General features: G+C 42.0%; 6 protein-coding genes and 1 long non-coding RNA gene across 12 annotated transcripts; 4 read left to right on the forward strand and 3 right to left on the reverse strand.

Moving 5' to 3' along the window:
- The first annotated feature begins 21,477 nt into the window (after positions 1–21,477).
- myrf (myelin regulatory factor) lies at positions 21,478–113,749 on the forward strand. Of its 2 annotated transcripts, none has more exons than XM_036961463.2 (24): positions 21,478–22,222; positions 37,489–37,579; positions 38,189–38,479; positions 43,333–43,394; positions 61,387–61,618; positions 71,368–71,468; positions 72,748–72,883; positions 78,183–78,378; positions 78,651–78,727; positions 79,483–79,593; positions 79,970–80,072; positions 81,040–81,240; positions 82,929–83,037; positions 84,576–84,685; positions 85,156–85,316; positions 85,485–85,557; positions 85,666–85,817; positions 88,075–88,136; positions 88,409–88,525; positions 90,848–91,229; positions 92,052–92,114; positions 111,549–111,654; positions 111,841–111,915; positions 112,010–113,749. In XM_036961463.2, exons 1-24 carry the CDS (start codon positions 22,177–22,179, stop codon positions 112,100–112,102), a joined length of 3,150 nt encoding a protein of 1,049 aa, XP_036817358.2. In that variant the 5' UTR covers positions 21,478–22,176; the 3' UTR covers positions 112,103–113,749. The 2 variants fall into 2 exon arrangements, with proteins under 2 accessions (XP_036817358.2, XP_090073589.1); XM_090217463.1 differs by having other exon boundaries at positions 21,511–22,222; positions 71,368–71,447.
- A 4,986-nt stretch (positions 113,750–118,735) lies between these two features.
- On the forward strand, positions 118,736–121,882 carry tmem258 (transmembrane protein 258). Its single transcript, XM_021578814.3, has 4 exons — positions 118,736–118,882; positions 120,913–121,022; positions 121,371–121,500; positions 121,740–121,882. Exons 1-3 carry the CDS (start codon positions 118,880–118,882, stop codon positions 121,495–121,497), a joined length of 240 nt encoding a protein of 79 aa, XP_021434489.1. The 5' UTR covers positions 118,736–118,879; the 3' UTR covers positions 121,498–121,500; positions 121,740–121,882.
- A 3,598-nt stretch (positions 121,883–125,480) lies between these two features.
- Positions 125,481–126,627, reverse strand: LOC110533945 (uncharacterized). Its single transcript, XR_002475065.3, has 3 exons — positions 126,456–126,627; positions 126,232–126,325; positions 125,481–126,014 (listed from the first exon to the last, which is right to left on the reverse strand). It is a non-coding gene; the product is annotated as an uncharacterized LOC110533945 (long non-coding RNA).
- Positions 126,628–129,844: 3,217 nt separating this feature from the next.
- Positions 129,845–135,933, forward strand: gatd1 (glutamine amidotransferase class 1 domain containing 1). 2 transcript variants are annotated; one of them, XM_036961430.2, is made up of 7 exons: positions 129,845–130,002; positions 130,349–130,425; positions 130,503–130,608; positions 132,652–132,759; positions 133,142–133,236; positions 133,354–133,447; positions 134,486–135,933. In XM_036961430.2, exons 1-7 carry the CDS (start codon positions 129,954–129,956, stop codon positions 134,599–134,601), a joined length of 645 nt encoding a protein of 214 aa, XP_036817325.1. In that variant the 5' UTR covers positions 129,845–129,953; the 3' UTR covers positions 134,602–135,933. The 2 variants fall into 2 exon arrangements, with proteins under 2 accessions (XP_036817325.1, XP_036817329.1); XM_036961434.2 differs by having other exon boundaries at positions 134,490–135,933.
- Positions 135,927–147,244, reverse strand: chid1 (chitinase domain containing 1). Of its 3 annotated transcripts, XM_090214614.1 has the most exons (13): positions 146,198–146,785; positions 145,165–145,314; positions 144,823–144,886; positions 144,444–144,576; positions 144,216–144,260; positions 143,641–143,747; positions 143,184–143,245; positions 142,969–143,058; positions 142,041–142,139; positions 141,726–141,875; positions 140,067–140,147; positions 138,130–138,172; positions 135,927–136,472 (listed from the first exon to the last, which is right to left on the reverse strand). In XM_090214614.1, exons 3-13 carry the CDS (start codon positions 144,832–144,834, stop codon positions 136,374–136,376), a joined length of 921 nt encoding a protein of 306 aa, XP_090070740.1. In that variant the 5' UTR covers positions 144,835–144,886; positions 145,165–145,314; positions 146,198–146,785; the 3' UTR covers positions 135,927–136,373. The 3 variants fall into 3 exon arrangements, with proteins under 3 accessions (XP_090070740.1, XP_036817318.2, XP_090070742.1); XM_036961423.2 differs by lacking the exon at positions 144,823–144,886 and having other exon boundaries at positions 146,198–147,244; XM_090214616.1 differs by lacking the exons at positions 145,165–145,314; positions 146,198–146,785 and having other exon boundaries at positions 144,771–144,886.
- A 14-nt stretch (positions 147,245–147,258) lies between these two features.
- Positions 147,259–177,476, forward strand: ighmbp2 (immunoglobulin mu DNA binding protein 2). The gene is made up of 19 exons (XM_021578827.3): positions 147,259–147,530; positions 149,367–149,449; positions 154,681–154,850; positions 154,970–155,165; positions 155,269–155,366; positions 155,568–155,731; positions 159,197–159,397; positions 159,897–160,044; positions 160,275–160,449; positions 162,856–163,038; positions 163,391–163,509; positions 163,747–163,841; positions 163,990–164,113; positions 164,197–164,372; positions 168,998–169,187; positions 169,407–169,585; positions 169,842–170,214; positions 174,642–174,844; positions 177,173–177,476. Exons 2-19 carry the CDS (start codon positions 149,373–149,375, stop codon positions 177,371–177,373), a joined length of 3,072 nt encoding a protein of 1,023 aa, XP_021434502.3. The 5' UTR covers positions 147,259–147,530; positions 149,367–149,372; the 3' UTR covers positions 177,374–177,476.
- A 12,195-nt stretch (positions 177,477–189,671) lies between these two features.
- Positions 189,672–208,534, reverse strand: rapsn (receptor-associated protein of the synapse, 43kD). 2 transcript variants are annotated; one of them, XM_036961408.2, is made up of 8 exons: positions 207,292–208,534; positions 199,717–199,896; positions 198,871–199,029; positions 196,344–196,502; positions 192,485–192,583; positions 192,034–192,210; positions 191,598–191,797; positions 189,672–190,721 (listed from the first exon to the last, which is right to left on the reverse strand). In XM_036961408.2, exons 1-8 carry the CDS (start codon positions 207,517–207,519, stop codon positions 190,649–190,651), a joined length of 1,275 nt encoding a protein of 424 aa, XP_036817303.1. In that variant the 5' UTR covers positions 207,520–208,534; the 3' UTR covers positions 189,672–190,648. The 2 variants fall into 2 exon arrangements, with proteins under 2 accessions (XP_036817303.1, XP_090070766.1); XM_090214640.1 differs by having other exon boundaries at positions 198,871–199,569; positions 207,292–208,455.
- Positions 208,535–240,950: the final 32,416 nt, after the last annotated feature.

The raw sequence follows: 240,950 nt of genomic DNA on the forward strand, positions 1-240,950 counted from the left end.
GTGGGGGTGGAAGGTCCTATATATAGGGGCAGTACTCAGTGACATCACTTCCTGAAACAGGAGGTAACAAAACGTATAACATAGGGTCACAATATTAACATTCAATGTTTCAAAATATATGATCACACACAAGGAATGTGATCCATATTTACAGTAATATACAGTTGAAGTCGGAAGTTTACATAAACTTAGGTTGGAGTCATTAAAACTCGTTTTTCAACCACTCCACAAATTTCTGGTGAACAAACTATAGTTTTGGCAAGTCGGTTAGGATATCTACCTTGTGCATGACAAGTAATTTTTCCAACAATTGTTTACAGACAGATTATTTCACTTACAATTCACTGTATCACGACCAGTGGGTCAGAAGTTTACATACACTAAGTTGACTGTGCCTATAAACAGCTTGGAAAATTCCAGAAAATTATGTTGTGGCTTTAGAAGCTTCTGATAGGCTAATTGACATAATTTGAGTCAATTGGAGGTGTACCTGTGGATGTATAAAAATTGTGGACCTACACAAGTCTGGTTCATCCTTGGGAGCAATTTCCAAACGCCTGGAGGTACCACGTTCATCTGTACAAACAATAGTACGCAAGTATAAACACCATGGGATCATGCAGCCGTCATACCGCTCAGGAAGGAGACACGTTCTCTCTCCAAGAGATGAACGTACTTTGGTGCCAAAAGTGCATAACAATCCCAAAACAACAGCAAAGGACCTTGTGAAGATGCTGGAAAAGTATCTATATCCACAGTAAAACGAGTCCTATATCGACATAACCGGAATGGCCACTCAGCAAGGAAGAAGCCACTGCTCCAAAACCACCATAAAAAAAGCCAGACTACGGTTTGCAACTACACATGGGGACAAAGATCGTACTTTTTGGGGAAATGTCCTCTGGTTTGATGAAACAAAAATAGAACTGTTTGGCCATAATGGCCATCGTTATGTTTGGAGGAAAAAGGGGGAGACTTGCAAGCCGAAGAACACCATCCCAACCATGAAGCACGGGGGTGGCAGCATCATGTTGTGGGGGTGATTTTCTGTAGGAGGGACTGGTGCACATCACATAATAGATGGCATCATGAGGATGGAAAATTACGTGAATATATTGAAGCAACATCTCAAGACATAAGTCAGGAAATTAAAGCTTGATCGCAATTGGGTCTTCCAAATGATCAGTGTCCCCAAGCATACTTCCACAGTTGTGGCAAAATGGCTTAAGGACAACAAAGTCAAGGTATTGGAGTGGCCATCACAAAGCCCTGACCTCAATCATATAGAACATTTGTGAGCAGAACTGAAAAAGTGTGTGCGAGCAAGGAGGCCTACAAACCTGACTCAGTTACACCAGTTCTGTCAGGAGGAATGGGCCAAAATTCACACAACTTATTGTGGGAAGCTTGCGGAAGGCGCACCGAAACGTTTGACCCAAGTTAAACAATTTAAAGGCAACGTTACCAAATACTAATTGAGTGTATGTGAACTTCTGACCCACTGGGAATGTGATGAAACAAATACAAGCTGAAGTAAATCATTCTCTCTACAATTATTCTGACATTTTAAATTCTTAAAATAAAGTGGTGATCCTAACTGACCTAAAACAGGGAATATTTACTAGGATTAAATGTCAGGAATTGTGAAAAACTGAGTTTAAATGCATTTGGCTAAGGTGTATGTAAACTTCTGACTTTAACTGTACATAGAATTAGGATTTTTTTTTTAAACAATAATTTGGACATTTTGAAACTATAAAAACAGTTTTAAGTCAAGCTCCACGTTAAAGCCAAGAAGGGACTGTTCATTCTGTGTGACATCTAGTCCAATGTATCTCAGAGAACAAACAGGACGTCCAGCTGGTACAAAATGAGCAGTAACCAGATGTTGTTGTCTCACCTGTCTGTATGTTGCTGCGGTGCTCACTGATCTCTGCCTTAAGGCTTCTACGGGTTTTCCCTATGTGAGACAGACCACAAGGACATTTCAACATGTAAATAACATTTGGGACATGCAGGTAATCAGGCCCTTGATCTTAAATCTTTGTCCTGTGGGGGTGTTGTGGGTAAATTAGTTGCATTTGTACGTGAAGCTGCATTGAGGACTGTGGCCACATTTGTAATTACCCTCCGGAACCTTTTACAAGAACGTTTCACTTTTCTCTGGTGGGTAATCAGATTTAACCACACTGTCTCTCATGTTTGGGGGGGTCAATTACTTTTTAATTTTATTTCACCTTTTTTTAACCAGATAAGCTAGTTGAGAACAAGTTCTCATTTACACCTGTGACCTGGCCAAGATAAAGCAAAGCAGTGTGACACAAACAACAACACAGAGTTACACATGGAATAAACAAACATACAGTCAATAATACAATAGAAAAAAAGAAAGTCTATATTCAGTGTTTGCAAATGGCGTGTACAAGTGTTTCCTGATATTGTCCTTATATGCCTTCCCCAATGGTGAGTATTGTCCTTATATGCCTTCCCCAATGGTGAGTATTGTCCTTATATGCCTTCCCCAATGGTGAGTATTGTCCTTAAATGCCTTCCCCAATGGTGAGTAATGTCCTTAAATGCCTTCCCCAATGGTGAGTAATGTCCTTAAATGCCTTCCCCAATGGTGAGTAATGTCCTTATATGCCTTCCCCAATGGTGAGTATTGGGTGAATCATGATGAGACATGTTCTGATTTTTCTTTCACTTTTTTGTTAGTCTGTTAGTCCTTCAAAATGATCTTTTTACCCACCTGTCTTTGTACCCCCTTTCCTAAAACCTTTGTGTTGAGGCCCGTGGTCTGTTCCTGATAAGAAGCATCAGAACTGCATGTTGTTCTGTTGCGAATGTATTGACTTATAGGGAGACTTTTAATACGTGGACGTGGATGTAAGCTGTTTCAGGAGGGTATTCCTGTCCGTAGGTTTCCTGTAGAGATCTGCAGAGAGGGAGGTTTTGTCCTAAATAACCATCACATCAAGAAAACTGATTAGTGATAAGTCATAGTTAATGGTGAAACAAAGTTGTTCACTCATAGAGTTTAGATAAGCATGGAATTCCAAAAGTTCTTCCTGGGTCCCTGCATAGATCACAAAAATGTTGTCCAAGTATCTCCAAATTAGAGAGTTAAGGTGTTTATTCAACACCACCTGTTTTTCATTCATTCCTAGATATAGCATAGTTAGGAGCCATCGTGCTCCCCATCGCTGTCCCTTTGGTCTGGAGGAAAAAGTCTCTGAAGAGAAAATAGTTGGAGGGTAGTACCAGTTTAGCCAAGTCCACAATACATATTGGTACTGGGTAGAGCATTAGGGGGACGCTCATTGAGGTAGAACATGAGGGCCTGTAGGCCGTCATGATGGTGTCACACCCTAATCTGTTTCTTTGTGCTGGTCTCCACCCCCAACTTTTCAATCCAAGATGGCGTAGCAGTAAGTCGTCCTGTCGTGTCGTGTCCCTTGTATATATCGTTTCTTTTTCGTTTTTTTACATATTTTTCTAAGCATATCTCTTTAAAAACATTTAGCTAAACCTAAGCTTCCAATACTCTCCTGCAACCCGCCTCACCCAACGTAGCTATTTTTCTTAAAGTATTTATATTTACTTCGGAACCCCTCAACTGAAGCTAGCCAGCTAACCACCAGCTGTGCTAGCGGTCTTCAGCTAACCGGTCATCAGCTAACCTTTAGCTCGGAAAGCTCTCGCCAGTTCGAACAACGCGACTCTAACCAGAGCACAACGGACCTATTTATTTTTTTCATCCCCGGATTCATCCCCGGATTCCCACCGCAAACGGAACATTTCTCAGCTGGATCTTCACAACTAGCTATCTAGCTAAACCGCAACCCCGGATGATTGCTCCTGGCTAGCGTTTCCACCCACTTAGCTTGAAGCTAGCCCGGCCAGCGCACCTGTGCTACCACCGTAGCATACTCCTGGGCTACAATACCGGGCCCATGACCGGTCTATCGATGTCACCGCATGAAGAGGAATAAACAGACTCACCCCATCGCGAAGTCCCCCAAAGGCTAACTCTCTAGCCCTCGCTATCTCCCTGCTTGCTAATTAGGCCTGCTAACTGCTAGCTTGTCCAGCTCCGGTCCGCTAACTGCTACCTTGTTTACCCCGGGCCTACAAACTGTTAGCTTGTTAGCACAGGCCTGCTAACCGTCTGAATCGCCGCGTCCCAAACACTCACTGGATCCATATTTACTTTCTATCTCTTTTTGATTTTTAACTTGTTTATACCTTCCGGAAACCTGCCTCACCCAATGTGATACGGAATCGCTATCATTTTTAATTTTTAGTACACACTCAAGAACCCCCAGAAGCTAACCAGCTAACTAGCTACAAGCTATTTAGTCATTGTTAGTTTTTTTAACCTGGATAACACTCGCCAGTCCAGCTTCCCTGCCCCATCCACCGCTGCCCCCTGGACACTGATCTCTTGGCTACATAGCTGATGCACGCTGGACTGTCCATTAATCACGGTACTCCATTCTGCTTGTTTGTTTTATCTGTTGGCCCCGTTGCCTAGTCAACGCCATTTTACCTGCTGTTGTTGTGCTAGCTGATTAGCTGTTGTCTCACCTACTGTCTAGCTAGCTTTCCCAACTCAACACCTGTGATTACTGTATGCCTCGCTGTATGTCTCTCTCAAGTGTCAATATGCCTTGTATACTGTTGTTCAGGTTAGTTATCATTGTTTTAGTTCACAATGGAGCCCCTAGTTCCACTCTTCATACCCCTGATAACTCCTTTGTCCCACCTCCCACACATGCGGTGACCTCACCCATTACAACCAGCATGTCCAGAGATACAACCTCTCTCATCATCACCCAGTGCCTGGGCTTACCTCCGCTGTACCCGCACCCCACCATACCCCTGTCTGCGCATTATGCCCTGAATATATTCTACCATGCCCAGAAACCTGCTCCTCTTATTCTCTGTCCCCACCGCTCTAGGCGACCAGTTTTGATAGCCTTTAGCTGCACTCTCATACTACTCCTTCTCTGTTCCGCGGGTGATGTGGAGGTAAACCCAGGCCCTGCATGTCCCCAGGCACCCTCATTTGTTGACTTCTGTGATCGAAAAAGCCTTGGTTTCATGCATGTCAACATCAGAAGCCTCCTCCCTAAGTTTGTTTTACTCACTGCTCTAGCACACTCTGCTAACCCTGATGTCCTTGCTGTGTCTGAATCCTGGCTCAGGAAGGCCACCAAAAATTCAGAGATTTCCATACCCAACTATAACATCTTCCGTCAAGATAGAACTGCCAAAGGGGGAGGAGTTGCAGTCTACTGCAGAGATAGCCTGCAAAGTAATGTCATACTTTCCAGGTCCATACCCAAACAGTTCGAACTACTAATTTTGAAAATTACTCTCTCCAGAAATAAGTCTCTCACTGTTGCCGCCTGCTACCGACCTCCCTCAGCTCCCAGCTGTGCCCTGGACACCATTTGTGAATTGATCGCCCCCCATCTAGCTTCAGAGTTTGTTCTGTTAGGTGACCTAAACTGGGATATGCTTAACACCCCGGCAGTCCTACAATCTAAGCTAGATGCCCTCAATCTCACACAAATCATCAAGGAACCCACCAGGTACAACCCTAACTCTGTAAACAAGGGCACCCTCATAGACGTCATCCTGACCAACTGGCCCTCCAAATACACCTCCGCTGTCTTCAACCAGGATCTCAGCGATCACTGCCTCATTGCCTGTGTCCGCTACGGAGCCGCAGTCAAACGACCACCCCTCATCACTGTCAAACGCTCCCTAAAACACTTCTGTGAGCAGGCCTTCCTAATCGACCTGGCCCGGGTATCCTGGAAGGACATTGACCTCATCCCGTCAGTTGAGGATGCCTGGTCATTCTTTAAAAGTAACTTCCTCACCATTTTAGATAAGCATGCTCCGTTCAAAAAATGCAGAACTAAGAACAGATACAGCCCTTGGTTCACCCCAGACCTGACTGCCCTCGACCAGCACAAAAACATCCTGTGGCGGACTGCAATAGCATCGAATAGTCCCCGTGATATGCAACTGTTCAGGGAAGTCCGGAACCAATACACGCAGTCAGTCAGGAAAGCTAAGGCCAGCTTCTTCAGGCAGAAGTTTGCATCCTGTAGCTCCAACTCCAAAAAGTTCTGGGACACTGTGAAGTCAATGGAGAACAAGAGCACCTCCTCCCAGCTGCCCACTGCACTGAGGCTAGGTAACACGGTCACCACCGATAAATCCATGATTATTGAAAACTTCAATGAGCATTCCTCAACGGCTGGCCATGCCTTCCGCCTGGCTACTTCAACCTCGGCCAACAGCCCCGCCCCCCCCGCTGCTCCTCGCCCAAGCCTCTCCAGGTTCTCCTTTACCCAAATCCAGATAGCAGATGTTCTGAAAGAGCTGCAAAACCTGGACCCGTACAAATCAGCTGGGCTTGACAATCTGGACCCTCTATTTCTGAAACTATCCGCCACCATTGTCGCAACCCCTATTACCAGCCTGTTCAACCTCTCTTTCATATCGTCTGAGATCCCCAAGGATTGGAAAGCTGCCGCAGTTATCCCCCTCTTCAAAGGGGGAGACACCCTGGACCCAAACTGTTACAGACCTATATCCATCCTGCCCTGCCTATCTAAGGTCTTCGAAAGCCAAGTCAACAAACAGGTCACTGACCATCTCGAATCCCACTGTACCTTCTCCGCTGTGCAATCTGGTTTCCGAGCCGGTCACGGGTGCACCTCAGCCACACTCAAGGTACTAAACGATATCATAACCGCCATTGATAAAAGACAGTACTGTGCAGCCGTCTTCATCGACCTTGCCAAGGCTTTCGACTCTGTCAATCACCATATTCTTATCGGCAGACTCAGTAGCCTCGGTTTTTCGGATGACTGCCTTGCCTGGTTCACCAATTACTTTGCAGACAGAGTTCAGTGTGTCAAATCGGAGGGCATGCTGTCCGGTCCTCTGGCAGTCTCTATGGGGGTGCCACAGGGTTCAATTCTCGGGCCGACTCTTTTCTCTGTATACATCAATGATGTTGCTCTTGCTGCGGGCGATTCCCTGATCCACCTCTACGCAGACGACACCATTCTATATACTTTCGGCCCGTCATTGGACACTGTGCTATCTAACCTCCAAACAAGCTTCAATGCCATACAACACTCCTTCCGTGGCCTCCGACTGCTCTTAAACGCTAGTAAAACCAAATGCATGCTTTTCAACCGATCGCTGCCTGCACCCGCATCCCCGCCTAGCATCACCACCCTGGATGGTTCTGACCTAGAATATGTGGACATCTATAAGTACCTAGGTGTCTGGCTAGACTGCAAACTCTCCTTCCAGACTCATATCAAACATCTCCAATCGAAAATCAAATCAAGAGTCGGCTTTCTATTCCGCAACAAAGCCTCCTTCACTCACGCCGCCAAGCTTACCCTAGTAAAACTGACTATCCTACCGATCCTCGACTTCGGCGATGTCATCTACAAAATGGCTTCCAACACTCTACTCAGCAAACTGGATGCAGTCTATCACAGTGCCATCCGTTTTGTCACTAAAGCACCTTATACCACCCACCACTGCGACTTGTATGCTCTAGTCGGCTGGCCCTCGCTACATATTCGTCGCCAGACCCACTGGCTCCAGGTCATCTACAAGTCCATGCTAGGTAAAGCTCCGCCTTATCTCAGCTCACTGGTCACGATGGCAACACCCATCCGTAGCACGCGCTCCAGCAGGTGTATCTCACTGATCATCCCTAAAGCCAACACCTCATTTGGCCGCCTTTCGTTCCAGTACTCTGCTGCCTGTGACTGGAACGAATTGCAAAAATCGCTGAAGTTGGAGACTTTTATCTCCCACACCAACTTCAAACATCAGCTATCTGAGCAGCTAACCGATCGCTGCAGCTGTACATAGTCTATTGGTAAATAGCCCACCCATTTTCACCTACCTCATCCCCATACTGTTTTTATTTATTTATTTTTCTGCTCTTTTGCACACCAATATCTCTACCTGTACATGACCATCTGATCATTTATCACTCCAGTGTTAATCTGCAAAATTGTAATTATTTGCCTACCTCATGCCTTTTGCACACATTGTATATAGACTCCCCCCTTTGTTTTTCTACTGTGTTATTGACTTGTTAATTGTTTACTCCATGTGTAACTCTGTGTTGTCTGCTCATACTGCTATGCTTTATCTTGGCCAGGTCGCAGTTGCAAATGAGAACTTGTTCTCAACTAGCCTACCTGGTTAAATAAAGGTGAAATAAAAAAATAAAAAATAAAAAATAAAAAACCAGGTGTCTCCCATCTCCCCCTCATTATCCCCTGTGTATACCTGCGTTTTTGGTTTGTCTTTTACCAGTTCGTCTTGTCCCGTCAAATCCTACCAGAGTGTTCCCGTGTTTCCCATGTTCCCTGTTTCCCGTCCTGTACCTGCCTGACTCTGCATGGGATCATTATGCCCCTTGTAATATAATAAACGCTGAGACTCGTACCTTCCGCCTCCTGTGTTTGCACCTGGGTATTAGCCTGAGCCGTGATAGTACGAACTGGCCCTAACTGACCCAGCAGACGCAGACCAGCTCCACAACACTGTCTCCCAGACCAACGCTGTCTCTCAGACCGCTAGAAGATAGTGTACCTCATAATGCTAATGTCCGGGAGGGCACTCAACTGGGCTACGGCGGTGTGGGAGCAACGTTCAGCCATTTGCCTCAGTCTGGAGGAGATTGTGGTGAAGGTACGTAAGATGTTCGATTCTCCGTTGTCCGGGCGAGAGGCTGATCGTAAGCTGCTCCAGCTATGTCGACTCCCGTAGTGTGGCAGACTACGCAGTGGATTTTCTCATGGTGGCGGCTGAGAGTGCCTGGAAGCCTTGTATAACATGTTCCTTCACGGATTATCGGAGGTGATTTAAAGATGAGCTAGCAGCTCAGGAGCTGCCCATGGACCTCGACTCCCTCATAGCCTTGACCATCCGGATCCATGGCCGGCTAGGGGAACGTAGGAGGGAGAAGGAATCTGTCCCCTGTCGCCCTCGCTCGTCTTTGATTCCCACATCGCCTCTGAGGAATCCCGGAAATACCCGAAGTCATTTACGAGTCAATCTGATGTCACCCGAGTTCTCTTGGTATCACAGAGGACTGCCGACTCGCCTCCAGAGCCATTGCAACTGGGCAAGGCTAGATTGTCTCCTGCTGTGATGGCCACTCCAATACCTTGACTTTGTTGTCCTTAACCTCTCTGGGATATGTGGGACGGTGGCCAACAGCCAGTGAAATTGAAGGGGGCCAAATTCAAAACAACAGAAATCCTAGAATTAAAATTCCTCAAACATATAAGTATTTTACACCATTTTAAAGATAAACTTGTTGTAAATCCAGCCACAGTGTCCGATTTCAAAAAGGCTTTACGACGAAAGCACACCAAACGATTATGTTAGGTCAGTACCTAGTCATCTTCATCAGATGACACTCATAGGACTTCATGTTACACAATACATCTATGTTTTGTTCGATAAAGTTCATATTTATATCCAAAAATCTCAGTTTACATTGGCACGTTACGTTCATTAATGTTTTGCTTCTAAAAACATCCGGTGATTTTGCAGAGCGCCTCATCAATTTACAGAAATACTCATCATATCAGTGTTGTCAGAAGGATGAGACCAAGGCGTTCTTTGAGTTCCGCATAATTTATTAACGCTAGCGTCCCACTTGGCCAAAAGCCAGAGAAAAAAAAAAAAAAGAAAAAAAAAAGTCAGTGAAAGCAAACGATGCTATTATCTGAGGATAGCACCTTAGTAAACACAAGAGAGAAAACATTTCAACCCTGCAGGCGCGACACAAAACGTAGAAATAACGATATAATTCATGCCTTACCTTTGACGAGCTTCTTCTGTTGGCACTCCAATATGTCCCATAAACATCACAAATGGTCCTTTTGTTCGATTAATTCTGTCCATAAAATGTCCATTTATTTGAAAAGAAAAGAGGGCGAGCTCTGAATGGTTTGTCCTCGGGGTTTGCCTGCTACATAAGTTCTGTTATACTCACAGACATGATTCAAACAGTTTTAGAAACGTCAGTGTTTTTTATCCAAATCTACTAATAATATGCTATGCTATGATAAGATATCTTATCTTCTGGGGATGAGTAGCAGGCAGTTGAAATTGGGCATGCTTTTCATCCAAAATTCCAAATGCTGCCCCCTATCCTAGAGAAGTTTAATGAAATGAAACTTTAGAAGAAAAAAAAACAATAAAGAATACAACGACCGAAAAGCTTCGTTGTGCAAACTACCTGCACACAAACAAAGAACAAGATCCCACACTGAAAGAGGGAAAAAAAGGCTACCTAAGTATGGTTCTCAATCAGAGACAACGATAGACAGCTGTCCCTGATTGAGAACCAGACCCGGCCAAACACAAAGAAATAGAAAACATAGAAAACACAGAACATAAAATGCCCAGCCCACATCACACCCTGACCTAACCAAATGGAGAAATTAAACGGCTCTCTAAGGTCAAGGCGTAACACCCCACATCACACCCTGACCTAACCAAATGGAGAAATTAAACGGCTCTCTAAGGTCAAGGCGTAACAGTACTCCCCCCCTTAGGTGCTGACTCCCGGCCGCAAACCTGAACCTATAGGCTGCGGGCCCCGGACTGGGCACCCTCGTTGCGGGCCCCGGACTGGGCACCCTCGTTGCGGGCCCCGGACTGGGCACCCTCGCTGGAGGCTCCGGACTGTGGACCCTCGTTGATGGGAGGAGACATATAGGCAGCCTGGTGCATGGGGCTGCCACAGGGCCCACCAGGCTGGGGAGACATACAGGAGGCCTGGTCTTTGGAGGAGGCACAGGATGAACCGGGCTGTGGGGAAGCACTGGAGATCTGGTGCGTATCCTTGGCACCACTCCTCCATGCTGAATGCCCACTTTAGCCCGGCACCTCCCGAGCACAGGCACAGGTCGAACCGGGCTGTGGGGGAGCACTGGAGATCTGGTGCGTATCCTTGGCACCACTCCTCTAGGCTGAATGCCCACTTTAGCCCGGCACCTCCCCGAGCGAAGGCACAGGTCGAACCGGGCTGTGGGGGAGCACTGTAGCTCTGGTGCTTAACACGTGCACCTCTCCTTTTGGCCGAATGCCCACTTTGGCCCGGCACGTGCGGGGAGCTGGAACAGGCCGCACTGTGTTCTCCTGGCGAACTGGGGATACTGTGCGTAGAGCTGGCGTAGGATAACCTGGGACAAAGAGACGCACTGGAGACCAGGAGCGCTGAGCCGGCACAATCCCTCCTGGCTGAATGCCAACTTTAGCACGGCAACTGCGGGGAGCTTGCAGAGAGCGCACCGGGCTATGAGAACGCACTGGAGACACACGGCGCAGAGCCGCATAACCTGGTGCCTGACTAGTCACTCTCTCCCCACGGTAAGCCCAGGGAGTTGGCTCAGGTCTATAACCCGCCCCCTCCAATCTCCCTGTGTGCCTCTCGTGCTCCGTTGACTTGCCTCCTCATATCGCCGCCACTCCTCCTTCGCTGCCTTTAATTCCTCCTTTGGACTGCGATACTCCACAGCCTGCCTCCAGGGTCCCTTACCGTCTAAGATCTCTTCCCATGTCCACCAGGAAACGATACTTGGTCTCTTTGTGGTGGGATCTTCTGTAATGGGTGTCGTCGGAAGGATGAGACCAAGGCGCATCGTGGTGAGCGTACATTTTCTTTTATTGATATAAAATGTCACCAACAAAACAAAGGAACGACCGTGACGCATAACAGGGCTATAGTGCCACTAACAAAGATAACTTCCCACAAACTAAACTGGGGAAAAGGCTGCCTAAGTATGATTCCCAATCAGAGACAACGATAGACAGCTGTCCCCGATTGAGAACCATACCCGGACAAAACATAGAAATACCAAATCATAGAAAACAGAACATAGAATGCCCATCCCACATCACACCCTGACCTAACCAAATAGAGAAATAAAAAGTCTAAGGTCAGAGCGTAACATCATAAATGTTGATGAAAATACAAGTGTTATGCATAGAACTTCAGATAAACTTCTCCTTAATGCAACCTCTGTGTGTGATTTAAAAAAAGCTTTACTGAAAAATTACACCATGCAATAATCTGAGTACAGCGCTCAGACAACAAAACAAGCCATACAGATACAGTGCCTTGCGAAAGTATTCGGCCCCCTTGAACTTTGCAACCTTTTGCTACATTTCAGGCTTCAAACATAAAGATATAAAACTGTATTTTTTTGTGAAGAATCAACAACAAGTGGGACACAATCATGAAGTTGGACGACATTTATTGGATATTTCAAACTTTTTTAACAAATCAAAAACTGAAAAATTGGGCGTGCAAAATTATTCAGCCCCTTTACTTTCAGTGCAGCAAACTCTCTCCAGAAGTTCAGTGAGGATCTCTGAATGATCCAATGTTGACCTAAATGACTAATGATGATAAATACAATCCACCTGTGTGTAATCAAGTCTCCGTATAAATGCACCTGCACTGTGATAGTCTCAGAGGTCCGTTAAAAGCGCAGAGAGCATCATGAAGAACAAGGAACACACCAGGCAGGTCCGAGATACTGTTGTGAAGAAGTTTAAAGCCGGATTTGGATACAAAAAGATTTCCCAAGCTTTAAACATCCCAAGGAGCACTGTGCAAGCGATAATATTGAAATGGAAGGAGTATCAGACCACTGCAAATCTACCAAGACCTGGCCGTCCCTCTAAACTTTCAGCTCATACAAGGAGAAGACTGATCAGAGATGCAGCCAAGAGGCCCATGATCACTCTGGATGAACTGCAGAGATCTACAGCTGAGGTGGGAGACTCTGTCCATAGGACAACAATATATTGTTGTATATTGCACAAATCTGGCCTTTATGGAAGAGTGGCAAGAAGAAAGCCATTTCTTAAAGATATCCATAAAAAGTGTTGTTTAAAGTTTGCCACAAGCCACCTGGGAGACACACCAAACATGTGGAAGAAGGTGCTCTGGTCAGATGAAACCAAAATGGAACTTTTTGGCAACAATGCAAAACGTTATGTTCGGCGTAAAAGCAACACAGCTCATCACACTGAACACACCATCCCCACTGTCAAACATGGTGGTGGCAGCATCATAGTTTGGGCCTGCTTTTCTTCAGCAGGGACAGGGAAGATGGTTAAAATTGATGGGAAGACGGATGGAGCCAAATACAGGACCATTCTGGAAGAAAACCTGATGGAGTCTGCAAAAGACCTGAGACTGGGACGGAAATGTGTCTTCCAACAAGACAATGATCCAAAACATAAAGCAAAATCTACAATGGAATGGTTCAAAAATAACCATATTCAGGTGTTAGAATGGCCAAGTCAAAGTCCAGACCTGAATCCAATCGAGAATCTGTGGAAAGAACTGAAAACTGCTGTTCACAAATGCTCTCCATCCAACCTCACTGAGCTCGAGCTGTTTTGCAAGGAGGAATGGGAATAAATGTCAGTCTCTCAATGTGCAAAACTGATAGAGACATACCCCAAGCGACTTACAGCTGTAATCGCAGCAAAAGGTGGCGCTACAAAGTATTAACTTAAGGGGGCTGAATAATTTTGCACGCCCAATTTTTCAGTTTTTGATTTGTTAAAAAAGTTTGAAATATCCAATAAATGTCGTTCCACTTCATGATTGTGTCCCACTTGTTGTTGATTCTTCACAAAAAAATACAGTTTTATATCTTTATGTTTGAAGCCTGATATGTGGCAAAAGGTCGCAAAGTTCAAGGGGGCCGAATACTTTCGCAAGGCACTGTATCCGCCATGTTGTGGAGTCAACAGAAGTCAGAAATAGCATTATAAATATTCACTTACCTTTGATGATCTTCATCAGAATGCACTCCCAGGAATCCCAGTTCCACAATAAATTTTTGATTTGTTCGATAAAGTCCATCATTTATGTTCAAATACCTCCTTTTTGTTTGCTCGTTTAGTACACAATCCAAACTCACGAGGTGCGGGCAAGTCCAGGCGAAATTACAGACGAAAAGTCATATTACAGTTCGTGGAAACATGTCAAACGATGTATAGAATCAGTCTTTAGGATGTTTTTAACATAAATCTTCAATAATGTTCCAACCGGAGAATTCCTTTGTCTGTAGAAATGCGATGGAACGCAGGTCGCTCTCACGTGAGCACGCGTGATCAGCTCATGGCACTCTGGCAGAGCCCTGACTCAATCAGCTCTTATTCCCCCCTAATTCACAGTAGCAGCATCAAACAAGGTTCTAAAGACTGTTGACATCTAGTGGAAGCATTAGGTAGTGCAATATGACCCCATAGACACTGTATATTCAATAGGCAATGACTTGAAAAACTACAAACCTCAGATTTCCCACTTCCTGGTTGGATTTTTTTCTCAGGTTTTTGCCTGCCATATGAGTTCTGTTACACTCACAGACATCATTCAAACAGTTTTAGAAACTTCAGAGTGTGTTCTATCCACATCTACTAATAATATGCATTTAGTAGCAACTTGGCCTGAATAGCAGGTAGTTTACTCTTGTTAAGTTTTTCTTCCGGTGAAGGAGAGGAGGACCAAAATGCAGCGTGGTTATTTCGATACATGTTTAATAAAAGATAAACACGAACAATACAAAACAATAAACGTACCGTGAAAACCTAAACAGCCTTATCTGGTGCAAACAAACACTGAGACAGGAACAATCACCCACGAAACACTCAAAGAATATGGCTGCCTAAATATGGTTTCCCAATCAGAGACAACGAAAAACACCTGCCTCTGATTGAGAACCACTCTAGGCAACCATAGACTTACCTAGACAACTATACTACACCACAATCCCATAACCTACAAAAACCCCAAGACAAAACACACCACAATAAATAACCAATGTCACACCCTAGCCTGACCAAAATAATAAAGAAAACACAAAATACTTAGACCAGGGCGTGACAACTCTGGGCACCTTATTCATCCAAGCTACTCAATACTGCCCCCAAGTCCCAAAGAAGTTAAGCCATTTTGCCACAACTTCGGAAGTATGCTTGGGGTCATTGTCCATTTGGAAGACCCATTTGCGACTAGGCTTTATCTTCCTGACTGATGTCTTGAGATGTTGCTTCAATATATCCACATAATTTTCCTTTCTCATGATTGCGTCTATTTTGTTAAGTACACCAGTCCCTCCTTCAGCAAAGCACCCCCACAACATGATGCTGCCACCCCCATGCTTAACGGTTGGGATGGTGTTCTTCGGCTTGCAAGCCTCCCCCTTTTTCCTCCTTTTTCCTCCAAACATAAAGATTGTGTGTGTATGTGCGTGTGTGTGTGTGTGTGTGTGCATGCATGGGCATTGGTTGTGTGAGAAAGACAATGATAAAAGAGCTTTTAATAAAACACGTTTGTTCAGAAGTCTCACACAGGTCTCCTTTCTCAACCATAGAAAAATAATTAGCTAAGTCCATAAAAGGTTTGGTAATTCTATGGCGTAAATTGTTATCATTTCACATTCTTACCCTTTTTTCTCCGGAGCAGTTGTTGTTCCCCCCCCCCCCTTATGCCACTGCCACATTTCACAAGAGACAAGACAACACTACGTCTGTGTGTCTGTGTGTATGTCAAATCATATCAGATTTCTTGGTCACATAAATGTATTTAGCAGATGTAATCGCGGGTGGAGCGAAATGATCCAACAGTGCAGTAATACCTGACAATTCACAACAACACAATACACACAAATCTAAAGCAAAATAATGGAATTAAGAAATATATGAATACTAGGATGAGCAATGTTGGAGAGGCATTGACTAAAATACAGTAGAATAGAAGACAGTATATACACACCAGTAGAATAGAATACAGTATATACACACACACCAGTAGAATAGAATACAGTATATACACACACACATTACACTCCCTCAACATTACACATACAAAAATATAGAAATGACAAAATAGCTAAATGAACTGCGTTAAACAAGGCCACCTGTTTCATTGTCCTCTGTCTCTTTCTGTCCTGTGTTGCGCAACAAGCTACATCGTGTGGCAGATATAACGGACGCCTTGTTTAGGACGAACAGAGACAAGGGGGGTGGGGGGGAGGCGGATAGAGAGACCGAGAGAAAGAGATGCTCCAGCTGTGAGGGACAACACAACAAAACAACATCTCTTTGACATGCAGGGGGGAGAGAAGAGGCAGGGGCTGAACACACTGGCATTGTTTTAGAGGGGGAGTGGATGGAGGGTTAGCCGATAAGGTTCGAAAGAAAAGGAGAGATTGATAATTCCCTGTTGGCTGAGGAGTCTGGACATAAACCTCCCTCATTACTGGCGCAAAGCATGGGGGGGGAAGGGGCTCCACTTCTATCCTGACAATAGAGAATATATTATTTATCTTGAGCAGAGGAGTTCAAAGATTTCAAACTTGGTTAGGGGCCCGATCAGTGTCCGCTGAGGATGAACAGAGGTACATAACGTCTATGACACAGTGTTCAGAGCTGGAGGGCACAATTACACAGTACAGGGGCCAGACACTGAACCTGATAACGTGACACTGGGAGGGCTGTAGATACTGTAGGGGGCTGTAGATGCTATAAGGGGCTGTAGATACTGTAGGGGGCTGTAGATACTATAAGGGGCTGTAGATGCTATAAGGGGCTGTAGATACTGTAGGGGGCTGTAGATACTATAAGGGGCTGTAGATACTATAAGGGGCTGTAGATGCTATACGGGGCTGTAGATACTGTAGGGGGCTGTAGATGCTGTTGTGGGCTGTAGATACTGTAGGGGGCTGTAGATACTGTAGGGGCTGTAGATGCTGTAGGGGGCTGTAGATACTGTAGGGGGCTGTAGATACTGTAGGGGGCTGTAGATACTACCCTCTGTAGTGCCTTGCGGTTAGAAGCCGAGCAGTTGCCATACCAGGCAGTGATGCAACCAGATGCTCTCAATGGTGCAGCTGTAGAACCTTTTGAGGATCTGAGGACACATGCCAAATCTTTTCAGTCTCCTGAGGAGGAATAGGTTTTGTCGTACGTTCTTCATGACTGTCATGGTGTGCTTGGACCATGTTAGTTTGTTGGTGATGTGGACACCAAGGAACTTGAAGCTCTCAACCTGCTCCACTGCAGCCCTGTCGATGAGAATGGGGGCATGCTCAGTCCTCCTTTTCCTGTAGTCCACAAGCATCTCTCTAGTCTTGATCACGTTGTGGGAGTTGTTGTCCTGGCACCACATGGCCAGGTCTCTGACCTCCTCCCTATAGGCTATCTCATCATTGTTGGTGATCAGGCCTACCACTGTTGTGTCATCTGCAAACTTAATGATGGTGTCGGAGTCGTGCCTGACCATGCAGTCATGAGTGAACAGGGAGTACAGGAGGGGGCTGAGTACACTCTCCTGAGGGGCCTCTGTGTTGAGGATCAGCGTGACAGATGTGTTGTTACCTACCCTTACCAAGTCCAGGATTCAGTTGCAGAGGGAGGTGTTTAGTCCCAGGGTCCTTAGCTTATTGTTGATCTTTGAGGGCACTATGGTGTTGAAAGCTGAGCTGTAGTCAATGAACAGCATTCTCACATAGGTGTTCCTTTTGTCAAGGTGGGAAAGGGCAGTGTGGAGTGCAATAGGGACTGCATCATCTGTGGATCTGCTGGGACGGTATGCGAATTGGAGTGGGCCTAGGATTTCTGGGATGATGGTGTTGATGTGAGCAATGACCAGCCTTTCAAAGCACTTCATGGCTACAGACGTGAATGCTACGGGTCGGGAGTCATTTAGGCAGGTTACCTTAGTGTTCTTGGGCACACTATGGTGGTCTGCTTAAAACATGTTTGTATTACAGACTCAGACAGGTCAGCGCTTGGTCAGCGCATGCTCACAGTACATGTCCTGATAATCCGTCTGGCCCTTCGGCCTTGTGAATGTTGACCTGTTTAAAGATCTTACATCGGCTGCGGAAAGAGTGATCACACAGTCTTCCGGTACAGCTGGTTCTCTCATGGATGTTTCAGTGTTATTTGCCTCGAAGCGAGCATAGAAGTAGTTTAGCTCGACTGTAGGCTCGTGTCACTGGGCAGTTCTCGGCTGTGCTTCCCTTTGTGGTCTGTCATGGTTTACAAGCGCTGCCACATCCGACGAGCGTCAGAGCCGGTGTAGTACGACTCGATCTTAGTCCTGTATTGAAGCTTTACCTGTTTGTTGGTTCGTCGGAGGGCATAGGGGATTTCTTATAAGCTTCCGGTTTAGAGTCCCGCTCCTTGAAAGCGGTAGCTCTAGCCTTCAGCTCAGTACAGATGCTGCCTGTAATCCATGGTTTCTGGTTGGGGTATGTACGTACGGTCACTGTGGGGACAAACGTTATCGATGCACTTATTGATGAAGCCAATGACAGATGTGGTGTACTCCTCAATGCCATTGGAGGATTCCTGGAACATATTCCAGTCTGTGCTAGCAAAACAGTCCTGTAGCTTAGCATCTGCTTCATCTGACCACTTTTTTATTGATCTAGTCACTGGTGCTTCCTGCTTTTAATTTTAGCTTGTAATCAGGAATCAGGAGGATAGAATTATGGTCAAATTTGCCAAATGGAGGGCGAGGGAGAGCTTTGTATGCGTCTCTGTGTGTGGAGTATGGGTGGTCCAGAGTTATTTTCCCTCTGGTTGCACATGTAACATGTTGATAGAAATTAGGTAAAACTGATTTAAGTTTCCCTGCATTAAAGTCCTCGGCTACTAGGAGCGCCGCCTCTGGGTGAGTGTTCTCTTGTTTGCTTATGGTGGAATACAGCCCATTCAATGCTATCTTAGTGCCAGCCTCTGACTGTGGTGGTATGTAAACAGCTACACAGAATACAGATGAAAACTCTCTCGGTAGGTAATGTGGTCTGCAGCTTATCATGAGAAACTCTACCTCAGGCGAGCAATGGCTTGAGACTTCCTTAGATATCGTGCATCAGCTTTTGTTTACAAAAATACATAGACCGCCACTGTTCTGTCCTGCCGGTACATCGTGTAACCAAGCCAGCTGTATGTTGATATTGTTGTCGTACAGCCACGACTCCGTGAAGCACAAGATGTTACAGTTTTTAATGTCCCGTCGGTAGTTTAATCTTCCCAATAACTCGTTCATTTTATTGTCCAAAGATTGCATGTTTGCGAGCAGAATTGAGGGGAGTGGCGGTTTATTCGATTGCCTCCTACTCCTCAGAAGGCAGCCGCCTTCCGGCCTCTATTTCTCTGCCTCCTCTTCAAGCAGATCACTGGGTTCGGAGCCTGTTCCCGTGAGAGACGTATATTCTCGGGCTCGTCAGAGTCGTGAAAGAAGAAAAAGGATTCTGCTAGTCCGTGGTGAGTAATCGCAGTCCTGATGTCTAGAAGTTATTTTTGGTCATAAGTGACGGTAGCGGCATCATTATGTACAAAAATATTTTAAAAAATAAGTTACAAACAAAGCAGATAAACTAACAAAAAATCATAATCGGTTGGGGTCGTAAAACGTCTGCCTTCTGCTCCGGCGCCAGACTCTAGTAGATACTGATCTGTACTGTACATGTAGTTTAGAGTCTTCATTGACTCTAGTAGATGCTGAGCTGTATTGTACATGTAGTTTAGTGTCTTCATTGACTCTAGTAGATACTGATCTGTACTGTACACTTAGTTTAGAGTCTTCATTGACTCTGATATATACTGATCTGTAAAGTACATGTGGCTTAGAGTCTTCATTGACTCTAGTATATACTGATCTGCACTGTACACGTAGTTTAGAGTCTTGACTCTAGTAGATACTGATCTGTACTGTTCACGTAGTTTAGAGTCTTCATTGACTCTAGTAGATACTGATCTGTACTGTACACGTAGTTTAGAGTCTTGACTCTAGTAGATACTGATCTGTACTGTTCACGTAGTTTAGAGTCTTCATTGACTCTAGTAGATACTGATCTGTACTGTACACGTAGTTTAGAGTCTTCATTGACTCTAGTATATACTGATCTGTACTGTACACATAGTTTAGAGTCTTCATTGACTCTAGTAGATACTGATCTGTACTGTACACGTAGTTTCGTCTTCATTGACTCTAGTAGATACTGATCTGTACTGTACACATAGTTTAGAGTCTTCATTGACTCTAGTAGATACTGATCTGTACTGTACACGTAGTTTAGAGTATTGACTCTAGTAGATACTGATCTGTACTGTACACGTAGTTTCGTCTTCATTGACTCTAGTAGATACTGATCTGTACTGTACACGTAGTTTAGAGTCTTCATTGACTCTAGTAGATACTGATCTGTTGGACACTGTCAGTGAAGAAAAAATAAACATCCATGCCTGTTACTATCAAGTCTAATTGTACATTATTTAGAGTTTGTATTTTCAAAGACAAATATTCAGATTTTTTTTACTTCACTTTATTACATTTTGTTTTTACAGTAATCAACGATACATGTGCCAGGTTTAGCCAGCTGGCACATCTGGGAAGATTACTTCGTATGCAAATATTATTAGATTAAACTAATTTGCCAAAATATGAACATAATTGCAAGAGAGAGGCCAGTTTATAGTATATATTCTATAATGAAAGGGATAACTACAATCAGGGTTGAGGTCAATTCTATTTCAATTCCAGTCAGTTCAGAAAGTTAGCCACATTCCCATTCCACAATTTCATAATTGAAAAGCATTGGAATTTATTGGAATTGACCCCAAACCTGACTACAGTGATAAGGCATTCGTCCTATTGGGGTCAACCTGAGACCACGGCCAAGTCACCTTGGACTGTATGAGCATACGTTGGCCTATGGACAGATTTCTTATTATGACTACCATTACAAATATCCTATGTTATATTTATTTTATATTGCAACAAATTAAAATCACATTTGTTGTAACTTATATAATAGCTAGCATTTCATGTGCCCTACTTGTAAGCACAAAATGACGTGTCAAATAGGAACGTGGTTAGTCGACAGTAGGCTACTATAGCTGAGCTACTGATGACATCACAATGTAGGAATCACATCCATCACCCATGGAGGATTTAATACACCTCCTTTCATTCCAGTCCAACACACACACACACACACACGCACACACACACACACACGCACACACACACACACACACACACACACACACACACACACACACACACACACACACACACTCATTGCAGTCCAACAAAAATCTATGTGATGACGTTGAATCAACGTGGAAAACGAAATGGATTTGCAAAACTCATCAACATAATGGCATGTGTTCTGTTCCTAGGCCGTCATCGAAAAAAAAAAAACATCTTAACTGACTTGCCTAGTTAAATAAAGGTCAAATAAAAAAAATAAAAAAATTAATTTCGTATTTTTGTCACGTGAATCTCCCCAAAAAATTCTACAAAATATTTCACAATGTCATTGGATTTATGTTAAAAGTTTCGTTACTTGACAACTCAATCAACTGTAAATCCAAACTGAACTAACGTCCGTGCCCAGTGGGCTGGCTCTGTGGTAGGTCATCCAGAGAGGGCAGGAGACGACGTAGGGGAGGGCATCTACAAGGAGCGGAGGAAATCCAGTGCTAGACATTACCTATCGTAAAAGTTTCCCCGAGGAATCCAACTTCGGTATATATCGCTAATATCAATGAGACAACGAAATATATAAAAGAAAAATCGAACAAAATCGAAGAATTACTCTGGGACAATTGATAATGATGGATGGATAGTTTTCCAACGCGGAATTTCCCGTTGTGCGACTTTCCTAGGGCTATTTCTCATTAGGGCCACCACTGAATGAAGAAATAATGCTTCCTGTTGTCTCTTATGTGGATAGTTGTTGTGTTTAACAACGCTATTTTTGGAAGCGTTGACGCGTTTATCGAATATGAGCCTATTTATAAGGGACTGGAATAAGTTTGTCAGGTATTAGCTGTTGCAACCGGGAATCTCTCTTCTCCCCGAAGAGTGGATGTATGTGAGATGATAATTCCACATTAGGACTATAGTTGCCAAAAAGCAGAGACATTTAGACACACCGCTGGTCCGGACTACGGGATGTATCTGTGAGTTGACCCGATATATAACGGCGACTGTTTCGGCCGTACTCATACGGAGGGGGTCGTTAATGGAGCTTCATAGTGGGACCCGCTAGGATGGACGTGGTTGATGAAACCGAAGCGTTACAGAGATTTTTTGAAGGTAAGAACAATAAACATTTATGTATAATATAGGCTATGTCTATGGGCTTGTGTTTACATTTAAATGTGCGTTGGAAACGAAATAAGGGCCCGGGTTGCACCTTAATGAATCGCACCTTTGGTTTGGAATATTCTTATCAAAAGATAACATGTGTGGAATACATTTGAGAGATGGTTGTTCTTCCCATTCTCTCTTAAAAATGTTCTCCCAATATTATATATCTTAGAGCCAAGGGTAATTATAATGCTTTATACTGTATATACTCGTAGCTATGGTTAGTACAGTGTGTTGTAGCTAGGGTTCTCCCAATATCATATATCATATAGCCAAGGGTAATGATAATGCTGTATATATACTCGTAGCTATGGTTACTACAGTGTGTATGTACTATAATGTAGTTACTTTATGTTCAGCAGTGATCATGGATGACTTTCTCGACTTGATTTTTATTGAGTTGAGTTTTTACAGGGACAATGCACATTAATCAACATTACATTGTCCCAGTTTTAGCCAGCTGGCTTATTTACAACTGCGGTCCCTGGACAGGTTATTATCAGAGCTGATAGTTTAAACATGAAGAAGAAAGAGTATTGATTGTAGCCTAGATAAGAATGTTCTTGGGACCTTTGACCCTTGATTTGGCCCCTAAGGCTATAGGGGAGAAAAAAGGCTATTGAAGAAGAATTATTGGCATCCCACAAATAACTTTGAAATAGAAGGATAAAACCAAAACAAGAAGTGAGGATGATAAGTTGTAGGAGTTGGAAGATGGAGATAATTATGAGTCCTGAGGAAACAAGGGGGGGGGAGTTGTATGCAACATTAAGATAAATTACCTGAATGTAGCATTTTTAGTTGGCCCAAACTTAGCTCCAACATGAGAAAATGTGTTTGCTCAATTTGTCTCATATGTTAATTTAACTAAAAATGATTATTATTTTGGCGTCTTACCTTTAATTTTTTTTTTTTAAACCTGTGAAGCTAGTTTACACACACAATGTTTTCAGCTGATGTATTTGACACACATTGTGCATGCTAGTTTACTGTATACAGTCATTGTTATTCAACATGTCCTCACCTGGGATTTGAACTCACAACCTCTTGGTTCACGGCATTCCTAAATTCCTGCTACGCCGCCATGACTGCGTCAATGACTGATTACACCTGTATTGCTACACTTTGCACTTCACAGTAAATCTCAGCTCTTTTAAAAGTACACTCAAGAAAAACAATTTTATTTATCATAGTGATTTAAGGAGTAACACTAAAGTAGAGTAAATATGCCCCACAAACATTAGACAAGTATACATGAAAGACCCCTCATATTTCTTAAATAAGTCAATAAAATCAATGATGAGAACAGTCAAAATGAACTAATAATTGACACACAGACATGGCGTTATGAGGTTGTGAGTTCAAATCCCAGGTGAGGACATGAATTGAATAATTAATGTATAAATGAACAATGTCATCGTGTGTCAAATAGGTAAGTTGGAAGCATATGTTAAAAGAACTGTGTGTGTGACTAGTTCCACAGCCTTTTAAAGGTAAATAATAATCATTTCTAGTTGAATAAACATATGGAACCAATTGAGCAAAACATTTTAAGTTAAGTTAACTTAAGACCCCAGCTGGGCCCCGAAGTGAGAGGGCCAGGAGGTATGCGGTCAACAATGCTTGACTCAGGGAGGAGGACGCCCCTGCCATGCATAGTCCCATGGGATGTTGGCTATCAGCAACAAGGCAACTCCTATGACTAATTGGGAATGGGACGCAAGCGTAGGATTGATCACCCTGTCGCTGGCCACCTTTGGGGAGGGTGTATAGTGTGAAAGGCCGAAACACCCTAGGAACCAAAGGTACACTACTGACAACGCGCTCCCCAAATTTCACCAGGCTCACTGTTCATGAACTCTTGGAAGTGCTTGCACAAAGGATAGTAACATCTCATCCTGTGTTCTTGGAATCTGGCCTACATGTTTTCATGTTGGAACTAAGTTTTGGACAATTACAAATTGTAAGTTCAGGTAACACTTTGACCGAAAAGTTGAGTAAAATCAAATTATTCAAAAAGGCTGTGCAACTAGCAACTCAATAATAATTAGTTGAAACAACTTTTGACAGTGTACTAATACACTGTAGCTGGTCCCTAATAGGTTAGTACGCTGTAGCTGGTCCCTAATAGGTTAATACACTGTAGCTGGTCCCTAATAGGTTAATACACTGTAGCTGGTCCCTGATAGGTTAATACACTGTAGCTGGTCCCTAATAGGTTAAGGCAGCCTCTCTGATTCAGAGGGGTTGGGTTAAATGTGGAAGACACATTTCGGTTGAATGCATTTAGTTGTGCAACTGACTAGGTATCCATCCCCTGTCCCATTCTCTAGTCCTCCCACTCAAACCCTTCTCGTTTTCTGCTCTTTTGTTGCACCTGCCCCACGTTTTCCAGGAATACTCTGATCATGTTACTGAAAGTGTCTAGAGGATTTATTATCAACAAATGTGTCGAAAAATACAGTATAATTCACATAAAATGAAGAAAGAAAACAGTTGTGAGGTTTGGATTCAGGCTTGTGTCAGGTGAACTGTATTCACCTTTGGTCTAATACATCTAATCTCCAAACTGTTCCCTTTCAATTGCTACCATGGTTATGGATGTGCTTTCCATATTTCATCTGTAAGACAGATTTCAATTTAGCCCCCTATATGCCATATAGTCCAATCCCCAGGAGTGTAAAGGGTTCAGTTGTAACCACCACAACCTCTGTGAAATGAACGATGGTTAAGATTAGTGAGACAGATGTGTATACACTAATGCACAGTGAACATTCCTGCCATAACATTACCCTGGTGATGGCTGTTAAAACACTAAGATGTGAGACTAAGACTACGGTGGGTTTTCTCCTCCCAGGCCTTTAAACTTCCCTTGTTCCCTGTGCTGTCTGTCTGTCCGTCCGTCCGGCCGTTCGTCCGTCTGCCTGCCTGTCCGTCTGTTTCTAACTCCAATACTGTGACAATGAGCAGACAGGGTGAGGGCTGAGGAGGGATGAGGGTTGTGGAGGAGAGGGGGTAAAGAGGGGTGAAGGCAGACAGGAGAGGGGGTGAGGAAAGGTGAGGTGAGGGGTTGAGATAGCCCAGACACAGAGTGAAAAATCTAAAAACAAGAACACCACCTCTGTCTCTCTCCTCTAACTGTCTCTCTCCTCTATCTCTCTCTCTCTCTCTCTCTTTTTCTGACACACACACACACACACACACACACACACACACACACACACACACACACACACACACACACACACACACACACACACACACACACACACACAGTGTTCTCACAGAACACCACTGGAGAGTATCAGCAGATTAGTCTGGAGAAACTCAGTCTTTAACATCAGTCTGGAGAACCTCACTGTCTCAAACATCAGTCTGGAGAACCTCAGTCTCCAACAGTCTGGAGAACCTCACAGTCTCCATCAGTCTGGAGAATAACACAGTCTCCAACATCAGTCTGGAGAACCTCACAGTCTCCAACAGTCTGGAGAACCTCACAGTCTTCAATAGTCTGGAGAACCACAGTCGCTAACATTAGTCTGGAGAACCTCATAGTCTGTAACATCAGTCTGGAAACCCTCGGAGTCTCCAACATCAGTCTGGAGAACCTCATAGTCTCCAACATCAGTCTGGAGAACCTCATAGTGTCCAACATCAGTCTGGAGAACATCATAGTGTCCAACATCAGTCTGGAGAACATCATAGTCTCCAACATCAGTTTGGAGAACCTCGTAGTCTCCAACATCAGTCTAGACAACCTCACAGTCTCCAACATTGTTCTGGAGAACATCATAGTCTCCAACATCAGTTTGGAGAACCTCGTAGTCTCCAACATCAGTCTAGACAACCTCACAGTCTCCAACATTGTTCTGGAGAACCTCAAGTATCTAACACCAGTCTGGAGAACCACAATCTCCAACATCAGATAGGAGAATCTCAAAGTCTCTAACATCGGTCTGGAGAACCTCACAGTTTCCAACATCGTTATGGAGAACCTCACAGTCTCCAATAGTCTGGAGAACCTCACAGTCTCCAACAGTCTGGAGAACCTCACAGTCTCCAACATCAGTTTGGAGAACCACACAGTCTCCAACATCAGTCTGGAGAACCACACAGTTTCTAACATCAGTCTGTAGAACCACAGTCTCCAACATCAGTCTGGAGAACCTCACAGTCTCCAACATCAGTCTGGAGAACCTCACAGTTTCCAACATCAGTCTGGAGAACCTCACAGTCTCCAACGGTCTGGAGAACCTCATAGTCTCCAACATCAGTTTGGAGAACCTCAGTCTCCAACAGTCTGGAGAACCTCAGTTTCTGACATCAGTCTGGAGAACCTGATAGACTCCAACATCAATCTGGAGAACCTCAGTCTCTAACATAATTCTGGAGAAACTCAGTCTCCAACAGTTTGGAATAGAATATAATGTGTGTGTGTGTGTGAGAGAGGTTGTGGTTTAGTGAACTATGTGCTCAGTGACCTTTCCTGTGACCTTTCCTGTGACCTGAAGATGTATGTAAGCTCCCTGAGCCAGGACCCTGGCTTTAGGGCAGTGGGATAACAGCCCCATGTATGGTATGTGCTATGATACATCCAGATGACAGATATTACATAGTAATAGTAGTAGTGGTAGTAGGAGTGGTAGTAGTGGTAGTGGTGGTAGTAGTAGTGGTAATGGTGGTTGTAGTGGTAGTAGTGGTAGTAGTAGTAGTGGTAGTAGTAGTGGTAATGGTGGTTGTAGTGGTAGTAGTGGTAGTAGTAGTGGTAGTAGTGGTAGTAGTAGTGGTAGTAGTGGTAGTGGTGGTAGTAGAAGTAGTAGTGGTAATGGTGGTAGTAGTAGTAGTAGTAGTAGAAGTAGTAGTGGTAGTAGTAGTGGTAGTAGTAGTGGTAATGGTGGTTGTAGTGGTAGTAGTGGTAGTAGTAGTGGTAATGGTGGTTGTAGTGGTAGTAGTGGTAGTAGTAGTGGTAGTAGTGGTAGTAGTAGTGGTAGTAGTAGTGGTAATGGTGGTTGTAGTGGTAGTAGTGGTAGTAGTAGTGGTAATGGTGGTTGTAGTGGTAGTAGTAGAAGTAGTAGTGGTAATGGTGGTAGTAGTGGTAGTAGTAGAAGTAGTAGTGGTAGTAGTAGTGGTAATGGTGGTTGTAGTGGTAGTAGTGGTAGTAGTAGTGGTAATGGTGATTGTAGTGGTAGTAGTGGTAGTAGTAGTGGTAGTAGTAGTGGTAATGGTGGTTGTAGTGGTAGTAGTGGTAGTAGTGGTAGTAGTAGTGGTAGTAGTAGTGGTAATGGTGGTAGTAGTAGTGGTAGTAGTGGTAGTAGTAGTGGTAGTAGTAGTGGTAGTAGTAGTGGTAGTAGTGGTAGTAGTAGTGGTAGTAGTAGTGGTAGTAGTAGTGGTAGTAGTGGTAGTGGTGGTAGTAGTAGTGGTAATGGTGGTTGTAGTGGTAGTAGTGGTAGTAGTAGTGGTAATGGTGGTTGTAGTGGTAGTAGTGGTAGTAGTAGTGGTAGTAGTGGTAGTAGTAGTGGTAGTAGTGGTAGTGGTGGTAGTAGTAGTAGTAGTAGAAGTAGTAGTGGTAGTAGTAGTGGTAGTAGTAGTGGTAATGGTGGTTGCAGTGGTAGTAGTGGTAGTAGTAGTGGTAATGGTGGTTGTAGTGGTAGTAGTGGTAATGGTGGTTGTAGTGGTAGTAGTGGTAGTAGTAGTGGTAGTAGTAGTGGTAATGGTGGTTGTAGTGGTAGTAGTGGTAGTAGTGGTAGTAGTAGTGGTAGTAGTAGTGGTAATGGTGGTAGTAGTGGTAGTAGTAGTGGTAGTAGTGGTAGTAGTAGTGGTAGTAGTGGTAGTGGTGGTAGTAGAAGTAGTAGTGGTAATGGTGGTAGTAGTAGTAGTAGTGGTAGTAGTGGTAGTAGTGGTAGTAGTAGTAGTGGTAGTGGTGGTAGTAGTAGTAGTAGTGGTAATGGTGGTAGTAGTAGTGGTAGTAGTAGTGGTAGTAGTGGTAATAGTGGTAGTAGTAGTGGTAGTAGTGGTAATAGTGGTAGTAGTGGTAGTAGTAGTGGTAGTAGTGGTGGTAGTAGTGGTAATAGTGGTAGTAGTGGTAGTAGTGGTTGCAGTGGTAGTAGTGGTAGTAGTGGTAGTAGTAGTGGTAGTAGTAGTGGTAGTAGTAGTGGTAGTAGTGGTAGTAGTGGTAGTAGTAGTAGTAGTAGTGGTAGTAGTAGTGGTAGTAGTAGTAGTAGTAGTGGTAGTAGTGGTAGTAGTAGTAGTAGTGGTAGTAGTGGTAGTAGTAGTGGTAGTAGTAGTGGTAGTAGTAGTAGTAGTAGTGGTAGTAGTGGTAGTAGTAGTAGTAGTGGTAGTAGTGGTAATAGTAGTGGTAGTAGTGGTAGTAGTGGTAATAGTGGTAGTACACTACCACTACTACTCTATCTTCTCTATCTTCTCTACCTTTCTCTATCTTCTCTACCTTTCTCTATCTTCTCTACCTTTCTGTACCTTTCTCTATCTTCTCTATCTTCTCTACCGTTCTCCATCTTCTCTACCTTTCTCTATCTTCTCTACCTTTCTCTGCCTTTATCTTCTTAATGAATCTCACCGACTGGACTCAGGTACGTAGTGACAGATATATTATAATGAGTCTCACTGACTGGACTCAGGTACGTAGTGACAGATATATTATAATGAGTCTCACTGACTGGACTCAGGTACGTAGTGACAGATATATTATAATGAGTCTCACTGACTGGACTCAGGTACGCAGTGACAGATATATTATAATGAGTCTCACTGACTGGACTCAGGTACGTAGTGACAGATATATTATAATGAGAAAATACTTTTGAATGGTGAGACCTGTTGGACCAATTTATGACGATGACAATACTGGTAACGCAAAATAGACCTCTCGTTAAATACATCTCTTGTTAAATACACCTCCCATTAAATACACCTCTCTTTCCATACACATCTCGTTAAATACACCTCTTGTCGTGATTCAGGGCGGCTCATTCTCCAGGCCCTGAGAGCTATAGGGTGGAAGGTTAGTGTAGTGTAATGTAGTGCGGGCAGTAGTTTGGCTCAGAGTCTCATGGTTCGTGGTTTACTGCTGGTCTGTGTACGGCCGCTAGAGGAATGCATTGTTTAGGACCAGCCAGGCTTACCAAGCTCACAGAGGTTGTTTTATTTTCCACCTTTACAGCTTTCCGATCACGTAACATGTCAGTACTACTGGGCACAGTAATCTCTCTGGTTTACAAATGTTTGTTGCGTCAATATGGTACTTTGTAGGGATGATGTGTGAAGGAATTAGGATACTGTTGGACATATTGCTCTTTATGCATAGAGCTCGTAGGTCTTGTCCAGTATTGGAATACTAGAGTACTACCGTAGAGTACTATCGTAGAGTACTATCATAGAGTACTATCATAGAGTACTATCATAGAGTACTATCATAGAGTACTATCGTAGAGTACTATCAGAGTGTTATAGTAGAGTACTATCATAGACAACTGTCAGAGTACTATCGTAGAGTACTATCGTAGAGTACTATCGTAGAGTACTATCAGAGTGTTATAGTAGAGTACTATCATAGACAACTGTCAGAGTACTATCGTAGAGTACTATCGTAGAGTACTATCGTAGAGTACTATCAGAGTGTTATAGTAGAGTACTATCATAGACAACTGTCAGAGTACTATCGTAGAGTACTATCGTAGAGTACTATCGTAGAGTACTATCGTAGAGTACTATCATAGAGTACTATCGTAGAGTACTATCGTAGAGTACTATCATAGAGTACTATCATAGAGTACTATCATAGAGTACTATCATAGAGTACTATCATAGAGTACTATCAGAGTGTTATAGTAGAGTACTATCGTAGAGTACTATCATAGAGTACTATCATAGAGTACTATCATAGAGTACTATCATAGAGTACTATCATAGAGTACTATCATAGAGTACTATCGTAGAGTACTATCAGAGTACTATCAGAATACTATCAGAGTACTATCGTAGAGTACTATCGTAGAGTACTATCAGAGTACTATCAGAGTACTATCAGAATACTATCGTAGAGTACTATCGTAGAGTACTATCGTAGAGTACTATCAGAGTACTATCGTAGAGTACTATCGTAGAGTACTATCGTAGAGTACTATCGTAGAGTACTATCGTAGAGTACTATCAGAGTACTATCAGAGTACTATCGTAGAGTACTATCGTAGAGTACTATCGTAGAGTACTATCAGAGTACTATCAGAGTACTATCGTAGAGTACTATCAGAGTACTATCGTAGAGTACTATCAGAGTACTATCGTAGAGTACTATCAGAGTACTATCAGAGTACTATCAGAGTACTATCGTAGAGTACTATCGTACTCTTCACCCCTCCCCTCCTCTGAACCCCCCCATGTCAATGGCATGCTGTCTCTACCTTTCTTTCATTCCCTACTCTCTCTTCACTCTCTTTCTCTCTGTCTCTCTCGTTCCCTCTCTCCCTCTCCTAATCCTTGGAGCCAGGTCGGCCAGCCCGGTGTGCCAGGTGCTGTGTGTGGCGAACTGGTACAGCCCTGTCTCATGACTGGACTGGGGAGTAATCCCCATTACAACACACACACACACACACACACACACACACACACACACACACACACACACACACACACACACACACACACACACACACACACACACACACACACACACACACACACACACACACACACACACAGTCCCACTCACATTTGTAAACCCAAATTGCGACTCTCAGGGAGGTCTCAGGAGAAAAACGGAAAGCGTTACCACGACAGCTGTAGGGAAAGAATCATATGAAAAATAGAGAGGGATTTTATCTTCTCATATTTTGGTTCAGGTGCTCCCTCTTATCTTCAACATGCTTTGGCTGCGCGCAGGTACAGTACACTGCCCTCTGACTATCTCTGTCTTTCTGACTGTCTCTGTCTCTCTGACTGTCTCTGTCTCTCTGACTGTCTCTCTCTGTCCATCTCTGTGTGTCTGTCTCTCTGACTATGTCTGTCTCTTTGACCGTCTCTCTCTGTCTCTCTCTGTCTCTCTGACTGTCTCTGTCTCTCTGACTGTCTCTCTCTGTCTCTATCTGTGTGTCTGTCTTTTGTCTCTCTGACTGTCTATCTCTGTGTGTCTGTCTCTCTGACAGTCTCTCTCTGTCTATCTCTGTCTCTCTGACTGTCTCTCTCTGTCTATCTCTGTGTGTCTGTCTCTCTGACTGTCTCTCTCTGTCTATCTCTGTGTGTCTGTCTCTGACTGTCTCTCTCTGTTTATCTCTGTCTCTCTGACTATCTCTGTCTCTCTGACTATCTCTCTCTGTCTATCTCTGTGTGTCTGTCTCTCTGTCTGTTAGAGGGGTTTCCTCATGTGTGTCTGTCTCTCTGTCTGTTAGAGGGGTTTCCTCATGTGTGTCTGTCTCTCTGTCTGTTAGAGGGGTTTCCTCATGTGTGTCTGTCTCTCTGTCTGTTAGAGGCGTTTCCTCATGTGTGTCTGTCTCTCTGTCTGTTAGAGGGGTTTCCTCATGTGTGTCTGTCTCTCTGTCTGTTAGAGGCGTTTCCTCATGTGTGTCTATCTCTCTGTCTGTTAGAGGGGTTTCCTCATGTGTGTCTGTCTCTCTGTCTGTTACAGGGGTTTCCTCATGTGTGTCTGTCTCTCTGTCTGTTACAGGGGTTTCCTCATGTGTGTCTGTCTCTCTGTCTGTTAGAGGGGTTTCCTCATGTGTGTCTGTCTCTCTGTCTGTTACAGGGGTTTCCTCATGTCAATCATGTTTGTTTACATGTGTCAGTCATTTTGTTGTTATTTGTTGTTTTTTTATTTTGTTTTTCTATTGTGACTCGGGTTGTGGGACAAGTTGAGTGGAGAACGAGGAAGCTGAGATTCAGGGAACAGTTTCCGTTGAGATACTCAGACATTACATCTGATGAAGGACTATAGTTTAGTCATGCTCCAACCATTCAGAGCTACTTCCGTGACCAGTTTCTCAATATAATTCATGTAACTTGTTTAAAAATATATATATACAAAACACAAAATGTATTTTAAAAGCTCAGCTCACTACAGACACCCTGGTTCGAATCCAGGCTGTATCACAACCGGCTGTGATTGGGAGTCCCATAGGGCTGTGTACAATTGGCCCAGCGCCGTCCTGGTTTGGACGATGTAGGCCGTCATTGTAAATGAGAATTTGTTCTTAACTGATTTGCCTAGTTAAATAAAGGTTAATTTAAAAAATGTAAATGTTAAAATAACTTTGGAGCAAAGCTCAGGCCAGTGTGATACAGATTAATAACTAAGTCAGGCTAGTCTTGGTTGTTGTATGGTGATGGCAGTATGGTGATGACAGTAGGATGATGACAGTATGGTGATGACAGTATGGTGATGACAGTAGGATGATGACAGTATGGTGTTGACAGTATAGTGATGACAGTGGGGTGATGACAGTATAGTGATAACAGTATGGTGATGACAGTGGGGTGACAACAGTATGTTGACGACAGTATGGTGATGACAGTATGGTGATGACAGTATGGTGATGACAGTATGGTGATGGCAGTGTGGTGATGACAGTATGGTGATGGCAGTATGGTGATGGCAGTATGGTGATGACAGTATGGTGATAACAATATGGTGATAACCGTATAGTGATGGCAGTGTGGTGATGACAGTATGGTGATGACAGTATGGTGATGGCAGTATGGTGATGGCAGTATGTTGATAACAGTATGGTGATAACCGTATAGTGATGGCAGTGTGGTGATGACAGTATGGTGATGACAGTATGGTGATGACAGTATGGTGATGACAGTATGGTGATGATCATAGTATGAAATGTGTGCTGCTGGGAATGTGATGAATTATTAACATTTATTAAGGTACGCACACACACACACACACACACACACACATGCGCAAATGAAATAATGTGCTTCTACAGAGCAGGCAGTGTTAATACATTATACTGTGCAGTACTGTAGTCTGCTGCACTGATGCACTGATGATGTGTTCTGAACTGTCATTCAGTTAGAATTGTATTCTCTCATACAATGGGATTGGAACTAATTCAGTGGTCATGTGGTTCGAGTCCATCCTGAGATCGGAAGGTTGGGGGTTCCATCCCTGAGACCGGAAGGTTGGGGGTTCCATCCCTGAGACCGGAAGGTTGGGGGTTCCATCCCTGAGACCGGAAGGTTGGGGGTTCCATCCCTGAGACCGGAAGTTTGGGGGTTCCATCCTGAGATCGGAAGGTTGGGGGTTCCATCCCTGAGACCGGAAGGTTGGGGGTTCCATTCTGAGACCGGAAGGTTGGGGGTTCCATCCCTGAGACCGGAAGGTTGGGGGTTCCATCCTGAGATCGGAAGGTTGGGGGTTCCATCCTGAGATCGGAAGGTTGGGGGTTCCATCCCTGAGACCGGAAGGTTGGGGGTTCCATCCCTGAGACCGGAAGGTTGGGGGTTCCATCCTGAGACCGGAAGGTTGGGGGTTCCATCCTGAGATCGGAAGGTTGGGGGTTCCATCCTGAGATCGGAAGGTTGGGGGTTCCATCCTGAGACCGGAAGGTTTGGGGTTCCATCCCCAGTCAAGTCATACCAAAGACTCTTAAAATGGTTGTCATTGGTTACTGTCCTGCTGCAGGAGAAAGATCAGCAGAGAACAGACATTAGATCAACAGACAATACATTAGATCAACAGACAGACATTAGATCAATAGAGAACAGACATTAGATCAACAGACAGACATTAGATCAACAGAGAACAGACATTCGATCAACAGACAGACATTAGATCAACAGAGAACAGACATTAGATAGATTGATGAACACACCCAGTGAAACTGTCATCTCCAGAAGGGGTTATTACATGGTGGACAACTGATGCATTGAAACACTGGCATAGCACACTGGCCCCTGACCAACCACACTGCTGCTGCCCCCCCCCCCCCCCCCCCCCCTGTATTCTGAAAAGGGCAGTCTGTCTGTATAGCGGTTGTCCTGACAATCATAGCGTTGTTCCCTGTCGGGACACATCTGGACATAGAGGGGAGCCAGGGATATGCATCTCACAGCCCTATCTAGTAACCCTACTGTTTCAACATGTCCTAGTGATTTACTGCCCCTATACTGTAAATTACATTATCACACAGACAACAAAAATTGACCACATTTTGTGTGACTACGGCGCAAGCAAAAGAAAATGGAAGCATGTCCTAATTTAGCGGAGCGTCAAAGCGGATGTAACAGTATAACATTAGACCGTCCCCTCGCCCATACCCGGGCGCGAACCAGGGACCCTCTGCACACATCAACAACAGTCACCCATCGCTCCACAAAAGCCGCGGCCCTTGCAGAGCAAGGGGAACTTCTACTTCAAGGTCTCAGAGCGAGTGACGTCACCGATTGAAACACTATTTAGCGTGCACCACCGCTAACTAGCTAGCCGTTTCACATCCGTTACACAGACACCACTCTAGTATCCACACTTTCAAACGCTGATAATAACTAGTGATTTACTGCTAATTCGGACACAATATCAACCCATGAGTAGCGTCTGGATTTATGTAGTGCTCTCTTTGGATTCGGTTCTCTTCTTTTAATCCCCTGTGTTCACATCTCTCATTTTATCTATCATCTGCAATGTACAGTTACTCATTTTAGTTTCAAAGCTTTTTTTTGTTTATCACTTCCTTTCCCAATGGCTCCCATTCCTACATCTCTCTCTCTCTCTCTATATATATATATATATATATATACTCTCTCTCTATATATATACAGGTCTCTCTCTCTCTCTCTCTCTCTCTCTCATATATCCTTCTGTATCCCCTGTCTGTCTCCAACCACCCCACTCCCTCTTCGTTATCAGTCCTGCCAGTCTGAATTTACTGCCAGTTTGGGCAGGGTGCACATCTGGTCTTTATTTAAGTGAAAACGATCCTCTTCCTCCTTTCCTCTTCCTCTCCCCCTCTTCTCCTGCTCCTCCTCCTCTCATTCGGTTCTTCTCATCCTCCCCCCCTTGGCTCTGGCATGTATTCATGAACCTTGTCCTACCAAGAATTGCCAAAGATCTTTTCATCTGAAGATACTCCATCTATAATCTCTAATTGTTTTTACACTCCCATCTTGCTGTCATCAAACACATGCTGATGTGATCCAGCTGTATGAGAGAGTAACAACAGCACTCTGTACATTTCTATGAAACTATACCACCACGCACAGAGGACGATACGGACGAGACATGGCTGCTTCTAAAGATGGGGGAAAGACCACTGAATGAGTGGCAGAGAGCGACGAGAGGAATTCAGAGGTGGCTGAGTGCTGATCAAGTGAGATGTTAAAATAGCAAGGGGTTTGAAGACAGAGGGCGAAGAGAGAGAGAAAGCGACACTAACACAGACATTTTTGACATTCCGAACTGAGTAGCAGCTTCATCTTCCGAGAGAGAAGTTGTCTAACCATGGCCCACCCACTGTATACCTCTTTCTGACCCCTCTCTACCTAACCTCATTCACCCATTCTTCACCTTTGTCACACTCACTCGCTTTGTTGTTGAAATTCCCTGTAGAAATAGTTTAGGTAAAATAGTGTCTGTGTACTCTACATGCTGGTGTTTCTGAGGATTATGGGGTAGAGTCACGTGGATTCAGGGAGCTTTGCCTGAGATGGGGTGAGTACGGTCCCACGTCCCTGGATGGAGTGAGGTTGAGCAGGGTGAGAGAATAGAGGGATTAATTATTTCACACGCCAACACTTAAACCAAGCTAAAAACCATTGCTGGTGCACCCAATAGACTAGCACAATGTATAGGCTACTGACTGGTTGTTGATGAGGAGGAGGACGACGACGAGGAGGAGGAATCTTCGTAGTATACTTACTATTGGTTGAAATGGACATGTCAGAATTAGTACTTTAGATGTATTTATCATTAGAGAAAGCAGTTGTTGTTTTTTTGCAGAAAAGAAAGGGAACATGAAGAACAATGTAGTGAGGTAAACTAAAGAACTGACTCATCTGAACCCAGCTGTCAGATGACCTGTCAACACCAGCCCACCCTGTCTGAACCCAGCTGTCAGATGACCTGTCAACACCAGCCCACCCTGTCTGAACCCAGCTGTCAGATGACCTGTCAACACCAGCCCACCCTGTCTGGACCCAGCTGTCAGATGACCTGTCAACACCAGCCCACCCTGTCTGATCCCAGCTGTCAGATGACCTGTCAACACCAACCCATCCTGTCTGAACCCAACACCAACCCACCCTGTCTGAACCCAACACCAACCCATCCTGTCTGAACCCAACACCAGCCCATCCTGTCTGAACCCAACACCAGCCCACCCTGTCTGAACCCAGCTGTCAGATGACCTGTCAACACCAGCCCACCCTGTCTGAACCCAGCTGTCAGATGATCTGTCAACACCAGCCCACCCTGTCTGAACCCAGCTGTCAGATGATCTGTCAACACCAGCCCACCCTGTCTGGACTCAACACCAACCCATCCTGTCTGAACCCAACACCAGCCCACCCTGTCTGAACCCAACACCAGCCCACCCTGTCTGAACCCAGCTGTCAGATGACCTGTCAACACCAGCCCACCCTGTCTGGACTCAACACCAACCCATCCTGTCTGAACCCAACACCAACCCACCCTGTCTGAACCCAACACCAACCCATCCTGTCTGGACCCAACACCAGCCCACCCTGTCTGTACCCAACACCAACCCATCCTGTCTGAACCCATCCTGTCTGAACCCATCCTGTCTGAACCCAACACCAACCCATCCTGTCTGGACCCAACACCAACCCATCCTGTCTGTTCCCATCCTGTCTGAACCCATCCTGTCTGAACCCAACACCAACCCACCCTGTCTGAACCCAACACCAACCCATCCTGTCTGGACCCAACACCAGCCCAACCTGTCTGTACCTAACACCAACCCATCCTGTCTGGACCCAACACCAACCCATCCTGTCTGTTCCCATCCTGTCTGAACCCATCCTGTCTGAACCCAACACCAACCCATCCTGTCTGGACTCAGACATAAGATCCAGATTAGTCTTGGTCTTAGCATTCCCAAACAGTGAAACAGAATCCAACATCACTCTCTATGGTCTAGTTCACTCAGGTGGTACAACTGATGTACAACACATTCTCTCTCTTTTCTACTCCCCTCCCTCTCTCTGTAGGTCATGATATTACCTCTCTCTCTCTGTAGGTCATGATATTACCAGCTCCTTGGAGCCAGCGAACATTGACACCAGTATCCTGGAGGACTACATCAGTAAGGAGGACGACAGCACTGACATGTGAGTGGCTCCTGGGAAACGCTACAAAGTGTTTTGTAATTGAAAACGTAAATTGGGTTTTTCTTATTGGACAGGTCCAGGTATTCCCTCGCTGTTTCAGTCAGTTTTCATCCTTTTGGTGCCTAATGAACCACACCTGTCTGTGTTGTCTGTCATTGTCATGCCAAACAACCACAGGAGTTAGCTACAACACAAACACATCTGTGACCAGCTTATCAATGCGACCAAACAACAAGTATGTCTAACCAGGGTAGCGTTTATTAGGTACCAAATGGGGGGGGGGGGGAAATGTGCTGAAAAAGGGACTGGATTTGTCCAACAAGAAACATAGGTTTTTGTTTTCCGTTGCAAAACTCTTTAATACGTTTTCAATTGAGTGCCCTGATAAACACGACCCACCTCAACACACATTAACCAATTCATAACATGCTATTCTAGGGACATTTCCAATTTCCAACTAATATTAATGAACACAATCACATGGTTGTCTGACCTAGCTACTTTAAGATGAATGACTGTAAGTCTGGATAAGAACGGCAGCTAAATGATCAAAATGTAAAATATGTAAATATATAATATATATATATATTCTCCTCTGTGTTTCCCCAGCTGTTTTTCTGAGGTCCATAGCGGTGCCCCAGGGCCTAACTCTTACTCATCACCCCAAGCCGGAGTTTCCTCTTCTGGGGGTGATTTGCAGTGTGGCGTGAATCCCCCTATCCCCCTCCGTCAGGGAAACCCCCACTCCCACCCCCAGCCCTGCCAAACCTCCTACCCCCCACCCCTGGGCCTGCTGAGACACAACAACTACCCCTGCCTGAGGCAACACAACCACCAGCAGAACCACCAGCAGCAGCAGGACCACATCAAGCCTGAACACAGAGGACACTACGCACCAGGGTGAGCTGGCGGGATAAGGGTGGGGGGGGGGGGGGGGGTGAGTGAGGGACATGGTGAGGGTGAGAGAAGGGGGTTAGGGATGTGGTTAGGGTGGGGGGAGAGGGTGAGGGAGGAGGTCAGGGAGAAGGAGGGAGTCAAGGAGTGATGCTTAGGGTGAGGGAAAGGGAGTGGGTGATGGTGGGGGTTAGGGTGAGGGAAAGGGAGTGGGTGATGGTGGGGGTTAGGGTGAGGGAAAGGGAATGGGTGATGGTTAGGGTTAGGGTGATGGAAAGGGAGTGGGTGATGGTTAGGGTTAGGGTGAGGGAAAGGGAGTGGGTGATGGCGGGGGTTAGGGTGAGGGAAAGGGAGTGGGTGATGGTGAGGGTTAGGGTGAGGGAAAGGGAGTGGGTGATGGTGGGGGTTAGGGTGAGGGAAAGGGAGTGGGTGATGGTGAGGGTTAGGGTGAGGGAAAGGGAGTGGGTGATGGTGGGGGTTAGGGTGAGGGAAAGGGAGTGGGTGATGGTTAGGGTTAGGGTGAGGGAAAGGGAGTGGGTGATGGTGGGGGTTAGGGTGAGGGAAAGGGAGTGGGTGATGGTGATGGTTAGGGTGAGGGAAAGGGAGTGGGTGATGGTGAGGGTTAGGGTGAGGGAAAGGGAGTGGGTGATGGTGGGGGTTAGGGTGAGGGAAAGGGAGTGGGTGATGGTGATGGTTAGGGTGAGGGAAAGGGAGTGGGTGAAAGTGGGGGTTAGGGTGGGGGAAAGGGAGTGGGTAATGGTGAGGGTTAGGGTGAGGGAAAGGGAGTGGGTGATGGTTAGGGTGAGGGAAGGGGAGTGGGTGATGGTGAGGGTTAGGGTGAGGGAAAGGGAGTGGGTGATGGTGAGAGAAAGGGAGTGGGTGATGGTTAGGGTGAGGGAAAGGGAGTGGGTGATGGTGATGGTTAGGGTGAGGGAAAGGGAGTGGGTGATGGTGGGGGTTAGGGTGAGGGAAAGGGAGTGGGTGATGGTGAGGGCTAGGGTGATGGAAAGGGAGTGGGTGATAGTGGGGGTTAGGGTGAGGGAAAGGGAGTGGGTGATAGTGGGGGTTAGGGTGAGGGAAAGGGAGTGGGTGATGGTGATGGTTAGGGTGAGGGAAAGGGAGTGGGTGATGGTGAGGGCTAGGGTGATGGAAACGGAGTGGGTGATGGTTAGGGTGAGGGTGAGGGAAAGGGAGTGGGTGATGGTAAGGGTTAGGGTGAGGGAAAGTTGAGTGGGTGATGGTGAGAGAAAGGGAGTGGGTGATGGTGATGGTTAGGGTGAGGGAAAGGGAGTGGGTGATGGTAAGGGCTAGGGTGAGGGAAAGTTGAGTGGGTGATGGTGAGAGAAAGGGAGTGGGTGATGGTTAGGGTGAGGGAAAGGGAGTGGGTGATGGTTAGGGTGAGGGAAAGGGAGTGGGTGATATTGGGGGTTAGGGTGGGGGAAAGGGAGTGGGTGATGGTGAGGGTTAGGGTGAGGGAAAGTTGAGTGGGTGATGGTGAGAGAAAGGGAGTGGGTGATGGTTAGGGTGAGGGAAAGGGAGTGGGTGATGGTGAGGGCTAGGGTGAGGGAAAGGGAGTGGGTGAGGGTGAGGCTGAGCTGTCTGGGACTATACATGGATAGATGGATGATGGGGAATGGTAGGCAACAGAAACTGACATGTTGGAATTATAGAGCAAGATGACAGATTATGCTACTACAGTATGTGGACACCTGCTAGTTGAACATCTCATGGGCATTAATATAGAGTTGGTCTCCTCTTTGCTGCTATAACAGCCTCCACTCTTCTGGGAAGGCTTTCCACTAGATGTTGGAACATTGCTGCTATAACAGCCTCCACTCTTCTGGGAAGGCTTTCCACTAGATGTTGGAACATTGCTGCTATAACAACCTCCACTCTTCTGGGAAGGCTTTCCACTAGATGTTGGAACATTGCTGCTTTAACAGCCTCCACTCTTCTGGGAAGGCTTTCCACTAGATGTTGGAACATTGCTGCTATAACAGCCTCCACTCTTCTGGGAAGGCTTTCCACTAGATGTTGGAACATTGCTGCTTTAACAGCCTCCACTCTTCTGGGAAGGCTTTCCACTAGATGTTGGAACATTGCTGCTATAACAGCCTCCACTCTTCTGGGAAGGCTTTCCACTAGATGTTGGAACATTGCTGCTATAACAGCCTCCACTCATTGCAGCGGGGACTTGCTTCCATTCAGCCACAAGAACATTAGTGAGGTCGGGCACTGATGTTGAGCGATTAGGCCTGGCTCGCAGTTGACGTTCCAATTCATCCCGAAGGTGTCCAATGGAGTTGAGGTCAGGGCTCTGTGAAACCAATTTCAAGAATCTCCCAATGAACAGTTCTTGTAACCGAGGACAGACGATTTCTACCCGCTATGAGCTTCAGCACTCAGAGGTCCCATTCTGTGAGCTTGTGCCCTACCACTTTCGGCTGAGCCATTGTTGCTCCTAGAAGTTTCCACTTCACAATAACAGTACGTACAGTTGACCGGGGCAGCTCTAGCAGGCCAGAAATTTGGCAAACTAACTTGTTGTAAAGGTTGAAAGTAACTGAGCTCTTTACTAAGGCCCTTCTACTGCCAATGTTTGTTTATGGAGATTGCATGGCTGTGTGCTCTGTTTTATACACCTATCAGCAACAGGTGTGGCTGAAATAGCCGAATCCACTAATTTGGAGGGGTGTCCACATACTTTTGTGTGTACATTGCACTTGTAAATGATTCAGACCCCTTTTATCCAGATGTTTTACTTTACAGCCTTATTCTAGAATGTATTCAATAAACTAAATCCTTCATCTACACACAATACCCCGTAATGACATCACAATACCCCGTAATGACATCACAATACCCCATAATGACATCACAATACCCCATAATGACATCACAATACCCCATAATGACATCACAATACCCCGTAATGACAAAGGTAAAACAGGTTTTTAGAAATGCTTGCAAAAACAGAAATTCCAAATTTACGTAAAAATTCATACCCTTTGCTATGAGACTCGAAATTGAGCTCAGGTGCATCCTGTTTCTATTGATCAACCTTGAGATGCTTCTACAACTTGATTGGAGTCCACCTTTTGGTAAATTAAATTGATTGAACATGATTTGGAAAGGCACACACCTGTCTATATAAGGTCCCACAGTTGACAGTGCATGTCAGAGCAAAAACCAAGCCATGAGGTTGAAGAAATTGTCCATAGAGCGTCGAGACAGGATTGTGTCAAGGCACAGATCTGGGGAAGGGTACCAAAACATTTCTGCAGCATTGAAGGTTCCCAAGAACACATCGGCCTCCATCATTCTTAAATGGAAGAAGTATGGAACCACCAAGACTCTTCCGAGAGCTGGTCGCCCGGCCAAACTGAATAATCGTGGGAAAAGGGCCTTGGTCAGGGAGGTGACCAAGAACCCGATGGTCACTCTGACAGAGCTCCAGTGTTCCTCTGTGGAGATGGGAGAACCTTCCAGAAGGACAACTATCTCTGCAGCACTCCACCAATCAGGCCTTTATGGTAGAGTGGCCAGATGGAAACCACTCCTCAGTAGAAGGCACATGACAGGCCGCTTGGAGTTTGCCAAAAGGCACCTAAAGGAGATTCTCTGGTCTGATGAAGATTGAACTCAATGGCTTGAATACCAAAGTGTCACTTCTGGAGGAAACCAGGCACCATCCCTACAGTGAAGCATGGTGGTGGCAGCAGCATGCTGTGGGGATGTTTTTCAGTGGCAGGGACTGGGAGACTAGTCAGGATCCAGGGAAAGATGAACGGAGCAAAGTACAGAGAGATTCTTGATGAAAACCTGCTCCAGAACTCAGGTCCTCAGACTTAGGGCGAAGGTTCACCTTTCAACAGGACAACGACCCTAAGCACACAGCCAAGACAACGCAGGAGTGGGTTTGGAACAAGTCCTTAAGTGGTCCAGCCAGAGCTCGGACTTGAACCTGATCAAACATCTCTGGAGACCTGAAAATAGCTGTGCAGCGGCACTCCCCATCCAACCTGACAGAGCTTGAGAGGATCTGCAGAGAAGAATGGGAGAAACTCCCCAAATACAGGTGTGCCAAGCTTGTAGCATCATACCCAAGAAGACTCGAGGCTGTAATCCCTGCCAAAGGTGCTTCAACAAAGCACTGAGTAAAGGGTCTGAATACTTATGTAAATGTCATATTTGTCTTTATTGGCTATTGTGAGTAGATTTGATGAGGGAGGGGAAAAAACAATTATCAATTTTAGAATAAGGCTGTAACGTAACAAAATGTGGAAAAAGTCAAAGGGTCTGAATACTTTCCCAAGGCACTGTAGTGTATATTGTGCAACCGCATCAACCCAGCAGGCAAAATTGGTTGTAATGACATAATCTCAACCAGTTTAGCCTGCTACTTTTTAATAAGTTGTAAAATCAACGTGAAATACAACTTGAAAAGATAAGTCATAGTAGCTCACATTTAACCGATGAGCCAGACTCATGTCTACAATGACATGATGGTTTAGGTCTAGATTAACTAGATTCACACCATAGACACCCTTATACTAAATCCAGCTCCGTTATGTAATCAGTGCTTGAGAGCGAAGATGTGAGGAAGGCAGATATCAGAAACTAGAGTCATATTACAGAAAACAGACAGATGGCCTGGAAAGAACTCATGCAACACAACACAATGTAGATGATTTTGCTGCAGCTAAGTAAGTTATCGCCTTTCAAAAATATATAAGAGATATTCTAAAATCAAATAACTTTCGGATTGAAATGCCACGTTGTACGGCACAAGTTTCTGCATGATAAAATCTGTATTGATCTTTATACCAACCAATCAATATTTCTCTACTACGTTCCAGGACGCTCCCAGAGTCCCCCCCAGACTCCAGCTCTGAGCCGTACTCCCCTCAACAGGTCAATGGTAAGTCCAGCTCTGAGCCATACTCCCCTCAGCAGGTCAATGGTAAGTCCAGCTCTGAGCCATACTCCCCTCAGCAGGTCAATGGTAAGTCCAGCTCTGAGCCGTACTCCCCTCAGCAGATCAATGGTAAGTCCAGCTCTGAGCCGTACTCCCCTCAGCAGGTCAATGGTAAGTCCAGCTCTGAGCTGTACTCCCCTCAGCAGATCAATGGTAAGTCCAGCTTTGAGCCGTACTCCCCTCAGCAGATCAATGGTAAGTCCAGCTCTGAGCCGTACTCCCCTCAGCAGGTCAATGGTAAGTCCAGCTCTGAGCTGTACTCCCCTCAGCAGATCAATGGTAAGTCCAGCTTTGAGCCGTACTCCCCTCAGCAGATCAATGGTAAGTCCAGCTCTGAGCCATACTCCTCTCAGCAGGTCAATGGTAAGTCCAGCTCTGAGCTGTACTCCCCTCAGCAGATCAATGGTAAGTCCAGCTTTGAGCCGTACTCCCCTCAGCAGATCAATGGTAAGTCCAGCTCTGAGCCATACTCCTCTCAGCAGGTCAATGGTAAGTCCAGCTCTGAGCCGTACTCCCCTCAGCAGGTCAATGGTAAGTCCAGCTCTGAGCCATACTCCCCTCAGCAGGTCAATGGTAAGTCCAGCTCTGAGCTGTACTCCCCTCAGCAGATCAATGGTAAATCTGAGCTCTCTTTTCCCTTGACTCTCTCCTGCTTCTTCCTGCCTCTCTCAATTAAGAACAGTTTATGTTGTGGTTGTGAAGGAGAGTGAATTGAGGACTTGAAGGTATAGAATAACAAAGGAAAGGCTGGGGTTGATGGACTAGAGGATATGGTGTTGGGATTGATTGATTAAAGGATATGGTGTTGATGGACTAGAGGATATGGTGTTGATGGACTAGAGGATATGGTGTTGATGGACTAAAGGATATGGTGTTGATGGACTAGAGGATATGGTGTTGGGGTTGATAGACTAAAGGATACGGTGTTGATGGACTAGAGGATATGGTGTTGATGGACTAGAGGATATGGTGTTGATGGACTAAAGGATATGGTGTTGATGGACTAGAGGATATGGTGTTGGGGTTGATGGATTAAAGGATATGGTGTTGGGGCTGATGGACTAGAGGATATGGTGTTGGGGTTGATAGACTAAAGGATATGGTGTTGGGGTTGATGGACTAAAGGATATGGTGTTGGGGTTGATGGACTAGATGATATGGTGTTGGGGTTGAAGGATATGGTGTTGGGGTTGATGGACTAGAGGATATGGTGTTGGGGTTGATAGACTAAAGGATACGGTGTTGATGGACTAGAGGATATGGTGTTGATGGACTAAAGGATATGGTGTTGATGGACTAGAGGATATGGTGTTGGGGTTGATGGACTAGAGGATATGGTGTTGGGGTTGATAGACTAAAGGATACGGTGTTGATGGACTAGAGGATATGGTGTTGATGGACTAGAGGATATGGTGTTGATGGACTAAAGGATATGGTGTTGATGGACTAGAGGATATGGTGTTGGGGTTGATGGATTAAAGGATATGGTGTTGGGGCTGATGGACTAAAGGATATGGTGTTGGGGTTGATGGACTAGACGATATGGTGTTGGGGTTGATGGAGTAAAGGATATGGTGTTGGTGTTGATGGACTAAAGGATATGGTGTTGGGTTGATGGACTAGACGATATGGTGTTGGGGTTGATGGAGTAAAGGATATGGTGTTGGGGTTGATGGAGTAAAGGATATGGTGTTGGGGTTGATGGACTAAAGGATATGGTGTTGATGGACTAAAGGATATGGTGTTGGGGTTGAAGGAGTAAAGGATATGGTGTTGGGGTTGATGGACTAAAGGATATGGTGTTGATGGACTAAAGGATATGGTGTTGGGGTTGAAGGAGTAAAGGATATGGTGTTGGGGTTGATGGACTAAAGGATATGGTGTTGATGGACTAGAGGATATGGTGTTGGGGTTGATGGACTAAAGGATATGGTGTTGATGGACTAGATTATATGGTGTTGGGGTTGATGGAATAAAGGATATGGTGTTGATGGACTAAAGGATATGGTGTTGGGGTTGATGGAGTAAAGGATATGGTGTTGGGGTTGATGGACTAAAGGATATGGTGTTGATGGACTAAAGGATATGGTGTTGGGGTTGATGGAGTAAAGGATATGGTGTTGGGGTTGATGGACTAAAGGATATGGTGTTGATGGACTAGAGGATATGGTGTTGATGGACTAGAGGATATGGTGTTGGGGTTGATGGACTAAAGGATACGGTGTTGGGGTTGATGGACTAGAGGATATGGTGTTGCGGTTGTTGGACTAAAGGATATGGTGTTGGGGTTGATGGAGTAAAGGATATGGTGTTGGGGTTGATGGACTAAAGGATATGGTGTTGATGGACTAGAGGATATGGTGTTGATGGACTAGAGGATATGGTGTTGGGGTTGATGGACTAAAGGATACGGTGTTGGGGTTGATGGACTAGAGGATATGGTGTTGCGGTTGTTGGACTAAAGGATATGGTGTTGGGGTTGATGGACTAAAGGATATGGTGTTGGGGTTGAAGGAGTAAAGGATATGGTGTTGGGGTTGATGGACTAAAGGATATGGTGTTGATGGACTAAAGGATATGGTGTTGGGGTTGATGGAGTAAAGGATATGGTGTTGGGGTTGATGGACTAAAGGATATGGTGTTGATGGACTAGAGGATATGGTGTTGATGGACTAGAGGATATGGTGTTGGGGTTGATGGACTAAAGGATACGGTGTTGGGGTTGATGGACTAGAGGATATGGTGTTGCGGTTGTTGGACTAAAGGATATGGTGTTGGGGTTGATGGAGTAAAGGATATGGTGTTGGGGTTGATGGACTAAAGGATATGGTGTTGATGGACTAGAGGATATGGTGTTGATGGACTAAAGGATATGGTGTTGGGGTTGATGGACTAAAGGATACGGTGTTGGGGTTGATGGACTAGAGGATATGGTGTTGCGGTTGTTGGACTAAAGGATATGGTGTTGGGGCTGATGGACTAAAGGATATGGTGTTGGGGTTGAAGGAGTAAAGGATATGGTGTTGGGGTTGATGGACTAAAGGATATGGTGTTGATGGACTAGAGGATATGGTGTTGGGGTTGATGGACTAAAGGATATGGTGTTGATGGACTAGATTATATGGTGTTGGGGTTGATGGAATAAAGGATATGGTGTTGATGGACTAAAGGATATGGTGTTGGGGTTGATGGAGTAAAGGATATGGTGTTGGGGTTGATGGACTAAAGGATATGGTGTTGATGGACTAAAGGATATGGTGTTGGGGTTGATGGAGTAAAGGATATGGTGTTGGGGTTGATGGACTAAAGGATATGGTGTTGATGGACTAGAGGATATGGTGTTGATGGACTAGAGGATATGGTGTTGGGGTTGATGGACTAAAGGATACGGTGTTGGGGTTGATGGACTAGAGGATATGGTGTTGCGGTTGTTGGACTAAAGGATATGGTGTTGGGGTTGATGGACTAAAGGATATGGTGTTGGGGTTGATGGAATTAAAGGATACGGTGTTGGGGTTGATGGACTAAAGGATATGGTGTTGGGGTTGATGGACAAACGGATATGGTGTTGGGGTTGATGGACAAACGGATATGGTGTTGGGGTTGATGGACTAAAGGATATGGTGTTGGGGTTGAAGGAGTAAAGGATATGGTGTTGGGGTTGATGGACTAAAGGATATGGTGTTGATGGACTAAAGGATATGGTGTTGGGGTTGATGGAGTAAAGGATATGGTGTTGGGGTTGATGGACTAAAGGATATGGTGTTGATGGACTAGAGGATATGGTGTTGATGGACTAGAGGATATGGTGTTGGGGTTGATGGACTAAAGGATATGGTGTTGGGGTTGATGGACTAGAGGATATGGTGTTGGGGTTGATGGAGTAAAGGATATGGTGTTGGGGTTGATGGACTAAAGGATATGGTGTTGATGGACTAGAGGATATGGTGTTGATGGACTAGAGGATATGGTGTTGGGGTTGATGGACTAAAGGATATGGTGTTGGGGTTGATGGACTAGAGGATATGGTGTTGCGGTTGTTGGACTAAAGGATATGGTGTTGGGGTTGATGGACTAAAGGATATGGTGTTGGGGTTGATGGACTAGAGGATATGGTGTTGCGGTTGTTGGACTAAAGGATATGGTGTTGGGGTTGATGGACTAAAGGATATGGTGTTGGGGTTGAAGGAGTAAAGGATATTGTGTTGGGGTTGATGGACTAAAGGATATGGTGTTGATGGACTAGAGGATATGGTGTTGGGGTTGATGGACTAAAGGATATGGTGTTGATGGACTAGATTATATGGTGTTGGGGTTGATGGAATAAAGGATATGGTGTTGATGGACTAAAGGATATGGTGTTGGGGTTGATGGAGTAAAGGATATGGTGTTGGGGTTGATGGACTAAAGGATATGGTGTTGATGGACTAGAGGATATGGTGTTGATGGACTAGAGGATATGGTGTTGAGGTTGATGGACTAAAGGATATGGTGTTGCGGTTGTTGGACTAAAGGATATGGTGTTGGGGTTGATGGACTAAAGGATATGGTGTTGGGGTTGATGGAATTAAAGGATACGGTGTTGGGGTTGATGGACTAAAGGATATGGTGTTGGGGTTGATGGACAAACGGATATGGTGTTGGGGTTGATGGACAAACGGATATGGTGTTGGGGTTGATGTACTAAAGGATATGGTGTTGGGGTTGATGGACTAAAGGATATGGTGTTGATGGACTAGATGATATGGTGTTGGGGTTGATGGAATAAAGGATATGGTGTTTATGGACTAGATGATATGGTGTTGGGGTTGATGGAATAAAGGATATGGTGTTGATGGAATAAAGGATATGGTGTTGGGGTTGATGGACTAAAGGATATGGTGTTGATGGACTAGAGGATATGGTGTTGGGGTTGATGGACTAAAGGATACGGTGTTGGGGTTGATGGACTAGAGGATATGGTGTTGCGGTTGTTGGACTAAAGGATATGGTGTTGGGGTTGATGGACTAAAGGATATGGTGTTGGGGTTGATGGAATTAAAGGATACGGTGTTGGGGTTGATGGACTAAAGGATATGGTGTTGGGGTTGATGGACAAACGGATATGGTGTTGGGGTTGATGGACAAACGGATATGGTGTTGGGGTTGATGGACTAAAGGATATGGTGTTGGGGTTGAAGGAGTAAAGGATATGGTGTTGGGGTTGATGGACTAAAGGATATGGTGTTGATGGACTAAAGGATATGGTGTTGGGGTTGATGGAGTAAAGGATATGGTGTTGGGGTTGATGGACTAAAGGATATGGTGTTGATGGACTAGAGGATATGGTGTTGATGGACTAGAGGATATGGTGTTAGGGTTGATGGACTAAAGGATACGGTGTTGGGGTTGATGGACTAGAGGATATGGTGTTGCGGTTGTTGGACTAAAGGATATGGTGTTGGGGTTGATGGAGTAAAGGATATGGTGTTGGGGTTGATGGACTAAAGGATATGGTGTTGATGGACTAGAGGATATGGTGTTGATGGACTAGAGGATATGGTGTTGGGGTTGATGGACTAAAGGATACGGTGTTGGGGTTGATGGACTAGAGGATATGGTGTTGCGGTTGTTGGACTAAAGGATATGGTGTTGGGGTTGATGGACTAAAGGATATGGTGTTGGGGTTGATGGACTAGAGGATATGGTGTTGCGGTTGTTGGACTAAAGGATATGGTGTTGGGGTTGATGGACTGAAGGATATGGTGTTGGGGTTGAAGGAGTAAAGGATATTGTGTTGGGGTTGATGGACTAAAGGATATGGTGTTGATGGACTAGAGGATATGGTGTTGGGGTTGATGGACTAAAGGATATGGTGTTGATGGACTAGATTATATGGTGGTGGGGTTGATGGAATAAAGGATATGGTGTTGATGGACTAAAGGATATGGTGTTGGGGTTGATGGAGTAAAGGATATGGTGTTGGGGTTGATGGACTAAAGGATATTGTGTTGATGGACTAAAGGATATGGTGTTGGGGTTGATGGAGTAAAGGATATGGTGTTGGGGTTGATGGACTAAAGGATATGGTGTTGATGGACTAGAGGATATGGTGTTGATGGACTAGAGGATATGGTGTTGGGGTTGATGGACTAAAGGATATGGTGTTGCGGTTGTTGGACTAAAGGATATGGTGTTGGGGTTGATGGACTAAAGGATATGGTGTTGGGGTTGATGGAATTAAAGGATACGGTGTTGGGGTTGATGGACTAAAGGATATGGTGTTGGGGTTGATGGACAAACGGATATGGTGTTGGGGTTGATGGACAAACGGATATGGTGTTGGGGTTGATGTACTAAAGGATATGGTGTTGGGGTTGATGGACTAAAGGATATGGTGTTGATGGACTAGATGATATGGTGTTGGGGTTGATGGAATAAAGGATATGGTGTTTATGGACTAGATGATATGGTGTTGGGGTTGATGGAATAAAGGATATTGTGTTGATGGACTAAAACATATGGTGTTGGGGTTGATGGACTAAAGGATATGTTGTTGATGGACTTGAGGATATGTTGTTGATGGACTAGAGGATATGGTGTTGGGGTTGATGGAATAAAGGATATGGTGTTGATGGACTAAAGGATATGGTGTTAGGGTTGCTGGACTAAAGGATATGGTTTTGGGGTTGATGGACTAATGAATATGGTGTTGGTGTTGATGGACTAAAGGATATGGTGTTGATGGACTAGAGGATATGGTGTTGATGGACTAGAGGATACGGTTTTGATGGACTAAAGGATATTATGTTTGGGTTGATGGACTAAAGGTTATGGTGTTGGGGTTGATGGACTAAAGGATATTGTGTTGATGGACTAAAGGATATGGTGTTGGGGTTCATGGACTAATGGATGTGGTGTTGGGGTTGATGTACTAAAGGATATGGTGTTGATGGACTAGAGGATATGGTGTTGATGGACTAGAGGATATGGTGTTGATGGACTAAAGGATATGGTGTTGGGGTTGATGGAGTAAAGGATATGGTGTTGGGGTTGATGGACTAAAGGATATGGTGTTGATGGACTAGAGGATAGGGTGTTGGGGTTGATGGACTAAAGGATATGGTGTTGATGGACTAGAGGATATGGTGTTGGGGTTGATGGAGAAAAGGATATGGTGTTGGGGTTGATGGACTAAAGGATATGGTGTTGATGGACTAGAGGATATGGTGTTGATGGACTAGAGGATACGGTGTTGATGGACTAAAGGATATGGTGTTGGGGTTGATGGACTAAAGGTTTTAGTATTGGGGTTGATGGACTAAAGGATATTGTGTTGATTGACTAAAGCATATGGTGTTGGGGTTGATGGACTAAAGGATATGTTGTTGATGGACTTGAGGATATGGTGTTGATGGACTAGAGGATATGGTGTTGGGGTTGATGGAATAAAGGATATGGTGTTGATGGACTAAAGGATATGGTGTTTGGGTTGATGGAGTAAAGGATACGGTGTTGGGGTTGATGCACTAAAGGATATGGTTTTGGGGTTGATGGACTAATGGATATGGTGTTGGTGTTGATGGACTAAAGGATATGGTGTTGATGGACTAGAGGATATGGTGTTGATGGACTAGAGGATATGGTGTTGATGGACTAGAGGATACGGTGTTGATGGACTAAAGGATATGATGTTTGGGTTGATGGACTAAAGGATATGGTGTTGGGGTTGATGGACAAAAAGGTTTTAGTGTTGGGGTTGATGGACTAAAGGATATTGTGTTGATGGACTAAAGGATATGGTGTTGGGGTTGATGGACTAAAGGATATGTTGTTGATGGACTTGAGGATATGTTGTTGATGGACTAGAGGATATGGTGTTGGGGTTGATGGAATAAAGGATATGGTGTTGATGGACTAAAGGATATGGTGTTTGGGTTGATGGACAAAGGATATGGTGTTGATGGACTAAAGGATATGGTTTTGGGGTTGATGGACTAATGGATATGGTGTTGATGTTGATGGACTAAAGGATATGGTGTTGATGGACTAGAGGATATGGTGTTGATGGACTAGAGGATACGGTGTTGATGGACTAAAGGATATGATGTTTGGTTTGATGGACTAAAGGTTATGGTGTTGGGGTTGATGGACTAAAGGATATTGTGTTGATGGACTAAAGGATATGGTGTTGGGGTTCATGGACTAATGGATATGGTGTTGGGGTTAATGGACTAAAGGATATGGTGTTGATGGACTAGAGGATATGGTGTTGATGGACTAAAGGATATGGTGTTGGGGTTGATGGAATAAAGGATATGGTGTTGGAGTTGATGGACTAAAGGATATGGTGTTGATGGACTAGAGGATATGGTGTTGGCGTTGATGGAGAAAAGGATATGGTGTTGATGGACTAAAGGATACGGTGTTGATGGACTAAAGGATATGGTGTTGGGGTTGATGGACTAAAGGTTTTAGTGTTGGGGTTGATGGACTAAAGGATATTGTGTTGATGGACTAAAGCATATGGTGTTGGGGTTGATGGACTAAAGGATATGTTGTTGATGGACTTGAGGATATGTTGTTGATGGACTAGAGGATATGGTGTTGGGGTTGATGGAATAAAGGATATGGTGTTGATGGACTAAAGGATATGGTGTTAGGGTTGCTGGACTAAAGGATATGGTTTTGGGGTTGATGGACTAATGAATATGGTGTTGATGGACTAGAGGATATGGTGTTGATGGACTAGAGGATACGGTGTTGATGGACTAAAGGATATTATGTTTGGGTTGATGGACTAAAGGTTATGGTGTTGGGGTTGATGGACTAAAGGATATTGTGTTGGGGTTCATGGACTAATGGATGTGGTGTTGGGGTTGATGTACTAAAGGATATTGTGTTGATGGACTAAAGGATATGGTGTTGGGGTTCATGGACTAATGGATGTGGTGTTGGGGTTGATGGACTAGAGGATATGGTGTTGATGGACTAGAGGATATGGTGTTGATGGACTAAAGGATATGGTGTTGGGGTTGATGGAGTAAAGGATATGGTGTTGGGGTTGATGGACTAAAGGATATGGTGTTGATGGACTAGAGGATAGGGTGTTGGGGTTGATGGACTAAAGGATATGGTGTTGATTGACTAGAGGATATGGTGTTGGGGTTGATGGAGAAAAGGATATGGTGTTGGGGTTGATGGACTAAAGGATATGGTGTTGATGGACTAGAGGATATGGTGTTGATGGACTAGAGGATACGGTGTTGATGGACTAAAGGATATGGTGTTGGGGTTGATGGACTAAAGGTTTTAGTATTGGGGTTGATGGACTAAAGGATATTGTGTTGATTGACTAAAGCATATGGTGTTGGGGTTGATGGACTAAAGGATATGTTGTTGATGGACTTGAGGATATGGTGTTGATGGACTAGAGGATATGGTGTTGGGGTTGATGGAATAAAGGATATGGTGTTGATGGACTAAAGGATATGGTGTTTGGGTTGATGGAGTAAAGGATACGGTGTTGGGGTTGATTCACTAAAGGATATGGTTTTGGGGTTGATGGACTAATGGATATGGTGTTGGTGTTGATGGACTAAAGGATATGGTGTTGATGGACTAGAGGATATGGTGTTGATGGACTAGAGGATATGGTGTTGATGGACTAGAGGATACGGTGTTGATGGACTAAAGGATATGATGTTTGGGTTGATGGACTAAAGGTTATGGTGTTGGGGTTGATGGACTAAAGGATATTGTGTTGATGGACTAAAGGATATGGTGTTGGGGTTGATGGACTAAAGGATATGTTGTTGATGGACTAGAGGATATGGTGTTGATGGACTAGAGGATATGGTGTTGGGCTTGATGGAGTAAAGGATATTGTGTTGGGGTTGATGGACTAAAGGATATCGGGTTTGTGTTGGGAGTTAGAGCAGAGTAGAGTAGATATGAAGAGAGAGTGAAAGACGAGAGAGAGAGAGATAAGAAAAGACACTGACTCAGTCAGTGAGTTAGTCAGGAAAGGGGGTTGGGTATTCAAGAAATGGTTGAGGACAATGAGGAGGAGGATAAGTAGGCAGAAATGGAGGAAGTGGAGGACTATGATGTGTCTGTTCAGTGGTAAAGGACTATGATTGGTCAGTTCAGTGGTAAAGGACTATGACGTGTCAGTTCAGTGGTAAAGGACTATGATTGGTCAGCTCAGTGGTAAAGGACTATGATTGGTCAGCTCAGTGGTAAAGGACTATGATGTGTCAGCTCAGTGTTAAAGGACTATGATGTGTCAGCTCAGTGTTAAAGGACTATGATGTGTCAGCTCAGTGTTAAAGGACTATGATGTGTCAGCATATATAGGTATACAGGGTAGTCAAGGTAATTGAAGAGGATACCACCTCATACGTACTAGGGGTACCGATGTGCCGGGGTAGTCAAGGTAATTGAGGAGGATACAGTGCATTCGAAAAGTATTCAGATCCCTTGACTTTTTCCACATTTTGTTACGTTACAGCCTTATTCTAAAATTAATCAAATAAAATCCTCATCAATCTACACACAATTGTATATTGTAGCAAATCTATTTAAAAACTGAACTACTTTATTTACATAAGTATACAGTCCTTTTGCTATGAGACTCGAAATTGAGCTCAGGTGCATCCTGTTTCCATTCATCATCCATGAGATGGTTTTACAACTTGATTGGAGTCCACCTGCGGTAAATTCAATTGATTGGACATTATTTGGAAATGCACACACCTGTCTATGTAAGGTCTCACAGTTGACAGTGCATGTCAAAGCAAACAACAAGCCATAAGGTTGAAGGAATTATCCGTAGAGGTCTAAGACAGGATTGTGTTTGAGGCACAGATCTGGAGAAGGATACCAAAATATGTCTGCAGCATTGAAGATCCCCAAGAACACAGTGGCCTCCATCATTCTTAAATGGAAGAAGTTTGGAACCACTAAGATTCTTCCTAGAGCTGGCCGCCCGGCCAAACTGAGCAATCTGGGGAGAAGGGCCTTGGTCAGGGAAGTGACCAAGAACCCGATGGTCACTCTGACAGAGCTCCAGCGATCCTCTGTGGAGATGGAATCACCTATCATGTCTTTATGGTAGAGTGGCCACACAGAAGCCACTCCTCTGTAAAAGGCATATGACAGCCAAAAGGCAACTAAAGACTCAGAAACAAGATTCTCTGGTCTGATGAAACCAAGATTGAACACTTTGGCCTAAATGTCAAGCATCACGTCTGGAAGAAACATGGCACCATTCCTACGGTGAAGCATGGGGGTGGCAGCATCATGCTGTGGGGATGTTTTTCAGTGGCAGGGAAAGATGAACGGAGCAAAGTACAGAGAGATCTTTGATGAAAACCTGCTCCAGAGTTCTCAGGACCCAATGCACAGAACCAAGAAAATGCAGAAGTGGATTCGGGACAAGTCTCTGAATGTCCTTGAGTGGCCCAGCCAGAGCCCGGACTTGAACCTGATCGGATATCTCTGGAGAAAACTGAAAAAAACTGTGCAGCGCGACGCTCCCCATCCAACCTGACTAAGCTTGAGACGATCTGTTGGGAAAGAATGGGAGAAACTTCAAATACAGGTGTGCCAAGCTTGTAGCGTCATACTCAAGAAGATTTGAGGCTGTTGTCGCTGCCAAAGGTGCTTCAACAATGTACTGAGTAAAGGGTCTGAATACTTATGTAAATATGATATTTCTGTTTTTTTATTTGTAATACATTTGCAAAAAATATAAACTTGTTTTTGTTTTGTCATTATAGGGTATTGTGTGTAGATTTATGAAGGAAAAAAACAATTTAATCCATTTTAGATGAAGGCTGTAACCTAACAAAATGTGGAAAAGGTCAAGGGGTCTGAATACTTTCCAAATGCACTGTGTCGACAACATTGACCCCACAGTGACCGTACGTACATAACCCAACCAGAAGCCATGGATTACAGGCAACATTCGCTATGAGCTCAAGGCTAGAGCTGCCACTTTCAAGGAGCGGGATACTAATTCAGACACGTATAAAAAATCCCGCTATGCCCTCAGATGAACCATCAAACAGGTAAAGCATCAACACAGGACTAAGATTGAATCCTACTACACCGGATCTGATGCTCGTCGGATGTGGCAGGACTTGAAAACTATTACGTTCTACAAAGGGAAACCCAGCCGCGAGCTGCACAGTGACGCGAGCCTACCAGATGAGCTAAATGCCTTTTATGCTCGCTTCGAGGCAAACAACACTGAATGTATGAGAGCACCAGCTATTCTGGACAATGTGTGCAAGACCATTAAACCGGTTAACATTCACAAGGCCACGGGGCCAGACGGATTACCAGGACATGTCCTGTGAGCATGGGCGGACAAACTGGTAAGAGTCTTCACTGACATTTTCAACCTCTCCCTGACAGTCTGTAATACCTGCATGTTTCAAGCAGACCACCATTGTCCTTGTGCCCAAGAAAGCGAAGGTAACCTGCCTAAATGACTACCACCCTGTAGTTCTCACGTCTGTAGCCATGAAGTGCTTTGAAAGGCTGGTAATAGCTCTCATCATCAACGTCATCCCGGAAACCCTAGACCCACTCAAATTCGCATACCGCCCCAACAGATCCACAGATGTTTGCAGTCTCTATTGCACTCCACACTGCCCTTTCCCACCTGGACAAAAGGAACATCTATGTGAGAATGCTGTTCATTGACAACAGCTCAATGTTCGACACCATAGTGCCCACGAAGTTCATCACAAAGCCAAGGACCCTGGGACTAAACACCTCCCTCCGCAACTGGATCCTGGACTTCCTGACGAGCCGCCTCCTGGTGGTTCAGAGTAGCCTAGTGGTTAGAGAGTTGAACTAGTAACCGGAAGGTTGCAAGTTCAAATCCCTGAGCTGACAAGGTCCAAATCTGTTGTTCTAACCCTGAACAGACAGATAACCCACTGTTCCTAGGCCCTCAATGAAAATAAGAATTTGTTCTTAACTGACTTGCCTAGTTAACTAAAGGTAAAATTAAAAATTAAAAAATTAAAAAGCATAGGTAACAACACATCTGCCATGCTGATCCTCAACACGGGGGCCCCTCAGGGGTGCATGCTCTGTCCCCTCCTGTATTCCCTGTTCATCCATGACTGCGTGGCCAAGCACGACTCCAACACCATCATTAAGTTTAGGCAGTGGTAGGCCTGATCACAGACAACGATGAGACAGCCTATAGGGAGGAGGTCAGAGACCTGACAGTGTGTTACCAGGACAACAACCTCTCCCTCAACGATGAGACAGCCTATAGGGAGGTCAGAGACCTGCCAGTGTGGTGCCAGGACAACAACCTCTCCCTCAACGATGAGACAGCCTATAGGGAGGTCAGAGACCTGCCAGTGTGGTGCCAGGACAACAACCTCTCCCTCAACGATGAGACAGCCTATAGGGAGGTCAGAGACCTGGCAGTGTGGTGCCAGGACAACAACCTCTCCTTCAACGTGATCAGGACAAATGAGATGATTGTGGACTACAGGAGAAGGAGGACCGAGTACTACAAAATTCCATAGTAAATACTACATGGTCGAGGGCTACTACAGTATTGTATTGTACTGTAATATTTTTGCATGTAGGCTGCTATGTTAAATACCTGAAATATTCTGAAATATTCTGAAATACTCTGAAATATTCACATAATAGCTGGATTACCTACAGTATATTTCTCACTGAAATGATATGTATCTTTCTGCATTCCAATGCAAGTTGTAGAAGGCAACACAAGTAGTCTACAAGTGTCAACACAACGTTCTTACGTCCTGACCCTCACACACACCCGTGTTGGTCTTTCCCATCAGTGAGAAGGTGTGGAAGGTGTTATCTGATTGGCAGACCTCCAGGAAGGAACAATGGAAAGTACCATTAGCCTAAGGTGGAGGGAACCTGCCCTGATTACCAACGAGATGAGACAGAATTAAAATGATAGCACTGTATTTCTGTATTGGATAAACACAGGGCCTTCAGATTGTATTCACACCCTTTTCACTTTTTCCACATTTTGTTACATTTAGATTTAGATTTATGTTTTTAGAAATGTTTACAACTTAATTTAAAAAAGTAAAAGCTGAAATGTCTTGAGTCATTAAGTATTTAACTCCTTTCTTGTGGCAACCCTAAATACGTTCAGGAGTAAAAAGTGGACTGTGTGTAATAACAGTGTTAACCAGATGTTTTAATGACTGCCTCATCTCTGTACCCTACACAATTATCTGTAAGGTCCCTCAGTCGAGCAGTGAATTTTATATAGAGATTCAACCACAAAGACCAGGGAGGTTTTCCAATGCTTCACAAAGAAGGTCACCTATTGGTAAAAAAAATCATGACTTAGAATATGTGGACAACTATAAATACCTAGGTGTCTGGTTAGACTGCAAACTCTCCTTCCAGACTCATATTAAACATCTCCAATCCAAAATTAAATCTAGAATCTGCTTCCTCGTAAAACTGACAATCGTACTGATCCTCGACTTTGGTGATGTCATTTACAAAATAGCCTCCAACACTCTACTCAGCAAACTGGATGCAGTCTATCACAGTGCCATCCGTTTTGTCACCAAAGCCCCATCAACAACCCAACACTGCGACCTGTATGCTCTCGTCGGCTGGCCCTCGCTACATATTCGTCGCCTGGCTCCAGGTCATCTATAAGTATTTGCTAGGTAAAGCTCCGCCTTATCTCAGCTCACTGGTCACCATAACAACACCCACCCGTAGCACGCGCTCCAGCAGGTGTATTTCACTGGTCATCCCCAAAGTCAACACTTCCTTTGGCCGCCTTTCCTTACAGTTCTCTGCTGCCAATGATTGGAACGAATTGCAAAAATTGCTGAAGTTGGAGACTTATATCTCCCTCACTAACTTTAAGCATCAGCTATCTGAGCAGCTTACCGTTCACTGCAACTGTACACAGCCCATCTGTAAATAGCCCATCTGTAAATAGCCATCCAATCTACCTACCTGATCCCCATATTGTTTTATTTACTTTTCTTCTCTTTTGCACACCAGTATTTCCAGTATTTCTACTTGCAAATCATCATCTGCACATCTATCACTCCAGTGTTCATTTGCTAAATTGTAATTACTTCGCTACTATGGCCTATTTATTGCCCTACCTCCTTACCTCATTTGCACACACTGTATTTAGACTTTTTCTATTGTGTTATTGACTGTATGCTTGTTTATTCCATGTGTAACTCTGTGTTGTTGTTTGTGTCGCACTGCTTTGCTTTATCTTGGCCAGGTCGCAGTTGTAAATGAGAACTTGTTCTCAACTGGACTACCTGGTTAAATAAAGGTGAAATAAAATAAAAAATAAATAAAATAAAAAGCAGACATTGAACATCCCTTTGAGCATGGTGAAGTTATTAATTACACTTTGGATGGTGTATCAATACACCCAGTCACTACAAAGATACAGTTGTCGGAAGGGAAGTAAACCCCTCAGGGATTTCACCATTTTAAAACAGTTACAAAGTTTAAGTTAATGGTTGTGAAAGGAGAAAACTGAGAATGGATTAATAATATTGTAGTTACTCCACAATACTAACCTAATTGACAAGTGAGAAGAAGGAATCCTGTACAGAATAAAAACATTCCAAAACATGCATCTAAAGTAATACTGCAAAAAATGTGGCAAAGAAATTAACATTATGTCCCTTACAAAGTGTTATGTTTGGGGCAAATCCAACACAACACATCACTTAGTACTACAATTCATTTTTTCAAACATGGTGGTGGCTGCATCATGTTATGAGTATGCTTGTCATCGGCAAGGACTAAGGAGTTTTTTAGGATAAAAATAAACGTAATGGAGCTAAGCACAGCAAAAATCCTAGAGATAACCTGGTTCAGTCTGCTTTCCAACAGACACTGGGAGACAAATTCACCTTTCAGCCGGACAATAACCTAAAACATAAGGCCAAATATACACTGGAGTTGCTTACCAAGACAACACTGAATATTCCTGAGTGGCCTAGTAATAGTTTTGACTTAAAATCGGCTTGAAAATCTATGGCAAGACTAGAAAATAGTTATCTAGCAATGATCAACAACCAACTTGACAGAGCTTGAATAGTTTTTTTCAAGAATATTGTGAAAATATTGTGCAATCCAAGTGTGCAAAGCTCATAGAGACTTATCCAGAAAGACTCAACAGCTGTAATTGCTGTCAAAGATGATTCTAACATGTATTGACTCAGGGGTCATTATGTGGTATTGTGTGTAGATAGGTGAGGAAAAAAACGTATTTTATCCATTTTGAATTCAAGCTGTAACACAACATGTGGATTAAGTCAAAGGGTTTGAATACTTTCTGATGGCACTGTATCTTAATGGATGGGAGGGTCACACTCACAGCTATTACAATACTGTGTCATCTGAGGGTTTTTCCTGGTAAAAGATTGTATGGGAACCTGGCCACAGATTATCAATAGTAGCATTCAAAAACACCAAATACACTGGACAAAGAATGCTGGTTTGACCCTGTGTCTGTCTTCAGTGTATTTGGGTCATGTTATCAGACTCAGTGATAACCAGGACTAGGAACGTCTATTGTATATACACATAGATGTTTATGGACGGTGCCTTCGTCCATTCAGACCCCTTGACTTTTTCCACATTTTGTTACGTCACAGCCTTAAAATGGAATACTTTGTATGTTTTTCCTAATCAATCTAAACACAATACCCCATAATGACAAAATAAAGCACAGGTTTTCAGAATTTTCGAACAGGTCGTTGTCCTGTTAGAAGGTGAACCTTCGCCCCAGTCTGAGGTCCTGAATGCTCTGGAGCAGGTTTTCATCAATGATCTCTAAGTACTTTTCTAAGTTCATCATTGCCTCGATCCTGACTAGTCTCCCAGTCCCTGCTGCTGAAAAACATCCCACAGCATGATGTTGCCACCACCATGCTTCAACGTAGGGATGATGTCAGGTTTCCTCTGGAAATGACACTAGGCATTCAGGCCAAGGAGTTAAATCTTGTTTCTCATAGTCAGTGTCCTTTAGGTGCCTTTTGGCAAACTCCAAGCGGGCTGACATGAGCCTTTTATTTAGGAGTGGCTTCCGTCTGGTCACTCTACAATAAAGACATGATTGGTGGAGTGCTGCAGAGATGGTTGTCCTTCTGGAAGGTTCTCCCATCTCCACAGAGGAACCATCAGGTTATTGGTCACGTCCCTGACCAAGGTCCTTCTCCTCTGATTGCTCAGTTTGACCGGGCGGCCAGCTCTAGGAAGAGTCTTTGTGGTTCTAAACGTCTTCCATTTCAGAATGATGGAGGCCACTGTGTTCTTGGGGACCTTCAATGCTGCAGAAATGTTTTGGTACACTTCCCCAGATGTGTGCCTTGACACAATCCTGTCTCGACGCTCTATGGACAATTTCTACGACTACATGGCTTGGTTTTTGCTCTGACATGCCCTGTTAACTGTGGGAACTTATATAGACAGGCGTGCGCCTTTCCAAATCATGTCCATTCAATTGAATTTAAAAACATCTCAAGGATGATCAATCGAAACAGGATGCACCTGAGCTCAAGTTCGAGTCTCATAGCAAAGGGTCTGAGTACTTATGTAAATAATGCCTTAGAATAAGGCCATAACGTAACAAAATGTGGGAAAAGTCAAGGTGCCTGAATACTTCCCGAAGGCACAGCGGTCTAAGGCACTGATGATTCAGATGATACAGTATGATGATCAGAACAGGCAGAACTTGATAATACTGCATAAAAATGTCTTCCTCCCTGCCTTTCTCCCCATCTTCCTCCCTGTCTTCCTCCTTGTCTTCCTGTCCTTCTCCCTGTCTTCCTCCCTGTCTTCCTCCCTGTCTTCCTCCTTGTCTTCCTGTCCTTCTCCCTGTCTTCCTCCCTGTCTTCCTGTCTTCCTCCCTGTCTTCCTTCTTGTCTTCCAGACACTCACATGCTGAGGACCATGACACCAGAGAACATGTGTCACATGACCTCGCCGCCGCCGCTCCCCCCGCATGGCCATGGCTATCCAAACATGCACCGGGACATGTACCTAAAGCCTGAGCCAATGATCTCGCAGTACCCCATTGGTCCCACCTCCAGTGGGAGTTGCCAGGACCTGCAACAGAGCCAGATGCTGCATCAACTATTGCAACACCCACAACAAGGGCAAGAGTGAGTGATCAATCAACAAATGAACCAATCAATCAACCAAACAATTAATGAATTGTAAACATCTGCAGTTGTGAAGGGGAGGAGGATGAAGATAATGGGATAATGTACAGACTGTTGAAACTGTAGATAATGTGATCCTGTAGATACTGACATACTGTAGATACTGAGATACTATAGATAATGTAAATACTGAGATACTGTAGATACGATAGAGAATGTAGACCCTAGAAAATGTCAATATTTTTTGTAGATACTGTAGATAAAATAGATACCGTGGATGAGATACTGAAATATTATAGATAATGTAGATTCTGAGATACTGTTAATACTATAGATACTGTAGTTAATGTAAATACTGAAATACTGTAGATACTGAGATAATGTAGATAGTGTAGATACTGTAGATACCGTAGATAATATAGCTAATGTAGATCATGTAGATACTGAGATACTGTAGATACTACACATACGGTAGATACTGTAGACACTGTAGATACTTAGATACTGCAGATACTGATATACTATATATACTGTAGATAATGTAGATACTATAGATAATGTAGATACTGTAGATACTGTAGATACTATAGATAATGTAGATACCATAGATACTGCAGATACGGAGATAATGTAGATACTATAGATAGTGTAGATACTATAGATAATGTAGACACTAGATACTATGGATAACGTAGGTACTATAGATAATGTAGTTCTGTACATGCTATAGATAATGTAGATACTGTAGATTCTATAGATAATGTAGTTACTGTGGATACTATAGATACTGTAGATACTATAGATACTGTAGATACTGTAAATACTGATATACTGTAGACACTATAGATACTGTAGCTACTGTAGATTTTATAGATACTGTATATACTATAGATAATGTAGATACTGTAGATACTATAGATAATGTAGATACTATAGATACTGTAGACTCTGTAGATTATATAGATAATGTAGTTACTGTAGATACTATAGATACTGTAGCTACTGTAGATTCTATAGATACTGTAGATACTATAGATAATGTAGATACTGTAGATACTATAGATAGTGTAGATATTATAGATACTGTAGACTCTGTAGATTATATAGATAATGTAGTTACTGTAGATACTATAGATACTGTAGATACTATAGATCATGTCGATAGATACTTTAGATACTGTAGATACTGATATTCTATATATACTGTAGATAATGTAGATACTGTAGATACAGTATCTACAGTAACTATAGTACCTACAGTATCTACCGTAACTATAGTATCTATAGTATATCAGTATCTATAGTATATCAGTATCTATAGTATTTACAGTATCTATAGTATCTACAGTATCTATAGTATTTACAGTATCTATAGTATCTATATTATCTATAGTATCTACAGTACATCAGTATCTACAGTATCTACAGTATTTATAGCAATTACACTATCTATAGTATCTAAATTATCCATAGTATCTAGAGTATCTACAGTATTTACAGTATATCAGTATCTACAGTATCTATAGTATTTACCGTATCGATAGTATCTATATTATCTATATTATCTACAGTATCTACAGTATCTCAGTATCTATAGTATCTCAGTGTCTATAGTATCTACAATATCTATAGTATCTATAGTATCTACAGTATCTACAGTATCAATAGTATCTACAGTATCTACAGTATCTATAGTATCTATAGTAACTACCGTATCTATATTATTTACAGTATCGATAGTATCTATATTATCTATATTATCTACAGTATCTACAGTATCTCAGTATCTATAGTATCTCAGTGTCTATAGTATCTACAGTATCAATTATATCTACAGTATCTATAGTGTCTACAGTATCTATAGTATCTACACTATCAATTATATCTACAGTATCTACAGTATCTATAGTATCTATAGTGTCAATTATATCTACAGTATCTACAGTATCTATAGTGTCTACAGTATCTATAGTATCTACAGTATCAATTATATCTACAGTGTCTACAGTATCTATAGTATCTACAGTATCAATTATATCTACAGTATCTACAGTATCTATAGTGTCTACAGTATCTATAGTATCTATAGTATCAATTATATCTACAGTGTCTACAGTATCTATAGTATCTACAGTATCAATTATATCTACAGTATCTACAGTATCTATAGTGTCTACAGTATCTATAGTATCTACAGTATCAATTATATCTACAGTATCTACAGTATCTATAGTATCTACAGTGTCTATAGTATCTACACTATCAATTATATCTACAGTATCTACAGTATCTATAGTATCTATAGTATCAATTATATCTACAGTATCTACAGTATCTATAGTGTCTACAGTATCTATAGTATCTACAGTATCAATTATATCTACAGTATCTACAGTATCTATAGTATCTACAGTGTCTATAGTATCTACACTATCAATTATATCTACAGTATCTACAGTATCTATAGTATCTATAGTATCAATTATATCTACAGTATCTACAGTATCTATAGTGTCTACAGTATCTATAGTATCTACAGTATCAATTATATCTACAGTATCTATAGTGTCTACAGTATCTATAGTATCTACAGTATCAATTATATCTACAGTATCTATAGTGTCTACAGTATCTATAGTATCTACAGTATCTATAGTGTCTACAGTATCTATAGTATCTACAGTATCTATAGTATCTACAGTATCTATAGTGTCTACAGTATCTACAGTATCTATAGTATCTACCGTATCTATAGTATCTACAGTGTCTACAGTATCATAAGATCTTTCCACCCAAACGTTTTGTGAGATTATGATAACAACCATATGATTGTATACATAACATACTCATTTACCTCAAAGATATGGGTTGTGGTGGAAATGACAAGGTGTGGTGGAAATGACAAGGTGTGGTGGAAATGACAAGGTGTGGTGGAAATGACAAGGTGTGGTGGAAATGACAAGGTGTGGTGGAAATGACAAGGTGTGGTGGAAATGACAAGGTGTGGTGGAAATGACAAGGTGTGGTGGAAATGACAAGGTGTGGTGGAAATGACAAGGTGTGGTGGAAATGACAAGGTGTGGATGGAAATGACAAGGTGTGATGGAAATGACAAGGTGTGATGGAAATGACAAGGTGTGGTGGAAATGACAAGGTGTGGTGGAAATGACAAGGTGTGGTGGAAATGACAAGGTGTGGTGGAAATGACAAGGTGTGGTGGAAATGACAAGGTGTGGTGGAAATGACAAGGTGTGGTGGAAATGACAAGGTGTGGTGGAAATGACAAGGTGTGGTGGAAATGACAAGGTGTGGATGGAAATGACAAGGTGTGGTGGAAATGACAAGGTGTGGTGGAAATGACAAGGTGTGGATGGAAATGACAAGGTGTGGTGGAAATGACAAGGTGTGATGGAAATGACAAGGTGTGGTGGAAATGACAAGGTGTGGGTGGAAATGACAAGGTGTGGTGGAAATGACAAGGTGTGATGGAAATGACAAGGTGTGGTGGAAATGACAAGGTGTGATGGAAATGACAAGGTGTGATGGAAATGACAAGGTGTGGGTGGAAATGACAAGGTGTGATGGAAATGACAAGGTGTGATGGAAATGACAAGGTGTGGTGGAAATGACAAGGTGTGGTGGAAATGACAAGGTGTGATGGAAATGACAAGGTGTGGTGGAAATGACAAGGTGTGGTGGAAATGACAAGGTGTGGTGGAAATGACAAGGTGTGATGGAAATGACAAGGTGTGATGGAAATGACAAGGTGTGGGTGGAAATGACAAGGTGTGATGGAAATGACAAGGTGTGATGGAAATGACAAGGTGTGGTGGAAATGACAAGGTGTGATGGAAATGACCAGGTGTGGTGGAAATGACAAGGTGTGGTGGAAATGACAAGGTGTGATGGAAATGACAAGGTGTGGGTGGAAATGACAAGGTGTGATGGAAATGACCAGGTGTGGTGGAAATGACAAGGTGTGGTGGAAATGACAAGCAGGTGACCCTCCACACCTGTGTTGGATATTACCACATATGATACAGTTTCACTTTGCTCACTGAGCTCTTCTATGCGGCATGACCCATCTGCTATCTGGGCCCATCTCTTAAAAACACTGGCATACTTCCTTGAGCTTTGCCCATCAGCTACAGCTGTACACTTTGTGAGTGATGGGTCTACAACCCAGTATAGGTCTAAAAAATAATTTCTACTATCTCTCCACCCTTCAGGGCGTTTACCCTGGTATCGTGCAAAACATTCACAGAGAGAGTGGTGCTCTTGTGAAAACCCAGAGTCGAGTTGGCCCCAACCATTTTGGGGGGTGGGGGGTGGGGGGGGCAATGAGAGGCAACATCATGCGATATAGACCACAGCATGTGGACTTGGACATGTCCCGGAGCCCCATCCAGTGACCAAAAGGCACATGGAGCTGGATGCCTTGGTTTGGGAGGAACATAGCTCTCTTTCTAAGCCTTAGATACACCTGGAAACTCACTATACAGTACATACAAAGCAGGACATAAATCTAGTTGTGCATCTAAGTGTAGTCAAGGACAAGACATTGTTCTCATGTTGACAAGGTGCTCGTTCCAGTGTTTTGGAATCTTACTTTGTCATATATTAATTAAATGTTTAGCAATGGTTGCTGTTCAAAATGTTTTCAATAAAATGTTGTTTTCATACGTTTTTTATTTACATAGATGTCATTTCCATCACAACTTGTCATTTCCACCCACACCTTGTCATTTCCACCCACACCTTGTCATTTCCACCACACCTTGTCATTTCCACCACACCTTGTCATTTCCACCACACCTTGTCATTTCCACCCACACCTTGTCATTTCCACCCACACCTTGTCATTTCCACCACACCTTGTCATTTCCACCACACCTTGTCATTTCCATCACACCTTGTCATTTCCACCCACACCTTGTCATTTCCACCACACCTTGTCATTTCCACCACACCTTGTCATTTCCATCACACCTTGTCATTTCCACCACACCTTGTCATTTCCACCACACCTTGTCATTTCCACCCACACCTTGTCATTTCCACCACACCTTGTCATTTCCACCACACCTTGTCATTTCCATCACACCTTGTCATTTCCACCACACCTTGTCATTTCCACCCACACCTTGTCATTTCCATCACACCTTGTCATTTCCACCCACACCTTGTCATTTCCATCACACCTTGTCATTTCCACCCACACCTTGTCATTTCCATCACACCTTGTCATTTCCACCCAAACCTTGTCATTTCCACCCACACCTTGTCATTTCCACCACACCTTGTCATTTCCACCCACACCTTGTCATTTCCATCACACCTTGTCATTTCCACCACACCTTGTCATTTCCACCCACACCTTGTCATTTCCATCCACACCTTGTCATTTCCACCACACCTTGTCATTTCCATCCACACCTTGTCATTTCCACCACACCTTGTCATTTCCATCACACCTTGTCATTTCCACCACACCTTGTCATTTCCACCACACCTTGTCATTTCCATCCACACCTTGTCATTTCCACCACACCTTGTCATTTCCATCACACCTTGTCATTTCCACCACACCTTGTCATTTCCACCACACCTTGTCATTTCCACCCACACCTTGTCATTTCCATCACACCTTGTCATTTCCACCACACCTTGTCATTTCCACCCACACCTTGTCATTTCCACCCACACCTTGTCATTTCCACCCACACCTTGTCATTTCCACCCACACCTTGTCATTTCCACCCACACCTTGTCATTTCCACCACACCTTGTCATTTCCACCCATACCTTGTCATTTCCATCCACACCTTGTCATTTCCATCACACCTTGTCATTTCCACCACACCTTGTCATTTCCACCACACCTTGTCATTTCCACCCACACCTTGTCATTTCCATCACACCTTGTCATTTCCACCACACCTTGTCATTTCCACCCACATCTTGTCATTTCCACCCACACCTTGTCATTTCCACCCACACCTTGTCATTTCCACCCACACCTTGTCATTTCCACCCACACCTTGTCATTTCCACCACACCTTTTCATTTCCACCACACCTTGTCATTTCCACCACACCTTGTCATTTCCACCCACACCTTGTCATTTCCACCACACCTTGTCATTTCCATCACACCTTGTCATTTCCACCCACACCTTGTCATTTCCACCACACCTTGTCATTTCCACCCACACCTTGTCATTTCCACCCACACCTTGTCATTTCCACCCACACCTTGTCATTTCCACCCACACCTTGTCATTTCCACCACACCTTTTCATTTCCACCACACCTTGTCATTTCCACCACACCTTGTCATTTCCACCCACACCTTGTCATTTCCACCCACACCTTGTCATTTCCACCCACACCTTGTCATTTCCACCCACACCTTGTCATTTCCACCCACAACCACACCTTGTCATTTCCACCCACACCTTGTCATTTCCACCACACCTTGTCATTTCCACCCACACCTTGTCATTTCCATCACACCTTGTCATTTCCACCACACCTTGTCATTTCCACCCACACCTTGTCATTTCCATCACACCTTGTAATTTCCACCACACCTTGTCATTTCCACCCACAACCTTGTCATTTCCACCCACACCTTGTCATTTCCACCACACCTTGTCATTTCCACCACACCTTGTCATTTCCACCCACACCTTGTCATTTCCACCCACACCTTGTCATTTCCACCACACCTTGTAATTTCCACCACACCTTGTCATTTCCACCCACAACCTTGTCATTTCCACCCACACCTTGTCATTTCCACCACACCTTGTCATTTCCACCACACCTTGTCATTTCCACCCACACCTTGTCATTTCCACCACACCTTGTCATTTCCACCCACAACCTTGTCATTTCCACCCACACCTTGTCATTTCCACCACACCTTGTCATTTCCACCCACACCTTGTCATTTCCACCACACCTTGTCATTTCCACCACACCTTGTCATTTCCACCACACCTTGTCATTTCCACCACACCTTGTCATTTCCACCACACCTTGTCATTTCCACCACACCTTGTCATTTCCACCACACCTTGTCATTTCCACCACACCTTGTCATTTCCACCCACACCTTGTCATTTCCACCACACCTTGTCATTTCCACCCACACCTTGTCATTTCCACCACACCTTGTCATTTCCACCACACCTTGTCATTTCCACCACACCTTGTCATTTCCACCACACCTTGTCATTTCCACCACACCTTGTCATTTCCACCACACCTTGTCATTTCCACCACACCTTGTCATTTCCACCACACCTTGTCATTTCCACCACACCTTGTCATTTCCATCACACCTTGTCATTTCCACCACACCTTGTCATTTCCACCACACCTTGTCATTTCCACCACACCTTGTCATTTCCACCACAACCCATATCTTTGAGGTAAATGAGTATGTTATGTATACAATCATATGGTTGTTATCATAATCTCACAAAACGTTTGGGTGGAAAGATCTTATGATACTGAGATACTGTAGACACTGTAGATACTATAGATACTGTAGATACTGTAGATATAATTGATACTGTAGATACTATAGATACTGTAGACACTATAGATACTGTAGATACTGTAGATATAATTGACACTATAGATACTATAGATACTGTAGATACTGTAGATATAATTGATACTGTAGATACTATAGATACTGTAGACACTATAGATACTGTAGATATAATTGATACTGTAGACACTATAGATACTGTAGATACTGTAGATATAATTGATACTGTAGATACTATAGATACTGTAGACACTAGATACTGTAGACACTATAGATACTATAGATACTGTAGATACTGTAAATACTATAGATACTGTAAATACTATAGATGCTATAGATACTGTAAATACTATAGATACTGTAGATACTGTAAATACTGTAGATACTGTAAATACTGTAGATACTGTAAATACTGATATACTATAAATATTATAGATACTGTAGATACTCTAGATAATATAGATACTCTAGATACCGTAGGTACTGAGATACTGTAGGTTCTGTAGATATTTAGAATCTGTAGATATTGAGATACTGTAAATACTGTAGATACTGAGATACTATAAATATTATAGATACTGTAGATACTGTAGATACTGTGGATACTGTATATACTGAGATACTATAGATACTATAGATACCGTAGATACCATAGATAGTATAACTACTGTAGATACTATAGATACTGTAAATACAGTAGATACTATAGATACTGAGATACTGTAGATACTATAGATACTGTAGATACTGTATATACTGAGATACTATAGATACCGTAGATACCATAGATTGTATAGCTACTGTAGATTCTATAGATACTGAGATACTGTAGATTCCGAAGAAATTTAAGCTACTATAGATACGGTAGATACTGAGATACTATAGACACTTTAGATACTATAGATACAGTAAATACTATAGTTACTGTAGATACTGTAGATACTTTATATACTATAGATACTGAGAAACTATAGATACTGTTGATATTGAGATACAGTAAATACTATAGATACTCTTGATACTGTAGATATTTTAGATACCATAGCTACTGTAGATACTGTATATATTGTAGACACCATAGATACTGTACATACCGTAGATACCGTAGATACTATAGATACTATAGATACTGTAGATACTGTAGATATTGTAGACACCATAGATACTGTACATACCGTAGATATCGTAGATACTATAGATACTGTAGATACTGTAGATATTGTAGACACCATAGATACTGTACATACCATAGATACTATAGATACTGTAGATATGAGGAATAGATGGAGGAATGGAGGGAGGAATGGAGGGAGGAATGGAGGGATTAATGGAGGGAGGAATGGAGGGATTAATGGAGGGATTAATGGAGGGAGGAATGGAGGGAGGAATGGAGGGAGGAATGGAGGGATTAATGGAGGGATTAATGGAGGGAGGAATGGAGAGAGGAATGGAGGGAGGAATGGAGGGATTAATGGAGGGATTAATGGAGGGAGGAATGGAGGGAGGAAAGGATGGAGGAATGGAGGGAGGAATGGAGGGAGGAATGGAGGGAGGAATGGAGGGAAGAATGGAGGGAGGAATGGAGGGATTAATGGAGGGAGGAATGGAGGGAGGAATGGAGGGATTAATGGAGGGATTAATGGAGGGAGGAATGGAGGGAGGAATGGAGGGAGGAATGGATGGAGGAATGGAGGGAGGAATGGATGGAGGAATGGACGGAGGAATGGAGGGAGGAATGGAGGGAGGAATGGAGGGAGGAATGGAGGGAGGAATGGATGGAGGAATGGAGGGAAGAATGGATGGAGGAATGGAGAGAGGAATGGAGGGAGGAATGGAGGGAGGAATGGATGGAGGAATGGAGGGAGGAATGGAGGGAAGAATGGAGGGAGGAATGGAGGGATTAATGGAGGGAGGAATGGAGGGAGGAATGGAGGGATTAATGGAGGGATTAATGGAGGGAGGAATGGAGGGAGGAATGGAGGGAGGAATGGATGGAGGAATAGATGGAGGAATGTCAGCTGTAGGAGAGGGAAGGTTTGATCAGGAGAGAAAGAGATGAATGGTTTTCTAGTAGACCAGAGAGGGGTGCCCTCCATCTCGTGTTTCAGTTGATCAATCAATCTTGATCTCTGGATGACAATGATTACGTTCCGAACATGTGTTTGTGTTTATGTGTGTGTTTACAGTGGGATAGCAGTCCACCAGGCGAAGAAGAGGAAGCATGCTGACGGTCCTGACAGCACCCTGAACTCTCAGATCCTCACAGGTATCATCAAACAAGAGCCAGGTAGGCAGGCATATCTTTGTCTGTCTCTCTCTCTCTTTCTTTCTCTCTGTCTCTCTCTGACGGTCTTATTTTGTCTCTCTCTCTCTCTCTCTCTCTCTCTCTCTCTCTCTCTCTCTCTCTCTTTCCTTCTCACTTTCCCCCATTACCCCATTCTTATATCCAAACATACTGTCATATGCATGCGCTCGCACATTAATAAAAAAATACACCTTTAGGTATAAAACAACTGGTCTTCTGAAACATCAGGCCACAGTGGCCTCCCTCCACTTTTCCCTGTTCTGTTGCCTTGGCAACATGAGGCGAATTAAAGAAGAAAGTCACACAGTCTATGAATGCTCATAACAATGTAATTAGTAAGCATAACCATCATGACATCATAACATCATGACATCATGACATCATAACCATCATAACCATTATAACATCATAACCATCATAACCATTATAACATCATAACCATCATGACGTCATAACCATCATAACCAGCATAACCATTATAACCATTATAACATCAGAAACATCATAACCATCATAACCAACATAACAACATAACCATTATAACATCATAACCATCATAACCATTATAACCATCATAACCATCATAACCATGACATCATGACACCATGACCATCATAGCCATCATGACATCATAACCATCATAACCATTATAACATGATAACCATCATAACCATCATAACATCATAACCATTATAACATCATAACCATCATAACATCATAACCATCATGACATCATAACCATCATAACCATTATAACCATTATAACATCATAACCATTATAACCATTATAACATCATAACCATTATAACATCATAACCATCATAACCATCATAACAGCATAACCATCATAACCATCATAACAGCATAACCATCATAAACATCATAACATCATAACCATCATGACATCATGACATCATGACATCATAACCATCATGACATCATGACATCATGACATCATAACCATCATGACATCATGACATCATGACATCATAACCATCATGACATCATGACATCATAACCATCATGACATCATGACATCATGACCATCATAACCATCATGACATCATGACATCATGACCATCATGACACCCATTACAGAATATCGATTGTGTGACTTTCTATTTTTGATATAAATATTGACTCTCTGTTAGTCAGCACCTACAAACATTGTTGGGTGTACATCAGCTCATGCTATTATTTTGAATAAAATGCATAACAATGTGCAGATTAACATGTGATCTTGTGCTTCCCCCTTATGCAGTAGACATTGTTTCTGGCCCAGGTTTGATGGCGGATGCTGATAACTCCTACCTGGACCCTAACTACCAGTGTATAAAATGGCAGCCGCACCAGCAGAACAAGTGGACACCGTTGTATGACGTCAACTGCAAAGAGCTGTAGGTGTCTCTCTGCACGCTTAACTTGACTTCAACCCTTTTGCTGTTTGATTCATTCTTAGGCTACCATATGTAAATTAATATGACATCTGTTTGTTTTCATGAGAAAGAAGATATTGACAAGGATATAATTTATAAAGCAGAGAGAGAACGAGAGAGAGAGAGAGAGAGAGAGAGAGAGAAAGAGGGAGAGAGAGAGAGAGAGAAAGAGGGGAAAGAGAGAGGGAGAGAGAGAGAGAAAGAGGGGAAAGAGAGAGGGAGAGAGAGAGAGAAAGAAGGGAAAGGGAGAGGGAGAGAGAGAGAGAGAGAGAGAGAGAGAGAGAGGGGGAGATAGAGGGAGAGAGAGAGAGAGGGAGAGAGAGAGAGAGAGAGAGAGGGAGAGAGAGAGAGAGAGAGAGAGAGAGGGAGAGAGAGAGAGAGGGAGCTAGAGAGAGAGATAGAGGGAGAGAGAGGAAGAGAGAGAGAGAGAGAGAAAGAGGGGAAAGGGAGAGGGAGAGAGAGAGAGAGAGACAGAGAGAGAGAGAGAGAGAGGGGGAGATAGAGGGAGAGAGAGAGAGAGAGAGAGAGAGAGAGCGAGAGAGAGAGAGAGGGTGGTATTCAGGAAGGAGAGGGGAGAACAGAGTGATCCAGGGAAGGAAGGTTTAAAAGATTCCTTGGAAGTGAGTGATGCGGGGGAGTGAGTAAGAGCAGGGTTTCGGTTATGAAAGAGAGGAGGGGAGGAGACGGAGGCAGATAACAAGGGAAGTGGAGGGGATGGATGAGGGTGAAGAAAGAGAGGGGGGAGGATAAATGTACTAACACCTACTTGTGGACATTGCTATGCTGAACTGGGAATTCTGAGATTGAGGGACAAGCGGTGGGTGGTATGCAGTGCATACCATTAGGTTATTGTCATCAACAGGTGGCTCATCTTAGCTGGTTCACTCACATTTAAAACATCATCTTGATGAAATATATGGAGTATAACATGATTAGGAATACCCTTTGTCCTCGTAAGTGGAGGCTGTAAGGTCTTCAACATGACTCATAAACCATAGTGGAGACTGTGAGGTCTTCAACATGACTCATAAACCATAGTGGAGACTGTAAGGTCTTCAACATGACTCATAAACCATAGTGGAGTCTCTAAGGTCTTCAACATGACTCATAAACCATAGTGGAGACTGTAAGGTCTTCAACATGACTCATAAACCATAGTGGAGTCTGTAAGGTCTTCAACATGACTCATAAACCATAGTGGAGACTGTAAGGACTTCAACATGACTCATAAACCATAGTGGAGACTGTAAGGTCTTCAACATGACTCATAAACCATAGTGGAGACTGTAAGGTCTTCAACATGACTCATGAACCATAGTGGAGACTGTAAGGTCTTCAACATGACTCATGAACCATAGTGGAGACTGTAGGGTCTTCAACATGACTCATAAACCATAGTGGAGACTGTAAGGACTTCAACATGACTCATAAACCATAGTGGAGTCTGTAAGGTCTTCAACATGACTCATAAACCATAGTGGAGACTGTAAGGTCTTCAACATGACTCATAAACCATAGTGGAGACTGTAAGGTCTTCAACATGACTCATGAACCATAGTGGAGACTGTAAGGACTTCAACATGACTCATAAACCATAGTGGAGACTGTAAGGTCTTCAACATGACTCATAAACCTCATAAACCATAGTGGAGACTGTAAGGACTTCAACATGACTCATAAACCATAGTGGAGTCTGTAAGGTCTTCAACATGACTCATAAACCTCATAAACCATAGTGGAGACTGTAAGGACTTCAACGTGACTCATAAACCATAGTGGAGACTGTAAGGTCTTCAACATGACTCATAAACCATAGTGGAGACTGTAAGGTCTTCAACATGACTCATAAACCATAGTGGAGACTGTAAGGACTTCAACGTGACTCATAAACCATAGTGGAGACTGTAAGCTCTTCAACATGACTCATAAACCATAGTGGAGACTGTAAGGTCTTCAACATGACTCATAAACCATAGTGGAGACTGTAAGGTCTTCAACATGACTCATAAACCATAGTGGAGTCTGTAAGGTCTTCAACATGACTCATAAACCATAGTGGAGACTGTAAGGTCTTCAACATGACTCATAAACCATAGTGGAGACTGTAAGGTCTTCAACATGACTCATAAACCATAGTGGAGACTGTAAGGTCTTCAACATGACTCATAAACCATAGTGGAGACTGTAAGGTCTTCAACATGACTCATGACTCATGAACCATAGTGGAGACTAAGGTCTTCAACATGACTCATAAACCATAGTGGAGACTGTAAGGTCTTCAACATGACTCATGAACCATAGTGGAGACTGTAAGGTCTTCAACATGACTCATAAACCATAGTGGAGACTAAGGTCTTCAACATGACTCATAAATCATAGTGGAGACTGTAAGGTCTTCAACATGACTCATGAACCATAGTGGAGACTGTAAGGTCTTCAACATGACTCATAAACCATAGTGGAGTCTGTAAGGACTTCAACATGACTCATAAACCATAGTGGAGACTGTAAGGTCTTCAACATGACTCATAAACCATAGTGGAGACTGTAAGGTCTTCAACATGACTCATGACTCATAAACCATAGTGGAGACTGTAAGGTCTTCAACATGACTCATAAACCATAGTGGAGACTGTAAGGTCTTCAACATGAATCATAAACCATAGTGGAGTCTGTAAGGGCTTCAACATGACTCATGACTCATGAACCATAGTGGAGACTGTAAGGTCTTCAACATGACTCATAAACCATAGTGGAGTCTGTAAGGTCTTCAACAATGCCAAGAGTGTGCATAACTGTCATCAAGGCAAAGGGTGGCTATTTGAAGAATCTCAAATATAAAATATATTTTGATTTGTTTAACACTTTTTTGGTTACTACATGATTCCATATGTGTTATTTCATAGTTTTGATGTCTTCACTATTATTCTACAATGTAGAAAATAGTAAAAATAAAGAAAAACACTTGAATGAGTAGGTGTTCTAAATCTTTTGAGCGGTATTGTATATGAACCTATTGATGAACCTATTGATTAATCTATTGCTGAACCTATTGATGAACCTATTGATGAACCTATTGAAGAATCTATTGACAAATCTATTGATGAACCTATTGATGAATCTATTGATGAATCTATTGATGAATCTATTGATGAACCTATTGATGAATCTATTGATGAATCTATTGATGAATCTATTGATGAACCTATTGACAAATCTATTGATGAACCTATTGATGAACCTATTGATGAACCTATTGATGAACCTATTGACGAATCTATTGATGAACCTATTGATGAACCTATTGATGAACCTATTGATGAACCTATTGATGAATATATTGATGAATCTATTGATGAACCTATTGATGAACCTATTGATGAATATATTGATGAACTTATTGATGAACCTATTGACGCATCTATTGATGAACCTATTGACGAATCTATTGATGAACCTATTGATGAACCTATTGACGAATCTATTGATGAACCTATTGATGAACCTATTGATGAATCTATTGATGAATCTATTGATGAACCTATTGACAAATCTATTGATGAATCTATTGCTGAACCTATTGATGAATCTATTGATGAATCTATTGATGAACCTATTGACGAATCTATTGATGAATCTATTGCTGAACCTATTGATGAATCTATTGATGAACCTATTGATGAACCTATTGACGAATCTATTGATGAATCTATTGACGAATCTATTGATGAACCTGTTGACGAATCTATTGATGAATCTATTGATGAATCTATTGATGAACCTATTGATGAATCTATTGATGAATCTATTGATGAACCTATTGATGAATCTATTGATGAATCTATTGATTAACCTATTGATGAACCTATTGATGAACCTATTGATGAACCTATTGATGAATCTATTGATGAACCTATTGACGAATCTATTGATGAACCTATTGATGAACCTATTGATGAATCTATTGACGAATCTATTGACGAATCTATTGATGAACCTATTGATGAATCTATTGACGAACCTATTGACGAATCTATTGACGAATCTATTGACGAATCTATTGATGAACCTATTGATGAATCTATTGATGAACCTATTGATGAACCTATTGACGAATCTATTGACGAACCTATTGACAAATCTATTGATGAACCTATTGATGAACCTATTGATGAATCTATTGATGAATCTATTGATGAACCTATTGATGAATCTATTGATGAACCTATTGATGAACCTATTGATGAATCTATTGACGAATCTATTGATGAACCTATTGACGAACCTATTGACAAATCTATTGATAAACCTATTGATTAATCTATTGATGAACCTATTGATGAATCTATTGATGAATCTATTGATGAACCTATTGACGAATCTATTGACGAATCTATTGATGAACCTATTGACGAACCTATTGACAAATCTATTGATAAACCTATTGATGAACCTATTGATGAATCTATTGATGAACCTATTGATGAACCTATTGATGAATCTATTCAAATCAAATCCATTTGTATTAGGCGCGTACACAGTTTAGCAGGTGTTATGGCGTGTGTATTGAAATGCTTATGTTCCTATCAATCAATGCAGTAAATGTCAACAAGAACACAGTCATAAAATGTTTTATGATCTAACATTTAGCACAGCAGCAGATATAGAAATATTATGTAAACATTATTAAAGTGACCAGTGTTCAATTTCTATGTACATAGGGCAGCAGTCCCTAAGCTGCAGGGTAGAGAACTCAGAGGTAGCTGGCTAGTGACAGTGACTGAGGGGGAGAGTACGATACTGGGCGGAGGGTAGGATACTGGGCAGAGGGCAGGGTACTGGGCAGAGGGCAGGGTACTGGGCAGAGGGCAGGGTACTGGGCAAAGGGCAGGGTACCTTGCCTCTAACCAATCAGGAGTATCAAAGCCAATGACACATTTTCAAAACACCACTTGTGTTCTGGCTCTTGCTCAACCCATCGTTTTATTGGACCAATCAGAATGGTTCGAATTTGTTTGTGTTCTAGAAATCGTCAGGGAGGTGCTCAGATCCAGACTCATTGAGTAGAAGAATCTAACGTCTGTTGGCCGGAGCAAGGGATTTTGGTAGCCAGGCAGATGTGAACCAATCCCTTTTACACAGACCTCTCTTTTCATCCAAACCTCCATATTTAGCTCAATGAGTGCAAGTACAATGGTAGAGAACGTACAGTACGAAAGTATGAAAATATTGACAGACCCATCTCTCCCTCCCTCCCTAGCCCAATGCCCACCTATCGCGTCGACGCTGATAAAGGTTTTAACTTCTCCCTGGCGGACGACGCCTTCGTATGTCAGAAGAAAAATCACTTCCAGGTCACCGTGTACTGCGGCATGCTGGGAGATCCCAAGTACATCAAGACCAGCGATGGCCTCCAGCCTATCGACTGCTTCTACCTCAAACTCAATGGGGTTAAGGTGAGGGAGGAGAGGTGATCCAATTTGTGAATGCCTAATCATCCCCTAGCCTTTACCTTCTAGCTGACGTCCTTCCTGTAGGTGTAAGATAATTGGATAAGTTTTAGACAAAATGGTAATTGGTTCAACTTGCCTTCGGATTAGCAAGTGGGAGTTTTGGCCACCTTTTCCAAACCCTTCGGAGCTACAGGAGGAAGGGGCCAGTGTTTGATTTAATGTAATGCTACTTTCTTTCATGAACTGACCGAACCCTCTCCTGTGTTGTCTCCCAGCTGGAAGCCATGAACCAGTCCATCAACGTGGAGCAGTCCCAGTCAGACCGCAGCAAGAGACCCTTCAAACCAGTACTGTGAGTAGTGAGACCCTTCAAACCAGTACTGTGAGTAGTGAGACCCTTCAAACCAGTACTGTGAGTAGTGAGACCCTTCAAACCAGTACTGTGAGTAGAGAGACCCTTCAAACCAGTACTGTGAATAGAGACCCTTCAAACCAGTACTGTGAGTAGTGAGACCCTTCAAACCAGTACTGTGAGTAGTGAGACCCTTCAAACCAGTACTGTGAGTAGAGAGACCCTTCAAACCAGTACTGTGAGTAGAGAGACCCTTCAAACCAGTACTGTCAGTAGAGAGACCCTTCAAACCAGTACTGTTAGTAGAGAGACCCTTCAAACCAGTACTGTGAGTAGAGACCCTACAAACCAGCACTGTGAGCAGAGAGACCCTTCAAACCAGCACTGTGAGTAGAGAGACCCTTCAAACCAGTACTGTGAGCAGAGAGACCCTTCAAACCAGTACTGTGAGTAGAGAGACCCTTCAAACCAGTACTGTTAGTAGAGAGACCCTTCAAACCAGCACTGTGAGCAGAGAGACCCTTCATACCAGTCTCAGTCTTCTAGCACTGATTTGTCTATTAGTTAGAGAATGATTGTGATCCCTCTGGATAAGAGCATCTGCTAAATTACTCCAATGTAAATAGGTTCATCACAGAGTGAGGAAAATACGCTAGAATTCTCCCAGGGGTTAAAAATACTCTCAGAGGTTAAGACAAGTAGAAAAGGTAAATACTGTATACAAAATGTTTAAAGTGTCATGTGTGTGTTTTCAGGGTGACACTGCCCCCGGAGCAGGTTACCAAGGTAACAGTGGGACGACTACACTTCAGTGAGACCACAGCCAATAACATGAGGAAGAAAGGCAAACCCAACCCTGATCAGAGGTACTATAGCATACAGCAATACCAGTGCTCTATCGTCAATATAGTCACAGCTAAAGGGGCAGGTAGCCTAGTGGTTAGAGCGTTGGACTAGTAACTGAAAGGTTGCAAGATTGAATCCCCGAGCTGACAAGGTACAAATCTGTCTTTCTGCCCCTGAACAAGGCAAATATGAATTTGTTCTTAACTGACTTGCCTAGTTAATAAATAAAGATAAAACAATAAAAATAGAATCATGTGATCGAACAATCCTCTTTTTGAATCCCACATTGCCTTCTTTAAAGTGTGTTTACTTGACTTTTTGGCAGTCAAATACATTTCATGGAAATACAAAGACACAAACGTGTGATTAATTGTTTTGAATTGTTTTGCTTCATAGGTACTTCATGTTGGTGGTAGCGTTGCAGGCCCAGGCCCAGACCCAGACCCACAGTCAGAGCTTCACGGTGGCCGCGCAGGTGTCCGAGAGGATCATCGTCAGGGTAACCTCTGTCAGTCTGGCCGTGTCTGTCTGACCGTCCTCTTCTGATCTATCTCAATAACCTCTGTCAGTCTGGCCATGTCTGTCTGACCGTCCTCTTCTGATCTATCTCAATAACCTCTGTCAGTCTGACGCCGTGTCTGCCTGACCGTCCTCTTCTGATCTACCTCAATAACCTCTGTCAGTCTGGCCGTGTCTGTCTGACCGTCCTCTTCTGATCTATCTCAATAACCTCTGTCAGTCTGGCCATGTCTGTCTGACCGTCCTCTTCTGATCTATCTCAATAACCTCTGTCAGTCTGGCGCCGTGTCTGCCTGACCGTCCTCTTCTGATCTACCTCAATAACCTCTGTCAGTCTGACCGTCCTCTTCTGATCTATCTCAATAACCTCTGTCAGTCTGGCCGTGTCTGTCTGGCCGTCCTCTTCTGATCTATCTCAATATCCTCTGTCAGTCTGGCCGTGTCTGTCCTCTTCTGATATACCTCAGTATTTACCTAGCAGGAAAGAAACTGAAATTGTGCTCATGATTCCAAAATGAGAAGTGTAGTTTCCTTACTGAATTTAAATGTAAAGAGACCCAACCCTGATACCCATCTGTCTACATCTGTTGTGGTCTACATTATTTATTCAGTAAATATAATAATAAATCAAGGTTTTTAGATCTATGTTGAGGCTCTTACAAATTCCATGCAGATCAGCTTGTTGAGGAAGCTACTCGGTGTAGTACTAGCACTGCCAACGCAGATCAGCTTGTTGAGGAAGCTACTCGGTGTAGTACTAGCACTGCAAACGCAGATCAGCTTGTTAAGGAAGCTACTCGGTGTAGTACTAGCACTGCAAACGAAAGAGGAATCCAGGACCTGTAGTTACATATGTAACTCAAATCATCTTTCACATCTCCCCTCAACTCTACAATTTCTCCGTCTAAATATCTCTGTTATCTGTCCCTCCCTCTCTGGGTTTCCAGGCGTCTAACCCGGGTCAGTTTGAGAGTGACAGTGAGGTGTTGTGGCAGCGCGGTCAGCTACCTGACTCAGTGTACCACCACGGCCGGGTCGGTATCAACACCGACCGGCCAGACGAGGCCATGGTCATCCACGGTAACCTGAAGGTCATGGGGTCACTGGTGCACCCGTCCGATATACGGGCTAAAGAGAACGTCCACGAGGTGAGGGGGATGTATGTGGTGTGTGTTCTGCATGTGTTATGAAGTTATGAAAATGAATGCTCGATCACGATCCAAATATTCCCTGAGAGAATTTTATTTGGGCTGTAGAGTATTACAATATATCACAACATGTTATATTCTGTCTTCTGATTATTGTCCTGAAATCATACAGCCATCGAACTATAGCTATATTTTCTGTATGTTCTATATGTTCTATATGTTCTGTATGTTCTGAATGTTCTGAATGTTCTGTAGGTTCTGTAGGTTCTGTATGTTCTGTATGTTCTATATGTTCTGTATGTTCTATACAGTGGGGCAAAAAAGTATTTAGTCAGCCACCAATTGTGCAAGTTCTCCCACTTAAAAAGATGAGAGGCCTGTAATTGTCATCATAGGTACACTTCACTATGACAGACAAAATGAGAAAAAAAAATCCAGAAAATCACATTGTAGGATTTTTAATTAATTTATTTGCAAATTATGGTGGGAAATAAGTATTTGGTCACCTACAAACAAGCAAGATTTCTGGCTCTCACAGACCTGTAACTTCTTCTTTAAGAGGCTCCTCTGTCCTCCACTCGTTACCTGTATTAATGGCACCTGTTTGAACTTGTTATCAGTATAAAAGACACCTGTCCACAACCTCAAACAGTCACACTCCAAACTCCACTATGGCCAAGACCAAAGAGCTGTCAAAGGACACCAGAAACAAAATTGTAGACCTGCACCAGGCTGGGAAGACTGAATCTGCAATATGTAAGCAGCTTGGTTTGAAGAAATCAACTGTGGGAGCAATTATTAGGAAATGGAAGACATACAAGACCACTGATAATCTCCCTCAATCTGGGGCTCCACGCAAGATCTCATCCTGTGGGGTCAAAATGATCACAAGAACGGTGAGCAAAAATCCCAGAACCACACAGGGGAACCTAGTGAATGACCTGCAGAGAGCTGGGACCAAAGTAACAAAGCCTACCATCAGTAACACACTACGCCGCCAGGGACTCAAATCCTGCAGTGCCAGACGTGTCCCCCTGCTTAAGCCAGTACATGTCCAGGCCCGTCTGAATTTTGCTAGAGAGCATTTGGATGATCCAGAAGAAGATTGGGAGAATGTCATATGGTCAGATGAAACCAAAATATAACTTTTTGGTAAAAACTCAACTCGTCGTGTTTGGAGGACAAAGAATGCTTGCATCCAAAGAACACCATACCTACTGTGAAGCATGGGGGAAGCATGGGGGTAGAAACATATGTTCTGTATGTTCTATATGTTCTATATGTTCTGTATGTTCTATATGTTCTATATGTTCTGTATGTTCTATATTTTCTATATGTTCTGTATGTCTGTACGTTCTATATGTTCTATATGTTCTGTATGTTCTATACGTTCTGTATATTCTATATGTTCTGTATGTCTGTACGTTCTATATGTTCTATATGTTCTGTATGTTCTATATGTTCTATATTTTCTATATGTTCTGTATGTCTGTACGTTCTATATGTTCTATATGTTCTGTATGTTCTATACGTTCTGTATATTCTATATGTTCTGTATGTTCTGTATGTAGCTCCACAGTAACATCCATACATTGTCATCCTCTCTCTCTCTGTGTGTGTGTGTGTGTCTTGTGTGTGTGTGTGTGTGTGTGTGTGTGTGTGTGTCTTGTGTGTGTGTGTATAAATAGGTCAACACTACAGACAACCTGAAGCGGATCAGTCAGATGAGGCTGGTTCATTATCAGTACAAGCCTGAGTTTGCTGCCAGCGTGGGCATAGACACCAGCCCAGAGACTGGTAACCAAGACAATACTTTGTTTTAGGTTTACATGATAGACACCAGCCCAGAGACTGGTAACCAAGACAACACTTTGTTTTAGGTTTACATGATAGACAACCAACAGAGACTGGTAACCAAGACAACACTTTGTTTTAGGTTTACATGATAGACAACCAACTGGTAACCAAGACAACACTTTATTTTAGGTTTACATGATAGACAACCAACAGCAATCAATAGACAACCAATAGCAATCAATACACAACCAACAGACAATCAATACACAACCAATAACAATCAATAGACAACCAGTAGCAATCAATAGACAACCAATAGCAATCAATACACAACCAACAGACAATCAATACACAACCAATAACAATCAATAGACAACCAGTAGCAATCAATAGACAACCAACAGCAATCAATAGACAACCAATCGCAATCACAACCAACAGACAATCAATACACAACCGATAACAATCAATAGACAACCAGTAGCAATCAATAGACAACCAGTAGCAATCAATAACAATCAACAGATAACCAATAGCAATCAATAACAATCAATAGGTGGCAGGGTAGCCTAGTGGTTAGAGCATTGGACTAGTAACCGGAAGGTTGCAAGTTCAAACTCCCGAGCTGACAAGGTACAAATCTGTCGTTCTGTCCCCTGAACAGGCAGTTAACCCACACTGTTCCTAGGCCGTCATTGAAAATAAGAATTTGTTCTTAACTGACTTGCCTAGTTAAATAAAGGTAAAATAAAATAGACAACCAATAACAATCAATAGATAACCAATAAGAATCAATACACAACCAATAGCAATCAATACAAAACCAATAACAATCAATAGACAACCAATAGCAATCAATACACAACCAATAGACAATGAATAGCAATCAATACACAACCAATAACAATCAATAGCAATCAATACACAACCAATAGACAATGAATAGCAATCAATACACAACCAATAACAATCAATACACAACCAATAACAATCAATACACAACCAATAACAATCAATACACAACCAATAGACAATGAATAGCAATCAGTACACAACCAATAGACAACCAATAGACAACCAATAGACAACCAATACACAACCAATAGACAATGAATAGCACTGGAAATCTATTGCATTCCTATTGTATCTGTGATCTGTTATTTTGTGTCCTCCCTGTAGATTGGATTTGTGTTGTGCTGCACCATATTGTCTGTCTATACCTCTATACATCCTGCCTCCCCATATTGTCTGTCTCTATACATCCTGCCTCCCCATATTGTCTTCTGTTGTATTCTATGCTACAATGTCTCCAGGATCTTACAGTAAGGTGTTGTATTATCTAGGAGTGATAGGAGTTTACAGTAAGGTGTTGTGTTATCCAGGAGTGATAGGACTTTACAGTCAGGTGTTGTATTATCCAGGAGCGATAGGAGTTTACAGTAAGGTGTTGTATTATCCAGGAGTGATAGGAGTTTACAGTAAGGTGTTGTATTATCCAGGAGCGATAGGAGTTTACAGTAAGGTGTTGTATTATCCAGGAGTGATTGCTCAGGACGTGCAGCAGATTCTGCCTGAAGCCGTGAAGGAGGGAGGAGACGTCATCTGTTCCAATGGAGAGACCATCCCTAAACTTCTGGTGGTCAACAAGGTAGCACACACACACACACACACACAGACACACACACACACACACACACACTGTTTTCTACCTCCTTAGAAACTGGAAATCCTCCATCTGAGATTTCTAAGGAGCCGAGAACTCTGGAAAAGTTTCCGGAATTTGCAACAGACATTGATTTCTGTGCCTCCCTCTCTCCCCCCCTCTCTCTCTCTCTTACTCCCCCTCTCCCTGCGTCTTTCTCTCCCCCTCTCCCTGCCTCCCCCTCTTGTCCTCTCTTCATCCCTCCCCCTCCCTCTCTCTCCCCCACTCCCTTGCTCCCTTTGCCCTCCACCCCTCTCTCCCGCCTCCCTCTCCCTCTCTTTCCCTCCCTCACTCTCTCCCCTTCCCACACCCTCCCTCACTGTCTCCCCCTCCCTATCTCACTCTTTCCCCCCTCCCTCCCTCCCTCCCTCACCCCCCCCTGTCTCTCCCCTCTCTCTCTCTCTGTCTCTCTCTAGGACCGTATCTTCATGGAGAACGTCGGTGCAGTGAAGGAGCTGTGTAAACTGACTGACAACCTGGAGACTCGTATAGATGAGCTGGAGCGCTGGAGCAGGAAGCTGGCCAAACTCCGCCGTCTGGACAGCATGAAGAGTACCGTCAGCGGAGGCACCACCAGGTAGGACACACCTTTACATGTTAAATACATTCTAAGAGGAGCACTTGATTATACCTATTGGTACAATTCCATTGGTAATCAAGTGCTGGTCCAGTATTTTAAATTATTTGACATACCGAATGTATTTGGTGGGTGATTTCTTTAAATTCTTCCTGTCTCTGTCTCCAGCCAATCAGGGAGCCAGTTCAGCAGGACAGGAAGTGGTCCCCTGAAGAGGAAGACGGTGAAACCTGGGAATAAGGTAGATGCTTCCCTACACATGAACACCAGTACAGAAGCCCTCCTCTCTCTCCCTCCACCTGGAAAACCAACATTTAAATGTCAAACCTGTGTTTCGATGTCCTTACAGAGTGTGACTCCAGAGCAGGGCTGCATCAGTCACAGGTTCATGCAGGGAACCATTCTGGCTCTGGTCGTCGTCATGACCTTCAGTGTCATCTCCATGTCCGTACTCTATGTGTTGACACTGCACCACAGAGGGGACGTCAGTGAGAAAGACGTGTACGTATGACCACCAGATACATCAACCATATCCCCGTAGCCCTGAAACATGACCTGTCGAGTGTCAGGGTGCAGAGGTGAGGACGGAGTCAGGCGCAGGACACAGAACTGAGTCAAATAACGGACTTTACTCTGAAACATTTATCAGCCAATAAATCCACGCAGGGATAACAAACCCTAACACAAAAGACTAACACAAAGCCAGGAACAATCACGCACAACACATAACGGGAACCAGAGGGTTAAATAGGGAAATAATAATAACGTAATGGGACCCAGGTGTGTACAATCAAGACATAACACATGGAAAACAGAAACGTGGATCGGTGGCAGCTAGAATGCTGGTGACGACGAGCGCAGAACGCCGCCCGAACAAGGAGAGGGAACAACTTCAGTGGAAGTCGTGACATGACCGCATCCAGATACATCAACCATATACCTGTAGCCCTGAAACATGACCTCACAGGAGCCATGTCTCAGGGCTGCATGCACACTACATCCTACATCACACACAAACCAGTTTCACTCCTCTCTCCTTTGAGTTTCTCCTGTGTACTCTCTGCCTTCTGTAGCCATGTGAGTAATATTGCTATTCTTTTCCTTATGTCCTATGTAGCTATGTAGCTTCCTGCTTCCTGTATGTCTCTTATGTCCTATGTAGCTTCCTGCTCCCTGTATGTCTCTTATGTCCTCTGTGGCAATGTAGCTATGTAGCTTCCTGCTCCCTGTATGTCTTATGTCCTCTGTAGCTATGTAGCTATGTAGCTTCCTGCTCCCTGTATGTCTCTTATGTCCTCTGTAGCTATGTAGCTTCCTGCTCCCTGTATGTCTCTTATGTCCTCTGTAGCTATGTAGCTTCCTGCTCCCTGTATGTCTCTTATGTCCTTTGTAGCTATGTAGCTTCCTGCTCCCTGTATGTCTCTTATGTCCTCTGTATCTATGTAGCTTCCTGCTCCCTGTATGTCTCTTATGTCCTCTGTAGCTATGTAGCTTCCTGCTCCCTGTATGTCTCTTATGTCCTCTGTAGCTATGTAGCTTCCTGCTCCCTGTATGTCTCTTATGTCCTCGGTAGCTATGTAGCTTCCTGCTCCCTGTATGTCTCTTATGTCCTCTGTAGCTATGTAGCTTTCTGCTCGCTCCCTGTATGTCTCTTGGATGCTCCTCTTCACTGCTACGGTCACTTTCTGTCCACCACTCTGTCCATGGTATGCTCTCCCTTTACCTTTCTTCCTCTACCTTTCTCTCTCTCTTTTAATTTTCATTCCCTACTCTCTACTCTCATTCCCTACTCTACTCCGTACTTTAAGTTGGTAATTAGGGTGTTTCCCAGGCTGTGTCTCAAGAGGTCATGACTCATTTCTACTGTTGACATGGTTGCTCAGTCTGGAACATTCCATGAAGTAGGCCTATACTGGCAAATGTATTCTGAAAGTAGGTAGGGTGAAAGGTACAAACCACTTTCAACCCAGCACCAACACTGTACAACCGAATCCACTAGTCTCATATTCAAAACTCTGTATGATTACTTTAGAATGAGAAACACTTTAATGTCCACCCATAGTTGAAATGCGTATTGTGTTTCACCACTTAAAAACAGCCATTAAACACCAACATGAGCACATCATTCTGGAGACCATTAAATCAACTATACAAAGTACAAAGGTGACATTTCAGCATTCATTACTATTCTATCACGTGATTATCGTGCAATATCTATGCCCCTCCCCATCTGATGCCATCTGCTAGGAATTCCCTTCTGTTCTCTTCTATTCCATTCCCTTCTATTCCATTCTATTCCATTTCCTTCTATTCCATTCTATTCCATTTCCTTCTATTCCATTCTATTCTATTCTATTCTATTCCCTTCCATTCCATTCTTTTCCATTCCATTCTATTCTATTCCATTCCATCTCTCTTCTATTCCATTCCCTTCTGTTCCCTTCTATTATATTCCATTCCCTTCCATTCTATTCTATTCCATCTCTCTTCTATTCTATTCCCTTCTATTTTATTCCATTCCCTTCTATTTTATTCAATTTCCTTCTATTCCATTCCCTTCTATTCCATTCCATTCTATTCTATTCCATTCTATTATATTCTATTCTATTCCCTTCTATTCTATTCTATTCTATTCTATTCCCTTCTATTCCATTCCATTCTATTCTATTCTATTCCCTTCTATTCTATTCCCTTCTATTCTATTCCATTCCATCTCCCTTCTCCTCTCACAGTATGTTTTCATACCCCTCTGGTCCAGGTCTGCAGAGGGATCATCTAGGATGGCCTCTGCTCCTCGATCCACCATCTCCACGCGTCAAGGTCAGAGACACACAGACATATACATCCCTCTTCGGATTGCTAGATGGGCAGTATTTAGTGGTAGAAAGGACTAGCTATCTCTGAGGCTTATTTACAATTGTTAGTTATTGGACTGACTAAAGATGGGCACCATGTATTTGTAACAGACTTTATGATCTAAACACGATGTATAGAGTATTGTTTTAGGATTCTCATAAAGACATTAGAAACCAAACTGATCCTACAGGACATCATCATAAATCATATGTTATGAACCTATCTATTCTGTGTAGATACAGTCCCACCCTCTCCTTCACTGGCCAATCCTGCAGCTTGCTGTCCACCTACAACTGCCACAAACAACCAATCAGCAACTACTCTGTCGCCAAGCAACAACCAGTCAACACTGGGTAAGAAAACATTGACCCACCTGTCTTACCATACCAGATGAAATACTTCACCATATCTTCACTTCATAACACATTCATAACCTATGGATAATCAGTGAGTAAGCATTTCATAAATGCTTAAGTGACATTACTGTGACACAGCAAATATATCAACTTGTGTTTTTTGCTATAAGCATTAATGGTACCTGTCGCCATTAAATGGTACCTGTCTCCGTTTAATGGTACCTGTCTACGTTAATGGTACCTGTCTCCATTAATGGTACCTGTCTCCATTTAATGGTACCTGTCTACGTTAATGGTACCTGTCTACGTTAATGGTACCTGTCTCTGTTAATGGTACCTGTCTCCATTAATGGTACCTGTCTCCGTTAATGGTACCCGTCTCCATTAATGGTACCTGTCTCCGTTAATGGTACCTGTCTCCGTTAATGGTACCTGTCTCCATTTAATGGTACCTGTCTCCGTTTAATGGTACCTGTCTCCATTTAATGGTACCTGTCTCTGTTAATGGTACCTGTCTCCGTTAATGGTACCTGTCTCCATTTAATGGTACCTGTCTCCGTTTAATGGTACCTGTCTCCGTTAATGGTACCTGTCTCCGTTTAATGGTACCTGTCTCTGTTAATGGTACCTGTCTCTGTTAATGGTACCTGTCTCCATTAATGGTACCTGTCTCCGTTAATGGTACCTGTCTCCATTTAATGGTACCTGTCTCCGTTTAATGGTACCTGTCTCCATTTAATGGTACCTGTCTACGTTAATGGTACCTGTCTCCGTTTAATGGTACCTGTCTCCGTTTAATGGTACCTGTCTCCATTTAATGGTACCTGTCTCCGTTTAATGGTACCTGTCTCCATTTAATGGTACCTGTCTCCGTTAATGGTACCTGTCTCCGTTTAATGGTACCTGTCTCCGTTAATGGTACCTGTCTACGTTAATGGTACCTGTCTCCGTTAATGGTACCTGTCTACGTTAATGGTACCTGTCTACGTTAATGGTACCTGTCTCCGTTTAATGGTACCTGTCTCCGTTTAATGGTACCTGTCTCCATTTAATGGTACCTGTCTCCATTTAATGGTACCTGTCTCCGTTAATGGTACCTGTCTACGTTAATGGTACCTGTCTACGTTAATGGTACCTGTCTCCGTTAATGGTACCTGTCTACGTTAATGGTACCTGTCTACGTTAATGGTACCTGTCTATGTTAATGGTACCTGTCTACGTTAATGGTACCTGTCTCCGTTAATGGTACCTGTCTACGTTAATGGTACCTGTCTACGTTAATGGTACCTGTCTATGTTAATGGTACCTGTCTCTGTTAATGGTACCTGTCTCCGTTAATGGTACCTGTCTCCATTTAATGGTACCTGTCTCCGTTTAATGGTACCTGTCTCCGTTAATGGTACCTGTCTACGTTAATGGTACCTGTCTACGTTAATGGTACCTGTCTACGTTTAATGGTACCTGTCTCCGTTTAATGGTACCTGTCTCCATTTAATGGTACCTGTCTACGTTAATGGTACCTGTCTCCGTTTAATGGTACCTGTCTACGTTAATGGTACCTGTCTACGTTAATGGTACCTGTCTCCGTTTAATGGTACCTGTCTCCATTTAATGGTACCTGTCTCCGTTAATGGTACCTGTCTCCGTTTAATGGTACTTGTCTACGTTAATGGTACCTGTCTCCGTTTAATGGTACCTGTCTCCGTTAATGGTACCTGTCTACGTTAATGGTACCTGTCTCCGTTTAATGGTACCTGTCTCCGTTTAATGGTACCTGTCTCCATTTAATGGTACCTGTCTACGTTAATGGTACCTGTCTCCGTTTAATGGTACCTGTCTCCGTTTAATGGTACCTGTCTCCATTAATGGTACCGGTCTCCATTAATGGTACCTGTCTATGTTAATGGTACCTGTCTATGTTAATGGTACCTGTCTCCGTTAATGGTACCTGTCTCCGTTTAATGGTACCTGTCTCCATTAATGGTACCTGTCTATGTTAATGGTACCTGTCTATGTTAATGGTACCTGTCTCCGTTTAATGGTACCTGTCTCCGTTTAATGGTACCTGTCTCCGTTAATGGTACCTGTCTCCATTAATGGTACCTGTCTATGTTAATGGTACCTGTCTCCATTAAATGGTACCGGTCTCCATTAATGGTACCGGTCTCCATTAATGGTACCTGTCTATGTTAATGGTACCTGTCTATGTTAATGGTACCGGTCTCCATTAAATGGTACCTGTCTACGTTAATGGTACCTGTCTTTGTTAATGGTACCTGTCTCCGTTAATGGTACCTGTCTCCATCCTCTCTCTTGTAGAAGTGAGTAGTCCAGTCCCTACACTGCGCAGCATCAACAAGAAGGCCAAGTCCAGGCCTATGGACAAGGACGGACGCTACCGGAACCGTCTAAGCCACACCTCCGCCCCCATATACCTGTCCAAGGCTAAGAAACCTGCCCCTGCACAGGACCTGGGGGGTGTAGGGGGAGTGGGGGGGGTCAACAACCGGCTGCCTGGACCGGGTGGGCCTGAAGACCAGCAGACACTGCCCCTGCCTCAGAGACAACGCAGGGACAACACACACATCAGCACGGAGGAGGAAACAGGAGGAAGATCATCCCCTTCCCTTATAGATCTGCACATCCTGGAGACAAACCAACACATCTCATCACACAACTGTCCCCATCCTGACAGCTGCAGGTGGGTCTGCTTCTGTGGTTCTCTACACAGCTGGGGGTCTGCTTCTGTGGTTCTCTACACAGCTGGGGGTCTGCTTCTGTGGTTCTCTACACAGCTGTGGGTCTGCCTGTGTGGTTCTCTACACAGCTGTGAGTCTGCTTCTGTGGTTCTCTACGCAGCTGTGGGTCTGCCTGTGTGGTTCTCTACACAGCTGTGGGTCTGCTTCTGTGGTTCTCTACACAGCTGTGGGTCTGTGTGGTTCTCTTAAGACTGTATTGGTAAAGTGTAGTTCAACTGTAATTCAATACATGACACTATGTGGAATACATGACCCTATGTGGAATACATGACCCTATGTGGAATACATGACCCTATGTGGAATACATGACCCTATGTGGAATACATGACCCTATGTGGAATACATGACCCTATGTGGAATACATGACCCTATGTGGAATACATGACCCTATGTGGAATACATGACACTATGTGGAATACATGACCCTATGTGGAATACATGACCCTATGTGGAATACATGACCCTATGTGGAATACATGACCCTATGTGGAATACATGACACTATGTGGAATACATGACCCTATGTGGAATACATGACCCTATGTGGAATACATGACCCTATGTGGAATACATGACCATATGTGGAATACATGACCCTATGTGGAATAAATGACACTATTTGGAATACATGACACTATGTGGAATACATGACACTATGTGGAATACATGACACTATGTGGAATACATGACACTATGTGGAATACATGACACTATGTGGAAATTGTGTGACTGCATTGTATAATGATTTTCGGTTTTGTCAACAGCTATTCAGTATCACTCCAAGTAACCAGGAACTCCTCCATGTCACAAATCACTCTACACATGAGGTGAGTACAGACGGCCTGCTCCACACATTAACCTGAACCAACACGGCCTGCTCCACACATTCACCTGAACCAACACGGCCTGCTCCACACATTAACCTGGACCAACACGGCCTGCTCCACACATTCACCTGAACCAACACGGCCTGCTCCACACATTCACCTGAACCAACACGGCCTGCTCCACACATTCACCTGAACCAACACGGCCTGCTTCACACATTCACCTGGACCAACACGGCCTGCTCCACACATTAACCTGGACCAACACGGCCTGCTCCACACATTAACCTGAACCAACACGGCCTGCTCCACACATTAACCTGGACCAACACGGCCTGCTCCACACATTAACCTGAACCAACACGGCCTGCTCCACACATTAACCTGGACCAACACGGCCTGCTCCACACATTAACCTGAACCAACACGGCCTGCTCCACACATTAACCTGGACCAACACGGCCTGCTCCACACATTCACCTGAACCAACACGGCCTGCTCCACACATTAACCTGGACCAACACGGCCTGCTCCACACATTCACCTGAACCAACACGGCCTGCTTCACACATTCACCTGAACCAACACGGCCTGCTCCACACATTAACCTGAACCAACACGGCCTGCTCCACACATTAACCTGAACCAACACGGCCTGCTCCACACATTAACCTGGACCAACACCGTTCACCTGACAGCTACAGTATATCTACCGTTCTGACAGCTACAGTATATCTACTGTTCACCTGACAGCTACAGTATATCTACCATTCACCTGACAGCTACAGTATATCTACCATTCACCTGACAGCTACAGTATATCTACCGTTCTGACAGCTACAGTATATCTACCATTCTGACAGCTACAGTATATCTACCGTTCTGACAGCTACAGTATATCTACCATTCACCTGACAGATACAGTATATCTACCGTTCTGACAGTTACAGTATATCTACCGTTCTGACAGCTACAGTATATCTACCGTTCTGACAGCTACAGTATATCTACCATTCACCTGACAGCTACAGTATATCTACTGTTCACCTGACAGCTACAGTATATCTACCATTCACCTGACAGCTACAGTATATCTACCATTCACCTGACAGCTACAGTATATCTACCGTTCTGACAGCTACAGTATATCTACCGTTCTGACAGCTACAGTATATCTACCGTTCTGACAGCTACAGTATATCTACCATTCACCTGACAGCTACAGTATATCTACTGTTCACCTGACAGCTACAGTATATCTACCATTCACCTGACAGCTACAGTATATCTACCATTCACCTGACAGCTACAGTATATCTACCGTTCTGACAGCTACAGTATATCTACCGTTCTGACAGCTACAGTATATCTACCGTTCTGACAGCTACAGTATATCTACCATTCACCTGACAGCTACAGTATATCTACTGTTCACCTGACAGCTACAGTATATCTACCGTTCTGACAGCTACAGTATATCTACTGTTCACCTGACAGCTACAGTATATCTACCGTTCTGACAGCTACAGTATATCTACCGTTCTGACAGCTACAGTATATCTACTGTTCTGACAGCTACAGTATATCTACTGTTCACCTGACAGCTACAGTATATCTACCGTTCTGACAGCTACAGTATATCTACTGTTCACCTGACAGCTACAGTATATCTATCATTCTGACAGCTACAGTATATCTACTGTTCACCTGACAGCTACAGTATATCTACCATTCTGACAGCTACAGTATATCTACCATTCACCTGACAGCTACAGTATATCTACCATTCACCTGACAGCTACAGTATATCTACCATTCTGACAGCTACAGTATATCTACCATTCACCTGACAGCTACAGTATATCTACCATTCTGACAGCTACAGTATATCTACTGTTCACCTGACAGCTACAGTATATCTACCATTCACCTGACAGCTACAGTATATCTACTGTTCACCTGACAGCTACAGTATATCTACCATTCTGACAGCTACAGTATATCTACTGTTCACCTGACAGCTACAGTATATCTACCGTTCACCTGACAGCTACAGTATATCTACCGTTCTGACAGCTACAGTATATCTACCATTCACCTGACAGCTACAGTATATCTACCATTCACCTGACAGCTACAGTATATCTACCGTTCTGACAGCTACAGTATATCTACCATTCACCTGACAGCTACAGTATATCTACCGTTCTGACAGCTACAGTATATCTACCATTCACCTGACAGCTACAGTATATCTACTGTTCACCTGACAGCTACAGTATATCTACCGTTCACCTGACAGCTACAGTATATCTACCGTTCTGACAGCTACAGTATATCTACTGTTCACCTGACAGCTACAGTATATCTACCATTCACCTGACAGCTACAGTATATCTACCATTCTGACAGCTACAGTATATCTACCGTTCACCTGACAGCTACAGTATATCTACCATTCACCTGACAGCTACAGTATATCTACTGTTCACCTGACAGCTACAGTATATCTACCATTCACCTGACAGCTACAGTATATCTACCATTCTGACAGCTACAGTATATCTACCGTTCACCTGACAGCTACAGTATATCTACCATTCACCTGACAGCTACAGTATATCTACTGTTCACCTGACAGCTACAGTATATCTACCATTCACCTGACAGCTACAGTATATCTACCATTCACCTGACAGCTACAGTATATCTACTGTTCTGACAGCTACAGTATATCTACCATTCACCTGACAGCTACAGTATATCTACCGTTCACCTGACAGCTACAGTATATCTACCGTTCACCTGACAGCTACAGTATATCTACCGTTCACCTGACAGCTACAGTATATCTACCATTCACCTGACAGCTACAGTATATCTACCGTTCACCTGACAGCTACAGTATATCTACCGTTCTGACAGCTACAGTATATCTACCATTCTGACAGCTACAGTATATCTACCATTCACCTGACAGCTACAGTATATCTACCGTTCTGACAGCTACAGTATATCTACCATTCACCTGACAGCTACAGTATATCTACTGTTCACCTGACAGCTACAGTATATCTACTGTTCACCTGACAGCTACAGTATATCTACCGTTCTGACAGCTATAGTATATCTACCGTTCTGACAGCTACAGTATATCTACCATTCACCTGACAGCTACAGTATATCTACCGTTCATCTGACAGCTACAGTATATCTACCATTCACCTGACAGATACAGTATATCTACCGTTCTGACAGTTACAGTATATCTACCATTCACCTGACAGCTACAGTATATCTACCGTTCTGACAGCTACAGTATATCTACCATTCACCTGACAGATACAGTATATCTACCATTCACCTGACAGCTACGGTATATCTACTGTTCACCTGACAGCTACAGTATATCTACCATTCACCTGACAGCTACAATATATCTACCGTTCTGACAGCTACAGTATATCTACCATTCACCTGACAGCTACAGTATATCTACTGTTCACCTGACAGCTACAGTATATCTACTGTTCACCTGACAGCTACAGTATATCTACCGTTCTGACAGCTACAGTATATCTACCGTTCATCTGACAGCTACAGTATATCTACCATTCACCTGACAGCTACAGTATATCTACTGTTCACCTGACAGCTACAGTATATCTACCGTTCTGACAGTTACAGTATATCTACCATTCACCTGACAGCTACAGTATATCTACCGTTCTGACAGCTACAGTATATCTACCATTCACCTGACAGCTACAGTATATCTACCGTTCTGACAGCTACAGTATATCTACTGTTCACCTGACAGCTACAGTATATCTACTGTTCACCTGACAGCTACAGTATATCTACCATTCACCTGACAGCTACAGTATATCTACCATTCACCTGACAGCTACAGTATATCTACTGTTCACCTGACAGCTACAGTATATATACCATTCACCTGACAGCTACAGTATATCTACCATTCACCTGACAGCTACAGTATATCTACCATTCACCTGACAGCTACAGTATATCTACCATTCTGACAGCTACAGTATATCTACCGTTCTGACAGCTACAGTATATCTACTGTTCACCTGACAGCTACAGTATATCTACTGTTCACCTGACAGCTACAGTATATCTACCATTCACCTGACAGCTACAGTATATCTACCGTTCTGACAGCTACAGTATATCTACTGTTCACCTGACAGCTACAGTATATCTACCATTCACCTGACAGCTACAGTATATCTACCGTTCACCTGACAGCTACAGTATATCTACCGTTCTGACAGCTACAGTATATCTACTGTTCACCTGACAGCTACAGTATATCTACCATTCACCTGACAGCTACAGTATATCTACCGTTCTGACAGCTACAGTATATCTACCATTCACCTGACAGCTACAGTATATCTACTGTTCACCTGACAGCTACAGTATATCTACCGTTCTGACAGCTATAGTATATCTACCGTTCTGACAGCTACAGTATATCTACCATTCACCTGACAGCTACAGTATATCTACCGTTCTGACAGCTACAGTATATCTACCATTCTGACAGCTACAGTATATCTACCATTCACCTGACAGCTACAGTATATCTACCGTTCTGACAGCTACAGTATATCTACCATTCACCTGACAGCTACAGTATATCTACCATTCACCTGACAGCTACAGTATATCTACCGTTCTGACAGCTACAGTGTATCTACCGTTCACCTGACAGCTACAGTATATCTACCATTCACCTGACAGCTACAGTATATCTACCATTCACCTGACAGCTACAGTATATCTACCGTTCTGACAGCTACAGTACATCTACCATTCACCTGACAGCTACAGTATATCTACCGTTCTGACAGTTACAGTATATCTACCGTTGACCTGACAGCTACAGTATGTATATCTACCGTTCTGACAGTTACAGTATATCTACCATTCACCTGACAGCTACAGTATATCTACCGTTCTGACAGCTACAGTATATCTACCGCTCTGACAGCTACAGGATATCTACCGTTCTGACAGCTACAGTATATCTACCGTTCTGACAGCTATAGTATATCTACCGTTCTGACAGCTACAGTATATCTACCGTTCACCTGACAGCTACAGTATATCTACCGTTCTGACAGCTACAGTATATCTACCGTTCTGACAGCTACAGTATATCTACCGTTCTGACAGCTACAGTATATCTACCGTTCTGACAGCTACAGTATATCTACCGTTCTGACAGCTACAGTATATCTACCGTTCTGACAGCTACAGTATATCTACCATTCACCTGACAGCTACAGTATATCTACCATTCACCTGACAGCTACAGTATATCTACCGTTCTGACAGCTACAGTATATCTACCGTTCTGACAGCAACAGTATATCTACCATTCTGACAGCTACAGTATATCTACCATTCACCTGACAGCTACAGTATATCTACCATTCACCTGACAGCTACAGTATATCTACCGTTCTGACAGCTACAGTATATCTACCGTTCTGACAGCTACAGTATATCTACCATTCACCTGACAGCTACAGTATATCTACCGTTCTGACAGCTACAGTATATCTACCATTCACCTGACAGCTACAGTATATCTACCGTTCTGACAGCTACAGTATATCTACCATTCACCTGACAGCTACAGTATATCTACCGTTCTGACAGCTACAGTATATCTACCGTTCTGACAGCTACAGTATATCTACCATTCTGACAGCTACAGTATATCTACCGTTCTGACAGCTACAGTATATCTACCGTTCTGACAGCTACAGTATATCTACCATTCACCTGACAGCTACAGTATATCTACCGTTCTGACAGCTACAGTATATCTACCATTCACCTGACAGCTACAGTATATCTACCGTTCTGACAGCTACAGTATATCTACCGTTCTGACAGCTACAGTATATCTACCATTCTGACAGCTACAGTATATCTACCGTTCTGACAGCTACAGTATATCTACCGTTCTGACAGCTACAGTATATCTACTGTTCACCTGACAGCTACAGTATATCTACCGTTCTGACAGCTACAGTATATCTACCGTTCTGACAGCTACAGTATATCTACCGTTCTGACAGCTACAGTATATCTACCATTCACCTGACAGCTACAGTATATCTACCATTCACCTGACAGCTACAGTATATCTACCGTTCTGACAGCTACAGTATATCTACCATTCACCTGACAGCTACAGTATATCTACCATTCACCTGACAGCTACAGTATATCTACCATTCACCTGACAGCTACAGTATATCTACCGTTCTGACAGCTACAGTATATCTACCGTTCTGACAGCTACAGTATATCTACCATTCTGACAGCTACAGTATATCTACCATTCACCTGACAGCTACATTATATCTACCATTCACCTGACAGCTACAGTATATCTACCGTTCACCTGACAGCTACAGTATATCTACCATTCACCTGACAGCTACAGTATATCTACCATTCACCTGACAGCTACAGTATATCTACCATTCACCTGACAGCTACAGTATATCTACCGTTCTGACAGCTACAGTATATCTACCGTTCTGACAGCTACAGTATATCTACCATTCACCTGACAGCTACAGTATATCTACCATTCACCTGACAGCTACAGTATATCTACCGTTCTGACAGCTACAGTATATCTACCGTTCTGACAGCTACAGTATATCTACCATTCACCTGACAGCTACATTATATCTACCATTCACCTGACAGCTACAGTATATCTACTGTTCACCTGACAGCTACAGTATATCTACCATTCACCTGACAGCTACAGTATATCTACCATTCACCTGACAGCTACAGTATATCTACCATTCACCTGACAGCTACAGTATATCTACCGTTCTGACAGCTACAGTATATCTACCGTTCTGACAGCTACAGTATATCTACCGTTCACCTGACAGCTACAGTATATCTACCGTTCACCTGACAGCTACAGTATATCTACTGTTCACCTGACAGCTACAGTATATCTACCGTTCTGACAGCTACAGTATATCTACCGTTCTGACAGCTACAGTATATCTACCGTTCTGACAGCTACAGTATATCTACCGTTCTGACAGCTACAGTATATCTACCGTTCTGACAGCTACAGTATATCTACCATTCACCTGACAGCTACAGTATATCTACTGTTCACCTGACAGCTACAGTATATCTACCATTCACCTGACAGCTACAGTATATCTACCATTCACCTGACAGCTACAGTATATCTACCGTTCTGACAGCTACAGTATATCTACCGTTCTGACAGCTACAGTATATCTACTGTTCACCTGACAGCTACAGTATATCTACTGTTCTGACAGCTACAGTATATCTACCGTTCTGACAGCTACAGTATATCTACCGTTCACCTGACAGCTACAGTATATCTACCGTTCTGACAGCTACAGTATATCTACTGTTCACCTGACAGCTACAGTATATCTACCATTCACCTGACAGCTACAGTATATCTACCATTCACCTGACAGCTACAGTATATCTACTGTTCACCTGACAGCTACAGTATATCTACCATTCACCTGACAGCTACAGTATATCTACTGTTCACCTGACAGCTACAGTATATCTACCATTCACCTGACAGCTACAGTATATCTACCGTTCTGACAGCTACAGTATATCTACCATTCACCTGACAGCTACAGTATATCTACTGTTCACCTGACAGCTACAGTATATCTACTGTTCACCTGACAGCTACAGTATATCTACCGTTCACCTGACAGCTACAGTATATCTACTGTTCACCTGACAGCTACAGTATATCTACCGTTCACCTGACAGCTACAGTATATCTACCGTTCACCTGACAGCTACAGTATATCTACCGTTCACCTGACAGCTACAGTATATCTACCGTTCTGACAGCTACAGTATATCTACCGTTCACCTGACAGCTACAGTATATCTACCGTTCACCTGACAGCTACAGTATATCTACTGTTCACCTGACAGCTACAGTATATCTACCATTCACCTGACAGCTACAGTATATCTACCATTCACCTGACAGCTACAGTATATCTACCGTTCACCTGACAGCTACAGTATATCTACCATTCTGACAGCTACAGTATATCTACCGTTCTGACAGCTACAGTATATCTACCGTTCACCTGACAGCTACAGTATATCTACTGTTCACCTGACAGCTACAGTATATCTACCATTCACCTGACAGCTACAGTATATCTACCATTCACCTGACAGCTACAGTATATCTACCATTCACCTGACAGCTACAGTATATCTACCATTCACCTGACAGCTACAGTATATCTACCGTTCTGACAGCTACAGTATATCTACCATTCTGACAGCTACAGAATGTATATCTACCGTTCTGACAGCTACAGTATATCTACCGTTCTGACAGCTACAGTATATCTACCATTCTGACAGCTACAGAATGTATATCTACCGTTCTGACAGCTACAGTATATCTACCATTCACCTGACAGCTACAGTATATCTACCGTTCTGACAGCTATAGTATATCTACCGTTCTGACAGCTACAGTATATCTACCGTTCTGACAGCTACAGTATATCTACCATTCTGACAGCTACAGTATATCTACCGTTCACCTGACAGCTACAGTATATCTACCGTTCTGACAGCTACAGTATATCTACCATTCACCTGACAGCTACAGTATATCTACCGTTCTGACAGCTACAGTATATCTACCGTTCTGACAGCTACAGTATATCTACCGTTCTGACAGCTACAGTATATCTACCGTTCTGACAGCTACAGTATATCTACCGTTCTGACAGCTACAGTATATCTACCGTTCTGACAGCTACAGTATATCTACCGTTCTGACAGCTACAGTATATCTACCATTCTGACAGCTACAGTATATCTACCATTCACCTGACAGCTACAGTATATCTACCGTTCTGACAGCTACAGTATATCTACCGTTCTGACAGCTACAGTATATCTACCGTTCTGACAGCTACAGTATATCTACCGTTCTGACAGCTACAGTATATCTACCGTTCTGACAGCTACAGTATATCTACCATTCACCTGACAGCTACAGTATATCTACTGTTCACCTGACAGCTACAGTATATCTACCGTTCTGACAGCTACAGTATATCTACTGTTCACCTGACAGCTACAGTATATCTACCGTTCTGACAGCTACAGTATATCTACCGTTCTGACAGCTACAGTATATCTACCGTTCACCTGACAGCTACAGTATATCTACCGTTCTGACAGCTACAGTATATCTACTGTTCACCTGACAGCTACAGTATATCTACCGTTCTGACAGCTACAGTATATCTACCGTTCACCTGACAGCTACAGTATATCTATCGTTCTGACAGCTACAGTATATCTACCGTTCTGACAGCTACAGTATATCTACCGTTCTGACAGCTACAGTATATCTACCGTTCTGACAGCTACAGTATATCTACCATTCTGACAGCTACAGTATATCTACCGTTCTTACAGCTACAGTATATCTACCATTCACCTGACAGCTACAGTATATCTACCGTTCTGACAGCTACAGTATATCTACCGTTCTGACAGTTACAGTATATCTACCATTCACCTGACAGCTACAGTATATCTACCATTCACCTGACAGCTACAGTATATCTACCATTCACCTGACAGTTACAGTATATCTACCATTCACCTGACAGCTACAGTATATCTACCATTCACCTGACAGATACAGTATATCTACCGTTTACCTGACAGCTACAGTATATCTACCGTTTACCTGACAGCTACAGTATATCTACCGTTTACCTGACAGCTACAGTGTATCTACCATTCTGACAGCTACAGTACATCTACCATTCACCTGACAGCTACAGTATATCTACCATTCTGACAGCTACAGTATATCTACCATTCACCTGACAGCTACAGTATATCTACCATTCTGACAGCTACAGTATATCTACCATTCACCTGACAGCTACAGTATATCTACCATTCTGACAGCTACAATACATCTACCATTCACCTGACAGCTACAGTATATCTACCATTCTGACAGCTACAGTATATCTACCATTCATCTGACAGCTACAGTATATCTACCATTCTGACAGCTACAGTATATCTACCATTCACCTGACAGCTACAGTATATCTACCATTCTGACAGCTACAGTATATCTACCATTCACCTGACAGATACAGTATATCTACCGTTCTGACAGCTACAGTATATCTACCATTCTGACAGCTACAGTATATCTACCGTTCTGACAGCTACAGTATATCTACCATTCACCTGACAGCTACAGTATATCTACCGTTCACCTGAAAGCTACAGTATATCTACCGTTCTGACAGCTACAGTATATCTACCATTCACCTGACAGCTACAGTATATCTACCATTCACCTGACAGCTACAGTATATCTACCGTTCTGACAGCTACAGTATATATACCATTCACCTGACAGCTACAGTATATCTACCATTCCCCTGACAGCTACAGTATATCTACCATTCACCTGACAGTTACAGTATATCTACCATTCTGACAGCTACAGTACATCTACCGTTCTGACAGCTACAGTATATCTACCGTTCTGACAGCTACAGTATATCTACCGTTCACCTGACAGCTACAGTATATCTACCATTCACCTGACAGCTACAGTATATCTACCATTCACCTGACAGCTACAGTATATCTACCATTCACCTGACAGCTACAGTATATCTACCGTTCTGACAGCTACAGTATATCTACCATTCACCTGACAGCTACAGTATATCTACCATTCACCTGACAGCTACAGTATATCTACCGTTCACCTGACAGCTACAGTATATCTACTGTTCACCTGACAGCTACAGTATATCTACCATTCACCTGACAGCTACAGTATATCTACTGTTCACCTGACAGCTACAGTATATCTACCGTTCACCTGACAGCTACAGTATATCTACCATTCACCTGACAGCTACAGTATATCTACTGTTCACCTGACAGCTACAGTATATCTACCATTCACCTGACAGCTACAGTATATCTACCATTCACCTGACAGCTACAGTATATCTACCGTTCTGACAGCTACAGTATATCTACTGTTCACTTGACAGCTACAGTATATCTACCGTTCTGACAGCTACAGTATATCTACTGTTCACCTGACAGCTACAGTATATCTACCGTTCTGACAGCTACAGTATATCTACTGTTCACCTGACAGCTACAGTATATCTACCGTTCTGACAGCTACAGTATATCTACCATTCTGACAGCTACAGTATATCTACTGTTCACCTGACAGCTACAGTATATCTACCGTTCTGACAGCTACAGTATATCTACCGTTCTGACAGCTACAGTATATCTATCGTTCTGACAGCTACAGTATATCTACTGTTCACCTGACAGCTACAGTATATCTACTGTTCACCTGACAGCTACAGTATATCTACCGTTGACCTGACAGCTACAGTATATCTACCGTTCTGACAGCTACAGTATATCTACCGTTCTGACAGCTACAGTATATCTACTGTTCACCTGACAGCTACAGTATATCTACCGTTCTGACAGCTACAGTATATCTACCATTCACCTGACAGCTACAGTATATCTACCATTCACCTGACAGCTACAGTATATCTACCGTTCTGACAGCTACAGTATATCTACTGTTCACCTGACAGCTACAGTATATCTACCGTTCACCTGACAGCTACAGTATATCTACCGTTCTGACAGCTACAGTATATCTACCGTTCTGACAGCTACAGTATATCTACTGTTCACCTGACAGCTACAGTATATCTACCATTCACCTGACAGCTACAGTATATCTACCGTTCTGACAGCTACAGTATATCTACCGTTCTGACAGCTACAGTATATCTACCGTTCACCTGACAGCTACAGTATATCTACTGTTCACCTGACAGCTACAGTATATCTACCGTTCACCTGACAGCTACAGTATATCTACCGTTCACCTGACAGCTACAGTATATCTACCGTTCTGACAGCTACAGTATATCTACCATTCACCTGACAGCTACAGTATATCTACCGTTCACCTGACAGCTACAGTATATCTACTGTTCACCTGACAGCTACAGTATATCTACCGTTCTGACAGCTACAGTATATCTACTGTTCACCTGACAGCTACAGTATATCTACCGTTCTGACAGCTACAGTATATCTACCATTCACCTGACAGCTACAGTATATCTACCGTTCACCTGACAGCTACAGTATATCTACCGTTCACCTGACAGCTACAGTATATCTACCGTTCACCTGACAGCTACAGTATATCTACCGTTCTGACAGCTACAGTATATCTACCATTCACCTGACAGCTACAGTATATCTACCGTTCACCTGACAGCTACAGTATATCTACCGTTCACCTGACAGCTACAGTATATCTACCGTTCACCTGACAGCTACAGTATATCTACCATTCACCTGACAGATACAGTATATCTACCATTCACCTGACAGCTACAGTATATCTACCGTTCACCTGACAGCTACAGTATATCTACCATTCTGACAGCTACAGTATATCTACCGTTCACCTGACAGCTACAGTATATCTACCGTTCTGACAGCTACAGTATATCTACCGTTCACCTGACAGCTACAGTATATCTACCGTTCTGACAGCTACAGTATATCTACCGTTCTGACAGCTACAGTATATCTACCGTTCACCTGACAGCTACAGTATATCTACCGTTCTGACAGCTACAGTATATCTACCGTTCTGACAGCTACAGTATATCTACCGTTCACCTGACAGCTACAGTATATCTACCATTCTGACAGCTACAGTATATCTACCATTCACCTGACAGCTACAGTATATCTACCATTCTGACAGCTACAGTATATCTACTGTTCTGACAGCTACAGTATATCTACCGTTCACCTGACAGCTACAGTATATCTACCATTCTGACAGCTACAGTATATCTACCATTCACCTGACAGCTACAGTATATCTACCGTTCTGACAGCTACAGTATATCTACTGTTCTGACAGCTACAGTATATCTACCGTTCACCTGACAGCTACAGTATATCTACCATTCTGACAGCTACAGTATATCTACCATTCACCTGACAGCTACAGTATATCTACCGTTCTGACAGCTACAGTATATCTACCGTTCTGACAGCTACAGTATATCTACCGTTCTGACAGCTACAGTATATCTACTGTTCACCTGACAGCTACAGTATATCTACCGTTCTGACAGCTACAGTATATCTACCATTCACCTGACAGCTACAGTATATCTACCGTTCTGACAGCTATAGTATATCTACCGTTCACCTGACAGCTACAGTATATCTACCATTCTGACAGCTACAGTATATCTACCATTCACCTGACAGCTACAGTATATCTACCATTCTGACAGCTACAGTATATCTACTGTTCTGACAGCTACAGTATATCTACCGTTCACCTGACAGCTACAGTATATCTACCATTCTGACAGCTACAGTATATCTACCATTCACCTGACAGCTACAGTATATCTACCGTTCTGACAGCTACAGTATATCTACTGTTCTGACAGCTACAGTATATCTACCGTTCACCTGACAGCTACAGTATATCTACCATTCTGACAGCTACAGTATATTTACCATTCACCTGACAGCTACAGTATATCTACCGTTCTGACAGCTACAGTATATCTACCGTTCTGACAGCTACAGTATATCTACCGTTCTGACAGCTACAGTATATCTACTGTTCACCTGACAGCTACAGTATATCTACCGTTCACCTGACAGCTACAGTATATCTACCATTCTGACAGCTACAGTATATCTACCGTTCTGACAGCTACAGTATATCTACCGTTCTGACAGCTACAGTATATCTACCGTTCTGACAGCTATAGTATATCTACCGTTCTGACAGCTACAGTATATCTACCATTCTGACAGCTACAGTATATCTACCGTTCACCTGACAGCTACAGTATATCTACCGTTCTGACAGCTATAGTATATCTACCGTTCTGACAGCTACAGTATATCTACCGTTCTGACAGCTATAGTATATCTACCGTTCTGACAGCTACAGTATATCTACCGTTCTGACAGCTACAGTATATCTACTGTTCACCTGACAGCTACAGTATATCTACCGTTCTGACAGCTATAGTATATCTACCATTCACCTGACAGCTACAGTATATCTACCGTTCACCTGACAGCTACAGTATATCTACCGTTCACCTGACAGCTACAGTATATCTACCGTTCACCTGACAGCTATAGTATATCTACCGTTCCCCTGACAGCTACAGTATATCTACCATTCACCTGACAGCTACAGTATATCTACCGTTCTGACAGCTACAGTATATCTACCGTTCTGACAGCTATAGTATATCTACCGTTCTGACAGCTATAGTATATCTACTGTTCACCTGACAGCTACAGTATATCTACCGTTCTGACAGCTACAGTATATCTACCGTTCACCTGACAGCTACAGTATATCTACCGTTCTGACAGCTACAGTATATCTACCTTTCTGACAGCTATAGTATATCTACCGTTCTGACAGCTACAGTATATCTACCATTCTGACAGCTACAATATATCTACTGTTCACCTGACAGCTACAGTATATCTACCATTCACCTGACAGCTACAGTATATCTACCATTCACCTGACAGCTACAGTATATCTACCATTCACCTGACAGCTACAGTATATCTACCGTTCACCTGACAGCTACAGTATATCTACCATTCTGACAGCTACAGTATATCTACCATTCACCTGACAGCTACAGTATATCTACCATTCACCTGACAGCTACAGTATATCTACCATTCACCTGACAGCTACAGTATATCTACCATTCACCTGACAGCTACAGTATATCTACCGTTCACCTGACAGCTACAGTATATCTACCATTCTGACAGCTACAGTATATCTACCATTCACCTGACAGCTACAGTATATCTACCGTTCACCTGACAGCTACAGTATATCTACCGTTCTGACAGCTACAGTATATCTACCGTTCTGACAGCTACAGTATATCTACCATTCTGACAGCTACAGTATATCTACTGTTCACCTGACAGCTACAGTATATCTACCGTTCACCTGACAGCTACAGTATATCTACCATTCACCTGACAGCTACAGTATATCTACCATTCACCTGACAGCTACAGTATATCTACTGTTCACCTGACAGCTACAGTATATCTACCGTTCACCTGACAGCTACAGTATATCTACCGTTCTGACAGCTACAGTATATCTACCGTTCACCTGACAGCTACAGTATATCTACCGTTCTGACAGCTACAGTATATCTACCGTTCACCTGACAGCTACAGTATATCTACCATTCTGACAGCTACAGTATATCTACCATTCACCTGACAGCTACAGTATATCTACCGTTCTGACAGTTACAGTATATCTACCGTTCACCTGACAGCTACAGTATATCTACCATTCTGACAGCTACAGTATATCTACCATTCACCTGACAGCTACAGTATATCTACTGTTCACCTGACAGCTACAGTATATCTACCATTCTGACAGCTACAGTATATCTACTGTTCACCTGACAGCTACAGTATATCTACTGTTCACCTGACAGCTACAGTATATCTACCGTTCTGACAGCTACAGTATATCTACCATTCTGACAGCTACAGTATATCTACTGTTCACCTGACAGCTACAGTATATCTACTGTTCACCTGACAGCTACAGTATATCTACTGTTCAACTGACAGCTACAGTATATCTACCGTTCACCTGACAGCTACAGTATATCTACCGTTCTGACAGCTACAGTATATCTACCGTTCTGACAGCTACAGTATATCTACCATTCACCTGACAGCTACAGTATATCTACCATTCTGACAGCTATAGTATATCTACCGTTCACCTGACAGCTACAGTATATCTACCGTTCACCTGACAGCTACAGTATATCTACCGTTCTGACAGCTACAGTATATCTACCGTTCTGACAGCTACAGTATATCTACCATTCACCTGACAGCTACAGTATATCTACCGTTCTGACAGCTACAGTATATCTACCGTTCACCTGACAGCTACAGTATATCTACCGTTCTGACAGCTACAGTATATCTACCGTTCTGACAGCTACAGTATATCTACCATTCACCTGACAGCTACAGTATATCTACCGTTCTGACAGCTATAGTATATCTACCGTTCTGACAGCTACAGTATATCTACTGTTCACCTGACAGCTACAGTATATCTACCATTCACCTGACAGCTACAGTATATCTACCATTCACCTGACAGCTACAGTATATCTACCGTTCTGACAGCTACAGTATATCTACTGTTCACCTGACAGCTACAGTATATCTACCGTTCTGACAGCTACAGTATATCTACCGTTCTGGCAGCTACAGTATATCTACCGTTCTGACAGCTACAGTATATCTACCATTCACCTGACAGCTACAGTATATCTACCGTTCTGACAGCTACAGTATATCTACCGTTCTGACAGCTACAGTATATCTACCGTTCTGACAGCTACAGTATATCTACCGTTCACCTGACAGCTACAGTATATCTACCGTTCTGACAGCTACAGTATATCTACCGTTCTGACAGCTACAGTATATCTACCGTTCTGACAGCTACAGTATATCTACCGTTCTGACAGCTACAGTATATCTACTGTTCACCTGACAGATACAGTATATCTACTGTTCTGACAGCTACAGTACATCTACCGTTCTGACAGCTACAGTATATCTACCATTCACCTGACAGCTACAGTATATCTACCGTTCTGACAGCTATAGTATATCTACCGTTCACCTGACAGCTACAGTATATCTACCATTCTGACAGCTACAATATATCTACCGTTCTGACAGCTACAGTATATCTACCGTTCACCTGACAGCTACAGTATATCTACTGTTCACCTGACAGCTACAGTATATCTACTGTTCTGACAGCTACAGTACATCTACCGTTCTGACAGCTACAGTATATCTACCGTTCTGACAGCTACAGTATATCTACCATTCACCTGACAGCTACAGTATATCTACTGTTCACCTGACAGATACAGTATATCTACTGTTCTGACAGCTACAGTACATCTACCGTTCTGACAGCTACAGTATATCTACCGTTCTGACAGCTACAGTACATCTACCGTTCTGACAGCTACAGTATATCTACCGTTCTGACAGCTACAGTATATCTACCATTCACCTGACAGCTACAGTATATCTACTGTTCACCTGACAGATACAGTATATCTACCGTTCTGACAGCTACAGTACATCTACCGTTCTGACAGCTACAGTATATCTACCGTTCTGACAGCTACAGTATATCTACTGTTCACCTGACAGCTACAGTATATCTACCATTCACCTGACAGCTACAGTATATCTACCATTCACCTGACAGCTACAGTATATCTACCGTTCTGACAGCTACAGTATATCTACCATTCTGACAGCTACAGTATATCTACCGTTCTGACAGCTACAGTATATCTACCATTCACCTGACAGCTACAGTATATCTACTGTTCACCTGACAGCTACAGTATATCTACCATTCACCTGACAGCTACAGTATATCTACCGTTCTGACAGCTACAGTATATCTACCGTTCTGACAGCTACAGTATATCTACCATTCACCTGACAGCTACAGTATATCTACCGTTCTGACAGCTACAGAATGTATATCTACCGTTCTGACAGCTACAGTATATCTACTGTTCACCTGACAGCTACAGTATATCTACCATTCACCTGACAGCTACAGTATATCTACCATTCACCTGACAGCTACAGTATATCTACCATTCACCTGACAGCTACAGTATATCTACCATTCACCTGACAGCTACAGTATATCTACCATTCACCTGACAGCTACAGTATATCTACCATTCACCTGACAGCTACAGTATATCTACCGTTCTGACAGCTACAGTATATCTACCATTCTGACAGCTACAGTATATCTACCGTTCTGACAGCTACAGTATATCTACTGTTCACCTGACAGCTACAGTATATCTACCATTCTGACAGCTACAGTATATCTACCATTCTGACAGCTACAGTATATCTACCGTTCTGACAGCTACAGTATATCTACCGTTCACCTGACAGCTACAGTATATCTACCGTTCTGACAGCTACAGTATATCTACTGTTCACCTGACAGCTACAGTATATCTACCATTCACCTGACAGCTACAGTATATCTACTGTTCACCTGACAGCTACAGTATATCTACCGTTCTGACAGCTACAGTATATCTACCGTTCACCTGACAGCTACAGTATATCTACCGTTCTGACAGCTACAGTATATCTACCGTTCACCTGACAGCTACAGTATATCTACCATTCACCTGACAGCTACAGTATATCTACCGTTCTGACAGCTACAGTATATCTACCATTCACCTGACAGCTACAGTATATCTACCGTTCTGACAGCTACAGTATATCTACCGTTCACCTGACAGCTACAGTATATCTACCGTTCTGACAGCTACAGTATATCTACCGTTCACCTGACAGCTACAGTATATCTACCGTTCTGACAGCTACAGTATATCTACCGTTGACCTGACAGCTACAGTATATCTACCGTTCTGACAGCTACAGTATATCTACCATTCACCTGACAGCTACAGTATATCTACTGTTCACCTGACAGCTACAGTATATCTACCATTCACCTGACAGCTACAGTATATCTACCGTTCTGACAGCTACAGTATATCTACCGTTCTGACAGCTACAGTATATCTACCGTTCACCTGACAGCTACAGTATATCTACCATTCACCTGACAGCTACAGTATATCTACCGTTCTGACAGCTACAGTATATCTACCGTTCTGACAGCTACAGTATATCTACCATTCACCTGACAGCTACAGTATATCTACCATTCACCTGACAGCTACAGTATATCTACCGTTCTGACAGCTACAGTATATCTACCATTCACCTGACAGCTACAGTATATCTACCATTCACCTGACAGCTACAGTATATCTACCGTTCTGACAGCTACAGTATATCTACCATTCACCTGACAGCTACAGTATATCTACCGTTCTGACAGCTACAGTATATCTACCATTCTGACAGCTACAGTATATCTACCGTTCTGACAGCTACAGTACATCTACTTTTCTGACAGCTACAGTACATCTCCCGTTCACACACATGCAACTGCCAGGCACACCATCTCGTGGATATTTCCAATGATAAGATCAATAGTACAAACAACATTATGTTCCTCCCTCCCGTCCTCAGATCCAGCGTCAGTGTGTGGGTCAAACAGTGTGCAGTCACCAGAGGACGTCTGTGTCCTGACCACAGAGAGACAGAGCTCTACGCTGCAGAAAGGACAGCTACTGAGGTACATTTACACACTACCATCATAAAACAATAGAGATGTTACTGAACAGAGTTTTGGGGGTCAATTCCACTTCAACTGACATTATAATACTTCCCAAATTAACCGTGGAATTGACCCCAAAACCCCTGTTACTGACTTCCCAGTTTATGGAGCTACTGACTGACCTCTTGACCTCTTTCTCCTCAGGGGACAGATCACCTGTGGTCAGTATCTGTACTGTCATTCCAGGACGTTACCTATCACTTCAGAGTGGCCAAGTCTGTGAGTATTGAATATAAATACATTTGACCATTTAAAATTAATATAAAAGTTGCTTCCTCTAAACTTGACCTCTGCCCTCTTCTCCTTCTGGCAGAGTGAAGTGAGCTGTGGCGTAGAGGAGGAGAACGTATCTACCACACCGCCACACTCTGACTTCTACTTCCTCATACAAAGCAGCTGCTCGTGAGAAGAGAGGAAACTAAGCTTGCAAACTAGTATGCTGCTTTGAACGTATCCCCTGACTGGTATCTTAACTACTACACCTCCTATCCCATCTCTCTCTCTCTCCTCTCTCCTATCTCCTCTCTCCTCTCTCTGGCTCTCTCCTTCCAATTCGGGATCGAAAAACGATTTGTTCTGCTCTCAAACTTATGAGAGAGGCATGAATGTGGAACTGTATCCACCCAAACTCCTATGCCGTACATGATGTGATATGCATGTCTATCATGATGATTTACAGTGCATTCGGGAAAGTATTCAGACCCCTTGACTTTTTCCAGATTTGGTTACGTTACAACCTTATTCAAAAAATATATATATTTTGGGTTGTCTTGGCTGTGTGTTTAGGGTCGTTGTCCTTTTGGAAGGTGAACCTTCGCCCCAGTCTGAGGTCCTGAGCGCTCTGGGGAAGGTTTTCATCAAGGATCTCTCTGTACTTTGCTCCGTTCATCTTTCCCTCGATCCTGCCTAGTCTCCCAGTCCCTGCCGCTGAAAAACATCCTCACAGCATGTTGCTACCACCACCATGCTTCCCCAGTAGGGATGGTGCCAGGTTTCCTCCAGACACTTGGCATTCAGGCCAAAGATCTTGGTTTCATCAGACCAGAGAAGGATGATCAATGGAAACAGGATGTACCTGAACTTTAGAGTCTCATAGCAAAGGGTCTGAATACTCATGTAAATAAGGTATTTCTGTTTTTGTTTCTTTTATACTTTTGCAAAAAAATTGCTTCGTCATTATGTGGTATTGTGTGCAGATTGATGACGGGGGAAAAAACTATTTAATCCATTTTAGAATAAGGTTTTAACGTAACAAAATGTGGAAAAAGTCAAGGGGTCTGAATACTTTCTGAATGCACTGTATATTATATCTTAATAACTATGTTTTTTTTGCCAATTTATAGCATCCTTACACATTTTACTGAACTGGTTTTCTTATCTACACTCTAACCTTTCCTAATGACTGAAAACAAACCCCTGTTTTGAACTAATGGTTTAATGTTTAATGGAAATTCCATTTGGTTCTAGAACACTGTGGTTTAGTCCCAAATGGAACCCCATTCACTCTATTGTGTACTAAATAGGGAATAGGGTACCATTGGGGACACAGGCTGTGCCTCAGCAAATAATAAGGGGAGTCATGTTCACAGCTGATCTCAGTGGCGTATCATGAGTAACATTATTACGTACCGGGCTGCTTTACTCTGGGTCAGATTGATTTATTCACTGGATGCATCCAAATGGCACCCTATTCCCTATATAGTACACTACTTTAGACCAGGGCCCTATTGAACCCTATTCCCTATATAGTGCACTACTTTAGACCAGAGCCCTATAGAACCCTATTCCCTATATAGTGCACTACTTTAGACCAGAGCCCTATAGAACCCTATTCCCTATATAGTGCACTACTTGCACTGCGTACGTAGTGTATAAATGTGTCGTAACAGATAAGCTACTGGTCGCTGGGATGTGATTTCAGCTACATCAGCTTGTTTTTGGTGATGATGGATCTATACAGGTAGCTAGCTAGCTGATCCACGAAGGCCAATGTTATATAAAGAAACACATAAATACATTGATTCACAGGAGTAAATAAATGTTATATCTACAAGGAATGACTCACCATGATAAGACTGGATATCAACTCAGATAACTGGGAACATTGCACAATGCTGAGGATAAACACTGTACACTGTATAAGAACCATATATTTCTAAATACACAGTATGGCTCTGCAATGTATGATCTCAGCAGCACAGCTACACTGTATAATCTGGAACACTGTACTGGAACCATAGAGTTAGAATAATTCTAATTATATGACTGGATGGAACACTGTATATACACTGTATGATCTGGAACACTGTATGATCTGGAACACTATATGATCTGGAACACTATATGATCTGGAACACTGTATATACACTGTATGATCTGGAACACTGTATGATCTGGAACACTGTATGATCTGGAACACTGTATGATCTGGAACACTATATGATCTGGAACACTGTATATACACTGTATGATCTGGAACACTGTATGATCTGGAACACTATATGATCTGGAACACTGTATATACACTGCATGATCTGGAACACTGTATATACACTGTATGATCTGGAACACTGTATGATCTGGAACACTATATGATCTGGAACACTATATGATCTGGAACACTGTATATACACTGTATGATCTGGAACACTGTATGATCTGGAACACTATATGATCTGGAACACTATATGATCTGGAACACTGTATATACACTGCATGATCTGGAACACTGTATATACACTGTATGATCTGGAACACTGTATGATCTGGAACACTGTATATACACTGTATGATCTGGAACACTGTATGATCTGGAACACTATATGATCTGGAACACTGTATATACACTGTATGATCTGGAACACTGTATATACACTGTATGATCTGGAACACTATATGATCTGGAACACTGTATATACACTGTATGATCTGGAACACTGTATGATCTGGAACACTATATGATCTGGAACACTGTATATACACTGTATGATCTGGAACACTGTATATACACTGTATGATCTGGAACACTATATGATCTGGAACACTGTATATACACTGTATGATCTGGAACACTGTATGATCTGGAACACTATATGATCTGGAACACTATATGATCTGGAACACTGTATGATCTGGAACACTGTATATACACTGCATGATCTGGAACACTGTATATACACTGTATGATCTGGAACACTGTATATACACTGTATGATCTGGAACACTGTATATACACTGTATGATCTGGAACACTGCATGATCTGGAACACTGTATATACACTGTATGATCTGGAACACTGCATGATCTGGAACACTGTATATACACTGTATGATCTGGAACACTGTATGATCTGGAACACTGTATATACACTGTATGATCTGGAACACTGTATATACACTGTATAATCTGGAACACTGTATATACACTGTATGATCTGGAACACTGTATGATCTGGAACACTGTATATACACTGTATGATCTGGAACACTGTATATACACTGTATGATCTGGAACACTGTATGATCTGGAACACTGTATATACACTGTATGATCTGGAACACTGTATATACACTGTATGATCTGGAACACTGTATATACACTGTATGATCTGGAACACTGTATATACACTGTATGATCTGGAACACTGTATATACACTGTATGATCTGGAACACTGTATATACACTGTATGATCTGGAACACTGTATATACACTGTATGATCTGGAACACTGCATGATCTGGAACACTGTATATACACTGTATGATCTGGAACACTGTATGATCTGGAACACTGTATATACACTGTATAATCTGGAACACTATATATACACTGCATGATTTGGAACACTGTATATACACTGTATGATCTGGAACACTGCATGATCTGGAAAACTGTATATACACTGTATGATCTGGAACACTGTATGATCTGGAACACTGTATATACACTGTATAATCTGGAACACTATATATACACTGCATGATTTGGAACACTGTATATACACTGCATGATCTGGAACACTGTATATACACTGCATGATCTGGAACACTGTATGATCTGGAACACTGTATATACACTGCATGATCTGGAACACTGCATGATTTGGAACACTGTATATACACTGTATGATCTGGAACACTGCATGATCTGGAACACTGTATATACACTGTATGATCTGGAACACTGTATGATCTGGAACACTGTATATACACCGTATGATCTGGAACACTATATGATCTGGAACACTGTATATACACTGTATGATCTGGAACACTGCATGATCTGGAACACTGTATATACACTGTATGATCTGGAACACTGTATGATCTGGAACACTGTAAATACACTGTATGATCTGGAACACTGTATATACACTGTATGATCTGGAACACTGTATATACACTGTATGATCTGGAACACTGTATATACACTGTATGATCTGGAACACTGTATGATCTCAGCAGCTGATAACTGCATCCATTGTTCAGGTCCAACACTGACTATATGTTTGAAGAACAATGAAAATTCATTTTACGCTGTAACTCGCCCACTGGAACCTTAGTACACAGTAACTCACTCACTGGACCACTAGCAAATACTACATTTGTGTTTAAGACAAAGTACTTTCTTAGCTACATGTATGTTAACTTTATATGCTTGAATTGTAGAAGATTGGCGATTTCTTTCTGCTCTCGATGATGATGTTGATAACCCACACAAATATCAACATCTGAATGGTGTTTTTTTAAACCGCTGGTGCCTTATCTTTCTCTACAAGAAGGTTGGCTTATCTCAAGACAGAAGCAGCTCATGGACTTGATTGAATGCTGATTGATTGAATGCTGTTCATGTTTGAGCCACAGTGTTTAAAATCCTATTTATTTAAACTAACAAAAGGTGGCCATTTTGTGACATGGCCTTGTGTAACTGAAGGAGAAAAAGGTTTGGCCAGAAGCCACGCTAGCAGCCTACTGAAAGAGTGATGGATTTATACACTGGAGTATTGTATTATTCTAGCCTTTCCATTCGTTGCTCTGAATATGTGTAACGCTTTTTGTCTTCCCCTCCCTGACGGGAAACAACACCCTTTCCCTTCAGCCATGTTTATAACTATCTCCTCTGGAAAACACACCTCTTCACATGTACTCTGTTATTAGCCTATACTTTTTGTAGTGATATCTTTTCCTTACTCACTGACCACTGTCCTCTTTGAAACAACATTGATTGTGTTCCTCATATGTCATGTAAATACAGAATTTAGTATATACATGTATTAGTACGTGATGAAGGACCCCTTTGGATATTATCTGGTACCTGAATATCTCAAGTTGACAAAATACGTATTCCCATCTCAAGTTCAGAATGCACCATCTCTCTCCAATACAGAGACCTGGGCCCGTTTTCAGAAATCGCCTTAGAGTGGGAGTGCTGGTCTAGGATCAGTTCTCAGGGTAGGAGTGTTGGTCTAGGATCAGTTCTCAGGGTAGGAGTGCTGGTCTAGGATCAGTTCTCAGGATAGGAGTGCTGGTCTAGGATCAGTTCTCAGGGTAGGAGTGCTGGTCTAGGATCAGTTCTCAGGGTAGGAGTGCTGATCTAGGATCAGTTCTCAGGGTAGGAGTGCTGATCTAGGATCAGGTTCCCATTGTCGATGTCCAAAAAACATATATTTGATCACAAATACAGGGTTGAAACAGATGTATTGACACAATATCCCTCTGATCAGTGTGTGTTAAATCGTACCTGACCTGTCATGTCATAAGAAATCTAAATTCAAAAACAAATAATCAAATGAATATACTTAATTGAAGATGACACAATATAAACATATTGTATATAACATAAATATATATTATACTGTATTACCAATATGATTTTGCCATACATGAGTACAGTGTACTGTTTTAGCTTATTTATAATGCACCAGCCAGCCTTTATATTGACACCAGCATAGTACTTGTAGTTTAGCACTGTATATATGGACTGCTTAATGCTCTGATGGTGTTTCCAACTGGTTCCAACCGGTTTCAACTGGTTCCAACCGGTTTCAACTGGTTCCAACTGGTTCCAACTGGTTTCAACTAGTTCCAACCGGGTCCAACTGGTTCCAACCGGTTTCAACTGGTTCCAACTGGTTCCAACTGGTTTCAACTGGTTCCAACCGGGTCCAACTGGTTCCAACTGGTTCCAACTGGTTCCAACTGGTTTCAACCGGTTCCAACTGGTTCCAACTGGTTTCAACTGGTATAGAAACTGATTACGTGTTACTATGTAGCTTCATTTTGTAACAATCTATGATCCTTTTTTATGTTATTTCTTGTTTTATCACTATCATTTGTACTCCTTATTACTGTATCATGTATCATTAATATGTAAATGTTGTTTTATGAAATTATATGCCAATCAAAATCACTATTGTCCTTTTACCTGAGAAAGAAAACACATGGGCGTGTGCACGCACACACACACACACAGGACTTTCTAATTAAAACTTTACAATGAAACGAATCAAATCACTCATTTTGAAATAGGTTTATCTTCTTACTCTAATTCGTATGGCTTAAAGCCCTTCAGAACACTAAAATACTTGAACATTGAATCACTTTGTAAAGCATATTCACCCCCTCCCTCATTCACCTCTTCACTATTCCTGTTCCTGCTTTAAAAGTTCTCCCTAGAAATCTGTGTGCTTTTTAGTCGAACCTCTTACTTTGTTTTTAATACATGATCATGCCATTTATTTTTAAGTCTTTGCTGTTTTTGTCTTTTTGTTTTGTTTTGAAGAGCATGTTGTCATAATATGAATGAATGCAGTAAATAAAATATTGATTGGAAACAAAATGTGTTTTGGTTGGTGGAGAGCGAGAGAGAGAGCTCTAAAGCAGCATATCACAGCCAGGAACAGGAAGGAAGTTATTTTATCGATTCATTTTAAGATTAGCACAATAATTTCATGTCAAATAATCTTTTAATTATTTTGTGCTAATCTTAAAATGAATCTAATGTAAAAATCTCTGTTTCGGAATAAAAAATGGACTAAATAAACGAAGGATACCGCATGAAACTGTTTCTCCAGCCCGCTAGGTGGCGGCCAAGTATTTTTACGCTGCTTGAGAACGTCGGCAGAACTGACGTGGCTCTTTACAAGTATTGGGATTCTGCAGTAGAAACAAGAAACTCAACAAAATGGTAAGTGATTTGTAGCTAATGCACTTTTCTAAGAATAACTTGATCATGAAATGAGACTTATAGCTGTGTATTGTGATTTGTCTAAAACATAACATTATATGTATTCAAATGATTGTTGTAGATAGGCATTTCCGGGTTGTAATTGCTTACTAGCCTACATTAGCTTACTAGCCCACCATTGGACGAAAGGAGCCTAAATTCACGTTACTCCTTAGTCCAAGGATTTTAGCTACATGTTCCGTTTATTAAAATACAAATTGGCTCTGGAAACCAAAACAAGCCAAATACTCAAATTAAATGGAAATGTCAATTGCGGTGCGGTTCTAGAAACACAAATCCCTGTTCAGTTCACAAACGCTAAATATCAATCCATTTTTATTTATATAGCCCTTCTTACATCAGCTGATGTCTCAAAGTGCTGTACAGAAACCCAGCCTAAAACCCCAAACAGCAAGCAATGCAGGTGTAGAAGCACGGTGGATAGGAAAAACTCCCTAGAAAGGCCAAAACCTAGGAAGAAACCTAGAGAGGAACCAGGCTATGTGGGGTGGCCAGTCCTCTTCTGGCTGTGCCGGGTGGAGATTGGAACATCTTGGCCATGTTCTGTTATAATGTTCATAAATAATGACCAGCATGGTCAAATAATAATAATCACAATAGTTGTTGAGGGTGCAGCAAGTCAGCACCTCAGGAGTAAATGTCAGGTGGCTTTTCATAGCCGATCATTCAGAGTATCTCTACCACTCCTGCTGTCTCTAGAGAGTTGAAAACAGCAGGTCTGGGACAGGTAGCACGTCCGGTGAACAGGTCAGGGTTCCATAGCTGCAGGCAGAACAGTTGAAATTGGAGCAGCAGCGTGGACTGGGGGCAGCAAGGAGTCATCATGCCAGGTAGTCCTGAGGCATGGTCCTAGGGCTCAGGTCCTCCAAGAGAGAATGAGAGAGAGCATACTTAAATTCACACAGGACACCGGATAAGACAGACACAATAGACACTTACAGTTTTGTTTTAACACAGTTGCAGCCGACAGTATTTTTCAGTGACAACAGGTTTGGTGTCTTCCGTTTACACACAGGTGTTGAGAGAAGCAGATAACTCATTAGCGCATGAAGTCAGTCAGTCCTCTGTCTGTTTTCAGTAAACAAGCACCGTAACATGGAGATATGACCGTGGGGGAAACCCTAACCCTATAAAGATGTGTATCCATTTAACCTTTTAGTTTTTGGAAAACTATTTCTCTCCGATATGAAATATCTGTATGCTTCTAAAACCGTACGGCAAGCGATGCGTGTTAATGTTCAGACCGAGCGTCCGGGCTGAACAGGCATTTATTTATTCGATGGCTCGTTTAAAATATTTGTAGACATGTAAGTACATACTGGCCGTGACGGGAGTAAAAGAAGATGGTTGCTCAGCAAAACTCCATATTTGGTGATAAATTAACTTATTTTGACAACGCTTTTTAACATATACTTTTTCTGTGTAATATGCCAACTATTCCTCGTATGACTTGGTTGTAAAAAGTGCACATAAGTCATGAAATCACAAGCTTTATTTTTTTGACTTGTCTAGTTTTCTGGGCGAGAGGTCTCTAACGCACAGATGCTAGTTCAGCTAACCTTATTCATTAACGTTATGTCTGTAGCTACGGCTTATAGCTATTCATCAGTTAAATCGAATAACATAACATGTAGCTGTTATGATGGGAATACAGTAGCTAGCTATGCCAATGTAGCGGGAACTATATATAGATCAAGCTTGACTAGCTACTGTAGCTAGTAAGCTAACACCAAATACAGCCTCCCACAGACAAGGCCAAGTAAAGACCAGAGAACTTCACCTGTTATGATCAAGTCAGTCAATAAGCTGGTTGATCTGTGCATAACTTATATTTACCTAGTTAGTAAGTTGAAACCCCATGTTTATTTACAGCTGGCAACATACCGGTCCATTTAGAAATGTGGGATATTGTCCCTAACCAGAAGCACACTGAGTGAATCTCCACATTGTCTCCGTTCTTCTTCCCTCAGGAGCTGGAGGCCATGACCAGATACACCAGTCCGGTGAACCCGGCAGTCTTCCCCCACCTCACTGTGGTCCTACTGGCTATCGGCATGTTCTTCACAGCGTGGTTCTTCGTGTATCCTTCCATGGTCATCTGTCTTCATAGTGACCGTTTGTTTTATTTATTTTTTACCATGAATCAGTGGTCTTCAAACCTGGTGAATGGGGACACTGAACGTGTAGGCTTTTGTTGCAGCCCTGTATTAACACACCAATGTCAACTAATATGCCCTGTGTCTCCCTACAACTTAGGAATGAAGAACAGGCAGATAGAAGCAGTTGCTGAGTCTGAATATTCACAGAGATAATATACACTACTGTAGGTGAATATGTTGGCAATAAGTGAGAATGTTTTTGATAGTCTGGATGTGTAACGGTTGGTCTGTTGTGTACCACTATGATTAGCACCATAACTCTCTCCCAGCTACGAGGTAACGTCCACTAAATACACCAGAGACATGTACAAAGAGCTGCTCATCTCCCTGGTGGCGTCTCTCTTCATGGGCTTCGGAGTGCTGTTTCTGTTACTGTGGGTCGGCATCTATGTCTGACAGGTAAGGAAACAATCAGAGAGACTTATGCTGCGTTCATGATGAGTCGGAACCTCGTGAGTTAAATTTATTTCCGTAGAGCTTCCTATTGGTTGGATACTTTCCAAGTGGGGGGGGGAACTCTGACGAGTATTAACTCTTTACAATGAGTTTCCAAGTCGGACATTTCTCAATTTCGGAGTTCTGACACTCGTTCACCATAGTGTTTCATGTCTATGGTCCCTGTGTGTGTCCTGTTACAGATTGTTATATTGCCAAATGATACAGAAGAACATTCCAGTGGAACAGAAGAACATCATGGCTCCACCACAGGAGATAGACTGCACTGACAAGAGGGTGGGGATTGGGGTTGCCTTTCACTAAATAAAGAGACATTTGTACAAAACTGCTTCGTTTCTACTGGTAATGAAAGGAGGCAGCCTGTTCGTTTTGTTTTTTTAAAGGTCCTTATTACAAATCTGTGTAGATTCAAGGTAGGTTTCAAAATGTGAATACTGAAAGATGGAAACCCACACCCTATCTAAAGAGGAATAAATCCCAAACGGAGGCTTATGCTCAATGTAGAAGAAGGTAAACAAAACCATTTGGTATCAAATCATAAGCAGTCTTTTTTTATTAATGCACTTTTCCTCACTCAACTTTTGGGCACTATGATGCCCAAATAAAACATATTTTGCTTCTGTATTTAAGCCTCAATTTTGGATTTATATCTCATCTTTACTGGTGAAATTGTGACAGAATTGGAGTGAGCCAGCCTATTGATGCTTTGGAAGTGGCTTCATTAGTCCGAGGACTGTAGTAGAAATAGATCACCACAAGGTGGTGCTAGAGATATCTCCCAGAGGGCACCACAGTGAATCTGAATTGCATTGCCTGGATTCCTCACACCCTCTCTCTTCCTTCTCAAAACCCCTTTGGATGAGGTCAAACCTTTGACCTTCTTGTGAAATGAGTTTTAAGGATGTGAGGAATCAATGCAATTCAGATTGTCCCAATATGTCAGTGATTGCAGCATTATTGTTTTATCTTCCGTTAGTAGTAGTGACAACTGCCTAGACACATCTCATTCACAAAGGTGACATGACTGTTCAGGAAAGAATCTGGTGTTTCCAGATTCTCAACAGCCCTGGCATTGACATGGGAGTAGGAAGTCAAGAACATATAGGAATCTTTAGACTTAGAACTAGTATAAATCACTATGTGTAAACGCAGCCCTAGAGATGTATCTAGCACTTCATTTGGAGTGAATGCAGTACATTTAACATATAGCATGTATTCCCCAGGCCAAGGGAATGCAGTGAGGACTATTTCAGACCACTGTGGTCTAATAGTGGTGGTGGTGGTGCCTTAAACCCCAATCCCAGATTAATATCTGAGGTACTAACAGAGCAGTCACTCTCCTTTAACCTGACACTGCCTGAACGAGAATACCCTCATGACCATCTGGCCACGGGGAGTAACAACAATGTTGTTGATCCATCCTCAGTTTTCTCTCACAGCCATTCAACTCTGTAACTGTTTTAAAGTCACCATTGGCCTCAAAGGGATATTCAATGTCTGCTTTTTTAATCTAATTCTTTACAAGGTATCGGAAAACCTCCCTGGTCTTTGTGGTTGAATCTGTGTTTTAAATTCACTGCTCGATTGAGGGACCTTACAGATAATTGTATGTGTGTGGTACAGAGATGAGGCAGTCATTCAAAAATCATGTTGAACACAATTATTGCACAGTGAGTCCATGCAACTTACATGACTTGTTAAGCAAACATTTAATCAATTGATTTAGGCCATAAAGGGGTTGAATACTTAATGACTCAAACCATTAATGACTTAAACTATTTAAACACAATTTCTCTTTTGACATTATGGGGTATTGTATATATGTAATACATTTTAAATGATGTAACAACATGTGGAAGAAGTGTGAAGGCACTGCATGTCTCCCAAATGGCATTATTTTCCCTATGTAGTGCACTACTCTCTCTGGACCCATAGGGCTTTGGTCACCAGTAGTGTACTATATAGGGTTCTATAGGGCCCTGGTCAACAGTAGTGCACTATATAGAGAATAGGGTTCTATAGGGCTCTGGTCTAAAGTAGTGCACTATATAGGGAATAGGGTTCCATAGGGCTCTGGTCTAAAGTAGTGCACTATATAGGGAATAGGGTTCCATAGGGCTCTGGTCTAAAGTAGTCACTATATAGAGAATAGGGTTCTATAGGGCTCTGGTCTAAAGTAGTGCACTATATAGGGAATAGGGTTCCATAGGGCTCTGGTCTAAAGTAGTGCACTATATAGGGAATAGGGTTCCATAGGGCTCTGGTCTAAAGTAGTGCACTATATAGGGAATAGGGTTCTATAGGACTCTCAACTGTGAGAGACGGAATTTTAAACAAAATCCAGAAAATCACATTGTATGATTTTTAAGTAAGAATTCCGGCTCTCACAGACCTGTTAGTTTTTCTGTAAGAAGCCCCCCTGTTCTCCACTCATTACCTGTATTAACTGCACCTGTTTGAACGTGTTACCTGTATAAAAGACACCTGTCAATCTAACAGACTCCAACCTCTCCACAATGGCCAAGACCAGAGAGGGTGTAAGGACATCAGGGATAAAATTGTAGACCTGCACAAGGCTGGGGTGGGCTACAGGACAATAGGCAAGCAGCTTGGTGAGAAGGCAACAACTGTTGCCGCAATTATCAGAAAATGGAAGAAGTTCAAGATGATGGTCAATCAGCCTCGGTCTGGGGCTCCATGCAAGATCTCACCTCGTGGGGCATCAATGATCATGAGGAAGGTGAGGGATCAGCCCAGAACTACACGGCAGGACCTGGTCAATGACCTGAAGAGAACTGGGACCACAGTCTCAAAGAAAACCATTAGTAACACACTACGCCGTCATGGATTAAAATCCTGCAGCGCACGCAAGGTCCCCTTGCTCAAGCCAGCGCATGTCCAGGTCCGTCTGAAGTTTGCCAATGACCATCTGGATGACCCAGAGGAGGAATGGGAGAAGGTCATGTGGTCTGATGAGACAAAAATACAGCTTTTTGGTCTAAACTCCACTCACCGTGTTTGGAGGAAGAAGGATGAGTACAACCCCAAGAACACCATCCCAACCGTGAAGCATGGAGGTGGAAACATCATTCTTTGGGGATGCTTTTCTGCAAAGGGGACAGGACGACTGCACCGTATTGAGGGGAGGATACATGGGGCCATGTATTGCGAGATCATGGCAAACAACCTCCTTCCCTCAGTAAGAGCATTGAAGATGGGTCGTGGCTGGGTCTTCCAGCATGACAACGACCCGAAACACACAGCCAGGACAACTAAGGAGTCGCTCCGTAAGAAGCATCTCAAGGTCCTGGAGTGGCCTAGCCAGTCTCCAGACCTGAACCCAATAGAAAATATTTGGAGGGAACTGAAAGTCCGTATTGCCCAGCGACAGCCCCGAAACCTGAAGGATCTGGATAAGGTCTGTATGGAGGAGTGGGCCAAAATCCCTGCTGCAGTGTGTGAAAAACCTGGTCAAGAACTACAGGAAACGTAGTTTCTATAACAAATATTAAGTTCTGCTTTTCTGGTGTATCAAATACTTATGTCATGCAATAAAAATCATACAATGAGATTTTCTGGATTTTTGTTTTAGATTCCGTCTCTCACAGTTGAAGTGTACCTATGATATAAATTACAGACCTCTACGTGCTTTGTAAGTAGGAAAACTTTCAAAATCGGCAGTGTATCAAATACTTGTTCTCCCATAGGGAATAGGGCTCTGGTCTAAAGTAGTGCACTATATAGGGTTCTATGGGGCTCTGGTCTAAAGTAGTGCACTATATAGGGTTCTATAGGACTCTGGTCTAAAGTAGTGTTCTATAGGGCCCTGGTCTAAAGTAGTGCACTATGTTGGGAATAGGGTTCTATAGGGCCCTGGTCTAAAGTAGTGTTCTATAGGGCCCTGGTCTAAAGTAGTGCACTATGTTGGGAATAGAGTAGTGCACTATATAGGGTTCCATATAGGAGTGAGACGGTGTCACATTTTAGTAAAAACACTGAAATGAATTGCCATTATGCATTTGTTTTAAAAAAAATCCATTGTAGGAAAACCTCAGATTGTCCTTTAGTGTCATCTGCCTCTTGTAACAACACTAGTCCATATTAGTGGAGCATCTTGACTGAGAAACTATCAGGATGGACCACTCTTTCTCCTAGCTCTATCCTAGTCCAGGGTCGTGTTCAGTAGAGCACACCGTAGCAAAACGTTTTGAAACTGAAAACAATGGGCGTTTCTTATTGGACAAGGCCAGATAGTCACTCCATGTCAGTTTTCTTCTGGTGTTAAATGAACATGACCCACCCAGGTAGTGAAAGTCTGTCACCAGTCTGGCAGACCTCACTTGGTAATAGATCCTCCAGTCCCTCCCTCCTCACTGACGAGCTCTGGCATCCCTCAGCCAGACAGAATCGCCATGACACTGTCGTCCGTTTGTAGAAGAAGTGATACAACACTGCGGCTGTGGAACAGAAGGACCGAGTTGGTTAAATGTCTCCACACATCACAAACCAACATGTTGTTTAGTCGGGTATTGGCATCATTAATAAAAGCAACCATTTTCCAGTGCTAATGCCGACGACGCGCCACAAAACTGACAACATGTTTGTTAACTAAGTATGCTTGTGTAAAGAAACAACCACTTATCAAGCCTCAAAAAAAGGTACAGCTGAATAAACCTAAGTGGTACTGAGAGCAGAGTGCAGGTCCAACCCAGAAGACAGAGAACCTGTAGGCCGTTTGTCCAGCTCAAACTGTGGACCATCTCAGGTTCTAGAGGAAACACCAAACATGGTCAATGTTTAGAACTACATGTATACACAACATGTATTATTTCTGATGAGAGTTAGAAACCTGTCACTCCTACGCCCCTCTCTCTCTCTCTCTCTGTGTCCGTACGTACCACTACCCAGCAGTGAAAGGAGATGCTGAGGGTGAGGTAGATGGCAGACAGCACCAGCAAGCCTTTAAACCTCTCCAGTAGCAGAGCGACCAGGCCGACCTGGAACACGGGCATGTTGAGCATCATCAGCAGAATGATGATCACGTTGAACAGCGAGGCTATGTCCTGGATGCTGGAACACAGGTTATAAATCACAGTTAGGCCTAAACAACATTACAGTAATTATAAACAAAGGAAGACCTGGTTGTTATTGGGAAAGATTTTGGAACACTTTCAAGAACAACAAAAGAAAAATAACTAGCTATTAAGTTCAAAAACATTTGAATCATTAACAGGCTACAAAACCAATCATGTACGTACATGAACACCACTAGCTGGATGACAGGCACTGCCCTGAGCAGCTCACTGGAGGAGTTGACACACAGGTCAAAGGTCAGCAGACCCAGCTGGACCAGCGAGCAGTTGGTCTGGAGCATCTCTGGGTTAGGATGAACTTCTCTGGCCCTCGGCTGGGATGAACTTCAAAAGGCCCTCTGGCTTTTACTCTTTGGTTCCTCTCCGTCTTCGCTCCCCTGCCAGCCACAGGTATTTGACCTGTAGTGACACAGCCACTGTAGTGTCAATACCCCCACGACCCTCCTCTTTGATGGCCCTCACCTCCACGACCCTCCTCTTTGATGGCCCTCACCTCCACGACCCTCCTCTTTGATGGCCTTCCCCTCTTCGACCCTCCTCTTTGATGGCCTTCACCTCCACGACCCTCCTCTTTGATGGCCCTCACCTCCACGACCCTCCTCTTTGATGGCCCTCACCTCCACGACCCTCCTCTTTGATGGCCTTCCCCTCTTCGACCCTCCTCTTTGATGGCCTTCATCTCCACGACCCTCCTCTTTGATGGTCTTCACCTCCACGACCCTCCTCTTTGATGGCCTTCATCTCCACGACCCTCCTCTTTGATGGCCTTCACCTCCACGACCCTCCTCTTTGATGACCTTCAACTCCACGACCCTCCTCTTTGATGGCCCTCACCTCCACGACCCTCCTCTTTGATGACCTTCATCTCCACGACCCTCCTCTTTGATGGCCCTCACCTCCACGACCCTCCTCTTTGATGACCTTCACCTCCACGACCCTCCTCTTTGATGACCTTCACCTCCACGACCCTCCTCTTTGATGGCCCTCACCTCCACGACCCTCCTCTTTGATGGCCCTCACCTCCACGACCCTCCTCTTTGATGACCTTCACCTCCACGACCCTCCTCTTTGATGGCCCTCACCTCCACGACCCTCCTCTTTGATGACCTTCACCTCCACGACCCTCCTCTTTGATGATCTTCACCTCCACGACCCTCCTCTTTGATGATCTTCACCTCCACGACCCTCCTCTTTGATGACCTTCACCTCCACGACCCTCCTCTTTGATGATCTTCACCTCCACGACCCTCCTCTTTGATGACCTTCACCTCCACGACCCTCCTCTTTGATGATCTTCACCTCCACGACCCTCCTCTTTGATGGCCACCTACCTCTCCACCTTGAACATGGTGAGTTTTTAGATGTGGATCTTCAGTTCAGATTAAAACATTTAATCCTACGCCTAGTATCAGTGTTCAGGAACACAGGCTGTGTTATTACCTCAGCATGTCAGTCCTGCTGGCAGCCCTACCGAACAGATTGAAATAGATCGTCATTTTGAGGTGAGAAACAAGGTTCTCTGCTTCATAAATGACTCCTGTTAAAGGTCACGTTGAGTCTCTCTAGTCTTCTCCTCTTGCTAGTCCTCCATGAAACAGAAGTACAGAGTAGTTAAATAGCAGTAGTACAACATTAGGATGCTTCAGCCCCAAGTCGCTGTCAACTTAATTATCTTCTGGAAAATGAGCCTGTCTTTGAGGAGATGACGAGGATAGTGCTACGGTAGTATTTCAGAGCTAATTATATATAAACGTACCATGCTCCCTGCTGTCCTCCCATGCATCTGGTCAAGAGCCAAAGCAGTGTGTAACTTTGTGAGTAGTGAGCTAGCTAAATCTGTTCCACAGACAGACAGCCATGGAGAGGTCAGGGTAACGTTAGGGAATACAGGTCCCAAATGCCACCCTATTGCTTATGTAGGGCACTACTTTAGACCACGGCCCACAGGGCTCCAAATGTAGTGCCCTATACAGCGAGACATTTGGGATGCATCCTTTTTGTCCCCGATCGGCTGTAGTAGTTTCTTGGTACGCCAAACTGATTTTAGTTGGCTAGCAACAAGTCTTGTTCTTTACATCATCTAGGAAATCGAATCAAGCCAAGCGAGAGTCATTTGGGGTCCAAACAAACACTTAGCTGGCTAGCCAACATCCTCCAAGTTCTTACTAACAAGCGGGACACACTTTTAACGCCACTTCGATACGAAGTGATTTTCGTAGCAGGTTATGAAGGCATTTTCTCTAACCTTAACCTCAGTCTTACACCTTGATCACACAGACAGCGTTATTCTGGTACACCAGAAGTACCTTCATTTCCAATAGAACTCTGCATTGCAGAGGCAGTGCGTTCTGTGTGGTGCATACCTTGGATTTATCGAATATATAAAAAAATATATTTACAAAAAATTCACCTTTAACTAGGCAAGGTTAAGAACAAATGTTTATTTTATAATGACGGCCTATCCCGGCCAAACCCTCGCATAACCCGGACAACGCTGGGCCAATTGTGTGCGCCGCACTATGGGACTTCCTATCACGACCGGTTGTGATACAGTCCAGGATCGAACCAGGGTACGTAGTGACACCTCTAGCACTGAGATGCAGTGCCTTAGACCACTGCACCACTCGGGAGCCGGCAATATGTGTGCATCAGTTTGTCTTCCCTGTCATCCTCCCCCCTCAGGGAGGGTGCATCAGTTTGTCTTCCCTGTCATCCTCCCCCCTTAGGGAGGGTGCATCAGTTTGTCTTCCCTGTCATCTTCCCCCCTTAGGGAAGGTGCATCAGTTCGTCTTCCCTGTCAGCCTCCCCCCTTAGGGAGGGTGCATCAGTTCGTCTTCCCTGTCATCCTCCCCCCTTAGGGAGGGTGCATCAGTTTGTTTAATTTATTTAACACTTTTTTGGTTACTACATGATTCCATATGTGGTATTTCATAGTTTTGATGTCTTCACTATTATTTTAAAATGTTAAAAAATAAAAAAATAAACTCGAATGAGTAGGTGTGTCCAAACTTTTGACTGGTACTGTATATACATACAAAGGTTTTGTAAAGGACGTTCACATCGTTTTATGCTCACTTCACTTGCTGTACGTTAGACTTTTATTTTGAAATTCGTTCAGCGTGAAAACGGGTGTTGAACTGTCATTGGCTAGAGGAAGTTGAACTGTCATTGGCTAGAGGAAGTTGAACTGTCATTGGCTAGAGGAAGTCGATGTTGAACTGTGATCACTTCCTGTTTTCATTTTTTTTTTTAGCAATGGTCTGAAGTAGCAGCCAACGGATTTGATCTTGGTAAACCACCGAAATGTCTTCTAAACCCACTTGTCTAATTGTGGCCAGTGCAGCTGCACAAGGTAGGTCGTTAACACATTATGAACATGTCATTTCACCCACTTCTGTCGATATGAGCACGTCAATCTAGCGCTGCTGAAGGTAACCTCATGTCATGTGACGGACACAATGAGGCTTGTTATTTTCAATGAACTAGATAGCTATTGCACCCATATTAGTCATGTTTGACAGTATCTTTTATGTGTCAAAAAAGGGAAATATTACTAATTCGGGGGCTGTACTGTTATTCCGGATTGTTTGTTTGACACAATCATTATATTGTACAATAATCACCATGAATGGCTCATACTGCTGCTTTAGTGGCTAGCCTGCTGTTTTAAGTTCTCTCTCTCTCTCTCCTCTCATTAGGAGTGTCTGCTCAGTCGTTCCATCAAGCCTTCTGTCTCTGCAGTTCAGTGTTCAACCTGCAGACCGCTACACCAGGGGTAAGATACACACAGAGATACACACGCACACCCAAAAAAAAAACACACACACGATGTTGGCGCCTTGTCATTTCCAGGGCAAGCCCATAGATTTTGTCGGGGTGGATGAAACCACGGCCAGATGGATCCAAGACTTCAGCCAAAAGTCTTTTGCAACCCCAGCCAAGCTGGAGTCAATAGACGGTAAGATTATAGTACGAGTAGACGGTAAGATTATAGTATGAGTAGACGGTGAGATTATAGTATGAGTAGACGGTGAGATTACAGTATGAGTAGACGGTGAGATTATAGCATGAGTAGACGGTGAGATTATAGTATGAGTAGACGGTGAGATTACAGTATGAGTAGACGGTGAGATTATAGCATGAGTAGACGGTGAGATTATAGTATGAGTAGACGGTGAGATTACAGTATGAGTAGACGGTGAGATTATAGCATGAGTAGACGGTGAGATTATAGTATGAGTAGATGGTGAGATTATAGTATGAGTAGATGGTGAGATTATAGTACGAGTAGACGGTGAGATTATAGTATGAGTAGACGGTGAGATTACAGTATGAGTAGACGGTGAGATTATAGTATGAGTAGACGGTAAAATTATAGTATGAGTAGACGGTGAGATTATAGTACGAGTAGACGGTGAGATTACAGTATGAGTAGACGGTGAGATTATAGTATGAGTAGACGGTAAAATTATAGTATGAGTAGACGGTGAGATTATAGTACGAGTAGATGGTGAGATTATAGTACGAGTAGATGGTGAGATTATAGTATGAGTAGATGGTGAGATTATAGTATGAGTAGACGGTGAGATTACAGTACGAGTAGATGGTGAGATTATAGTATGAGTAGATGGTGAGATTATAGTATGAGTAGACGGTGAGATTATAGTATGAGTAGACGGTGAGATTACAGTATGAGTAGACGGTGAGATTATAGTATGAGTAGACGGTAAAATTATAGTATGAGTAGACGGTGAGATTATAGTACGAGTAGATGGTGAGATTATAGTATGAGTAGATGGTGAGATTATAGTATGAGTAGACGGTGAGATTACAGTACGAGTAGATGGTGAGATTATAGTATGAGTAGATGGTGAGATTATAGTATGAGTAGATGGTGAGATTATAGTATGAGTAGATGGTGAGATTATAGTATGAGTAGATGGTGAGATTATAGTATGAGTAGATGGTGAGATTATAGTATGAGTAGACGGTGAGATTATAGTATGAGTAGATGGTGAGATTATAGTATGAGTAGATGGTGAGATTATAGTACGAGTAGACGGTGAGATTATAGTATGAGTAGACGGTGAGATTATAGTGTGAGTAGACGGTGAGATTATAGTATGAGTAGACGGTGAGATTATAGTGTGAGTAGACGGTGAGATTATAGTATGAGTAGACGGTGAGATTATAGTATGAGTAGACGGTGAGATTATAGTACGAGTAGACCGTAAGATTATAGTATGAGTAGACGGTGAGATTATAGTATGAGTAGACGGTGAGATTATAGTATGAGTAGACGGTGAGATTATAGTACGAGTAGACGGTGAGATTATAGTACGAGTAGACGGTGAGATTATAGTACGAGTAGACGGTGAGATTATAGTATGAGTAGACGGTGAGATTATAGTATGAGTAGACGGTGAGATTATAGTATGAGTAGACGGTGAGATTATAGTATGAGTAGACGGTGAGATTATAGTATGAGTAGACGGTGAGATTATAGTATGAGTAGACGGTGAGATTATAGTATGAGTAGACGGTGAGATTATAGTATGAGTAGACGGTGAGATTATAGTATGAGTAGACGGTGAGATTATAGTATGAGTAGATGGTGAGATTATAGTATGAGTAGACGGTGAGATTATAGTATGAGTAGACGGTGAGATTATAGTATGAGTAGATGGTGAGATTATAGTATGAGTAGACGGTGAGATTATAGTATGAGTAGATGGTGAGATTATAGTATGAGTAGACGGTGAGATTATAGTATGAGTAGACGGTGAGATTATAGTGTGAGTAGACGGTAAGATTACAGTATGTCACCTTTGTGTATTTCTCTGCCACATTCATATCCAAAATCTATCAATTGTTACACAGTAATTGAGAGGTCAGTTATTTGACTGTTAAGATACAAATTGAAATAATTGGCGTAATACTTTGCTGAAGGTCACGTGATGATGTCATGACTGATGTCATGATGATGTCCCCTGTATTCCAGGTGCTCGGTACCAAGCTCTGCTGATTCCAGACTGTCCTGGGGCGCTCACTGACCTGGCACACAGTGGCTCTCTGGCACGCATCCTCGCACACTTCACCTCACAGCAGAGTCAGTACCCTACCCTGTGTCCCCTAGTCTCTAGTGTAGATCTCTACAGGACAGATCCATCGGCACAGATTAGGTCTCTATTTAATCCCCTAAAGCCCAATACAAATGTAAAGGTCCTGTAGAGTTGACACACAGGTCATAGGTCAGCAGACCCAGCTGGACCAGCGAGTAGTGCTCCTGCATTCATGGTAAACATTATGTATATGTCGGCTCAATCAGAAATGACCTTTTTTAATTTCTATCGCACAGCGATCCAAATCCAACAGAGGCCTCAGCTAAATCTTGGGACTCAAAATAGTTTAAGAAACTAATATTGTGAAACATTGTTGCATGGTTTGTGAGATGTTGTTTTACATGACACGACCATGTCTGACCCTACCAGAGGCGGTGTGCGCTATAGGACAAGGGGTATCTGGTCTGTGCTGCGCCATAGTAGAAGGACAGAAGTGGATCTTCACAGGCTACAGTCTCACTGGGGTTAGTCTAACACCACATTCCAAATTCATGAAAGCCAATAATATACCTGATTTGCAAGAAAAGATATGGTTACTCGTTTCATACAACTTCCATTCTCCCGGTTGTGTTATTTCCCAGCCGTCTGTGTTTGAGTTGGTGAGGAGCCCAGACTTTGCCAACCTGCCTCTGATCGTGGAGGACTTTGTCAAGGACAGCGGAGGATCGTACACCGGTGAGTGTGGAGGGAGATAACTGGTATTTTTGTTGCAGGAGTTCTACAGTGCAGACGATTTGGGCAAATACTTATACAACACATTTTCCAAAAAGTTGTAGCATTAGTCACGTAAACACAGAAATAAACAAATGGCACATTGGATTCCTAATTTTAAAAATAAGTGGTTATTTTCTTACCGAGGAGACAAAGTTAAATAAATTACTACCATAAATGTTACATACAAATCTAGGGTTGCAAAATTCTGGTAACTTTCCCCCAAAATCCCAGTTGAAACAGTCCCAGAATCTGGAAGCAATACATCCAGAATAATACAACCCAGAATCTGGAAGCAATACATCCAGAATACTACAACCCAGAATCTGGAAGCAATACATCCAGAATACTACAACCCAGAATCTGGAAGCAATACATCCAGGATAATACAACCCAGAATCTGGAAGCAATACATCCAGAATAATACAACCCAGAATCTGGAAGCAATACATCCAGAATAATACAACCCAGAATCTGGAAGCAATACATCCAGAATAATACAACCCAGAATCTGGAAGCAATACATCCAGAATACTACAACCCAGAATCTGGAAGCAATACATCCAGGATAATACAACCCAGAATCTGGAAGCAATACATCCAGAATAATACAACCCAGAATCTGGAAGCAATACATCCAGAATAATACAACCCAGAATCTGGAAGCAATACATCCAGAATACTACAACCCAGAATCTGGAAGCAATACATCCAGAATACTACAACCTAGAATTTCTGGGAAACCTGTTTTTTTTGTGTGAGTGGAATTGCCACCCTATCAGTAGATCATATTGATTGGCTTCCTGCCTTGTTCAACACTACTTCAGAATGTGCAGAGATCTGATTTGGTCTCATGTCTCTACACGAGGAAGTCATGTTTAACACGGCAGGAAGCCAGGAACCCAATCAATATGACTGACGTGGATGTTCAGTTTTGTGTCTCAAGCAACAACAGCAAAAAAAATGTAACCTGACGTATTTCTATCGCTGTTGTTTTCCCAGCTAGTCAGGAGGACGCCGTGCATGTAGTGATCGACAGACACCTGGTGACCGGACAGAACATCCTGTCTACGTCAGTCGCTGTCAATAACCTCATCCTGCTCTGTAATGGAAAGTAACATGTCTTCTGTTCTGCTACGTGGGGACCAAGCTAAAAAGCCTTGGGCCGGGATTCAATACGATCATGCTTTGACGGCCATGCGCCATTTTTAAAAAGGTAATCAGCCATTGAATCGACAAATGCAGCGTTTATCATGAATGCGTTGCCTTTTAAGGAGCTACTGCCTTTGAAAAGCAACGAATCCATTTGGAAAATGGCCAATTTGGCGTCGATATGAGTTAGAAACAGTTGTTCTACTGTCAAAATTGACAGTGTAAATCAGATAATTTTGGTCATAAAGTGGGTCTCGTCTAAAATGAAGTTTGGAACATCTGTGCGTCACAATGGGTAAATGAAGGTTGGGTTTTGATTTGACGATGTCTATTTACTCACTGACATGGGGTGAACAGCTGCTGTGATTCCTCTCTATCCAATAGAAAAAACTGTGACTGACCTGCCCAGCAGCTCCAAGACAAGTCGCACATTTTTTTTTTTTTTACCTGAGAAATACTGCACCAAACACCTTTTTAGATGTAAAATTACACAACTATAACATCCTCGACAAAAACGTCTACATTTTTTCCCGATTTATTGAGTTATCTTAGATTCACTCTATTTTCAGGAAGTGAAATAGGCTTTGTGGGGGACAAACAGCATTAACTAAACCTCGGAGTCGGTCAGGAAACACACCCCCAAAACTGAAATCTGTTTCTCTAATAAGCAACAGAAAAACACGTGCCAATCGGCTGCTTCCGTGGCTCTTTTAAAAAGGTGCGTTGCCCACAAAGATCGGATTTAATCCCAGCCTTATTTTGACATGAACAGGATATGATTGATTTGATTTAACAGGGCTCATCAGAGTACACATACAGTAAAATAAAAACTGAACCTTTCAACTACAGGTGTCGCAGGCAACATCTCAAAGTAGAGCTCCTTTACATTTAGTGCTATCAAGGACAAATATAAAGGTTCTGGGTACAGGGCATTTAGTAAGATATGAGGACATGCTGTACAACTCCTGTCTTATGTACTGTACACCAGAGTTGGTGCAATTCCATTTCAGAAAGTAAACCAAATTACAATTAGATTCCAATTCTACCTTTTATTGAAGAGAATTGGAATTTCAGTGCTCTTCCTGAATGGAATTGAGGCCAACCCTGCAGTCTACTACAGCAGAGGTTTGTAGTACGAGTAGCCCCCCCCCCCCCCCCCAACACACACACACACACACACACACACGTCAAGCCTGGTTCAGCAGCCACCGGTGAGGTATTAGAAAAAGTATCACTGTATGTATGTATATTTCTATTGTCGATTTACATTTGTATATTAAAAACAACACTGAACAATGTACCTTTTTATTTCATGTCAAAGAAACATTCCTGCAGTTCTTAAAAATGGTAGAAGCAGCTGTCGAACCGTTTTTCATCTGGATAGTTCCATTTAAAAACATGAACACCTTGTGTGTGACATATCCCATAATAACCCTGTCACCAACCTCCAGTTGAAGAACTGCTTTGATGGATGTTTTTACTCTGCTCCTGCCACGTTGGCAGCTTCAAGTTCCGTAGTTCAGTTTGAGTGTCACTCCACATACAACTTCGTCTCCAATAATCTTCCTGAGATAAGACACGTCCCTCATTCATAAAAAAAAAAAAAAGTTGTAGAATCCTCATGCTTGGTTGGTGCTCAGCAAATATTACCATTAACTATATACCATTTGCACATATGGTACTGGTTTATCGATGCGCTAACAAAGAAAGGAGCTCGAAGTCTCTTACTCTGATTGGCTCATAACAGGTCATAGAAATAGTCCAGCCCTTGGCCCAGTTCCCACATGGAGATTCCTGTACCTAACTCAGTGGCTAAAGAGATACGCTGATGGAGAGACTAGAGGGAGGGAGAGAGAAAGAGAGAGAGAAAGAGAGGGCAATACATTTATAAGGATCTGTGTTTCTGGAAAATGTTGTTTGATCATGAATCAAATCAACGTAACTTAAATCTGGTGATACTCTTGTTTTGTGTATCTATCTGGCTATTTTGAGAATCATCTGCAGTGCATTTGGACAGCATCAAGACCCCTGGACTTTATCCACAGTTTGTTACATCCTCATTCTAAAATTAAGCAAATGTATTAAACATAACAGAAATACCTTATTTACATAAGTATTCAGACCCTTTGCTATGAGACCCCGAAATTGAGCTCAGGTGCATCCTGTTTCCATTGATCATCCTTGAGACGTTTCTACAACTTGATAGGAGTCCACCTGTGGTAAATTCAATTGATTGGACATGATTTGGAAAGGCACGCACCAGTCTATAAAACCAAGCCATGAGGTTGAAGGAATTATCTGTGGAGCGCCGAGACAGAATGGTATCGAGCATTGAAGGTCCCCAAGAGCACAGTGGCCTCCATCATTCTTAAATGGAAGAAGTTTGGAACCACCAAGACTTTTCCTAGAGCTGGCCGCCCGGTCAACCTGAGCAATCGGGGGAGAAGGACCTTGGACAGGGAAGTGACCAAGAACCCAATGGTCACTCTGACAGAGCTCCAGAGTTCCTCTGTGGAGATGATTGTCCTTCTGGAAGGTTCTCCCATCTCTGCAGCACTCCACCAATCAGGCCTTTACGGTAGTGTCTAGACAAAAGCCACTCCTCAGTAAAAAGGCACCAAAGGACTCTCAGACCATGAGAAACAAGATTCTCTGTTCTGAAGAAACCAAGATTGAACTATTTGGCCTGAATGCCAAGTGTCACGTCTGGAGGAAACCAGGCACCGCTCATCACCTGGCCAATACCATCCCTACGGTGAAGCATGGTGGTGGCAACATGTTTTTCAGCAGCAGGGACTGGGAGACTAGTCAGGCTTAACGTACAGAGATCCTTGATGACAGCCCGCTTGGAGTTTGCCAAAAGTATCTAAAGGACCCTCAGACTATCCCTACGGTGAAGCATAGTGGTGGCAGCATCACAATGTGAGACTGTTTTTCAGCGGCAGAGACTGGCAGACCAGTCAGGATCGAGGCAAAGATGAACGGAGCAAAGTACAGAGAGATCCTTGATGAAAACCTGCTCCAGAGCTCTCAGGACCTCAGACTGGGGCGAAGGTTCACCTTCCAACAGGACAACAACCCTAAGCACACAGCCAAGACAATGCAGGAGTGGCTTCGTTACAAGTCTCAATGTCCTTGAGTGGCCCAGCCAGAGCCCAGACTTGAACCCAATCGAACATCTCTGGAGAGACCTGAAAATAGCTGTGCAGCAACGCTCCTCACCCAACCTGACAGAGCTTGAGAGGATCTGCAGAGAAGAATGGGAGAAACTCCCCAAATACAGGTGTGCAAGTACTGAGTAAAGGGTCTGAATACTTATGTAAATTTGTTTCAATTTTTTAAATATAAATCTGCTAAAATGTATAAAAACCAGTTTTTGCTTTGTCATTATGGGGTAGTGTGTGTAGATTGAGGGGAAATCAATTTTAGAAGAAGGCTGTAACGTAACAAAAAGTGAAGTTGTCAGATGTATTCTGTACATCAAAAGGTCATACCTTCAGAGTTGGGTAATAGACCACATGCTTGACTCCATTGCTCCTAGAATGTGAAACACAAATCAAGTGAGTTATTGTGGTGTGATGATTCCGACAAGACGAGCCCCATTTCTTCACAAAAACAGTAAATAAATGAGTGCTGAATGGAAACTGCATTTCACCTAATCTAGAAATGATCGTTCTTTTAATTGACATAATATGAAGTTAAAGAATACCATAATCTGGTAGACTGTCCCTCTAATACCATAATCTAGGAGACTAACTGTCCCTCTAATACCATAATCTGGTAGACTAACTGTCCTTCTAATACCATAATCTAGGAGACTAACTGTCCTTCTAATACCATAATCTGGTAGACTAACTGTCCCTCTAATACCATAATCTGGTAGACTAACTGTCCCTCTAATACCATAATCTGGTAGACTAACTGTCCTTCTAATACCATAATCTGGTAGACTAACTGTCCCTCTAATACCATAATCTGGTAGACTAACTGTCCTTCTAATACCATAATCTAGGAGACTAACTGTCCCTCTAATACCATAATCTGGTAGACTAACTGTCCTTCTAATACCATAATCTAGGAGACTAACTGTCCCTCTAATACCATAATCTGGTAGACTAACTGTCCTTCTAATACCATAATCTAGGAGACGAACTGTCCCTCTAATACCATAATCTGGTAGACTAACTGTCCTTCTAATACCATAATCTGGTAGACTAACTGTCCTTCTAATACCATAATCTAGGAGACTAACTGTCCTTCTAATACCATAATCTGGTAGACTAACTGTCCCTCTAATACCATAATCTGGTAGACTAACTGTCCCTCTAATACCATAATCTGGTAGACTAACTGTCCTTCTAATACCATAATCTAGGAGACTAACTGTCCCTCTAATACCATAATCTGGTAGACTAACTGTCCTTCTAATACCATAATCTAGGAGACTAACTGTCCCTCTAATACCATAATCTGGTAGACTAACTGTCCCTCTAATACCATAATCTGGTAGACTAACTGTCCTTCTAATACCATAATCTGGTAGACTAACTGTCCTTCTAATACCATAATCTGGTAGACTAACTGTCCTTCTAATACCATAATCTAGGAGACTGTCCTTCTAATACCATAATCTGGTAGACTAACTGTCCTAATACCATAATCTAGGAGACTAACTGTCCTTCTAATACCATAATCTGGTAGACTAACTGTCCTTCTAATACCATAATCTAGGAGACTAACTGTCCTTCTAATACCATAATCTAGGAGACTAACTGTCCTTCTAATACCATAATCTGGTAGACTAACTGTCCTTCTAATACCATAATCTGGTAGACTAACTGTCCTTCTAATACCATAATCTGGTAGACTAACTGTCCTTCTAATACCATAATCTGGTAGACTAACTGTCCCTCTAATACCATAATCTGGTAGACTAACTGTCCTTCTAATACCATAATCTAGGAGACTAACTGTCCTTCTAATACCATAATCTAGGAGACTAACTGTCCTTCTAATACCATAATCTGGTAGACTAACTGTCCTTCTAATACCATAATCTAGGAGACTAACTGTCCCTCTAATACCATAATCTGGTAGACTAACTGTCCTTCTAATACCATAATCTGGTAGACTAACTGTCCCTCTAATACCATAATCTGGTAGACTAACTGTCCTTCTAATACCATAATCTGGTAGACTAACTGTCCCTCTACCATAATCTGGTAGACTAACTGTCCTTCTAATACCATAATCTAGGAGACTAACTGTCCTTCTAATACCATAATCTGGTAGACTAACTGTCCTTCTAATACCATAATCTAGGAGACTAACTGTCCCTCTAATACCATAATCTGGTAGACTAACTGTCCTTCTAATACCATAATCTGGTAGACTAACTGTCCCTCTAATACCATAATTTAGGAGACTGTACCTCTTGTAGCTGAAGTAGTGCTCCTCAGCCTGTTCATCCCATAGTAGTCTAGGCTTCAGCTCCTTCAACAGCTCTATGAACCTTTACAGGAAACAAAGACAAAGAGAGAGGGTTGAAGGGGAACTGGAGGTGACACAGAGAGAGAGGGGGAGAGAGAGAGAGGGTTGAAGGGAGACTGGAAGTGACACAGAGAGAGAGGGTTGAAGGGAGACTGGAAGTGACACAGAGAGAGGGTTGAAGGGGGACTGGAGGTGACACAGAGAGAGGGGGAGAGAGAGAGAGGGATGAAGGGAGACTGGAAGTGACACAGAGAGAGAGAGAGGGTTGAAGGGAGACTGGAAGTGACAGAGAGAGAGGGTTGAAGGGAGACTGGAGGTGACACAGAGAGAGAGAGGGTTGAAGGGGGACTGGAGGTGACACAGAGAGAGGGAGAGAGAGAGGGATGAAGGGAGACGAAGTGACACAGAGAGAGAGAGGGTTGAAGGGAGACTGGAGGTGACACAGAGAGAGAGAGGGTTGAAGGGAGACTGGAGGTGACAGAGAGAGAGAGAGGGTTGAAGGGAGACTGGAGGTGACACAGAGAGAGGGTTGAAGGGAGACTGGAAGTGACACAGAGAGAGAGGGTTGAAGGGAGACTGGAAGTGACACAGAGAGTGAGGGTTGAAGGGAGACTGGAAGTGACACAGAGAGAGAGGGTTGAAGGGAGACGAAGTGACACAGAGAGAGAGGGTTGAAGGGAGACTGGAGGTGACACAGAGAGAGAGGGTTGAAGGGAGACTGGAGGTGACACAGAGAGAGAGAGGGTTGAAGGGAGACTGGAGGTGACACAGAGAGAGAGGGTTGAAGGGAGACTGGAGGTGACAGAGAGAGAGAGGGTTGAAGGGAGACTGGAGGTGACAGAGAGAGAGGGTTGAAGGGAGACTGGAGGTGACACAGAGAGAGAGAGGGTTGAAGGGAGACGAAGTGACAGAGAGAGAGAGGGTTGAAGGGAGACGAAGTGACACAGAGAGAGAGAGGGTTGAAGGGAGACGAAGTGACACAGAGAGAGAGGGTTGAAGGGAGACGAAGTGACAGAGAGAGAGAGGGTTGAAGGGAGACTGGAGGTGACACAGAAGTGACAGAGAGAGAGAGGGTTGAAGGGAGACTAAGTGACACAGAGAGAGAGGGTTGAAGGGAGACTGGAGGTGACACAGAGAGAGAGGGTTGAAGGGAGACTGGAGGTGACACAGAGAGAGAGGGTTGAAGGGAGACTGGAGGTGACACAGAGAGAGAGGGTTGAAGGGAGACTGGAGGTGACACAGAGAGAGAGGGTTGAAGGGAGACTGGAGGTGACACAGAGAGAGAGGGTTGAAGGGAGACTGGAGGTGACACAGAGAGAGGGTTGAAGGGAGACTGGAGGTGACACAGAGAGAGAGGGTTGAAGGGAGACTGGAGGTGACACAGAGAGAGAGAGGGTTTAAGGGAGACTGGAGGTGACAGAGAGAGAGGGTTGAAGGGAGACTGGAGGTGACACAGAGAGAGAGGGTTGAAGGGAGACTGGAGGTGACACAGAAGTGACAGAGAGAGAGAGGGTTGAAGGGAGACTGGAGGTGACACAGAAGTGATAGAATCTTCTGTATAGATTACTACTAGTATAGAGTATTATTAGGAGTATCCTACCTGCCCCCCAGCAGTGGTTCAGCTCCGTAGGTGGAGAAGTCCAGTCCATATAGGTTGAGTCCCAGCAGTATCTTGTGTCTCCATTGGTTGTTGGGGGACAACTCTAGAACACATTCTCTCAGCCAGGGTAGAGGGGAGCTGGGGCCCGGTCTAGGAGGGAAGAGAGAACCTGATTTATTGATATACTAAGAACATGGGCGTTGCCTATAACATCAGTCAAAATGTTCAGTGATGGTCATTTTACCAATATATATATATATATATATATTTTTTTTTATAAAGGATATGATTGTTTCAGTGAGAAGGAAATCTTACCGTCCAGAGGAGAAGTCGTAGGTCATTAGACTGAATCCGTCCACTACAGGAGCCAACTGCTCAAACTGCTCCCTCCCGAACATCCCCGGCTGGCCTGAACTGATCACAACAGAAAGATTAAACTCCTCTCTCTCTGTCAGGATAAAACATGGTAGTAATTGTATTGCAGCCTTAGTATTTTTTACAGGATGCCTAAGTTAAAACAGTGTAGTGTATTTTCAGGATAGAAAAACACTTTCAGTGTAAATTAAAAAGTACTAAAAGCAGATAAGGTAGAAAAGATCATCAGGAATGTAATAAATTAAAACTCACACCTGTTGATGACCTGTTAAACTGCCACTATCAAATGTCTGGCAGTATTTAATGTTATGGTTAAAGTTTGATGATTCAGAGACACTGTTAATGATCTGTGACCTTGTGTGATTCTAGAGCAGCTGTCGTCTTCCTACAAGCCTCTCTCACTGGTGTGATTCTAGAGCAGCTGTTGTCTAACCCTAACCCTGTTGCAACCGAGTGATTTTTCATTGACTTCAACATCAACTGCTCTCCTTTTTACCTTAACAGACCTAGAGATTTTTTAAATATAATCTCATCTTTGAGAACTAACAATTACCCAAATAAAAGCTAGACATTCAAGAAGAATTGAAAATGACTAAAACAATGAATGTAACAGTATTGATTGTATTATGTTTGAGCAAAAGAACACAGCTTTAGTAAAGACAGAAAATAAGGAAATGTGCTTTAAATTTGCAACATTTTCTCTCAGTGCCGTAGAGACATCTGTAGAATTGCAGAAAATTGGATTAAAATTACACAGCCCTGGTCTCTAAAATGTTCTCAAATTCAGACAGGCTTTTGTGTTTTAATGATCTGATAAAATAGTAAATCAATCATGTTGTGATATTTTTATGACATCTGTATCGCCTACCTTGCGACGGCTGGCGGAATGACCAGTACACAGTCCAGCTTCTTCTCCTTAAGAGCCTCACAGATGTGTGTAATCATGTGGACCAGCTCCCTGAATGGAATAGTGTTTACAGTCAATACAAACCAAGATTGTAAAAGTTGATTTTAAACTCTTCAGAGGGGTCATTACCATGACTACGACAGGTCACGGTGTCATGTAGTGGCTGTGTTACTCACACTCTCTTGTTCCCTCCCAGCTGACTCCACAGCTCCAGCGTATAGCCATCAAAGCCTTCTGTCTGCAAAGGCAGAACACAATTAGGCGTTTACAGTTGACATGTTAGTCGTTCAGTATACACTCCTATGATATAAACAGTGGAAGCCAACATCTGCAACAAACATTCACTTTGGGGTATACTACTATGTGAGAATATTTACCGTTAAAAAGAAACACATAACACATTCAACTTTTTTGGCAGTTGATAAACTGTTTTCAGTCTCACTTGCCAACTGATATGTGATATAAATGTACTATAATGCATTAGTATTATATTGTGAATTTAACTCCTTATATGCAGGCCCCATGGTCTAGTACCCCAGAGACCAGGGTTTGAGCCCCGTCTCCCCCTTTCCCATTTTGTCTCCCTCCTAGCTGTTTCTAATATCTGAATAAAGCATAAATGCTCCTCCTTACCTTAGCTACGTCCACCATCTCAGTCCCCAGCTCCTCGATCTCATCCTCACTGCCCAGAACACTCATATAGTCCTGGTACGACCAGACGTCAAATAACAGACGAGGAACTGAGCGAAAAGAAGAGAAGCATCAGATGACGAAGGCCCTGTGTTTGGTTATCATGTGACAGATTCTATCCTGTATTTTAAGCCTTATCCAGAAATAAGAATTACACCAAAACAGTTTTTGGACAGTTTGATGAAAAATTCAAGCATGTCACATGATTACCAAACACAGGGACCCTTTTTAGGACAAGAGACCAGGAGAGTTAGATCAGGAGGAGAGAGTGATCAGGAGGAGAGAGTGATCAGGAGGAGAGAGTGATCAGGAGGAGAGTTTGATCAGGAGGAGAGTTTGATCAGGAGGAGAGAGTGATCAGGAGGAGAGAGTGATCAGGAGGAGAGAGTGATCAGGAGGAGAGAGTGATCAGGAGGAGAGAGTGATCATTGGAACTGAATGTGACTGAATGATACCATAGTGAGGTCATCTGGAAGTATACTTCTTATTTAAATGGAAGCTGAGTTTAATACACTTACGCATTTTGATTTTTTTGTTTGCCTTCCGCACAGCTTTTACCCAACCTAGAAAAGAAGGAGAGTCTTTGAAAGACAACTTTCTATATTTGCCATATACTCCCTTAGTACACATGTCTGACTATCGCAACTCTGACAAGTCCTTAGTACACATGTCTTAGACATCACAACTTTGTCTGACAACATCACAACTTTGTCTGGCTTTAATCTGGTTAGTCTATGACAGATTACCTGGGTCATGATCGTGTAGACCAGTGATATGAAAGCTCTCTGGTCCTCTCCGTCTCAGCTGAAGCCACACTGGAGACACAGAGGTCAGCTTGGAACCGAACACCTTGGCAACATCGTAACCATGAGAGTTCCACTGGAGGAAGAGAAATAAAGCAGAAGGAAGTGAGAGGTTATATGAAGAATTGATTCAAAATGTATTCAAGGAGCCTGTTGATGAGATATAGCTCGTACACAACAGTAGTAAGAAGATAGTTACACTATTAAATACACAGACATGAAATAGTAATAGAAGGGTGATCAGAATCACCCAGATAAACACGTGGGTACCTGCAGGTAGCCTGGGTACCAGTCTGTATTGAGTTATCATGCCACTCCTTACCATGCTAAACATGAAGTACAAGGAGTGGAATATTAGTGAATCCGGTTCTGGATTCCAGGCTAACCTGCAGGCAGAAGATGGGCAACATTTCTGTAAAGGATAATGTGTCACTGTTGTTCAAAAGGTGACTGCAGCATTCAGTCTGGTTTAACCAGACTCTAAACCAACACACCAACCTGCTTTTGGAGACTTACACAGCGCCTGACTTAGACTGAAATAGGAGCCGGTACTGTTTATATTTAGGTGCAGGAACTCTGCAATACTTATAAGCTAATCATTTTTCTAAGAGGTGCAGGAACTCAGCTCCGGTGAGCTCCATCCCAAATCAAGCACTACACTTACAGGAGTTATATACCCCAGTACGGGCCCTTGGAACGTGTGTTGAGTCACAGCCTGTTGGCAGTATCTCCTCTCCTCCTTTACGATGTCCTTCCACTGAGGGTCAGTAACGACCAGACCTCGCTCCAGCACCGACCGCTCTGCCTGGGACATCTGATATAATAATAAACCAACACAAGAAACAACTATTTGCATGTGTAGTTGTAAAACCAAACAAACTACAGTCTCCAAGGTTGGGGTCCATTTGAATTTGAAGGCTGTCAATTCAGGAAGTAAACTTAAATTCCAACTCAATCATTGAAAAATGGGCATCTATTTTCAGTGATTTCCACAATAACCTGAAAAAAAGGGCATCTATTTTCAATGATTTTCTCAATAACCTGAAAAAAAGGGCATCTATTTTCAATGATTTTTTCAATAACCTGAAAAAAAGGGCATCTATTTTCAATGATTTTCTCAATAACCTGAAAAAAAGGGCATATATTTTCAATGATTTTCTCAATAACCTGAAAAAAAGGGCATCTATTTTCAATTATTTTCTCAATAACCTGAAAAAAAGGGCATCTATTTTCAATGATTTTCTCAATAACCTGAAAAAAAGGGCATCTATTTTCAATGATTTTCTCAATAACCTGAAAAAACTTCAAATCACTTCCTGAATTTGCTGCCTTCAATTACAATTGACCTCAACCCTGGTTGTCTTGTTGCCAGACTTGTGGAGCTGTGAGGAAGATACAGCAACTGTGGGTACTGGGATGAGACTAACTAAATGAACACTGACAATATATATAATGACTTCATTGTGGTCTATGTCCATTCTACAATACTGGTAATTTGCTGAAATCAGAACTGGGTACAGGGGGAATACAAAGTCCACACTTCCCCCCCATGGGCTGAGCCCTAGCGAGGACACTTAACTCCAGTGTCCATAGGCATAGCTCATTGAGCCCGTTACATACACTGGTTCCAGGATGCAAAATACTGATGCCACCACTCGTCCTCATCATAAAATCACCACTATCCTCCTCTTCCTCACCTCTGGCTCCTGTGTTTTGGAGTCCTTCTTCTTGGCATCAGTCCTGGACAGCGTAGCACTAACATAGCTGACCAACAGGGTAGACAGTATGGTGTGTAGCACAATGATTAACGTCGCTTCTACTCTCATCTCTCCTCTGAGTCAAGCTACACATAGACAGGAATGGGACCAATTGCTGCTCCTGCAGTTGGCTGCATCAACACGAACTGGAAAAAACCTAGATTTCTAGCTACCCCCTCAGATAATTACAAGTTCTAGCAAGTGTGATACAGGAAACTGTGTCGGAAGCATTTGCGAGTTCCGGCAAGAAGCACCCTGCCTGGCTAGAGTTACGGTGTTAATGTTGTCAAGTCAGCTGAACACCCAATGATGCATGGTGCCCACAGCCAATTCGACGTTTTGATATGAATTATAACCAGTGAGAAATCACGAATATACTAGTAATCTCACTCAACCCTACTCATGAAGTTGCAGGTCCTTGTGGCTGTGTAAACCATAGAGAATGATAGAGGCCTCTAGTAGCCAAAAGGCTATGTTAACATGTATTAGTATGGGCAGCGACATTGAGGGCTTCCACCATTTTAATGTGGTCAACTGGGTGGGACTTCCAACGTTATTGGCTGAACCATCCTGGTGACCCTGTTGGAGTCATGTCCAACAGGGTCATCAGGAAGAATAAGCCAATCAAGATGTTTTGGTTTTTTTATTACATAAAAGCTTCAATATTCACAAACAGTGACGTTAGCTAATCAAAATGTATAAGATCTCCTCAGCCTGTGTTTACCAAAGACCTTATTTTTGGCATTTATCCCCCAAAAAACTACAAAAATGACATACATTTTCCCGTAGACTTTGTCCAATGAACCATGGCGGAGTTAGCGCCATTACTATTGTTCTTTATTGCACTGCCTGTGCGCAGACGACATAATAGAAACGATATAGGGATGCTTTCTCTATCCTTCTCTATGGTGTGTACGAGCTGTTTGACAGCAAACTGGCAGAAAAAAAGAAGAAGAGACACTTCCTGGTCCTCCAATTCTAGTTTGCAAAATAAGAGTTTTGTATTTCGAACTTTTGCTCATGGAAGTCGCACAATGAAATAAGCACATACAACATTTACAGGAGAAAAAAATCAAAGGACAGAGAATAATCTTTTTTTTTGTTGGTAGCAAATTAAATAAACTGTAGAAGAATTCAGAAACGTTCATCCTAACCCACGCTCCAGCTCAGCAGGTGGCGATATACCTTAGACGTGTTTGCAACGAAATGACGCATTAATCCACCGAAGAGGAAAATAGTGAATTTGCTCAACTCGAACTGATTCAACAAGCAGGTAGTTTTTTGGTTTTACCTACACTAGTTTGCTTTCGTTGTAGAACGGATAGTTAATAAGCAGTTGGGAATTCTAGTTGACACTGTTAATCTGCCGTTCCTTGTGTTATTGTCTTAAATTAAATGAAAGTAGCAGCTATATATCTATGGTAGGCTAGCTAGTTAGCTGGCTCTTTTAACGTGCACCGTTAACCGCAGTCCCTGGGCAGGTTATTAAAAACAATTCCAATAACAGTCCAGACAGACCGTGAGAGAGCACCCAGAACAACATAGGACAAGTAGCATGCAGACAGAGAAATAGCACAATAAAACAATAATAAACCAAAAAGTGTTTATAACACCTCACAAGCTACATGAAAAGCGGCAATACACAGCTAGTAATTATGTGCACAAGTCCGATTGTCCTTTAGCCGTGTCTTAATGTTTTGTTTGTGAAGGTACTGTAGTTGGTGCACTGTATATACAAAAGTATGTGGACACCCGTTCAAATTGGTGGATTCGGCTATTTCAGCCACACCCGTTGCTGACAGGTGTATAAAGTAGAGAACACAGCCATGCAATCTCCATAGACAAACATTGGCAGTAGAAGAGCTCAGTGACTTTCAACGTGGTGCCGTCATAGGATGCCAGCTTGTCAACAAGTCAGTTCAACAGATGTCTGCCCTGCTAGAGCTGCCCCGGTCAACTGTAAGTGTTGTTGTGAAGTGGAAACATCTAGGAGCAACAACGGCTCAGCCATGAAATGGTAGGCCACACAAAACGGAGTTTTGAAGCACGTACAACTTTTCTGTCCTTGGTTATAACACTCACTACCGAGTTCCAAACTGCCTTTGGAAGAAACTTAAGCACAATAACTGTTTGTCTGTAGCTTCATGAAATGGGTTTCCATGGCTGAGCAGCCGCACACAAGCCTAAGATCACCATGCGCCAAGCATCGGCTGGAGTGGTGTTAAGCTCACCGCCATTGGACTCTGGATCAGTGGAAACACGTTCTCTGGAGTGAAGAATCACGCTTCACTATCTGGCAGTATGACGGAAGAATCTGGGTTTGGTGGATGTCAGGAGAACGCAACCTGTCCCAATGCATAGTGCCGACTGTAAAGTTTGGTGGAGTTATAATGGTCTGTGGCTGTTTTGGGGGGGTTTGGGCTAGGCCCCTTAGTTCCAGTGAGGGGAAATCTTAACGCTACAGTATACAGTGACATTCTAGATGATTCTGTGCTTCCATCTTTGTGGCAACAGTTTGAGGAAGGCCCTTTCATGTTAAAGCATGACAATGCCCCCGTGCACAAAGCAAGGCCCATGGAGAAATAGTTTGTTGAGATCGGTGTGGAAGAACTTGACTGGCTTGCACAGAGCCCTGACCTCAACCCAAACGAACATCTTTGGTATGAATTGGAACGCAGAGTGCGAGCCGGGCCTAATTGCCCAACATCAGTGCTCGACCTCATTAATGCTCTTGTGGCTGAATGGAATTGGGGGATACAAGATTTCCCAACTCAGGAGCTCATACTGTGTGAGGATGTGATGTACAGTGATGTCTATCCAGCACTCTGAGAGCCTGTTGTAGACCGACTGAATGGGTTTTAATATTGTAAATCAAGCTGTTCATTCATTGCATGGCTTGTTTTGTTTGCAACCTTCTGCTCCTAATGCATGACAACTTCAAATAGAATCTAAATGTAAGCGTGAGCTACCTGCCCGTTACAGTTTGTCAGGAGCACCCAGGACACAACCATTCATCATGTTTCTGCAACCTCAGTAGGATCAGTCAATCAAATGTTTTTATAAAGCCCTTTTTTTACTTAAACTGTTCATTATGTTTGTGTCATTTCAGTGAGAAATGGAGGTGGAATGCTTTGTGTCCAAGACCCTAGAGCTCCTTCAGGAGGAGAGAGAAGCAGAGATCGAGGAGACCAAGTATGTATATTAGAATCATATCGTGTTTATCAAATGCTGACTGACAAGCCCACAAACCAACAATGCAGTTAAGAAAAAAGAAGTGTTAAAAGTAACCGGAAGGTTGCAAGTTCTAACCCCCGAGCTGACAAGGTACAAGATCGGTGCCCCTGAAGATCGGTGCCCCTGAACAGGCAGAACTAAATAAATAGAAATGAAGGAAAAATAACATAATTAAAGAGCAGTAACAAGACTATATACAGGGTATTACGGTACAGAGTCAGTGTGGAGGCTATATACAGGGTATTACGGTACCGATTCAATGTGGAGGCTATATACAGGGTATTACGGTACAGAGTCAGTGTGGAGGCTATATACAGGGTATTACGGTACCGATTCAATGTGGAGGCTATATACAGGGTATTACGGTACCGATTCAATGTGGAGGCTATATACAGGGTATTACGGTACCGATTCAATGTGGAGGCTATATACAGGGTATTACGGTACAGAGTCAATGTGGAGGCTATATACAGGGTATTACGGTACCGATTCAATGTGGAGGCTATATACAGGGTGTTACGGTACAGAGTCAATGTGGAGGCTATATACAGGGTGTTACGGTACAGAGTCAATGTGGAGGCTATATACAGGGTATTACGGTACAGAGTCAATGTGGAGGCTATATACAGGGTATTACGGTACCGATTCAATGTGGAGGCTATATACAGGGTGTTACGGTACAGAGTCAATGTGGAGGCTATATACAGGGTATTACGGTACAGAGTCAATGTGGAGGCTATATACAGGGTATTACGGTACAGAGTCAATGTGGAGGCTATATACAGGGTATTACGGTACAGAGTCAGTGTGGAGGCTATATACAGGGTATTACGGTACAGAGTCAATGTGGAGACTATATACAGGGTATTACAGTACAGAGTCAATGTGGAGGCTATATACAGGGTATTACGGTACAGAGTCAATGTGGAGGCTATATACAGGGTATTACGGTACAGAGTCAATATATATATATTTTTTAACTAGGCAAGTCAGTTAAGAACAAATTCTTATTTTCAATGACGGCCTAGGAACAGTGGGTTAACTGCCTGTTCAGGGGCAAAACGACATATTTGTACCTTGTCAGCTCGGGGGTTTGAACTTGCAACCTTCCGGTTACTAGTCCAACGCTCTAACCACTAGGCTACCCTGCTACCCTTCCCCATATACAGGGAGTATCGGTACAGAGTCAATGTGGAGGCTATATACAGGGTGTTACGGTACAGACTCAATGTGGAGGCTATATACAGGGTGTTACGGTACAGACTCAATGTGGAGGCTATGTACAAGGTGTTACGGTACAGAGTCAATGTGGAGGCTATATACAGGGTGTTACGGTACAGAGTCAATGTGGAGGCTATATACAGGGGGTACAGAGTCAGTGTGCAGGGGCACCGGTTAGTCAAGGTAATATGTAGGTAGAGGTGAAGTGACTGCATAGATAATAAACCCGAGAGTAGCAGCAGTGTAAAAATGGGGCGGGGGTGACAATGCAAATAGTCCAGGTAGCCATTTGGTTAGCTGTTCAGGAGTGTTATGGCTTGGGGGTAGAAGCTGTTAAGAAGCCTTTTGGTCCTAGACTTGGCTCTCTGGTACCACTTGCGGTACTGGACCGTACGCACTACCCTCTGTAGTTCCTTGCAGGCGGAGGCCGAGCAGTTACCATACCAGGCGGTGATGAAACCATTCAGGATGCTCTCGATGGTGCAGCTGTAGAACTTTTTGAGGATATGAGGAACCATGACAAATCTTTTCAGTCCATAGGCAATGTCGTGCCCTCTTCACAACTGTCTTGGTGTGTTTTGACCATGGCAGTTCGTTGGTGATGTGGACATCAAGGAACTTGAAGCTCTCAACCTGCTCCACTACAGACCCGTTGATGAGCATGGGGGTGTGATCAGCCCTCCTTTTCCTGTAGTCCACGATCATCTCCTTTGTCTTGATCACGTTGAGGGAGAGGTTGTTGTCCTGGCACCACACTACCAAGTCTCTGACCTCCTCCCTATAGGCTGTCTCATTGTTGTCGGTGATCAGGCCTAGCACTGTTGTGTCATCAGCAAACTTAATGATGGTGTTGGAGTCGTGTTTGGCTACGCAGTCGTGGGTGAACAGGGAGTACAGGAGGGGATTAAGCACGCACCCCTGAGGGGCCCCAGTGTTGAGGATCAGCATGGCAGGTGTTTAGTCCCAGGGTCCTTAGCTTATTGATTAGCTTAGAGGGCACTATGGTGTTGAACTCTGAACTGGTCAATGAATAGCATTCTCACGTTGGTGTTCCTTTTGTGCAGGTGGGAAAGGGCAGGGTGGAGTGCAATGACGATTGCATTATCCGTGGATTTTTGGGGGGCGGTATGCAATTTGGAGTGGGTCTAGGGTTTCTGGGATAATGGTGTGAGCCATGACCAGCCATTCAAGCCACTTCATGACTACAAACGTGAGTGCTACAGGTTGGTAGTTATTTAAGCAGGTTACCTTCGTGTTCTTCGGCACTATGGTGGTCTGCTTGAAACATGTTGGTATAATAGATTTGATTCGGGACAGATTGAAAATGTCTGTGAAGACACATGCCGGTTGGTCTGTGCATGCTTGAAGCACACATCTTGGTAATCTGTCTGGCCCTGCGGCCTTGTGAAAGGTCTTGTTCGCATCGGCTATGGAGAGCATGATCACACACTCGTCCGGAACAGCTGGTGCTCTCATGCATGCTTCTGTGTTGCTTGCCTCGAAGGGCGTATTGAAGTCATTTAGATTGTCTGGTAGGATCGTGTCACTGGGCAGCTCAAAACTGTGCTTCTCTTTGTAGTCCGTAATAGTTTGTGAGCCCTGAAACATCCGATGACCGTCGAAGCCGGTGTAGTAGGATTCAATCTTAGTCCTGTATTGATGCTTTGCCTGTTTGATGGTTCTTCGGAGGGCATAGTGGGATTTCTTATAAGCGTCCGGATTACGTGGAACCCAAACCGGCTGCGCATGCGCATCATCGTGCATAAATTTATTTTGTCCCCCCACACCAAACGCAATCACGACACGCAGGTTAAATGATCAAAACAAACTCTGAACCAATTACATTAATTTGGTGGCAGGTTTCGAAAAGCATTAAACATGTGTGGCAATTTAGCTAGCTAGCTTGCACATGCTAGCTAATGTGTCCTATTTAGCTAGCTTGCTGTTGCTAGCTAATTTGTCCGGGGATATAAACATTGAGTTGTTATTTTACCTGAAATGCACAAGGTCCTCTACTCTGACAATTAATCCACACATAAAACGGTCAACCGAATCGTAACTAGTCATCTCTTCTCCTTCTAGGCTTTTTCTTCTCTTGACTTTATCTTGCGATTGGCAACGTTCATAAATTACCGCCATCGACATCGTTCGTCTTTCAGTCACCCACATGGGTATAACCAATGAGGAGATGGCACATGGGTACCTGCTTCTATAAACCAATGAGGAGATGGGAGAGGAGGAGACTTGCAGCGCAATCTGCTTCAGAAACAGAACTGACTTCTATTTTAGCCCTTGACAACGCTCGTTGGCACAATAATTGAATAACATTTCGAAATCTATTTTGCAACGCTTGCGTGCGTGATGCGAGTGGTGTAGTCAGCCTGTTAGTCTCCTGCTCCTTGAAAGCGGCAGCTCTAACCTTTAGCTCAGTGCGGATGTTGCCTGTAATCCATGGCTTCTGGTTGGGGTATGATGTCATCGATGCACTTATTAATGAAGCCGGTGACTGATGTGGTGTACTCCTCAATGCCATCGGAAGAATCCCGGAACATATTCCAGTCTGTGCTAGCAAAACAGTCCTGTAGCTTAGCATCTGCGTCATCTGACCACTTCCGTATTGAGCGAGTCACTGGTACTTCCTGCTTTAGTTATTGCTTGTAACCAGGAATCAGGAGGGTAGCATTATGGTCAGATTTTCCAAATGAAGGGTGAGGGAGAGCTTTGTACGCATCTCTGTGTGTGGAGTAAAGGTGGTGTAGAGTTACATTTTTATTTATTTTTCTTCTCTGGTTGCACATTTAACATGCTGGTAGAAATGAGGTAAAACAGATTTAAGATTCCCTGCATTAAAGTCCCCGGCCACTAGGAGCACCGCCTCTGGGTGAAAATGTTCGTGTTTGCTTATGGCCTTATACATTGAGTGCAGTCTTAATGCCAGCATCGGTTTGTGGTGGTAAATAGATGGCTACAAATAATCTAGATGAAAACTCTCTTGGTAGATAGTGTGGTCTACAGCTTATCATAAGGGACTCTACCTCAGGCGAGTATTGAGACTTCATTAATATTAGATTTCATGCACCAGCTGTTATTGACAAATAGACACACACCACCACACCTCGTCTTACCGGAGGCAGCTGTTCTCTCTTGCCAATGCACCGAAAACCCAGCCTGCTGTATGTTATCCATGTTGTCGTTCAGCCACGACTCGGTGAAACACAAGATATTACAGTTTTTAATGTCGCGTTGGTAGGATAGTGTTGATCGGAACTCATCCAGTTTATTATCCAATGATTGCACGTTGGCTAATAGGACTGATGGTAGAGGCAGATACTTCCAAGGCACCTACGACCCCTATATCTCTGTCTCTTCAACATGCGAATGATGGGGATTTGGGCCTTGTCGGTGTCTGACGAAAATCCTTCACGTCCGACTACAAGTGTACAATACAAGTGTCTCAGTGTTGAGTTAACATCAGTTTAGCCTTTTAGGTCACAATGCGTCATACATGTGGCCCCCAGGAGCCAGAATGTGGCCCCCACAGGAGCCAGAATGTAGGAGCCAGAATGTGGCCCCCACAGGAGCCAGAATGTGGCCCCCACAGGAGCCAGAATGTGGCCCCCACAGGAGCCAGAATGTGGCCCCCACAGGAGCCAGAATGTGGCCCCTGGCCCCCACAGGAGCCAGAATGTGGCCCCCACAGGAGCCAGAATGTGGCCCCCACAGGAGCCAGAATGTGGCCCCCTGGCCCCCACAGGAGCCAGAATGTGGCCCCTGGCCCCTTCCATAACCAGTGTCGTTTTCTATTGAAGACCCCATCCAACGGAACCATGCAAAACTACCCATGTTTCCTTTCTGTTGTTGTTTTTAAAGATGTTTTGTTCAGAATGCATTGTGTTGGTTGCTAAATGAATTCCCTCATTGAGGACATTGCAGTGTTCTGAATGTTTCCTCTTGTTGTGTACCTGCAGGCTATGGCAGGAGAATGTCTCTCTGAAAGATCTCCAGAGTAAAGGCGTTTGTCTCCTGAAGCTGCAGATAGGAAGCCAGTCAACTGGCCTTTATGGACGATCACTCCTCCTTCTGGAACCCAGAAAGCACATGGGTGTCTCTGTGCTGCCTAGCAACAACTTTGGTCCCGGTAAGAACGTCCTATGGCCATAGGAGTTGGCAAAAAGCACATACTGGTCTATGAAAAGGCTATTTACATAGACTGAACTAAATCACTAACTCTCTGATTGGTTTTGTCTGTGGTTGCAGGAGACATAGTGGGTCTGTATGACCTGGATGGCTGTAAGCCGTCCTCCCAGCTGTGCACTGGTGTCGTGACCCGCATCAGTCAGTCAGCTGTCACCGTGGCCTGTGAGGACTCGCCGGACGGACTCAACCTGGACACAGACGCTCTGTACAACCTCATGAAGCTGGCTAACGATGTCACGTACAAACGCATGAAAAAGTTAGTAAGAGAACCTATGCCTGAGCTTAACCGTTACCCTTGTCTTAACACTAACCTAACTCTGACTCTAATCCTTACCTATTCCATTACTTGTTGTCCGCAGGGCCTTGAACACTCTGAATGGGTACAGCAGTGGACCAGCCTCGGATTTGATCAGCGTTCTCTTTGGCTATTCAGAACCTGGCTCGATATCACAACCAAGTAAGGCTTCCTCTCAGGAATATGTTATGAGCTTACTGTATCACATCAGAGCTGGAATTATACTCTCTGAAATAGAAGAATGTGAAAATGATTTGCCTTTGTGATTTTGGACATCAGAAAAAATATTCACAAAACAAAACAAAAAAAAAAAAAACTCAGATGCAATTATAATATTGACAATTATCGCTCTTCTTTGTTCAGATGATCTGTCTTTCCTGAACAGTGGTCTGGATGAGTCTCAGAGACAGGCGGTGTCCTTTGCTCTGTCTCAGAGAGAGGTAGCTGTAATACACGGGCCACCAGGCACCGGCAAGACAACCACTGTGGTGGAAATCATCCTACAAGTGGTCAAACGGGGACAGAAGGTAGAGTGTCATTGGTCCATTCTTATCAAGACCATTATCAACTACTGTCGTAGAAAATCGGTTCAAATATGACACTTGCAAGAACTTGTGAAATCAATATAGGCTTTTAATACAACGTAAAGCAAGCCGGAGTGGTCCGCGGAACACACACCGCTTCCCAAAGCCTGCATTTATACACATATAGCATATGGGTCCAACCCATATGCAGATAAGCATACTTCCCCTAATTCTTCTGCCTACCATTCTCTTTTTAGTTCAGGCTTCCTGCTTGTTCACGCCCAATAACGCCCATATCTGCTTTTCGTCAGATTATAATGGTGGCAAGACCCTTGCTTTGTCCTAAAAATACTATACATTCCTTTATTCTATAGGCTTGCTTTGTCCCTGCACTTAGCTTAATGCGTTCTTTTGTATGTGTTTTATCTAGGATCAGTAGACTATGTGTCTCCTCTATCTTGTGTGTCCAGTTGTCCTATACTCTCATGGCCTTACTCTGGCCTCCTGTCCTGTACAATAGACAATGCATTTTACCAGAATGGCAAATGCACTCTTAAGTGTATCTTTCTCTTGTGTTACAGTATTATGTTCCTCCCTATATGTACATCTTTCTCCCACACTACTGGCAATCTTATAGCAAACAAGTCAATATGTTATATTGAAAAGAATCTGCAGAATCTGGCTTTAAATATGGTTTAGGTAATCCCTTTAAATATGGTTTAGGTAATCCCTTTAAATATGGTTTAGGTAATCCCTTTAAATATGGTTTAGGTAATCCCTTTAAATATGGTTTAGGTAATCCCTTTAAATATGGTTTAGGTAATCCCTTTAAATATGGTTTAGGTAATCCCTTTAAATATGGTTTAGGTAATCCCTTTAAATATGGTTTAGGTAATCCCTTTAAATATGGTTTAGGTAATCCCTTTAAATATGGTTTAGGTAATCCCTTTAAATATGGTTTAGGTAATCCCTTTAAATATGGTTTAGGTAATCCTTTGTAATCATAATAATGGCTTGATTGTTTTGTTAGTCACACCAGATTTTGACTCTAATTGGTAACCGAGCTACATACCGCAACCAGAAGCCATGGATCACAGGCAAGATCTACACTGAGCTAAAGGCTAGAGCAGCCGCTTTAAATGAGCGGGGGACTAATCCGGACGCTTATAATAAATCCCGCTACGTCCTCAGACTAACCATCAAACAGGCCAAGCGTCTATACAGGACTAAGATCCTACTACACCGGCAATAACGCTCGGCGGATGTGTCAGGGCTTTAAGTCCACAAAGGGAAACGCAGACGCGAGCTGCCCAGTGATGCGAGCCAGACGAGCTAAATCTATTTTATGCTCGCTTCGAAGCAAGTAACACTGAAACATGCATGAGAGCTCCAGCTGTACCGGACGACTGTGTGATAACGCTCTCAGTAGAAGATGTGATCAAGACCTTTAAACAGGTCAACATTCACAAGGCCACAGGGCCAGATGGATTACCAGGACGTCCCCTGCTCAGAGCATGCGCTGACCAACTGGCAAGTTTCTTAACTGACATTTTCAACCTCTCCCTGACTGAGTCTGTAATACCAACATGTTTCAAGCAGACCGCCCTAGTACTGTGCCCAAGAAAGCGAAGGTAACCTGCCTAAATGACTACCGCCCTAACAGATCCACAGATGACGCACTCTCAATCACACTCCACACTGCCCTTTCCTACCAGGACAAAAGGAACACCTATGTGAGAATGCTATTCATTGACAACAGCTCAGCGTTCAACACCATAGTGCCCTGGGACCCTCTGCAACTGGATCCTGGACTTCCTGATGGGCCGCCCCCAGGTGGTAAGGGTAGGCAACAACACATCTGCCACACTGATCCTCAACACAGGGGCCCCTCAGGGGTGCTTGCTCAGTCTGCTCCTGTACTCCCTGTTCACCCACGATTGCATGGCCAGGCACGACTCCAACACAATCATTAAGTTTTCTGACGACACTGGTGATAGGCCTGATCACCAACAACAATGAGACAGCCTATAGGGAGGTCAGAGACCTGGCAGTGTGGTGCCAGGACAACAACCTGTCCCTCAACGTGATCTAGACAAAGGAACGGATCTTGGACTACAGGAGAAGGAGGGCTGATCACGCCCCCATTCTTATCAACGGGGCTGTAGTGGAGCAGGTTGAGAGCTTCAAGTTCCTTGGTGTCCACATCACCAACAAACTATTATGGTCCAAACGCACCAAGACAGTCAAGAAGAGGTCACTGCAACACCTTTCCCCCTCAGCAGACTGAAAAGATTTGTCATGGGTCCCCAGATCCTCAAAAGGTGCACCATCGAGGGCATCCTGAGCGGTTGCATCACCGCCTTGTATGGCAACTGCTTGGCATCTGACCACAAGGCGCTACAGTGCTTACGGCCCAGTTCATCACTGGGCCAAGCTTCCTGGCAGGACCTCTATCAGGCGGTGTCAGAAGGCCCTATTCTATCAGGCGGTGTCAGAAGGCCCTATTCTATCAGGCGGTGTCAGAAGGCCCTATTCTATCAGGCGGTGTCAAATCAAATCAAATTTGTCACATACACATGGTTAGCAGATGTTAATGCGAGTGTAGCGAAATGCTTGTGCTTCCAGTTCCGACAATGCAGTAATAACAAGTAATCTAGCTAACAATTCCAAAACTACTACCTTATAGACACAAGTGTAAGGGGATAAAGAATATGTACATAAAGATATATGAATGAGTGATGGTACAGAGCGGCATAGGCAAGATACAGTAGATGGTATCGAGTACAGTATATACATATGAGATGAGTATGTAAACAAAGTGGCATAGTTTAAAGTGGCTAGTGATACATGTATTACATAAAGATGGCAAGATGCAGTAGATGGTATGGAGTACAGTATATACATATGAGATGAGTAATGTAGGGTATGTAAACGGCCACGTCAGAGGAAGGCCCTAAAAATTGTCACCCAACCCCGCGCATTGACTCGGTTCCGCCACCCCCTGTACATGTATAGCCTCGTTATTGTTATTTTGTTGTTACTTTTTTTACTTTATTTATTAAATATTTTCTAAACTATTTATTGAACTGCATTTTTAAGGGCTTGTATAAGTAAGCATTTTACTGTCATTTTATTTGAATGTCTTTCTTATGTAACACATGTATCACTAGCCACTTTGTTTACATACTCATCTCATATGTATATACTGTACTCTATACCATCTACTGTATCTTGCCTATGCTGCTCTGTACCATCACTCATTCATATATCTTTATGTACATATTCTTTATCCCTTTACACTTGTGTACAAGACAGTAGTTTTGGAATTGTTAGTTAGATTACTTGTTGGTTATTACTGCATTGTCGGAACTAGAAGCACAAGCATTTCGCTACACTCGCATTAACATCTGCTAACCATGTGTATGTGACAAATAAAATTTGATTTGATTTTCTCTGTTTGTCCTGTAGGTCCTGTGCTGTGCTGGTTCTAACGTGGCCGTGGATAACCTGGTTGAGCGCCTGGCTAAGGCCAAAGCTAAGGTCCTGAGACTGGGCCACCCTGCCCGCCTGCTAGAGTCCATTCAGAAACACTCGCTAGACGCCGTCCTCGCTCACAGTGACAACACCAACATCATCGCCGACATACGCAAAGACATCGACAAAGCTTTTGTAAGTATTGATCATATTATTATATATGTGGCGTCAATGATAATCACATCTTTATGCGAGTATGATGTATTTCCAGTAGGGCTACACCAACATGGTCTCTAATTATTTGACTGGTAAATGATGATAACAGATATTTTGGTATCAGAAATTACTGTAACACAGTACCAGTCAAAAGTTTGGACACATCGACTCATTCCAGGGTTTTTCTTTATTTTTACTATTTTCTACATTGTAGAATAATGGTGAAAACATCAAAACTATGAAATAACACATGGAATCATGTAGTAACCAAAAAAGTGTTAATCAAAATATATTTTATATTTGAGATTCTTCAAAGTAGCCACCCTTTTCCTTGATGACAGCTTTACACACTTTTTATTTTTATTTGTGAAAGACTTTTTGACTTAGACAATAAGGTAATTTTCTCCTTGTATTTTTCATAATGTATTGGAAGACTTCTAGGTTTGATATTTTTGTGTTTTCTCAATGTATGGTGAAGATGGGGATGAAGAAGATGAATGACAAACGAGATCGGATCCACCTGAAGAGGGAGGTAGGAGAGCTGAGGAAAGAGCTGAGGACCAGGGAAGCTACAGCCATTGCTGAGGTCCTCAAACGTGCTGATGTTGTTCTAGCCACTAACACAGGTGAGTGATGGTGGATATCAACAGTTGTTCATTAGGACACACACTATAAAACGTTTCAAAATTGTTTTGCAACATAAAAGGAAAATGTGAATTTCTGAGTCCTGGTAGCCCCTTCCTATTTCAGTCCGTTTTCTTCCCTTTGGTGCCTAATGAACACAACCCTATGTCTCCGTTTTGACTGGATGGTGTCCTAGTGAACAGTTAATATTACCTGTCTGTGTTGTCTGCAGGTGCTAATGATGGTGGCCCTCTGAAGAACCTACCTGTAGACCATTTTGACTGGGTGGTGATCGATGAGTGTGCCCAGGCGTTGGAGAGCTCCTGCTGGATCGCTCTGCTCCGAGGCAGGAAGTGTATCCTGGCTGGAGATTACAAGCAGCTGCCACCCACCATCAAGTCTCACACGTAAATATCAGCTCTTCTTATTGGTCCCACCAACAAAGATATGTTGCTCTGTGTATAGTCAGTGGAATTGGACACATTTAGATTTTTTTGGAGACCATTGGGGTGCATGTAGATAAGGAATAAGATTGGGCCTAAAACAGAACATTGAGGGCTTAAAATGAAAGGTGTCTCATCTTCCTGAATAAAATATAATATAATATATAAAAAATATATCTGGGACGACTTGGAGTTACATTGTGTTGTTTAAGTGTTCCCTTTATTTTTTTTGAGCAGCGTGTATCTGGGACGGTTCAGGGACAATCAACTCCATTTTTTTTTTAAAGCAACAAAGATGATGTCACAGATCAGAACGTTTAGCTTAAAGTGTTGATAAACTATTATTGCTTCGTATTAAAGCGCAGCAATGCCCACAATGCTTTGCGCAATTGTTCCAAAATGCAACTTGCGGAAAAACACAGTTCTCAAAGAGTACCGCACATGATAGCAGTTTAATGAGACCGAGATGACATTTGTTAGAAATGTAGAGGAAATATCTGAAGATGCAACAACTAGCAGGGGTTGCCTTTGGCTGCTGGATATTGAAAGAACGTTGATTTGTAAACCAATAGAACATGAGAGAAAAACTGTTTTTAATCGCAGTAAATGTTAATACAGTCATTCCCTCAGCATTTATATGGTTGGATTTTGGCTAGGCTACTTTGAAACCAGGATTTTGGCTAGGCTACTTTGAAACCAGGATTTTGGCTAGGCTACTTTGAAACCAGGATTTTGGCTAGGCTACTTTGAAACCAGGATTTTGGCTAGGCTACTTTGAAACCAGGATTTTGGCTAGGCTACTTTGAAACCAGGATTTTGGCTAGGCTACTTTGAAACCAGGATTTTGGCTAGGCTACTTTGAAACCAGGATTTTGGCTAGGCTACTTTGAAACAAGGATTTTGGCTAGGCTACTTTGAAACCAGGATTTTGGCTAGGCTACTTTGAAACCAGGATTTTGGCTAGGCTACTTTGAAACAAGGATTTTGGCTAGGCTACTTTGAAACCAGGATTTTGGCTAGGCTACTTTGAAACCAGGATTTTGGCTAGGCTACTTTGAAACAAGGATTTTGGCTAGGCTACTTTGAAACCAGGATTTTGGCTAGGCTACTTTGAAACAAGGATTTTGGCTAGGCTACTTTGAAACAAGGATTTTGGCTAGTCTACTTTGAAACCAGGATTTTGGCCAGGCTACTTTGAAACAAGGTAAGACATGCCTCATAAAATGGCATAAAACATCCAGGTAAAACCTTAATGGTTAGATAGTTTCAAAGTGCTGACTGGCTCATCTCAGAAGGTGGGTAATGTGCTCTGGCCTTCTGTCCGTTCTTGTGAACGAACCGTGCCTCGACTATGTCAACAGAATCTGCGGTATCGATGCACTGAGTCTGAACAGTTTCTACCACCTGACTGTCCCCAGTCATACCTGCCATGTAAATAGTTCCATAGATCCATGTGTCATTCCTTGCTCGTGTCGTTTTACTTTTTGCCCATAAGACTGATAAGTGGTAAACCAATAGCTACCCAGACTAACTATTTAACAATCTGCATTGACCCTTTTTTGCAAATATGTTAGATTATCACATTTGCTGCTGTTACTGTTTATCCTGTTGCCTAGTCACTTTATCGCTATCAATACGTTCATATTTACGTAAATTACCTCGTACCCCTGCACATTGACTCAGTACTGGTACCCTGTGTATATAGCCAAGTTATTACCTGGTACCCTGTGTATATAGCCAAGTTATTACCTGGTACCCTGTGTATATAGCCAAGTTATTACCTGGTACCCAGTGTATATAGCCAAGTTATTACCTGGTACCCAGTGTATATAATAGCCAAGTTATTACCTGGTACCCAGTGTATATAGCCAAGTTATTACCTGGTACCCAGTGTATATAATAGCCAAGTTATTACCTGGTACCCAGTGTATATAATAGCCAAGTTATTACCTGGTACCCAGTGTATATAATAGCCAAGTTATTACCTGGTACCCAGTGTATATAGCCAAGTTATTACCTGGTACCCAATGTATATAGCCAAGTTATTACCTGGTACCCCGTGTATGCAGCCACATTATTACCTGGTACCCCGTGTATGCAGCCACATTATTACCTGGTACCCCGTGTATATAGTCAAGTTATTACCTGGTACCCCGTGTATGCAGCCACGTTATTTATAAGCTAGTTATTCTCAAGCCCTGCTTGGGGCTCCACAGGTGATGGTAGTGGGTTCTGACTGTCCCCAGTCATACCTGCCATGTAAATAGTTCCATAGATCCATGTGTCATTCCTTGCTCGTGGCTTTTTACTTTTTGCCATATTTCAAATGGTACTTGGATTTCAATCAATACATTTTTTTTTCTCATCCAGGGCTGCATCTAAAGGCCTGTCTGTCAGCCTGATGGAGAGGTTGATCCTGAAGTATGGCGACTCCGTAGTCAGGATGCTGACAGTGCAGTACCGTATGAACAGTGACATCATGACCTGGGCCTCAGAACAGATGTACCAGGGTCAACTCGTCGCACACAGCTCAGTGGAGAAACACCTGCTCAAGTAACAACGGACTCCTTTTGGCTACGTTTACACCGGCAGCCTAATTCAGGTTCTTTTTGCCCAAGTATTGGTCAGATTTGGTCAAAATATCAATAATTAGTCAAAGGATCAGAATTCGGCTGCCTGTGTAAACACAGCCCATTTATCTCACATCAAATGAGTAGACATTTTAATGAGAGTTTAGGATCAGGGTAGGGTTCAATTCCATTTGAAATCAGTGAGTTCTGTAATTAAACTGGAAGTCCAATTTGGAATTTCATTCTAGACTTTCAGTTAATTCCTGGATTGAAATGGAATTGACCCCAAACCCTGTAAGGAACCCAGTTCTAACATGGCTCTTTCCCCTGAACAGAGATCTCCCAGGAGTAGCCAGTGTTGAAGAGACCAGCACCCCTCTCCTCCTCATAGACACAGCAGGCTGTGGACTTAGTGAGATGGAGGTGACAGACGAACAGTCCAAAGGAAACCAAGGTCGGCTTTCTAAATGATATGTGTCCTATTTCCTGTTGGTTGTTGTTTTTATGTTGTGAGCATGTTTATTTTATTTTATTTTTACTACTACCAAACCAAAATGTCCCCTAGCTCAACACAATATGACCTAGTCTAAACTAAGAGGAAACTCACTCGGGTATGTTGTCTTCTTAGGACTCGTGTGAGGTGCTGACATCTAATAAACTAATTGTGATGAACTCGTCTTCTGTCAAACAGGTGAGGTGGACATTGTGGAACTGCACATCAAAGCGTTGACTGAAGCTGGGGTGAAACCTAAAGACATCGCTGTTATTGCCCCTTACAATCTGCAGGTGAGTCAGGGCTGCTTTCTGCACTATTGAACTTTTAGCTACATTTTTTTGTGGAGATCAGTTGAGTTTTCCAGAGCCCAGTAAGCCTTGATCTGAAACGTTTGTGACAGAAGGTGCAGAGGCTGTTTATGTTCTTGTCTGTGTTTAGGTGGATCTCCTGCGTCAGCGTCTCTCAGCGAGACATCCTGATCTGGAGATCAAGTCTGTAGACGGCTTCCAGGGTAGAGAGAAGGAGGCTGTGGTGCTGACCTTGGTCAGATCTAACAGGAAAGGTAAACTAGTGTTTGTTTTTGTGTGTGTGTGTCGCCAAATTTCTACCAATGTGCTGATGTACTAAGTTCCATCTCTCCTTCAGGTGAGATAGGGTTCTTAGCTGAAGACCGGAGGATCAACGTGGCGGTGACTCGAGCCAGACGTCACCTGGCCCTGGTGTGTGACACGCAGACCGTCCAGACCCACGGCTTCCTCAAGACCCTCATCGATCACATGACCCAGCACGGCGACGTACGCACCGCCTTTGAGTACCTGCAGGTAGGTTAATATCCTTTTGGGATCAATAACGTATCAGTTAATCAATGGAATGTGTTTGTAGTCCTCGCCATTTAAACGTACTTGTTTTGCTATCGATATCGGCAATACTAGCCTAAAAAATACTGTATCCCATATCGGCATAATATCCACAAATACATTGCCTTCATAAAGAATTCATACCCCTTGAATTATTCCACATTTTGTTGTGTTACAGCCTAAATTCAAAATGGATGAAATATAATATTTTTTTCTGATACATCTACACCCATGATGACAAAGTGAAAACATCCTGCTGTCAGATCCAAGGCTCTTCATAGAACAGTTATGTTTGTGTTGTGGGCTACTGTAGACTAGGGCTGTGGTCTAGGGCTGTGGTCTAGGGCTGTAGTCTAGGGCTGTAGACTAGGGCTGTAGTCTAGGGCTGTAGTCTAGGGCTGTAGTCTAGGGCTGTAGACTAGGGCTGTAGACTAGGGCTGTAGTCTAGGGCTGTAGTCTAGGGCTGTAGACTAGGGCTGTAGTCTAGGGCTGTAGTCTAGGGCTGTAGTCTAGGGCTGTAGACTAGGGCTGTAGACTAGGGCTGTGGACTAGGGCTGTGGTCTAGGGCTGTGGTCTAGGGCTGTAGACTAGGGCTGTAGACTAGGGCTGTAGACTAGGGCTGTAGACAAGGGCTGTGGTCTAGGGCTGTAGACTAGGGCTGTAGACTAGGGCTGTAGTCTAGGGCTGTGGTCTAGGGCTGTGGTCTAGGGCTGTGGTCTAGGGCTGTAGACTAGGGCTGTACATGTTACGCTCCGTCCGCTAATACCAGATTATTAACTGGAAGTAGTTTTCTATTCATCGCTCTCGGGTAAATCCCCAAGTGGTTTCCTTCTTCCCTGGCAACTGAGTTAGGAAGGACGCCTGTAGTGACTGGGCCATATTACTGCCATATTGATACACCATCCAAAGTGTAATTAATAACTGCACCATGCTCAAAGGGATATTCAATGTCTGCTTTTTTTTTTTTTTTTTTAATTTTACCCATCAACCAATAGGTGCCCTTCTTTACAAGGCAGTGGAAAACCTCCCTGGTCTTTGTGGTTGAATCTGTGTTTGAAATTCACTGCTCGACTGAGGGACATTACAGATAATTGTATGTGTGGAGTACAGAGATGAGGTAGTTATCTTAAACACAATTTCACACATGTCCATGAAACTTTACTATGTAACTTGTTAAGTATATTTTTACTCCTGAACTTATTTAGGCTTGTCACAACAAAGGGGTTGACTACATATTGACTCAAGACATTTCAGCTTTTCACTTTTAATGAATCAAACATAATTCCACTTTGACATTATTGACATTATGGGTATTGTGTGTAGGCCAGTGACAAAACATCTCAACTTTATTTAAATTTCAGGCTGTAACACAATAACATTTTGAGAAAGTCAAGGGACTGTGTACTGAACAAAAATATATAAATTCAACATGCAACAATTTTTAAGATTTTACTGAGTTTACGTTTCATATAAGGAAATCAGTCAATTGAAATAAATAAATTAGGCCCTAATCTATAGATTTTACATGACTGGGCAGAGGCACAGCCATGGGTGGGACTGGGAGAGCATAGGCCCACCCACTGGGGAGCCAGGCCCCACCCACCGCAGAGCCAGGCCCAGAAAATTAGAATTATTTACGGAGAGTTTCATCAGATGTTCGGGTGGCTGGTCTCAGACGATCCCGCAGATGAAGAAGCCAGATGTGGAGGTCCTGGGACAAGGAAGCGCATACAGCCTCAATTAGCCTAGTTAGCTAGCTTAATTAGCTTCTCCAGGTTTGATGCAGTCAAGAAAGGTACTACATCATCATATTGGATGATAATTAGCCTAGCTAGCTAGCTTAATTAGCTTCTCCAGGTTTGATGTAGTCAAGAAAGGTATTTCGTCATCATATTGGATGATAATTAGCCTAGCTAGCTAGCTCAATTAGCTTCTGCAGGTTTGATGCAGTCAAGACAGGTACTACATCATCACATTACAATGATAAATAACAAAGCCATAGCTCTTGTCGGCTTGGTTGGTTGGTTGCTGTCTCTCATCTGTGTAATTCGCTCACACGCACAGTAGCCCCTTCTAGATCTTCTCCCTCACGCTTGATCAGCTCCGGTTGCTTAAAAATGTCCTTTTCTGCTGCTTCCCTTCCCTCTGGATCAGACCGGGTCTGGATCCGACCAGACCTATTTGGAACGGGTCTTGTGAAGGCCTCTAAAGCCTAAGCTTAAAAAGCCTCCTGGCTAACGTCGACTACCATTCTTACTTACTTGCTTCCCCCTGCATTATGGCAGTTTATTTTACCTTTATTTTACTAGGCAAGTCAGTTAAGAACAAATTCTTATTTTCAATGACGGCCTAGGAACAGTGGGTTAACTGCCTGTTCAGGGGCAGAACGACAGATTTGTACCTTGTCAGCTCGGGGATTCGAACTTGCAACCTTTCGGTTACTAGTCCAACGCTCTTAACCACTAGGCTACCCTGCCGCCCCAGGCAGTAATATGGACCATTCCTATTTTCAGATCCTGGAGTTGGAGGGAGTGAAGTGTTAGGTTCTAGATAACCAGAGTAAAAAAAACTTGCGTACGATTAGTAAAGCTCAAACCAAGTTTATTCACCCACTGGGTCACACAGCTGCATAAGACAAAAACATGTTTACACAAGCACTGGTATTTAAACCTTCCTCCTATGCTGAGTCTCCTCCTTACACATCTGGACAGCCAATAGATATCTGTTGCTAGGCAGGACTTTAGTGATGCCTGTTCTTTTTCACTTCATCTGACCTCGGCCCAAATTCCTGACTAATCCCCCAACTCACGTCTGTCCCGTTGACTTGAACCAGACTGTGGCCCATTTCCACAGGATCCCCGATGTCTAACAATAACATGTCCTGACAGAATGCAGCCCCATGAGCACTTTGCTGTGACAACCCTCGGGGCGAGGGACTTTGGCACAGGTCTGAGTGACCAGTGTGCCCACACACAGTCTCTGTGGTTCATGTGAGCCCCCAAATGAGCGGTCTCCAGCTCAACGCTTTTCATTCCTGGGAATAAGATTCAATTACGAATCACCCCTGTGTGTTACAACAGCGAGGGTCTGTTTTTCAGAGCTGTCTGTCCCATTCCCATTGTCGCCAGGACCTATGACTGGTCGGTAAGGTAACCTCCATGATAACTTTCTTTCCCTGGGTACCCAGAGTGGGCCAGGCTTTAGGCAAACCCAGGCAGATAAACACTGGGGGTTTTTTTTCAACAGAGTTCCACAGTGTTCACGAGTGTAGTCCTGTGTGGTCCTTCTCCATGTTCAGACACACGGTTGTGAAGAGTGGTGGAAATGGAAGAAGAACCAGATGGCACTTCTCTGGAGTCTCGCTGTCTGCTCCGACCAATTACATGCATGCGCGGTGTCTCCATGGATCATGCGATCAGTGACGTCAGGGTACAGGCTGCAATTTGTGGTGCTCTTTCCGAGTTTCTGCAGCGTCATTATGTTAACTGTTCTCCAGGCCTCAGTGGATCCTCCCGTCACCCGAAGCTCGCAGTCCAGTCCGAGTGGTTCCCATGTCGAAGATCCAGAATGACTGGTGCAAACATTGTGTGTCGTTCAGCAAACACCTCAGAGTAATCAAGAGCCTCTGGCTATTACAGGCAATTGGTAGTATTATACACATCCATGCTACTGTCCGGTATTCAGTCACTAGGCTTCATAAGGAACCAGTTTAAAGAGTTGTCTGACTCCCATCTCAGCGCGTTCTGGTTCTGGAGCTTTTCTATCCTCACAGAGTGTGTCCGGGTTCCGGCTCTGCTTAGACACGTTTGGGCTGTGTCACAGTGCCTACGTGTAGACCCGTGTTAACTCCCGTTGTGCAGGGACCTCTATTGTCCCAGGCACACGGGCAGGTTTGGCAAGCGAGGCCAGAGAGTTGGTTCTTACGGGCCTGAAAGCTAGAGGTTTATCTCTGAGTGTTATTGCTACCGTTCAGTCTGCAAGGGGGCGCCCTCCATGAGAAGCCTGTATGGATATAAGTGGCAAGCAATGTTGAGCCAAGGTAAAGGAATTGTTCCTTTTCAGGCGGGATTATATTTCTCCATAGTATGTTGTACGTAGGCTGACTGAATGAAAGGGAACGTAACGTTATGACTATAACTACTGTTTTCTGAAGGAGGGAAACGTGGTACAACACCTGTATAGCCCCGTACCACCTATTCCTGAGCTCGGTGAAGAGCGGTTTGAAATGGAAGGAATGAATCCGAACCTCACACTTATCACCTGTGGAAGGCAGGGCTTCTAGTGAGGCGCGGATTTCATTGGCCTTGTCAGGCACAACTCCCCATAGTATGTTGCACCTCGTTTGCCTCCTTGAGGGAACAGTAGTTATAGTCATAATGTTACGACATTAAACTATAAAATATCGCAATCGATTTGGGCAATGCTAGCCTAAAATATATATATCGATTTAGGCAATGCTAGCCTAAAATATATCTATCGATTTAGGCAATGCTAGCCTAAAAACTAGTGTTATCCATATGGGCAATACTAGCCTGAGAAATAAATTGGTATAAATCGAAACTGAAAGTATCATCCATCCCTACCTACAGGACATTGTGCCCCAGAACTACACCAGAGACCACCGAGATACCAAGTCTAACAACACTAAAGCTACCGCTAGCAGCTCCACCTCCAACAAGCAGAAGGGCAGAGGCCAGGCTGGGAGCAAGGTGGAGCCAGGACACAAGAGGACCTCTGGGGGTAACAAGACCCAGGGAGGAGAGCCCCAGACAGGTTCAGGTATAACAATAAGAACAAGTTTAACGGTTTGGGGAGGCTGGTTTTGCCAGAACCAGATTAAGCTTAGTCCTAGACTAAAAATCAAGTTCAATGGAAAATCTCAATTGAAAATTGTTTTATTCCAGGTTTAATCTAATGCTGTGGTAGTGTTACAGAAATATACACACAACTGAAATTTAAACAAAAGTTTACATGTTCACATTGATTGAAATGACACAGATCCCAGCACACACAGCCAAGCCAGACGTTCCACCCCCACAGAGGAGGAGCAGAGACTGACGCAGATAAAATACCTGGAGATCAAGAACCAGGTGGAGTGGTTTCTCCAGGACCCAGACCAGACGGAGCTACGGTTTCCCTCGACCCTCAACTCCCACGACCGCCTGCTCGTACACCAGGTACATAGTACTTTGTGTTTTTATTAAGTTGTTGATGCAAGCACGCTAACTTCTACCGCTACCATTTTCAAATTATTCTGGACAGCTCAAACAAACACACACTTTTTCTTCAGCAAAGTTTATTTTTGTAGTTGTACATTATCAAGGTGTTTGCATAAGCCTATCTTGTGTTTCTGTTCCTCACCTGCACTTTGATGTTGTGCTTTGTTTTTCCTGTTGCAAATAAATAAAACTAAAAACTACATTTGTAAAACAGGTTGCAGAGGAGCTGGGCCTGAACCATGAGAGCCAGGGAGAGGGAAAGGATAGATGCATCACTGTCTCCAGACCCCCAACAGGGTCTAACGAGGCTGGGGAAGAAGAGGAGCAACAAGCCCAAGAACCATCAGCCGTCCGGGAGGAAGAGAGTGTTACAGGGCCTCCTGTAGGGCAACCGGCAGCCGTCCGGGAGGAAGAGAGTGTTACAGGGCCTCCTGTAGGGCAACCGGCAGCAGATCTCAAGACTTTACATCTGGAACGAATGAGACGGGAGCAGAAGAAGAGGGAGCAGAAGATGGAGCAGGAGAAGCATCTAGATACCATCCGTACAGGAGGACAGACTCAGACTGCTAAGAAGACCAAGGCAAAAGGTTAGTGTAAAAAATGATCAAATTAGCAGTCAAAAATGATGATTAAAACCGTATTCCTTTATGATCAACAGCTCACTCTAATTGCCTGTTTTTTATTTTTGATCCGCCGATATACAGTACCAGACAAAAGTTTGGACACAGCTACTCATTCAAGGGTTTTTCTTTATTGTGACTATTTATTTAACTTGTAGAATAATAGTGAAAACATCAAAGTTATTAAATAACACATATGGAATCATGTAGTAACCAAAAAAGTGCTAAACAAAAATATATTTGAGATTCTTCAAAGTAGCCACCCTTTGCCTGGATGACATTTCTACACACTCTTGGCATTCTCTCAACCAGCTTCATGAGGTAGTCACCTGGAATGCATTTCAGTTAACAGGTGTGCCTTGTTAAAAGTTCATTTGTAGAGTTTCTTTCCTTAACTTCTTATGGTATAGGGGACGGTTGCGTCCCACTTGGGAAAAAAACAGAGAAAATGCAGCGCGGCAAATTAAAAAATTATATAAAAATCCAACTTTCATTAAATCACACATGCAAGATACTCAATTAAAGCTACACTCGTTGTGAATCCAGCCAACATATCAGATTTTAAAAAGCTTTTCGGCGAAAGCATAAGAAGCTATTATCTGATGATAGCACAATGTCAACAAAGAGAGTAGTATATTTAAACCCTGCAGGCGCTACACAAAATGCAGAAATAAAATATATATCATGCCTTACCTTTGACAAGCTTCTTTTGTTAGCACTCCAATATGTCCCATAAACATCACAATTGGTCCTTTTGTTCGATTAATTCCGTTAATTATATCCAAATGTCCATTTAAAAAACGCAACGTCACTACAAAATATTTCAAAAGTTGCCTATAAACTTTGCCAAAATATTTCAAACTACTTTTGTAACTTTAGGTATTTTTTACCTCTTGGATCCGGGAGAATTGTCATCAACTACACTAATTAGCATAGCGCAACGGTCAAAAAAATATTACTAGAAAATATTCACATTCATGAAATCACAAGTGAAATTTAGTGAAACACAGCTTAGCCTTTTGTTAATCACCCTGTCATCTCAGATTTTGAAATTATGCTTTACAGCCAAAGCAAGACAAGCATTTGTGTAAGTTTATCGATAGCCTAGCATAGCATTATGTCCAGCTAGGAGCAGGAAGCTTGGTCACAAATCAGAAAAGCAAATGTTCCTTTTGTTCAATAAAGATTATTTTTATACCCAAAATACCTCTGTTTGTTGGTCACGTTATGTTGAGAAATCCACCGGAAATAGCGGTCACACCAACGCCGAAAAAAAAATCCAAATTATATTCATAATATCGACAGAAACATGGCAAACGTTTTTATAATCAATCCTCAAGGTGTTTTCAAATATCTATTCGATAATATATCAACCGGGACAATTGGCTTTTCAGTAGGAGCGAGAGGAACAATGACTACCTCTGTCTTTTACGCAAGAATGACTCTGAGAGCCCTCAGCTGGCCACTTACACAATGTAGTCGTTTACGCTCATTCTTCAACATAAAGGCGTGAAACTACGTCAAAATGCTGTAGACACCTTAGGGAATACGTAGAAAAAGGAATCTGGTTGATATCCCTTTCAATGGCCAATAGGGGTGCATAGGAACACAACGGTTTCAAACATGAGTCACTTCCTGATTGGATTTTTTCTTAGGCTTTCGCCTGCCAATATCAGTTCTGTTATACTCACAGACAATATTTTTACAGTTTTGTAAACATTAGTGTTTTCTATCCTAAACTGTCAATTATATGCATAGTCTAGCATCTGGTCCTGAGAAATAGGCCGTTTACTTTGGGCATGTTATTTTTCCAAAAATGAAAATAGTGCCCCCTAGCTTCAAGAGGTTCGTTAATAATCGATCAAATTGTAGATGGGGCGATCTGTTTTTAATACAGGAAGTAGACAAACCATGCTCCTTTTTACATCTTGCGCAACTCTCAATAGTGTAACGTTGTTCCTGGATGTGCTTCTTCTTCGTTGCACAAAGGAATAACCTCAACCAAATTCTAAAGACTGGTGACATCCAGTGGAAGCGGTAGGAACTGAAAATAGGTTCCTATGAAATATCCCATGGCAATGACAACTCAGGGAACAGTCAGAGGCAAAAAATTAATAATCTGAACAGTTAGTCCTCTGGGTTTTGCCTGCTACATAAGTTCTGTTATATTCACAGACATGATTCAAACCGTTTTAGAAACTTCAGAGTGTTTTCTATCCACATCTACTAATAATATGCATATCTTATATTCCTGGCATGAGTAGCAGGAAGTTGAAATTGGGCACGTTATTTATCCAAAAATGAAAATGCTGCCCCCTATACCTCAAGAGGTTAATGTGTTTAAGCCAATCAGTTGTGTTGTGACAAGGTAGGGGGGGTATACAGAAGACAGCCCTATTTGGTAAAAGTCCAAGTCCATATTATGGCAAGAACAGCTCAAATAAGCAAAGAGAAATTACATTCCATCATTACTTTCACTTCATTACATGAAGTCAGTCATTACAGAACATTTCAAGAACTTTGAAAGTTCCTTCAAGTGCAGTCGCAAAAGCCATCAAGCGCTATGATGATACTGGCTCTCATGAGGACCGCCACAGGAAAGGAAGACCCAGAGTTACCTCTGCTGCAGAGGATAAGTTCATTGGAGTTACCAGCCTCAGAAATTGCAGCCCAAATAAATGTTTCAGTCAGTTCCAGTAACAGACACATCTCAACATCAACTGTTCAGAGGAGACTGTGTGAATCAGGCCTTCATGGTCAAATTGCTGCAAAGAAACCACTACTAAAGGACACCAATAATAAGAAGAGACTTGCTTGGGCCAAGAAACACGAGCAATGGACATTAGACCGGTGGAAATATGTCCTTTGGTCTGTGTCTTTGAGAGACGCAGGGTAGGTGAACAGATGATCTCTGCATGTGTGGTTCCCACTGTGGAGGAGGAGGGGGGATGGTGTGGGGGTGCTTTGCGGATGACACTGTCTGTCATTTATTTAGAATTCAAGGCACACTTAACCAGCATGGCTACCACAGCATTCTGCAGCAATACGCCATCCCATCTGGTTTGCGCTTAGTGGGACTATCAATTGTTTTTCAACAGGACAATGACCCAACACACCTCCAGGCTGTGTCAGGGCTATTTGACCAAGGAGGAGAGTGATGGAGTGCTGCATCAGATGACCTGGCCTCCACAATCACCCGACCTCAACCCAATTGAGATGGTTTGGGATGAGTTCTGTAACAGCTCTGAATTTATCTGAACCGTCTCAGTGCCTCTCCCTCCAATAGGACGCTTCCCCTTTAATTACCAATTAAATAGCCAGCCTCAGCTGCGCAAAAGTGGGATTGTGATGGAGACTCGAATGAGGATGTGTTCAACCCTCAGTTACGAAGCTCTTTACTCCGTTTGTTTTCTTGCATTTAAAAGCTTTAATAGCAAGTTTACCCAGGATCGGATCCATTCACTAGTCCGTGGGACTGCACCTCTCCGTTGTTCTTCCTTTCTCCACTGGAGATCTGTTGGCGTATTGTCTGACTGACCGACTGACTACAACCTTTTTGTGTACGGTATTTCATTTGTTTTGATGTGATGTATACCGTGATGATTTATGTAGTTGAGGACTTATTAAGATTTTATACGCTTTATGGTTGTGTGGTAAAATAATTGATATTTTGATTGTATGATTGAGACTGGGTTTATGCTACACTTATATGAACGGACAAACATTGTGTGACTAAGGTCACTTGAGTTCCCTGAAGTCCTTTTCCAGGCTGGACTTTTAGGCCCGAGGTACAGGACATTTCTGGAGGAACCAGAGCTCATTATGTGTTATATTATTATGCGTTTGTGATCATTTATGTTGGTAATACAACCCACGCAAAAGAATAGTTGTTTGACGTTATTTCCAATGTTTTAAGAGTTTATGAAAAGTGTTTTTCCCTCCTGACTTTTACATGAGTCCTTTGTGTTGGTGTAGACTTGATGGATCAGACGGGACTCATTCCCTCCCAAACCAGAAGGAGAAACCAATATTTTTTCTGGTAGGCACAACCTACCTGGCATCCCTATAAACAATAACCTCAAGTCAAAACCGTTACAGTTTGACCGCAGAGTGAAGGAAAAGCAGCCAAGAAGTGCTCAGCATATGTGGGAACTCCTTCAAGACTGTTGGAAAAGCATTCCAGGTGAAGCTGGTTGAGAGAATGCAAAGAGTGTGCAAAGCTGTCATCAAGGCAAAGGGTGGCTACTTTGAAGAATATCAAATATAAAAAAAATTGGGGGTTACTACATGATTCCATATGTGTTATTTCATAGTTTTGATGCCTTTACTATTATTCTACAAACAAATTATTCTACAAACTTTTGACTGGTACAGTATCTGTTTCTCTCCTCTAGGAAAGACCAAAAAGACCAAAGCGGGGGCCTGTGAGATCGCTGCGGCTGCGACGGCGGCTGATGATTTTGACACCCTAATAGATGCTGTGGTGAAGGCAGAACGCGTCTGTAGTTTTGTCAAGTGTAAAACGTTGGTAATTCATCTGGGACAACTCTGTCTGTTCTGCAACAGACAATACTGCCTCGGTCACCACATACCTGAGGTAAGACACATTGTTTCTAGATCAAATCATTTTCTGACTGTATTACCCTCATTGTATTATGTTCCACTGTATAGTAAACATTTGCATGTTTAGCTGTCAGAGTAAATCAAGACGTCTATTTTCTTGTAAGTCCAATGCAGCCATTTTTATCAAATCATTTCTGGTTAACAATTTAAGTAACTTACTGTGATTTTGTTTTTGAATTAAAATGGCCCAAAGACACACAATGTCTTCTTAGCAAAATGCAAATTTTCAAGCAGGAATTTGGCTAGGACAGTCTGGAAGTGGGCTGAGAGAGGGGCCTAATTGGAGGAGCCTACTGGGAGGGATAGTAACCTGGAAACTAGCTCTTATTGGCAGAGAAGAGGGCAAACTCTCTAAAACTAGCTCTTATTGGCAGAGAAGAGGGCAAACTCTCTAAAACGAGCTCTTATTGGCAGAGAAGAGGGCAAACTCTCTAAAACTAGCTCTTTGTTGTTCTGTTAACTGATACCGCCTGGTGATGTCACCAGAACCTCCAGGCAGTCTTTTCAAACAGCTCTTACACTAAAAGTGCATTATCATAACTTTCACAATATTATTCCAACATTATAGCGTGGAAATATATATATATAAAACACAGCAAAATGGCGTTTTGGACTGCGCTGCCCCTTTTAAAGGACAGATCACTAAACTAAATCTGCGAGTTACATTTGTTTTCCGTTTGACATCACTCATTTGTTGTAACATCTACCAGTGGTCACTTTCAGGTATATTTTGTATTTAGTGGACTGATTTAATTTAGTTTCACGTTTTTGGAAAGGTTATTCTGTGACTGTGTTGCGACGACTCTGTGACTGTGTTGCGACGACTCTGTGACTGTGTTGCCATGACTCTGTGACTGTGTTGCGACGTCTTTGTGACTGTGTTGCCATGACTCTGTGACTGTGTTGCCATGACTCTGTGACTGTGTTGCGACGACTCTGTGACTGTGTTGCGACGACTCTGTGACTGTGTTGCCATGACTCTGTGACTGTGTTGCCATGACTCTGTGACTGTGTTGCGACGACTCTGTGACTGTGTTGCCATGACTCTGTGACTGTGTTGCCATGACTCTGTGACTGTGTTGCGACGACTCTGTGACTGTGTTGCGACGACTCTGTGACTGTGTTGCCATGACTCTGTGACTGTGTTGCCATGACTCTGTGACTGTGTTGCCATGACTCTGTGACTGTGTTGCCATGACTCTGTGACTGTGTTGCCATGACTCTGTGACTGTGTTGCCATAACTCTGTGACTGTGTTGCCATGACTCTGTGACTGTGTTGCCATGACTCTGTGACTGTGTTGCCATGACTCTGTGACTGTGTTGCGACGACTCTGTGACTGTGTTGCCATGACTCTGTGACTGTGTAGCGACGACTCTGTGACTGTGTGGCGACGACTCTGTGACTGTGTTGCCATGACTCTGTGACTGTGTTGCCATGACTCTGTGACTGTGTGGCGACGACTCTGTGACTGTGTTGCGACGACTCTGTGACTGTGTGGCGACGACTCTGTGACTGTGTGGCGACGACTCTGTGACTGTGTTGCCATGACTCTGTGACTGTGTTGCCATGACTCTGTGACTGTGTTGCGACGACTCTGTGACTGTGTTGCGACGACTCTGTGACTGTGTTGCGACGACTCTGTGACTGTGTTGCCATGACTCTGTGACTGTGTTGCCATGACTCTGTGACTGTGTTGCCATGACTCTGACTGTGTTGCCATGACTCTGTGACTGTGTTGCCATGACTCTGTGACTGTGTTGCCATGACTCTGTGACTGTGTTGCGACGACTCTGTGACTGTGTTGCGACGACTCTGTGACTGTGTTGCGACGACTCTGTGACTGTGTTGCCATGACTCTGTGACTGTGTTGCCATGACTCTGTGACTGTGTTGCCATGACTCTGTGACTGTGTTGCCATGACTCTGTGACTGTGTTGCCATGACTCTGTGACTGTGTTGCCATGACTCTGTGACTGTGTTGCCATGACTCTGTGACTGTGTTGCCATAACTCTGTGACTGTGTTGCCATGACTCTGTGACTGTGTTGCCATGACTCTGTGACTGTGTTGCCATGACTCTGTGACTGTGTTGCGACGACTCTGTGACTGTGTTGCCATGACTCTGTGACTGTGTAGCGACGACTCTGTGACTGTGTTGCGACGACTCTGTGACTGTGTTGCGACGACTCTGTGACTGTGTTGCGACGACTCTGTGACTGTGTTGCGACGACTCTGTGACTGTGTTGCGACGACTCTGTGACTGTGTTGCTACGACTCTGTGACTGTGTTGTAACTCCTCCAGGTCCATGGGTGTGGAGATCAAGCCAGGGCCAATGCCAGGATGAGGATCAGTAAAGAAGGGGTTCTGTATGCTGGTAGTGGACACAAGGACAAGTCTGTAGATCCTAACAAGAAGGCCTATCTACACAGGAAGCTGGACTCCAAACTCAAAGACATGGAAAAGCAACGGAAGACCAAACCCAAAGAGAGTGACAATAATTGACCTTTGACCCTTTTAATTCCAGTTTGTCAGTGACTGTAAGCTCTGAGGATGACCCTTTGTGGACTGAATAGATATAATTATTAAACAGATTACTGCTAAATTATTTAAACCGTCTGTCAATATCTTGTGTTTTAATATAGTATATAACTCAATACGTCTTATAAACACACATACTCACACATACAGAACATCACTTCCAGTGCTTTATTGTCCATTAACTCAGAGAATGGAATTGTCTTTATGCTCGCAACCCAATCCCCCAAGACACACCCTGATGGACTGGAGGCAATTAGTCATCTGCAGTGCCGCAGTCCCTGAAAAAAATTGTAGGTGGTTAGTGCCTTGGTCATTGGCACAACGGCAGGGGACGGTGTCTAGGATGATGCCAGCAACCCTCCAGTTGCCAGTTCACTGCACCAGATTTTCCCATCTGATACTGGGATTCGTACGACAACTCTCTGGGTAGTGACCACTAGGCTACTTTAATATTATTACATTTTTCTAGAACTTTATCAATGGTTCTGATTTGATTATGGTTGACATTTGTCAGGTGCTACTGAAGTGTCCTTTAAAAAAAAAAAAATTGAAATGTATCTGATCATGTACTTCAGGCATGGGCAACTGGCAGCCCACCTTTTGTAGGCCCGTGGATCAATTTCCAAATTGTAAAAAAAATAAATGGAATTCAGTCGGGGTCTCAACCTACTAGTAGAGAACACATGGTGCCATTTAAATGGAATTCGGTCGGGGTCTCAACATACTAGTAGAGAACACATGGTGCCATTTAAATGGAATTCATTCGGGGTCTCAACCTACTAGTAGAGAACACATGGTTCCATTTAAAGGGAATTCAGTCTGGGTCTCAACCTACTAGTAGAGAACACATGGTGCCATTTAAATGGAATTCAGTCGGGGTCTCAACCTACTAGTAGAGAACACATGGTGCCATTTAAATGTACTTGTTCATCATCACTCAACTTGCCCAGAAATAATAGATTGGTTCAGGGACGCTGCATTGACCCAGGCCATCAGGGTGTGTCTCGGGGGATTGGGTTGTGAGCATAAAGACACATTTCCATTCGCTGTAAGTTAATGGACAATAAAGTGGAGGCCAGCAACGTAGTTTCACTTGGGGCCTGAGCCTGGTTGCATAAAACATCTGAAGTGTTTAAGGAATCATTTCCCCTTACCTAAGGGAAGTGTTAAGTGGCGTTTCATAGAGCCCCTGTTAAGGGGCAGACTTAAGGGGTTTTATGCTAGTTTAAAGTCATGTAAAGCAGAAAACCTCTTGTTACCATGGAGATGACCTGAACATTTTATCAAAGAGCATTTATTTTTGGGAGATCACAAAATTGAACTTCTACATTCAAGACAGGAGAAACAAGTTGATTCATAAGATAATTTTAAAAATTCTCTACTTTTAATCTCAATTGGTTTCTATTACTTTCTAGCACATCAAGCTAACTTACAGAGCAGCTAGTTTCGTAGCCATTGATTTTGCTCCTTCCATTGTTTCACTAGGTAGCTATTGTTAGCTAGCTATACATCTAGCTAGCTGGTTGATGTTTTCCCTTTTGTAACCAGGGCAGAGGAAAACATTCTCCTGCACAAATTCACCTTAAAACATTTTGTGCAACTGACTTAGTCAACCATAAAACAAAATTATTCATCACCTCATCGTTTCCCTTACAATTTCCTTCACTTTAAGTCAGTTGCACAAAACATTTTAACTTGAATTTCCTTCATAAATTAAGTGAAAAAGTTATGGGTGCCCATGAGGTCCCTTAACCGCTTCATTCAGTATGGATATCAATGTAAACCCCATTTGTGGAGGTGCCCTGGTTTCAATAGAAAAACAACCACCAGCTAGGTAGCTAGCTTCTTAGCTAAACAATGGAAAGTGCACAATCCGTGGCTACAAAGCTAGCTAGCTGACTACTCTCTGTAAGCTAGCTTGACTTGCTAGAAAGGAATATACAATAAACAAGTAACTACAATAAACATGGTTTATTATCTTCTGAAGCAATTTGATTATCCTTGGTTTATTGTAGATGTAAACATTTTATACCACAAAATAAATACATTATTTGAGACATTAAGTCAGTGGCCATCTCCATGGTAACCAGATACTATTTCTGCCATACATGTGTAACCGATGTGAAATGGCTAGCTAGTTGGCGTGGTGCGCGCTAATAACGTTTCAATCGGTGACGTCACTCGCTCTGAGACCTTGAAGTAGTTGTAACGATGCTTCGTGGGTGTCAGTTGTTGATGTGTGCAGAGGGTCCCTGGTTCGAGCCCGGGGCGAGGGGACGGAAGCAATACTGTTACACATGCCTTCAAACTACCATAAAATCTTTAAATAATGCCCTTACCTGAGGAAATATGAGGGGCTCTATGCAACACCCTTAAACAATTCCCTTCGGTAAGGGAAAACTATTCCTTAAGGGAAATAGTAAAGATGTTTTATGCAACAGGGCCTTGACCTACAGTAGGTATAGGTACAGTTGAAGTTGGAAGTTTACATACACCTTAGCCAAATACATTTAAACTCAGTTTTTCCACAATTCCTGACATTTTAATACTCATAACAATTCCCTGTCTTAGGTCAGTTAGGATCACCACTTTATTTTAAGAATGTGAAATGTCAGAATAATAGTAGAAAGAATTATTTATTTCTAAGTTAACATACACTCAATTAGTATTTGGTAGCATTGCCTTTAATTTGTTTAACTTGGGTCAAATGTTTCGGGTAGCCTTCCACAAGCTTCCCACAATAAGTTGGGTGAATTCTGGCCCATTCCTCCAGACAGAGCTGGTGTAACTGAGTCATATTTGTAGGCCTCCTTGCTCGCACACGCTTTTTTCAGTTCTGCTCACAAATAGGATTGAGGTCAGGGCTTTGTGATGGCCACTCCAATACCTTGACTTTGTTGTGCTTTAGCCATTTTGCCACAACTTTGGAAGTATGCTTGGGGTCATTGTCCATTTGGAAGACCCATTTGCGACCAAGCTTCAACTTCCTGACTGATGTCTTGAGATGTTGCTTCAATATATCCACAGAATTTTCCATTCTCATGATGTCATCTATTTTGTGAAATGCACCAGTCCCTCCTGCAGCAAACAGATATTTGGAAATTTCTCCCAAGGATGAATCAGACTTGTGGAGGTCCGCAATTTTTTTTCCTGAGTTCTTGGCTGATTTCTTTAGATTTTCCCATGATGTCAAGCAAAGAGGCACTGAGTTTGAAGGTAGGCCTTGAAATACATCAACATGTACACCTCCAATTGACTCAAATGATGTCAATTAGCCTATCAGAAGCTTCTAAAGCCATGACATCATTTTCTGGGATTTTCCAAGCTGTTTAAAGGCACAGTCAACTTAGTGTATGTAAACTTCCGACTTCAACTGTATGTATGTACAGTGCATTCGGAAAGTATTCACAGCCCTTGACTTTTTCCACGTTTTGTTACGTGACTGCCTTATTCTTAAATATATTAAATGTTGTTTTTTCCCGTCATTAATCTACACACAATAAATACCCCATAATGACAAAGCAAAAACATGATTTTAGACATTTTTGCAAATTTATTGCAAATAAAACACTGAAATTTGACATTTACATAAGTAGACCCTTTACTCAGTACTTTGGCAGCGATTACAGCCTTGAGTCTTCTCCGGTATGACGCTACAAACTTGGCACACCTATATTTGGGGAGTTTCTCACATTCTTCTCTGCAGATCCTCTCAAGATCTGTCAGGTTGGATGGGGAGCGTTGCTAACAATAGAACAAGTCAGTAGCTAAGTGAACGTAGCAACAATAGAACAAGTCAGTAGCTAAGTGAATGTAGCAACAATAGAACAAGTCAGTAGCTAAGTGAATGTAGCAACAATAGAACAAGTCAGTAGCTAAGTGAATGTAGCAACAATAGAACAAGTCAGTAGCTAAGTGAATGAAGCAACAATAGAACAAGTCAGTAGCTAAGTGAATGTAGCAACAATAGAACAAGTCAGTAGCTAAGTGAATGTAGCAACAATAGAACAAGTCAGTAGCTAAGTGAATGAAGCAACAATAGAACAAGTCAGTAGCTAAGTGAATGTAGCAACAATAGAACAAGTCAGTAGCTAAGTGAATGTAGCAACAATAGAACAAGTCAGTAGCTAAGTGAATGTAGCAACAATAGAACAAGTCAGTAGCTAAGTGAATGTAGCAACAATAGAACAAGTCAGTAGCTAAGTGAATAGCAACAATAGAACAAGTCAGTAGCTAAGTGAATGTAGCAACAATAGAACAATAAAAGATCAATGAAATAATTTCTCAAATTTAATAATGGGCAGTTTTTTTTAAACTTACATATCCTATATGGAAATAACAGACCATGAGCATGTTTCATTTAGTTAATTCTACCACCTCAACATTAATTTTAAACCGGGTTAAATTTAATTTTGTAGTAAAGTTCAGCGTCAGTCCACAGGGGGCGCTGTGTCACTGTCAGAAGATATCAGTAGGATCCCTTATTGATGTTACTTGTTAAATCCACTTCAATCAGTGTAGATGAAAGGGAGGAGACAGGTTAAAGAAGGTTAACCTGGTTAAATCAAAAGATTTAAGTGCCTTTGAACGGGTTATGGTAGTAGGTGCCAGGCACACTGGATTGAGTGTATCAACAACTGCAATGCTGCTGGGTTTTTCACACTCAACAGGCTCCCATGTGTATCAAGAATGGTCCAACACCCAAAGGACATCCAGCCAACTTGACACAACTGTGGGGTGGGATGGACTCAATATTAGGAAGGTGTTCTTATTGTTTGGTATACTTATGTTACACATCATACAGGCCTACATTATGTCACACATCATACAGGCCTACATTATGTCACACATCATACAGGCCTACATTATGTCACACATCATACAGGCCTACATTATGTTACACATCATACAGGCCTACATTATGTCACACATCATACAGGCCTACATTATGTTACACATTATACAGGCCTACATTATGTTACACATCATACAGGCCTACATTATGTTACACATTATACAGGCCTACATTATGTTACACATCATACAGGCCTACATTATGTTACACATCATACAGGCCTACATTATGTCACACATTATACAGGCCTACATGATGTCACACATCATACAGGCCTACATTATGTTACACATCATACAGGCCTACATTATGTTACATGAAGGTGTGAAAAGATAATACATTATTTTGTCTGTCTTAACTTTAACACCAACTAGATAAAGTCAAACGATCATCTACAATGTTCATATCTGTAAATGTGGCGGTTTATTAAAAAGGACAATAATAAATACACTCTAAGAATAGTTCATATTCCATTTTATAATCAAAACATTTTGACCAGATCGAAATGGATTAAATATAAAATTACAAAATGCTACATCATAAAATATATGTCTTACACATTTAACAAAGTTATGACGCAAAACAATTCATTCTAGAAAGTTACAATGCATTCCAGTAAAATATATATTTCTTACACATTTAACAAAGTGAATTAAGTTAAAACAATGCATTCCAGATAAGTTAGGATTGATTGTCAAATGAAAAAACGCCACAATATTGTTGTTGTATATGTTCATACAATCTACTTAAAATTATTGGAAATCTGTAAGAAAAAAATGGTGATTAACAACGATATAAATATGAATATTATCAATCAATAAAATAGAAAAGCCATTGTGTTTATATAAAGTGTGACTTTCGAGAATCAAACAACCCATTTGTATATTAATAAAAGGGTTGATTACTTGTTCTACTTGGCAAAGTAAACATGCAACAACTATCCACATTGTGTTACTGCTAATAATCACCATTAGAACCAATCTTATTTACACCAGAGCTTCAACAACTAGATAAATGAAAATATCTTTACAGTTTCTTATTATTCTACATGGAAGTGATTGGTCAGACAACATCGTTTTCCCAATAATACATTATCTAATTGTGTTTCATTCCCAACAATGTTTTGCTTTGAATACTGTTGTAGTGTTATTGACTCAAAAGAAACATATATTTTTAGTTTTCCAGAAATGGATGCTGGATAGAAAAAGTAATCGAAACTTAACTGGAAAAGTACATTTCCTGAATAAAATGTGGTGTGCTTGCTAGCTTGTTTTAAAGTATGTTTTGATTTAACTTTTAGTGGTGATAGTGTCTGCAGTAGTAATGGTGGTGACTGGTTATAGTTATTGTAGTGGTAGTGTGTACAGTAGTAATGGTAGTGACTGGTTATAGTAGTGGTAGTGACTGGTTATAGTTATAGTAATGGTAGTGACTGGTTATAGTAGTGGTAGTGACTGGTTATAGTTATAATAGTGGTAGTGACTGGTTATAGTAGTGGTAGTGTCTACAGTAGTAATGGTAGTGACTGGTTATAGTAGTGGTAGTGACTGGTTATAGTAGTGGTAGTGTCTACAGTAGTAATGGTAGTGACTGGTTATAGTAGTGGTAGTGTCTACAGTAGTAATGGTAGTGACTGGTTATAGTAGTGGTAGTGACTGGTTATAGTAGTGGTAGTGTCTACAGTAGTAATGGTAGTGACTGGTTATAGTAGTGGTAGTGTCTACAGTAGTAATGGTAGTGACTGGTTATAGTTATAGTAATGGTAGTGACTGGTTATAGTAGTGGTAGTGTCTACAGTAGTAATGGTAGTGACTGGTTATAGTAGTGGTAGTGACTGGTTATAGTAGTGGTAGTGTCTACAGTAGTAATGGTAGTGACTGGTTATAGTAGTGGTAGTGACTGGTTATAGTTATAATAGTGGTAGTGACTAGTTATAGTAGTGGTAGTGTCTACAGTAGTAATGGTAGTGACTGGTTATAGTAATGGTGGTGACTGGTTATAGTAGTGGTAGTGACTACAGTAGTAATGGTAGTGACTGGTTATAGTAGTGGTAGTGTCTACAGTAGTAATGGTAGTGACTGGTTATAGTAGTGGTAGTGTCTACAGTAGTAATGGTAGTGACTGGTTATAGTTATAGTAATGGTAGTGACTGGTTATAGTAGTGGTAGTGTCTACAGTAGTAATGGTAGTGACTGGTTATAGTAATGGTGGTGACTGGTTATAGTAGTGGTAGTGTCTACAGTAGTAATGGTAGTGACTGGTTATAGTAGTGGTAGTGTCTACAGTAGTAATGGTAGTGACTGGTTATAGTAGTGGTAGTGTCTACAGTAGTAATGGTAGTGACTGGTTATAGTAGTGGTAGTGTCTACAGTAGTAATGGTAGTGACTGGTTATAGTTATAGTAGTGGTAGTGTCTACAGTAGTAATGGTAGTGACTGGTTATAGTTATAGTAGTGGTAGTGTCTACAGTAGTAATGGTAGTGACTGGTTATAGTAGTGGTAGTGTCTACAGTAGTAATGGTAGTGACTGGTTATAGTTATAGTAGTGGTAGTGTCTACAGTAGTAATGGTGGTGACTGGTTATAGTAGTGGTAGTGACTGGTTATAGTTATAGTAATGGTGGTGACTGGTTATTGTAGTGGTAGTGTGTACAGTAGTAATAGTAGTGACTGGTTATAGTAGTGGTAGTGTCTACAGTAGTAATGGTAGTGACTGGTTATAGTTATAGTAGTGGTAGTGTCTACAGTAGTAATGGTAGTGACTGGTTATAGTAGTGGTAGTGACTGGTTATAGTAGTGGTAGTGTCTACAGTAGTAATGGTAGTGACTGGTTATAGTAGTGGTAGTGACTGGTTATAGTTATAATAGTGGTAGTGACTAGTTATAGTAGTGGTAGTGTCTACAGTAGTAATGGTAGTGACTGGTTATAGTAATGGTGGTGACTGGTTATAGTAGTGGTAGTGACTACAGTAGTAATGGTAGTGACTGGTTATAGTAGTGGTAGTGTCTACAGTAGTAATGGTAGTGACTGGTTATAGTAGTGGTAGTGTCTACAGTAGTAATGGTAGTGACTGGTTATAGTTATAGTAATGGTAGTGACTGGTTATAGTAGTGGTAGTGTCTACAGTAGTAATGGTAGTGACTGGTTATAGTAATGGTGGTGACTGGTTATAGTAGTGGTAGTGTCTACAGTAGTAATGGTAGTGACTGGTTATAGTAGTGGTAGTGTCTACAGTAGTAATGGTAGTGACTGGTTATAGTAGTGGTAGTGTCTACAGTAGTAATGGTAGTGACTGGTTATAGTAGTGGTAGTGTCTACAGTAGTAATGGTAGTGACTGGTTATAGTTATAGTAGTGGTAGTGTCTACAGTAGTAATGGTAGTGACTGGTTATAGTTATAGTAGTGGTAGTGTCTACAGTAGTAATGGTAGTGACTGGTTATAGTAGTGGTAGTGTCTACAGTAGTAATGGTAGTGACTGGTTATAGTTATAGTAGTGGTAGTGTCTACAGTAGTAATGGTGGTGACTGGTTATAGTAGTGGTAGTGACTGGTTATAGTTATAGTAATGGTGGTGACTGGTTATTGTAGTGGTAGTGTGTACAGTAGTAATAGTAGTGACTGGTTATAGTAGTGGTAGTGTCTACAGTAGTAATGGTAGTGACTGGTTATAGTTATAGTAGTGGTAGTGTCTACAGTAGTAATGGTAGTGACTGGTTATAGTTATAGTAGTGGTAGTGTCTACAGTAGTAATGGTAGTGACTGGTTATAGTAGTGGTAGTGTCTACAGTAGTAATGGTAGTGACTGGTTATAGTAATGGTGGTGACTGGTTATAGTAGTGGTAGTGTCTACAGTAGTAATGGTAGTGACTGGTTATAGTAGTGGTAGTGTCTACAGTAGTAATGGTAGTGACTGGTTATAGTAATGGTAGTGTCTACAGTAGTAATGGTAGTGACTGGTTATAGTTATAGTAGTGGTAGTGTCTACAGTAGTAATGGTAGTGACTGGTTATAGTTATAGTAGTGGTAGTGTCTGCAGTAGTAATGGTAGTGACTGGTTATAGTTATAGTAGTGGTAGTGTCTACAGTAGTAATAGTAGTGACTGGTTATAGTAGTGGTAGTGTCTACAGTAGTAATGGTAGTGACTGGTTATAGTTATAGTAATGGTAGTGACTGGTTATAGTAGTGGTAGTGTCTACAGTAGTAATGGTAGTGACTGGTTATAGTAGTGGTAGTGTCTACAGTAGTAATGGTAGTGACTGGTTATAGTAGTGGTAGTGTCTACAGTAGTAATGGTAGTGACTGGTTATAGTAATGGTAGTGTCTACAGTAGTAATGGTAGTGACTGGTTATAGTAGTGGTAGTGACTGGTTATAGTAATGGTAGTGACTGGTTATAGTTATAGTAGTGGTAGTGTCTACAGTAGTAATGGTAGTGACTGGTTATAGTTATAGTAATGGTGGTGACTGGTTATAGTAGTGGTAGTGTCTGGTTATAGTTATAGTAATGGTGGTGACTGGTTATAGTAGTGGTAGTGACTGGTTATAGTAGTGGTAGTGACTGGTTATAGTTATAGTAATGGTAGTGACTGGTTATAGTAGTGGTAGTGTCTACAGTTGTAATGGTAGTGACTGGTTATAGTAGTGGTAGTGTCTACAGTAGTAATGGTAGTGACTGGTTATAGTAGTGGTAGTGTCTACAGTAGTAATGGTAGTGACTGGTTATAGTAGTGGTAGTGACTGGTTATAGTAGTGGTAGTGTCTACAGTAGTAATGGTAGTGACTGGTTATAGTAGTGGTAGTGTCTACAGTAGTAATGGTAGTGACTGGTTATAGTAGTGGTAGTGACTGGTTATAGTAGTGGTAGTGTCTACAGTAGTAATGGTGGTGACTGGTTATAGTAGTGGTAGTGTCTACAGTAGTAATGGTAGTGACTGGTTATAGTAGTGGTAGTGTCTACAGTAGTAATGGTAGTGACTGGTTATAGTAATGGTAGTGTCTACAGTAGTAATGGTAGTGACTGGTTATAGTAATGGTAGTGTCTACAGTAGTAATGGTAGTGACTGGTTATAGTAGTGGTAGTGTCTACAGTAGTAATGGTAGTGACTGGTTATAGTAGTGGTAGTGACTGGTTATAGTTATAGTAATGGTAGTGACTGGTTATAGTAGTGGTAGTGTCTACAGTAGTAATGGTAGTGACTGGTTATAGTAGTGGTAGTGTCTACAGTAGTAATGGTAGTGACTGGTTATAGTAATGGTAGTGACTGGTTATAGTAGTGGTAGTGTCTACAGTAGTAATGGTAGTGACTGGTTATAGTAGTGGTAGTGTCTACAGTAGTAATGGTAGTGACTGGTTATAGTAGTGGTAGTGTCTACAGTAGTAATGGTAGTGACTGGTTATAGTAGTGGTAGTGACTGGTTATAGTTATAGTAATGGTAGTGACTGGTTATAGTAGTGGTAGTGTCTACAGTAGTAATGGTAGTGACTGGTTATAGTAATGGTGGTGACTGGTTATAGTAGTGGTAGTGACTGGTTATAGTTATAGTAATGGTGGTGACTGGTTATAGTAGTGGTAGTGTCTACAGTAGTAATGGTAGTGACTGGTTATAGTAGTGGTAGTGTCTACAGTAGTAATGGTAGTGACTGGTTATAGTAGTGGTAGTGTCTACAGTAGTAATGGTAGTGACTGGTTATAGTAGTGGTAGTGTCTACAGTAGTAATGGTAGTGACTGGTTATAGTAGTGGTAGTGTCTACAGTAGTAATGGTAGTGACTGGTTATAGTAATGGTAGTGTCTACAGTAGTAATGGTAGTGACTGGTTATAGTAATGGTAGTGTCTACAGTAGTAATGGTGGTGACTGGTTATAGTTGAAAAAGTAGGTAGATGAAAAGATAGAGTGACAGGATAGGGTATCCTGAGCATTCGAAATTGGGTTTGGTGTCTCTATCTTGAACCGTTGGTGGTTATTATGTGCAAATGTAGAACATTTAAATAATTATAATTTATAGTGCGGACCAGAGCAGTTAGTTGTGGTCAGTAGTTGTGTGATTGTGGTCAGTAGTTGTGTGATTGTGGTCAGTAGTTGTGTGATTGTGGTCAGTAGTTGTGTGATTGTGGTCAGTAGTTGTGTGATTGTGGTCAGTAGTTGTGTGATTGTGGTCAGTAGTTGTGTGATTGTGATCAGTAGTTGTGTGATTGTGATCAGTAGTTGTGTGATTGTGGTCAGTAGTTGTGTGATTGTGGTCAGTAGTTGTGTGATTGGGTCAGTAGTTGTGTGATTGGGTCAGTAGTTGTGTGATTGTGGTCAGTAGTTGTGTGATTGTGGTCAGTAGTTGTGTGATTGTGGTCAGTAGTTCTGTGATTGTGGTCAGTAGTTGTGTGATTGTGGTCAGTAGTTGTGTGATTGTGATCAGTAGTTGTGTGATTGTGGTCAGTAGTTGTGTGATTGGGTTGCAGGCTCTTTGGGCCCTACAGTCTGGATGTGGTCAGTAGTTGTCATCAGTAGTCTTGTGGTCAATAGTTGTGTGCCATTTTATATAGTTATACTTGATAAAGATGTTAAATCATGTGAAGTCAGGATAGCCTGAGTGTTTTATATGTTAGCATAATGTGAAGTTAGGATAGCCTGAGTGTTTTATATGTTAGAATAATGTGAAGTTAGGATAGCCTGGGTGTTTTATATGTTAGAATAATGTGAAGTTAGGATAGCCTGAGTGTTTTAAAGTTAGTCTTTTAGCTTAATTGTCCAAGGAGCAGGATCTTTTTGAACAGCTGCCTCTCTATTCCCATGGTTCTCATTGAAACCCATGCGAATCTATGCACATTTGAAATGGCTACAGTTCCTAAAGTATAGGCAGATTGCTTATCAAAGGAGTTTTCATACTAAGTTGGGCCGGTCTGAACATCTGGTTTGGAGTTGATGGCTTAAACAGTGAAAGAGGAGATGGGTCTAGAAGTTTTCATTTCTTTATCAGGTCTAACGGATCTTTTTCTCTTTCATTGAAACGCATTGGGAGCTTATCTAAATATTATATTATACTTCACAATGTAGAAATGCTATCAAAAACATGTTCTCAAGCAATCTGAGCTAGGGCAGTCTGCACATTCGCAAGTTGTTTTCATGTTTACAGCTTAAATTGTTTAAGCGCTAGAGCGGGCAGAATAATATTAATTATATGTTATAAATCTAGAGTTGTGCTTTGCCTTCAGCAAGCTCACCTAATAATTAATAACACAATGTGGGTTGAACTGCTCCTTAGTCACTTAGGGGTGAATCCTAACTTCCACTTGAGTTCAATTTTCACTTAGTCATGCACTGATGTTAATGGGAGACTAAGTGAAAATTCAACTTACTGTAAGTTGAAAAAAAGGGGAAACTGCATACCCCTGCAATAAGGACAAATACTAGTTTATAGTTTTTATATTTTTATCAAACGAACACAAGTATATCCTGACTGTCCATTTGATCAGCATTTGATCTTCGTGATTATGATCTTTAGTTGAAGTGTTGTGTTCTCAACTGTGATTGGACAACGAACCGTATGTTCACTGAGAACGGATGATAAAACGGTTGTACAGAAATATGTTCATGACATATGGCCATTAGCCACTTTACAGTAATCATTTATAGAGAACATATAGCCTTTCGATGGGGTATATTTAAAATACCATTTTGTTAAACTTGAATAATAGAACGTGTGGCCAAAATCCTAGTGATTTCACTTTATCCCAAACAATAATGTTTAACATAATTTCCAAATTACATGATTGCAATGAATCTTCCAGCGTACCCTAACCCAAAGTAAAGTGAACATTATGCTAAACTATCAGATTTATTTAAAACAGACGTACACAAAACTAAGAAGTATATTGGATTTCTTCCTCCTCACCCTCTGACAACAAAAAAACAACAGTAAATCATGTACAACAGTGTAATAAAGCTATCACTGTATCCTCATCTGTCTAAGGAGACATGTTCACTGTACAAAACAGGTGGAGTGGTGACCTTTGAACTGTGACTGTGTCTTGAAATACAGTCCTGTCTGTCCTCACCCTGGGATTGTTAGTCTTGTCTACCAGCCAGCTCTCGCTCGGTCGGTAGCAAGTAGCCCGGGGACGAGGTGATGGGCTGGTGCCTGTTTCTGTGGCACATCCTCTGAGCACAGTAGCCAGTCAACAAACTGTATCCGAGTCTGTGATCAGTTTAGTTAGGACATTCAGATATGTGTTTAGTTAGGACATTCAGATGTGTGTTCAGTTTAGTTAGGACATTCAGATATGTGTTCAGCAGTCTGCCCATTCAGAAGTGCAGTCTGGCTCTCCTATGTGACTGAGGTCGGGGCTTCACATAGTGTCCTCAAGTCCCAGGCACCGTGCCTCGTAACCTCACACAAACCCAGGCTTCATGGAGGACCGACGACATTTGGGGCAGCCCCTGGAACCGTTGTTCTGTAGACACCTGAGAGGATAGAAGAAGTAGAGACTCTGGGAACTGACTCATGTCAAATCCTAAGAGTTCCCCCCTGTTTCCACCCCTGGACATAAAACATGTAGAATATGTTAAAAAAACCTCTTAAGGATACGCCCCCTTTTTTTCAATTTTTTGTCTAAAATGACATTTCCAAATCTAACTGCCTGTAGCTCAGGACCTGAAGCAAGGATATGCATATTCTTGATACCAATTGAAAGGAAACACTTTGAAGTTTGTGAAAATGTGAAATGAATGTCGGAGAATATAACACATTAGATCTGGTAAAAGATAATACAAAGAGAGAAAAAAAATCTTTTTTTTTTGTACCATCTTTGAAATGCAAGACAAAGGCCAAAATGTATTATTCCAGCCCAGCTGCAATTTAGATTTTGGCCACTAGTTGGCAGCAGTGTATGTGCAAAGTTTTAGACTGATTCAATGAACCATTGCATTTCTGTTCAAAATGTTCTATCAGGACTTCCCAAATATGCCTAATTGGTTTATAAATACATTTTCAAGTTCAAAATTGTGCACTCTCCTCAAACAATAGCATGGTATTATTTCACTGTAATAGCTACTGTAAATTGTACAGTGCAGTTAGATTAACAAGAATTTAAGCTTTCTGCCAATATCAGATATGTCTATGTCCTGGGAAATGTTCTTGTTACTTACAACCTCATGTTAATCACATTAGCCTACGTTAGCTCAACCGTCCCGTGGAAGGGACACCGATCCTGTAGAGGTTTTTAATCAAGGCAAAAGTCCCTACTGGAGGTGGTGTAAGTTGTGAGAGCAGGGCAGAGCCACATGTAGTAATAATGTAGACTACATAACATGTAGATGGGTCATCGTTAGAGCACCTACTGGAGGTGGAAGATGTGAGAGCAGGGCAGAGCCTGCAGCTGTTGGTTCTTCTCTCCTATGGACTCGCCACACATTCCACAGTACAGCTCCAGCTCCTCCACACACTGCAGGAACTTCACAACCTGCTCCCTCAGCTCCTCCTGCCTCTCCTTACTGCGGTAGATCCCCTCACTGAGACAGTGCACCTTTAGACTACACAGCTAACACAGAGAGAGAGAGAGAGGTATATAAGGGTTAGAATCAACACACAGACTGAACGTAGCTGACTTACTGCAGTCGATTCCCTCATTCAGGCTACACAGCTAATGGGACAAGAACTGGAATTTAGCACAAGCTAAAGTGTGACGTGCATCTGACTGTTGCATGATTGTTTTAATTGCACAGTAAAAAGGCAGCATATTTTCATGGTATTTATTCAGAACTATGTGCACTGTACCTTGGTTCCTAAAGCTTCTGACAACTCCTGAGCTCGCTGCAGAGCATCCAGAGCCTTGTCCAATTCTTTCTGCTGGAGCCAACACTTCCCTACCCCCAGGTACACCTGGGTCTGGCCAAGACGGTTCCCAATCTCTGTCATTATACACATGGAGGACTCATAACGAGGCAATGCTTTCTGGAGGAGAGGAGAGAACAGGAGGTGAGGGAGAGGAGGGAAGAGAAGAGAGGAGAGGAGAGAAGAGAGAACAGGAGAGGAGAGAAGAGAAAAGGGGGAGAGGAGATGAGGGGAGGAGATGAGGAGAGAACAGGAGAAGAGAAAGGAGAGGACAGGGTGAGAGGAGAGAAAATAATATGAATCAAGCCCAGACTATATTGAAGGAATGTTTTGCTCTTCAGCTTACGTCCATGTATCTGTAACAGTGTAGCACGGACAGTATTTGGTTACTTACATCAACGTCATTCCGGCAGCGATGGATATCAGCGAAGTTCAGTAAGCACAGCGCCTGGAGAGGTCGGTCCCCGTGCTGCAGGGCTATCTTCATGGACTCCTGGAGGATGGGAACCACTTTAGTGTGACACACAACCTCTAAATAACACACACACAACCTCTGATCAACACACAAAACCTCTAAACAACACACACACACGACCTCTGAACAACACACACACGACCTCTAAACAACACACACACACAACCTCTAAACAACACACACAACCTCTGAACAACACACACAACCTCTGAACAACACCAACAACCTCTGAACAACACATCCTTACTGTACATCAGCTAAGTCCTCCTGTTTTTACCATCTGAGGACATTAACATTAAGGACATAAACATTAAGGACATTAACAGTAAGGACATTAACATTAAGGACATAAACATTAAGGACATAAACATTAAGGACATAAACATTAAGGACATTAACATTAAGGACATTAACAGAAAGGACATTAACAGAAAGGACATTAACAGAAAGGACATAAACATTAAGGACATTAACATTAAGGACATTAACAGTAAGGACATTAACATTAAGGACATTAACATTAAGGACATTAACAGAAAGGACATTAACAGAAAGGACATAAACATTAACGACATTAACATTAAGGACATTAACAGTAAGGACATTAACATTAAGGACATTAACAGAAAGGACATTAACATTAAGGACATTAACAGTAAGGACATTAACATTAAGGTGTGGTGGTGTAGACAGTATAGACAGTAGTTATATAGGATGGTGTGTATAGACAGTATTGACAGTAGTTATAATAGGATGGTGTGTATAGACAGTATAGACAGTAGTTATATAGGATGGTGTGTATAGACAGTAGTTATTTAGAATGGTGTGTATAGACAGTAGTTATATAGGATAGTGTGTATAGACAGTAGTTATATAGGATGGTGTGTATAGACAGTAGTTATAATAGGATGGTGTGTATAGACAGTATAGACAGTAGTTATATAGGATGGTGTGTATAGACAGTATAGACAGTAGTTATATAGGATGGTGTGTATAGACAGTAGTTATATAGAATGGTGTGTATAGACAATATAGACAGTAGTTATATAGGATGGTGTTGGCTTGCCAGATCATTGGCTTGCCAGTCCTACCATTACAGATCATTGGCTTGAATGTCCATTATAGTCAATTCTATTTCTATGGAAAACTGAGGCCTGCTAACTGAAGGCTGATAACTGAGGGCTGCTAGGGCTGCTAACTGAGAGCTGCTAACTGAGACATGCTAACTGAGGGCTGATAACTGAGGGCTGCTAGGGCTGCTAACTGAGAGCGGCTAACTGAGGCCTGCTAACTGAGGGCTGATAACTGAGGGCTGATTGGGCTGCTAACTGAGGACCGCTAACTGAGGGCTGCTAACTGAGGACTGCTAACTGAGGGCTGCTAACTGATGGCTGATAACTGAGGGCTGATTGGGCTGCTAACTGAGGGCTGCTAACTGAGGACTGCTAACTGAGGACTGCTAACTGAGGACTGCTAACTGAGGACTGCTAACTGAGGGCTGCTAACTGAGGACTGCTAACTGAGGCCTGCTAATTGAGGCCTGCTAATTGAGGGCTGCTAACTGAGGCCTGCTTACTGAGGCCTGCTAACTGAAGGCTGATAACTGAGGGCTGATTGGGCTGCAAACTGAGACCTGCTAACTGAGGGCTGCTAATTGAGGGCTGCTAATTGAGGGCTGCTAACTGAGGCCTGCTTACTGAGGGCTGCTATTGTTTTTACTCCAGGATGAATTCTTTCCTTGGTCAGATGTATTCTAACTATGACAGGATGAATGAAATGTGTTGAAGCTAAATCTGTTCAGCAGAACAGCGGTGATAAATCTGAAACAACACTCCCCATTTCAGTCCCCAATGGCACCCTATTCCCTATATAGAGCCCTACAGGGCTCTGGTCAAATGGCACCCTATTCCCTATATAGTGCCCTACAGGGCTATGATCAAATGTAGGGCTCTATACAGGGAATATGGTGCTATTTCCCACTGCTCTGCTACTACCCAACCACCACAACTACTGCAGTACTTAGCAGTGACATCAAGGTATTTCTCTGTCTCTCCAGTAAAGTATTACAGTTAACTCTGTCCCCTCTGTGTTAATGAACACTTTAAACCAGAGGCAGCATATTTATACCCAGAGGTCTAAGATCGTACAACACAAAGACACACTGCCTGGCATGCCGGCTGCACCTGTCACTGATACGGTCTGTCACTCTCTAACACAAAGACACACAACTAAGTGTAGAAAACATTAAGAACACTTTCCTAATATTGAGTTGCACATGGTACAGAATAGCAGAGTATATGTTAGAAATATTATGAATAAACAATATCCTCATTTTAACTTTAATTACTCCTTGTCTGTGTCACACAATCCCTTCTTATCCTTTCCTTTCTTATGAACTCATATTGTTAATCAGACATAAGTTTACTTAGTTACAGTTCCATTTAACCAGTTTTTTTATCCAATAATGAAATAGTGCCCCCATAGTTACAACAGGTTAATGAACACCATTCCAACTAGGAAGAAAGAAATGGGTAGTGGATTAAGTAAACAGATAAGGTAGTTAACCTATGGTTGAACTGACGAAACTGAGCTCTGGGGTGTTTTAGATAAGGAAGTGAGTGCATTCCTAGGTTTTCTGTTAATTAGAACTGTCAGCTAAGTGGTGATCGATAATGTTGAGGGGTCAAAAGTTAATTCAGTTGTGTTGTGTGTCCTGTGTATGTGCTGGGGCGGTCAGAATGAACCTTTAAAGTTCCCTTTGTCCCGGTCGAGAGGAGGGGATTCTGTTAAGCAATGAAATGACGTCATGTTATTGTATATAAACTGTTGCTCGTGGTAACGTGGCAGCGCGCTCCGAGAATAAATTCTGTTACCTATTATTGATAAGACTGGTCTCTGTCTATTTTATGCAAACAATAATCTTACAAATTCTCATGAAATAGATTAAGGGAATTCAATTAATGAAAACACATTGGTATAATTAAATTACTGTAACAGTATATCACGGTGGTTTCTGAACTCACCTACCACTACCGTCATCTTTACTTTAATCCCATCAATCCAGGAAGTAAACACAAATTGGAATTTAACTTTCCGTTGACCTTCTGAATTATTATTTTTTATTTAATTTTTTAAAATTGTATTTAACCAGGTAGGCCAGTTGAGAACAAGTTCTCATTTACAACTGCGACCTGGCCAAGATAAAGCAAAGCAGTGCGACACAAACAACAACAACAGAGTTACACATGGAATAAACAAGTGTACAGTCAGTAATACAATAGAAAAAAAAGGAAGTCTATATACAGTGTGTGCAAATGGCATGAGGAGGTAAGGCAATAAATAGGCCATAGTAGCAAAGTAATTACAATTTAGCAGATTACCACTGGAGTGATAGATGAGCAGATGATAATGTGTAAGTAGAGATACTGGTGTGCAAAAGAGCAGAAAAGTAAACAAAAACAATATGGGGATGAGGTAGGTAGTTGGATGGGCTATTTACAGATGGGCTATTAACAGATGGGCTATTTACAGATGGACTATGTACAGCTGCAGCGATCGGTTAGCTGCTCAGATAGCTTATGTTTAAAGTTAGTGAGCCAAATATAAGCCTACAGCTTCAGCGATTTTTGCAATTTTGCAATTGAAATGGAGTCGACCCCAACCCTTGTTTACAGCAGTATCTAGTCTCGTATCATCTCTGGGAATGTAGGTAATACATAATAACTCACTGGATTAATAAACAATGCCACTAATACTAAACAACACTAATAAACGTTACCTCACAGCACTCCATGGCATCAGGCAGGCGGTCCAGTTTCCTGTAGGCTACAGACATGTGGTACTGGCTCATGGCCCTGTACTTCAGACTCCAGCCTTTACCGTAGTCATTCACCAGCTCAGCCGCTTTACACGGGAAGAACAGGGCCTTCTCATAGTCCTGATGGGAGGGTAACAGATCATTTACAGGGGAAGAACAGGGCCTTCTCATAGTCCTGATGGGAGGGTAACAGATCATTTACAGGGGAAGAACAGGGCCTTCTCATAGTCCTGATGGGAGGGTAACAGATCATTTACAGGGGAAGAACAGGGCCTTCTCATAGTCCTGATGGGAGGGTAACAGATAATTTACAGGGGAAGAACAGGGCCTTCTCATAGTCCTGATGGGAGGGTAACAGATCATTTACACAGGAAGAACAGGGCCTTCTCATAGTCCTGATGGGAGGGTAACAGATCATTTACACGGGAAGAACAGGGCCTTCTCATAGTCCTGATGGGAGGGTAACAGATCATTTACAGGGGAAGAACAGGGCCTTCTCATAGTCCTGATGGGAGGGTAACAGATCATTTACAGGGGAAGAACAGGGCCTTCTCATAGTCCTGATGGGAGGGTAACAGATCATTTACACGGGAAGAACAGGGCCTTCTCATAGTCCTGATGGGAAGACATAACAGATCATTTACAGGGGAAGAACAGGGCCTTCTCATAGTCCTGATGGGAGGGTAACAGATAATTTACAGGGGAAGAACAGGGCCTTCTCATAGTCCTGATGGGAGGGTAACAGATCATTTACAGGGGAAGAACAGGGCCTTCTCATAGTCCTGATGGGAGGGTAACAGATCATTTACAGGGGAAGAACAGGGCCTTCTCATAGTCCTGATGGGAGGGTAACAGATCATTTACACGGGAAGAACAGGGCCTTCTCATAGTCCTGATGGGAGGGTAACAGATCATTTACACGGGAAGAACAGGGCCTTCTCATAGTCCTGATGGGAAGACATAACAGATCATTTACACGGGAAGAACAGGGCCTTCTCATAGTCCTGATGGGAGGACATAACAGATCATTTACACAGGAAGAACGGGGCCTTCTCATAGTCCTGATGGGAGGACATAACAGATCATTTACACAGGAAGAACAGGGCCTTCTCATAGTCCTGATGGGAGGACATAACAGATCAGTTACACAGGAAGAACAGGGCCTTCTCATAGTCCTGATGGGAGGACATAACAGATCATTTACAGGGGAAGAACAGGGCCTTCTCATAGTCCTTCAAACAGAACAGATGGATGAGTTTTTTAAATTTATTTTACCTTTATTTAACTAGGCAAGTCAGTTAAGAACAAATTCTTATTTTCAATGATGGCCTACCAGGGAACAGTGGGTTAACAGCCTTGTTCAACGCTCTAACCACTAGGCTACGCTGCCGTGAGGAGCCGGCGTCCATTTTTTAAATTTAATTGAACTTTTATTTAATTGAACCATGTTATCCCATTCAGGTCAGAATCTCTCTTTCACAAGGGAGTCCTGGCCAAGAGGGCAGCTCTGTGAAACACACACTTGGTCTACAGCCAAATTTAGCAGTCCGGATCAGCAACACTACAGTTTTTATATAAACTTTACCTCTTTATAAGCGTTCTAACTTGATGCCATAATATTCTAACCGCCGATTTAATTAATAACCGCTGAGAGTTTAGGACTATCCTGTATTATTAGGGCGAGCAGATTCAACTTTCATTCTCCGGACGCCAGCTAATCTGGACCTGATTGAAACCAATCCACTTTTTGGAATCCAGGGATTACTGGGACAAATCTCACGTGTCAAAACAGAATACAACAGGGCCTCTACCAGGCTAGACCCAGGTCTCGACTACACAGGCAGGCCTCCACCAAGCTAGAATACAACAGGCCTCTACCAGGCTACAATACAACATAACTACAATAACAACTGTACTAGGGACAACACAGTTTAGTCTGGGACCAATGTAGGGGACAAAACACACTACTACATAGGCCTCTACCAGGCTAGAATACAACAGGCCTCTACCAAACTAGAACACAACAGGCCTCCACCAAGCTAGAATACAACAGGCCTCTACCAGGCTACAATACAACATAACTACAATAACAACTGTACTAGGGACAACACAGTTTAGTCTGGGACCAATGTAGGGGACAAAACACACTACTACATAGGCCTCTACCAGGCTAGAATACAACAGGCCTCTGCCAGGCTAGAATACAGTAGGCCTCTACCAGGCTAGAATACAACAGGCCTCTGACCGGGGCCTACGTGGCTCACTCAGCCTTTGCACCAAAATGCATTTGACAAGATGTGTCCTCAAATATAACTGTGTTGAATTGAAGGAGGACTCTTCTGAGAATTGATAATATTTTGAAAACTCTTTTTACATACAAGGTTGAATTGCATCTAATCAGGGATGTAACAAAGTAATAGCAATGTAATAACAAATATAGGACATTTTCTCAGAGCGTCATAATATAGACATACTGTCGACACTTTACCTTGAGCTGGATGTAGAAGTTCCCCAGGCTGCAGCAGACTCTAGACTCCAGCATCTTGTCATCGTTGTTGTGGGCGTAGCGCAGGGCCTTCTCATAGCTCTCTAGAGCCTTCTGGAACACACTGACGCCCAGGAACGCGTTGCCCATGCTCAGACACACCTGGAAACACAAGTAGAGGCAGAGGTCATAAAGGCAGAAGTCGTAAAGGACTTGACTTCATTTGCATTGTGGCATTTTTTTCAGTAGACTCAGATGTACGCAGACGTCCAGAGGACCCAGACGTCCAGAGGTCCCAGACATCCAGAGGTCCCAGACGTCCCAGACGTCCCAGACGTCCCAGGGGTCCCAGAGGTCCCAGAGGTCCCAGACGTCCCAGACGTCCCTGAGGTCCCAGAGGTCCAAGACGTCCAAGACGTCCCAGACGTCCCAGAGGTGCCAGAGGTCCCAGACGTCCCAGAGGTCCCAGAGGTCCCAGACGTCCCAGAGGTCCCAGACGTCCCAGAGGTCCCAGAGGTCCCAGACGTCCCAGAGGTCCCAGAGGTCCCAGATGTCCAGATGTCCAGAGGTCCCAGACATCCAGAGGTCCCAGAGGTCCCAGATGTCCAGACATACCAGAGGTCCAGAGGTCCCAGACGTCCCAGAGGTTCCAGAGGTCCCAGACGTCCCATTCTCTTTATTTTCCTGTTGTTTTGTCTCTTACTGTAAGAACGTGTTGTTTATTGTTGTGTTGTTTTGTTTTCTGCCACCATTATGTATGTGTCCTGTTTTGTTTGGCAACAGGAAATAAGGCGAAACAGCATGTATTACAGTATTATAATATGATTGTATATTATTGCTGAGACCCACCTGTCCGTTAAGTTGCAGACTGACAGTGGTTCCCTGCATGTTGAGGCAGGTCTTACAGTAGGACACAGTCTTCTGGAAGTCACACAGCTTCTCGTTGCTCCTAGCCAGGTTGAGGTAGCCCTCAGTCAGGTAGTCTGGGTCCTCCATCTCCCTGGCTGTGTCTATCTGGGCCAAGGCATACTGACGGAGGAGAGAGAGAGAGAGAGGATGGCCAAAATAGGTAGGACCAATGTAGATAATTAACAGTATAGACACAATGTAGACCACTAACACTGTAGACACAACGTAGATAACTAACACTATGGACACAATGTAGATAACTAACACTATGGACACAATGTAGATAACTAACACAATGGACACAATGTAGATAACTAACACTATAGACACAATGTAGATAACTAACACTATGGACACAATGTAGATAACTAACACTATGGACACAATGTAGATAACTAACACTATAGACACAATGTAGATAACTAACACTATGGACACAATGTAGATAACTAACACTATGGACACAATGTAGATAACTAACACTATAGACACAATGTAGATAACTAACACTATGGACACAATGTAGATAACTAACACTATGGACACAATGTAGATAACTAACACTGGAGAGACAATGTAGATAACTAACACTATGGACACAATGTAGATAACTAACACTATGGACACAATGTAGATAACTAACACTATGGACACAATGTAGATAACTAACACTATAGACACAATGTAGATAACACTATGGACACAATGTAGACAACTAACACTATGTACACAACATATATAACTAACACTATAGACACAATGGAGATAACTAACACTATGGACACAATGTAGACAACTAACACTATGTACACAACGTATATAACTAACACTATGGACACAATGTATATAACTAACACTATGGACACAACGTATATAACTAACACTATAGACACAATGTAGATAACTAACACTATGGACACAATGTAGATAACTAACACTGGAGAGACAATGCAGATAACTAACACTGGAGAGACAATGCAGATAACTAACACAATGGACACAATGTAGATAACTAACACTATGGACACAATGTAGATAACTAACACTATGGGCACAATGTAGATAACTAACACTATGGACACAATGTAGATAACTAACACTATAGACACAACGTAGATAATGAACACTATAGACACTATAGATAACTTACACTATGGACAGAATTTAGATAACTAACACTATAGACACAATGTTGATAAACTGTTGGACACAATGTAGATAACTAACACTATAGACACAATGTGGATAACTAACACTATAGACACAATGTAGATAACTAACACTATAGACACAATGTAGATAACTAACACTATAGACACAATGTAGCTAACTAACACTATGGACACAATGTAGATAACTAACACTATAGACACAATGTATATAACTAACACTATAGACACAATGTAGATAACTAACACTATAGACACAATGTAGATAACTAACACTATAGACACAATGTAGATAACTAACACTATAGACACAATGTGGATAACTAACACTATAGACACAATGTAGATAACTAACACTATAGACACAATGTAGATAACTAACACTATAGACACAATGTAGCTAACTAACACTATGGACACAATGTAGATAACTAACACTATAGACACAATGTAGATAACTAACACTATAGACACAATGTAGATAACTAACACTATAGACACAATGTAGATAACTAACACTATAGACACAATGTAGATAACTAACACTATAGACACAATGTAGATAACTAACAATATAGACACAATGTAGCTAACTAACACTATGGACACAATGTAGATAACTAACACTATAGACACAATGTAGATAACTAACACTATAGACACAATGTAGATAACTAACACTATAGACACAATGTAGATAACTAACACTATGGACACAATGTAGATAACTAACACTATGGACACAATGAAGATAACTAACACTATAGACACAATGTAGCTAACTAACACTATGGACAAAATGTAGATAACTAACACTATGTGCACAATGTAGATAACTAACACTATGGGCACAATGTAGATAACTAACACTGGAGAGACAATGTAGATAACTAACACTATAGACACAATGTAGGTAACTAACAATATACTGTAGATAACTAAACACAGTGTTTCCTGACCCCTCCTGTCTCAGCCTCCAGTATTTATGCTGCAGTAGTTTATGTGTCGGGGGGTTAGGGTCAGTTTGTTACATCTGGAGTACTTCTCCTGTCTTATCCGGTGTCCTGTGTGAATTTAAGTATGCTCTCTCTAATTCTCTCCTTTTCTCTTTCTTTCTCTCTCTCGGAGGACCTGAACCCTAGGACCATGCCTCAGGACTACCTCACATGATGACTCCTTGCTGTCCCCAGTCCATCTGGCCGTGCTGTTGCTCCAGTTTCAACTGTTCTGCCTGTGATTATTATTATTTGACCATGCTGGTCATTTATGAACATTTGAACATCTTGGCCATGTTCTGTTATAATCTCCACCCGGCACAACCAGAAGAGGACTGGCCACCCCATATAGCCTGGTTTCTTCCTAGGTTTTGGCCTTTCTAGGGAGGTTTTCCTAGCCACCATGGTTCTACACCTGCATTGCTTGCTGTTTGGGGTTTTAGGCTGGGTTTCTGTACAGCACTTTGAGATATCAGCTGATGTAGGAAGGGCTATATAAATACATTTGATTTGATTTGAGATAACTAACACTAAAGACACATTGTAGATAACTAACAATATGGACACAACGTGGATAACTAACACTTTAGACACAATGTAGATAACTAACACTATAGACACATTGTAGATAACTAACACAATAGACACAATGTAGATAACTAACACTATAGACACAATGTAGATAACTAACACCATAGACACAATGTAGATAAACTATTGGACACAATGTAGATAACTAACACTTTAGACACAATGTAGATAACTAACACTATAGACACAATGTAGATAACTAACACTATGGACACAATGTAGATAAACTATTGGACACAACGTAGATAACTAACACTAAAGACACATTGTAGATAACTAACAATATGGACACAACGTGGATAACTAACACTTTAGACACAATGTAGATAACTAACACTATAGACACATTGTAGATAACTAACACTTTAGACACAATGTAGATAACTAACACTATAGACACAATGTAGATAAACTATTGGACACAACGTAGATAACTAACACTAAAGACACATTGTAGATAACTAACAATATGGACACAACGTGGATAACTAACACTTTAGACACAATGTAGATAACTAACACTATGGACACAATGTAGATAACTAACACTATAGACACAATGTAGATAACTAACACTATAGACACAATGTAGATAACTAACACTATAGACACAATGTAGATAAACTATTGGACACAATGTAGATAACTAACACTTTAGACACAATGTAGATAACTAACACTATAGACACAATGTAGATAACTAACACTATGGACACAATGTAGATAAACTATTGGACACAACGTAGATAACTAACACTATAGACACAATGTAGATAAACTATTGGACACAATGTAGATAAACTATTGGACACAATGTAGATAACTAACACTATAGACACAATGTAGATAAACTATTGGACACAATGTAGATAACTAACACTTTAGACACAATGTAGATAACTAACACTATGGACACAATGTAGATAACTAACACTATAGACACAATGTAGATACTAACCGTATAAATACAATGTAAATAGCACTATAGACACAATGTAGATAACTAACACTATAGACACAATGTAGATAACTAACACTATAGACACAATGTAGAAAACTAACACTATAGACACAATGTAGAAAACTAACACTGTGGACACAATGGCGATAAAACTATAGATATAATGTAGATAACTAACACTATGGACACAATGTAGATAACACTATGGACACAATGTATATAACTAACACTATGGACACAATGTAGATAACTAACATTATAGACACAATGTAGATAACTAACACTATGGACACAATGTAGAAAACTAACACTATGGACACAATGTAGATAACTAACACTATAGACACAATGTAGATAACTAACACTGTGGACACAATGTAGATAACTAACACTATAGACACAATGTAGATAACTAACACTATAGACACAATGTAGATAAACTATTGGACACAATGTAGATAACTAACACTTTAGACACAATGTAGATAACTAACACTATAGACACAATGTAGATAACTAACACTATGGACACAATGTAGATAAACTATTGGACACAATGTAGACAACTAACACTATGGACACAATGTAGATAACTAACACTATGGACACAATGTAGATAACTAACACTATGGACACAATGTAGATAACACTATAGACACAATGTAGATAACTAACACTATAGACACAATGTAGATAACTAACACTATAGACAGACACAATGTAGATAACTAACACAATGGACACAATGTAGATAACTAACACTATGGACACAATGTAGATAACTAACACTATAGACACAATGTAGATAACTAACACTATGGACACAATATATTTAACTAACACTATAGACACAATGTAGATAACTAACACTGGAGACAATGTAAATAACTAACACTATAGACACAATGTAGATAACTAACACCATAATCACAATGTTGATAACTAACACCATAAACACAATGTAGATAACTAAAACTATATGCCATCTTGACACATCTCTATTGAAAGTGCTCTTCCGTCCATCACTAGGCCTAATCTGTAGCTGGGAGACTGGCCTTGTAGATACAAAACAAAACAAAACCTTTTGATAGGATAGAAGTAATGGAATATTATTATTGATACAATTATGTCATGTACCTAAATATATAGAACAATTTAGTCACCCATAACACATAAGAGTTAAGAAGTTTCAGAAGTTCAAGTTTTAATTCACAGTCTCCTGTTTTGGGGCCCGGTAATTAAGCAGTGCGTACAGGAGAGAGTAGGGAGTTTTATGTCAACAAGGCTCACATCCGAGCTCTGGTTGCAAGGCTCTTTCTGTGCCCCCATATGCCTGTATCCTGTGGAAGCCACACATTAACCCCCTGATGCTCCTCAGGATTCAGTTTAGATAACGCCATAGAAATAGAATGTACTACAGTCAGATATTATATACTCAGACATGGTCTGAGGGGCTTTGTCTATTCTAGTCCAATCTATTTCTACGGATAATCCCAGGAGGAGAGGTTTGAAACAACACCATGTTCTTTCACCATTGTTGAAAGCTGCAATGGAAGAGCTGGAGACCGTATCTCGATCACTCTGCCCCCTGGCATCCAGCACGATGACACATTAAATTAATGACAGCAGCAGCAGCATCCACTCATCATATCCATCATCATATCTCTCCACACAACCTCACAGCAGATTTACTGCCATTTCAGTTTAAAACCCCATGCATTATTGGAACCGGTTCAAGGAACAGAACTGAAAATCCGCAAAAAGAACAGAAATGGAACCTGGAACGAAAGTGATCCATACTGTTCCGGAACAGAACCGTCTTTTTCATTCCAGGCATTTTTTTCAGACCCACAAAAAAAATGCAACAAAGCACCTATGCAAAGCCCTCACTCTGTCACTTGGTAACTTATTCCAGTGTCTGCCTGTCAGCTGAAAATCTTTGCCAGTGTGTGTGAAGGCTACATGCCCCTCCACCCTCTGAAGCACAGGCTACTGACCAGACATTACAATTATTATTCAGAAAATAGGAAGAGAGATGTTTATTAGCTAGAGAAGAACTAATTCACCTTCTCAAATGCTAGTTAAGGATACTACAGGCCTAGTTATCACGTTTCATGTTGGATTTATTAACTACAAAAAGGAAGTGTTTTTAGTTCAAATCAAATTTTATTTGTCACATACACATGGTTAGCAGATGTTAATGTGAGTGTAGTGAAATGCTTGTGCTTCTAGTTCCGACAATAATAACCAACCAACGTAATAACCAACGAGTAATCTAACCTAACAATTTCACAACTACTACCTTATACACACAAGTGTAAAGGGATGAAGAATATGTACATAAAAATATATTAATGAGTGATGGTACAGAACGGCATAGGCAAGATGCAGAAGATGGTATCGAGTACAGTATTTGCATATGAGATGAGCAATGCAGGGCATGTAAACATTATATTAAGTGGCATTGTTTAAAGTGGCTAGTGATGCATTTTTTTACATACATTTTCCATTATTAAAGTGACTGGAGTTGAGTCAGTATGTTGTTGCTGCTCTGCACACACAAGCGTGTTAGCTAGCTATTCAACGTTCCTCCATAGAAGCCGCTCCTCTTAGGTATAATTCTGTGGACCTAATTCAGGTAATGATGTCATAACAAGATGCCCAGAGTAACCGGTGTGAAATGGCTAGCTAGTTAGCGGGGTGAGAGCTAATAGCGTTTCAATTGGTGACGTCACTCGCTCTGAGACCTTGAAGTAGTGGTTCCCCTTTGCTCCTGCAAGGGCCGTGGCTTTTGTGGAGCGATGGGTAATGATGCTTTGTGGGTGACTGTTGTTGATGTATGCCGAGGGTCCCTGGTTCTGGCCCAGGTAGGGGCGAGGAGAAAGATGGAAGCTACCCTTTAACACTACAAGCCTCCTCCTCAACCCCTTCTTGCTCTCTCCTCACCTGCAAAATTTCAGTTGCGTCTTGCTCCATAGACTACACTTGTGTGTCCATCATGCTTCTGAACAACTATCTGGCCGGCTTCATCTGCACTGATTGGTCTAAACAACTAGCTGACCACCTCCATCTGCACTGATTGGTCTAAACAACTAGCTTGCCGGCTTCATCTGCACTGATTGGTCTAAACAACTAGCTTGCCGGCTTCATCTGCACTGATTGGTCTAAACAACTAGCTTGCCGGCTTCATCTGCACTGATTGGTCTAAACAACTAGCTTGCCGGCTTCATCTGCACTGATTAGTCTAAACAACTAGCTTGCCGGCTTCATGAAGTAATTTAATAAGATAAATGTAAACAACTGTTGATTTCAGGTTAAAAAAGGAACAGAACGGAACGATATAAACTTTTTGTTTCGTTTTTCGAACCGGTTCATTACATTATTTTGTTGGTTGGAACAGTGGAACGTAAAAGCTTTTTATGGGGGGGGGGTTCTGTTCAGAACAAAACGATTGGAAAATCATTTCAGTTCCAACCCTTGCTGCTATAAAATTGATAGTGCTGTGTTATAATCCCAAAAGATGGACACTTCAAGATATCCTTTACATCATACATACAGGAGGAAATCAGAGGATCATACTACAAAGTCTATCCTATGAAATAGTTTTTGTCTAACTCAACTAATGCCTAATATCAACTGTTCAATCAGCATGTGGAATGTGTCTACAACTGTGTGACATGCTGCCCAAATAGCTAACATCTCAACACTTCAATAACAGGATGTTGAACTGATGAGAAATTAGAAAACATCTACTTCGACATGGCTAGTGAATTTGACAGGGACTCTCTCTCTGTTTTACCTTGAGCATCTCTTTATACTTCCCCATCTCAGAGTGGGCGGTGATGAGACAGCCCAGCACTCTGAACTTCCCCCCGGGGTCTGAGGTCTTCTCCAGCACCTTGGTCCAGACATGCAGGGCTTTGTCAGTCTGATTGGCCTGGTACAGCTTTAAGCCTTTCTCTACCTGCTGCTTGGTTTGGTCCTGGCCCATCTCTGCTACAAGGAGGTGCCTCATAAAAATATTCATCCGTTTAGGTGTTGTTTGGCTTTCAGTGGAGGACCAAGAAAGTAGATCCTTGCCAATGTACAGTGAGTTACGTTAAGAAAGTAGTTCCTTGCCCATGTACAGTGGGTTATGTTAAGAAAGTAGATCCTTGCCCATGTACAGTGGGTTATGTTAAGAAAGTAGATCCTTGCCCATGTACAGTGGGTTACATTAACAAAGATCTGGTCGTAAAGACTGAGGATCCTCTAACGATCTACGATTCTCTGACGTTCCTCTCTGTGGTACTAGGCCTCTCTCTCTGATCCAGTAGGTCTCTATATCTCTCTCTCTGATCCAGTAGGTCTCTATATCGCTCTCTCTGATCCAGTAGGTCTCTATATCTCTCTCTCTGATCCAACTCTCTCAGCTCCGGCAGGCGACGGGTCAGGATGACTGGGAGGAAACTGGATCCAGGACTTTAAAGGACCAGCCAACTAACACCTTCATACCTAATCACGTTGAGGACGAGGCGAAAGGAAAACCAAACGTGTCCCTCCCTACTTCCTCGATCCAACAGTAACACCTTTAAGAGTTCACAGTTCACTTCCCGAAGAAATTCTGCTTTCGAAAAACGCTGCAGAAACACGTCTCCCTGCGAAGTGCTGGCAGCGGTATCCCAGAATATCTGCTCCCTCCGCACCCCTGTGAAAGGAATGTCCAGCGCCCCAGTGCCCCCCCCCCTTCCCTCTCCCTGTCCCTGGGCTGGCGCTGCAGCAGATGTCCCTGTCACTCTGGACCATGTGTCACTATAGGAATCCTGCTCTGTCCTCTGTTCACAGATCCAAGGTCCCGATAGGAGACGCTATACCCTCTCTACCCTCCTCACAGAAAGACCTCAACCTTTCATCCAAACTCTGACTGAAGTTAAAGCGCTACCTCCACATCCCAGCCGTCAGAAAATGCATAGAGCTACACCCAGAAATGGATCTGACCTGGGCATCTCACTCAAACCGTGGGGAGGGGGGGGTCTGAACTGGGAGAAGAGAGCAACAGCTATAAGCAAAGTTATTTCACAACATTGAAGGTGCAGCTTGTCAAACAAACTACTCCTAGTGGCTGGCTGGCCACTCATTCCTGTGGGTGGGTCTAGTGGACTGGAGGCACACACGCACAGCCACTACAACCCCCACTTTAACCCTCACCCTGGTGTCAGCAACTGATGCTCAGAATAGTTCACAAAGTCCAACATGTTACTGGCCTTGGGTTTCAGTTGAACAGCCTCCTTAAACACATCGATGGGATCACTCAGAGCCTTGGCCTGCCCAGTGTAGTGTCTGCCTGTGTTAATTCCACACATTTAGTTGAAGGTAATTCCCCATATCGTTTCACTTTCAACCTCTTACTGCAAACTGTCAATCCCAGGAGGATTCTGGGGGCAACTGGGGGGTCCTGCCTTGATTGGTTAACTGATTAACTTTTTAAAAAATATATATATATATATAAATGCATAATAAATCTGGCTGTGACTGGTCAATAGTGTGAGTCAGCTGGTGGGCAAACACAGGAAGATTCTGGGGGCAAACACAGGAGGATTCTGGGGGCAACCACAGGAGGATTCTGGGGGCAAACACAGGAGGATTCTGGGGGCAACCACAGGAGGATTCTGGGGGCAACCACAGGAGGATTCTGGGGGCAAACACAGGAGCCCGCTCTCAATGTTCAAAATACACCACAGAGCAAAATTTAGTCACAGAGGATCAATAGTTTCTCAAAAATAACTGTGGATTAAATGTGTTTCACAAGCACATACAGGGAACTGCCAAAATGAAGGATTACCCAACATAGTGTCTTAAAGGGTGTTGGGACACAGTGAGCTGCCAGATCAGCTTCAATACTCCTTGACATAGATTCTACAAGTGGACCTAAACCACACTAAATAAATATTATTTAACCTTTATTTAACTGGGCAAGTCAGTTAAGAACAAATTCTTATTTACAATGACGGCCTACCAAAAGGCAAAAGGACTCCTGCGGGGACGGGGGCCTGGGATAAAAAATAATAATAATAATAATATAGGATTAAACACACATCACAACAAGAGAGAACACAACACTACATAAAGAGAGACCTAAGACAACAACACAGCATGGCAGCAACACAACATGACAACATGGTAGCAACACATGACAACAACATGGTAGCAACACAACATGACAACAACATGGTAGCAACACAACACGGTAGCAACACAACATGGTAGCAGCACAAAACATGGTACAAACATTATTGGGCACAGACAACAGCACAGAGGGCAAGAAGGTAGAGACAGCAATACATCACACAAAGCAGCCACAACTGTCAGTAAGAGTGTCCATGGTTGAGTCTTTGAATGAAGAAATCAAGATAAAACTGTCCAGTTTTAGTGTTTGTTGCAGTTCGTTCCAGTCGCTAGCTGCAGCAAACAGAAAAGAGGAGCGACCCAGGGATGTGTGTGCTTTGTGGACCTTTAACAGAATGTGACTGGCAGAACGGGTGTTGTATGTGGAGGATGAGGGCTGCAGTAGATATCTCAGGTAGGGGGGAGTGAGGCCTATGAGGGTTGCATAAATAAGCATCAACCAGTGGGTCTTGCGACGGGTATACAGAGATGACCAGTTTACAGAGGAGTATAGAGTGCAGTGATGTGTCCTATAAGGAGCATTGGTGGCAAATCTGATGACCGAATGGTAAAGAACATCTAGCTGCTCGAGAGCACCCTTACCTGTTGATCTATAAATTATGTCTCCGTAATCTAGCATGGGTAGGATGGTCGTCTGAATCAGGGTTAGTTTGAAAATTCACCGCAGACCATAACCTATTATTTGTAGCCATCATTTACTCAACTGTTACCTTTATTTTGGCAGTTACCAGTTGGACCAGCATGATTACCAGTTGGCCCAATATGATTATCAGTTACCAGTTGGACCAGCATGATTATCAGTTACCAGTTGGACCAGCATGATTATCAGTTACCAGTTGGCCCAGCATGATTACCAGTTACCAGTTGGACCAGCATGATTATCAGTTACCAGTTGGCCTAGCATGATTATCAGTTACCAGTTGGACCAGCATGATTACCAGTTGGACCAGCATGATTACCAGTTGGACCAGCATGATTATCAGTTACCAGTTGGCCCAGCATGATTATCAGTTACCAGTTGGACCAGCATGATTATCAGTTACCAGTTGGACCAGCATGATTATCAGTTACCAGTTGGCCCAGCATGATTACCAGTTGGCCCAGCATGATTACCAGTTGACCCAGCATGATTATCAATTGCCTACAGTTGGACCAGCATGATTATCAGTTACCAGTTGGCCCAGCATGATTACCAGTTGGCCCAGCATGATTACCTGTTGCCTACAGTTGGCAGAGCATGATTACCGGTTGCTTACAGTTGGCCCAGCATGATTACCGGTTGGACCAGCATGATTACCAGTTGGCCCAGCATGATTACCAGTTGCCTACAGTTGGCAGAGCATGATTACCGGTTGCCTACAATTGGCCCAGCATGATTACCGGTTGCCTACAGTTGGACCATCATTATTACCTGTTGCCTACAATTGGCCCAGCATGATTACCGGTTGCCTACAATTGGCCCAGCATGATTACAGGTTGCCTACAATTGGACCAGCATGATTACCGGTTGCCTACAGTTGGCCCAGCATGGTTACCGGTTGCCTACAGTTGGCCCAGCATGGTTACCGGTTGCCTACAGTTGGCCCAGCATGGTTACCGGTTGCCTACAATTGGCCCAGCATGATTACCGGTTGCCTACAGTTGGCCCAGCATGCGTGCCAAATATACACCTTGTTGTGTTATGGCTGTAGACATATAATCCATAGAAGAGTTGTGGAACCTGGTAATTTGGCTATTAAACTCATGGGTACACTAAATGTCTATGGCTGCTAGTCTTGACTTGAATGGGAACTGCCATCTATGGATTATATTTATATGGCTGCCAGTCCTGACTTGAATGGGAACTGCCATCTATGGGTTATATTTCTATGGTTGGTTGCGGCTGTCTGTTTGCCTTTTGCAAATTTCTAAATACAATGGCCTAGAAGGCCAGCATCCCGGAGTCGCCTCTTCACTGTTGAAGTTGAGACTGGTGTTTTGTGGGTACTATTTAATGAAGCTACCAGTTGAGGACTTGAGAGGCGTCTGTTTTTCAAACTAGACCCTCTAATATACTTGTCCTCAGTGTAGGACATGTTGAGTGCCCTTCTCTATAAGCATGCTGAAAGTCTGTTATTAATTTGTTTACAGAGAAATTGCATTGTATTTGGTCAAACTTTTTTTTCCAACAGTTTGCTAAGAGCTGGCAGCAAGCTGATAGATCTGCTGGCAGAATCAGTAAAGGCCGGTTTACCACTCTGAGTAGCAGAATGACTTTGGCTTCCCTACAGGCCTGAGGACAGACAAAAGCAACCATATGGCTTTAGCAAAGTAAACAGAAAATAGATAGCTAGAACAACAATGACTAGATACGGATTCTAATTCAACCCCAATGTGTCAAAAAGAAACGTGGACCAAGGCACTCTTCATATAATTCATTAAAATACGTTGATTTGTATGACAAGTTCAATGGAACTACTCTGCTGAACTCTACTCTATTGTACTGAACTCTACTGAACTACTGTACTCTACTATACTGTACTCTACTGTACTCTACTCTGTTCTAATCTACTGTACTGTGTTCTACTGTACTGTGTTCTACTCTACCTATGTTCTACTGTACTGTGTTCTACTATACTGTGTTCTACTCTACAGTACTGTGTTCTACTCTGCTGTGTTATGCTGTACTGTGTTCTACTCTACTGTGTTCTACTGTACTGTGTTCTACTCAACTGTGCTGTGTTCTACTGTACTGTGTTCTACTGTACTGTGTTGTACTATACTGTGTTCTACTGTACTGTTTTCTACTATACTGTGTTCTACTTTACTCTCTTCTACTGTGTTTTACTCTACTGTGTTCTACTCTACTGTACTGTGTTCTACTTTGTGTTCTACTCTACTGTGTTCTACTCTACTGTGTTCTACTCTACTGTACTGTGTTCTACTTTGTGTTCTACTATACTGTATTCTACTCTACTGTGTTCTACTCTACTGTACTGTGTTCTACTGTACTGTATTCTACTCTACTGTGTTTTACTCTACTGTGCTGTGTTCTACTCTACTGTACTGTGTTCTACTCTACTTTACTGTGTTCTACTATACTGTGTTCTACTCTTGTGTGTTCTACTAAACTGTACTGTGTTCTACTGTACTGTGTTCTTCTCTAGTGTGTTGTATTGTACTGTGTTCTACTGTACTGTACTGTGTTCTTCTCTAGTGTGTTGTATTGTACTGTGTTCTACTGTACTGTACTGTGTTCTTCTCTAGTGTGTTGTATTGTACTGTGTTCTACTGTACTGTACTGTGTTCTTCTCTAGTGTGTTGTATTGTACTGTGTTCTACTGTACTGTACTGTGTTCTACTGTACTGTACTGTGTTCTACTCTTCTGTGTTCTACTGTATTGTGTTCTACTCTTCTGTGTTCTATTCTACTGTACTGTGTTCTACTCTACTCAATCAATCAATCATATCAAATGTATTTATAAAGCCCTTTTAACATCAGCCGATGTCACAAAGTGCTGTACAGAAACCCAGCCTAAAACCCCAAACAGCAAGCAGCGCAGATGTAGAAGCACGGTGGCTAGGAAAAACTTCCTAGAAAGGCCAGAACCTAGGAAGAAACCTAGAGAGGAACCATGCTATTTAACCAGGTAGGCTAGTTGAGCAGACTCGTTTACGTGTTGCTGTGCGTTTTGTTGACAACCTTACTTTGTTACCTGACAACTTTACGGTTTTTACTTTTTAATTACCCTTTATATTTGTAGTTTTTCCCTCACTCAACTTTTTTTCATTCAACTTTTTCACTCCGGACGCTTTATCTGGACGTGGTTCGTCAGAAACTCCAACAGCCGATGCTAAGCAGTAACATTAACATGATGCCTTCTAATTGCAGTCGCTGTACTCATAATATACAGGAGAACGATCGCCTTACGGAGAGGATAGCTGTGCTGCAAGCCCAGCTTCAGACGCAATCGTTAGGCAAGGGTAATTTCAGTGTAGGAAAGGATGAAACAGCGTCTGTGCCACCAGTATTTACAGATAGTAACGTTAGTATAAATCCCCTCGCACGGTCTCCGCAGCCGGACAACTTTCTCATGGCTTCTGGAGGGAAATGCTGTAGGAACGCTCAACCGGTGTCTCTCATTCAGCTGACAGAAACTTTCAACTGGTTTTCCCCATTAAGCAGCTAGTCAGAGACCGAGCCTTCTCTTGTCTCTACTCCTCCCGTTACGGGGTCTGAGACTCCGAAGCTTCCCACCATTAGCTCTGACAAATTGAAAACCCTAGTCATTGGCGACTCCATTACCCGCAGTATTAGACTTAAAACGAATCATCCAGCGATCATACACTGTTTACCGGGGGCAGGGCTTCCGACGTTAAGACTAATCTGAAGATGGTGCTGGCTAAAGCTAAAACTGGCGAGTGTAGAGAGTATAGTGATATTGTTATCCACGTCGGCACCAACGATGTTAGGATGAAACAGTCAGAGGTCACCAAGCGCAACATAGTTTCAGCGTGTAAATCAGCTAGAAAGATGTGTCGGCATCGAGTAATTGTCTCTGGCCCCCTCCCAGTTAGGGGGAGTGATGAGCTCTACAGCAGAGTCTCACAACTCAATCACTGGTTGAAAACTGTTTTCTGCCCCTCCCAAAAGATAGAATTTGTAGATAATTGGCCCTCTTTCTGGGACTCACCCACAAACAGGCCTGGCCTGTTGAGGAGTGACGGACTCCATCCTAGCTGGAGGGGTGCTCTCATCTTATCTACCAACATAGACAGGGCTCTAACTCCTCTAGCTCCACAATGAAATAGGGTGCTGGCCAGGCAGCAGGCTGTTAGCCAGCCTGCCAGCTTAGTGGAGTCTGCCACTAGCACAGTCAGTGTAGTCAGCTCAGCTATCCCCATTGAGACCATGTCTGTGCCTCGACCTAGGTTGGCCAAAACTAAACATGGCCGTGTTTGCCTGAGCAATCTCACTAGGATAAAGACCTCATCTATTCCTGCCATTATTTTGATAAAGGACTGATACAGTTAACAGGTTTGATAAAAGACTGATACAGGTAACAGGTTTGATAAAGCACTGATACAGGTAACAGGTTTGATAAAGGTCTGATAGAGGTAACATGTTTGATAAAGGACTGATACAGGTTTAATAAAGGACTGATACAGGTAACAGGTTTGTAAAGGGCTGATACAGATAACAGGTTTGATAAAGGACTGATACAGGTAACAGGTTTGATAAAGGACTGATACAGGTAACAGGTTTGATAAAAGACTGATACAGGTAACAGGTTTGATAAAGCACTGATACAGGTAACAGGTTTGATAAAGAACTGATACAGGTAACAGGTTTGATAAAGGGCTGATACAGGTAACAGGTTTACTAAAACAATGATACAGATAACAGGTTTGATAAAGTACTGATACAGGTAACAGATTTGATAAAAGACTGATACAGGTAACAGGTTTGATAAAGGACTGATACAGGTAACAGGTTTGATAAAGGACTGATAAGGGTAACAGGTTTGATAAAGAACTGATACGGGTAACAGGTTTGATAAAGGGCTGATACAGGTAAAAGGTTTGATAAAGGACTGATACAGGTTTGATAAAGAACTGATACAGGTTTGATAAAGGACTGATACAGGTAACAGGTTTGATAAAAGACTGATACAGGTTTGATAAAGGACTGATACAGGTAACAGGTTTGATGAAGGGCTGATACAGGTAACAGGTTTGATGAAGGACTGATACAGGTAACAGGTTTAATAAAGGACTGATACAGGTAACAGGTTTAATAAAGGACTGATACAGGTAACAGGTTTAATAAAGGACTGATACAGGTAACAGGTTTAATAAATTATTGATACAGGTTTGATAAAGGACTGATGCAGGTAACAGGTTTAATAAAGGACTGATACAGGTAACAGGTTTAATAAATGACTGATACAGGTTACAGGTTTAATAAATTACTGATACAGGTTTGATAAAGGAATGATACAGGTAACAGGTTTAATAAATTACTGATACAGGTTTGATAAAGGACTGATACAGGTTTGATAAAGGACTAATACAGGTAACAGGTTTGATAAAGGACTGATACAGGTAACAGGTTTAATAAAGGACTGATACAGGTAACAGGTTTAATAAATGACTGATACAGGTTACAGGTTTAATAAATTACTGATACAGGTTTGATAAAGGAATGATACAGGTAACAGGTTTAATAAATTACTGATACAGGTTTGATAAAGGACTGATACAGGTTTGATAAAGGACTAATACAGGTAACAGGTTTGATAAAGGACTGATACAGGTAACAGGTTTAATAAATGACTGATACAGGTTTGATAAAGGACTGATACAGGTTTGATGAAGGACTGATACAGGTAACAGGTTTACTAAAGGACTGATACAGTTAACAGGTTTAATAAAGGACTGATACAGGTTTGATAAAGGACTGATACAGGTAACAGGTTTGATAAAGGGCTGATACAGGTAACAGGTTTGATAAAGGACTGATACAGGTAACCGGTTTGATAAAGGACTGATACAGGTAACAGGTTTGATAACGGGCTGATACAGGTTTGATAAAGGACTGATACAGGTAACAGGTTTGATAAAGGACTGATACAGGTTTGATAAAGAACTGATACAGGTAACAGGTTTAATAAAGGACTGATACAGGTAACAGGTTTGATAACGGACTGATACAGGTAACAGGTTTGATAAAGGACTGATACAGGTAACAGGTTTGATAAAGGGCTGATACAGGTAACAGGTTAGATAAAGGACTGATACAGGTTTGATAAAGGACTGATACAGGTAACAGGTTTGATAAAGGACTGATACAGGTTTGATAAAGGACTGATACATGTAACAGGTTTGATAAAGGACTGATACAGGTAACAGGTTTGATAAAGGACTGATACAGGTAACAGGTTTGATAAAGGACTGATACAGGTAACAGGTTTGATAAAGGACTGATACAGGTAACAGGTTTGATAAAGGACTGATACAGGTAACAGGTTTGATAAAGGGCTGATACAGGTAACAGGTTTGATAAAGGACTGATACAGGTTTGATAAAGGACTGATACAGGTAACAGGTTTGATAAAGGACTGATACAGGTTTGATAAAGGACTGATACAGGTAACAGGTTTGATAAAGGACTGATACAGGTTTGATAAAGGACTGATACAGGTAACAGGTTTGATAAAGGACTGATACAGGTAACAGGTTTGATAAAGGGCTGATACAGGTAACAGGTTTGATAAAGGACTGATACAGGTTTGATAAAGGACTGATACAGGTAACAGGTTTGATAAAGGACTGATACAGGTAACAGGTTTGATAAAGGGCTGATACAGGTAACAGGTTTGATAAAGGACTGATACAGGTTTGATAAAGAACTGATACAGGTAACAGGTTTAATAAAGGACTGATACAGGTAACAGGTTTGATAACGGACTGATACAGGTAACAGGTTTGATAAAGGACTGATACAGGTAACAGGTTTGATAAAGGGCTGATACAGGTAACAGGTTTGATAAAGGACTGATACAGGTAACAGGTTTGATAAAGGGCTGATACAGGTAACAGGTTTGATAAAGGGCTGATACAGGTAACAGGTTTGATAAAGGACTGATACAGGTTTGATAAAGGACTGATACAGGTAACAGGTTTGATAAAGCACTGATACAGGTAACAGGTTTGATAAAGGACTGATACAGGTAACAGGTTTGATAAAGGACTGATACAGGTAACTGGTTTGATAAAGGACTGATACAGGTAACAGGTTTGATAAAGGGCTGATACAGGTAACAGGTTTGATAAAGGACTGATACAGGTTTGATAAAGGACTGATACAGGTAACAGGTTTAATAAAGGACTGATACAGGTAACAGGTTTGATAAAGGACTGATACAGGTAACAGGTTTAATAAAGGACTGATACAGGTAACAGGTTTGATAAAGGACTGATACAGGTAACAGGTTTATTAAAGGACTGATACAGGTAACAGGTTTGATAAAGGACTGATACAGGTAACTGGTTTGATAAAGGACTGATACAGGTAACAGGTTTGATAAAGGGCTGATACAGGTAACAGGTTTGATAAAGGGCTGATAGAGGTAACAGGTTTGATAAAGGACTGATACAGGTTTGATAAAGGACTGATACAGGTAACAGGTTTGTAAAGGGCTGATACAGATAACAGGTTTGATAAAGGACTGATACAGGTAACAGGTTTGATAAAGGACTGATACAGGTAACAGGTTTGATAAAAGACTGATACAGGTAACAGGTTTGATAAAGCACTGATACAGGTAACAGGTTTGATAAAGAACTGATACAGGTAACAGGTTTGATAAAGGGCTGATACAGGTAACAGGTTTACTAAAACAATGATACAGATAACAGGTTTGATAAAGTACTGATACAGGTAACAGATTTGATAAAAGACTGATACAGGTAACAGGTTTGATAAAGGACTGATACAGGTAACAGGTTTGATAAAGGACTGATAAGGGTAACAGGTTTGATAAAGAACTGATACGGGTAACAGGTTTGATAAAGGGCTGATACAGGTAAAAGGTTTGATAAAGGACTGATACAGGTTTGATAAAGAACTGATACAGGTTTAATAAAGGACTGATACAGGTAACAGGTTTGATAAAAGACTGATACAGGTTTGATAAAGGACTGATACAGGTAACAGGTTTGATGAAGGGCTGATACAGGTAACAGGTTTGATGAAGGACTGATACAGGTAACAGGTTTAATAAAGGACTGATACAGGTAACAGGTTTAATAAAGGACTGATACAGGTAACAGGTTTAATAAATTATTGATACAGGTTTGATAAAGGACTGATGCAGGTAACAGGTTTAATAAAGGACTGATACAGGTAACAGGTTTAATAAATGACTGATACAGGTTACAGGTTTAATAAATTACTGATACAGGTTTGATAAAGGAATGATACAGGTAACAGGTTTAATAAATTACTGATACAGGTTTGATAAAGGACTGATACAGGTTTGATAAAGGACTAATACAGGTAACAGGTTTGATAAAGGACTGATACAGGTAACAGGTTTAATAAAGGACTGATACAGGTAACAGGTTTAATAAATGACTGATACAGGTTACAGGTTTAATAAATTACTGATACAGGTTTGATAAAGGAATGATACAGGTAACAGGTTTAATAAATTACTGATACAGGTTTGATAAAGGACTGATACAGGTTTGATAAAGGACTAATACAGGTAACAGGTTTGATAAAGGACTGATACAGGTAACAGGTTTAATAAATGACTGATACAGGTTTGATAAAGGACTGATACAGGTTTGATGAAGGACTGATATAGGTAACAGCTTTGATAAAGGACTGATACAGGTAACAGGTTTACTAAAGGACTGATACAGTTAACAGGTTTAATAAAGGACTGATACAGGTTTGATAAAGGACTGATACAGGTAACAGGTTTGATAAAGGGCTGATACAGGTAACAGGTTTGATAAAGGACTGATACAGGTAACAGGTTTGATAAAGGACTGATACAGGTAACAGGTTTGATAACGGGCTGATACAGGTTTGATAAAGGACTGATACAGGTAACAGGTTTGATAAAGGACTGATACAGGTAACTGGTTTGATAAAGGACTGATACAGGTAACAGGTTTAATAAAGGACTGATACAGGTAACAGGTTTGATAACGGACTGATACAGGTAACAGGTTTGATAAAGGACTGATACAGGTAACAGGTTTGATAAAGGGCTGATACAGGTAACAGGTTAGATAAAGGACTGATACAGGTTTGATAAAGGACTGATACAGGTAACAGGTTTGATAAAGGACTGATACATGTAACAGGTTTGATAAAGGACTGATACAGGTAACAGGTTTGATAAAGGACTGATACAGGTAACAGGTTTGATAAAGGACTGATACAGGTAACAGGTTTGATAAAGGACTGATACAGGTAACAGGTTTGATAAAGGACTGATACAGGTAACAGGTTTGATAAAGGGCTGATACAGGTAACAGGTTTGATAAAGGACTGATACAGGTTTGATAAAGGACTGATACAGGTAACAGGTTTGATAAAGGACTGATACAGGTTTGATAAAGGACTGATACAGGTAACAGGTTTGATAAAGGACTGATACAGGTTTGATAAAGGACTGATACAGGTAACAGGTTTGATAAAGGACTGATACAGGTAACAGGTTTGATAAAGGGCTGATACAGGTAACAGGTTTGATAAAGGACTGATACAGGTTTGATAAAGGACTGATACAGGTAACAGGTTTGATAAAGGACTGATACAGGTAACAGGTTTGATAAAGGGCTGATACAGGTAACAGGTTTGATAAAGGACTGATACAGGTTTGATAAAGAACTGATACAGGTAACAGGTTTAATAAAGGACTGATACAGGTAACAGGTTTGATAACGGACTGATACAGGTAACAGGTTTGATAAAGGACTGATACAGGTAACAGGTTTGATAAAGGGCTGATACAGGTAACAGGTTTGATAAAGGACTGATACAGGTAACAGGTTTGATAAAGGGCTGATACAGGTAACAGGTTTGATAAAGGGCTGATACAGGTAACAGGTTTGATAAAGGACTGATACAGGTTTGATAAAGGACTGATACAGGTAACAGGTTTGATAAAGCACTGATACAGGTAACAGGTTTGATAAAGGACTGATACAGGTAACAGGTTTGATAAAGGACTGATACAGGTAACTGGTTTGATAAAGGACTGATACAGGTAACAGGTTTGATAAAGGGCTGATACAGGTAACAGGTTTGATAAAGGACTGATACAGGTTTGATAAAGGACTGATACAGGTAACAGGTTTAATAAAGGACTGATACAGGTAACAGGTTTGATAAAGGACTGATACAGGTAACAGGTTTAATAAAGGACTGATACAGGTAACAGGTTTGATAAAGGACTGATACAGGTAACAGGTTTATTAAAGGACTGATACAGGTAACAGGTTTGATAAAGGACTGATACAGGTAACTGGTTTGATAAAGGACTGATACAGGTAACAGGTTTGATAAAGGGCTGATACAGGTAACAGGTTTGATAAAGGACTGATACAGGTAACAGGTTTGATAAAGGGCTGATACAGGTAACAGGTTTGATAAAGGACTGATACAGGTTTGATAAAGAACTGATACAGGTAACAGGTTTAATAAAGGACTGATACAGGTAACAGGTTTGATAACGGACTGATACAGGTAACAGGTTTGATAAAGGACTGATACAGGTAACAGGTTTGATAAAGGGCTGATACAGGTAACAGGTTTGATAAAGGACTGATACAGGTAACAGGTTTGATAAAGGGCTGATACAGGTAACAGGTTTGATAAAGGACTGATACAGGTTTGATAAAGAACAGATACAGGTAACAGGTTTAATAAAGGACTGATACAGGTAACAGGTTTGATAACGGACTGATACAGGTAACAGGTTTGATAAATGACTGATACAGGTAACAGGTTTGATAAAGGGCTGATACAGGTAACAGGTTTGATAAAGGACTGATACAGGTTTGATAAAGGACTGATACAGGTAACAGGTTTGATAAAGCACTGATACAGGTAACAGGTTTGATAAAGGACTGATACAGGTAACAGGTTTGATAAAGGACTGATACAGGTAACTGGTTTGATAAAGGACTGATACAGGTAACAGGTTTGATAAAGGGCTGATACAGGTAACAGGTTTGATAAAGGACTGATACAGGTTTGATAAAGGACTGATACAGGTAACAGGTTTAATAAAGGACTGATACAGGTAACAGGTTTGATAAAGGACTGATACAGGTAACAGGTTTAATAAAGGACTGATACAGGTAACAGGTTTGATAAAGGACTGATACAGGTAACAGGTTTATTAAAGGACTGATACAGGTAACAGGTTTGATAAAGGACTGATACAGGTAACTGGTTTGATAAAGGACTGATACAGGTAACAGGTTTGATAAAGGGCTGATACAGGTAACAGGTTTGATAAAGGGCTGATAGAGGTTTGATAAAGGACTGATACAGGTAACAGCTTTAATAAAGGACTGTTACAGCTAACAGGTTTGATAAAGAACTGATACGGGTAACAGGTTTGATAAAGGGCTGACACAGGTAACAGGTTTGATAAAGGACTGATACAGGTTTGATAAAGAACTGATACAGGTTTGATAAAGGACTGATACAGGTAACAGGTTTGATAAAGGACTGATACAGGTTTGATAAAGGACTGATACAGGTTTGATAAAGGACTGATACAGGTAACAGGTTTGATGAAGGGCTGATACAGGTAACAGGTTTGATAAAGGACTGATACAGGTAACAGGTTTAATAAAGGACTGATACAGGTAACAGGTTTAATAAAGGACTGATACAGGTAACAGGTTTAATAAATTATTGATACAGGTTTGATAAAGGACTGATACAGGTAACAGGTTTAATAAAGGACTGATACAGGTAACAGGTCTAATAAATGACTGATACAGGTTACAGGTTTAATAAATTACTGATACAGGTTTGATAAAGGAATGATACAGGTAACAGGTTTAATAAATTACTGATACAGGTTTGATAAAGGACTGATACAGGTTTGATAAAGTACTAATACAGGTAACAGGTTTGATAAAGGACTGATACAGGTAACAGGTTTAATAAATTACTGATACAGTTTTGATAAAGGACTGATACAGGTTTGATGAAGGACTGATATAGGTAACAGCTTTGATAAAGGACTGATACAGGTAACAGGTTTACTAAAGGACTGATACAGTTAACAGGTTTAATAAAGGACTGATACAGTTTTGATAAAGGACTGATATAGGTAACAGGTTTGATAAAGGACTGGTACAGGTAACAGGTTTGATAAAGGACAGATACAGGAAACAGGTTTGATAAAGGACTGATACAGGTAACAGGTTTGATAAAGCACTGATACAGGTAACAGGTTTGATAAAGAACTGATACAGGTAACAGGTTTGATAAAGGGCTGATACAGGTAACAGGTTTACTAAAACAATGATACAGATAACAGGTTTGATAAAGTACTGATACAGGTAACAGATTTGATAAAAGACTGATACAGGTAACAGGTTTGATAAAGGACTGATACAGGTAACAGGTTTGATAAAGGACTGATAAGGGTAACAGGTTTGATAAAGAACTGATACGGGTAACAGGTTTGATAAAGGGCTGATACAGGTAAAAGGTTTGATAAAGGACTGATACAGGTTTGATAAAGAACTGATACAGGTTTGATAAAGGACTGATACAGGTAACAGGTTTGATAAAAGACTGATACAGGTTTGATAAAGGACTGATACAGGTAACAGGTTTGATGAAGGGCTGATACAGGTAACAGGTTTGATGAAGGACTGATACAGGTAACAGGTTTAATAAAGGACTGATACAGGTAACAGGTTTAATAAAGGACTGATACAGGTAACAGGTTTAATAAAGGACTGATACAGGTAACAGGTTTAATAAATTATTGATACAGGTTTGATAAAGGACTGATGCAGGTAACAGGTTTAATAAAGGACTGATACAGGTAACAGGTTTAATAAATGACTGATACAGGTTACAGGTTTAATAAATTACTGATACAGGTTTGATAAAGGAATGATACAGGTAACAGGTTTAATAAATTACTGATACAGGTTTGATAAAGGACTGATACAGGTTTGATAAAGGACTAATACAGGTAACAGGTTTGATAAAGGACTGATACAGGTAACAGGTTTAATAAAGGACTGATACAGGTAACAGGTTTAATAAATGACTGATACAGGTTACAGGTTTAATAAATTACTGATACAGGTTTGATAAAGGAATGATACAGGTAACAGGTTTAATAAATTACTGATACAGGTTTGATAAAGGACTGATACAGGTTTGATAAAGGACTAATACAGGTAACAGGTTTGATAAAGGACTGATACAGGTAACAGGTTTAATAAATGACTGATACAGGTTTGATAAAGGACTGATACAGGTTTGATGAAGGACTGATATAGGTAACAGCTTTGATAAAGGACTGATACAGGTAACAGGTTTACTAAAGGACTGATACAGTTAACAGGTTTAATAAAGGACTGATACAGGTTTGATAAAGGACTGATACAGGTAACAGGTTTGATAAAGGGCTGATACAGGTAACAGGTTTGATAAAGGACTGATACAGGTAACAGGTTTGATAAAGGACTGATACAGGTAACAGGTTTGATAACGGGCTGATACAGGTTTGATAAAGGACTGATACAGGTAACAGGTTTGATAAAGGACTGATACAGGTTTGATAAAGAACTGATACAGGTAACAGGTTTAATAAAGGACTGATACAGGTAACAGGTTTGATAACGGACTGATACAGGTAACAGGTTTGATAAAGGACTGATACAGGTAACAGGTTTGATAAAGGGCTGATACAGGTAACAGGTTAGATAAAGGACTGATACAGGTTTGATAAAGGACTGATACAGGTAACAGGTTTGATAAAGGACTGATACAGGTAACAGGTTTGATAAAGGACTGATACAGGTTTGATAAAGGACTGATACATGTGACAGGTTTGATAAAGGACTGATACAGGTAACAGGTTTGATAAAGGACTGATACAGGTAACAGGTTTGATAAAGGACTGATACAGGTAACAGGTTTGATAAAGGACTGATACAGGTAACAGGTTTGATAAAGGACTGATACAGGTAACAGGTTTGATAAAGGGCTGATACAGGTAACAGGTTTGATAAAGGACTGATACAGGTTTGATAAAGGACTGATACAGGTAACAGGTTTGATAAAGGACTGATACAGGTTTGATAAAGGACTGATACAGGTAACAGGTTTGATAAAGGACTGATACAGGTTTGATAAAGGACTGATACAGGTAACAGGTTTGATAAAGGACTGATACAGGTAACAGGTTTGATAAAGGGCTGATACAGGTAACAGGTTTGATAAAGGACTGATACAGGTTTGATAAAGAACTGATACAGGTAACAGGTTTAATAAAGGACTGATACAGGTAACAGGTTTGATAACGGACTGATACAGGTAACAGGTTTGATAAAGGACTGATACAGGTAACAGGTTTGATAAAGGGCTGATACAGGTAACAGGTTTGATAAAGGACTGATACAGGTAACAGGTTTGATAAAGGGCTGATACAGGTAACAGGTTTGATAAAGGGCTGATACAGGTAACAGGTTTGATAAAGGACTGATACAGGTTTGATAAAGGACTGATACAGGTAACAGGTTTGATAAAGCACTGATACAGGTAACAGGTTTGATAAAGGACTGATACAGGTAACAGGTTTGATAAAGGACTGATACAGGTAACTGGTTTGATAAAGGACTGATACAGGTAACAGGTTTGATAAAGGGCTGATACAGGTAACAGGTTTGATAAAGGACTGATACAGGTTTGATAAAGGACTGATACAGGTAACAGGTTTAATAAAGGACTGATACAGGTAACAGGTTTGATAAAGGACTGATACAGGTAACAGGTTTAATAAAGGACTGATACAGGTAACAGGTTTGATAAAGGACTGATACAGGTAACAGGTTTATTAAAGGACTGATACAGGTAACAGGTTTGATAAAGGACTGATACAGGTAACTGGTTTGATAAAGGACTGATACAGGTAACAGGTTTGATAAAGGGCTGATACAGGTAACAGGTTTGATAAAGGGCTGATAGAGGTAACAGGTTTGATAAAGGACTGATACAGGTTTGATAAAGGACTGATACAGGTAACAGGTTTGTAAAGGGCTGATACAGATAACAGGTTTGATAAAGGACTGATACAGGTAACAGGTTTGATAAAGGACTGATACAGGTAACAGGTTTGATAAAAGACTGATACAGGTAACAGGTTTGATAAAGCACTGATACAGGTAACAGGTTTGATAAAGAACTGATACAGGTAACAGGTTTGATAAAGGGCTGATACAGGTAACAGGTTTACTAAAACAATGATACAGATAACAGGTTTGATAAAGTACTGATACAGGTAACAGATTTGATAAAAGACTGATACAGGTAACAGGTTTGATAAAGGACTGATACAGGTAACAGGTTTGATAAAGGACTGATAAGGGTAACAGGTTTGATAAAGAACTGATACGGGTAACAGGTTTGATAAAGGGCTGATACAGGTAAAAGGTTTGATAAAGGACTGATACAGGTTTGATAAAGAACTGATACAGGTTTGATAAAGGACTGATACAGGTAACAGGTTTGATAAAAGACTGATACAGGTTTGATAAAGGACTGATACAGGTAACAGGTTTGATGAAGGGCTGATACAGGTAACAGGTTTGATGAAGGACTGATACAGGTAACAGGTTTAATAAAGGACTGATACAGGTAACAGGTTTAATAAAGGACTGATACAGGTAACAGGTTTAATAAAGGACTGATACAGGTAACAGGTTTAATAAATTATTGATACAGGTTTGATAAAGGACTGATGCAGGTAACAGGTTTAATAAAGGACTGATACAGGTAACAGGTTTAATAAATGACTGATACAGGTTACAGGTTTAATAAATTACTGATACAGGTTTGATAAAGGAATGATACAGGTAACAGGTTTAATAAATTACTGATACAGGTTTGATAAAGGACTGATACAGGTTTGATAAAGGACTAATACAGGTAACAGGTTTGATAAAGGACTGATACAGGTAACAGGTTTAATAAAGGACTGATACAGGTAACAGGTTTAATAAATGACTGATACAGGTTACAGGTTTAATAAATTACTGATACAGGTTTGATAAAGGAATGATACAGGTAACAGGTTTAATAAATTACTGATACAGGTTTGATAAAGGACTGATACAGGTTTGATAAAGGACTAATACAGGTAACAGGTTTGATAAAGGACTGATACAGGTAACAGGTTTAATAAATGACTGATACAGGTTTGATAAAGGACTGATACAGGTTTGATGAAGGACTGATATAGGTAACAGCTTTGATAAAGGACTGATACAGGTAACAGGTTTACTAAAGGACTGATACAGTTAACAGGTTTAATAAAGGACTGATACAGGTTTGATAAAGGACTGATACAGGTAACAGGTTTGATAAAGGGCTGATACAGGTAACAGGTTTGATAAAGGACTGATACAGGTAACAGGTTTGATAAAGGACTGATACAGGTAACAGGTTTGATAACGGGCTGATACAGGTTTGATAAAGGACTGATACAGGTAACAGGTTTGATAAAGGACTGATACAGGTAACTGGTTTGATAAAGGACTGATACAGGTAACAGGTTTAATAAAGGACTGATACAGGTAACAGGTTTGATAACGGACTGATACAGGTAACAGGTTTGATAAAGGACTGATACAGGTAACAGGTTTGATAAAGGGCTGATACAGGTAACAGGTTAGATAAAGGACTGATACAGGTTTGATAAAGGACTGATACAGGTAACAGGTTTGATAAAGGACTGATACAGGTTTGATAAAGGACTGATACATGTAACAGGTTTGATAAAGGACTGATACAGGTAACAGGTTTGATAAAGGACTGATACAGGTAACAGGTTTGATAAAGGACTGATACAGGTAACAGGTTTGATAAAGGACTGATACAGGTAACAGGTTTGATAAAGGACTGATACAGGTAACAGGTTTGATAAAGGGCTGATACAGGTAACAGGTTTGATAAAGGACTGATACAGGTTTGATAAAGGACTGATACAGGTAACAGGTTTGATAAAGGACTGATACAGGTTTGATAAAGGACTGATACAGGTAACAGGTTTGATAAAGGACTGATACAGGTTTGATAAAGGACTGATACAGGTAACAGGTTTGATAAAGGACTGATACAGGTAACAGGTTTGATAAAGGGCTGATACAGGTAACAGGTTTGATAAAGGACTGATACAGGTTTGATAAAGGACTGATACAGGTAACAGGTTTGATAAAGGACTGATACAGGTAACAGGTTTGATAAAGGGCTGATACAGGTAACAGGTTTGATAAAGGACTGATACAGGTTTGATAAAGAACTGATACAGGTAACAGGTTTGATAAAGGACTGATACAGGTAACAGGTTTGATAAAGGGCTGATACAGGTAACAGGTTTGATAAAGGACTGATACAGGTAACAGGTTTGATAAAGGACTGATACAGGTAACAGGTTTACTAAAGGACTGATACAGTTAACAGGTTTAATAAAGGACTGATACAGGTTTGATAAAGGACTGATACAGGTAACAGGTTTGATAAAGGGCTGATACAGGTAACAGGTTTGATAAAGGACTGATACAGGTAACAGGTTTGATAAAGGACTGATACAGGTAACAGGTTTGATAACGGGCTGATACAGGTTTGATAAAGGACTGATACAGGTAACAGGTTTGATAAAGGACTGATACAGGTTTGATAAAGAACTGATACAGGTAACAGGTTTAATAAAGGACTGATACAGGTAACAGGTTTGATAACGGACTGATACAGGTAACAGGTTTGATAAAGGACTGATACAGGTAACAGGTTTGATAAAGGGCTGATACAGGTAACAGGTTAGATAAAGGACTGATACAGGTTTGATAAAGGACTGATACAGGTAACAGGTTTGATAAAGGACTGATACAGGTTTGATAAAGGACTGATACATGTAACAGGTTTGATAAAGGACTGATACAGGTAACAGGTTTGATAAAGGACTGATACAGGTAACAGGTTTGATAAAGGACTGATACAGGTAACAGGTTTGATAAAGGACTGATACAGGTAACAGGTTTGATAAAGGACTGATACAGGTAACAGGTTTGATAAAGGGCTGATACAGGTAACAGGTTTGATAAAGGACTGATACAGGTTTGATAAAGGACTGATACAGGTAACAGGTTTGATAAAGGACTGATACAGGTTTGATAAAGGACTGATACAGGTAACAGGTTTGATAAAGGACTGATACAGGTTTGATAAAGGACTGATACAGGTAACAGGTTTGATAAAGGACTGATACAGGTAACAGGTTTGATAAAGGGCTGATACAGGTAACAGGTATGATAAAGGACTGATACAGGTTTGATAAAGGACTGATACAGGTAACAGGTTTGATAAAGGACTGATACAGGTAACAGGTTTGATAAAGGGCTGATACAGGTAACAGGTTTGATAAAGGACTGATACAGGTTTGATAAAGAACTGATACAGGTAACAGGTTTAATAAAGGACTGATACAGGTAACAGGTTTGATAACGGACTGATACAGGTAACAGGTTTGATAAAGGACTGATACAGGTAACAGGTTTGATAAAGGGCTGATACAGGTAACAGGTTAGATAAAGGACTGATACAGGTTTGATAAAGGACTGATACAGGTAACAGGTTTGATAAAGGACTGATACAGGTTTGATAAAGGACTGATACATGTAACAGGTTTGATAAAGGACTGATACAGGTAACAGGTTTGATAAAGGACTGATACAGGTAACAGGTTTGATAAAGGACTGATACAGGTAACAGGTTTGATAAAGGACTGATACAGGTAACAGGTTTGATAAAGGACTGATACAGGTAACAGGTTTGATAAAGGGCTGATACAGGTAACAGGTTTGATAAAGGACTGATACAGGTAACAGGTTTGATAAAGGACTGATACAGGTTTGATAAAGGACTGATACAGGTAACAGGTTTGATAAAGGACTGATACAGGTTTGATAAAGGACTGATACAGGTAACAGGTTTGATAAAGGACTGATACAGGTAACAGGTTTGATAAAGGGCTGATACAGGTAACAGGTTTGATAAAGGACTGATACAGGTTTGATAAAGGACTGATACAGGTAACAGGTTTGATAAAGGACTGATACAGGTAACAGGTTTGATAACGGACTGATACAGGTAACAGGTTTGATAAAGGACTGAAACAGGTAACAGGTTTGATAAAGGGCTGATACAGGTAACAGGTTTGATAAAGGACTGATACAGGTAACAGGTTTGATAAAGGGCTGATACAGGTAACAGGTTTGATAAAGGACTGATACAGGTTTGATAAAGAACAGATACAGGTAACAGGTTTAATAAAGGACTGATACAGGTAACAGGTTTGATAACGGACTGATACAGGTAACAGGTTTGATAAATGACTGATACAGGTAACAGGTTTGATAAAGGGCTGATACAGGTAACAGGTTTGATAAAGGACTGATACAGGTTTGATAAAGGACTGATACAGGTAACAGGTTTGATAAAGCACTGATACAGGTAACAGGTTTGATAAAGGACTGATACAGGTAACAGGTTTGATAAAGGACTGATACAGGTAACTGGTTTGATAAAGGACTGATACAGGTAACAGGTTTGATAAAGGGCTGATACAGGTAACAGGTTTGATAAAGGACTGATACAGGTTTGATAAAGGACTGACACAGGTAACAGGTTTGATAAAGGACTGATACAGGTTTGATAAAGGACTGATACAGGTAACAGGTTTAATAAAGGACTGATACAGGTAACAGGTTTGATAAAGGACTGATACAGGTAACAGGTTTAATAAAGGACTGATACAGGTAACAGGTTTGATAAAGGACTGATACAGGTAACAGGTTTATTAAAGGACTGATACAGGTAACAGGTTTGATAAAGGACTGATACAGGTAACTGGTTTGATAAAGGACTGATACAGGTAACAGGTTTGATAAAGGGCTGATACAGGTAACAGGTTTGATAAAGGGCTGATAGAGGTTTGATAAAGGACTGATACAGGTAACAGCTTTAATAAAGGACTGTTACAGCTAACAGGTTTGATAAAGAACTGATACGGGTAACAGGTTTGATAAAGAACTGATACGGGTAACAGGTTTGATAAAGGGCTGACACAGGTAACAGGTTTGATAAAGAACTGATACAGGTTTGATAAAGGACTGATACAGGTAACAGGTTTGATAAAGGACTGATACAGGTTTGATAAAGGACTGATACAGGTTTGATAAAGGACTGATACAGGTAACAGGTTTGATGAAGGGCTGATACAGGTAACAGGTTTGATAAAGGACTGATACAGGTAACAGGTTTAATAAAGGACTGATACAGGTAACAGGTTTGATAAAGGACTGATACAGGTAACAGGTTTGATAAAGGACTGATACAGGTAACAGGTTTGATAAAGGACTGATACAGGTAACAGGTTTGATAAAGGACTGATACAGGTAACAGGTTTGATAAAGGGCTGATACAGGTAACAGGTTTGATAAAGGACTGATACAGGTTTGATAAAGGACTGATACAGGTAACAGGTTTGATAAAGGACTGATACAGGTTTGATAAAGGACTGATACAGGTAACAGGTTTGATAAAGGACTGATACAGGTTTGATAAAGGACTGATACAGGTAACAGGTTTGATAAAGGACAGATACAGGTAACAGGTTTGATAAAGGGCTGATACAGGTAACAGGTATGATAAAGTACTGATACAGGTTTGATAAAGGACTGATACAGGTAACAGGTTTGATAAAGGACTGATACAGGTAACAGGTTTGATAAAGGGCTGATACAGGTAACAGGTTTGATAAAGGACTGATACAGGTTTGATAAAGAACTGATACAGGTAACAGGTTTAATAAAGGACTGATACAGGTAACAGGTTTGATAACGGACTGATACAGGTAACAGGTTTGATAAAGGACTGATACAGGTAACAGGTTTGATAAAGGGCTGATACAGGTAACAGGTTAGATAAAGGACTGATACAGGTTTGATAAAGGACTGATACAGGTAACAGGTTTGATAAAGGACTGATACAGGTTTGATAAAGGACTGATACATGTGACAGGTTTGATAAAGGACTGATACAGGTAACAGGTTTGATAAAGGACTGATACAGGTAACAGGTTTGATAAAGGACTGATACAGGTAACAGGTTTGATAAAGGACTGATACAGGTAACAGGTTTGATAAAGGACTGATACAGGTAACAGGTTTGATAAAGGGCTGATACAGGTAACAGGTTTGATAAAGGACTGATACAGGTTTGATAAAGGACTGATACAGGTAACAGGTTTGATAAAGGACTGATACAGGTTTGATAAAGGACTGATACAGGTAACAGGTTTGATAAAGGACTGATACAGGTTTGATAAAGGACTGATACAGGTAACAGGTTTGATAAAGGACTGATACAGGTAACAGGTTTGATAAAGGGCTGATACAGGTAACAGGTTTGATAAAGGACTGATACAGGTTTGATAAAGGACTGATACAGGTAACAGGTTTGATAAAGGACTGATACAGGTAACAGGTTTGATAAAGGGCTGATACAGGTAACAGGTTTGATAAAGGACTGATACAGGTTTGATAAAGAACTGATACAGGTAACAGGTTTAATAAAGGACTGATACAGGTAACAGGTTTGATAACGGACTGATACAGGTAACAGGTTTGATAAAGGACTGATACAGGTAACAGGTTTGATAAAGGGCTGATACAGGTAACAGGTTTGATAAAGGACTGATACAGGTAACAGGTTTGATAAAGGGCTGATACAGGTAACAGGTTTGATAAAGGACTGATACAGGTTTGATAAAGAACAGATACAGGTAACAGGTTTAATAAAGGACTGATACAGGTAACAGGTTTGATAACGGACTGATACAGGTAACAGGTTTGATAAATGACTGATACAGGTAACAGGTTTGATAAAGGGCTGATACAGGTAACAGGTTTGATAAAGGACTGATACAGGTTTGATAAAGAACAGATACAGGTAACAGGTTTAATAAAGGACTGATACAGGTAACAGGTTTGATAACGGACTGATACAGGTAACAGGTTTGATAAATGACTGATACAGGTAACAGGTTTGATAAAGGGCTGATACAGGTAACAGGTTTGATAAAGGACTGATACAGGTTTGATAAAGGACTGATACAGGTAACAGGTTTGATAAAGCACTGATACAGGTAACAGGTTTGATAAAGGACTGATACAGGTAACAGGTTTGATAAAGGACTGATACAGGTAACTGGTTTGATAAAGGACTGATACAGGTAACAGGTTTGATAAAGGGCTGATACAGGTAACAGGTTTGATAAAGGACTGATACAGGTTTGATAAAGGACTGACACAGGTAACAGGTTTGATAAAGGACTGATACAGGTTTGATAAAGGACTGATACAGGTAACAGGTTTAATAAAGGACTGATACAGGTAACAGGTTTGATAAAGGACTGATACAGGTAACAGGTTTAATAAAGGACTGATACAGGTAACAGGTTTGATAAAGGACTGATACAGGTAACAGGTTTATTAAAGGACTGATACAGGTAACAGGTTTGATAAAGGACTGATACAGGTAACTGGTTTGATAAAGGACTGATACAGGTAACAGGTTTGATAAAGGGCTGATACAGGTAACAGGTTTTATAAAGGGCTGATAGAGGTTTGATAAAGGACTGATACAGGTAACAGCTTTAATAAAGGACTGTTACAGCTAACAGGTTTGATAAAGAACTGATACGGGTAACAGGTTTGATAAAGAACTGATACGGGTAACAGGTTTGATAAAGGGCTGACACAGGTAACAGGTTTGATAAAGAACTGATACAGGTTTGATAAAGGACTGATACAGGTAACAGGTTTGATAAAGGACTGATACAGGTTTGATAAAGGACTGATACAGGTTTGATAAAGGACTGATACAGGTAACAGGTTTGATGAAGGGCTGATACAGGTAACAGGTTTGATAAAGGACTGATACAGGTAACAGGTTTAATAAAGGACTGATACAGGTAACAGGTTTAATAAAGGACTGATACAGGTAACAGGTTTAATAAATTATTGATACAGGTTTGATAAAGGACTGATACAGGTAACAGGTTTAATAAAGGACTGATACAGGTAACAGGTCTAATAAATGACTGATACAGGTTACAGGTTTAATAAATTACTGATACAGGTTTGATAAAGGAATGATACAGGTAACAGGTTTAATAAATTACTGATACAGGTTTGATAAAGGACTGATACAGGTTTGATAAAGTACTAATACAGGTAACAGGTTTGATAAAGGACTGATACAGGTAACAGGTTTAATAAATTACTGATACAGTTTTGATAAAGGACTGATACAGGTTTGATGAAGGACTGATATAGGTAACAGCTTTGATAAAGGACTGATACAGGTAACAGGTTTACTAAAGGACTGATACAGTTAACAGGTTTAATAAAGGACTGATACAGTTTTGATAAAGGACTGATATAGGTAACAGGTTTGATAAAGGACTGGTACAGGTAACAGGTTTGATAAAGGACAGATACAGGAAACAGGTTTGATAAAGGACTGATACAGGTAACAGGTTTGATAAAGGGCTGATACAGGTAACAGGTTTGATAAAGGACTGATACAGGTTTGATAAAGGACTGATACAGGTAACAGGTTTGATAAAGGACTGATACAGGTAACAGGTTTGATAAAGGGCTGATACAGGTAACAGGTTTGATAAAGGACTGATACAGGTAACAGATTTGATAAAGGACTGATACAGGTAACAGGTTTGATAACGGGCTGATACAGGTTTGATAAAGGACTGATACAGGTAACAGGTTTGATAAAGGACTGATACAGGTTTGATAAAGAACTGATACAGGTAACAGGTTTAATAAAGGACTGATACAGGTAACAGGTTTGATAACGGACTGATACAGGTAACAGGTTTGATAAAGGACTGATACAGGTAACAGGTTTGATAAAGGGCTGATACAGGTAACAGGTTTGATAAAGGACTGATACAGGTTTGATAAAGGACTGATACAGGTAACAGGTTTGATAAAGGACTGATACAGGTTTGATAAAGGACTGATACAGGTAACAGGTTTAATAAAGGACTGATACAGGTAACAGGTTTGATAAAGGACTGATACAGGTAACAGGTTTGATAAAGGACTGATACAGGTTTGATAAAGGACTGATACAGGTAACAGGTTTGATAAAGGACTGATACAGGTTTGATAAAGGACTGATACAGGTAACAGGTTTGATAAAGGACTGATACAGGTTTGATAAAGGACTGATACAGGTAACAGGTTTGATAAAGGACAGATACAGGTAACAGGTTTGATAAAGGGCTGATACAGGTAACAGGTATGATAAAGTACTGATACAGGTTTGATAAAGGACTGATACAGGTAACAGGTTTGATAAAGGACTGATACAGGTAACAGGTTTGATAAAGGGCTGATACAGGTAACAGGTTTGATAAAGGACTGATACAGGTTTGATAAAGAACTGATACAGGTAACAGGTTTAATAAAGGACTGATACAGGTAACAGGTTTGATAACGGACTGATACAGGTAACAGGTTTGATAAAGGACTGATACAGGTAACAGGTTTGATAAAGGGCTGATACAGGTAACAGGTTAGATAAAGGACTGATACAGGTTTGATAAAGGACTGATACAGGTAACAGGTTTGATAAAGGACTGATACAGGTTTGATAAAGGACTGATACATGTGACAGGTTTGATAAAGGACTGATACAGGTAACAGGTTTGATAAAGGACTGATACAGGTAACAGGTTTGATAAAGGACTGATACAGGTAACAGGTTTGATAAAGGACTGATACAGGTAACAGGTTTGATAAAGGACTGATACAGGTAACAGGTTTGATAAAGGGCTGATACAGGTAACAGGTTTGATAAAGGACTGATACAGGTTTGATAAAGGACTGATACAGGTAACAGGTTTGATAAAGGACTGATACAGGTTTGATAAAGGACTGATACAGGTAACAGGTTTGATAAAGGACTGATACAGGTTTGATAAAGGACTGATACAGGTAACAGGTTTGATAAAGGACTGATACAGGTAACAGGTTTGATAAAGGGCTGATACAGGTAACAGGTTTGATAAAGGACTGATACAGGTTTGATAAAGGACTGATACAGGTAACAGGTTTGATAAAGGACTGATACAGGTAACAGGTTTGATAAAGGGCTGATACAGGTAACAGGTTTGATAAAGGACTGATACAGGTTTGATAAAGAACTGATACAGGTAACAGGTTTAATAAAGGACTGATACAGGTAACAGGTTTGATAACGGACTGATACAGGTAACAGGTTTGATAAAGGACTGATACAGGTAACAGGTTTGATAAAGGGCTGATACAGGTAACAGGTTTGATAAAGGACTGATACAGGTAACAGGTTTGATAAAGGGCTGATACAGGTAACAGGTTTGATAAAGGACTGATACAGGTTTGATAAAGAACAGATACAGGTAACAGGTTTAATAAAGGACTGATACAGGTAACAGGTTTGATAACGGACTGATACAGGTAACAGGTTTGATAAATGACTGATACAGGTAACAGGTTTGATAAAGGGCTGATACAGGTAACAGGTTTGATAAAGGACTGATACAGGTTTGATAAAGAACAGATACAGGTAACAGGTTTAATAAAGGACTGATACAGGTAACAGGTTTGATAACGGACTGATACAGGTAACAGGTTTGATAAATGACTGATACAGGTAACAGGTTTGATAAAGGGCTGATACAGGTAACAGGTTTGATAAAGGACTGATACAGGTTTGATAAAGGACTGATACAGGTAACAGGTTTGATAAAGCACTGATACAGGTAACAGGTTTGATAAAGGACTGATACAGGTAACAGGTTTGATAAAGGACTGATACAGGTAACTGGTTTGATAAAGGACTGATACAGGTAACAGGTTTGATAAAGGGCTGATACAGGTAACAGGTTTGATAAAGGACTGATACAGGTTTGATAAAGGACTGACACAGGTAACAGGTTTGATAAAGGACTGATACAGGTTTGATAAAGGACTGATACAGGTAACAGGTTTAATAAAGGACTGATACAGGTAACAGGTTTGATAAAGGACTGATACAGGTAACAGGTTTAATAAAGGACTGATACAGGTAACAGGTTTGATAAAGGACTGATACAGGTAACAGGTTTATTAAAGGACTGATACAGGTAACAGGTTTGATAAAGGACTGATACAGGTAACTGGTTTGATAAAGGACTGATACAGGTAACAGGTTTGATAAAGGGCTGATACAGGTAACAGGTTTTATAAAGGGCTGATAGAGGTTTGATAAAGGACTGATACAGGTAACAGCTTTAATAAAGGACTGTTACAGCTAACAGGTTTGATAAAGAACTGATACGGGTAACAGGTTTGATAAAGAACTGATACGGGTAACAGGTTTGATAAAGGGCTGACACAGGTAACAGGTTTGATAAAGAACTGATACAGGTTTGATAAAGGACTGATACAGGTAACAGGTTTGATAAAGGACTGATACAGGTTTGATAAAGGACTGATACAGGTTTGATAAAGGACTGATACAGGTAACAGGTTTGATGAAGGGCTGATACAGGTAACAGGTTTGATAAAGGACTGATACAGGTAACAGGTTTAATAAAGGACTGATACAGGTAACAGGTTTAATAAAGGACTGATACAGGTAACAGGTTTAATAAATTATTGATACAGGTTTGATAAAGGACTGATACAGGTAACAGGTTTAATAAAGGACTGATACAGGTAACAGGTCTAATAAATGACTGATACAGGTTACAGGTTTAATAAATTACTGATACAGGTTTGATAAAGGAATGATACAGGTAACAGGTTTAATAAATTACTGATACAGGTTTGATAAAGGACTGATACAGGTTTGATAAAGTACTAATACAGGTAACAGGTTTGATAAAGGACTGATACAGGTAACAGGTTTAATAAATTACTGATACAGTTTTGATAAAGGACTGATACAGGTTTGATGAAGGACTGATATAGGTAACAGCTTTGATAAAGGACTGATACAGGTAACAGGTTTACTAAAGGACTGATACAGTTAACAGGTTTAATAAAGGACTGATACAGTTTTGATAAAGGACTGATATAGGTAACAGGTTTGATAAAGGACTGGTACAGGTAACAGGTTTGATAAAGGACAGATACAGGAAACAGGTTTGATAAAGGACTGATACAGGTAACAGGTTTGATAAAGGGCTGATACAGGTAACAGGTTTGATAAAGGACTGATACAGGTTTGATAAAGGACTGATACAGGTAACAGGTTTGATAAAGGACTGATACAGGTAACAGGTTTGATAAAGGGCTGATACAGGTAACAGGTTTGATAAAGGACTGATACAGGTAACAGATTTGATAAAGGACTGATACAGGTAACAGGTTTGATAACGGGCTGATACAGGTTTGATAAAGGACTGATACAGGTAACAGGTTTGATAAAGGACTGATACAGGTTTGATAAAGAACTGATACAGGTAACAGGTTTAATAAAGGACTGATACAGGTAACAGGTTTGATAACGGACTGATACAGGTAACAGGTTTGATAAAGGACTGATACAGGTAACAGGTTTGATAAAGGGCTGATACAGGTAACAGGTTTGATAAAGGACTGATACAGGTTTGATAAAGGACTGATACAGGTAACAGGTTTGATAAAGGACTGATACAGGTTTGATAAAGGACTGATACAGGTAACAGGTTTAATAAAGGACTGATACAGGTAACAGGTTTGATAAAGGACTGATACAGGTAACAGGTTTGATAAAGGACTGATACAGGTAATAGGTTTGATAAAGGGCTGATACAGGTAACAGGTTTGATAAAGGACTGATACAGGTTTGATAAAGGACTGATACAGGTAACAGGTTTGATAAAGGACTGATACAGGTTTGATAAAGGACTGATACAGGTAACAGGTTTGATAAAGGACTGATACAGGTTTGATAAAGGACTGATACAGGTAACAGGTTTGATAAAGGACTGATACAGGTAACAGGTTTGATAAAGGACTGATACAGGTAACAGGTTTGATAAAGGACTGATACAGGTTTGATAAAGGACTGATACAGGTAACAGGTTTGATAAAGGACTGATACAGGTAACAGGTTTGATAGAGGGCTGATACAGGTAACAGGTTTGATAAAGGACTGATACAGGTAACAGGTTTGATAAAGGACTGATACAGGTAACAGGTTTGATAAAGGGCTGATACAGGTAACAGGTTTGATAAAGGACTGATACAGGTTTGATAAAGGACTGATACAGGTAACAGGTTTAATAAAGGACTGATACAGGTAACAGGTTTGATAAAGGACCGATACAGGTAACAGGTTTGATAAAGGACTGATACAGGTTTGACAAAGGACTGACACAGGTAACAGGTTTGATAAAGGACTGATACAGGTTTGATAAAGGACTGATACAGGTAACAGGTTTAATAAAGGACTGATACAGGTAACAGGTTTGATAAAGGACTGATACAGGTAACAGGTTTAATAAAGGACTGATACAGGTAACAGGTTTGATAAAGGACTGATACAGGTAACAGGTTTATTAAAGGACTGATACAGGTAACAGGTTTGATAAAGGACTGATACAGGTAACTGGTTTGATAAAGGACTGATACAGGTAACAGGTTTGATAAAGGTCTGATACAGGTAACAGGTTTGATAAAGGGCTGATACAGGTTTGATAAAGGACTGATACAGGTAACAGGTTTAATAAAGGACTGTTACAGCTAACAGGTTTGATAAAGGGCTGATACAGGTAACAGGTTTGATAAAGGGCTGATACAGGTTTGATAAAGGACCGATACAGGTAACAGGTTTGATAAAGGACTGATACAGGTAACAGGTTTGATAAAGGACTGATACAGGTAACAGGTTTAATAAAGAACTGATACAGGTAACAGGTTTAATAAAGGACTGATACAGGTAACAGGTTTGATAAAGGACTGATACAGGTTTGATAAAGGACTGATACAGGTAACAGGTTTGATAAAGGACTGATACAGGTAACAGGTTTGATAAAGGACTGATACAGGTAACAGGTTTGATAAAGGGCTGATACAGGTAACAGGTTTAATAAAGGACTGATACAGGTAACAGGTTTGATAAAGGACTGATACAGGTAACAGGTTTAATAAAGGACTGATACAGGTAACAGGTTTGATAAAGGACTGATACAGGTAACAGGTTTATTAAAGGACTGATACAGGTAACAGGTTTGATAAAGGACTGATACAGGTAACTGGTTTGATAAAGGACTGATACAGGTAACAGGTTTGATAAAGGTCTGATACAGGTAACAGGTTTGATAAAGGGCTTATACAGGTTTGATAAAGGACTGATACAGGTAACAGGTTTAATAAAGGACTGTTACAGCTAACAGGTTTGATAAAGGGCTGATACAGGTAACAGGTTTGATAAAGGGCTGATACAGGTTTGATAAAGGACCGATACAGGTAACAGGTTTGATAAAGGACTGATACAGGTAACAGGTTTGATAAAGGACTGATACAGGTAACAGGTTTAATAAAGAACTGATACAGGTAACAGGTTAAATAAAGGACTGATACAGGTAACAGGTTTGATAAAGGACTGATACAGGTTTGATAAAGGACTGATACAGGTAACAGGTTTGATAAAGGACTGATACAGGTAACAGGTTTGATAAAGGACTGATACAGGTAACAGGTTTGATAAAGGGCTGATACAGGTAACAGGTTTGATAAAAGACTGATACAGGTTTGATAAAGGACTGATACAGGTAACAGGTTTGATAAAGGACTGATACAGGTTTGATAAAGGACTGATACAGGTAACAGGTTTGATAAAGGACTGATACAGGTTTGATAAAGGACTGATACAGGTAACAGGTTTGATAAAGGACTGATACAGGTAACAGGTTTAATTAAAGGACTGATACAGGTTTGATAAAGGACTGATACAGGTAACAGGTTTGATAAAGGACTGATACAGGTCAGAGACTCCAGTCAAGTTATAGACTGTTCTCTCTGCTCCCACACAGCAAGCAGTACCACTTCAACCCAACCGACATGTGCAAATGACCTCCACTCGCCTGTACCTCCACACATTGACTCGGTACCCTTTATATATATATATATATTCACGTATATAGCCTTGTTATTTTATTGTGTTACTTTTTATATATTTTTTTACTTTATTTTATTTTGTAAATATTTTCTTTACTCTTTCTTGAATTTCATTATTGGTTAATTAAAACCTCTACAGGAATTGTGGGTCCCCCACAAGACGGTTGAGCTAACGTAGGCTAATGCGATTAGCATGAGGTTGTAGGTAACAAGAACATTTCCCAGGACATAGACATATCTGATATAGGCGAGAAAGCTGAAAATCTTGTTAATCTAACTGCACTGTCCAGTTTACAGTAGCTATTACTG

The sequence above is a fragment of the Oncorhynchus mykiss genome, chromosome 2 (assembly GCF_057628025.1).
Source record: "Oncorhynchus mykiss isolate SJ-2025 chromosome 2, ASM5762802v1, whole genome shotgun sequence".
Lineage (NCBI taxonomy): Eukaryota > Metazoa > Chordata > Actinopteri > Salmoniformes > Salmonidae > Oncorhynchus > Oncorhynchus mykiss.

What these genes read in the sequence shown, in the direction of transcription:
- myrf (XM_036961463.2), top strand. Translation starts at nt 22,177, where the DNA reads ATGGACGTGGTTGATGAAACCGAAGCGTTACAGAGATTTTTTGAAG. An exon ending in GTTACAGAGATTTTTTGAAG is followed by an intron (nt 22,223 to 37,488) that starts GTAAGAACAATA and finishes CTCTCTCTGTAG; the next exon opens with GTCATGATATTACCAGCTCC. An exon ending in CTCCCCTCAACAGGTCAATG is followed by an intron (nt 43,395 to 61,386) that starts GTAAGTCCAGCT and finishes CTTGTCTTCCAG; the next exon opens with ACACTCACATGCTGAGGACC.
- tmem258 (XM_021578814.3), top strand. An exon ending in TTCACAGCGTGGTTCTTCGT is followed by an intron (nt 121,023 to 121,370) that starts GTATCCTTCCAT and finishes ACTCTCTCCCAG; the next exon opens with CTACGAGGTAACGTCCACTA.
- gatd1 (XM_036961430.2), top strand. Translation starts at nt 129,954, where the DNA reads ATGTCTTCTAAACCCACTTGTCTAATTGTGGCCAGTGCAGCTGCACAA. An exon ending in CAAGCTGGAGTCAATAGACG is followed by an intron (nt 130,609 to 132,651) that starts GTAAGATTATAG and finishes CCTGTATTCCAG; the next exon opens with GTGCTCGGTACCAAGCTCTG. An exon ending in CAGGCTACAGTCTCACTGGG is followed by an intron (nt 133,237 to 133,353) that starts GTTAGTCTAACA and finishes GTTATTTCCCAG; the next exon opens with CCGTCTGTGTTTGAGTTGGT.
- chid1 (XM_036961423.2), bottom strand. Translation starts at nt 146,326, where the DNA reads ATGAGAGTAGAAGCGACGTTAATCATTGTGCTACACACCATACTGTCT. An exon ending in CCAAAACACAGGAGCCAGAG is followed by an intron (nt 145,315 to 146,197) that starts GTGAGGAAGAGG and finishes TTATTATATCAG; the next exon opens with ATGTCCCAGGCAGAGCGGTC. An exon ending in AGATGGTGGACGTAGCTAAG is followed by an intron (nt 143,246 to 143,640) that starts GTAAGGAGGAGC and finishes CTGCCTTTGCAG; the next exon opens with ACAGAAGGCTTTGATGGCTA.
- ighmbp2 (XM_021578827.3), top strand. Translation starts at nt 149,373, where the DNA reads ATGGAGGTGGAATGCTTTGTGTCCAAGACCCTAGAGCTCCTTCAGGAG. An exon ending in TGTTCTAGCCACTAACACAG is followed by an intron (nt 160,045 to 160,274) that starts GTGAGTGATGGT and finishes TGTTGTCTGCAG; the next exon opens with GTGCTAATGATGGTGGCCCT. An exon ending in ACCGCCTGCTCGTACACCAG is followed by an intron (nt 169,586 to 169,841) that starts GTACATAGTACT and finishes TTTGTAAAACAG; the next exon opens with GTTGCAGAGGAGCTGGGCCT.
- rapsn (XM_036961408.2), bottom strand. Translation starts at nt 207,519, where the DNA reads ATGAATATTTTTATGAGGCACCTCCTTGTAGCAGAGATGGGCCAGGAC. An exon ending in AGTATAAAGAGATGCTCAAG is followed by an intron (nt 199,897 to 207,291) that starts GTAAAACAGAGA and finishes CTCCTCCGTCAG; the next exon opens with TATGCCTTGGCCCAGATAGA. An exon ending in CAGAAGCTTTAGGAACCAAG is followed by an intron (nt 191,798 to 192,033) that starts GTACAGTGCACA and finishes TCTCTGTGTTAG; the next exon opens with CTGTGTAGTCTAAAGGTGCA.